Genomic DNA, 288,358 nt, shown 5'->3' on the forward strand with positions numbered 1-288,358 from the left:
GAGTGCTCTAGGTACAGTGTCTTTTCTTTATATACATGTATGTGTTGTGTTTTGTTACGGTTTTTATTTTTCACATTATAATTCATGTGATTGAGGCCGACTTCACACCATGGCAGTTTTTGGGAAACGGCCACTGCAGTTTTTGAGCCAAAGCAAGGAGTGGATCCGGCAGGGAGGAGACATATAAGTGCCGCCTTTCTTTTACCCATTACTTTTAATCCACTTCTGGTTTTGACTTAAAAATTGCAGCGGCAGTATTCCACAAACCTGTGGGGAAACACTGTGTGAATCCAGCCTCAAAGAGAGACCAATGATCACATGATCTACTATGGGAAAAACACCACAAAAATCTGACAAAAGAAAAACATGTACTTTAATCAAAATGCTACAAAGTTTACTAAAAGAAAATGAAAGTAATGTAAAATTTTAAATAACTCCAAACACTGTAATTTTCGTAGGCTTGTTGTTTAAAGGGGCACTCCAGAGAAAAATGTTTTATTTCAAATCAACTCATGTCAGAAAGTTATTCAGATTTGTAATTTACTTCCTTTCAAAAATCCTAAGCTTTCTAGTACTTATCAGCTGCTGTATGTCCTGCATGAAGTGGTGTATTCTTTCCAGTCTGGCACAGTGCTCTCTGCTGCCACCTCTGTGCCTGACAGGAACTGTCCTGAGAAGTAGCAAAATCCCCAAAGAAAACCTCTCCTGCTCTGGACAGTTCCTGACACAGACGGAGGTGGCAGCAGAGAGCATCATGTCAGACTGGAAGGAATACACCACTTCCTGCAGGACATACAGCAGCTGATAAGTACTTGAGGACTGGAGATTTTTAAATAGAAGTAATTTACAAATGTATTTAACTTTTTGACACCGGTTTGTTTAAAAGAAAAAAAAAACTTTTTTGCTTGTGTACCCTTTTGGATGAGATACTTACTCCTCAAAGTCCTCATCATCCTCTGTGTCCTCCTCGTCCTCCTCACTGATGTTGTCGTCGCACCTGTTAGTGATAGAATAGAGAAGATAGTGAAAACCTAACACACATTAGAGACTCATTCACACCATGACATCAATTTTCTGAAAATGTCTTAAGCAGTAGAAAATCCCCAGAGAAAACCTCCCCTGCTCTGAACAGTTCCTGACACAGACAGAGGTGGCAGCAGAGAGCACTTTGTCAGACTGGAAAGAAAACACCCCTTCCTGTGGTAAATTTTGGTTGATACATTTGATGTTTTTTTGTAAAAAAAAAAATAATTTTTAAACAGCTAGCATTCACACATGGCCACAAAACCGGCCACTGCAATTTTTGAGCCAAAGCCAGGAGTGGATCCGGCTATTTCTTTTACCCATTACTTTTAATCCACTTCTGGTTTTGACTCAAAAATTGCAGCGGCCGTATTCCACAAATGGGGAAACACAGAGTGAGTCCAGCCTCAAAGAGAGACTAATGATCACATGATCTACTATGGAAAAAACACCACAAAAATCTGAAAAAAAAAAACCCAAACATGTAATTTAAACAAAATGATACAAAGTTTATTAGAAGAAAATGCAAGTAATGTAAAATTTAAAATAACTCCAGATACTGTAATTTTCGTAGGCTTCTTGTTTAAAAGGGGCGCTCCAGCGAAAAATGTTTTCTAATCAACAGGTGTCAGAATGTTATACAGATTTGTAATTTACTTCTTTTCAAAAATCTCAAGCATTCTAGTACTTATCAGCTGCTGTATGTCCTGTAGGAAGTGGTGTATTATTTCCAGTCTAACACAGTGCTCTCTGCTGCCACCTCTGTCCCTGACAGGAACTGTCCTAAGCAGTAGAAATTCCCAATAGAAAATCTCTCCTGCTCTGGACAGTTCCTGACGCAGACAGAGGTGGCAGCAGAGAGCACTGTGTCAGACTCGAAAAAACACAACATTTCCTGCAGGACATAAAGCAGCCAATAAGTACTGGAAGACCTGAGATGTATAAAAAAAAAAGTAATATAGAAAACTATATAACCTTCTGACACCAGTTTGTTTGAAAGAAAAAACTTTTGCTGCAGTGTTCCTTTAAGACGAGACCCCCTCCCCCCCCCCCCTACAAACATGTCTATAGGACTGAAATTTTACTATGAGATACTTACTCCCAATCCTCCATGTCCTCCGCGTCCTTGCTGGTGTCGTCATCGCTCCTGTTAGTGATAGAATAGAGAAGACAGAAAATATGATTTTATCTCTACCTAGAGCGCCCCCTGTCCTGTCCTCCCACATCTCCTCTCTCTATACTGGAAGGAAAGAAACAAAACTTGCAGTCACAGTACTTGTGATTCCTTACCTGTGGATCTCCTCAGTCCAGTCCTCTTCCTCCTCTTCCTCCTCTTCACTGTATGTAGAACAATGTAAATAAGGGGACATTTATTAAGGACATTATAAATCCGGGGGGCCCTGTACCTGCCACACGGTGGGTGCAGAAATCTATATCTGCTCCGGAGCCGGTGTAGATTTCTGACATGACTTACCTCCGTTTTTAGGCGTAAGCCATTATATTAGTTATAAAAGGAGGCCGCACCTTCTCTCCGTCTCTTCAGGCCCCTTACCTCTGTCATATGCCACAGAAAAGGCGACAATCTGCTGCTTCTACTTACATGATGGTCTCCAGGCTCGGGATCTGCAGGCCCAGCGGGTACTTCTCATCGCTGTAACAGAGAACAGATATTTGGTTAGGATCATTATTACTTTGTCCCATTTAAAACTTGTAGAAAATGTTATTTAATGCTTTTTTCATGTAGTGTGAATACCTGTAAATCCACGGTGCGTTCATCACCTTCTTCTTCCACCTATCACATGACAAGAGAAAAAAATATAAAGGAGATATTAGTCAGTCCTATGTGCCGCCTATTGGGGGAGGTTTTATCCAAACTAGAAAATTAGAAATACACTGGCCTAGATTTATTAAAACAGATGATCCGGCTTTGACCCCTTCAAGAATGAGCCCATTGATGCCCGGATGTCTGGGTCAGATTAATGCAATGTTCCTCCCCGCCTTCTAGGAGCCATAGCGTCTTTATTTTTCTACCTACAGGGCTGATCTCTAGATTTTATTTACATCATATTGGTGTAACAGAAAAATTTTGACCGCTCTTTATAAATTTTTTTCTGATGTATAATTTTTAAAAAATCAGCAATCCTGGTGTTTTTCCCCCTTATAAGGGTTTTTTAATACTTTTCAAATCTTTTTTATTTTTTTTACACTTTTTTTACTTTAAAAGGAACCTGTCACCCTCCGTGCCGGGGTGAAGGCCGCGCGACCCCCCACTAGAGCCCTGGATACTTACCTCATCTCGCCAAGTCCCATTCCTGGGGCCGGTCCCGAGACAGAGATATCCTTGTCTGAAGCCCAGCGGGCGCGCTGCTGAGATGAGTCCGATGCCCATAGAGAATGAATGGAGCCGTCATTCTCTATGGGCGGTTGACTCATCTCCCCGCCCCTCGCAGACATGTCTATGTGACTGATGTAACAATTATATTACTATATTATATTTCACTATGAAATAATTACTCCTCAAAGTCTTCATCATCATCCGTGTCCTCCTCGTCCTCCTCGTCCTCCATGTCCTCCACGTCCTCCTCGTCCTCCTTGCTGATGTCCTCCTCGCTCCTGTTAATGATAGAATAGAGAAGATAGTCAAAACCTAACACACATTAGAGACTCATTCACACCATGACATCTATTTTCTGGCAGAACTTTATCAAGAGAAATGAAATGTCCTAAGCAGTAGAAAATCCCAACAGAAAACCTCCCCTGCTCTGGACAGTTCCTGACACAGACAGAAGTGGCAGCAGAGAGCACTGTGTCAGACTGGAAAGAATACACCACTTCCTGCAGGACATACAGCAGTTGATAAGTAATGGAAAACTTGAGAGTTTTAAATAGAAATAATTTACAAATAACTTTCTAACAGCAGCTTGTTTAAAAAATTTTTTTTACTGGAGTTCCCCTTTAAAACGAGACCCCTCCCCTGAAAACATGTTTATGTGATATGAGATACTTACGTCCAATCCTCCTCTTCCTCCACGTCCTCCTCATCCTCCTCGCTCCTGTTAGTGATTTAATAGAGAAGATAGTAAAAACCTAACACGCATTAGAGACTCATTTACACCATCAGTTTATTCAGAGACGTCCTCTCAGCAATCCTGCAGTGATGATCGGTGTCTATAGGGGAGGAATTACGGGGTCACACAAGTTTTACATTTTCAGTAAAGATTTACTTACCCAAAATCCGATTCTTCCTCTAAAGTAAAGAAAAAAAAAGAAAAATCGTTAGTTTTAAATGTTATATAAAATAATAATAATTTTCCCTATTTGCCTTAGATTTAGGGACGTGCTTTATATATTGTAGAGACACAAACTGTAGTTGGGAAATTTTAAACCCTTTTTTTTTCATTCTAAATGACAGAACTCCATAATATTTTTGTCACCATAACAATAAGGCGGCTTGTTTCTTGCAGAACAAGTTGCCCCCTGTTCTTTTCTATATACTATTATATTGTAAGGTGATATAAAATATTTTTTTGTGAACAATATCCCTTAATTTTGCCCTTTTGAGGATTGTTACGGATCTTCCGGCATACAATGTGTCTTTTAAAGGAGAAGTCCGGCGTTTTTTAAAATTCATCAGCACTTACCTCTCCCTGTGCCCGCTGTTAGCGGTGGGACCGGCCTCGGGACCCCCCCGGAAGGCGTTTTCCCCTGAGTTGTGATGATGTCAGAGGAAAAGGCCTGTCCCAGCTGATGGACTGGCGGCTCAGCGAATCAATGACTGGGGTGGTGTCCCGCCCCCCTTCAATGACTGGCTGAGTGACCAGTCCATCAGCCGCCTCGTGTTGTATCAGCGCTGGAGATACTGAAGCCCGGTGAGAGTCCTGAGGCAGGTCTGCCGCTCACCATGGGCACCGGAGAGGTAAGTTCCTACTTGTAATCAATTTCCCCCTGCCAGCTGCTGAATTTTATAAAATGACGGTCTTCTCCATTAACCTTATGATGTAACATGTGATGAGATGTCAGACATGAAATCTACAAAGATGATATTATAGACGGGAGACACTCACCCTCGATGTTGTCCTGTCCTCCCTGAAATAGGAAATAGAGAGAGTAAGCAGAGTGCGATGCTATATTGTATAGAACAGTCAGGTTACCTTGATGACACTGGATGGGACTGATTCCTCATCCTATTACCCAGGATTATTATCCCCCAATCAGGCAGATATTGCCCTGTGTTATAGTTCCATCAGTGTGCGGCTTGTGGGCTGATTCCTTATATACCTCCTCCATGTAGTTGTGTCCATGGTGGGATGTGACCCTGTAATCCCATTGATACAAGTCACTATAACCACTGAGCTGCTGTGCTGAGCAGGAAATGTCCTTCTGTACATCTCAGCTATTTGCTTGGATGTTATAGGGTGCGGGGGTGGGGGATTATTAAAGGGGTTATCCAGGAATAGAAAAATGGTAAATTCTTCCAAAAACAGCACCAAACTTGTCCTCCGGTTGTGTGGTATTGCACCTCAGTCCCTGTGATGTGAATGGAGCCGACCTGAGAGCAGGTAAGGTGCTGATTTTGGGAGAAGTTAGATCTGTTTTTTCTATTCCTGGAAATCCTCATTAATATTTATCTGGACTCTTATAGCTGTGTTTATACTGTTCCTTTTGGAACATCTCGGATCCGAGATGGAAGATAACATGGTAACATATATGTGTAGTGAGCTATGTGACGCTTGTATGTGTGTATGTGGGCTTAGGAGGTGTCAGCGTCCCTATAAGACTGACAACACTGGGACACAATAACATACATGGATCTGGTTGTAGATCCTTTTTTTTACCTCGTTTTATTGATAAATAGTTGGAAAGTAATCAAAGCAGAAACAATGTAGGAAGATATAGAAACAATGGCAACATGGCCTAAATTGTAAGACAATTACCGAGATGCGTATTGTCACAGCATAGCTAACTAACATATCCACTAACTCCAGGTAGCTGTATCCTGGAACCGAGTGTTATCCAGTGCTACCCAAACACTAACAGGTAATAGAGGTATCAGTCAGTCATATGACGCAGAGTCAGCCTATTATTGTGAGGAGGGAATAGAAGAGGCAGGCGGGGGGGGGGGGGGGGGGGGGTCAGAGGAGACACATCCCAAATCTTATGGTGTTTATTGGGGCATTATCTGTGCTTATAAACTACCTCCTCATACGGTGTGATGTTATTATTTAGGTTCCTCCACATACCCACAGTGGGTGTTCTAGGATCCATCACAACGCTATAGCTTTCCTAGCCGTGTAGGAGGATGAGAAGGTGATGAGGCCAGTCCTCCTCCTCCAGCACACCACTGGTATTCATATAATAGCTGCACCACCTCTGCCCAAAAACGGGTAATGGTCGGGCAGTAGGTAAGAAGTGGAAATCCACTGCTCCAAGTAAAATATAAAGTCTTATATAAAGACCCGTATCATGTGCCAAGAGTCAAAATATAAAGACTCGTATCATGTGCCAAGAGTCTCCGGGTGAGTGATGGCATTTTGGGCAGGAAGGCGTCAGTATACGCCCCATGTGACATAGTCGGACAGGTTTCAGATATGCCTGATGAACTATATACAACTGAATCAGCCTCACCACCGTCATCATCCAGGATAGGAATCAGCGACTTCCACCTATCCATAGCTGGCAGAGGTGTCCCAGCCACAGTAGCATCAGTCAGATGTGAGTATAGGGAGGATATTAGGCCTCCTGGGCCTTGGGATCTAATAATACCAGTTATAGGATATGAGGAAAGTGCGGTGTTTGGAGAAGGAAGGAGTGTAGAGCGGCGTAACTGCAGAAACCTATACAAATATGGGTGTGTGTGGAATACCAAATGGATCCCTAATGGATGCAAAATCTTTCACAACCCCATCACTATATAGATCCGAGATGTATTGTACCCCATGGCGGTCCAAGTAGTTCCCATCCTCAAGTGTTCGCAGCCAAGTGTGGGAGGGCTGAGTTGCCCAACAGGGGCGATTCAAGTGGGACATCACCAAAGTCCAAAATGGACCTGGCAGCCGTCCATATCTTCCTAGCTCCTCTGTGGGCAGGTAAGAGGCGGCACGAGGAGTCGTAGGGGAGTGTAGAAAGGACTACAGCGACACAGACGCAAGAAAATCGTGTAAATATATTCCAGAGAATCCAGGTGTTTGCAGGGGCCCGGGGGCCCGGAAATGTAAGCTGTCCAGCTATGTAGTAGAGATAAATGGTTGGCTCGGCCATACCAGCATTGTGTTTGGGTCGCTGCTATTTGGCCGTCTGCAGCTTGGACCTAAAGGAGCCCCAAATGAATTTTATGATAATAGAGTCTAATTCTGAGAAGAAAGTTTTAGATAAGGGAACATATATATGCTGAAGGACATACAGACATTTGGGCAGGACCATTATTTTTACAACTTTAACCCGTTCCACAACCAATAAAGGAAGGGAGGAGCACTGTTTAAATTTCTCTCTAAAATGACATAGAAGTGGGTCCACATTTACAGGCAGGACCTGTGAGAATTGGCTCGTGATGTGTATTCCCAAATACTTATAACTGCCAACCCCCCTCAGTCCCTCCACCGCCTGTCCCATAAGATGGCTGCTTGTAGGTTCTTATGCACATTTACCATTTCCATCCCGCTTGCATTTCACTGAGTGACATTTCCAGCAATGGTCTGCAGACAATCTGCGCTGAGCCTTGTACACCTCCTGCACTCACTATTTTATTGCATCATTTTTGACCGCGTCATTTTATGCAGTTTTTTTCCAAGGGTTTTTAGTGTTTCAGAGCGGCGCACTTGTTCCTCCGCATGACGTCATTTCATCGCTCACCACCTGCAGGAGAATACGGGCAGCGGCTAGAGGGGAGAGAAGAGGACCTGGGCAGCATGGGAGCAGAGAAAAGGTGAGTGGGATGTTTATTTTTTATATTTGAGACAGACACTGGGGGTTAACTAGAGCCACCAGGGGCATGAATGGGGTTGGAGTTAACTAGATGCACCAGGGGCATGACTGGGGGCAGGTTTAACTAGAGGCACCAGGGGCATGACTGGGGGGGAGGTAACTAGAGCCACCAGGGGCATGACTGGGGGGGAGGTAACTAGAGCCCCCAAGGGCATGACTGGGGGGGGGGGGGGTTAACTACAGCTACCAGGAGCATCAATAAGGGGTTAACTAGAGCTAACATCAAAAAGGGGTTAACTAGAGCGACCGGGGACATCACTGGGGGTTAACATTAGCGATCAGGGGCATCACTGGGTTTTATTAGGAGTACCAGGGGCATCACTGGGGGTTTATTAGGACTACCAGGGGCATCACTGGGGGTTTATTAGGACTACCAGGGGCATCACTGGGGGTTAACTCTTGCTACCGGCCATCACTAAGGATTCACGTCATATACTAGAGGCATCACAGAGGGTTAACTACAATAGCAGGGGCATGAGGCGAACAATACTTTGTCTTGCCCCATGTGTTGCTAACCCACGCTATAAACTGCTGCGCACAGTATGCAGCCCTCGAATGATTTTATTAATGCCCGAGTGGCCCTCAGGGCCGGCCTTTGGGGTGTACGATCTGTGCGCTTGCACAGGGCGCCTCACTCCCGGCCAGCTAGGGGGCGCCTCGTCAGACAGAGCTGCACTGCACATCTAACTTACATATAGCAGTTAGATGTGCTGTGTGTCTGCAGGACCGCCCCCCCCCCCCAGCTGGCGGCCTCCCCTTATCCCATAGTGGTTCGGTCTGGGCGCTCCTGCAGACACACAGCACATCTAACTGCTGTTACTAAGTGAGGTGTGCAGTGCAGCTGTCTGCCGGAGCGCCCGTGCCTGGCCGGGTGGTGGATACTGTGGGGCGTCTCCTGATAATAGGGTCTGGTCTCAGCCAGAGAAGAGAGGGAGAGGGGGGCGGTCGGGGAGACCCTGGGGCTTCCACCAGATTGAAACCAGAAGCAGGTTCAGTCCATTAGGAGAGAGTGGGGAGAAGCTGTGTGTGCACCATAACCCTCCTTATACAGGTGCATATAAGAATGGAGAACATGCAGCATTCCAGTATAGGCTGCACATTCTCCATCTCCTGCATTCCTCCGGAGATTCCTCCTTCCTCCACTGTCGGGTCAGAGAGGAGGGGGAGGGACTAACAGTACAGCAGCCTGATGGGGCCAAACAGCAGCTCTGCACCCTGAAGCCTCATGCTGCCTGCTCTGTGCTGTGCATTCCCTGTCTCCTCCTCTCAGTGTCCCCCTCATCTCCTCTCAGTGTCCCCCTCATCTCCTCTCAGTGGCCCCCCTCATCTCCTCTCTGTGGCCCCCCTCATCTCCTCTCTGTGGCCCCCCTCATCTCCTCTCAGTGTCCCTCCTCATCTCCTCTCAGTGTCCCCCCTCATCTCCTCTCTGTGGCCCCCCTCATCTCCTCTCAGTGTCCCCCCTCATCTCCTCTCTGTGGCCCCCCTCATCTCCTCTCTGTGGCCCCCCTCATCTCCTCTCAGTGTCCCCCCTCATCTCCTCTCTGTGGCCCCCCTCATCTCCTCTCAGTGTCCCCCCTCATCTCCTCTCTGTGGCCCCCCTCATCTCCTCTCAGTGTCCCCCTCATCTCCTCTCTGTGGCCCCCCTCATCTCCTCTCTGTGGCCCCCCTCATCTCCTCTCAGTGTCCCCCTCATCTCCTCTCTGTGGCCCCCCTCATCTCCTCTCTGTGGCCCCCCTCATCTCCTCTCAGTGTCCCCCCTCATCTCCTCTCTGTGGCCCCCCTCATCTCCTCTCTGTGGCCCCCCTCATCTCCTCTCAGTGGCCCCCCTCATCTCCTCTCAGTGTCCCCCCTCATCTCCTCTCAGTGTCCCCCTCATCTCCTCTCAGTGTCCCCCTCATCTCCTCTCAGTGTCCCCCCTCATCTTTTTCAGTGTCCCCCTCATCTCCTCTCAGTGTCCCCCTCATCTCCTCTCAGTGTCCCCCTCATCTCCTCTCAGTGTCCCCCTCATCTCCTCTCAGTGTCCCCCTCATCTCCTCTCAGTGTCCCCCTCATCACCTCTCAGTGTCCCCCTCATCTCCTCTCAGTGTCCCCCTCATATCCTCTCAGTGTCCCCCTCATCACCTCTCAGTGTCCCCCTCATCTCCTCTCAGTGTCCCCCTCATCTTCTCTCAGTGGCCCCCTCCTCCCCATAGTGCTGCCCCCCCCCTCCCCTCCTCCAGCTGCATTCTTGTTCCTGCTTCTTACCCCTCCACAGCAGCCCCATGTTGGATGGAGAAGGTCTGACAGGTGAAAGAATTGCATGACAGATCCAGCCCAGAGGTCAGTGTATTGTATGATTGTGGGTAAATGTGTGTGATTCTGTATGTATGTGGTGTGTGTGTATGTATGTATGCTATTGTATGTGTAAGGAGTAGGAAGATATGTTTGGGGTAGGGTCACTTGTGGTTTATCTGCTGCAAATTTTGCAAATGAAATGTCTGTGTGGTAAATGTGCCCCATATACAGGAGCAGCAGATGGGATAAGAAATCCCATCTATACAAGGCTATGTTCACACAACGTATATTTTCATAAAACCACGGCCGTTATATAACAGCTGTGATTTATACGAAAATATACGTTACCTTGCTGTGTATGGGATCCCAGCCGGAGCGTATACACATAGTACATTTATACATACACATCGTATACACTCCGTCTGGGATCCCTAGCGGCACCATAAACAACTGACATGTCATTGAATAGCGGCCAAAGAAAAGCCTGTCAGTGCACACAGTGGAGCTAGCAGCTACGGCCGCTCGCTCCATAGAGTGCTGGGGGGAGTTCTGATGTGGGCGCGTACGGATTTGCCCGCATTAGAACTCTGCGGCCCTAAAGATCATCTGGCTGGTCCTGCAGTAGCGGCCGGGATGATCGTTTCAGAGACCGGCCGTTCCGTGGCCTGGCCTGGTCATGGAATGGCCGGTCTCTTACAAAGTGTGCACATAGCCAAACACAGCATGACAGTTTTCATCTGGGAAATACAGTGGATTTATTGCGGATTTTCCCATTTAATTCCTAAGATTGTCAAAATATGCAATAAATCCTCTGTGCTGCACATTTTCCTGTAGAAACACTGCAGATCCCCACTGCTAACAGCACGGGAACGGCGCAGAGAAAGGTAACAGACATAGCTTCTTACTCTGTGCCCCGTGCCCAGTAGGGGGCTAGATGAATCTAACATGCGGATTTCCTGGTATCGAAACTTTATGTTAAACTGCGCTATTATGCAGTTTAACATAAAGTATAGCGCAGAGAACACGGCTGGCAGCTATATGAGCGCCGGCCGTGTTCTCTGTGTGCCGCCCCCTGCTCCCACCTGTCACCTCCTCAGCGCGCACCCTCTTCCCTCGTCGGCGCCAAATTCAAATAGCCGGCACATAGCTATTGCTAGTGCAGGCTATGTAACTATATAGATGCCGCTGTCACACTGACAGCGGCATTACCCCCCTCCTGAGCCCGCTCCATATACAGCGGGGGTCGGCTACTGTGTGTAGCAGACCCCCGCTGCTAATGACTGCGGGCAGAGCAGGGTCACGGGATGGAGAGGGAGAGCGGTGTCCGGGAGAGGAGAAGGCTGGAGCAGGGGTCGGCAGGAGATGCAGCCACTACATCTGCACCGGACTATGAGGTGGTGGGGGCGGCAGGAGTGTGAGGAGGCGGGAGGCCGGGCCGGCAGGAGACTCCGGAGCAGACACAATGTGGGGGGTTTACAGTCGGCCTGACTCTGACTGGGAGGGGGAGGGGGGCTGTAACCTGCAGATCACAGACAAATCCAGGTCACCGGTAAGCATGACCTGACACCAGGAATAGTAAAACTACAGCCCCCATCATCCCCCCTGCTGGCTGGTGTGTGTTATATGGCTACAACCCCCATCATCCCCCCTGCTGGCTGGTGTGTGTTATATGGCTACAACCCCCATCATCCCCCCTACTGGCTGGTGTGTTATATGGCTACAACCCCCATCATCCCCCCTGCTGGCTGGTGTGTTATATGGCTACAACCCCCATCATCCCCCCTGCTGGCTGGTGTGTTATATGGCTACAACCCCCATCATCCCCCCTGCTGGCTGGTGTGTGTTATATGGCTACAACCCCCATCATCCCCCCTACTGGCTGGTGTGTTATATGGCTACAACCCCCATCATCCCCCCTGCTGGCTGGTGTGTTATATGGCTACAGCCCCCATCATCCCCCCTGCTGGCTGGTGTGTTATATGGCTACAACCCCCATCATCCCCCCTGCTGGCTGGTGTGTTATATGGCTACAGCCCCCATCATCCCCCCTACTGGCTGGTGTGTTATATGGCTACAACCCCCATCATCCCCCCTGCTGGCTGGTGTGTTATATGGCTACAACCCCCATCATCCCCCCTGCTGGCTGGTGTGTTATATGGCTACAACCCCCATCATCCCCCCTGCTGGCTGGTGTGTGTTATATGGCTACAACCCCCATCATCCCCCCTGCTGGCTGGTGTGTTATATGGCTACAACCCCCATCATCCCCCCTGCTGGCTGGTGTGTTATATGGCTACAGCCCCCATCATCCCCCCTGCTGGCTGGTGTGTTATATGGCTACAACCCCCATCATCCCCCCTGCTGGCTGGTGTGTTATATGGCTACAGCCCCCATCATCCCCCCTACTGGCTGGTGTGTTATATGGCTACAACCCCCATCATCCCCCCTGCTGGCTGGTGTGTGTTATATGGCTACAACCCCCATCATCCCCCCTGCTGGCTGGTGTGTGTTATATGGCTACAACCCCCATCATCCCCCCTACTGGCTGGTGTGTTATATGGCTACAACCCCCATCATCCCCCTGCTGGCTGGTGTGTTATATGGCTACAACCCCCATCATCCCCCCTGCTGGCAGGTGTGTTATATGGCTACAACCCCCAGCATCCCCCCTGCTGGCTGGTGTGTTATATGGCTACAACCCCCATCATCCCCCCTGCTGGCTGGTGTGTTATATGGCTACAACCCCCATCATCCCCCCTGCTGGCTGGTGTGTTATATGGCTACAACCCCCATCATCCCCCCTGCTGGCTGGTGTGTTATATGGCTACAACCCCCATCATCCCCCCTGCTGGCTGGTGTGTTATATGGCTACAACCCCCATCATCCCCCCTGCTGGCTGGTGTGTGTTATATGGCTACAACCCCCATCATTTCCCCTGCTGGCTGGTGTGTTATATGGCTACAACCCCCATCATCCCCCCTGCTGGCTGGTGTGTGTTGTATGGCTACAACCCCCATCAGCCCCCCTGCTGGCTGGTGTCTGTTATATGGCTACAACCCCCATCATCCCCCCTGCTGGCTGGTGTCTGTTATATGGCTACAACCCCCATCACCCTCTGATTGTTAAAGTATTACATGACTACAACCCCCATCCTCCCCGATAGCAGTTGTGTGTTACATGACTACAACCCCCATCACCCTCTGATTGTTAAAGTATTACATGACTACAACCCCCATCCTCCCCGATAGCAGTTGTGTGTTACATGACTACAACCCCCATCCTCCCACCTGATAGCAGTTGTGTGTTACATGACTACAACCCCCATCCTCCCACCTGATAGCAGTTGTGTGTTACATGACTACAATCCCCATCCCTGGCAGCTGAAGTGTTATTGTCCATACTACCTGTCACTTTCGGTAAACCGAGCAAGTGCAGAAACCACCCAATTCAGTACCCCATAAAAAGATGGTACTAAATAAAACTACAGATCACAGCGCAAAAAATTACCCTCACCCCCCAGCCAGACAGGCGGAGAGATAAAAAAAGTGAGTCAGAGTTGGGCAAGTTTTTATTTATTTTAAATAATGGGGACTTTATTTTTAAAGTAATAAAATTAGGGAACATAAATTGGTTCGTACTGACCTGAACCTGGGGGAGGGGGGACATTTCTATTCTTATGTTTTATTTTGTTTGTTTTTTTTCTTAAATATAATTTTTTAAGTATCGAATTGGTATCGAGCATTGGAAAAAAAAAGTTGGTATCGCTATCGAACTCAAAATTCTGGTATCGTGACATCACTACGCCAGAATATGTTTTTGATCGCTGAGTCTCCCCACACAGCTCCTCACTCCATCAACATTGCACTGGTCCCCAGTGTGGTCTCCAACGCTTGTAATTCTATGGCTCTGGGTCTCATGCTGGAGTCGGGTGATATGGAGACAGTGGAAGGCTCCTCCCCTAATGCATACGTGTGCTGGGGTGAATGAACTGCTGCTCAGAAACATATTCTGGTGACAAATTCTAAAATAAAGTTTATTAGTAAAGTGGCATATAGCCTGTATGCGGCGTATGATGTGTGTATATATATATATATATATATATATAACTGTGTGTGGCATATGACATGTACCCTGTGCGTGGCATATGACATGTACCCTGTGTGCTGGCCGGTTATCAGTGCATTACTCTATAGAGATAACACTGCTGTGTCAGGTCAGTATTGTAGTCAACACATAATATTTGTCCAGCATATGGGCTGTTGTATATCATAGGATGCCCACTGCTGTGTGTTTTAAGCCTTACGGTACAGGCACACATACCATATCTGCTACAGATTTTACACAGCCTTTAGGTGCTTTCTGTGATCTTTACTGCTTTAGAAATATTACAAGACTTCAACCCCCAGCATACCCTGATAGCTGTAATATTACAGGACTACAACCCCCATCATAGCCTGATAGATGATATATTACAGAACTACAACCCTCAGCATAGCCTGATAGATGATATATTACAGAACTACAACCCTCGGCATAGCCTGATAGCTCAAATATTACAGGACTACAACCCCCAGCATAGCCTGATAGATGATATATTACAGAACTACAACCCCCATCATAGCCTGATAGCTGAAATATTAGAGGACTTCAACCCCTAGCATAGCCTGAGAGCTGATATATTACAGGACTACAACCCCCAGCATACCCTGATAGCTAAAATATTACAGCACTACAACCCCCAACATAGCCTGATATCTGATATATTACAGGACTATAACCCCCAGCATACCCTGATAGCTTAAAAACTACAACTCCCATCATGCCTGGACAGCTAAAGCTTTGGATTTGGCTGTCCAGGCATCATGGGAAACATAGTTTTGCAACAGCTGGAGGGCCGCAGTTTGGAGACCCATGTACTAGCTACTATCTATTAGCTACAAAGCTGCGGACAGTGACGACAGCTGCTACTATCTACATCCCCCTACAGTCTGTGACTCTCCCTTGTGGTTATAACAATAAATAGTGGCATTTTTCCTGCCATAGATTTCTATAGATGGAAAACAACATGTGTGTGTGTGATACCATTTATTCCACCAGGTGGTCAGTAGAAATCCTTGCGTCCCATGAGAGAAGAATCACATGAATTGTAATGAAAAAGATGCAGAGGGAAAGCACCAAATAATAATACATCTGTACTGTTACAATCCCAGGACGTTGCATGATCTATATTGGCCGTGTGTACGGCGTTCCATATTTCCCCATTGATTCCCAGGTGATATCCGGACACAGCATTTATTTATTTATTTTAACTTTCTTTATTAATTTTCCAATATACAAGAAACAGGGTTGTAGAACAGTAAAAAGTATTCATAGACAGAATATAATGGCATCAATAAAATAACCTTCATAACATGTGAAATCACGTAATATAAGAGTGTGGTGGTGCGACTAGTGTAAGGCAAGATCATATCATGTAACATAGAAACACATGCCTTATGTGCACACAGGTAAGTATTACAGCACTGTTCCATAGGGGGAGGACAAACAAGGTGGGTGGAAGTGGGGAGGGGGGTTGGGGATGTGGGGGGAGGGGAGGGAAAACAAGAGCAGGGAGGGAGAAGTAGGAGGGAGGGCTAATAAAAAGAACCAAAACATGTCAACCAGACAGTACTAATGTATAGAAGAAAGTGCCGATACTTTAAGGTGGTGATAATGAGGGAAGAATTGCAGGTAAGTGTAATAGCAAGGCCCTTAGGTCCAATAATAGATAAGGTAACACCCGTGGTGCGGCCAGGCATTCCCTCTTGTAGCTATCTGTTCTGAATGCTGGAAATGTTTCCATTGTGTTGTTATATTGCACTGAGACTATTATCTGGTTGATGTCTGGAACTGTATCAGATTTCCAATTTTTCGCCATTGTTAATCTCGAAGAGGTAAGAACATGGCAAACAATGGTAAGGGGAGGCAGGGGCAGCGTATCAAGCCGTAGGGACAGTAGTGCTACCTCCGGGCCCCATATAGGAGGGAAGTGACGCAGTTCTTGGATGTCAGTGTAGAGTTGGGCCCAAATCGGTTGAATAAGGGGACAAGTCCACCAGATGTGGAGTAATGTTCCTACCTGTCGCTTACATCTCCAACATGTGGAGGAGACTTGTGGATGTATTAGGGAGAGGCCATATGGAGTATAATACCGTGGATGTATTAGGGAGAGGCCATATGGAGTATAATACCAACGGTATAAGAGGGTAAGGGAACATCTGTCAATCGGAGCGGCCGGACACAGAATTTTTTAGACACTGATTATGGTTTATTCCCATTTTATGTGATTCCTGCTGCATTAAAGGGATACTTTGAGGAAAAACTTTTTCTTTCAAATCAGCTGGTTTCAGAAAGTTATATAGATTTGTATTTTACTTTAAGTTACAAATCTCAAGTCTTCCCATACTTATCAGCTGCTGTATGTCCTGTAGAAAATGTTGTTTTCTTTTCAGCCTGACACAGTGATCTTTCCTGCTTTGGACAATTCCAGTCACGGACAGAGGTGGCAGCAGAGAGCACTGTGTCAGACTGGAAAGAAACAACATTTCCTGCAGGACATACAGCAGCTGATAAGTATGGGAAGAGTTGAGGTTTAGAAATGGAAGTAAATTAAAAATCTATATCACTTTCTGAAACCAGTTGATTTGAAAGGAAAATATTTTCGCTGGATAACCCCTTTAAGGCTTTTGCCTCTTGCTGAATGTGATGCATTTTACTCCAATACAATCCACTGTAAGAATAAAACATGAAACACCAATCTCTATAAATCTTCCCCCAATGTGTAACCCCCATGTGTAAGCCTATGTGTGTGTCAGCCTAGCCTTACACTATGGGCTCTACAGTATAGCAGCTATTGGCCAGTAAGTGTATGTGAGACCTGACAACAAATCACTGTGCATTGTACTATATACTGTATATATATATATTTATGTAACATGACAGATCATACAGCAGATCCTGATCCAGTGATCACTGCAGGGACATCTGGATAAAGTCTTAGGCCCGGCCCATGGCTTATGTTTGCTCTGTGATTTCCCTCTATATCTCCACCTTATAGGAATATATTCCTTTCTATGTCAGCAGAGGTGGTGGAGATCACATAGCACACACAGTGCATGAGCCCGGCCATAGACCCCACCCACCACCCAGCAGTTATCATGGCCCAACTAAGCCCCGCCCCCTGCAGGGAGATGCCAGAGTGACAGTTGGAAATGGCTGAACATGGGGAATATGTCCCATCATGTGATCAGGGAGGAGTTTCTACAGGTACAGGACCCCCCACAATGTGCACAGCCCCATCTCTATACAAACACCCCACAGTGTATCCTATCTGCTCTAATCCCCTGTGTATTGTGTCCTGTACATATAACCCACCCTGGTGACCACCTAGTCAGTCCCCTTCCTTTCCTAACCCTGTATTGGATGGTACATTGTGACTTACATATCGCCGATAGACTACTGGAAAGTCCATGTCCTCTAGGGGCTGGTCCATATCCAAGTAGACGATGTTCGGCTCCTCCTCCATCTCAAAATCCTCAGTCTGTCGCAAATGTCGCAAAATCCGCCTATGTTTGTGAGAAAATGAAACATTATATGGAGAAAATTGATTAAAAATGCAAAAAAAACAACAAAATACCAGGAGCCCATGGATACGCATACTTACACTCCAACTCCTAACAATGGTCTGAAGTCTCCTGTGTATGTCATCAAGATGCCATTGTTTGTTTTTTCAATAATCTTTATTTAAACATTTTCCCTATACAAAAGGTTGTAGTGAGCGTATAATGTGATATCATACTATACTATTTTATTATTAGTTTTATTTAAGGACAATAAGTGATTGTTATTAGTAATTATTATTACACATCTCCCAATACTTTCCTGCCTGCTCGGCCTGTGTACGGCTCAGGTCACTGTGGGGTTTAGTGGTTACATCCATCTTGACCATTGTGCACAGTTTCCCATAGGCGGCCATTATATATGTATATTGAGAAGTCCAGTCCCCTACACCAGGGTTTCTCAGCCCGCAGTACACGTACCACAGGAGGTACACCACACAGGATGAGGGGGTATGCAGGAGGTGTCAGGGGTAAAAAAAAAACCACAATAATTTACTTTGGTTATAGAGGCGTTGTATCCGGCTACAGGGGGCACACTGTATACGGCTACAGCAGATTCTGCATCTCATCCAGGTGGCATATCTAGCTGCAAAGGGGCATTGTGTCTGGCTACAGGGGCCATTGCTGAGTATAGAGAACATTATCAATAGCTACAGGAACGTTGGGGGAGATTTATGAACAGGGGATTTTTCTAGCTGTGGTCTATTTCTGCTGTGGCAAGAATAAACTGGTCTATTTAAAGTGCAATTTACTATCAGGGATAAGCCTGGTCTATTTTCTGTGGTGCTGATTTGTTTGGCTCAGAATTGTCTCAAAATAGTCTCATTGGCCCTGGTTTGCCTCCTAGGTAATGAGCATTTTCTTCTCCCTTTCTTTTTCAGATACCGGCATGCAGAGGATTAAGTCGGATTCGTTTGGACTACTTCGATGACCAGCGGACTTTACTGTTCAATAAAATGGTCATGGTGTTGTGTTTTCTTTCACTACTATACAGACTTAGTAGTTGAAGCTGTCTGATAGACGGAATCCATTACTAAGTCGGGGCTTAGTGGTAGCCGGTGTAAAATGGCTAACACTAACCCCCCCCCCATTATTACCCCAGTACCCAATCAGGGGTACTGGGAAGAGCCGGGTGCCAGTGGTCCCGGAGCATCAGAATTGGCGCTCCTGGACTGGGCGGCAGCAGGCTGGTAATATTAGACTGGGGAGGGGCAAAATAAATGTCCCTTCCCACCCTGGTATTACTAGGCTGCCGCTGCTTGGTTTTTAACCCGGCTGGTTATGGAAAGGGGGAAGGGGATCCTATGCGTTTCCTTTTTAAATAAATAAATAATTTAAAAAAACCATAGGATCCCCCCCTTTCCATAACCTGCCGGGTTAAAAACCAAACAACAGCAGCCTAGTAATACCAGGGTGGGAAGGGACATTAATTTTGGCACCCCCAGCGGGAAATACGGGGGTCGGGGGCTTATCATTGCCGGGGGCGGGGCTTACCAAGACATACCGGGACTGCTGGCAACTGCCGAGGAAGAGGCAGCAGGTAACCCCCAGCCCCTACCATCAACCTCCCCCAATGGAGAGCGCACTGCATCTGCCCCAGGAAGGAAGGGGGCACTTAACCACCTTCTTTGCTGGTGCAGATGCAGAGCCAGAATGGGCATATATGTTTGCAGGGGGGCATACCTGGCTATGACGGGCATATCTGTTTGCAGGGGCGGAGGCATACCTGGCTATGACAGGCATATATTGCTGCAGGGCGGGAAGCATACCTGGCTATGAGGGGCATATACTGTTGCAAAGAGAGACAGACTGTAACTTCTGTGCCGGGATTTCAAATTTCCCGCTCAGAAGCAGACTGCTTTCTGCTTTTGGGTAGGAAACCCGTAGGGCAGGGAATCCCGGCTTAATTAGGGGATTCCCTGCTCTTGTTCTGTAAGGAGGGGTGTGCTATGCACCCCTCCTTACTGTACAGCCTCAAAGGGTTAGTAGTGATGCTGTTGCATCACTACTTAACCCCTTACACTCCGTAGATCAGGTGCACTGCACCCGACCCACGGAGCATGCTGGCTCCACATTATAGGTGGTGAAATACACCACCTCTAGCGTGGCGTCGGTCTGCGACCCTAGTGCGACTATTTTAGTTAGTCGCACATGATAAATCATGCCTACTTTCAGTGTAAGCTGAAGTAGGCATGATTGGTGTATGTCGGGGAAAAGTCACCAAATTTTGCGCAGTTATGCAGTTGCGCAAAATTTTGCGACGTTTCCACTCCAAAAAAGAATGCCGTAACTTTTTGATAAATCTCCCCCATTGTTTCTGGCTATCGGGGGCATATCAAGTTATCACAAACATTGTATCTTGCTACAAGGAGCAATGTATCTGGCTACGAGGCATAACTGACCCTGGAGGAATTGTTAGTAACCACATTGTGCATTGTATCTGGCTACAGGGGACATTACGTCTAGCTGCAGGGGCATATCTAGTTGTAAGGGGTATTGTATCTGGGTATAGGGGCATTGTTTCTGGCTACAGGGTTCATATCTAGCTAATAAGGAAATTGTATCGGGCTACAGGGGGCATCTCTAGCTACTTAAGCATTGTATCTGTATACAAGATGCATAATCTCATTATAAAGGTCTATTTGGCTATAGGGGATATTGAACCTCATTACAGGGGGAATATGTAGGTGCAGAGGGTGTTGTGTCTGGTGGGGAGGCTCCATTTTGGATTGGTGGAGAGCTACTGAGGCATTATCACTGGCTATAGGGGGCATGTTATTGGGGAAGGGGACATTACTAATGGCTACAGGGGGCATTATTATTTGGGAAGGGGGCATAATAACTGGAACATACTGGTCAGTCACATTGTTATTAGGCAATCTGATTTGGAAAAGAACTGCTGACATTGTGTACACCCGGGGGGGGGGGGGGGGGGGGGGGGGAGGGTTGTGTGAACAGAGGCGTCATTGTCTGCATATTTTGGCAGAGGCCTCAATATCCAACATAGGGATAATTCACTTTATGAAACGTTATAATATTGGTCACTAGGTGTCGCTGTTTCTGCTCCTCTGCTTGTTTGTTGTCAATACATGCAAGGCTTGGGATGAAATGAAGGAAGTTGGGGAGGGACATTTAAAGCTCTGTGCTCTCCTGTGCTGTCAATCAGTGCAGTGAGCCCAGCAGCAGACGTCTTATAGAAGATTAGTTGGGCAGATTTTAAAGTGTCCCTGTTGCTTGAAAAAACTTTTAACATGTCAAAGAGACCTGTAACAGGAAATACAGAAATTAGCCAGCACCCCAACACCTCAGCGCACACTATGGAGTTTGCACGCTGTGGTGGCTAAAATACAGACAAAAACATAAAAGTGCAACAGCAACCTGCAAGTGCCAGGACTTACAGTATATACTCCCTCCAGCGTACACAAGGAAAAAACCCGTTCTAAAAATGTTTTCTTCAAAATGAGGTTCTTAGCAAACTATTTGATCAAACAAAATCTCCCCATGCCATGCTGGAGGGAGCATGTGCGGTAAGTCCTGGGACTTGTAGGTTGTTGTTTCCTGTTTTTGTCTGTATTTAAGCCACGTCAGCATGCAACCAGCACAGTGTGAGCAGTGGTATCGGAGTGATGGCCACTTTTTTGCTTTTGTGTTACACTTGGGGGGTTACTACCTCCTATTGGCCAGTACTCCACCCACCTCCTATGAGGATTTTAAACAGGCAACAATAGCGTATTTAGGTACACCAACCTTATATGCTATTAAGTCAATCCTTGCGTGTTAAAGGGGAACTCCGGGTAGAGGTTAAAAAAAATGAGACTTCTGCAGAAGCATATAGCATTACTTACCTGTCTATCCCAGTTTTGAAACTACCAAAAATCCATTTGTTTTGGGGGGTTTGTTCTGTTTGGTGTTTCTGCACTTCCTGGTTTATCAGTTGTACACAGTACTACAGGTTCCAGAATGCAATGCTTTCCCTCAGCTGTTCCATCACAGTCCCCCACCCTGCCTATTCCCCCCCCAAAGCTGTTGCAGAACATCTAGGCTGTGTTCACACATTGCAGTTTCATTGTGTTACTGAATATCTTACATCGGATATACTGTTTATGCCTTGTTTTTTGTGCAGGTGGGATTGGCAGTGCCGGCTCTTATCCTCTCTGCTGTTTAGCATTATCTATTTGTGTTACTGCATCATTTTTGTGCAGATACTGCAGTACTGCAATGACACTCCAACATGTGTGAACACAGCCCTAATTTCTCTGTAGACTTTTGCACAATCAGCGAAGTTGAAACACCTGCTTCTGGCCGGTCAGAGATGGTGAATCACGCCCTGCCCCCTCTCTGCATCATCAGCCTGTGCCTAGCAAACACACACAATGTGAGACAGAAGCATGGGATATTTGTCTCCTAAGGGGGGAGAGCAGAAGGAGCAGGAGACAATGTGAATTGGCACAGAGGCCATTTTTCTTCACTTCCTGCATTTCTATCAGCTACCAGTGTGGCAGAACTGTACAGATACGATAATACATTATATAGACACACCTATATAACTTTTAATGTACTTTTAATAGAAAACAAGTTTTTCTTATCCGGAGTTCCCCTTTAAAGTCTAATAATGAGCAAAAAGGATTTGCATAAAAACTACCTTTTATTAGTATGCATTAAAAAATGATGTAGCATACAGACATATATTTACAATGGTTTCCAAAAACGTATTGTCATAGGGAGGGGGTCCAACCAAAATGTCCTCTCTGGTATGGGCACCGTCTGTATTAGTCCACAGATTCCACTCCCACTGTCCATGTGCAACAATACTAGGTAAGTTAGGACCTCCGCCTCCCGGCCAAAATCAGTATACCAATCACAAGATTACCCCTGTTGGGCCAACAACCATGCCAGTCTTGACCAATCCAAAAAGAATAACAGACCACCTTGTCCGACGCGTTTCAGTACCAGTGTCGGTAACATCATCAGGGGCGACAAGGTCATTAAGTCAGAGTATGCTATATACTCAATTTGCATCACAAAAAACACAGGGTATGGCAGTCGTTTTTATGCCAGTGGTTTATGTGTACATGATGGGGTATGACAAGAGAAGAGTGCTGCTGCGTACTGTACTCACTGTATCAATGTTTGGGCGACCAGTCAGGGAGTATGTCCCACCATATCATTGTTGGTATCTGGACACTGCATAATGTGAGAAAGCATAATCACTACATCTAAATATATGAGATAATGCTCTGATGCATGCATGATAGATTACTCACTGTGTCCCAAATTGCGATCTGTCATGGTACAGACTTGCCAATGGAAACAGTGATCCTGTGGGTAAACATACACCAAGCGGCGTTACAGCAGAATGTACACAGTATGGCAGGAATATTCTCATAGTAGAGATGTCCCGAGTGTTACTTACAACAAGCGCTCTTTATGGAGAGATCCTCCCGTTCGTCTGCGTCGGCCGAGTGTCGGGAGCGCCGGTGGCAGCTAGATCTTATAGCTACCGCACGGCCGTTGGCGCGTCTGACGTCACAGACCAACGGAGAGCGCACCAAGAGCTAGTACCTCCACCCCCTGCACGCCCAGGAGGAGTGTTTGGTCACCGTTTGTAAACAGGAATGCCGCGGCTCTGAGACTAGTGGCGCTCTCCGTGGTGCTGTAATCAGTCATAGACTTATTATACACACATTACACTGATAGACCAATATGAACACAGTCACACACTTAGGGTGGGTTCACATTGAGGAATTCTCGCGGATAAACTCCGCGGAATTCTGCCGCCTGTACACGCTCACGGCCGCGCGCCTTTCCGACGGCTCCATAGACACCATTCTATGGGCCGGCTGATTCCGCATGCCGCCAAAAGAATTTATGCGTCAGTTCTTTTGGCGGAATGCGGAAGCGCCTACAGGAATTCCGCAGAGTTTATCCGCTATAATTCCTCAATGTGAACCCACCCTTAGGCCCCGTTCACACTAAGCAAGAACGTCGGAATTCCGCGGCGGAGCAGCCGTGCCCAGTGTGCTACTTCAAGTGAATGAGAGGGTGCGCGCTTCTCCGCTGCCGCCGCTCTATGCTCGCAGAGATAGCATGTCACTTCTATGAGCGGAGAGCGGGAGCAGCGCACACCCTCTCATTCACTTGAAGTAGCACACTGAGCATGGCGGGATTCCATGGCGGAGAGCTCCGCCATAGAATTCCAACCTTCTTGCTGAGTGTAAACGGGTCCATACACTTACTTTTTATACAATACGCTGGAGGGTCACTTGTGAAGTGTCTGCTCCGGGTCAGGACTGTGCAGCCTGCAGCCCCTCCCCCTCTGCACCGACTGCAGAGCTGTAAACAGGAGGGAACAGACCTAACTACTGGGAGGGAGGGGGTGTTCAGTTATTTTGGTACATTCTATCTGCCCCATCAAATCTGCTGCGGATCCTGTACATGTTAATGCACCATTAGGGTACGTTCAGACGTACTGTATTCGCAGCAGATTTTACACTGCGAGTTAGCAGCAAAATCTGCTGTGGATACTTGCCCATTCACTTCAATGGGCTGACATTGTCATCCAGCTGCGAGTATGTCAAACTCAGCGCCATTAACCCCTGCGGCCTGGGTACATACTGTACGGGGTCACTGCTCCAGCTTGCTTCGAGGGCTCCTGGCAGTCAGCCAATCAGTGCACTGCTGTGGGGCCGCAGGGGTTAATGGCGCTGAGTTTGACATACTTGCAGCTGGATGACAATGTCAGCCCATTAAAGTGAATGGGCAAGTATCCACAGCGGATTTTGCTGCTAATTCACAGCGGATTTTGCTGCTAATTCGCAGTGTAAAATCCACTTCGGATACGGTACGTGTGAACCTACCATTAGTGTTTTTCTCCCCATAGGCAGCAATATAATGGTATTTAGAAACTGCTTATTAGTTTAGTGTATTATCTATATGTATCAAAGGGCTTTAGGATAGAAATAGATAGACTAAAATGTGTTATTCATTATATTGTTACTTATTCTAGGATTTACGGATGTCCTCATTGTGTGGGTTCTGTGTTCCCGATGGGGGTGGGGTGGAGCCGGTGGGTGCGAGGTGGCATGTCACTCTGGAGCGCAGGGGTCTTCAAGACTGAAACTGTTCTTGGGACTAACAGGTGCACTGACGTGTGTTCCAGTCTGGGGCGCAGTGAATTTCCGGATACAGTTTGCGTTCTGGCGGTCCAGCGCAGCCTCGTCACTCCGCCGTTAAGCAGTGTTCCCAGAGCTGATGATCATGTTCCTTCATGTGTCAGTCATTTTGTTTGTTTAATGTATGTATATAGGTACTTTGAATACAGAAATGGTTATGGCTTGTCTAGTCCTGCCTACCTGGAGGGGGGCTGCATCATTTCTACATGGTTGTTCTGTCCGGTGACGTAAGTTCCATATAACATTGTTTGAGCTGTTTTGGTTCCCTTGAAAGCTGGTGCTGTTTATTGTTGCTTTTCATCCTTAACGATTAATACAGGATTTTTTTTATCTGTTCTATAAGGATAATAACTAGTGTCAGACTGGAGTAGCTGAGGCCACCAGAGGAATTATTTCTTGGGCCCACCCTTTATGTCCGTCTGTAGCTCTGCGACAGAATTGCTAGTTTGTGAAGGAATGTAATAAGGTTATTGCTGCTCATCTATTTCCCAGGTCATAAAGAGAAACATTAAAACGGGTTTTCCAGTATTGTATAATAACCAGTCTACAGACAGGGACAGGGATAAAGAATAAACTTAATACTGTTCCCAACGCTCAGTTTGCAGCTGATCCAGCGTCACTACATTGTACTGGAAGTGATATGATGACCTCCCATACATTGTACTGGAAGTGATATGATGACCTCCCATACATTGTACAGGAAGTGATATGATGACCTCCCATACATTATACTGAAAGTGATATGATGACCTCCCATACATTGTACTGGAAGTGATATGATGACCTCCCATACATTGTACTGGAAGTGATATGATGACCTCCCATACATTGTACTGGAAGTGATATGATGACCTCCCATACATTGTACTGGAAGTGATATGATGACCTCCCATACATTGTACTGGAAGTGATATGATGACCTCCCATACATTGTACTGGAAGTGATATGATGACCTCCCATACATTGTACTGGAAGTGATATGATGACCTCCCATACATTGTACTGGAAGTGATATGATGACCTCCCATACATTGTACTGGAAGTGATATGATGACCTCCCATACATTGTACTGGAAGTGATATGATGACCTCCCATACATTGTGCACAGTGTCGGACTGGAGTGCTTGGGCCCACCAGGGGAAATCATTCATGGGGCCCACCCTTCAGCCACTATACTTATCTATGGTAACATTAATAAGGGTCCATTAACACGGTGTGATATGGGGCAGTGTAGGGCTGCAAACGATTGCTAATCAGCAGGGCAGGAATACACCGAGATGTGCGGCCAACAACAATGATTTATACAGCTGCACAAAAGATCAAATCAGCCGACTAGCGGGCATTTGCGCGTCAGCTGATCTCTGACACTTTTACATGGGGCTTCCTAAGAGCTTTTGTTACCTATAATTGCCCTGTGCAATTGGCTATAAGACAGGTTTCTTTGCATGATAACACTTTATACAGATACAAAAGTCATACAGCTACCAATAACACCAGTATATAAAGAGCAAATATCCCCACACATATTACCGCCATACTGTTACTGACCAGATCCTGTATACCAAGACTGATATTACCAATAATACCAGTATATAGGAGGGAAATAGTATCACCATACATATTACCGCTATACTGGTGCTGACCAAATCCTGTATACTATGACCAATATTACCAGTATACAAGGGGGAAATATTACCGCCGCTACTACTGACTAGTACCACCACATACTGACTTACACCGTCACTGCTGCTACTGAATAAAATCCTCTGTACACAGACCACTATCACCTCATCCAGTCATATAGAGGCAGACCCAGCTCTACACAGGCTCTATACACCATATACATTACACTGCAGTTACATCAGGTGACTCACAGGTGACGTCTTCTCTGATCGGAGTTCTTCGCTTTTCATTTTCTTCTCCATCTGCCCTGGGCCATCAGAACTTCTCCGAGCCACGAATCCACAGAATCTGCCAGACAGACATATTAGGCTTCACACTCTGGCACCATCCTCATCTCTCTACACACTGCACATCTGTATTGGCCCCTTTACTGGTCCCTTGTTCAGTCTTCCATACAGATGGCCCCATGTGCATCTACTATAGTAGAAATCCCCCTATGCGCAGTCCCCCTATAGTAGATGACAACCTCTGTGCATCCCCTATACAAGGGGTAGGGAACCTTGGCTCTCCAGCTGTTGCAAAACTACAACTCCCATCATGCCTGGACAGCCACAGCTAAAGCTGTAGTTTTGCATTAGCTGGAGAGCCAAGGTTCCCTATCACTGCCCAATAGTATATGACCCCCTCTGTGCATGCCCTATTATATACATCCCCCCTGTGTTGTCTCACCTATAAATGGCTCCCCTATGTTGTCCCCCTTATAAATGGCTCCCCTGTGTTATCCATCCCGCATATACTGTAGATAGCCCCCTTTTGTTGTCCATCCCCCTATACAGCCCCCTTATGTTGTCCATCCCCCTATATAGCCCCCTTCTGTTGTCAATCCCCCTATACAGCCCCTTATGTTGTCCATCCTCCTATATGGCCCCCTTATGTTGTCCATCGCCCCAAAACAGCCCCCTTTTGTTGTCCATCCCTCTATACAGCCCCTTTTTGTTGTTCACCCCCCCTATATAGCCCCCTTCTGTTGTTCACCTCCCTATATAGCCCCCTTCTGTTATTCACACCCCTATTTAGCCCCCTTCTGTTGTCAATCCCCCTATATAGCCCCTTCTGTTATTCACCCCCATATATAGCCCCTTCTGTTGTTTACCCCCCTATATAGCCCCCTTCTGTTGTCCATCCCCCTATATAGCCCCCTTCTGTTGTCCATCCCCCTATATAGCCCCCTTCTGTTGTCCATCCCCCTATATAGCCCCCTTCTGTTGTCCATCCCCCTATATAGCCCCCTTCTGTTGTTCACCCCCCTATTTAGCCCCCTTCTGTTGCCCCCCCATTTAGCCCCCTTCTGTTGTTCACCCCCTATATAGCCCCCTTCTGTTGTTCACCCCCCTAAATAGCCCCCTTCTGTTTTTAATCCCTCTATATAGCCCCCCTTCTGTTGTTAATCCCCCCTATAGCCCCCTTCTGTTGTTCACCCCCCTATTTAGCCCCCTTCTGTTTTTAATCCCTCTATATAGCCCCCCTTCTGTTGTTAATCCCCCCTATAGCCCCTTCTGTTGTTAATCCCTCTATATAGCCCCCTTCTGTTGTTAATCCCTCTATATAGCCCCCCTTCTGTTGTTAATCCCCCATATAGCCCCCTTCTGTTGTTAATCCCTCTATATAGCCCCCCTCCTGTTGTTAATCCCCCATATAGCCCCCTTCTGTTGTTCACCTCCTATATAGCCCCCTTGTTTTTCACCCCCCTATATAGCCCCCGTCTGTTGTCCATCCCCCTATACAGCCCCCTTTCGTTGTCTATCCCTCATATAGCCCCCTTCTGTTGTCCATCCCCATATAGCCCCCTCCTGTTGTCCATCCCCCATATAGCCCCCCTTCTGTTGTTAATCCCCCATATAGCCCCCTCCTGTTGTTCACCCCCTATATAGCCCCCTTCTGTTTTTCACCCCCCTATATAGCCCCCGTCTGTTGTCCATCCCCCTATATAGCCCCCGTCTGTTTTTCACCCCCCTATATAGCCCCCGTCTGTTGTCCATCCCCCTATACAGCCCCCTTTCGTTGTCTATCCCCCATATAGCCCCCTCCTGTTGTCCAACCCCCATATAGCCCCCTCCTGTTGTCCAACCCCCATATAGCCCCCTCCTGTTGTCCATCCCCCATATAGCCCCCCTTCTGTTGTCCATCCCCCATATAGCCCCCTCCTGTTGTCCATCCCCCATATAGCCCCCCTTCTGTTGTCCATCCCCCATATAGCCCCCCTCCTGTTGTCCATCCCCCATATAGCCCCCTCCTGTTGTCCATCCCCCATATAGCCCCCTCCTGTTGTCCAACCCCCATATAGCCCCCTCCTGTTGTCCATCCCCCATATAGCCCCCTCCTGTTGTCCATCCCCCATATAGCCCCCCTTCTGTTGTCCATCCCCCATATAGCCCCCCTCCTGTTGTCCAACCCCCATATAGCCCCCTCCTGTTGTCCATCCCCCATATAGCCCCCTCCTGTTGTCCATCCCCCATATAGCCCCCCTTCTGTTGTTAATCCCCCATATAGCCCCCTCCTGTTGTTCACCCCCTATATAGCCCCCTTCTGTTTTTCACCCCCCTATATAGCCCCCGTCTGTTGTCCATCCCCCTATATAGCCCCCGTCTGTTTTTCACCCCCCTATATAGCCCCGTCTGTTGTCCATCCCCCTATACAGCCCCCTTTCGTTGTCTATCCCCCATATAGCCCCCTCCTGTTGTCCAACCCCCATATAGCCCCCTCCTGTTGTCCAACCCCCATATAGCCCCCTCCTGTTGTCCATCCCCCATATAGCCCCCCTTCTGTTGTCCATCCCCCATATAGCCCCCTCCTGTTGTCCATCCCCCATATAGCCCCCCTTCTGTTGTCCATCCCCCATATAGCCCCCCTCCTGTTGTCCATCCCCCATATAGCCCCCTCCTGTTGTCCATCCCCCATATAGCCCCCTCCTGTTGTCCAACCCCCATATAGCCCCCTCCTGTTGTCCATCCCCCATATAGCCCCCTCCTGTTGTCCATCCCCCATATAGCCCCCCTTCTGTTGTCCATCCCCCATATAGCCCCCCTCCTGTTGTCCAACCCCCATATAGCCCCCTCCTGTTGTCCATCCCCCATATAGCCCCCTCCTGTTGTCCATCCCCCATATAGCCCCCCTTCTGTTGTTCACCCCAATATAGCCCCCCCTTCTGTTGTCCATCCCCCATATAGCCCCCTCCTGTTGTCCATCCCCCATATAGCCCCCTCCTGTTGTCCATCCCCCATATAACCCCCCTCCTGTTGTCTATCCCCCATATAGCCCCCCTTCTGTTGTCCATCCCCCATATAGCCCCCCTTCTGTTGTCCATCCCCCATATAGCCCCCTCCTGATGTCCCCCTAAAAATAAACAAAAACAACTCACCTTACAACACGCTCCCCCGTCGGTCGCGGGTGTCTTCTTCTCTCTTCACGACAGATCAGCCGCATCCTGTTGAAGTCCCGGGCAGCACGTCGCCTCTGAGCTCTGTGTGCGCCGCGGCGGCTGAGACTTCCGGTACACGCTCCCAGCCGGAAGTCCCAGCCGCCGCAGCGCACACTGAAGTCAGAAGCGACGTGCTGTCCGGGACTTCCCCAGGATGCTGTGGATCTGTCGGGGGCGGGAGCGGAGGTGACACTGACATTCTTGTGATCGCAAGCAAACGCTGCTTGCGGTCACAAGAGTGATTGACAGGGCGGGAAGCCTATGGCTTCTCGCGCTGTCAATCAGCACACTACATTTAACTGGAAGCGATTGTTGCGATAGCTTCCAGTTAAAAAGATAGGTGCCGCACCCGAGTGGGCCCCCCGGGAGCACGGGGCCCCGGCTGGGCTTGCTGGCTGGAGACCACATGGCTGCAGTCTCCAGCCCTGTGTCCCCTGACAGGGGGGCGGGGCCCACTCCAGCTCGGGGCCCACCGGGGGTTTCCCCGGCCCCCCGGTGGCCCAGTCCGAGCCTGATTGTGCACATGGTGCTGCAGCCAAGCATTGTCCTCGGGGGTCAGCAGGAAGAGACCATTGAGGTCAGGGATTGGCTGCAGGGTCACATGTAGGACTATTTAGTTTCCCTCAACCCCAGAAACCCCAATAACAGAAACAATTGTAACCACTTGTGGACCACTGAATGACAGCGTATTACTATCCCTGCCTCCCCGATGGCCCCCTGGCAGAGTGTGGTATTTCTCCATGGTACAACAGCTAACACCAGCACTGCAGCGCATCAGCTTCCCCTCCCCACCCGGACAGCCACTGACCCGCCCCATACACATACCCAGACAAGAGAGCACTGAGCACGCACGCTTTTCTACTGGCCACTCACACACGGAGGTCTCAAGTCCCTGGAAGAAAAGTAGGGACTGCAGGATGGGGTGATGGTGTCACTGTGGGTACGGGGGCCGTACAGTGGGATCAGGGGGTCTGCACTGCACCTCCGATCCCGCTGTGCAGCTCCGGCACCCACAACAATGCCATCACCTGATCCCGCAGCCCCTGTGGCTTCCTCCTTCAGAGACCAGGGACCTCTGTGTGTAAGCGGCCGGGGGGGGGGATGTTTGTACCCGGGGTGAGAGGGAAAGGAGGCTAACCCCTCACCTAGTGACCCCCACTTGCCCTTTGACCCCACTGCCCCCTGCCCCAGTCACCCCAACCTGCCCCAGTCACTTCCAGCTGTCCTTCCCCAGTCCCTTCCACTTGCCCCAGTCACCCCCAGCTGCCCCTCTGCCCAATTCACCACCAACTGTCTCCCTACCCCAGGATTCATGGGGCCCTATGCAGTTTTTTGCTATGGGGCCCCATGAATCCTAGCTACGCCCCTTCATGTCACATGGCTACAAATATTCTCATCAATGAATAGAAAGTTCTAATAAATCACATAAGAGGCTGCAGCTATGAACCTGGAGATTTATTATTAATAATATAAGGAGAATAATAAGCGTCTCCTTCATGGCCGGCTGAGGTGATATCTTATCTGTTGTGGCTTGGTGTAGAAAGCCATGACTTTATCCATGGGGATTTTGTCTCCATGTCTCTCCCCCATATGTTTCACAAAGCGGAGGAAGACGCAGCAGCCGATGGCTATAATTCTAAGTAGGATAAGAAGCCATTTCTTCAGAGATGATAGGAAGTTGTCAGTACAATCCCCGCTCATAGCGCAAGCTCGGTCTTATTTGGCTTCAATAAAAAATCTACCAGGATACCAGGGGCGGCTTTGAGTGTTGGATGGTTCAGCTCTGGCATAGTAGTAGGAGAAGAAGAGGTCCCTTCAACCAGTCAGCGTAGTGCGTCATATGGTCGGGGAGTATCCCCTCTGTATGTCCTCATGGGGTTTACATACACACTGATGCGTCTGTTAGGTGCAGGTTCTTCCATCATCTTGGTTAGTAAGACAGGAACGGCCATGATGTCTTCCTGGTAAGCGGCCTCCCCTCCACAGGACCGCTGAGGAACAGGAACAGAAGGACAATGAGTCTCAACATGCTGAAAACTGGAACTGGATGAAATCCAAGGTTGTGGTCTGCAGGCTGTGATCAGTATAATAGTGAAGATGCTGGACACTGTTTCTCTCAAAGAGGCAGCGAACAACTGAGAAGATTCCAGTGTAACTTCACTATACTAATTCTTGCTGCCTGTGACATCATCTACTATCACATCACCTACTATGACATCACTTACTATGACATCATCTACTATCACATCACCTGCCATTCTCTTACAATGGTTACAAATCAATCACCATAAGGTTATGACGGATTTATATTCCAACACCCCTATGGATATTACCAGGTAGAAGTGACAGATTAGCTACATCAGCTGCTTATCCTCCATATGGGAAGGACACGTCATTGCCTCCTGCAGTAGGAAACACATTGGCCCAGAGTTATCACACTATATAAAATAGACACTGGTGTAAACTACCCACAGCAACCAATCACAGCACAGGATTATTTTACCAGAGTGTAAAGCTGAGCTGTGATTGGTTGCTCTCAGTATTGTCCTCATACACCTCCTGTGATCGCTGGCTGCTGGGGAGGGTATGGGGCTGTACAGTGAGTATCAGGGAGCTGTATTCCCCTGTTACTGGGTGTAATAGAACATAATAGAATGGGAAAATAACCAATAATATCACAATATAATGCAAACAGAAAACTGTGTACAGTGTAACCAAAATGACCAAAAGTACATAAATAGGTAAGAAAACAGTTACCAGCTACTTACACATCGGTAAATTGGCGCTGCCATTAACAACAACTTTGCATGTTTGGACAAAGGCCTCAACATCCAACATGTTTGTAATCCACTTAATCTAAAAGAAATGTTTTCTGAAAGTTATAACATTGGCCACTAGGGGTGGCTGTAACGACAAATTTTCAAAAGATTGGTTCAGAAATAAAATTATCCATTTCTTAATGATTTTTATGTGCTGAATTCAAATATCACAAGGAAAAATGTGAATTGTCTCTAGTTTCTATGATATGGAAGAGTTCTCATGTTACTGTTTTGTGGATTGTATAGAATACAGTATAATAGCCGACAGATTTATTACTTCTGCAATCATAAGGAAGCAAGTTCACTGTTCATAAACTTTTGAAATATATTCATAGGAAACTTAGTTCTATCTGAAATCAACTACAATTTACAGGCAGATCCAAGAATTTTCACAAATAAATTATGTTTATTGCACTCTGGAATGTAGGTCCTTATTCAATGGCTTCTCGGTGCATTTACACATATCTTTTGTATTCATACATGGGATTGTCTCTGATAACTGTCCAACAGTAATCTGCAAGCATTGATGGGTTGGGTTCCATTTAGGCTAGGTTCACGCTGCGTTTTTGCAATACGTTTTTTTTTTTCATCTGTTTTTTTGCAAAAAAACGGATGAAAAATGGATGCATTTGTGTTCATCCGTTTTGATCCGTTTTTCTATTGACTTCAATAAAAAAAAACGGATCAAAACTGATCCGTTTTTTTTGACAGACACAAAAGTAGTGTCAGCTACTTTTTGTGTCCGTTAAAAAAAACCTGATCTGTTTTGATCCGTTTTTTTTTTACAATGGAAGTCAATGGGAAAACAGATCAGAACAGATGCATACAAATGCATCCGTTTTTTGCAAAAAACAGATTGAAAAAACGCAGTGTGAACCTAGCCTTACCCTGATACCTTTTTTCCATATTGTCATTCTAAGATGATGCAATATACCAGTTGATGATGCAATACTGATGATGCAAACTTTTACCAGTATTTTATCACAGGCTGTGAGAAATATAGAAAGTACATCTATATCTTGAAAATTAGAGTCAATTTCAAAATTTGAACATCATTTTCGATCTCCGGCCGGGATCCTGTACGGGGCCGCAAATAAGTGACATGTCAGTTTTCTGCGGCCGCAATTCAATGAATTGCGGCCGTAGGAAACCTTGTCAGTTCACACTATGAAGCGAGCGGCTCCGGCCACTTGCTTCATTGTGTGCCATGGAAAGCTCTGATGCGGGCGCGCACTGATGCACCCGCATCGATGCACCCGCATCAGAGCTCTGCGGCCGGACAGATCATCCGTGCAGAGACCGGGTGTTCTGTGACCCGGCTGGGGTCCCGGAATGGCTGGTTGTTCACGTAGTGTGAACTTAGCCTAATGATGATATTTTTGTCTTGATTTTGCAGTAAATTTTGGAAAACTGAGACAAAAATAGAATTCATTTAACATTATTTTAAGTTGTGTTATTTTACCACAAATGTCACAATCACCATAAAATAATTCATCAAGAGAGACAGGACTGGTGGAAAGCATAAAAGTCATAATAGAAGAAAAAGTTCATTTGACATTTCCAGTGGTCTTAAAAATCTGCCCAACAAATCTTCTATAAGAAGTCTGCTGCTGGGCTCCCTGCACTGTGATTGAGAGAGCAATGAGTAAGGGTAAGCAGACTCAGACTGCTCCATCAGGGAACCAGGGAATCCCCGCTGGGCCCCGGGCCAGAGTGGGCCCCCCTTTCTGCTGTGTGCCCAATGCCGATAGCACCAGGAAGGGAGGGAAGGAAGGAAGATAAGTGGGATGGTACCTGGAATTGGCCACAAAGCAATCACATATCCCTCAGAGGTAACATAGCCGGGCTCAACCAAAGTTCTGAGCTGTCTACACACAACGCAGCTTCAGGGTACAAACAGAGATACCATATCTGCAGCGGATTTTATGATGCGTGTTCGCAGCGAAATCCGCTGCGTATACCATCACTGTCAGTTTCAATGTATTCCATACTTGCAGCGGGATTGTCCTCCTGTATGTAAATGCCGTCTCCCGCCACCGGGAACATACTTTACCTAGTAGGTCCTGCTCAGCTAACTAGTGCACGGTCCCGTCGCAGTTACTCATTGGCTGGGTAGGACCTCCGGGAGCCTCAGATACAGCTGGAGCGCAGATCAAGTACAGTATGCTCCGAGCAGCTGGGGGGTTAATAGAGCTGGCATTTACATACTTGCAGCTACAGTCACATTATTAGAGATGGAGGGTCTGTCTCACAGGCTGCAGTCACATTATTAGAGGTGGAGGGTCTGTCTCACAGGCTGCAGTTACATTTTTAGAGATGGAGGGTCTGTCTCACAGGCTGCAGTCACATTATAAGAGATGGAGGGTCTGTCTCACAGGATGCAGTCACATTATTAGAGGTGGAGGGTCTGTCTCACAGGCTGCAGTCACATTATTAGAGGTGGAGGGTCTGTCTCATAGGCTGCAGTCACAATATTGAAGGTGTAAAGTCTGTCACACAGGTTGCACTCTCATTTTTAAAGGATTATCTGACCACGTTTCAGAAACATCTTCCACAGCATCAGGAGCACCACCGCAGATCCACAAGGGCCCGCTCCAGCAGCTGCACACTTCCCCATGACCCAGAGTCAGGACCACCTCCCAGGTGACGTCATGGATACTCGACAGCGGCCCTGGTAATCAGGGACACCGCGGGTCTGCGTCACTTCGCAGGAGATTTAAATGTCTCTCTGTACAGTGTGTGACTGGCTGGTCTCCCTGCCAGTCAGTCTGTGTCTACACAGATGCCTTTGGTTGAAGATTGGGGGCTGGTCCAATCCCACTCTGAACCAGACCCCTGACCTCCTATGTAACATCTCCAGTCTGTTAACCTTTCTCTGGTTATTAGACTAGTGTACCGAGCATGCCTGGTGTTTCCTGTGTTTTCTATACCTAGTTATCTGGCTTTCCTGACCTCGGCCAGGGATGATTTTAGCTTTTCTGCTGCCTGAGGCGAAAATTAAAACGGCGCCCTCCCCCATCTGGACTCTTGAGTGACGCTAGAATCAATTGTGTAGCAACTATTATTACAGTACCCCAGCTATCAATAGACTTACTACTTTATTATTGTGTATTATTGTCTTCTGCAGCAGCTGAGGTTTAGTATGAGGTTCTGCAGCAGCTGAGTTGTGTATTATGATGTTCGGCAGCACAGTGAGCAACCTCATCCTCCTCCCTGATTTCATCCGAACCCCCCACACACACACACACACACTCACTCCAGCCCCCGGAGTTGCCCTACCACGCTCCTCTTTCCGTTACTGGGGCACAGCAAGGAGGGGTACTTAGTACTATGTGGGGAACAGCATGATAGGGGGATATTATTGCCATGAGGGGCACAACTGGGGGCAATATTACTATATGGATGGAATTATTACTATACAGGGGCACATCAGGGGGCATTATTACTATATGGGGGGCACAGCAGAAGGCAATATTTCTACACATGGGGCACATCAGAAGGAATTATTACTATATGGGGGGGGGGGTTAAATCAGGGCATCTTACATACAAGGTGCAACCCACACACCAAACAGCAGAATTACTACTGTATGGGAGCCTATAGGTGGGAAAAAGGGAAGGAAGATGCTGGAAAGGTGCGGAGCCTAATATGTTTGTCTGGCAGGTTCTCTGGGTGGTCTGGGCCGGATGCAGAGGAAAAGGAAAGCGAACAACTCAGATCAAATAAGACGTCACCGGTGAGTCACTGAATGGCGTCTCTTGAATTTTGAAAAACATTATTTGGTAGGGGTGCCCCGAGCTAAAAATTTTTTCCCAGGGGAGCGCCCAAGTGGAAAAGGTTGGGATAATACTGCTGTATACTGTGTAATACAGTATACAGGGACTCTGTATATTGTATTATACAGTATACAGGGAAACAATAGGGCTCATATATACAGAGGGGCAAGAACATGGATCATATATACAGTCAGTATATATATAAGCCATGTTGATGCCCCTCTGCAGAGAGACTAAGTAGCCTCCTACCTACAGACAGAGCTCGATCTGAGCCTTGGACTTTATTTCTTCCTCGTTTACAGCGACATTTTGTACAAAGTGGTGATATGTTTACAAAATGTAAGATTTTGAATTTTTCATAAAGAAAATCGCAATTGAATTTTGAGTGTGTGTGTGACAGGCTAAACCTTCCTTCTGAACCTCAGCTGTGCCCTAGGAAAGTGTGACACCTAGTGTTTGGAGTAGGGCACAGCAGCTAACTATACTAACTGTGACACCTGATAGAAACACTTTTACCTGAGTGTGTAAAGAACAAAGAAATATGTAGTGGGACACCACATATGGTATATATGTGGGGTATATTGGAGGAACAGAAGAAAAACCACTAAAAATGTATAACTTTATTGTAGCATTCTTAAAAATAATCGACGTGTTTTGAACCAAACTGGTTCTTATTCATAGTATATCTGAGTCTGGGTTAATAAGGGATGGACATTCATCTTAGGATCGTCATAGAGTAAATCATTTATAAGGTAAATCTCTGTAATAGAAGTGTGTGGAAGACGGCGCTCACGAGGTCAGCGTCTGTTGGAGGTAGGTGAGTATATAGGCTAAATGATTGCCATATATGTTACCCACATATATTATATCACTATTATATTATAGGCAATATACCCACCACCTGTACCTGTATTCCTACCATATGTACTGTATATGGATGAAGCAGATAGGTAGGTTAATGTATAGCCTATAACAAAATAGTGATATAATATATGTGAGCAACATATATTATATAACTATTATAGGCTATATAATCATTTACCTCCTATCTACCACCCATGTACCCATCTACCCCACCTATATACCTACCACATAACTACCCACTTATATTATTATGGCTATTATAGGCTATTTACCCGCAAAACTTCCACCTATATACCCATTTATACTACCTATATAGCCACCCACCAAAATCTACCTACCACTTATGTATCCATCTACCTACCCTACCCACCTACCTACCTCCTTCATAGGGACCCGTTTATAGTGGAACTTATACCCAAACCAGGGCCGTTTTAATACATTGGTGGGCCCAGTGTACAGCCCTCAAGAGTGGGCCCCCCTTCCCTTTCGGCACATTGTATAATGTACTGAATTTGCCCCCACACTGTATCAAGAGCCCCAATACATACAGTAATTACCTTATAACACTATTTCCACCATACAGTGATTACATATTACATCAAAACTGCACTAAACAAAACAGAAAGATATCACCAATGATACCATTACATAATACCGCCACATCATGACCCCTAACACTACAACCCTATCACAGAGTGCAGTTACATCCAGTGACTCACCGAGGGCGTCTTCTCTGATCAGAGTCTGTCACCTTTTCTTTTTCTCTCCATCCAGCCTGGGCCACCTTGAATTCTTCCCCTCCAGAATCTGCCAGACAAATATTTTAGGCTCCAACACATACAGTAGTTAGGTCCCTTGTACCCCTATACAGTAGTTACACCCCTCTGTACCCCTGCATAGTTACACCCCTCTGTGCCTCCATAGTTTTAAAGTGTCCCTGTAGTATATAGCCCCTCATGTGCTCCTCCAGTTATATACAGCCCTCCTGTGTGCTCCCCCATTAGTATATAGCCCCCCTGTGCACTCTCCCCAGTAGTATATAGCCCCCCCTGTGCTCTCCCACAATAGTATATAGCCCCCCTGTGCTCTCCCACAATAGTATATAGCCCCCCTGTGCTCCCCCCCAATAGTATATAGCCCCCTGTGCTCTCCCCAATAGTATATAGCCCCCCTGTGCTCTCCATAATATATAGCCCCCCTGTGCTCTCCCCCATAGTATATAGACCCCTGTGCTCACCAATAGTATATAGACCCCTGTGCTCCCCAATAGTATATAGCTCCCTGTGCTCCCCAATAGTATATAGCTCCACTGTGCTCCCCAATAGTATATAGCCCCCTGTGCTCCCCAATAGTATATAGCTCCCCTGTGCTCCCCCGTAGTATATAGCCCCTGTGCTCCCCCATAGTATATAGCCCCCTGTGCTCCCCCATAGTATATAGCCCCCTGTTCTCCCCAGTAGTATATAGCCCCCTGTGCTCCCCAGTAGTATATAGCTCCCCTGTGCTCCCCAGTAGTATATAGCTCCCCTGTGCTCCCCCATAGTATATAGCTTCCCTGTGCTCCCCATAGTATATAGACCCCTGTGCTCCCCAGTAGTATATAGTCCCCTGTGCTCCCCCATAGTATATAGCTCCCCTGTGCTCCCCCATAGTATATAGCTCCCCTGTGCTCCCCATAGTATATAGACCCCTGTGCTCCCCAGTAGTATATAGTCCCCTGTGTTCCCCCATAGTATATAGCTCCCCTGTGCTCCCCCATAGTATATAGCCCCCTGTGCTCCCCCATAGTATATAACTCCCCTGTGCTCACCCATAGTATATAGCTCCCTGTGCTCCCCCATAGTATATAGCTCCTCTGTACTCCCCCATAGTATATAGCCCCCTGTGCTCCCCAATAGTATATAGCCCCCTGTGCTCCCCCATAGTATATAGCCCCCCTGTGCTCCCCCATAGTATATAGCTCCCCTGTGCTCTCCTATAGTATATAGCTCCCCCATAGTATATAGCTCCCCTGTGCTCCCCGATAGTATATAGCTCCCCTGTGCTCCCCCATAGTATATAGCTCCCCTGTGCTCCCCTATAGTATATAGCTCCCCTGTGCCCCCCATAGTATATAGCTCCCCTGTGCTCCCCCATAGTACATAGCTCCCCTGTGCTCCCCCATAGTATATAGCTCCCCTTTGCTCCCCCATAGTATATAGCTCCCCTGTGCTCCCGCATAGTATATAGCCCCCTGTGCTCCCCCATAGTATATAGCTCTCCTGTGCTCCCCCATAGTATATAGCCCCCTGTGCTCCCCCATTGTATATAGCTCCCTGTGCTCCCCAGTAGTACATAGCCCCCTGTGCTCCCCCATAGTATATAGCCCCCTGTGCTCCCCCATAGTATATAGCTCCCCTGTGCTCCCCAATAGTATATAGCCCCCTGTGCTCCCCCATAGTATATAGCCCCCTGTGCTCCCTTATAGTATATAGCTCACCTGTGCTCCCCAGTAGTATATAGCCCCCTGTGCTCCCCCATAGTATATAGCCCCCTGTGCTCCCCCATAGTATATAGCCCCCTGTTCTCCCCCATAGTATATAGCTCCCCTGTGCTCCCCAATAGTATATAGCCCCCTGTGCTCCCCCATAGTATATAGCCCCCTGTGCTCCCCCATAGTATATATCTCCCCTGTGCTCCCCCATAGTATATAGCTCCCCTGTGCTCCCCCATAGTATATAGCCCCCTGTGCTCCCCCATAGTACATAGCCCCCTGTGCTCCCCCATAGTATATAGCTCCCCTGTGTTCCCCAGTAGTATATAGCCCCCTGTGCTCCCCCATAGTATATAGCCCCCTGTGCTCCCCCATAGTATATAGCCCCCTGTGCTCCCCAATAGTATATAGCCCCCTGTGCTCCCCCATAGTATATAGCCCCCTGTGCTCCCCCATAGTATATAGCCCCCTGTCCTCCCCCATAGTATATAGCTCCCCTGTGCTCCCCAATAGTATATAGCCCCCTGTGCTCCCCCATAGTATATAGCCCCCTGTGCTTCCCCATAGTATATAGCCCCCTGTCCTCCCCCATAGTATATAGCCCCCTGTGCCCCCCATAGTATATAGCCCCCTGTGCTCCCCAATAGTATATAGCTCCCCCTCCCATATAACATTGAAAAAAAAAAACACTTTTACCCACCTAGGTCCACGCGTTCCTCTTCTCTTCCCTCTTGTGGCCGCACTTCCTGCGGTCACAAGAGGCTGCACTCCCCTTACCCTCGCGCCGACGCTCCAGTGACGTCGGGCGCTAGAGGGAGAGTGCGGCCTCTTGTGACCGCAGGAAGTGCGGCCACAAGAGTGACTGACAGGGAGGGAGCCAATGGCTCTCTCTCTGTCAGTGTCGCTGCTGCTGCAGCGCTGAAGCGCCGCAGCAGCAGCGGGCGGGGGCAGCGGCGAACGCCAGGGCCCTGCAGGGGGCGCCATGGAGGGGTAAGTAGATTACCCATCCATGGCGCTCCCACCTGACAGGCTGGCCGCATTGGTCGCACATAGCAACGGCAGGCCTGCTGGGGGGGGGGGGGCCTTTAACCAGTGGGCCCGGTGCACGTGCACCATGTGCCTTCTGGTTAAAGCGGCCCTGACCCAACCCATGTAACTATTGCAGGGCACTCTTTATTTAAGGGGATGTGTCTTAGAATAAAGATATCAGTATTTTGTAGTATAAGGGTTACATTAATAGATATGTTGGCTTTATATCAGTAGCAAAGATTAGAAAAGAGCTAACAGTAAAACGGGACATTGTCACTAACAACAACTTTGCATATTCTGACAGAGGCCTCAATACCAACATAGGTGTCATTCACTTTATTTAAAAAAAAAAAGTTTTCTGTAAGTTACAACACTGACCACTAGGTGTCGCTGTTTCTGCTCCTCTGCTTGTTGTCGGTACATGTATATGAGAGCACAGGAAAGCACAGGGCTCTGAATGTCCCACCATATATTTGTGTATTTTATCCCAGCTCAGCAGCTGTCATAGACAACAGTCAGAGGGGCAGAAACAGCGACACCTAGTGGCCAATGTTATAACTTTCAATTACACACAGAAAACATTAATTTTAAGTGGATTACAAATATGTTAGATATTGAGGCTTCTATCCACCCCTGAGGAAGTCTCCAAGGACGGAAGAAAAACCTGGAGATCTCCGGAACCCGACATGGACCTCTGTGATATGCAGCACACTGGGTGATACTTTTCTGTTACCTCTGCCCCTGCTTGTTGTTGCATCTATGGAGGTTTATTATATATGTTTCTCTTATGTTGTTGTCTCTATGTAATAGCACTGGCACTGTGATAGGGCCTTAGTTATAGGCCATCATTGCTCCATCTTACCCGCCATGTCGCTGTGTCTTGGGTACCTTCTATATATATATAATGGCCCCTTGGATCTATGGTGTGTAAGTGTTATCAGTCCGGATTTGTCAGGCGTTGTACACATGATTCTTTTTGATTTTCCTATAATCCTGTGGTGTGCCAGCTGTTTGTATATGATGGTCTGTCACTGCCGAGACGAGGTGGTGACAGCCGCGGTCAGTGGGAGACACAGAGACCCTGCAGGAGGACCCCGGGAGACCGCAGCAAGCATTGTACACGGCTATTTCCCATGATAGGTGGGGGTGATATGTGGGCTGGTGGGGTGTGAGGGCCAGGGCTGGTTTTCTGTCCTAGTCTGGTCCTGCGGGCACAGGGCACCCCGGACATGACTCTGCCACACTGCTGCAGTAACATACACACTCCTACAGAAATAACCACACACACATATAACAGAAAAGCTTTTATTAAGGAGTATGATGCAGCGCTGCTACCTGAATAACTATAGGGGGCGCCCTTCAGGTCAGAGCCCCCTCAGCAGACACATCCCAGGGCAGGACTGCTGTATAGCCCCCTCCCCGCTGTGGCCACTCTCCTCTGCCACCAGATCTTCCTCTGCATAGGGGGTTCCTCTACTTGCTCCCCAAAGTATTCCATAAATGTATTCAATGAATAAAACATACTGCACATTACATTACAATACTTTTTACATAGACTTACATAGAAACAATACAGTGCCATCAACTTCGATATACATAGTGCACCCCCTGCTGGACACTCCATAGGAATTACAACTGATTTTTGAGAGAATTTGAAGACTCCCTGATCTACTAAATTAAAGTGACACTGTCACCCCCTTTTTTCATTCTGACTTCTCTACACAGGTGTAAAAGGTAAATTTAACAGTTTTCATACCTTATTTTGTATCATATGTCATGGTGCTTGTTCAAGTAAAAAGTGATCTTTTATCAACTGCAGATTGTAACAAGTGGGCGGGGCTTCATGGCAACAGCGCTACTTAGCCCCGCACACAGCCCCACCGGTGACCCCGCCCCTTCATGACGTCATAGGTACATAGGCCCCGCCCCCTCACCGATCATTGGAACATGTTGGCCTAAAGGTATAGGCCCCACCCCCTCTAGGTTGGCCAATACCAATGGCCGTCAAGGGAGCGGGGCCTATGTGCCTATGATATAACGAGGAACGGGCCTACGGTGGCACTGTGGGCGGGGCTAGGGTCCCACTTAGCACAGTCTGCAGTTGATTAACCCCTTGCCGCAAAATGACGTTTGGGAAACGTCATGTAAAGCAGGTAGTTCCTGCAACATGACGTTTCCCAAACGTCATGCTTTCCCTGCCCCCCCCCCCCCCCCGCTGACCCTAAGTGAGATCGGGCAGCAGAAGGAGGCTGTGTCACACAGCATCCTCCTGCTGCCCCTGCTCGGAGGGGAGCCGCGCTCCCCCCGGGCAGTTAACCCCATAGACGCCACGGTCAATGTGACCGCAACATCTATGGGGAGATTTGTGGCTTGGGTGGCGATCGGGCGGCGGGAGGGGGCTGTGGCATGTTGCCTCCTCCCGCCGCCACTGCTGATCCTCACCCTGGCCGTTCTGTGTCCCCGCCGGTATCGGCCATTACCGCCACTGCCGCTTTATTTCATCTCCCCCCACCATGAGTCCACGGTGGGGGGAGATGAAATAAGTGTAAATCAGACCTCAGATCAGCCCCCCTAGTGGCCGATCTCTAACCCACCTCCCCGGGAGGCCATCATATCCAAGATGGCAGCACCCATCGCTGTGAACAGACTATCTCTGTTCACAGCGATGGAAATAAAAAAATGAATCAAAGCCCCATGCTCTCCGCCACCGGAGGTAGCGGAGAGCATGGGGCAGTGATCGGGGACCCCCCTGTGGGGTCCCGGAACAGGCGATCGGCGGTATATACTTAATACCGCTGATCGCCTGTTCCCAGTACAGGAAAGCACTTTTCATCCCGTCACCATAAATCATTGGTGACAGGGGATAAAAAGTGTCAGTAAGTCGCCCCCCAGTCACCCCCGTCCCCCAGTCACCCCCCCTCCCCATATATGTTACCTGATTCAGGGAGGTCCGTCCTCCTCGACGTCCTGACTGCTTCTGAAATGCGCATGCGCGTCAGAAGCAGTCAGCTCTGAAAATTTGGTCTCTGTCACTAAACTATGATTACTGTGATAGAAAATATTACAGTAATCATAGTAAAATAGTGAAAATGAATGTGTAAAAGTACAAGTGAAAAAGTGTCAATGTGAAAAACATACAAATAAAATAAAACACACTTTTTATGATAGTAATAATTGCGGTTTACTCCCAGATTACCCCTAACCCCCCCAGATTACCCGTAACCACCGCAGGTTGCCGTATCTGCCCCAGGTTGCCCGTAACCGCCCCAGATTGCACGTAACCACTGCACGTTGACCGTAACCAACGCATGTTGACCGTAACCACCCCAAATTTCCAGTGACCCCCTGCAGATTGTCCATAATCACCCCAGTTTGCCTGTAACCGCCGCAGGTTGCCCGTAATCACGCCAGATTACATGTAACCACCGCACGTTGCCCATAACCAGCACACCTTGACCGTAACCACCCCAAATTGCCAGTGACCCCCTCCAGATTGTCCGTAACCCCCCAGATTGCCCGTAACTACCGCACATTGCCTCTGACCACCGCACGTTGCCCGTAACCACCCCAAATTGCCAGTGACCCTCTCCAGATTGGCCGTAACCACGCCAGATTGCTGTAACCACCCCAAATTACATGTATCCATCCCAGATTACCTATAAGCACTTCAGTTTATCCGTAACCACCCCACGTTGCCCGTTACCACCCCACGTTGCCCGTAACCACCCCAGATTGTCTGTAACCACCCCAGATTGTCTGTAACCACCGCAGGTTGCCCGCAACCACCGCAGGTTGCCCATAACCACCGCAGGTTGCCCATAACCACTGCAGGTTGCCCGTAACCACCCCAGACTGTCCGTAACCACCCCACATTACCTGTAATCTAATTTTTTTATTGTATTTTAGTAACTGCACTATTCTAATAACTATTACTAGCTGCGGTTTAGCTCCAGCAAATTGGTGTTCCCTTCCTTCTGAGCCCGGCTGGGTGCCCATACAGTGGTTTATGCCCACATATGGGGTACTGTTCTACTCAGGAGAACCTGCGTTACAGATTTTGGCATGCAGCTTCTCCTCTGTTCCTAGTGAAATTGAAAAATTACAAACTAAACGAACATATTATTGGAAAATTTCTAGTTTTTCAATTTTACTGTCTTATTTTGAATACTTTCCTCTAATACCTGTGGGGTCAAAATGGTCACCACACACCAAGATGAATTCTATGAGGGGTGTACTTTCCTAAATGGGGTGACTTTTGGGAGGGTTCTCTTCTGCGGACACTACAGGGGCACTGCAAACGCACCTGGCGCTCAGAAACTTCTTTAGTAAAATCTGCACTGAAAATGCTAATTGGCGCTCCTTCCATTCTGAGCCCTGCTGTGTGCCCATACAGTGGTTTATGCCCACATATGGGGTACCGTTGTACTCAGGAGAACCTGCGTTAAAAATGTTGGGGTGCGGATTCTCTTATGTTCCTTGTGAAATTGAGAAATTTCAAACTAAACGAACATATTATTGGAAAAATTTGAATTTTTCATTTTTACTGTCTAATTTTAACCCCTTCAGGACCAGGCTAATTTTCGTTTTTGCGTTTTCGTTTTTTCCTCCTTGTGCTTAAAAGGCCATAGCATTGTACTTTGCAATGACACACTGAATTTTTGCATAAAGTACACTGCGAAACCAGAAAAAAATTCAAAGTGTGGTGAAATTGAAAAAAAAAAAAACGCATTTCTTTTATTTGGGGGGAATGTGTTTTTACGCCATTCGCCCTGGGGTAAAACTGACTTGTTATGCATGTTCCTCAAGTCGTTACGATTAAAACGATATATAACATGTATAACTTATATTGTATCTGATGGTCTGTAAAAAATTCAAACCATTGTTAACAAATATACGTTCCTTAAAATCGCTCTATTCCCATACTTATAGAGCTTTTATCCTTTGGTCTATGGGGCTGTGTGAGGTGTCATTTTCTGCGCCATGATGTGTTCTTTCTATCGATACCTTGATTGCGCATATACGACTTTTTGATCGCTTTTTATTACATTTTTTCTGGATTTGATGCGACCAAAAATACGCAATTTTGCACTTTGGGATTTTTTTGCGCTGACGCCGTTTACCGTACAAGATCAGGAATGTGATTAATTAATAGTTCGGGCGATTACGCAGGCGGCGATAGCAAACATGTTTATTTATTTACTTTTATTTAAAACCTGGGAAAAGGGGGGTGATTTAGACTTTTATTAGGGGAGGGGGCTTTTTACTAATGACAACACTTTTTTTTTTTTTTATACACATATACTAGAAGCCCCCCTGGGGGACTTCTAGTATATACACTTTGATCTCTCATTGAGATCTTTGCTGTATAGATATACAGCAAAGATCAATGAGATCGGCACTCGTTTGCTTTCTGCTGCTGCAGCCGAAAACAAACGAGTGCCGAGCCAGGGACGGCGCCATCTTGGAGCGGTCCCCGGCCAGCTTCAGTAACGGAGATCGCTCCTCCGGGACAACGTCCCGGAGGAGCGATCTTCGCCACTAGACACCAGGGAAATGCTGTTTTATGTTTCTCAGGGAAGAAACAGAGTGCTGCACATCACACCTATGGCTGATACTAGTGCCGCTTGGGTCTGGTCCTGTGGCATGGGGGTCGCAGGGCCGTCCCATGGCCCCCGTTCCCTGGCTGTGCACGCCTGCGGGGTTGGTGGCCAATGACTGGCACGGTGTGGACTTAGTGTAGGGACCCATGTGTATCAGATACCGGCACGAGGTACATGGGGCAGTATGGCTTGATCAATTCATACACAAAATTCTGATGTGTTTTTTATTTAGCCAAGCGGCACTAGTATCAGCCATAGGTGTGAGGTGCAGCACTCTGTTTCTTCCCTGAACCGCATTTTGTTTCTCTCTTTTCTCCGTGTATTGCACTCCTCCTGGTGAGACCCACATGACCGCAATTAGCAGGAGACACCTGAGTGCACATGGTTTTAATCCCTCCTGTTTTTTTCCCATTCTGTTTGCTGCAGCTATGGTGAGCGCAATACCTTATCCAGACTTGTGCTGCTTGGGGGCGACCTTCTCCGCCGGCGGTGCTGGCCGGGTTCTGGTGTGGTGTTTTTGGGTCTGGTCCTGTGGCATGGGGGTCGCAGGGCCGTCCCATGGCCCCCGTTCCCTGGCTGTGCACGCCTGCGGGGTTGGTGGCCAATGACTGGCACGGTGTGGACTTAGTGTAGGGACCCATGTGTATCAGATACCGGCACGAGGTACATGGGGCAGTATGGCTTGATCAATTCATACACAAAATTCTGATGTGTTTTTTATTTAGCCAAGCGGCACTAGTATCAGCCATAGGTGTGAGGTGCAGCACTCTGTTTCTTCCCTGAACCGCATTTTGTTTCTCTCTTTTCTCCGTGTATTGCACTCCTCCTGGTGAGACCCACATGACCGCAATTAGCAGGAGACACCTGAGTGCACATGGTTTTAATCCCTCCTGTTTTTTCCCATTCTGTTTGCTGCAGCTATGGTGAGCGCAATACCTTATCCAGACTTGTGCTGCTTGGGGGCGACCTTCTCCGCCGGCGGTGCTGGCCGGGTTCTGGTGTGGTGTTTTTGGGTCTGGTCCTGTGGCATGGGGGTCGCAGGGCCGTCCCATGGCCCCCGTTCCCTGGCTGTGCACGCCTGCGGGGTTGGTGGCCAATGACTGGCACGGTGTGGACTTAGTGTAGGGACCCATGTGTATCAGATACCGGCACGAGGTACATGGGGCAGTATGGCTTGATCAATTCATACACAAAATTCTGATGTGTTTTTTATTTAGCCAAGCGGCACTAGTATCAGCCATAGGTGTGAGGTGCAGCACTCTGTTTCTTCCCTGAACCGCTGTTTTATGTTTGACAGCTGCATCTGATTACTGTACTGGGGTACAAGTGGCACCCGGGACCGCCGCGGGACCCCGCTCTAAGCGCCCGTACCCGCGCGAGGACGTACAGTTACGTCCTCGTGCGGGAAAGGGTTAAATACTTTCCTCTAATACCTGTGGGGTCAAAATGATCACCACACCCCAAGATGAATTCTTTGAGGGGTGTACATTCCAAAATGAAGTGACTTTTGGGGGGGTTCTCTTCTGCGGACACTACAGGGGCGCTGCAAACGCACCTGGCGCTCAGAAACTTCTTCAGCAAAATCTGCACTGAAAATGCTAATTGGCGCTCCTTCCATTCTGAGCCCTCCTGTGTGCCCATACAGTGGTTTATGCCCACATATGGGGTACCGTTGTATTCAGGAGAACCTGCGTTACAAATTTTGGGGTCCTTTTTTTTCCTCTTGTTTCTCGTGAAATTGAGAAATTTTAAACTAAACGAACATATTATTGGAAAAATTCTCTTTTTTCATTTTTACTGTCTAATTTTGAATACTTTCCTCTAATGCATGTGGGGTCAAAATGCTCATCCTACCCAAAGATGAATTCTTTGAGGGGTGTACTTTCGAAAATGGGTTGACTTTTGGGGGGATTCTATTCTGCGGACAGTACAGGGGCACTGCAAACGCACCTGGTGCTCAGAAACTTCTTAAGCAAAATCTGCATTAAAAAAGCTAATTGGTCAGAATTCAAAAAGGGGGTGACAGTGTCACTTTAAGAGAAATAGCAGTATATGTGCATTTCCCATAATTAATGTACATTAGGAATGTGTCTAACTTTCCATAAGTAATAACATATTAAAAAAAAATACTTTTGGCCGAACTTCTCCTTTAAGTTATTTTTATGGATCCTCTCTTTTATGTTCACTCTAGCTCACCTTTCCCTGTAGATTTGGCAATGTCTGTATGTGACTATGTAACTGGCCCTTATGGGTCACCAATGCTGGTATAATGGGATTCTGTGCCCACATAATAACAGCAATGCTGGGCCACAAAAAGCGGCTACATAGTATAGAAAAAAATAAAGAAAAGAGGGATCTCCAGCTCCAATAAAAATTCCTGAACAGATCTTATATGTGGGTGATGCTGATATCTGGTATTTGTGCTGTTTGGCAGATATCACCGGTGGTAGATAATGGCCGTCCTCCGATCCCAGCAACTCAGTCTGAGTATCCGAGGTGTCCAGCTCCGTGGTGCTAAGCGTAACATTCCCTCTGATACTCTCACCAGCTGGATGTGTTAGTAAAGGGCATCACTGCTTGAGAAAGGCTGCTATTGTTGAGCCGAAACATCGCACTCTGGTGATAATAAAACACTCCTTGATTTGAAGTGCTGTCTGTTGCTGCATTCCCTGGATTGACACGAACCTGGGTCCGGTTTGGTGAGGCAAGCACTACATCTATTTTTGCATTTTTTCCTGTGCTGCTGTTGCTGCTATATTTTATAAAGGGCATGGCGTACTTTTTGTTCTACATTTCTCCTGTTCGGTGTATTCTGTGTCCGATAACTAATCCTTTAGCTCCTAGTTAAACTTTGTGGGTTTATTTTTTTGTCTATAATAAATTCCTCCAATTCATTCAGAGTTTTCGTAATTTTAGATGGTAACAAACCATAATCGGATGGGGTAAGAAACTGTTCTGTAGTAGAAATAAGTGCAGTGATATTCTGCTCAATTTCCGCCTGTTTCTTCTCTTCCCCAGATATAAGGATGGACGGACGGACCTCCTCCCCATACAGTCTCACGCCCCGTGTATGGACATGTTCCTATATAGGGTGGAGTGGGATCTGAGAGTATACAATGTGAGCGGGTACTATGGTAATCTCGCCTTTTGCAGCCCTTGTTACTCACATTCCAAGCTACGTAAGGGACAGGGAATCTCTAGTAGCCAGGATAGGAGATGTGTCCTGGAATTCATTGTATATGTGGCATCATGTGATGGTACTGCCCTCTATACCAGTATCCCTCACCATATGGGGATTGTGGCCTTAAGGTTTCACCCTGAAAAGTGCAATAATTCCAGTAAAGGTTCTGAAGGATTTTATGCTGCAGGTTACTGAGCTTTTACTACAGCACAATTTTTTTTTCAGTTTTTGCCAGTTCTTCTTGCAGATAGTCGGCTTTCCCATGGAGGCCAAATTCTCACTGTCCCTCGCCGGGATTTCATCCTTTGGTGCAGCTTTGTCTGTCCAGAGATGATGGGAGTTGCAGTTTTGCAGCAGCTGGAGACCAAAGGTTCCCTACCCCTGATCTAAGGAAAGCGTACTGGATACTGCAGTTGGAGACCTGTGCCCCATATGGATTAAAGGAGAAGTCCGGACTCAGGGAGAGTTTTGGGAATGACGGCGAAAACACTAACTTACCTTTCCCCATGGCGGCCATCTGCCATCTGACCAGCCCCGGGACCCCTGCTGGGCTCCAGGATCTTCCCTGCTGCTGACGTCACAACCCAGCTGATTGACAGCCCGCTCAGCCAGTCAGTGACTGGGGTGGGATGTCACTCCAGTCACTGATTGGCTGAGAGGGCTGTCCATCTGCTGGATAGGGCATTTTCCCTACTCATGAAATTATCACAACTCAAAGGAAAATGGCTTCCAGTGGGGCCCCCGACCTTCTAGCACAGCGATTCGCAGGCACGGGGAGAGATAAGCAGCTGTTCCCTTTCTTTTTTACCTCTGCCGGATTGTAAGGAAAAAAACAAAAAAACTCCAGACTTCTCAAGAATGATCTAGCATACACTTATTAATGTCATACTGATATATTGAGTGTACATGCACTTTTTTACTGTTCTTTATGTATATATGATGCATTTTTTGTATAAGTTGGCTACATAGAGGATTTCCGGTGGAGAGGTGTAGTCCAGCGGTGTGAAATCCAGGTGTTTGTAATATTTGGGATATATAAGTATCTATGTGTGTCACAAGATTGTGCTATATCAGGGATGGGGAACCTTTGACCCTCCAGCTGTTGCTTTAGCTTTGGCTGCCCAGGCATGATGGGAACTGTAGTTTTGCAACAGCTGGAGGGCCGAAGGTTCCCCATTCATGTACTATATCATGACTAAGGAACTTGTCTCCAAAACGCATAGGCGTTATTTTATGGGTATTGATGTCAGTTTGTGAAGTTTCTATGTGGACTCAATAAACTTGGATTTTTTTTTTTTTTTTTGGAGCTAGAGATTCCCATTTTTCTTTCTTTTTTTCTATGTTACTAACAGGACTCGGCCCGCTACCATCTCCGCGCTCCGGATGAGGACGTGTGCCTGCTGCTTTCCACAAACATATAATGTGCTGCCTGACTGCATTGTATGTAAAGTACTTTGTCTAGCAATATAGACATTAAGATCAAACCCTAACCCCTTAAAGGGAACCTGTCACCCCCCGTGCCGGGGTGACAGGCTCCCGACCCCCCGTTAGAGCCCCCTATATTTACCTAATCCCGCCGGGTCCCGCTTCTGGAGGTGGTCGGGTGACAGAGATCTCAACCGCTGCAGCCCGGCGCGCGTGCTGAGAGATGAGTCCAACACCCATAGAGAATGACAGGAGAGTCCAGCGCTCCGTCATTCTCTATGAGCGTTGAACTCATCTCTCAGCGCGCGCGCCGGGCTGCAGCGGCTGAGATCTCCGTCACCCGACCACCTCCAGAAGCGGGACCCGGCGGGATTAGGTGAGTATAAGGGGCTCTATCGGGGGGTCGGGAGCCTGTCACCCCGGCACGGGGGGTGACAGGTTCCCTTTAAGGACAGAGCTTAAGGACAGAGGCAAATTTTATGAATATGACCTGTGTCACTTTAGTCATTAATAACTTCGGGATGCTTTTACCTATCCGGCTGATTCTGAGATTGTTTTCTCGTGACATATGGTACTTTACATTTCTGGTAAATTGGAGTCGATACTTATAACGAATCTTTATGAAAAACACCAAAATAACGTGAAAAATTGTGAAAAAATGCATTTTTCCAACTTTGAAACCTTTCTGCTTATACAGAAAATGGTTATACCACATAAATTATATATTAAATAGAATAAGCAACATGTCTACTTTATGTTGGCGGCATTTATTAAACTATATTTCATTTTTTTTTAGACAATAGGAAGTTTAAAACATTAGCAGCAATTTTCCAAATTTTCTGTAAAATTTCAAAATCAGATATTTTTAGGGACCTGTTCAGGTTTATTAAAGTGTATTTGAGGGGACTGTGTGTTAGAAAGCCCCACAAAGCACCCCATTTCAGAAACTACACCCCCCAAACCCTGCAAAAACACATCCAGAAAGTTTTTTTTAACCCTTTAGGGGAGTCACAGAAATAAAAGCTAAGTGTGTAAGAAATTTGAAAATTTTTATTTTCTGTGCAGAGATTTTATTGTAATCCAATATTTTTCATAATAATAAACCTATTACCAGATAAATGCACCCCAATATTGAACGCCCCGTTTCTGCAGTTTATAGAAATACCCCATACGTGGCCCGATTGCGCTATTTGACGCAACCACAAGCCTCAGATATAAAGGAGCGCCTAGTGAATTTCAACGCCTCTGTTATATTTGGTCATTTTTGACCGTACCACTTCAGGTTGGCAGAGGCTCTGGGGTGCCAAAACATAAGAAACACCCCTAAAAGGACACCATTTAGAAAACTGCACCCCTCAAGGAATGTAACAAGGGGTGCGGTGAGCATCTGGACCCCACAGGTGCTCCACAGATTTTCAGAACAATGTGGTGTAAAAAAGGAAAAATTCTATTTTTTACACTAAAATGTTGTTCTAGCCTTCAATTTTTCATTTTTACAAGGGGATAAAAGAAAAAAAAAACACCAAACGTGTAGCGCAGTTTCTCCCGAGTACGGAAATACCTCACATGTGGACATAAAGTGCCAAGCGGGCGCAGGACGAGCCTCCAAAGGGAAGGAGCGCCAATTGGCCTTTGCAAGCTGGATATTACTGGAATGGATTTCAAGGGTCTTGTCGCATTTACAGACCCCTCGTGCTGCCAAGACACTGGAAACCCCCCACAAGTGACCCCATTCTGGAAACTACACCCCTCAAGGAATCTAACAAGGGGTTAAGGGAGCATATGGACCCCACTGGTGACGGGCACAAATGTGGAACAATGTGACGTGAAAGGGAAAATTTTCATTTTTTCACATTCATGGCACAAATGTGGCCGTCATCAAGGGGTCCATATCCAAATGGCGCTCCTTCCCTTCGGAGGCTTGCCCTGCACACACATGGCGCATTATGTCCACATGTCGGGTATTTACGGACTCGGGGGAAATTGCTCTACACATTTTGTGTGTTTTTTTCTCTTTTAACCCCTTGTGAAAATGAAAAATTTAAGGCTAAACCAACAATATAGTGTAAAAAATGTAATATTTCATTTTCACGCCATATTGTTCCACATTTGTGCCCGTCACGAGTGGGGTCCATATGCTCACTACACCCCTTGTTACATTCCCTGAGGGGTGTAGTTTCCATAATGGGGTCACTTGTGGGGGGGTTCAACTATCTTGGCAACACAGGGGCCTTTTAAATGCAACAAGGCCCTCGAAATCCATTCCAGCCAAATCCAGCCTCCAAAAGCCTCCTTCCCTTTGGAGGCTTACCCTGCACCCACATGGCGCTTTATGCCCACATGTGGGGTATTTCCGTACTCAGGGGAAATTGCTCCACACATTTAGTGTTTTTTTTATCTTTTAACCCCTTGTGAAAATGAAAAAATCAAGACAAGATCAATGATTTAGTGTAAAAATTAAACATTTTTTTACACTAAATGTTGGTCTAGCCTTGATTTTTTCCTTTTCCACAAGGGGTTGAAAAAGAAAGTGAACACAAAACGTGTAGGGTAATTTACCCTGAGTACGAAAATACCCTACATGTGGGCATAATGTGCCATATGGGCACAGGGCAAGCCACCAAAGGGACAGAGCGCCATTTAGAGGCTGGAATGGAGGATGGAGGCCATGTCGCAATTACAAAGCTCCTGTGCTGCCAGGACAGTAGAAACCCCCCACAAGTGACCCCATTCTGGAAACTACACCCCATAAGGAATCTAACAAGGGGTACAGTGAGCATATGGACCCCAATGGTGACGGGCACATATGTGGAACATGTGCTGTGAAAATAAAAAATACCATTTTTTCATTTTCCCGCCACAAATGTGCCCGTCACCAAGGGCCCATATCCCCGCTGCCCCCCTTGTTAGATTCCTTATGGGGTTTACTTTCCATAATGGAGTCACTTGTGGGGGGTTTCTATTGTCCTGGCAGCACAGAGGCTTTGTAATTGCATCATGGCAAGTCTCTAATGGGAATGGCGGCCATACCTACTTAGCTGGGGAAAAGGGACAATTCTAATTTATTTGGGGGTATAAGGCCAATTATTAGTTTATAAGGTTGAAAATGACAGGTGTCCATCAAACTCAACCTGTGTTGATCCAGAGGAAGGCAAAAAACCCTCGTAAGGCAGACAACAGTAGCCTCATCACAGGGAAAAAATTCCTTTCTGACTCCATAATGGCGATCAGAATAATCCCCGGATCAACGTGACCCCTGAAATAGGAATAAGGGACAGAATTTAGATAATGTAGAACCCCAGTGACGTGTGGTACACCTTGAAGCGATCCAATATGCAGAGGCCGGGCTGATCAGGACAGGTGTCACACTGGAAAATGGTGTCCTTCCTGATCCCCCTATTACCCCACACTCTGCACTTCTTCTGGGGTCCCCTGTTTTCCAGTGTGGGGGACGTCACCTGGAAAATGTTGCCCAGGTGCGATATGGGGTCCTTCATATCCAGAAGCGCTGGGTCCGCTCCATGGCTGCTAAATATTGGGGCTTTATTACTGCTTCTGATATTTTCAGATCGTGCCACAAGCTACAGTAGCTCGGGCAGCGAGGGACCGGAAGAGGGGGTGCTGGTATAAAAGTTATCCCCGTAACCTTTATCCAGCAGTGGAAAGATCAGTTCCCGGACAATCTCCCCACTAACTCTGAGGACGGGAGGGGGGGAGTGGGTTCATCTGGGGGCATCTGGGGCTGGATTCGGGTGTCCCTTCCTTCATACACTGTAATGGTACATGTACAATGCGGAATGGCGAAGGATAACCCTTTGTGCATTCCGCAGCTGGCACCCACCGGCGGACTGATGCAGGCGTGCGTCTCCGCCCGTGTCACACTCCATTCTATGCACGGGTGGATTCCGCCCTCTGTCCAAAGAATGAACGTGTCCATTCTTTGGGCGGACAACGGAATCCGCCCGTGCATAGAATGGAGTCTATGACACGGGCTGAGACGCACGCCTGCATCAGTCCGCCGGCGGGTGCCAGCTGTGGAATGCACAAAGGGTTATCCTTCGCCATTCCGCAGTGTACATGTACCCTAAATCTGTAAGAGTACCCTGAGGTACTGTCACAGAGTTTGTAGAATTTCACGCCATACCGTCATCTCTTATTGGGATGGTACTGGCGGAAAAGACGTGTCTGGGGGGCAGCGTACGCTACGCTACCCCCAGACACGTCACTGGATGATGATGATGATGAGAATGAATGGAGGAAAGAAGGATCCCCCCCATTCATCCTCACTGGCTGTTTCAGTGTCGGAGGCAATAATAACGTATGCCTCTGACACCGAAAACACCCTGGGGGCCATCTTTATACGGGATTGGTATATGGGGTATGTAAATGTGTAGTGGGTGTAGTGTAAAACTTTATTCCATGTAGTGTGGTGTAGTGTAGTGTTTTTTACGTGTTTTTTTGACAGTAAGAAAAAATATACCTACGCCAAGAAAGGAGCTGCTGATAAATGCCACACTTATGTGCGGCACTTATCAGCAGACAGTGGCGGTAGGATATAGGGGGGAAAAAACGCCCCTACGCCAAAAGGAGGAGTTGCTGATCAGCGGCGCACTTACGTGCGATGCTGATCAGTACTCAGCGATGTTAGGGCGCAAAAAAAGAAAAAAAAAATTGAAAAAAAAAATAAAAATCTTTTTAACCCAAAGCAACTGATCAGTAAATTATATTCACTGATCAGCCGCTAGGGGGCAGTAGAGAGAAGATTGCCGGAGATTGCCGAAGATTGCCGAGGCCCGCCAAACCCGAGTGTTTCCGAAGATTCCCGACGCTGGACGAACGAACCCGGAAGCGACGCGAAGAAGACACGAGGACGGCGCGGACCGCAGATCTTCGCTCCGGACGGCCAGATCAGGTGAGTATGGTACACCTGCACCACACACACCTGTTCTGCACCGCTCATCTACCTAGCTGAGGGGTGCAGAACCCAACAAAACAGTTTTTTTACAGTACGATCGCCGTGATGGGCCAGCCGGTACTGGCCGGCCTATCACTGCGATCGTGGGGGTGGCATCGGCGCCATCTTTCCCCAGGACACTAATGGCGATTGGTGCTATCTCGGACAGCACCAATCGCCATTGCTTTCCGGGCCACCGGGTCACCGATGACCCGGAAAGCTGTTTTCAGCTGCTATATGCTGATCTGTATTGATCAGCATATAGCAGCGATCGTCGGCACGGGAGGGGTTAATCATCCCCCGTGCCGACGAGCAGAGATGGCCTGCGCAGGCCATCTTCCCCGACCGCTGTGTGTGAACACACAGCGATCGGGGAAACATCGGGCATACGTATACGCCCGTTTGCGTTAAAGCCCACCCTGCGGGGGCGTATACGTACGCCCAATGTCGTTAAGGGGCTAATGATACAAGCTTCACATAGGTGTAATGTTCATACAAGTTCCCCCACTTTTGAACTCCAAGTTTGCCTAGTTACATAGTAATAAATCCCGCCATATACAGACACACTTTCAGTCCAGGCTGCTGGGGAAGCTGAGTCACGACATTGTGACCACAGACTCAATACTGGATGATAGATTCACATCTTTCTAGATATATCTAGATGTCTACAAGGGTATTAAAGGAGACCTGTCACCATTCATTCTCTATGGGCATCGAACTCATCTCTGCAGTGCGAGTGCCGGGCTTCCGACAAGGATATCTCTGTCCCGAGACTGGCTCCAGGAGTAGGACTTGGCGAGATGGGGTATGTATCCAGGGCTGTAGTGGGGGGTCAGGCGGCCTTCACCCTGGCACGGGGGGTGACAGGTTCCCTTTAAAGTGAATGGGTTCTAAGTCCCGATCCTTTCCCTTGAATTTCACGTCTTTAAAGTCAGGCGGACTCCAGACAGAGATGAAATGAAGGAGGTGTTTCTTTGTCAGATGTCAGATGTCAAGTTTTATGAGCAAGGACTACAGATGAAAGCATGCCAAATGCATCGGTGGCACTTCCAGTAAAAAATAAGAAATAAGTCAATCTAAGTGATAAGGATATACTTTATTGGTACAAAAAGCAAGTGGGACAGACACTGTCTGTGTATTTTACGTGTTTTTATCTTGTCTGTCCCACTTGCTTTTTGTACCAATAAAGTATATCCTTATCACTTAGATTGACTTATTTCTTATATCATTATTTGTTACTGGAAGTGCCACCGATTCATTTGGCATGCTTTCATCTGTAGTCCTTGCTCTGTGTTTTCTCATGCTAATTCAGTTTGAGGAATCATTATTTTCTTGTGTTTATTCATTAGTTATATTATTTCTTTGGGTAGTGCCTTGTCTGCATTTGTAGCTTTGAGGATTTATAACTCTGCAACATGTGATAGACCTTAAACTTCAAAGCAAAATAAGTGAAACCAGAGAAGCAAAATAAACACACAACACATTGTAATTAGGTGTCAATTTTTATTTAAAATTACATGACACTGCAAAAAGACCTCCGACTCACAAAGAGTCACTCAGCAGCACTCAGGCGAGGAAAAACCCCCTGTGGAGGAAACCTCGAGGAAGCCATGGCTGAAGAGTTGCCCCTCCCTTGGGCTTAGAGGTTAATATTAATATAACATATTTTCAGAATGAAGGGTGGGGCACGGTAAACTGGAGAATAGGGCCCCACCATTGCCATTGACAACATGGATGGGTAAGAAGCTCTGCCACTTTTGTCCCATCTGACATAAATAAATTATCTAGATGATAAATTCAACTCATTTGCTTTGAGATTGGCCCTTTCTGAAGACTCTTCTAGATGTTAAGGGAGTCTAGTTCTCCAGTCTCTGATGTTAAAGGGGCACCTGTTTCCCTCATATAAGGCAAATAAATCCTCCTGATCTTATCGGCCCCTAATTTGCCTCTAGATGTTACAAGGGGTTATCTGGGGAGCTAGAAAGGTGTTTCCTTTCCCCCCGTACCAGGGTCCCACTTCCAGTTCCGACTCATCTCATCCCAACATCTTCTGACTTGGCTAAGGTCTGAGACAGTAGATCAGGTACTATGCTGTGATCACCACATGTGGGTGAAACCGGCCTCCAGCAGTGGCCAATGTACTCACAGTGTCATGATGACGTCGGTTAACATTGCTTGTACATTGGCCGCCACCAGTTTCGCCCACATGTGACATTCGCAACAAAATACCTGCATCTCTGTCTCAGCTCACCGCCCTTATGCCACGTCAGGAGATGTTGGTCGGAGACGAGACCAAACCAGAAGTGAGATGCCGGAGAGGTTATGAAATGTAACACCTTTTTAGTTACCTAGATAACCCCTTTAAGGGCTCCTCCTCCAGACCCCTCTAGGTGTTGTGAGAGTCTAATCCTCCTGTTTCTGATGGTTATAGGGGGCTCCTCCTTCCCCCATTTGAGGCAAATAAATCCTCCTGATCTTATGGGCCCCTAATTTGCCTCTAGATGTTACAAGGGGTTATCTGGGGATCTAGAAAGGTGTTTCCTTTCCCCCCTTACCAGGGTCCCACTTCCAGTTCCGACTCAACTCATCCCAACATCTTCTGACTTGGCTAAGGTCTGAGACAGTAGATCAGGTACTATGGTGTGATCATCACATGTGGGTGAAACCCGCCTCCAGCAGTGGCCAATGTACTCACAGTGTCATGATGACATCGGACAACATTGCTTGTACATTGGCCGCCACTAGTTTCGCCCACATGTGACATTCGCAACAAAGTACCTGCCCCGCTGTCTCAGCACACCGTCCTTATGCCAGGTCAGACGATGTTGGTAGGAGACGAGACCAAACCAGAAGTGAGATGCTGGAGAGGTAGGAAATGTAACACCTTTTTAGTTACCTAGATAACCCCTTTAAGGGCGCCTCCTCCAGACTCCTCTAGGTGTTGTGAGTGTCCTGTCCTCCAGTTACTGATGGTTATAGGGGGCTCCTCCTTCCCCCATTTGAGGCAAATAAATCCTCCTGATCTTATGGGCCCCTAATTTGCCTCTAGATGTTACAAGGGGTTATCTGGGGAGCTAGAAAGGTGTTTCCTTTCCCCCCTTACCAGGGTCCCACTTCCAGTTCAGACTCATCTCATCCCAACATCTTCAGACTTGGCTAAGGTCTGAGACAGTAGATCAGGTACTATGGTGTGATCATCACATGTGGGTGAAACTCGCCTCCAGCAGTGGCCAATGTACTCACAGTGTCATGATGACATTGGACAACATTGCTTGTACATTGGCCGCCACCAGTTTCGCCCACATGTGACATTCACAACAAAGTACCTGCCCCACTGTCTCAGCTCACCGCCCTTATGCCAGGTCAGGAGATGTTGGTAGGAGACGAGACCAAACCAGAAGTGAGATGCCGGAGAGGTAGGAAATGTAACACCATTTAGTTACTTAGATAACCCCTTTAAGGGCGCCTCCTCCAGACTCCTCTAGGTGTTGTGAGTGTCCTGTCCTCCAGTTTCTGATGGTAATAGGGGGCTCCTCCTTCCCCCATTTGAGGCAAATAAATCCTCATGATCTTATGGGCCCCTAATTTGCCTCTAGATGTTACAAGGGGTTATCTGGGGAGCTAGAAAGGTGTCTCCTTTCCCCCCTTACCAGGGTCCCACTTCCAGTTCAGACTCATCTCATCCCAACATCTTCAGACTTGGCTAAGGTCTGAGACAGTAGATCAGGTACTATGGTGTGATCATCACATGTGGGTGAAACTCGCCTCCAGCAGTGGCCAATGTACTCACAGTGTCCTGATGACATCGGACAACATTGCTTGTACATTGGCCGCCACCAGTTTCGCCCACATGTGACATTCGCAACAAAGTACCTGCCCCACTGTCTCAGCTCACCGCCCTTATGCCACGTCAGGAGATGTTGGTAGGAGACGAGACCAAACCAGAAGTGAGATGCCGGAGAGGTAGGAAATGTAACACCTTTTTAGTTACTTAGATAACCCCTTTAAGGACGCCTCCTCCAGACTCCTCTAGGTGTTGTGAGTGTCCTGTCCTCCAGTTTCTGATGTTAATAGGGGGCTCCTCCTTCCCCCATTTGAGGCAAATAAATCCTCCTGATCTTATGGGCCCCAAATTTGCCTCTAGATGTTACAAGGGGTTATCTGGGGAGCTAGAAAGGTGTTTCCTTTCCCCCCTTACCAGGGTCCCACTTCCAGTTCCGACTCATCTCATCCCAACATCTTCTGACTTGGCTAAGGTCTGAGACAGTAGATCAGGTACTATGGTGTGATCATCACATGTGGGTGAAACTCGCCTCCAGCAGTGGCCAATGTACTCGCAGTGTCATGATGACATTGGATAACATTGCTTGTACATTGGCCGCCACCAGTTTCGCCCACATGTGACATTCGCAACAAAGTACCTGCCCCACTGTCTCAGCTCACCGCCCTTATGCCACGTCAGGAGATGTTGGGATGAGACGAGACCAAACCAGAAGTGAGATGCCAGAGAGGTAGGAAATGTAACACCTTTTTAGTTACTTAGATAACCCCTTTAAGGGGGCCTCCTCCAGACTCCTCTAGGTGTTGTGAGTGTCCTGTCCTCCAGTTACTGATGGTAATAGGGGGCTCCTCCTTCCCCCATTTGAGGCAAATAAATCCTCCTGATCTTATGGGCCCCAAATTTGCCTCTAGATGTTACAAGGGGTTATCTGGGGAGCTAGAAAGGTGTTTCCTTTCCCCCCTTACCAGGGTCCCACTTCCAGTTCCGACTCATCTCATCCCAACATCTTCTGACTTGGCTAAGGTCTGAGACAGTAGATCAGGTACTATGCTGTGATCACCACATGTGGGTGAAACTCGCCTCCAGCAGTGGCCAATGTACTCACAGTGTCATGATGACATTGGACAACATTGCTTGTACATTGGCCGCCACCAGTTTCGCCCACATGTGACATTCGCAACAAAGTACCTGCCCCACTGTCTCAGCTCACCGCCCTTATGCCACGTCAGGAGATGTTGGTAGGAGACGAGACCAAACCAGAAGTGAGATGCCGGAGAGGTAGGAAATGTAACACCTTTTTAGTTACCTAGAAAACCCCTTTAAGGGGGCCTCCTCCAGACTCCTCTAGGTGTTGTGAGTGTCCTGTCCTCCTATTTCCGATGGTAAAGGGGGGCTCCTCCTCCCCCATATGAGGTAAATGTTTCCTCCTGATCTTATGGGCGTCTCATTTACCCCTTGATGTTACAGACGCCTCCTCCTCCAGACGACTCCAGATGGTCGGGGTGTCTTCTCCTCACACTGGGGGCGCGATGTTACCTAGATGGGAGATATACCAAGCAAAGTGTTAACAGAATAGGAACATGATGTAACATTATTAATAATCACAGTTACATATATAATCTCCATATGAAAATACAATCAGGATAACAGTGATCTGCAGCCTGAGGTGTGATGAGATTTTGGTTACTCACTTTTACTCCTCCTGGATGGTGCAGCAGCAGCAGAACAGCGCCCGCAGTCTATAAGGGAAAGAAAAGAAGCGGCATGACTTTCCTGAGATCAGACACGTCTTCTGGGGACACAGCAGTGATGGGAGAATAGACTGGAGAGAGGGGCATCAGAGCGATCCTAGTGGGTGGGATACAGGGGGAATATGGCGGCACCATGTATTGGCTGTATTATATACATGAGGCCTTTGTTGGGTTATTATATGTGACTGGTAATATATAGTGATGACATGAGGAGGTGCAGTGCAGCAATAGCCATGTGGTGTCATGTAAATGTATCATCACTTATATTTACCTGGATAAGATGGATCTCCTCCTGCTGCTGCTTCTACTGAGGAGAAATGACCAGGAAATGGTCAGAAATAAATGGTTAGTGTAAGAAACCCGAATTACTGAGCACATTATATAGAAACAATATAAAGGAAATGTATTCTTCTATTCATCAGCTCCTGCAGCTACATATATTACAGTCAGGACTCAGCAATATAATATTCTCCATTACCCACAATAGAGATATGAGCCCACCTCCAAACAGAGCACCCCCTATCCTCTCGCTCTATACAGGATGGGAAATAACATTAATCCCTTGCATTTACAATGTTATAAGCTTTGTTTACTTACCTGGGGATCACCATGGCCTTCTCCTCTTCTTCCTCTTCTTCTCTGTATATAGAACATGAACCAGCACAGATATAAATATATTGTTATATTACACATTGTATAGCTTATCCTATAGTATAGTATAGTACTATGTATGGCAGCTACTGCCAACACAGCTATAGCGTGTATGGGGACCTTAATAACTCTCTCACAGTGTCAGCAGTTTGGAATGTGAATATATGCCAGTCAAATAAATGGAAAAATATGATTTTATATCTAACTAAAGCGCCCCTGTCCTGTCCTCCCACCTCTACTCTCTCTATACTGGATGGTAAAAAACAAATACATGCATTCATAGTACATGTGATTTCTTACCCGTTGATGTCGTCAATCTGGTCCTCTTCCTTCTCTTCCTCCACTTCACTGTATGTAGAACATAAACCAGCTTTTTTATATATATGTATATATGGACATTTATTAAAGGGGTTGTCCGGCGCCAAAAAATTATTCACAGAATAACACACATTACAAAGTTATACAACTTTGTAATGTATGTTATGTCTGTGAATGGCCCCCTTCCCCGTGTCCCACCACCCCCACCCGTGTACCCGGAAGTGTGGTGCGCTATACTCACCTGTCACGTGCCGACCACGGTCTCCGATCCTCAGCAGTGACGTCTTCTTCGGGTGGCCAGCGGATCTTTCCGAGTGCCGGCCACCCTCTGCAGCGTCATCCGAAGCTCAGCCGCGATTGGCTGAGCATAACTGTGCTCAGCCAATCGCAGCTGAGCAGCTTATGACGTGGTCCTCCACCTCGCTTTAGACTTGCCAGTAAATCTATCTGGTGTCTTTTCAAAGGGGGAAGGCCGGTATGGTGGTATTGTTCAGGTCTGGTATGGCGGTGTTATCTAGTCAAAGTATGGCCATATTGGTCAGGTTTGGTATGGCGGTGTTATCCAGTCACAGTATGGCGGTATTGGTCAGGTTTGGTATGGCGGTGTTATCCAGTCACAGTATGGCGGTATTGGTCAGGTTTGGTATGGCGGTGTTATCCAGTCACAGTATGGTGCTGTTGGTCAGGTTTGGTATGGCGGTGTTATCCAGTCACAATATTGTGGTGTTGGTCAGGTCTGGTAGGGTATGGCCGTGTTATCCACTCACAGTATGGCGGTGTTATCCAGTCACAGTATGGCGCTGTTAGTCAGGTTTGGTATGGCGGTGTTATCGAGTCACAATATTGTGGTGTTGGTCGGGTCTCGTATGGCGGTGTTATCCAGTCACAGTATGTCGGTGTTGGTCAGGTTTGGTGTGGCGGTGGTAAATGTGAGGCCTGGAGCTATTACCTACCAATCCACTAATCCTGTGGTGAGAATTCCCTCAGACAATATGTAGACGGCTCTAATCATTGATGCAATGTGGAAATTTGCTTATGTTTTAAGCAGTTAAAAACTGTAAAATAAACTATTTATACAATGTTTCTACAAGTAGAGAAATGCATTTGGCTGAAACCACTCTCCCTTACACCCCCCAAGATGGGGCGTCTTCAGGTTTAGTGCCTAGCGCAGCAGCAGCTGGTAATACGACCCTGGGCACATGTAGATATACAGAGTTTTGGGTGAGGAGTTTATGAGCACTGATGCCATTGGACTCCTATATCCACCCAGAGAATACAGATGGGTGGTTGTATCTCTGCTGCTTCTACTTACATGATGGTCTCCAGGCTCGGGATCTGCAGGCCCAGTGGGTTCTTGTCATCCCTGTAACAGAGAACAGATGTTTGGTTAGGGTTATTCTTACTTTGTACCATTTAAAACTTTCAGAAAATATTATTTATTGTTCTCTCAAGAATAACATGAATTTCATCCCCGATATTTATTAACCCCTTGTTGTCACTGCCAGTTTCCCCCTTATCATCGTTGCCCTGTTTTTCAATTCTGACATGATGAACTTATTACATGGCAGAAACTTATTACATGGCAGTAACTTATTACATGGCAGTAACTTATTACATGGCAGTAACCTTTTTTATGTATCTAAGTGATTCTGAGGTTTCCATGACACATCGGACTTTATCTAAGTATTAAATTTTCGTTGATACATTTAATGTTTTTTGTAAAACAAAAATTCTTGAACAGCTAGCATTTAAGATGACATTCTCTACTTGTATACAAAAGATAACTTTTGCTGTTATTTTGCAAAAAATGTATCTACTATGGGAAAAACACCACAAAAATCTAACAAAAGAAAAAAATGTAATTTTAATGCAAGTAATGTAAAATTTTAAATAACTCCAAACACTAATTTTCGTAGGCGTCTTGTTTAAAAGTGGCACTCTAGCGAAAAATGTGTTCTAGTTAACTAATGTCACAAAGTTATACAGATTTGTAATTTACTTCTTTTCAAAAATCTCAAGCCTTCTAGTACTTATCAGCTGCTGTATGTCCTGTAGGAAGTGGTGTATTATTTCCAGTCTGACACAGTGCTCTCTGCTGCCACCTCTGTACCTGAGAGGAACTGTCCTGAGCAGTAGAAATTCCCAATAGAAAATCTCTCCTGCTCTGAACAGTTCCTGACGCAGACAGAGGTGGCAGCAGAGAGCACTGTGTCAGACTGGAAAGAACACACCATTTCCTGCAGGACATAAAGCAGCTGATAAGTACTGGAAGACTTGAGATGTTTAAATAGAAGTAATATAGAAAACTATATAACTTTCTGACACCAGTTTGTTTGAAAGAAAAAACTTTTGCTGCAGTGTGCAGTGTTCCTTTAAGACGAGACCCCCTCCCCTTACGAACATGTTTATGTGCCTGATATTTTGCTATGAGATACTTACTCCCAATCCTCCATGTCTTCCGCGTCCTTGCTGGTGTCGTCATCGCTCCTGTTAGTGATAGAATAGAGAAGACAGAAAATATAATTCTATCTCTACCTAGAGCGCCCCCTGTCCTGTCCTCCCACATCTCCTCTCTCTATACTGGAAGGAAAGAAACAAAACTTGCAGTCACAGTACTTGTGATTCCTTACCCGTGGATCTCCTCAGTCCAGTCCTCTTCCTCCTCTTCCTCCTCTTCACTGTATGTAGAACAATGTAAATAAGGGGACATTTATTAAGGACATTGAAATACAGTGTGACCTGTACCTGCCACACGGTGGGTGCAGAAATCTATATCTGCTCCGGAGCCGGTGTAGATTTCTGCCATGACTTACCTCTGTTTTTAGGCGTAAGCCATTATATTAGTTATAAAAGGAGGCCGCACCTTCTCTCCGCCTCTTCAGGCCCCTTACGTCTGTCATATGCCACAGAAAAGGCGACAATCTGCTGCTTCTACTTACATGATGGTCTCCAGGCTCGGGATCTGCAGGCCCAGCGGGTACTTCTCATCGCTGTAACAGAGAACAGATATTTGGTTAGGATCATTGTTACTTTGTCCCATTTAAAACTTTCAGAATTTTCAATTCCCACATGATAAACTTGGCAGAAACTTTTTTTATCTAAGTGATTCTGAGCTCATTTTCTAATCTGCCCCCATAAAGGAGAACCCCAGTGGGAAAAAAAAAGTTTTTAAATCAACTTCTGTTAAAATGAACTTAGAATTTAAAAATGTGATTTCTTTTTTTCCCCATTTTCTCTTTTAGTCGTGTTCTGTAACATAGCAGCCGATGTTGGCAGAGAAATGCAACTCAGTATATTCCCTGATTCTGCAGTTTTTAGATGTGTCACATACGTGGCCCTAGAGCGCTACCTGTCTCACACATAGGTCTTACACACCAAGCAGCACCTAGTGGCCCCTGTCATTTAGGATATTATATAGGCCTCATATCAGTTTGCAGAGGACTTAGGGGGCTAAAATACTTCTGTGTGACAATTGAGGTTTTTATTGGTGCATTCTGGGCCCCATGTGACTCTCTGATCCCTCTTTATTCCATGCTGTTATGGGGTGAAGCAGGTACATGCTTTTTTCATGTAGTGTGAATACCTGTAAATCCACGGTGCGTTCATCACCTTCTTCTTCCACCTATCACATGACAAGAGAAAAAAATTATATAGGGGATATTAGTCAGTCCTATGTGCCGCCTATTGGGGGAGGTTTCATCCAAACTAGAAAATTAGAAATACACTGGCCTAGATTTATTAAAACAGATGATCCGGCTTTGACCCCTTCAAGACTGAGCCCATTGATGCCCGGATGTCCGGGTCAGATTAATGCAATGTTCCTCCTCGCCTTCTAGGAGCCATAGCGCTTTTATTTTTCCACCTACAGGGCTGGTTTGGGTGTAATTTTTTTGCGCCATGATCTCTAGTTTTTATTAATATCATATTGGTGTAACAGAAAAATTTTGATCGCTTTTTATAAATTTTTTTCTGATATATAATTTAAAAAAATCAGCAATCCTGGTGTTTTTCCCCCATTTACGCCATTCTCCGTGTGGGAACATTAATGTTCTATTTTAATAGATCGGACAATTCCACACGCTATATTATAATATGTGTATTTATTTTTTTTTTTTATATTTTTATTTTTATAATGGGCAAGGAGGTATAATAAACTTTTATTGGAGAGGTTAAAAGGTTTTTTTTAATACTTTTAAAAACTTTTTTATTATCATTTTTTTTTTTACACTTTTTTTAAATTTAAAACATGCAATCATTAGATTGCATATACTGATCTATGCTATGCCATAGCATAGCATAGATCAGTGTTTTCAGAGATCTATGCATAGAGCCTGCCTGAGAGCAGACTCTATGCATAAATCGCCTATCCGACAAGACGGAGGTAAGTCACTTAACCCCGCCTGTCGGTACAAGCGTTCGCCATGCTGCGCGGGTCCCGTTCACTCAGTGACAGGTGCTTGTCCTCTCACTGAGTAAGATGCGATTGCTTTTGATCACAGCATTTAAGGGTTTAATGATCGCAGATGCCTATCATTATGCTGGGCTCCCGGGACACTGATGTGTGTGGGATCGCTCTCACTGCAGCTGTCCCACACACATCAACCCCCTTAGTGTACATTCTTACTACACGGGGTATGTGCAGTAGGTACGCATATATACAAATTACTAACGTGAAGGGGTTAAATGTGTTGTTAGCAGCGGGCATTGGGATTGCAGTGATTTCCCTGGATTTCTGGCCCTGTGCCCTGGATCTTTGCACACAGATGCAGTCAGGGAGAATAGTAGACAGGGAGCGGTCAGTTCCCTGCTCAGCCAGTTACTCACAGCATGCAGATACCTCAGGCCTGCAGCCTATGATCCGCCAGCATGTGATCCCTGCATGAATCTATGTGATGAGATGACGTCTTTCAGGTGTTTATGTATTATTTTTTTGACAATTGTGAACAAAATCCTGGTTAAAGTATGTTTGAAGTACAATATCTGAGTACACCTTTGATGAAAAATATGTAACAAGATTTTTTTTTAACTAATGGACATTTTTTACCATACCCAAGGTGATGTTGTAAGGCGTCAGATCCCTCCTTTGTGCCTGTAAGTGTCTTAAAGACGTGGCCTAACCTCTGAAGTGCCACCCCTTCCCTAGCCCTGCTTCCCTCCCTAGACCCTCCCCTACCATCTTGACTGTTGTTTTGGCTTGGCCCTCAGTCATGATGATAGAGGAAACTTAGTTAAGACTAGGGGTCCTACCCCACAGGCCGAGCAGGGCCCGATCAACGATGTAAACGGGCACCGATCTGCTAGATCAGCGCTCGTTTACTGGGCCTATTCCACGGCCCGACAATCGTTTAGTAAGGGCTGCAATGACATTGTTACCGGTGTCCTTGCAGCCCTTGTTTCATACATTACTTGTCCAGGTGCAGGTCTTCTCCTTCTCCCGCTCCTGCGCCGCAGCAGCTTCGGAGCGCCTGTTTGAACTGACAGACCGCTCAGCCAATCACTGGCCACGGCGGTCCTGGCCAGTTCAGTTCAGACAGGCCACTCCGAAGCTGCTGCGGCACGGGACCTGGAGAAAGAAGGAAAAGACCTGCGCCTGGACAGGTAATGTATGGTGCTGCTGAAATCGTCAGCCGCCCACCGCGCACCGCTATTCCACATAGCCATGCGCGGGTGGCGACCGATGATTTTAGGTTTGAACCTAAATGAACGATCAGCCGATGACACGATCATCGGCTGATCGTTCTATCTATTCCATGGAGCGATAATCGGGTATCACCTGACCAGCTGGGCCCCGCCTCCTGGACACTCACAGTCACAACTAAGAGTTTGAATTTGAAGAAATTTAGTGCCTTGAAATATCGCCTTGTGTATGTCTAATAGGTTTTTACTCCTGTATCCAGCTCTGTCTGTGGTTTATATTTATTGGCATTCTTTTTATTTGCAGGAAAATGTCGGAGCCGGATGTTATGTGAAAGTCTCTACAATCAATGCTTTGTACTTCTTGGTGTTTTCTTCGCTTTGGGACGTTGGTGAGTGCTCTAGGTACAGTGCCTTATCTTTATATACATGTATGTGTTGTGTTTTGTTACGGTTTTTGTTTTTCCCATTATAATTCATGTGATTGAGGCCGACTTCACACATGGCAGTTTTTTGGAAACGGCCACTGCAGTTTTTGAGCCAAAGCCAGGAGTGGATCCGGCAGGGAGGAGACATATAAGTGCCGCCTTTCTTTTACCCATTACTTTTAATCCACTTCTGGTTTTGACTCGTTTTGCAGCAGCAGTATTCCACAAACCTGTGGGGAAACACTGTGTGAATCCAGCCTCAAAGAGAGACCAATGATCACATGATCTACTATGGGAAAAACACCACAAAAATCTGACAAAAGAAAAACATGTACTTTAATTAAAATGCTACAAAGTTTACTAAAAAAAAAAATGAAAGTAATGTAAAACTGATGTCTGTTGGCTTCCGGTTCCGGCGCCATGCTGTGAGGTCGCAGGGAAGAGCAGCTCCGTGCCTCCGCTCCCGTCCCAGGCAAATAACACCCGCAATCTCTTACCTACGAATACCCACACGAGACACCGGGCAGAGCAGACCCACATGGACCGTTTTATCAACAAAATGGGTCAGAAAACACGTACCAAGGCGACCGGGAAAGCAGGCAAGACGGCGCCTCGAGGCTCCAAGATGGCGGGCGCAACCACACATGCAGGGAGCACGCTCTCTGAGGAGGAATACTCGGAACAAGAAGACGACCAGGTACCTCCCCAGCTAGATTACAGGCAGATCGCCCTGGAGGTGGCCAAACAACTAGCCCCTGACCTGCAGGAAGCCCTCTCATCCACAGTCGCCACCTCCCTTAAGCAACTACAGTCTGACGTGAATCTACATGCTGAGAGACTGGATGAGGTGGAAACCAGAATGCAGAACATGGAGGACTTTATAGGCCAGCAATCCTCCCAGCTTGCCGCCCTGGAAGAAGACAATAAGAACCTGTGGGACAAGGTCCAAGATCTTGAGGACCGGTCCCGCAGGAACAACCTGAGAATTCTGGGGGTACCAGAGTCAGTCCCGGCCAAAGATCTGAGACATTTCTGTGAGGTAACCCTCCCCCAGCTACTGCGGCTACCACGGGAATGCGAGGTGGAGAGAGCCCATAGACTCGGCCCGGACCTACGCCAGGGCCCGATACAAGGGGTACCCAAGCCGCTATTACCCAGAGAGCGACCTCGGCAGATAATAGTGAGATTTCTGCGCTTTACTGACAAGGTGGACATTTTGCAGGCGTTTCGGCGCCATAAAGGTGAGCTGTCGTACCAGAATCGCAAGCTGCTGATTTTCAGTGACTTTTCTGTGGAGACAACTAGACGACGCAGGTTGTTCTCACCCCTATGCTCTGACCTGTTTAAGCACAAAGTCAAGTTCGCCCTGATATACCCAGCCACCCTGCGGGTGTTTCATGAGGACGGCTCCACTTCCTCCTACACCTCTCCTGATGCTGCAGCGGACGGTCTTTCCTACATCCTGCGTCCGCCGGATGGATTACCTACTCATCCCGATCCGGGTGAGGAGCGACCCCCTGGAGATCCACTGCCCAGCTCATCAAGGTCCCCCTTGCGGCCCCCCAGCTCTTCGTGGCCCACAGAGTCGAGGAGGTCCGAGATGTCTCGTGACTCGCTACCCAAAGAACAGCGCAAGAGGAGATCATCCCTTACTCCGGTTTGAAGGCTCCGGCTCCGCTCCTATGCCCCGCCGGGGCTAAGCTATGTTCTATGTTTCTCTGGACCCCACAGTTGATTTCGGGTCTTACCACCCTCAGAGGTGGACTTGTTATGGTTACCTTTAGAGAAAGCATCCTGCTACCCCGTCTATACCCTGGTTGGGGAAGTTGCCAACAGCTTTATCTCCCCTGGGACACGGTGAATCACACCACAGGATATACCTTTTTTCACTAACGGAGGCAGGGATATGCTCTCCAAGGATGAAGGCATTAGAAGATGTGGAGGAAGGTACTCTCCTGTGCCTTGTCGCATGGAAAAAAGGTGGCCATGAGGCACCATGGATCCCTACCAGACACGTTCTGGTATCAGCACTTAGGGATTGCCTTGTTGTTTGTGATGGTTATTCACTACATGTTAACAGTTGTTGTCGGGATGGTTGGGGGTTGGGAAGGGAGGGAGGGGGGGGGGTCCTGTTGTGGGAGGGTTGGTTGGGAGTTGGTATGGGAGGGTGGGGGGGGGGAAATGCTCGCAGTACGTTCTCTCCATGTTGCCAGAAGATGATCTATTCGGTTCTGTCAGGTTATGCGGATAATCTCCTGGAACGTTAAAGGGCTTAAATCTCCACATAAACGCATGATGGTCCTACGTCATCTGAAAAAATTACGTCCTGATGTGGTCCTGTTACAGGAGACCCACTTACCATCCGCTGACTTTGACAGAATGAGAAAATTGTGGGTGGGGCCAGTGTTTGGGTCATCTTCTGATAACCGTAAGGCCGGGGTGCTAACACTCATCAGCAAACACTTCTCTTGTTCAGCTTCCCTAGTGGGTTGCGATACAGAGGGTAGGCACTGTGTAGTCAAAATAAACACTGGTACAGAAGAATTCCTAATTCATAATGTATACGGTCCTAATGACTCTTCTCGCCCCTTTTTTTCAGAGCTTGCGGTATCAATGATGGCAGATCCGTCACGACATGTCCTGGTGTCCGGGGATTTTAATGCAGTCCCTTCCCCTTTGGAGGATAGAAAAAGGAAACAGGTGGGTCCGGGGAGGGTGTCTGCCAATGATGCCGTCTTTGGGGACTTTATTAGCACAGTCGGTCTTACCGACACGTGGCGCCACTTACACCCAGATGGGAGAGAATTCTCTCACTTCTCCTCTGTTCATTCCACCTGGTCCCGTATTGACGGCGTCTTGGCATCCGCCCCCTTGCTTCCCAGATTAAGGCGATCTGAGATTCATGAGATGGTAATCTCCGACCATGCCCCGGTTAGTCTAGATGTAACTGACCTGCACCCCCGTGGATCTGACTTCCAGTGGAAGTTCCCCCTAGGTTTGGCGAAGGATGAGTCTTTTCAAGACATGTTAAGGGGATGGTGGATGACATATGCCTCCGATAATGAGGCTCACACCCAAGATGCCCAACTCTTTTGGGATGCAGCGAAAGCGGTGCTAAGGGGTAGAATAATGGCCTACGTGTCCTCCCAAAAGAAAAAAGCAAACTCTCGCCTCGCTCACTATAGTCAACAACTAAGGGTGGCCTACACCGCCTTTCTCGCAAATCCTAACCCGACACTTCAGAAAGCATGGTCACAAGCCAAATCTGACTACGACCTGTGGCTCAAGAAGAAGGAGGCCTTAAGCCGCTCCCACCTGGAGGCACAGCTATTTAGATATGGAAACAAGGCGGGCCGTTTACTGGCCCGCTTTGCCAAAGGCCCCAACCCTCCCTCACATGTCACTAAATTAAGAGATGCACAAGGCACATATCATACCTCCCCCGCTGACATTAATAAGGTCTTTGGGGATTACTATGCAAAGCTTTACTCCGCTGACCCCCCCCTAGGAAATTCGCTTGAGCCATGGTTGGATCTTTTACCTTCCCTATCGGAAGAAGAGAGCCTGGCCCTGAATGCCCCTATTACGGCAACAGAGGTGCAGGAAACTATCTCTCATTTGCCCAAAAATAAAGCACCTGGCCCAGACGGATTTTCCGGGGACTTCTATTCCATCTTAACTGACAATGTGTCAGTATCACTATCCAAACTATACAACACCTATTTGACAGGAGATGGAGTGATCCCGCCACAAAGCAATACAGCCCATGTAGTTGTAATACCAAAACCCGGGAAAGACGTTCTTCTTCCAGACTCCTATAGGCCCATTTCACTAATCAATGTGGACCTCAAAATAGTGGCCAAAATTATGGCGGACAGACTGTCACTCATCCTCCCGAGATTAATATCCCCGGTACAGGTTGGCTTTATCAAGGGGAGGGCAGCAGTATCCAACATTAGAAGGGTGATCGCGGTCCTTGATGAAGTCCATCTGCGCCCGGACCTGCACCCATCCCCAGCCATATTGTCGGTAGATACTGAGAAAGCCTTTGACAACGTGAGCTGGGGATGGTTGCGGACGGTCCTAGAGAGAATGCAGTTCCCTGCCGCCTTCCACAATCTTATAGCGGCCATGTATCATTCCCCTCTGGCGAGGGTATCCACCCCCGGTTTCCTATCCCCTCCCTTTCCTTTATTGAAGGGGACCAGGCAGGGCTGCCCCCTATCCCCTTTACTTTTTAATCTTGCGATAGAACCATTGTCACGCCAGCTACAGGCCACAAAGCAGGTGAGAGGGATTAGAGTAGGCAATCAGGAGGCTAAGGTGGCCTTGTTCGCGGACGACCTCCTCCTGTTCTTGGAGCGTCCGGACCGAGACCTACCTGAAGTCCTCAAGATGCTGCAGAGATTCGGGGAATGCTCAGGTTATAAGATCAACGTAGCGAAGAGCGAAATGCTAGACCTTGCTCCCTCCCCGACCAACAGAGCCATCCTCCCTGACATTCCGGTCAAGGTCACCCGCACGCACATACGCTACCTGGGAATACACGTAGGCCGTTCTCCGCACTCGCTTTACTCGCTAAATTTTCCCCCTATCATTCAAAAAATAGTACGAGAACTCAAGAAATGGGCCGCCCTGCCTCTTCCCCTCCTAGCTAGATGTCACTTGCTGAAGATGATGTCTTTCGCCAAAATGTTGTACCCCCTCCAGATGATACCCCTACTCCTCCGACACCAGGACGTGCTGACGCTGCAGCGTGCTTTCACCGCATTCATATGGGCAAATAAACGCCCCCGCATTGCGTATAAAAAATTAGTACTCCCAAAAGATAAAGGCGGCCTTAACATGCCAGACGTACGATACTATAACCTAGCTTGCCTATTGAGACATAGCATAGATTGGTTAAGAGGCGGGGGACCGTTCTCGAATATCCCCCTGGAGTCTGCACTGGCCTCCCCATGGTCCCTAGAGTCCATATTACACACCAAATTCGCCTGCCTCCCGCCCAACATAAAAGGCAGTGTGTCATTTCGAGATACCATTGCAGCTTGGAAACAGGTCAGGATCCTGCTAAAGCAATCGTATCTAGCTAGTCGGCATATGGACCTCTGGAACCATGCGGAGTTCACAATGGGAAGGGAGAACAAAATGTTTACAATGTGGAAGGTTAGGGGTATACGAAAGGCCGGAGACCTCCTCCACGCCTCGGAGCCGAGACTTTTGACGTTTGCAGAACTACGGGCAGCCACAGGCCTGGGAGCAGGCCACTTCTTACCATATAGACAAGTCACATCCTTCCTGACTTCCCGCCTTGGGAACTGGTCACGAGAAATACAACCAGGCATCCTGGAGAATTATGTGGACTGCTCGGAGGCCTGTCACTCCTTATCACTTATCTATCAGGACATCAAACGATCAGGTCTGGAGCACTTGGAATCACAAATGTTCCCATCTCATGCATATATGTTCCCATCTCATGCATATATTTATTTTAGTGGCCAAGAGGTGTCTGTTAACCAAATGGCTTGTACCCACCATCCCATCTGTTTCTGAGGTAGTCGCCCAGGTAAAATACTATATGACAATTGACCAACTGGAGGCTGAGCAGCATAAGTCTACGAAAACTACACACTTCATCTCTAAATGGAAATCGTTTATAACTTCCTTCTGTAGTGACCAGGAAATTGTTCATGCTATTTCCCCATTTAAACTGACAGAATGGTACCTGAAAGCGGACCTGGCGGGTTCCCTGGGGAGACTCAAACTGTACTAATCGGGCCCACACCCCAGACCAATACTGGAGGGCAGAGGAGTTGTCATTATCTCCGCTACAGTTGTCAGATTTCTGATCTATGGTTTCGCTACCACCGTTCTAGGTTGTTTTTGGTTGATCTAAGGGCGGCATGGAGAGAGGTACTGCGAGAGAGGGGGGAAGGGGGGGGTTGAGGGGGGGAGGGGTTGGGGGATACCGTTGATTGTGTATATCCGAAATACCTTGTGAAACTGTGAAAAAACTACTATGTGAAAAATTTTAATAAAAATATATTAAAAAAAAAAAACTGATGTCTGAAAGTTATACAGATTTGTAATTTACTTCCTTTCAAAAATCCTAAGCTTTCTAGTACTTATCAGCTGCTGTATGTCCTGCATGAAGTGGTGTATTCTTTCCAGTCTGGCACAGTGCTCTCTGCTGCCACCTCTGTGCCTGACAGGAACTGTCCTGAGCAGTAGCAAAATCCCCAAAGAAAACCTCTCCTGCTCTGGACAGTTCCTGACACAGACGGAGGTGGCAGCAGAGAGCATCATGTCAGACTGGAAGGAATACACCACTTCCTGCATGACATACAGCAGCTGATAAGTACTGGAGGACTGGAGATTTTTAAATAGAAGTAATTTACAAAATGTATTTAACTTTTTGACACCAGTTTGTTTGAAAGAAAAAAAAACTTTTTTGCTTGTGTACCCCTTTTGGATGAGATACTTACTCCTCAAAGTCCTCATCATCCTCTGTGTCCTCCTCGTCCTCCTCACTGATGTTGTCGTCGCACCTGTTAGTGATAGAATAGAGAAGATAGTGAAAACCTAACACACATTAGAGACTCATTCACACCATGACATCAATTTTCTGAAAATGTCCTAAGCAGGAGAAAATCCCCAGAGAAAACCTCCCCTGCTCTGGACAGTTCCTGACACAGACAGAGGTGGCAGCAGAGAGCACTTTGTCAGACTGGAAAGAATACACCCCTTCCTGTGGTAAATTTTGGTTGATACTTTTGATGTTTTTTTGTAAAAAAAAAAAATTTTTGAACAGCTAGCATTCACACATGGCAGTTTCTTGGAAAGGGCCACAGCAGTTTTTGAGCCAAAGCCAGGAGTGGATCCGACAGGGAGGAGACATATAAGTGCCGCCTTTCTTTTACCCATTACTTTTAATCCACTTCTGGTTTTGACTCAAAAATTGCAGCGGCCGTATTCCAGAAATGGGAAAACACAGTGTGAATCCAGCCTCAAAGAGAGACCAATGATCACATGATCTACTATGGAAAAAACACCACAAAAATCTGAAAAAAAAAAAACCCAAACATGTAATTTAAACAAAATGATACAAAGTTTATTAGAAGAAAATGCAAGTAATGTAAAATTTAAAATAACTCCAGATACTGTAATTTTCGTAGGCTTCTTGTTTAAAAGGGGCGCTCCAGCGACAAATGTTTTCTAATCAACAGGTGTCAGAATGTTATACAGATTTGTAATTTACTTCTTTTCAAAAATCTCAAGCCTTCTAGTACTTATCAGCTGCTGTATGTCCTGTAGGAAGTGGTGTATTATTTCCAGTCTAACACAGTGCTCTCTGCTGCCACCTCTGTCCCTGACAGGAACTGTCCTAAGCAGTAGAAATTCCCAATAGAAAATCTCTCCTGCTCTGGACAGTTCCTGACGCAGACAGAGGTGGCAGCAGAGAGCACTGTGTCAGACTGGAAAAAACACAACATTTCCTGCAGGACATAAAGCAGCCAATAAGTACTGGAAGACCTGAGATGTATAAAAAAAAAGTAATATAGAAAACTATATAACCTTCTGACACCAGTTTGTTTGAAAGAAAAAACTTTTGCTGCAGTGTTCCTTTAAGACGAGACCCCCTCCCCCCCCCTACAAACATGTCTATAGGACGGTGGGTGCAGAAATCTATATCTGCTTCGGAGCCGGTGTAGATTTCTGCCATGACTTACCTCTGTTTTTAGGCGTAAGCCATTATATTAGTTATAAAAGGAGGCCGCACCTTCTCTCCGCCTCTTCAGGCCCCTTACGTCTGTCATATGCCACAGAAAAGGCGACAATCTGCTGCTTCTACTTACATGATGGTCTCCAGGCTCGGGATCTGCAGGCCCAGCGGGTACTTCTCATCGCTGTAACAGAGAACAGATATTTGGTTAGGATCATTGTTACTTTGTCCCATTTAAAACTTGTAGAAAATGTTATTTAATGCTTTTTTCATGTCGTGTGAATACCTGTAAATCCACGGTGCGTTCATCACCTTCTTCTTCCACCTATCACATGACAAGAGAAAAAAATATAAAGGAGATATTAGTCAGTCCTATGTGCCGCCTATTGGGGGAGGTTTTATGAAAACTAGAAAATTAGAAATACACTGGCCTAGATTTATTAAAACAGATGATCCGGCTTTGACCCCTTCAAGACTGAGCCCATTGATGCCCGGATGTCCGGGTCAGATTAATGCAATGTTCCTCCTCGCCTTCTAGGAGCCATAGCGTCTTTATTTTTCTACCTACAGGGCTGGTTGGGGTGTCATTTTTTTTTGCGCCATGATCTCTAGATTTTATTTATATCATATTGGTGTAACAGAAAAATTTTGACCGCTCTTTATAAATTTTTTTCTGATGTATAATTTTTAAAAAATCAGCAATCCTGGTGTTTTTCCCCCTTATAAGGGTTTTTTAATACTTTTCAAATCTTTTTTATTTTTTTTACACTTTTTTTACTTTAAAAGGAACCTGTCACCCTCCGTGCCGGGGTGAAGGCCGCGCGACCCCCCACTAGAGCCCTGGATACTTACCTCATCTCGCCAAGTCCCATTCCTGGGGCCGGTCCCGAGACAGAGATATCCTTGTCTGAAGCCCAGCGGGCGCGCTGCTGAGATGAGTCCGATGCCCATAGAGAATGAATGGAGCCGTCATTCTCTATGGGCGGTTGACTCATCTCCCCGCCCCTCGCAGACATGTCTATGTGACTGATGTAACAATTATATTACTATATTATATTTCACTATGAAATAATTACTCCTCAAAGTCTTCATCATCATCCGTGTCCTCCTCGTCCTCCTCGTCCTCCATGTCCTCCACGTCCTCCTCGTCCTCCTTGCTGATGTCCTCCTCGCTCCTGTTAATGATAGAATAGAGAAGATAGTCAAAACCTAACACACATTAGAGACTCATTCACACCATGACATCTATTTTCTGGCAGAACTTTATCAAGAGAAATGAAATGTCCTAAGCAGTAGAAAATCCCAACAGAAAACCTCCCCTGCTCTGGACAGTTCCTGACACAGACAGAAGTGGCAGCAGAGAGCACTGTGTCAGACTGGAAAGAATACACCACTTCCTGCAGGACATACAGCAGTTGATAAGTAATGGAAAACTTGAGAGTTTTAAATAGAAATAATTTACAAATAACTTTCTAACAGCAGCTTGTTTAAAAATTTTTTTTTACTGGAGTTCCCCTTTAAAACGAGACCCCTCCCCTGAAAACATGTTTATGTGATATGAGATACTTACGTCCAATCCTCCTCTTCCTCCACGTCCTCCTCATCCTCCTCGCTCCTGTTAGTGATTTAATAGAGAAGATAGTAAAAACCTAACACGCATTAGAGACTCATTTACACCATCAGTTTATTCAGAGACGTCCTCTCAGCAATCCTGCAGTGATGATCGGTGTCTATAGGGGAGGAATTACGGGGTCACACAAGTTTTACATTTTCAGTAAAGATTTACTTACCCAAAATCCGATTCTTCCTCTAAAGTAAAGAAAAAAAAAGAAAAATCGTTAGTTTTAAATGTTATATAAAATAATAATAATTTTCCCTATTTGCCTTAGATTTAGGGACGTGCTTTATATATTGTAGAGACACAAACTGTAGTTGGGAAATTTTAAACCCTTTTTTTTTCATTCTAAATGACAGAACTCCATAATATTTTTGTCACCATAACAATAAGGCGGCTTGTTTCTTGCAGAACAAGTTGCCCCCTGTTCTTTTCTATATACTATTATATTGTAAGGTGATATAAAATATTTTTTTGTGAACAATATCCCTTAATTTTGCCCTTTTGAGGATTGTTACGGATCTTCCGGCATACAATGTGTCTTTTAAAGGAGAAGTCCGGCGTTTTTTAAAATTCATCAGCACTTACCTCTCCCTGTGCCCGCTGTTAGCGGTGGGACCGGCCTCGGGACCCCCCCGGAAGGCGTTTTCCCCTGAGTTGTGATGATGTCAGAGGAAAAGGCCTGTCCCAGCTGATGGACTGGCGGCTCAGCGAATCAATGACTGGGGTGGTGTCCCGCCCCCCTTCAATGACTGGCTGAGTGACCAGTCCATCAGCCGCCTCGTGTTGTATCAGCGCTGGAGATACTGAAGCCCGGTGAGAGTCCTGAGGCAGGTCTGCCGCTCACCATGGGCACCGGAGAGGTAAGTTCCTACTTGTAATCAATTTCCCCCTGCCAGCTGCTGAATTTTATAAAATGACGGTCTTCTCCATTAACCTTATGATGTAACATGTGATGAGATGTCAGACATGAAATCTACAAAGATGATATTATAGACAGGAGACACTCACCCTCGATGTTGTCCTGTCCTCCCTGAAATAGGAAATAGAGAGAGTAAGCAGAGTGCGATGCTATATTGTATAGAGCAGTCAGGTTACCTTGATGACACTGGATGGGACTGAATCCTCATCCTATTACCCAGGATTATTATCCCCCAATCAGGCAGATATTGCCCTGTGTTATAGTTCCATCAGTGTGCGGCTTGTGGGCTGATTCCTTATATACCTCCTCCATGTAGTTGTGTCCATGGTGGGATGTGACCCTGTAATCCCATTGATACAAGTCACTATAACCTCTGAGCTGCTGTGCTGAGCAGGAAATGTCCTTCTGTACATCTCAGCTATTTGCTTGGATGTTATAGGGTGCGGGGGTGGGGGATTATTAAAGGGGTTATCCAGGAATAGAAAAATGGTAAATTCTTCCAAAAACAGCACCAAACTTGTCCTCCGGTTGTGTGGTATTGCACCTCAGTCCCTATGATGTGAATGGAGCCGACCTGAGAGCAGGTGAGGTGCTGATTTTGGGAGAAGTTAGATCTGTTTTTTCTATTCCTGGAAATCCTCATTAATATTTATCTGGACTCTTATAGCTGTGTTTATACTGTTCCTTTTGGAACATCTCGGATCCGAGATGGAAGATAACATGGTAACATATATGTGTAGTGAGCTATGTGACGCTTGTATGTGTGTATGTGGGCTTAGGAGGTGTCAGCGTCCCTATAAGACTGACAACACTGGGACACAATAACATACATGGATCTGGTTGTAGATCCTTTTTTTTACCTCGTTTTATTGATAAATAGTTGGAAAGTAATCAAAGCAGAAACAATGTAGGAAGATATAGAAACAATGGCAACATGGCCTAAATTGTAAGACAATTACCGAGATGCGTATTGTCACAGCATAGCTAACTAACATATCCACTAACTCCAGGTAGCTGTATCCCGGAACCGAGCGTTATGCAGTGCTACCCAAACACTAACAGGTAATAGAGGTATCAGTCAGTCACATGACGCAGAGTCAGCCTATTATTGTGAGGAGGGAATAGAAGAGGCAGGCGGGGGGGGGTCAGAGGAGACACATCCCAAATCTTATGGTGTTTATTGGGGCATTATCTGTGCTTATAAACTACCTCCTCATACGGTGTGATGTTATTATTTAGGTTCCTCCACATACCCACAGTGGGTGTTCTAGGATCCATCACAACGCTATAGCTTTCCTAGCCGTGTAGGAGGATGAGAAGGTGATGAGGCCAGTCCTCCTCCTCCAGCACACCACTGGTATTCATATAATAGCTGCACCACCTCTGCCCAAAAACGGGTAATGGTCGGGCAGTAGGTAAGAAGTGGAAATCCACTGCTCCAAGTAAAATATAAAGTCTTATATAAAGACCCGTATCATGTGCCAAGAGTCAAAATATAAAGACTCGTATCATGTGCCAAGAGTCTCCGGGTGAGTGATGGCATTTTGGGCAGGAAGGCGTCAGTATACGCCCCATGTGACATAGTCGGACAGGTTTCAGATATGCCTGATGAACTATATACAACTGAATCAGCCTATTATTAATGGCCGGGGAGACAAAGCTGAGAGATTCCAGAAGGGCCTCACCACCGTCATCATCCAGGATAGGAATCAGCGACTTCCACCTATCCATAGCTGGCAGAGGTGTCCCAGCCACAGTAGCATCAGTCAGATGTGAGTATAGGGAGGATATTAGGCCTCCTGGGCCTTGGGATCTAATAATACCAGTTATAGGATATGAGGAAAGTGCGGTGTTTGGAGAAGGAAGGAGTGTAGAGCGGCGTAACTGCAGAAACCTATACAAATATGGGTGTGTGTGGAATACCTAATGGATCCCTAATGGATGCAAAATCTTTCACAACCCCATCACTATATAGATCCGAGATGTATTGTACCCCATGGCGGTCCAAGTAGTTCCCATCCTCAAGTGTTCGCAGCCAAGTGTGGGAGGGCTGAGTTGCCCAACAGGGGGGATTCAAGTGGGACATCACCAAAGTCCAAAATGGACCTGGCAGCCGTCCATATCTTCCTAGCTCCTCTGTGGGCAGGTAAGAGGCGGCACGAGGAGTCGTAGGGGAGTGTAGAAAGGACTACAGCGACACAGACGCAAGAAAATCGTGTAAATATATTCCAGAGAATCCAGGTGTTTGCAGGGGCCCGGGGGCCCGGAAATGTAAGCTGTCCAGCTATGTAGTAGAGATAAATGGTTGGCTCGGCCATACCAGCATTGTGTTTGGGTCCCTGCAATTTGGCCGTCTGCAGCTTGGACCTAGAGGAGCCCCAAATGAATTTTACAATATTAGAGTCTAATTCTGAGAAGAAAGTTTTAGATAAGGGAACATATATATGCTGAAGGACATACAGACATTTGGGCAGGACCATTATTTTTACAACTTTAACCCGTTCCACAACCAATAAAGGAAGGGAGGAGCACTGTTTAAATTTCTCTCTAAAATTACATAGAAGTGGGTCCACATTTACAGGCAGGACCTGTGAGAATTGGCTCGTGATGTGTATTCCCAAATACTTATAACTGCCAACCCCCCTCAGTCCCTCCACCGCCTGTCCCATAAGATGGCTGCTTGTAGGTTCTTATGCACATTTACCATTTCCATCCCGCTTGCATTTCACTGAGTGACATTTCCAGCAATGGTCTGCAGACAATCTGCGCTGAGCCTTGTACACCTCCTGCACTCACTATTTTATTGCATCATTTTTGACCGCGTCATTTTATGCAGTTTTTTTCCAAGGGTTTTTAGTGTTTCAGAGCGGCGCACTTGTTCCTCCGCATGACGTCATTTCATCGCTCACCACCTGCAGGAGAATACGGGCAGCGGCTAGAGGGGAGAGAAGAGGACCTGGGCAGCATGGGAGCAGAGAAAAGGTGAGTGGGATGTTTATTTTTTATATTTGAGACAGACACTGGGGGTTAACTAGAGCCACCAGGGGCATGAATGGGGTTGGAGTTAACTAGATGCACCAGGGGCATGACTGGGGGCAGGTTTAACTAGAGGCACCAGGGGCATGACTGGGGGGGAGGTAACTAGAGCCACCAGGGGCATGACTGGGGGGGAGGTAACTAGAGCCCCCAAGGGCATGACTGGGGGGGGGGGGGGTTAACTACAGCTACCAGGAGCATCAATAAGGGGTTAACTAGAGCTAACATCAAAAAGGGGTTAACTAGAGCGACCGGGGACATCACTGGGGGTTAACATTAGCGATCAGGGGCATCACTGGGTTTTATTAGGAGTACCAGGGGCATCACTGGGGGTTTATTAGGACTACCAGGGGCATCACTGGGGGTTTATTAGGACTACCAGGGGCATCACTGGGGGTTAACTCTTGCTACCGGCCATCACTAAGGATTCACGTCATATACTAGAGGCATCACAGAGGGTTAACTACAATAGCAGGGGCATGAGGCGAACAATAGTTTGTCTTGCCCTGGGTGTTGCTAGCCCACGCTATAAACTGCTGCGCACAGTATGCAGCCCTCGAATGATTTTATTAATGCCCGAGTGGCCCTCAGGGCCGGCCTTTGGGGTGTACGATCTGTGCGCTTGCACAGGGCGCCTCACTCCCGGCCAGCTAGGGGGCGCCTCGTCAGACAGAGCTGCACTGCACATCTAACTTACATATAGCAGTTAGATGTGCTGTGTGTCTGCAGGACCGCCCCCCCCCCCCCCAGCTGGCGGCCTCCCCTTATCCCATAGTGGTTCGGTCTGGGCGCTCCTGCAGACACACAGCACATCTAACTGCTGTTACTAAGTGAGGTGTGCAGTGCAGCTGTCTGCCGGAGCGCCCGTGCCTGGCCGGGTGGTGGATACTGTGGGGTGTCTCCTGATAATAGGGTCTGGTCTCAGCCAGAGAAGAGAGGGAGAGGGGGGCGGTCGGGGAGACCCTGGGGCTTCCACCAGATTGAAACCAGAAGCAGGTTCAGTCCATTAGGAGAGAGTGGGGAGAAGCTGTGTGTGCACCATAACCCTCCTTATACAGGTGCATATAAGAATGGAGAACATGCAGCATTCCAGTATGTGCTGCACATTCTCCATCTCCTGCATTCCTCCGGAGATTCCTCCTTCCTCCACTGTCGGGTCAGAGAGGAGGGGGAGGGACTAACAGTACGGCAGCCTGATGGGGCCAAACAGCAGCTCTGCACCCTGAAGCCTCATGCTGCCTGCTCTGTGCTGTGCATTCCCTGTCTCCTCCTCTCAGTGTCCCCCTCATCTCCTCTCAGTGTCCCCCTCATCTCCTCTCAGTGGCCCCCCTCATCTCCTCTCTGTGGCCCCCCTCATCTCCTCTCAGTGTCCCCCCTCATCTCCTCTCTGTGGCCCCCCTCATCTCCTCTCTGTGGCCCCCCTCATCTCCTCTCAGTGTCCCCCCTCATCTCCTCTCTGTGGCCCCCCTCATCTCCTCTCAGTGTCCCCCCTCATCTCCTCTCTGTGGCCCCCCTCATCTCCTCTCAGTGTCCCCCCTCATCTCCTCTCAGTGTCCCCCCTCATCTCCTCTCTGTGGCCCCCCTCATCTCCTCTCAGTGTCCCCCTCATCTCCTCTCTGTGGCCCCCCTCATCTCCTCTCTGTGGCCCCCCTCATCTCCTCTCAGTGTCCCCCTCATCTCCTCTCTGTGGCCCCCCTCATCTCCTCTCTGTGGCCCCCCTCATCTCCTCTCTGTGGCCCCCCTCATCTCCTCTCAGTGTCCCCCTCATCACCTCTCAGTGTCCCCCTCATCTCCTCTCAGTGTCCCCCTCATATCCTCTCAGTGGCCCCCTCATCTCCTCTCAGTGGCCCCCCTCATCTCCTCTCAGTGTCCCCCTCATCTCCTCTCAGTGGCCCCCTCCTCCCCATAGTGCTGCCCCCCCTCCCCTCCTCCAGCTGCATTCTTGTTCCTGCTTCTTACCCCTCCACAGCAGCCCCATGTTGGATGGAGAAGGTCTGACAGGTGAAAGAATTGCATGACAGATCCAGCCCAGAGGTCAGTGTATTGTATGATTGTGTGTAAATGTGTGTGATTCTGTATGTATGTGGTGTGTGTGTATGTATGTATGCTATTGTATGTGTAAGGAGTAGGAAGATATGTTTGGGGTAGGGTCACTTGTGGTTTATCTGCTGCAAATTTTGCAAATGAAATGTCTGTGTGGTAAATGTGCCCCATATACAGGAGCAGCAGATGGGATAAGAAATCCCATCTATACAAGGCTATGTTCACACAACGTATATTTTCATAAAACCACGGCCGTTATATAACAGCTGTGATTTATACGAAAATATACGTTACCTTGCTGTGTATGGGATCCCAGCCGGAGCGTATACACATAGTACATTTATACATACACATCGTATACACTCCGTCCGGGATCCCTAGCGGCACCGTAAACAACTGACATGTCATTGAATAGCGGCCAAAGAAAAGCCTGTCAGTGCACACAGTGGAGCTAGCAGCTACGGCCGCTCGCTCCATAGAGTGCTGGGGGGAGTTCTGATGTGGGCGCGTACGGATTTGCCCGCATTAGAACTCTGCGGCCCTAAAGATCATCTGGCTGGTCCTGCAGTAGCGGCCGGGATGATCGTTTCAGAGACCGGCCGTTCCGTGGCCTGGCCTGGTCATGGAATGGCCGGTCTCTTACAAAGTGTGCACATAGTCAAACACAGCATGACAGTTTTCATCTGGGAAATACAGTGGATTTATTGCGGATTTTCCCATTTAATTCCTAAGATTGTCAAAATATGCAATAAATCCTGTGTGCTGCACATTTTCCTGTAGAAACACTGCAGATCCCCACTGCTAACAGCACGGGAACGGCGCAGAGAAAGGTAACAGACATAGCTTCTTACTCTGTGCCCCGTGCCCAGTAGGGGGCTAGATGAATCTAACATGCGGATTTCCTGGTATCGAAACTTTATGTTAAACTGCGCTATTATGCAGTTTAACATAAAGTATAGCGCAGAGAACACGGCTGGCAGCTATATGAGCGCCGGCCGTGTTCTCTGTGTGCCGCCCCCTGCTCCCACCTGTCACCTCCTCAGCGCGCACCCTCTTCCCTCGTCGGCGCCAAATTCAAATAGCCGGCACATAGCTATTGCTAGTGCAGGCTATGTAACTATATAGATGCCGCTGTCACACTGACAGCGGCATTACCCCCCTCCTGAGCCCGCTCCATATACAGCGGGGGTCGGCTACTGTGTGTAGCAGACCCCCGCTGCTAATGACTGCGGGCAGAGCAGGGTCACGGGATGGAGAGGGAGAGCGGTGTCCGGGAGAGGAGAAGGCTGGAGCAGGGGTCGGCAGGAGATGCAGCCACTACATCTGCACCGGACTATGAGGTGGTGGGGGCGGCAGGAGTGTGAGGAGGCGGGAGGCCGGGCCGGCAGGAGACTCCGGAGCAGACACAATGTGGGGGGTTTACAGTCGGCCTGACTCTGACTGGGAGGGGGAGGGGGGCTGTAACCTGCAGATCACAGACAAATCCAGGTCACCGGTAAGCATGACCTGACACCAGGAATAGTAAAACTACAGCCCCCATCATCCCCCCTGCTGGCTGGTGTGTGTTATATGGCTACAACCCCCATCATCCCCCCTGCTGGCTGGTATGTGTTATATGGCTACAACCCCCATCATCCCCCCTACTGGCTGGTGTGTTATATGGCTACAACCCCCATCATCCCCCCTGCTGGCTGGTGTGTTATATGGCTACAACCCCCATCATCCCCCCTGCTGGCTGGTGTGTTATATGGCTACAACCCCCATCATCCCCCCTGCTGGCTGGTGTGTGTTATATGGCTACAACCCCCATCATCCCCCCTACTGGCTGGTGTGTTATATGGCTACAACCCCCATCATCCCCCCTGCTGGCTGGTGTGTTATATGGCTACAACCCCCATCATCCCCCCTGCTGGCTGGTGTGTTATATGGCTACAGCCCCCATCATCCCCCCTGCTGGCTGGTGTGTTATATGGCTACAACCCCCATCATCCCCCCTGCTGGCTGGTGTGTTATATGGCTACAGCCCCCATCATCCCCCCTACTGGCTGGTGTGTTATATGGCTACAACCCCCATCATCCCCCCTGCTGGCTGGTGTGTGTTATATGGCTACAACCCCCATCATCCCCCCTGCTGGCTGGTGTGTGTTATATGGCTACAACCCCCATCATCCCCCCTACTGGCTGGTGTGTTATATGGCTACAACCCCCATCATCCCCCTGCTGGCTGGTGTGTTATATGGCTACAACCCCCATCATCCCCCCTGCTGGCAGGTGTGTTATATGGCTACAACCCCCATCATCCCCCCTGCTGGCTGGTGTGTTATATGGCTACAACCCCCATCATCCCCCCTGCTGGCTGGTGTGTTATATGGCTACAACCCCCATCATCCCCCCTGCTGGCTGGTGTGTTATATGGCTACAACCCCCATCATCCCCCCTGCTGGCTGGTGTGTTATATGGCTACAACCCCCATCATCCCCCCTGCTGGCTGGTGTGTTATATGGCTACAACCCCCATCATCCCCCCTGCTGGCTGGTGTGTGTTATATGGCTACAACCCCCATCATTTCCCCTGCTGGCTGGTGTGTTATATGGCTACAACCCCCATCAGCCCCCCGGCTGGCTGGTGTGTGTTGTATGGCTACAACCCCCATCATCCCCCCTGCTGGCTGGTGTCTGTTATATGGCTACAACCCCCATCATCCCCCCTGCTGGCTGGTGTCTGTTATATGGCTACAACCCCCATCACCCTCTGATTGTTAAAGTATTACATGACTACAACCCCCATCCTCCCCGATAGCAGTTGTGTGTTACATGACTACAACCCCCATCACCCTCTGATTGTTAAAGTATTACATGACTACAACCCCCATCCTCCCCGATAGCAGTTGTGTGTTACATGACTACAACCCCCATCCTCCCACCTGATAGCAGTTGTGTGTTACATGACTACAACCCCCATCCTCCCACCTGATAGCAGTTGTGTGTTACATGACTACAATCCCCATCCCTGTTAGCTGAAGTGTTATTGTCCATACTACCTGTCACTTTCGGTAAACCGAGCAAGTGCAGAAACCACCCAATTCAGTACCCCATAAAAAGATGGTACTAAATAAAACTACAGATCACAGCGCAAAAAATTACCCTCACCCCCCAGCCAGACAGGCGGAGAGATAAAAAAAGTGAGTCAGAGTTGGGCAAGTTTTTATTTATTTTAAATAATGGGGACTTTATTTTTAAAGTAATAAAATTAGGGAACATAAATTGGTTCGTACTGACCTGAACCTGGGGGAGGGGGGACATTTCTATTCTTATGTTTTATTTTGTTTGTTTTTTTTCTTAAATATAATTTTTTAAGTATCGAATTGGTATCGAGCATTGGAAAAAAAAAGTTGGTATCGCTATCGAACTCAAAATTCTGGTATCGTGACATCACTACGCCAGAATATGTTTTTGATCGCTGAGTCTCCCCACACAGCTCCTCACTCCATCAACATTGCACTGGTCCCCAGTGTGGTCTCCAACGCTTGTAATTCTATGGCTCTGGGTCTCATGCTGGAGTCGGGTGATATGGAGGCAGTGGAAGGCTCCTCCCCTAATGCATACGTGTGCTGGGGTGAATGAACGGCTGCTCAGAAACATATTCTGGTGACAAATTCTAAAATAAAGTTTATTAGTAAAGTGGCATATAGCCTGTATGCAGCGTATGATGTGTATATATATATATATATATAACTGTGTGTGGCATATGACATGTTCCCTGTGTAAGGCATATGACATGTACCCTGTGTGCTGGCCGGTTATCAGTGCATTACTCTATAGAGATAACACTGCTGTGTCAGGTCAGTATTGTAGTCAACACATAATATTTGTCCAGCATATGGGCTGTTGTATATCATAGGATGCCCACTGCTGTGTGTTTTAAGCCTTACGGTACAGGCACACATACCATATCTGCTACAGATTTTACACAGCCTTTAGGTGCTTTCTGTGATCTTTACTGCTTTAGAAATATTACAAGACTTCAACCCCCAGCATACCCTGATAGCTGTAATATTACAGGACTACAACCCCCATCATAGCCTGATAGATGATATATTACAGAACTACAACCCTCAGCATAGCCTGATAGATGATATATTACAGAACTACAACCCTCGGCATAGCCTGATAGCTCAAATATTACAGGACTACAACCCTCAGCATAGCCTGATAGATGATATATTACAGAACTACAACCCCCATCATAGCCTGATAGCTGAAATATTAGAGGACTTCAACCCCTAGCATAGCCTGAGAGCTGATATATTACAGGACTACAACCCCCAGCATACCCTGATAGCTAAAATATTACAGCACTACAACCCCCAACATAGCCTGATATCTGATATATTACAGGACTATAACCCCCAGCATACCCTGATAGCTTAAAAACTACAACTCCCATCATGCCTGGACAGCTAAAGCTTTGGATTTGGCTGTCCAGGCATCATGGGAAACATAGTTTTGCAACAGCTGGAGGGCCGCAGTTTGGAGACCCATGTACTAGCTACTATCTATTAGCTACAAAGCTGCGGACAGTGACGACAGCTGCTACTATCTACATCCCCCTACAGTCTGTGACTCTCCCTTGTGGTTATAACAATAAATAGTGGCATTTTTCCTGCCATAGATTTCTATAGATGGAAAACAACATGTGTGTGTGTGATACCATTTATTCCACCAGGTGGTCAGTAGAAATCCTTGCGTCCCATGAGAGAAGAATCACATGAATTGTAATGAAAAAGATGCAGAGGGAAAGCACCAAATAATAATACATCTGTACTGTTACAATCCCAGGACGTTGCATGATCTATATTGGCCGTGTGTACGGCGTTCCATATTTCCCCATTGATTCCCAGGTGATATCCGGACACAGCATTTATTTATTTATTTTAACTTTCTTTATTAATTTTCCAATATACAAGAAACAGGGTTGTAGAACAGTAAAAAGTATTCATAGACAGAATATAATGGCATCAATAAAATAACCTTCATAACATGTGAAATCACGTAATATAAGAGTGTGGTGGTGCGACTAGTGTAAGGCAAGATCATATCATGTAACATAGAAACACGTGCCTTATGTGCACACAGGTAAGTATTACAGCACTGTTCCATAGGGGGAGGACAAACAAGGTGGGTGGAAGTGGGGAGGGGGGTTGGGGATGTGGGGGGAGGGGAGGGAAAACAAGAGCAGGGAGGGAGAAGTAGGAGGGAGGGCTAATAAAAAGAACCAAAACATGTCAACCAGACAGTACTAATGTATAGAAGAAAGTGCCGATACTTTAAGCTGGTGATAATGAGGGAAGAATTGCAGGTAAGTGTAATAGCAAGGCCCTTAGGTCCAATAATAGATAAGGTAACACCCGTGGTGCGGCCAGGCATTCCCCCTTGTAGCTATCTGTTCTGAATGCTGGAAATGTTTCCATTGTGTTGTTATATTGCACTGAGACTATTATCTGGTTGATGTCTGGAGCTTTATCAGATTTCCAATTTTTCGCCATTGTTAATCTCGAAGAGGTAAGAACATGGCAAACAATAGTAAGGGGAGGCAGGGGCAGCGTATCAAGCCGTAGGGACAGTAGTGCTACCTCCGGGCCCCATATAGGAGGGAAGTGACGCAGTTCCTGGATGTTAGTGTAGAGTTGGGCCCAAATCGGTTGGATGAGGTGACAAGTCCACCAGATGTGGAGTAACGTTCCTACCTGTCGCTTACATCTCCAACATGTGGAGGAGACTTGTGGATGTATTAGGGAGAGGCCATATGGAGTATAATACCGTGGATGTATTAGGGAGAGGCCATATGGAGTATAATACCAACGGTATAAGAGGGTAAGGGAACATCTGTCAATCGGAGCGGCCGGACACAGAATTTTTTAGACACTGATTATGGTTTATTCCCATTTTATGTGATTCCTGCTGCATTAAAGGGATACTTTGAGGAAAAACTTTTTCTTTCAAATCAGCTGGTTTCAGAAAGTTATATAGATTTGTATTTTACTTTAAGTTACAAATCTCAAGTCTTCCCATACTTATCAGCTGCTGTATGTCCTGTAGAAAATGTTGTTTTCTTTTCAGCCTGACACAGTGATCTTTCCTGCTTTGGACAATTCCAGTCACGGACAGAGGTGGCAGCAGAGAGCACTGTGTCAGACTGGAAAGAAACAACATTTCCTGCAGGACATACAGCAGCTGATAAGTATGGGAAGAGTTGAGGTTTAGAAATGGAAGTAAATTAAAAATCTATATCACTTTCTGAAACCAGTTGATTTGAAAGGAAAATATTTTCGCTGGATAACCCCTTTAAGGCTTTTGCCTCTTGCTGAATGTGATGCATTTTACTCCAATACAATCCACTGTAAGAATAAAACATGAAACACCAATCCCTATAAATCTTCCCCCAATGTGTAACCCCCATGTGTAAGCCTATGTGTGTGTCAGCCTAGCCTTACACTATGGGCTCTACAGTATAGCAGCTATTGGCCAGTAAGTGTATGTGAGACCTGACAACAAATCACTGTGCATTGTACTATATACTGTATATATATATATTTATGTAACATGACAGATCATACAGCAGATCCTGATCCAGTGATCACTGCAGGGACATCTGGATAAAGTCTTAGGCCCGGCCCATGGCTTATGTTTGCTCTGTGATTTCCCTCTATATCTCCACCTTATAGGAATATATTCCTTCCTATGTCAGCAGAGGTGGTGGAGATCACATAGCACACACAGTGCATGAGCCCGGCCATAGACCCCACCCACCACCCAGCAGTTATCATGGCCCAACTAAGCCCCGCCCCCTGCAGGGAGATGCCAGAGTGACAGTTGGAAATGGCTGAACATGGGGAATATGTCCCATCATGTGATCAGGGAGGAGTTTCTACAGGTACAGGACCCCCCACAATGTACACAGCCCCATCTCTATACAAACACCCCACAGTGTATCCTATCTGCTCTAATCCCCTGTGTATTGTGTCCTGTACATATAAATCCCACCCTGGTGACCACCTAGTCAGTCCCCTTCCTTTCCTAACCCTGTATTGGATGGTACATTGTGACTTACATATCGCCGATACACTACTGGAAAGTCCATGTCCTCTAGGGGCTGGTCCATATCCAAGTAGACGATGTTCGGCTCCTCCTCCATCTCAAAATCCTCAGTCTGTCGCAAATGTCGCAAAATCCGCCTATGTTTGTGAGAAAATGAAACATTATATGGAGAAAATTGATTAAAAATGCAAAAAAAACAACAAAATACCAGGAGCCCATGAATACGCATACTTACACTCCAACTCCTAACAATGGTCTGAAGTCTCCTGTGTATGTCATCAAGATGCCATTGTTTGTTTTTTCAATAATCTTTATTTAAACATTTTCCCTATACAAAAGGTTGTAGTGAGCGTATAATGTGATATCATACTATACTATTTTATTATTAGTTTTATTTAAGGACAATAAGTGATTGTTATTAGTAATTATTATTACATATCTCCCAATACTTTCCTGCCTGCTCGGCCTGTGTACGGCTCAGGTCACTGTGGGGTTTAGTGGTTACATCCATCTTGACCATTGTGCACAGTTTCCCATAGGCGGCCATTATATATGTATATTGAGAAGTCCAGTCCCCTACACCAGGGTTTCTCAGCCCGCAGTACACGTACCACAGGAGGTACACCACACAGGATGAGGGGGTATGCGGGAGGCATCAGGGGTAAAAAAAACAAACAATAATTTACTTTGGTTATAGAGGCGTTGTATCCGGCTACAGGGAGCACACTGTATATGGCTACAGCAGATTCTGCATCTCATCCAGGTGGCATATCTAGCTGCAAAGGGGCATTGTGTCTGGCTACAGGGGCCATTGCTGAGTATAGAGAACATTATCAATAGCTACAGGAACGTTGGGGGAGATTTATGAACAGGGGATTTTTCTAGCTGTGGTCTATTTCTGCTTTGGCAAGAATAAACTGGTCTATTTAACCCTTTGAGGACCAGGCCCAAAATGACCCAGTGGACCGCGCAAATTTTGATCTTAGTGTTTCCGTTTTTCCCTCCTCCCCTTCTAAGAGCTCTAGCACTCTCAGTTTTCTATCTACAGGCCATGTAAGTGCTTGTTTTTTACAGGAATAGCTGTACTGTGTAATGGCGTCTTTCATTTTACCATAACATGTATGATGGAATTCCAAATATATTATTTATGAAGATATAAATAGGTGAAATCGTAAATAAGAATGCAATATGGTAACATTTGGGGGGTTCCTGTGTCTACGTAATGCACTATATGGTAACAGCGACATGATACAATTATTCTATAGGTCAGCCAGAACACAACCATATGCAGGTTACACAGATTCTCTAATGTTATATATTTTTTTATGAAATCCTTTTTTTTGGCAATTAAATATTAATAAAATGGGCCTATTGTGACACTTATAACGGTTTTATTTTTTCACCTACGGGGCTGTATGGGGTGTCATTTTTTCCGCCATGATCTCTAGTTTTTATTAATACCATATTTGTGAAGATCGGATGTTTTGATCACTTTTTATTGATTTTTTAAAATATATAATGTAACATAAAATCGGTAATCTGCGCACTTTTTCCCCTCTTGTCGTGTACGCCGTTTACCAATCACAATGACGCTTGTTATATTTTAATAGATCGGACAATTACGCACGCTACGGTATATTATATGTTTATCTATTTATTTATTTTTATATGTTTTATTTATATAATGGGAAAGGGGGGTGATTTAGACTTTTATTGGGGCTTTGGGGTTGTGTGTTAGTGTTTTGAACTTTTTTTTTTTTTACACTTTTGAAGTCCCTGTGGGGGACTTTTACATACACTTGTGTGATTTCTACACTGATCATTGCTATGCCATAGGCATAGCATTGATCAGTGTTATCGGCGATCTGCTCATTGAGCCTGCCTGTGCAGGCTTAGTGCAGCAGATCGCCGATCGGACCGCACGGAGGCAGGTAAGAGACCTCCGGCAGTCCGTTTCAACGATCGGGACCCCCGCAGTCACACTGCGGGGGTCCCGATCGGTAAGTGACAGGGGACTCCCCCTGTCACTTACACTAAAACGCCGTTTAAGGGGTTAATGACACGCGGCAGCACGATCGCTGCAGCGTGTCATTACCGGTGAGGTCCCGGCTGCTGTTTGCAGCCGGCCCCCACCTGCTATGAAGCGCGCTCCGGAGCACGCTTCATAGCGGGAGAAACACCCAGGACGTAAGGTTACGTCATGGGTCGTCTGGGGGTTAAAGTGCAATTTACTATCAGGGATAAGCCTGGTCTATTTTCTGTGGTGCTGATTTGTTTGGCTCAGAATTGTCTCTAAATAGTCTCATTGGCCCTGGTTTGCCTCCTAGGTAATGAGCATTTTCTTCTCCCTTTCTTTTTCAGATACCGGCATGCAGAGGATTACGTCGGATTCGTTTGGACTACTTCGATGACCAGCGGACTTTACTGTTCAATAAAATGGTCATGGTGTTGTGTTTTCTTTCACTACTATACAGACTTAGTAGTTGAAGCTGTCTGATAGACGGAATCCATTACTAAGTCGGGGCTTAGTGGTAGCCGGTGTAAAATGGCTAACACTAACCCCCCCCCATTATTACCCCAGTACCCAATCAGGGGTACTGGGAAGAGCCGGGTGCCAGTGGTCCCGGAGCGTCAGAATTGGCGCTCCTGGACTGGGCGGCAGCAGGCTGGTAATATTAGGCTGGGGAGGGGCAAAATAAATGTCCCTTCCCACCCTGGTATTACTAGGCTGCCGCTTCTTGGTTTTTAACCCGGCTGGTTATGGAAAGGGGGGAGGGGATCCTATGCGTTTCCTTTTTAAATAAATAATTTAAAAACAAACAAACCATAGGATCCCCCCCTTTCCATAACCAGCCGGGTTAAAAACCAAACAACAGCAGCCTAGTAATACCAGGGTGGGAAGGGACATTAATTTTGGCACCCCCAGCGGGAAATACGGGGTCGGGGGCTTATCATTGCCGGGGGCGGGGCTTACCAAGACATACCGGGACTGCTGGCAACTGCCGAGGAAGAGGCAGCAGGTAACCCCCAGCCCCTACCATCAACCTCCCCCAATGGAGAGCGCACTGCATCTGCCCCAGCAAGGAATGGGGCACTTAACCCCCTTCTTTGCTGGTGCAGATGCAGAGCCAGAATGGGCATATATGTTTGCAGGGGGGCATACCTGGCTATGACGGGCATATCTGTTTGCAGGGGCGGAGGCATACCTGGCTATGACGGGCATATCTGTTTGCAGGGGCGGAGGCATACCTGGCTATGAGAGGCATATATTGCTGCAGGGCGGGAAGCATACCTGGCTATGAGGTGCACATATTACTGGGGGGGTATACCTGGCTATGAGGGGCATATACTGTTGCAAAGGGGGAGATACCTGGCTATGAGTGGCATATATTGCTTAAAAATTTAAAACAATCCGGTCCCCAGGAGGTTAAGTCCCTGAGAGCCAGACTGTAACTTCTGTGCCGGGATTTCAAATTTCCCGCTCAGAAGCAGATTGCGTTCTGCTTTTGGGTAGAAAACCCGTAGGGCAGGGAATCCCGGCTTAATTAGGGGATTCCCTGCTCCTGTTCTGTAAGGAGGGGTGTGCTATGCACCCCTCCTTACTGTACAGCCTCAAAGGGTTAGTAGTGATGCTGCTGCATCACTACTTAACCCCTTACACTCCGTAGATCAGGTGCACTGCACCCGACCCACGGAGCATGCCGACTCCACATTATAGGTGGTGAAATACAGCACCTCTAGCGTGGCGTCGGTCTGTGACCCTAGTGCGACTATTTTAGTTAGTCGCACATGATAAATCATGCCTACTTTCAGTGTAAGCTGAAGTAGGCATGATTGGTGTATGTCGGGGAAAAGTCACAAAATTTTGCGCAGTTATGCAGTTGCGCAAAATTTTGCGACGTTTCCACTCCAAAAAAGAATGCCGTAACTTTTTGATAAATCTCCCCCATTGTTTCTGGCTATCGGGGGCATATCAAGTTATCACAAGCATTGTATCTTGCTACAAGGGGCAATGTATCTGGCTACGAGGCATAACTGGCCCTGGAGGAATTGTTAGTAACCACATTGTGCATTGTATCTGGCTACAGGGGACATTACATCTAGCTGCAGGGGCATATCTAGTTGTAAGGGGTATTGTATCTGGGTATAGGGGCATTGTTTCTGGCTACAGGGTTCATATCTAGCTAATAAGGAAATTGTATCGGGCTACAGGGGGCATCTCTAGCTACTTGAGCATTGTATCTGTATACAAGATGCATAATCTCATTATAAAGGTCTATTTGGCTATAGGGGATATTGAACCTCATTACAGGGGGAATATGTAGGTGCAGAGGGTGTTGTGTCTGGTGGGGAGGCTCCATTTTGGATTGGTGGAGAGCTACTGAGGCATTATCACTGGCTATAGGGGGCATGTTATTGGGGAAGGGGACATTACTAATGGCTACAGGGGGCATTATTATTTGGGCAGGGGGCATAATAACTGGGACATACTGGTCAGTCACACTGTTATTAGGCAATCTGATCTGGAAAAGAACTGCTGACATTGTGTACACCCCGGGGGGGGGGGGGGGGGGGTGAACAGAGGCGTCATTGTCTACATATTTTGGCAGAGGCCTCAATATCCAACATAGGGATAATTCACTTTATGAAACGTTATAATATTGGTCACTAGGTGTCGCTGTTTCTGCTCCTCTGCTTGTTTGTTGTCAATACATGCAAGGCTTGGGATGAAATGAAGGAAGTTGGGGAGGGACATTTAAAGCTCTGTGCTCTCCTGTGCTGTCAATCAGTGCAGTGAGCCCAGCAGCAGACGTCTTATAGAAGATTAGTTGGGCAGATTTTAAAGTGTCCCTGTTGCTTGAAAAAACTTTTAACATGTCAAAGAGACCTGTAACAGGAAATACAGAAATTAGCCAGCACCCCAACACCTCAGCGCACACTATGGAGTTTGCACGCTGTGGTGGCTAAAATACAGACGAAAACATAAAAGTGCAACAGCAACCTGCAAGTGCCAGAACTTACCGTATATACTCCCTCCAGCGTACACAAGGAAAAAACCCGTTCTAAAAATGTTTTCTTCAAAATGAGGTTCTTAGCAAACTATTTGATCAAACAAAATCTCCCCATGCCATGCTGGAGGGAGTATGTGCGGTAAGTCCTGGGACTTGTAGGTTGTTGTTTCCTGTTTTTGTCTGTATTTAAGCCACGTCAGCATGCAACCAGCACAGTGTGAGCAGTGGTATCGGAGTGATGGCCACTTTTTTGCTTTTGTGTTACACTTGGGGGGTTACTACCTCCTATTGGCCAGTACTCCACCCACCTCCTATGAGGATTTTAAACAGGCAACAATAGCGTATTTCAGGTACACCAACCTTATATGCTATTAAGTCAATCCTTGCGTGTTAAAGGGGAACTCCGGGTAGAGGTTAAAAAAAATGAGACTTCTGCAGAAGCATATAGCATTACTTACCTGTCTATCCCAGTTTTGAAACTACCAAAAATCCATTTGTTTGGGGGGGTTTGTTCTGTTTTGTGTTTCTGCACTTCCTGGTTTATCAGTTGTACACAGTACTACAGGTTCCAGAATGCAATGCTTTCCCTCAGCTGTTCCATCACAGTCCCCCACCCTGCCTATTCCCCCCACAAAGCTGTTGCAGAACATCTAGGCTGTGTTCACACATTGCAGTTTCATTGTGTTACTGAATTATTTGCAGTCCTTTATCATTTCATTGTGGCTACCGCACGGCCGTTGGCGCGTCTGACGTCACAGACCAACGGAGAGCGCGCCAAGAGCTAGTACCTCCACCCCCTGCACGCCCAGGAGGAGTGTTTGGTCACCGTTTGTAAACAGGAGTGCCGCGGCTCTGAGACTAGTGGCGCTCTCCGTGGTGCTGTAATCAGTCATAGACTTATTATACACACATTACACTGATAGACCAATATGAACACAGTCACACACTTAGGGTGGGTTCACATTGAGGAATTCTCGCGGATAAACTCCGCGGAATTCTGCCTCCTGTACACGCTCACGGCCGCGCCTTTCCGACGGCTCCATAGACACCATTCTATGGGCCGGCTGATTCCGCATGCCGCCAAAAGAATTTACGCGTCAGTTCTTTTGGCGGAATGCGGAATCAGCCAGCCCATAGAATGGTGTCTATGGAGCCGGCGGAAAGGCGCGTGTCCGTGAGCGCGTGCAGGCGGAGGAATTCCGCAGAGTTTATCCGCTATAATTCCTCAATGTGAACCCACCCTTAGGCCCCGTTCACACTAAGCAAGAACGTCGGAATTCCGCGGCGGAGCAGCCGTGCTTAGTGTGCTGCTTTGAGTGAATGAGAGGGCGCGCGCTTCTCCGCTGCCGCCGCTCTATGCTCGCAGAGATAGCATGTCACTTCTATGAGCGGCAGCAGCGGAGCAGCGCACACCCTCTCATTCACTCGAAGTAGCACACTGAGCATGGCGGGATTCCATGGCGGAGAGCTCCGCCGTAGAATTTCAACCTTCTTGCTGAGTGTAAACGGGTCCATACACTTACTTTTCATACAATACGCTGGAGGGTCACTTGTGAAGTGTCTGCTCCGGGTCAGGACTGTGCAGCCTGCAGCCCCTCCCCCTCTGCACCGACTGCAGAGCTGTACACAGGAGGGAACAGACCTAACTACTGGGATGGAGGGGGTATTCAATTATTTTGGTACATTCTATCTGCCCCATCAAATCTGCTGCGGATCCTGTACATGTAAATGCACCATTAGGGTACGTTCAGACGTACTGTATTCGCAGCGGATTTTACACTGCGAGTTAGCAGCAAAATCTGCTGTGGATACTTGCCCATTCACTTCAATGGGCTGACATTGTCATCCAGCTGCGAGTATGTCAAACTCAGCGCCATTAACCCCTGCGGCCCGGGTACATACTGTACGGGGTCACTGCTCCAGCTTGCTTCAAGAGCTCCTGGCAGTCAGCCAATCAGTGCACTGCTGTGGGGCCGCAGGGGTTAATGGCGCTGAGTTTGACATACTTGCAGCTGGATGACAATGTCAGCCCATTAAAGTGAATGGGCAAGTATCCACAGCGGATTTTGCTGCTAATTCACAGCGGATTTTGCTGCTAATTCGCAGTGTAAAATCCACTTCGGATACGGTACGTGTGAACCTACCATTAGTGTTTTTCTCCCCATAGGCAGCAATATAATGGTATTTAGAAACTGCTTATTAGTTTAGTGTATTATCTATATGTATCAAAGGGCTTTAGGATAGAAATAGATAGACTAAAATGTGTTATTCATTATATTGTTACTTATTCTAGGATGTACGGATGTCCTCATTGTGTGGGTTCTGTGTTCCCGATGGGGGTGGGGTGGAGCCGGTGGGTGCGAGGTGGCATGTCACTCTGGAGCGCAGGGGTCTTCAAGACTGAAACTGTTCTTGGGACTAACAGGTGAACTGACGTGTGTTCCAGTCTGGGGCGCAGTGAATTTCCGGATACAGTTTGCGTTCTGGCGGTCCAGCGGAGCCCCGTCACTCCGCCGTTAAGCAGTGTTCCCAGAGCTGATGATCATGTTCCTTCATGTGTCAGTCATTTTGTTTGTTTAATGTATGTATATATGTACTTTGAATACAGAAATGGTTATGGCTTGTCTAGTCCTGCCTACCTGGAGGGGGGCTGCATCATTTCTACATGGTTGTTCTGTCCGGTGACGTAAGTTCCATATAACATTGTTTGAGCTGTTTTGGTTCCCTTGAAAGCTGGTGCTGTTTATTGTTGCTTCTCATCCTTAACGATTAATACAGGATTTTTTTTATCTGTTCTATAAGGATAATAACTAGTGTCAGACTGGAGTAGCTGAGGCCACCAGAGGAATTATTTCTTGGGCCCACCCTTTATGTCCGGCTGTAGCTCTGCGACAGAATTGCTAGTTTGTGAAGGAATGTAATAAGGTTATTGCTGCCCATCTATTTCCCAGGTCATAAAGAGAAACATTAAAACGGGTTTTCCAGTATTGTATAATAACCAGTCTACAGACAGGGACAGGGATAAAGAATAAACTTAATACTGTTCCCAACGCTCAGTTTGCAGCTGATCCAGCGTCACTACATTGTACTGGAAGTGATATGATGACCTCCCATACATTGTACAGGAAGTGATACGATGACCTCCCATACATTGTACTGGAAGTGATATGATGACCTCCCATACATTATACTGGAAGTGATACGATGACCTCCCATACATTGTACAGGAAGTGATATGATGACCTCCCATACATTGTACAGGAAGTGATACGATGACCTCCCATACATTGTACTGGAAGTGATATGATGACCTCCCATACATTGTACAGGAAGTGATACGATGACCTCCCATACATTGTACTGGAAGTGATATGATGACCTCCCATACATTGTACAGGAAGTGATACGATGACCTCCCATACATTGTACTGGAAGTGATATGATGACCTCCCATACATTGTACTGGAAGTGATATGATGACCTCCCATACATTATACTGGAAGTGATATGATGACCTCCCATACATTGTACTGGAAGTGATATGATGACCTCCCATACATTGTACTGAAAGTGATATGATGACCTCCCATACATTGTACTGGAAGTGATATGATGACCTCCCATACATTGTACTGGAAGTGATATGATGACCTCCCATACATTGTGCACATGGTGCTGCAGCCAAGCATTGTCCTCGGGGGTCAGGAGGAAGAGACCATTGAGGTCAGGGATTGGCTGCAGGGTCACATGTAGGACTATTTAGTTTCCCTCAACCCCAGAAACCCCAATAACAGAAACAATTGTAACCACTTGTGGACCACTGAATGACAGCGTATTACTATCCCTGCCTCCCCGATGGCCCCCTGGCAGAGTGTGGTATTTCTCCATGGTACAACAGCTAACACCAGCACTGCAGCGCATCAGCTTCCCCTCCCCACCCGGACAGCCACTGACCCGCCCCATACACATACCCAGACAAGAGAGCACTGAGCACGCACGCTTTTCTACTGGCCACTCACACACGGAGGTCTCAAGTCCCTGGAAGAAAAGTAGGGACAGTGGGATCAGGGGGTCTGCACTGCACCTCCGATCCCGCTGTGCAGCTCCGGCACCCACAACAATGCCATCACCTGATCCCGCAGCCCCTGTGGCTTCCTCCTTCAGAGACCAGGGACCTCCGTGTGTAAGCGGCCGGGGGGGGGGGGGGGATGTTTGTACCCGGGGTGAGAGGGAAAGGAGGCTAACCCCTCACCTAGTGACCCCCAACTGCCACTTTGCCCAAGTCACCCCCACTTGCCCTTTGACCCCACTGCCCCCTGCCCCAGTCACCCCAACCTGCCCCAGTCACTTCCAGCTGTCCTTCCCCAGTCCCTTCCACTTGCCCCAGTCACCCCCAGCTGCCCCTCTGCCCAATTCACCACCAACTGTCTCCCTACCCCAGGATTCATGGGGCCCTATGCAGTTTTTTGCTATGGGGCCCCATGAATCCTAGCTACGCCCCTTCATGTCACATGGCTACAAATATTCTCATCAATGAATAGAAAGTTCTAATAAATCACATAAGAGGCTGCAGCTATGAACCTGGAGATTTATTAATAATATAAGGAGAATAATAAGCGTCTCCTTCATGGCCGGCTGAGGTGATATCTTATCTGTTGTGGCTTGGTGTAGGAAGCCATGACTTTATCCATGGGGATTTTGTCTCCATGTCTCTCCCCCATATGTTTCACAAAGCGGAGGAAGACGCAGCAGCCGATGGCTATAATTCTAAGTAGGATAAGAAGCCATTTCTTCAGAGATGATAGGAAGTTGTCAGTACAATCCCCGCTCATAGCGCAAGCTCGGTCTTATTTGGCTTCAATAAAAAATCTACCAGGATACCAGGGGCGGCTTTGAGTGTTGGATGGTTCAGCTCTGGCATAGTAGTAGGAGAAGAAGAGGTCCCTTCAACCAGTCAGCGTAGCGCGTCATATGGTCGGGGAGTATCCCCTCTGTATGTCCTCATGGGGTTTACATACACACTGATGCGTCTGTTAGGTGCAGGTTCTTCCATCATCTTGGTTAGTAAGACAGGAACGGCCATGATGTCTTCCTGGTAAGCGGCCTCCCCTCCACAGGACCGCTGAGGAACAGGAACAGAAGGACAATGAGTCTCAACATGCTGAAAACTGGAACTGGATGAAATCCAAGGTTGTGGTCTGCAGGCTGTGATCAGTATAATAGTGAAGATGCTGGACACTGTTTCTCTCAAAGAGGCAGCGAACAACTGAGAAGATTCCAGTGTAACTTCACTATACTAATTCTTGCTGCCTGTGACATCATCTACTATCACATCACCTACTATGACATCACTTACTATGACATCATCTACTATGACATCACCTGCCATTCTCTTACAATGGTTACAAATCAATCACCATAAGGTTATGACGGATTTATATTCCAACACCCCTATGGATATTACCAGGTAGAAGTGACAGATTAGCTACATCAGCTGCTTATCCTCCATATGGGAAGGACACGTCATTGCCTCCTGCAGTAGGAAACACATTGGCCCAGAGTTATCACACTATATAAAATAGACACTGGTGTAAACTACCCACAGCAACCAATCACAGCACAGGATTATTTTACCAGAGTGTAAAGCTGAGCTGTGATTGGTTGCTCTCAGTATTGTCCTCATACACCTCCTGTGATCGCTGGCTGCTGGGGAGGGTATGGGGCTGTACAGTGAGTATCAGGGAGCTGTATTCCCCTGTTACTGGGTGTAATAGAACATAATAGAATGGGAAAATAACCAATAATATCACAATATAATGCAAACAGAAAACTGTGTACAGTGTAACCAAAATGACCAAAAGTACATAAATAGGTAAGAAAACAGTTACCAGCTACTTACACATCGGTAAATTGGCGCTGCCATTAACAACAACTTTGCATGTTTGGACAAAGGCCTCAACATCCAACATGTTTGTAATCCACTTAATCTAAAAGAAATGTTTTCTGAAAGTTATAACATTGGCCACTAGGGGTGGCTGTAACGACAAATTTTCAAAAGATTGGTTCAGAAATAAAATTATCCATTTCTTAATGATTTTTATGTGCTGAATTCAAATATCACAAGGAAAAATGTGAATTGTCTCTAGTTTCTATGATATGGAAGAGTTCTCATGTTACTGTTTTGTGGATTGTATAGAATACAGTATAATAGCCGACAGATTTATTACTTCTGCAATCATAAGGAAGCAAGTTCACTGTTCATAAACTTTTGAAATATATTCATAGGAAACTTAGTTCTATCTGAAATCAACTACAATTTACAGGCAGATCCAAGAATTTTCACAAATAAATTATGTTTATTGCACTCTGGAATGTAGGTCCTTATTCAATGGCTTCTCGGTGCATTTACACATATCTTTTGTATTCATACATGGGATTGTCTCTGATAACTGTCCAACAGTAATCTGCAAGCATTGATGGGTTGGGTTCCATTTAGGCTAGGTTCACACTGCGTTTTTGCAATACGTTTTTTTTTTTTCATCCGTTTTTTTGCAAAAAAAACGGATGAAAAATGGATGCATTTGTGTTCATCCGTTTTGATCCGTTTTTCTATTGACTTCAATAAAAAAAAACGGATCAAAACTGATCCGTTTTTTTTGACAGACACAAAAGTAGTGTCAGCTACTTTTTGTGTCCGTTAAAAAAACCTGATCTGTTTTGATCCGTTTTTTTTTACAATGGAAGTCAATGGGAAAACGGATCAGAACAGATGCATACAAATGCATCCGTTTTTTGCAAAAAACAGATTGAAAAAACGCAGTGTGAACCTAGCCTTACCCTGATACCTTTTTTCCATATTGTCATTCTAAGATGATGCAATATACCAGTTGATGATGCAATACTGATGATGCAAACTTTTACCAGTATTTTATCACAGGCTGTGAGAAATATAGAAAGTACATCTATATCTTGAAAATTAGAGGCAATTTCAAAATTTGAACATCATTTTCGATCTCCGGCCGGGATCCTGTACGGGGCCGCAAATAAGTGACATGTCAGTTTTCTGCGGCCGCAATTCAATGAATTGCGGCCGTAGGAAACCTTGTCAGTTCACACTATGAAGCGAGCGGCTCCGGCCACTTGCTTCATTGTGTGCCATGGAAAGCTCTGATGCGGGCGCGCACTGATGCACCCGCATCGATGCACCCGCATCAGAGCTCTGCGGCCGGACAGATCATCCGTGCAGAGACCGGGTGTTCTGTGACCCGGCTGGGGTCCCGGAATGGCTGGTTGTTCACGTAGTGTGAACTTAGCCTAATGATGATATTTTTGTCTTGATTTTGCAGTAAATTTTGGAAAACTGAGACAAAAATAGAATTCATTTAACATTATTTTAAGTTGTGTTATTTTACCACAAATGTCACAATCACCATAAAATAATTCATCAAGAGAGACAGGACTGGTGGAAAGCATAAAAGTCATAATAGAAGAAAAAGTTCATTTGACATTTCCAGTGGTCTTAAAAATCTGCCCAACAAATCTTCTATAAGAAGTCTGCTGCTGGGCTCCCTGCACTGTGATTGAGAGAGCAATGAGTAAGGGTAAGCAGACTCAGACTGCTCCATCAGGGAACCAGGGAATCCCCGCTGGGCCCCGGGCCAGAGTGGGCCCCCCTTTCTGCTGTGTGCCCAATGCCGATAGCACCAGGAAGGGAGGGAAGGAAGGAAGATAAGTGGGATGGTACCTGGAATTGGCCACAAAGCAATCACATATCCCTCAGAGGTAACATAGCCGGGCTCAACCAAAGTTCTGAGCTGTCTACACACAACGCAGCTTCAGGGTACAAACAGAGATACCATATCTGCAGCGGATTTTACGATGCGTGTTCGCAGCGAAATCCGCTGCGTATACCATCATTGTCAGTTTCAATGTATTCCATACTTGCAGCGGGATTGTCCTCCTGTATGTAAATGCCGTCTCCCGCCACCGGGAACATACTTTACCTAGTAGGTCCTGCTCAGCTAACTAGTGCACGGTCCCGTCGCAGTTACTCATTGGCTGGGTAGGACCTCCGGGAGCCTCAGATACAGCTGGAGCGCAGATCAAGTACAGTATGCTCCGAGCAGCTGGGGGGTTAATAGAGCTGGCATTTACATACTTGCAGCTACAGTCACATTATTAGAGATGGAGGGTCTGTCTCACAGGCTGCAGTCACATTATTAGAGGTGGAGGGTCTGTCTCACAGGCTGCAGTTACATTTTTAGAGATGGAGGGTCTGTCTCACAGGCTGCAGTCACATTATAAGAGATGGAGGGTCTGTCTCACAGGATGCAGTCACATTATTAGAGGTGGAGGGTCTGTCTCACAGGCTGCAGTCACATTATTAGAGGTGGAGGGTCTGTCTCATAGGCTGCAGTCACAATATTGAAGGTGTAAAGTCTGTCACACAGGTTGCACTCCCATTTTTAAAGGATTATCTGACCACGTTTCAGAAACATCTTCCACAGCATCAGGAGCACCACCGCAGATCCACAAGGGCCCGCTCCAGCAGCTGCACACTTCCCCATGACCCAGAGCCAGGACCACCTCCCAGGTGACGTCATGGATACTCGACAGCGGCCCTGGTAATCAGGGACACCGCGGGTCTGCGTCACTTCGCAGGAGATTTAAATGTCTCTCTGTACAGTGTGTGACTGGCTGGTCTCCCTGCCAGTCAGTCTGTGTCTACACAGATGCCTTTGGTTGAAGATTGGGGGCTGGTCCAATCCCACTCTGAACCAGACCCCTGACCTCCTATGTAACATCTCCAGTCTGTTAACCTTTCTCTGGTTATTAGACTAGTGTACCGAGCATGCCTGGTGTTTCCTGTGTTTTCTATACCTAGTTATCTGGCTTTCCTGACCTCGGCCAGGGATGATTTTAGCTTTTCTGCTGCCTGAGGCGAAAATTAAAACGGCGCCCTCCCCCATCTGGACTCTTGAGTGACGCTAGAATCAATTGTGTAGCAACTATTATTACAGTACCCCAGCTATCAATAAACTTACTACTTTATTATTGTGTATTATTGTCTTCTGCAGCAGCTGAGGTTAAGTATGAGGTTCTGCAGCAGCTGAGTTGTGTATTATGATGTTCGGCAGCACAGTGAGCAACCTCATCCTCCTCCCTGATTTCATCCAAACCCCCCCCCCCCCACACACACACACACACTCACTCCAGCCCCTGGAGTTGCCCTACCACGCTCCTCTTTCCGTTACTGGGGCACAGCAAGGAGGGGTACTTAGTACTATGTGGGGAACAGCATGATAGGGGGATATTATTGCCATGAGGGGCACAACTGGGGGCAATATTACTATATGGATGGAATTATTACTATACAGGGGCACATCAGGGGGCATTATTACTATATGGGGGGCACAGCAGAAGGCAATATTTCTACACATGGGGCACATCAGAAGGAATTATTACTATATGGGGGGGGGTTAAATCAGGGCATCTTACATACAAGGTGCAACCCACACACCAAACAGCAGAATTACTACTGTATGGGAGCCTATAGGTGGGAAAAAGGGAAGGAAGATGCTGGAAAGGTGCGGAGCCTAATATGTTTGTCTGGCAGGTTCTCTGGGTGGTCTGGGCCGGATGCAGAGGAAAAGGAAAGCGAACAACTCAGATCAAATAAGACGTCACCGGTGAGTCACTGAATGGCGTCTCTTGAATTTTGAAAAACATTATTTGGTAGGGGTGCCCCGAGCTAAAAATTTTTTCCCAGGGGAGCGCCCAAGTGGAAAAGGTTGGGATAATACTGCTGTATACTGTGTAATACAGTATACAGGGACTCTGTATATTGTATTATACAGTATACAGGGAAACAATAGGGCTCATATATACAGAGGGGCAAGAACATGGATCATATATACAGTCAGTATATATATAAGCCATGTTGATGCCCCTCTGCAGAGAGACTAAGTAGCCTCCTACCTACAGACAGAGCTCGATCTGAGCCTTGGACTTTATTTCTTCCTCGTTTACAGCGACATTTTGTACAAAGTGGTGATATGTTTACAAAATGTAAGATTTTGAATTTTTCATAAAGAAAATCGCAATTGAATTTTGAGTGTGTGTGTGACAGGCTAAACCTTCCTTCTGAACCTCAGCTGTGCCCTAGGAAAGTGTGACACCTAGTGTTTGGAGTAGGGCACAGCAGCTAACTATACTAACTGTGACACCTGATAGAAACACTTTTACCTGAGTGTGTAAAGAACAAAGAAATATGTAGTGGGACACCACATATGGTATATATGTGGGGTATATTGGAGGAACAGAAGAAAAACCACTAAAAATGTATAACTTTATTGTAGCATTCTTAAAAATAATCGACGTGTTTTGAACCAAACTGGTTCTTATTCATAGTATATCTGAGTCTGGGTTAATAAGGGATGGACATTCATCTTAGGATCGTCATAGAGTAAATCATTTATTAAGGTAAATCTCTGTAATAGAAGTGTGTGGAAGACGGCGCTCACGAGGTCAGCGTCTGTTGGAGGTAGGTGAGTATATAGGCTAAATGATTGCCATATATGTTACCCACATATATTATATCACTATTATATTATAGGCAATATACCCACCACCTGTACCTGTATTCCTACCATATGTACTGTATATGGATGAAGCAGATAGGTAGGTTAATGTATAGCCTATAACAAAATAGTGATATAATATATGTGAGCAACATATATTATATAACTATTATAGGCTATATAATCATTTACCTCCTATCTACCACCCATGTACCCATCTACCCCACCTATATACCTACCACATAACTACCCACTTATATTATTATGGCTATTATAGGCTATTTACCCGCAAAACTTCCACCTATATACCCATTTATACTACCTATATAGCCACCCACCAAAATCTACCTACCACTTATGTATCCATCTACCTACCCTACCCACCTACCTACCTCCTTCATAGGGACCCGTTTATAGTGGAACTTATACCCAACCCAGGGCCGTTTTAATACATTGGTGGGCCCAGTGCACAGCCCTCAAGAGTGGGCCCCCCTTCCCTTTCGGCACATTGTATAATGTACTGAATTTGCCCCCACACTGTACCAAGAGCCCCAATACATACAGTAATTACCTTATAACACTATTTCCACCATACAGTGATTACATATTACATAAAAACTGCACTAAACAAAACAGAAAGATATCACCAATGATACCATTACATAATACCGCCACATCATGACCCCTAACACTACAACCCTATAACAGAGTGCAGTTACATCCAGTGACTCACCGAGGGCGTCTTCTCTGATCAGAGTCTGTCACCTTTTCTTTTTCTCTCCATCCAGCCTGGGCCACCTTGAATTCTTCCCCTGGCTGTGAATCTTCTCTCCAGAATCTGCCAGACAAATATTTTAGGCTCCAACACATACAGTAGTTAGGTCCCTTGTACCCCTATACAGTAGTTACACCCCTCTGTACCCCTGCATAGTTACACCCCTCTGTGCCTCCATAGTTTTAAAGTGTCCCTGTAGTATATAGCCCCTCATGTGCTCCTCCAGTTATATACAGCCCTCCTGTGTGCTCCCCCATTAGTATATAGCCCCCCTGTGCACTCTCCCCAGTAGTATATAGCCCCCCCTGTGCTCTCCCACAATAGTATATAGCCCACCTGTGCTCTCCCACAATAGTATATAGCCCCCCTGTGCTCTCCCACAATAGTATATAGCCCCCCTGTGCTCCCCCCCAATAGTATATAGCCCCCTGTGCTCTCCCCAATAGTATATAGCCCCCCTGTGCTCTCCATAATATATAGCCCCCCTGTGCTCTCCCCCATAGTATATAGACCCCTGTGCTTACCAATAGTATATAGACCCCTGTGCTCCCCAATAGTATATAGCTCCCTGTGCTCCCCAATAGTATATAGCTCCACTGTGCTCCCCAATAGTATATAGCCCCCTGTGCTCCCCAATAGTATATAGCTCCCCTGTGCTCCCCCGTAGTATATAGCCCCTGTGCTCCCCCATAGTATATAGCCCCCTGTGCTCCCCCATAGTATATAGCCCCCTGTGCTCCCCAGTAGTATATAGCCCCCTGTGCTCCCCAGTAGTATATAGCTCCCCTGTGCTCCCCAGTAGTATATAGCTCCCCTGTGCTCCCCCATAGTATATAGCTTCCCTGTGCTCCCCATAGTATATAGACCCCTGTGCTCCCCAGTAGTATATAGTCCCCTATGCTCCCCCATAGTATATAGCTCCCCTGTGCTCCCCCATAGTATATAGCTCCCCTGTGCTCCCCATAGTATATAGACCCCTGTGCTCCCCAGTAGTATATAGTCCCCTGTGTTCCCCCATAGTATATAGCTCCCCTGTGCTCCCCCATAGTATATAGCCCCCTGTGCTCCCCCATAGTATATAACTCCCCTGTGCTCACCCATAGTATATAGCTCCCTGTGCTCCCCCATAGTATATAGCTCCTCTGTACTCCCCCATAGTATATAGCCCCCTGTGCTCCCCAATAGTATATAGCCCCCTGTGCTCCCCCATAGTATATAGCCCCCCTGTGCTCCCCCATAGTATATAGCTCCCCTGTGCTCTCCTATAGTATATAGCTCCCCCATAGTATATAGCTCCCCTGTGCTCCCCGATAGTATATAGCTCCCCTGTGCTCCCCCATAGTATATAGCTCCCCTGTGCTCCCCCATAGTATATAGCTCCCCTGTGCCCCCCATAGTATATAGCTCCCCTGTGCTCCCCCATAGTATATAGCTCCCCTGTGCTCCCCCATAGTATATAGCTCCCCTGTGCTCCCCCAGTGCTCCCCCACTCACCGGCCCGATCATGTGACCGCGTCACGTGCTAGCACACGTCACGCTCACCGGCCCGATCATGTGACCGCATCACGTGTTCACTCATTCCTACGTCACATTTGTCACGCGACCGAATCACGTGATCGTCGCGATACATCCATAGAGTCACATGATCGCTTATTAACAATAATACTGTATTTGGGTCAAATCGTGGTTCCAACCCTTGATGGTCACCTAGTTCATTCCTTATCTCTACATATCAGTCCCACTTCATGGATCCAATAAAGAAACAAAAACAAAACAAACCATATGTCTATTTACAAAAAGCCCCTATAATACGATCTATCACTGTGACCTTTTAACTGTAACCTCGGATTATATTACCAATATAATATAATCCGAGGTTACAGTTAAAAGGTCACAGTGATAGATCGTATTATAGGGGCTTTTTGTAAATAGACATATGGTTTGTCACGGTGAGCGTGACGTGTGCTAGCACGTGATGCGGTCACATGATCGGGCCGGTGAGTGTGACGTGAGGTCACGTGACCGGGCCGACTGACGCAGTATGATGCCTTTGGCAGTACCCGGAAGTGTACTCGCGGTCCGGAAGGAGTAGTTCTGGAGGGGTAAGTGGATTGGCCATGGGGCCTTATTACATCATTAAGCGCCAGAGGGGCTGGATGATTGTATTTTTGGCGCCAATATGGCGTCTGATGTGGCGACAAATGATTGGTCTTTGGCAAATATTCTTTTGTATTGGTTGAAAATGGTCGCCTAGTGATGAGATCAAAGGGGAGTACTATAAATAAGACCCTAGATGGGCGCCGCCTCCATATAAGCCCTCCTCCTGATGAAGCCCATTTTTGGGTGAAACTAGTTGAGGGTCTTGTGGCTATATTTTAACCTTCACTGCACTATTAGTTTAGTTAGACAGCGATACATTTGAGGTAGTGAGTAGACTGCAGCTACTATCACTATATGTATGAATGATTTGATACTATGATGACTACTAGTAGCAGTGGGCTTTTAGACTTCACAACAACTACTTTGTTTATATTTTATTTAAAGAGCCAATAAAAGCTACGTTTTACTCTAGTGGAAGGTACTACTGGATGTGATTTGGGCTTCTGGCCCTCAAGAGTTTGTTTTGTATATATACCATCCAGATTACCTTCTTTTTGGGCACTTTAGTTTTGTTCACCCCCATAGTATATAGCCCCCTGTGCTCCCCCATAGTATATATCTCCCCTGTGCTCCCCCATAGTATATAGCTCCCCTGTGCTCCCCCATAGTATATAGCCCCCTGTGCTCCCCCATAGTACATAGCCCCCTGTGCTCCCCCATAGTATATAGCTCCCCTGTGTTCCCCAGTAGTATATAGCCCCCTGTGCTCCCCCATAGTATATAGCCCCCTGTGCTCCCCCATAGTATATAGCCCCCTGTCCTCCCCCATAGTATATAGCTCCCCTGTGCTCCCCAATAGTATATAGCCCCCTGTGCTCCCCCATAGTATATAGCCCCCTGTGCTTCCCCATAGTATATAGCCCCCTGTCCTCCCCCATAGTATATAGCCCCCTGTGCTCCCCATAGTATATAGCCCCCTGTGCTCCCCAATAGTATATAGCTCCCCCTCCCATATAACATTGAAAAAAAAAAACACTTTTACTCACCTAGGTCCACGCGTTCCTCTTCTCTTCCCTCTTGTGGCCGCACTTCCTGCGGTCACAAGAGGCTGCACTCCCCTTACCCTCGCGCCGACGCTCCAGTGACGTCGGGCGCTAGAGGGAGAGTGCGGCCTCTTGTGACCGCAGGAAGTGCGGCCACAAGAGTGACTGACAGGGAGGGAGCCAATGGCTCTCTCTCTGTCAGTGTCGCTGCTGCTGCAGCGCTGAAGCGCCGCAGCAGCAGCGGGCGGGGGCAGCAGCGAACGCCAGGGCCCTGCAGGGGGCGCCATGGAGGGGTAAGTAGATTACCCATCCATGGCGCTCCCACCTGACAGGCTGGTGGCCGGAGCCCTGTGCGACCGCATTGGTCGCACATAGCAACGGCAGGCCTGCTGGGGGGGGGGGGGGGGGCCCTTTAACCAGTGGGCCCGGTGCACGTGCACCATGTGCCTTCTGGTTAAAGCGGCCCTGACCCAACCCATGTAACTATTGCAGGGCACTCTTTATTTAAGGGGATGTGTCTTAGAATAAAGATATCAGTATTTTGTAGTATAAGGGTTACATTAATAGATATGTTGGCTTTATATCAGTAGCAAAGATTAGAAAAGAGCTAACAGTAAAACGGGACATTGTCACTAACAACAACTTTGCATATTCTGACAGAGGCCTCAATACCAACATAGGTGTCATTCACTTTATTTAAAAAAAAAAGTTTTCTGTAAGTTACAACACTGACCACTAGGTGTCGCTGTTTCTGCTCCTCTGCTTGTTGTCGGTACATGTATATGAGAGCACAGGAAAGCACAGGGCTCTGAATGTCCCACCATATATTTGTGTATTTTATCCCAGCTCAGCAGCTGTCATAGACAACAGTCAGAGGGGCAGAAACAGCGACACCTAGTGGCCAATGTTATAACTTTCAATTACACACAGAAAACATTAATTTTAAGTGGATTACAAATATGTTAGATATTGAGGCTTCTATCCACCCCTGAGGAAGTCTCCAAGGACGGAAGAAAAACCTGGAGATCTCCGGAACCCGACATGGACCTCTGTGATATGCAGCACACTGGGTGATACTTTTCTGTTACCTCTGCCCCTGCTTGTTGTTGCATCTATGGAGGTTTATTATATATGTTTCTCTTATGTTGTTGTCTCTATGTAATAGCACTGGCACTGTGATAGGGCCTTAGTTATAGGCCATCATTGCTCCATCTTACCCGCCATGTCGCTGTGTCTTGGGTACCTTCTATATATATAATGGCCCCTTGGATCTATGGTGTGTAAGTGTTATCAGTCCGGATTTGTCAGGCGTTTTACACATGATTCTTTTTGATTTTCCTATAATCCTGTGGTGTGCCAGCTGTTTGTATATGATGGTCTGTCACTGCCGAGACGAGGTGGTGACAGCCGCGGTCAGTGGGAGACACAGAGACCCTGCAGGAGGACCCCGGGAGACCGCAGCAAGCATTGTACACGGCTATTTCCCATGATAGGTGGGGGTGATATGTGGGCTGGTGGGGTGTGAGTGCCAGGGCTGGTTTTCTGTCCTAGTCTGGTCCTGCGGGCACAGGGCACCCCGGACATGACTCTGCCACACTGCTGCAGTAACATACACACTCCTACAGAAATAACCACACACACATATAACAGAAAAGCTTTTATTAAGGAGTATGATGCAGCGCTGCTACCTGAATAACTATAGGGGGCGCCCTTCAGGTCAGAGCCCCCTCAGCAGACACATGCCAGGGCAGGACTGCTGTATAGCCCCCTCCCCGCTGTGGCCACTCTCCTCTGCCACCAGATCTTCCTCTGCATAGGGGGTTCCTCTACTTGCTCCCCAAAGTATTCCATAAATGTATTCAATGAATAAAACATACTGCACATTACATTACAATACTTTTTACATAGACTTACATAGAAACAATACAGTGCCATCAACTTCGATATACATAGTGCACCCCCTGCTGGACACTCCATAGGAATTACAACTGATTTTTGAGAGAATTTGAAGACTCCCTGATCTACTAAATTAAAGTGACACTGTCACCCCCTTTTTTCATTCTGACTTCTCTACACAGGTGTAAAAGGTAAATTTAACAGTTTTCATACCTTATTTTGTATCATATGTCATGGTGCTTGTTCAAGTAAAAAGTGATCTTTTATCAACTGCAGATTGTAACAAGTGGGGCTTCATGGCAACAGCGCTACTAAAACCCGCACACAGCCCCACCGGTGACCCCGCCCCTTCATGACGTCATAGGTACATAGGCCCCGCCCCCTCGCCGATCATTGGAACATGTTGGCCTAAAGGTATAGGCCCCACCCCCTCTAGGTTGGCCAATACCAATGGCCGTCAAGGGAGCGGGGCCTATGTGCCTATGATATAACGAGGAACGGGCCTACGGTGGCACTGTGGGCGGGGCTAGGTGCCCACTTAGCACAGTCTGCAGTTGATTAACCCCTTGCCGCAAAATGACGTTTGGGAAACGTCATGTAAAGCAGGTAGTTCCTGCAACATGACGTTTCCCAAACGTCATGCTTTCCCTGCCCCCCCCCCCCCCCCCCCCCCCCCCGCTGACCCTAAGTGAGATCAGGCAGCAGAAGGAGGCTGTGTCACACAGCATCCTCCTGCTGCCCCTGCTCGGAGGGGAGCCGCGCTCCCCCCGGGCAGTTAACCCCATAGACGCCACGGTCAATGTGACCGCAACATCTATGGGGAGATTTGTGGCTTGGGTGGCGATCGGGCGGCGGGAGGGGGCTGTGGCATGTTGCCTCCTCCCGCCGCCACTGCTGATCCTCACCCTGGCCGTTCTGTGTCCCCGCCGGTACCGGCGGATCGCCGCTATTACTGTAATAGCGGCGATCCGCCGGTATCGGCCATTACCGCCACTGCCGCTTTATTTCATCTCCCCCCACCATGAGTCCACGGTGGGGGGAGATGAAATAAGTGTAAATCAGACCTCAGATCAGCCCCCCTAGTGGCCGATCTCTAACCCACCTCCCCGGGCGGCCATCATATCCAAGATGGCAGCACCCATCGCTGTGAACAGACTATCTCTGTTCACAGCGATGGAAATAAAAAAATGAATCAAAGCCCCATGCTCTCCGCCACCGGAGGTAGCGGAGAGCATGGGGCAGTGATCGGGGACCCCCCTGTGGGGTCCCGGAACAGGCGATCGGCGGTATATACTTAATACCGCTGATCGCCTGTTCCCAGTACAGGAAAGCACTTTTCATCCCGTCACCATAAATCATTGGTGACAGGGGATAAAAAGTGTCAGTAAGTCGCCCCCCAGTCACCCCCGTCCCCCAGTCACCCCCCCTCCCCATATATGTTACCTGATTCAGGGAGGTCCGTCCTCCTCGACGTCCTGACTGCTTCTGAAATGCGCATGCGCGTCAGAAGCAGTCAGCTCTGAAAATTTGGTCTCTGTCACTAAACTATGATTACTGTGATAGAAAATATTACAGTAATCATAGTAAAATAGTGAAAATGAATGTGTAAAAGTACAAGTGAAAAAGTGTAAATGTGAAAAACATACAAATAAAATAAAACACACTTTTTATGATAGTAATAATTGCGGTTTACTCCCAGATTACCCCTAACCCCCCCAGATTACCCGTAACCACCGCAGGTTGCCGTATCTGCCCCAGGTTGCCCGTAACCGCCCCAGATTGCACGTAACCACCGCACGTTGACCGTAACCAACGCATGTTGACCGTAACCACCCCAAATTTCCAGTGACCCCCTGCAGATTGTCCATAATCACCCCAGTTTGCCTGTAACCGCCGCAGGTTGCCCGTAATCACGCCAGATTACATGTAACCACCGTACGTTGCCCATAACCACCACACCTTGACCGTAACCACCCCAAATTGCCAGTGACCCCCTCCAGATTGTCCGTAACCCCCCAGATTGCCCGTAACTACCGCACATTGCCTCTGACCACCGCACGTTGCCCGTAACCACCCCAAATTGCCAGTGACCCTCTCCAGATTGGCCGTAACCACGCCAGATTGCTGTAACCACCCCAAATTACATGTACCCATCCCAGATTACCTATAAGCACTTCAGTTTATCCGTAACCACCCCACGTTGCCCGTTACCACCCCACGTTGCCCGCAACCACCGCAGGTTGCCCATAACCATCGCAGGTTGCCCATAACCACTGCAGGTTGCCCATAACCACTGCAGGTTGCCCGTAACCACCCCAGACTGTCCGTAACCACCCCACATTACCTGTAATCTAATTTTTTATTGTATTTTAGTAACTGCACTATTCTAATAACTATTACTAGCTGCGGTTTAGCTCCAGCAAATTGGTGTTCTCTTCCTTCTGAGCCCGGCTGGGTGCCCATACAGTGGTTTATGCCCACATATGGGGTACTGTTCTACTCAGGAGAACCTGCGTTACAGATTTTGGCATGCAGCTTCTCCTCTGTTCCTAGTGAAATTGAAAAATTACAAACTAAACGAACATATTATTGGAAAATTTCTAGTTTTTCAATTTTACTGTCTTATTTTGAATACTTTCCTCTAATACCTGTGGGGTCAAAATGGTCACCACACACCAAGGGGTGTACTTTCCTAAATGGGGTGACTTTTGGGAGGGTTCTCTTCTGCGGACACTACAGGGGCACTGCAAACGCACCTGGCGCTCAGAAACTTCTTCAGTAAAATCTGCACTGAAAATGCTAATTGGCGCTCCTTCCATTCTGAGCCCCGTTGTGTGCCCATGCAGTGGTTTATGCCCACATATGGGGTACTGTTCTACTCAGGAGAACCTGCGTTAAAAATGTTGGGGTGCGGATTCTCTTATGTTCCTTGTGAAATTGAGAAATTTCAAACTAAACGAACATATTATTGGAAAAATTTGAATTTTTCATTTTTACTGTCTAATTTTAACCCCTTCAGGACCAGGCTAATTTTCGTTTTTGCATTTTCGTTTTTTCCTCCTTGTGCTTAAAAGGCCATAGCATTGTACTTTGCAATGACACACTGAATTTTTGCATAAAGTACACTGCGAAACCAGAAAAAAATTCAAAGTGTGGTGAAATTGAAAAAAAAAAAACGCATTTCTTTTATTTGGGGGGAATGTGTTTTTACGCCATTCGCCCTGGGGTAAAACTGACTTGTTATGCATGTTCCTCAAGTCGTTACGATTAAAACGATATATAACATGTATAACTTATATTGTATCTGATGGTCTGTAAAAAATTCAAACCATTGTTAACAAATATACGTTCCTTAAAATCGCTCTATTCCCAGGCTTATAGAGCTTTTATCCTTTGGTCTATGGGGCTGTGTGAGGTGTCATTTTTTGCGCCATGATTTGATCTTTCTATCGATACCTTGATTGCGCATATACGACTTTTTGATCGCTTTTTATTACATTTTTTCTGGATTTGATGCGACCAAAAATACGCAATTTTGCACTTTGGGATTTTTTTGCGCTGACGCCGTTTACCGTACAAGATCAGGAATGTGATTAATTAATAGTTCGGGCGATTACGCAGGCGGCGATAGCAAACATGTTTATTTATTTACTTTTATTTAAAACCTGGGAAAAGGGGGGTGATTTAGACTTTTATTAGGGGAGGGGGCTTTTTACTAATGACAATCCTTTTTTTTTTTTTTTTTTTTTTTTATACACATATACTAGAAGCCCCCCTAGGGGACTTCTAGTATATACACTTTGATCTCTCATTGAGATCTTTGCTGTATAGATATACAGCAAAGATCAATGAGATCGGCACTCGTTTGCTTTCTGCTGCTGCAGCCGAAAACAAACGAGTGCAGAGCCAGGGACGGCGCCATCTTGGAGCGGTCCCCGGCCAGCTTCAGTAACGGAGATCGCTCCTCCGGGACAACGTCGCCACTAGACACCAGGGAAATGCTGTTTTATGTTTGACAGCTGCATCTGATTACTGTACTGGGGTACAAGTGGCACCCGGGACCGCAGCGGGACCCCGCTCTAAGCGCCCGTACCCGCGCGAGGACGTACAGTTACGTCCTTGTGCGGGAAAGGGTTAAATACTTTCCTCTAATACCTGTGGGGTCAAAATGATCACCACACCCCAAGATGAATTCTTTGAGGGGTGTACATTCCAAAATGGAGTGACTTTTGGGGGGGTTCTGCGGACACTACAGGGGCGCTGCAAACGCACCTGGCGCTCAGAAACTTCTTCAGCAAAATCTGCACTGAAAATGCTAATTGGCGCTCCTTCCATTCTGAGCCCTCCTGTGTGCCCATACAGTGGTTTATGCCCACATATGGGGTACTGTTGTATTCAGGAGAACCTGCGTTACAAATTTTGGGGTCCTTTTTTTTCCTCTTGTTCCTCGTGAAATTGAGAAATTTTAAACTAAACGAACATATTATTGGAAAAATTCTGTTTTTTCATTTTTACTGTCTAATTTTGAATACTTTCCTCTAATGCATGTGGGGTCAAAATGCTCATCCTACCCAAAGATTAATTCTTTGAGGGGTGTACTTTCGAAAATGGGTTGACTTTTGGGGGGATTCTATTCTGCGGACAGTACAGGGGCACTGCAAACGCACCTGGTGCTCAGAAACTTCTTAAGCAAAATCTGCATTAAAAAAGCTAATTGGTCAGAATTCAAAAAGGGGGTGACAGTGTCACTTTAAGAGAAATAGCAGTATATGTGCATTTCCCATAATTAATGTACATTAGGAATGTGTCTAACTTTCCATAAGTAATAACATATAAAAAAAAATACTTTTGGCCGAACTTCTCCTTTAAGTTATTTTTATGGATCCTCTCTTTTATGTTCACTCCAGCTCACCTTTCCCTGTAGATTTGGCAATGTCTGTATGTGACTATGTAACTGGCCCTTATGGGTCAGCAATGCTGGTATAATGGGATTCTGTGCCCACATAATAACAGCAATGCTGGGCCACAAAAAGCGGCTACATAGTATAGAAAAAATAAAGAAAAGAGGGATCTCCAGCTCCAATAAAAATTCCTGAACAGATCTTATATGTGGGTGATGCTGATATCTGGTATTTGTGCTGTTTGGCAGATATCACCGCTGGTACATATTGGCCGTCCTCCGATCCCAGCAACTCAGTCTGAGTATCCGAGGCGTCCAGCTCCGTGGTGCTAAGCGTAACATTCCCTCTGATACTCTCACCAGCTGGATGTGTTAGTAAAGGGCATCACTGCTTGAGAAAGGCTGCTATTGTTGAGCCGAAACATCGCACTCTGGTGATAATAAAACACTCCTTGATTTGAAGTGCTGTCTGTTGCTGCATTCTCTGGATTGACACGAACCTGGGTCCGGTTTGGTGAGGCAAGCACTACATCTATTTTTGCATTTTTTCCTGTGCTGCTGTTGCTGCTATATTTTATAAAGGGCATGGCGTACTTTTTGTTCTACATTTCTCCTGTTCGGTGTATTCTGTGTCCGATAACTAATCCTTTAGCTCCTAGTTAAACTTTGTGGGTTTATTTTTTTGTCTATAATAAATTCCTCCAATTCATTCAGAGTTTTCGTAATTTTAGATGGTAACAAACCATAATCGGATGGGGTAAGAAACTGTTCTGTAGTAGAAATAAGTGCAGTGATATTCTGCTCAATTTCCGCCTGTTTCTTCTCTTACCCAGATATAAGGATGGACGGACGGACCTCCTCCCCATACAGTCTCACGCCCCGTGTATGGACATGTTCCTATATAGGGTGGAGTGGGATCTGAGAGTGTACAATGTGAGCGGGTACTATGGTAATCTCGCCTTTTGCAGCCCTTGTTACTTACATTCCAAGCTACGTAAGGGGCAGGGAATCTGTCGTAGCCAGGATAGGAGATGTGTCCTGGAATTCATTGTATATGTGGCATCATGTGATGGTACTGCCCTCTATACCAGTATCCCTCACCATATGGGGATTGTGGCCTTGAGGTTTCACCCTGAAAAGTGCAATAATTCCAGTAAAGGTTCTGAAGGATTTTATGCTGCAGGTTACTGAGCTTTTACTACAGCACAATTTTTTTTTCTGTTTTTGCCAGTTCTTCTTGCAGATAGTCGGCTTTCCCATGGAGGCCAAATTCTCACTGTCCCTCGCCGGGATTTCATCCTTTGGTGCAGCTTTGTCTGTCCAGAGATGATGGGAGTTGCAGTTTTGCAGCAGCTGGAGACCAAAGGTTCCCTACCCCTGATCTAAGGAAAGCGTACTGGATACTGCAGTTGGAGACCTGTGCCCCATATGGATTAAAGGAGAAGTCCGGACTCAGGGAGAGTTTTGGGAATGACGGCGAAAACACTAACTTACCTTTCCCCATGGCGGCCATCTGCCATCTGACCAGCCCCGGGACCCCTGCTGGGCTCCAGGATCTTCCCTGCTGCTGACGTCACAACCCAGCTGATTGACAGCCCGCTCAGCCAGTCAGTGACTGGGGTGGGATGTCACTCCAGTCACTGATTGGCTGAGAGGGCTGTCCATCTGCTGGATAGGGCATTTTCCCTACTCATGAAATTATCACAACTCAAAGGAAAATGGCTTCCAGTGGGGCCCCCGACCTTCTAGCACAGCGATTCGCAGGCACGGGGAGAGATAAGCAGCTGTTCCCTTTCTTTTTTACCTCTGCCGGATTGTAAGGAAAAAAACAAAAAAAACTCCAGACTTCTCAAGAATGATCTAGCATACACTTATTAATGTCATACTGATATATTGAGTGTACATGCACTTTTTTACTGTTCTTTATGTATATATGATGCATTTTTTGTATAAGTTGGCTACATAGAGGATTTCCGGTGGAGAGGTGTAGTCCAGCGGTGTGAAATCCAGGTGTTTGTAATATTTGGGATATATAAGTATCTATGTGTGTCACAAGATTGTGCTATATCAGGGATGGGGAACCTTTGGCCCTCCAGCTGTTACTTTAGCTTTGGCTGCCCAGGCATGATGGGAACTGTAGTTTTGCAACAGCTGGAGGGCCGAAGGTTCCCCATCCATGTACTATATCATGACTAAGGAACTTGTCTCCAAAACGCATAGGCGTTATTTTATGGGTATTGATGTCAGTTTGTGAAGTTTCTATGTGGACTCAATAAACTTGGATTTTTTTTTTTTTTTTGGAGCTAGAGATTCCCATTTTTCTTTCTTTTTTTCTATGTTACTAACAGGACTCGGCCCGCTACCATCTCCGCGCTCCGGATGAGGACGTATGCCTGCTGCTTTCCACAAACATATAATGTGCTGCCTGACTGCATTGTATGTAAAGTACTTTGTCTAGCAATATAGACATTAAGATTAAACCCTAACCCCTTAAAGGGAACCTGTCACCCCCCGTGCCGGGGTGACAGGCTCCCGACCCCCCGTTAGAGCCCCCTATATTTACCTAATCCCGCCGGGTCCCGCTTCTGGAGGTGGTCGGGTGACAGAGATCTCAACCGCTGCAGCCCGGCGCGCGTGCTGAGAGATGAGTCCAACACCCATAGAGAATGACAGGAGAGTCCAGCGCTCCGTCATTCTCTATGAGCGTTGAACTCATCTCTCAGCGCGCGCGCCGGGCTGCAGCGGCTGAGATCTCCGTCACCCGACCACCTCCAGAAGCGGGACCCGGCGGGATTAGGTGAGTATAAGGGGCTCTATCGGGGGGTCGGGAGCCTGTCACCCCGGCACGGGGGGTGACAGGTTCCCTTTAAGGACAGAGCTTAAGGACAGAGGCAAATTTTATGAATATGACCTGTGTCACTTTAGTCATTAATAACTTCGGGATGCTTTTACCTATCCGGCTGATTCTGAGATTGTTTTCTCGTGACATATGGTACTTTACATTTCTGGTAAATTGGAGTCGATACTTATAACGAATCTTTATGAAAAACACCAAAATAACGTGAAAAATTGTGAAAAAATGCATTTTTCCAACTTTTAAACCTTTCTGCTTATACAGAAAATGGTTATACCACATAAATTATATATTAAATAGAATAAGCAACATGTCTACTTTATGTTGGCGGCATTTATTAAACTATATTTCATTTTTTTTTTAGACAATAGGAAGCTTAAAACATTAGCAGCAATTTTCCAAATTTTCTGTAAAATTTCAAAATCAGATATTTTTAGGGACCTGTTCAGGTTTAAAGTGTATTTGAGGGGACTGTGTGTTAGAAAGCCCCACAAAGCACCCCATTTCAGAAACTACACCCCCCAAACCCTGCAAAAACACATCCAGAAAGTTTTTTTTAACCCTTTAGGGGAGTCACAGAAATAAAAGCTAAGTGTGTAAGAAATTTGAAAATTTTTATTTTCTGTGCAGAGATTTTATTGTAATCCAATATTTTTCATAATAATAAACCTATTACCAGATAAATGCACCCCAATATTGATCGCCCCGTTTCTGCAGTTTATAGAAATACCCCATACGTGGCCCGATTGCGCTATTTGACGCAACCACAAGCCTCAGATATAAAGGAGCGCCTAGTGAATTTCAACGCCTCTGTTATATTTGGTCATTTTTGACCGTACCACTTCAGGTTGGCAGAGGCTCTGGGGTGCCAAAACATAAGAAACACCCCTAAAAGGACACCATTTAGAAAACTGCACCCCTCAAGGAATGTAACAAGGGGTGCGGTGAGCATCTGGACCCCACAGGTGCTCCACAGATTTTCAGAACAATGTGGTGTAAAAAAGGAAAAATTCTATTTTTTACACTAAAATGTTGTTCTAGCCTTCAATTTTTCATTTTTACAAGGGGATAAAAGAAAAAAAAAACACCAAACGTGTAGCGCAGTTTCTCCCGAGTACGGAAATACCTCACATGTGGACATAAAGTGCCAAGCGGGCGCAGGACGAGCCTCCAAAGGGAAGGAGCGCCAATTGGCCTTTGCAAGCTGGATATTACTGGAATGGATTTCAAGGGTCTTGTCGCATTTACAGACCCCTCGTGCTGCCAAGACACTGGAAACCCCCCACAAGTGACCCCATTCTGGAAACTACACCCCTCAAGGAATCTAACAAGGGGTTAAGGGAGCATATGGACCCCACTGGTGACGGGCACAAATGTGGAACAATGTGACGTGAAAGGGAAAATTTTCATTTTTTCACATTCATGGCACAAATGTGGCCGTCATCAAGGGGTCCATATCCAAATGGCGCTCCTTCCCTTCGGAGGCTTGCCCTGCACACACATGGCGCATTATGTCCACATGTGGGGTATTTACGGACTCGGGGGAAATTGCTCTACACATTTTGTGTGTTTTTTTCTCTTTTAACCCCTTGTGAAAATGAAAAATTTAAGGCTAAACCAACATTATAGTGTAAAAAATGTAATATTTCATTTTCACGCCATATTGTTCCACATTTGTGCCCGTCACGAGTGGGGTCCATATGCTCACTACACCCCTTGTTACATTCCCTGAGGGGTGTAGTTTCCATAATGGGGTCACTTGTGGGGGGGTTCAACTATCTTGGCAACACAGGGGCCTTTTAAATGCAACAAGGCCCTCGAAATCCATTCCAGCCAAATCCAGCCTCCAAAAGCCTCCTTCCCTTTGGAGGCTTACCCTGCACCTACATGGCGCTTTATGTCCACATGTGGGGTATTTCCGTACTCAGGGGAAATTGCTCTACACATTTAGTGTTTTTTTTATCTTTTAACCCCTTGTGAAAATGAAAAAATCAAGACAAGATCAATGATTTAGTGTAAAAATTAAAAAAAATTTTACACTAAATGTTGGTCTAGCCTTGATTTTTTCCTTTTCCACAAGGGGTTGAAAAAGAAAGTGAACACAAAACGTGTAGGGTAATTTACCCTGAGTACGAAAATACCCTACATGTGGGCATAATGTGCCATATGGGCACAGGGCAAGCCACCAAAGGGACAGAGCGCCATTTAGAGGCTGGAATGGAGGATGGAGGCCATGTCGCAATTACAAAGCTCCTGTGCTGCCAGGACAGTAGAAACCCCCCACAAGTGACCCCATTCTGGAAACTACACCCCATAAGGAATCTAACAAGGGGTACAGTGAGCATATGGACCCCAATGGTGACGGGCACATATGTGGAACATGTGCTGTGAAAATAAAAAATACCATTTTTTCATTTTCCCGCCACAAATGTGCCCGTCACCAAGGGCCCATATCCCCGCTGCCCCCCTTGTTAGATTCCTTATGGGGTTTACTTTCCATAATGGAGTCACTTGTGGGGGGTTTCTATTGTCCTGGCAGCACAGAGGCTTTGTAATTGCATCATGGCAAGTCTCTAATGGGAATGGCGGCCATACCTACTTAGCTGGGGAAAAGGGACAATTCTAATTTATTTGGGGGTATAAGGCCAATTATTAGTTTATAAGGTTGAAAATGACAGGTGTCCATCAAACTCAACCTGTGTTGATCCAGAGGAAGGCAAAAACCCTCGTAAGGCAGACAACAGTAGCCTCATCACAGGGAAAAAATTCCTTTCTGACTCCATAATGGCGATCAGAATAATCCCTGGATCAACGTGACCCCTGAAATAGGAATAAGGGACAGAATTTAGATAATGTAGAACCCCAGTGACGTGTGGTACACCTTGAAGCGATCCAATATGCAGAGGCCGGGCTGATCAGGACAGGTGTCACACTGGAAAATGGTGTCCTTCCTGATCCCCCTATTACCCCACACTCTGCACTTCTTCTGGGGTCCCCTGTTTTCCAGTGTGGGGGACGTCACCTGGAAAATGTTGCCCAGGTGCGATATGGGGTCCTTCATATCCAGAAGCGCTGGGTCCGCTCCATGGCTGCTAAATATTGGGGCTTTATTACTGCTTCTGATATTTTCAGATCGTGCCACAAGCTACAGTAGCTCGGGCAGCGAGGGACCGGAAGAGGGGGGTGCTGGTATAAATGTTATCCCCGTACAGGTGGTGACCTTTATCCAGCAGTGGGAAGATCAGTTCCCGGACAATCTCCCCACTAACTCTGAGGATGGGAGGGGGGGAGTGGGTTCATCTGGGGGCATCTGGGGCTGGATTCGGGTGTTCCTTCCTTCATACACTGTAATGGTACATGTACAATGCGGAATGGCGAAGGATAACCCTTTGTGCATTCCGCAGCTGGCACCCACCGGCGGACTGATGCAGGCGTGCGTCTCCGCCCGTGTCACACTCCATTCTATGCACGGGTGGATTCCGCCCTCTGTCCAAAGAATGAACGTGTCCATTCTTTGGGCGGACAACGGAATCCGCCCGTGCATAGAATGGAGTCTATGACACGGGCTGAGACGCACGCCTGCATCAGTCCGCCGGCGGGTGCCAGCTGTGGAATGCACAAAGGGTTATCCTTCGCCATTCCGCAGTGTACATGTACCCTAAATCTGTAAGAGTACCCTGAGGTACTGTCACAGAGTTTGTAGAATTTCACGCCATACCGTCATCTCTTATTGGGATGGTACTGGCGGAAAAGACGTGTCTGGGGGGCAGCGTACGCTACGCTACCCCCAGACACGTCACTGGATGATGATGATGATGAGAATGAATGGAGGAAAGAAGGATCCCCCCCATTCATCCTCACTGGCTGTTTCAGTGTCGGAGGCAATAATAACGTATGCCTCTGACACCGAAAACACCCTGGGGGCCATCTTTATACGGGATTGGTATATGGGGTATGTAAATGTGTAGTGGGTGTAGTGTAAAACTTTATTCCATGTAGTGTGGTGTAGTGTAGTGTTTTTTACGTGTTTTTTTGACAGTAAGAAAAAATATACCTACGCCAAGAAAGGAGCTGCTGATAAATGCCACACTTATGTGCGGCACTTATCAGCAGACAGTGGCGGTAGGATATAGGGGGGAAAAAACGCCCCTACGCCAAAAGGAGGAGTTGCTGATCAGCGGCGCACTTACGTGCGATGCTGATCAGTACTCAGCGATGTTAGGGCGCAAAAAAAGAAAAAAAAAATTGAAAAAAAAAATAAAAATCTTTTTAACCCAAAGCAACTGATCAGTAAATTATATTCACTGATCAGCCGCTAGGGGGCAGTAGAGAGAAGATTGCCGGAGATTGCCGAAGATTGCCGAGGCCCGCCAAACCCGAGTGTTTCCGAAGATTCCCGACGCTGGACGAACGAACCCGGAAGCGACGCGAAGAAGACACGAGGACGGCGCGGACCGCAGATCTTCGCTCCGGACGGCCAGATCAGGTGAGTATGGTACACCTGCACCACACACACCTGTTCTGCACCGCTCATCTACCTAGCTGAGGGGTGCAGAACCCAACAAAACTGTTTTTTTACAGTACGATCGCCGTGATGGGCCAGCCGGTACTGGCCGGCCTATCACTGCGATCGTGGGGGTGGCATCGGCGCCATCTTTCCCCAGGACACTAATGGCGATTGGTGCTATCTCGGACAGCACCAATCGCCATTGCTTTCCGGGCCACCGGGTCACCGATGACCCGGAAAGCTGTTTTCAGCTGCTATATGCTGATCTGTATTGATCAGCATATTGTCAGGACTGGCAGGCGTAGACAAGACAAGAGACAGTGGGCCCTAGATCTGAACCCACCCACTGTCACCTGCCTACTTGCCTCAGTCGGCCCTAGGCGGCCGTGGACAACCACGTTGACGTTCCCTGCGCTAAATACGTGCACACGGAACAAGACGGACAAACAACACAAAAGAATGGTCAAACAAGCCGGGTCCAAAATCCAAACAGGCAATGCAGTACAAAATCAGCAGGCAAACGGGTAGTCAAAAAGTCAGGCAGGAGGTCAGGTATTCAGTCGAGCAAAACAGAGGGATTAGGAGTGGGGATCGCAGGAGTAGACAAGGGAAGCTGGGATCAGGGTATTAAGCTAATAACCAGCACTGGAACTCTGTCTTAGCTTCCTATTTATACTGAACCAGAGCCCAGTCCGAATCCCCCATTGGACCGGCGCTCAGATATCCAGGTTCCAGATAGGCAGAGATTCCTGTCAGTCTAAAAACCTACTCAGCTGGAAAGATCAAGTCTCCTAGGAAATCAGATTAACTGCCGCATTGCCATGTAGCAGAGAAGCAAGCGGGTGTGGCACACAGAAGCAAAAGCAGGTTCAGTTCACACCAGGTTTCAGCACAATCCTGACAGTACCCCCCCTCTTACGAGGGGCCTCAGGACCCTTATCCAATGGACTAGGCTTGGAAGGATTTAGTACGTGGTATCGCCGAACCAAGCGAGGAGCATGCATGTCTTTGACAGAAACCCACGTTCGTTCCTCTGGGCCAAAGCCCTTCCAGTGGACTAGATATTGCAGTGAACCTTGTACCCAACGAGAATTCAGAATCTTCTCCACCTCATACTCCAACTCACCCTGGATGATGAGTGGAGCAGGGGGAGATGACGGAGACACCGGAGGAACATACTTTTTCAGGAGAGCCTTATGAAACACATTGTGAATACGAAGTGATGCAGGCAGTTTTAATCTAAAAGTCACAGGATTAATAACTTCCACAATGGTATACGGACCGATATATTTGGGTGCTAGTTTAGCAGACTGTACTCTTAACCTTAAATTCCTGGTAGAGAGCCAGACCTTTTCCCCCAGTACGTATTGATGGCCAGGTATGCGTCTTTTATTAGCATGTTTTTGATATAACTCTTGGGCTTTAACCAAGCTCTGATGAGCTTGGGCCCAAACTGTGCACAGTTTCGTGAACAAGGCTTCAGCCGAAGGGTTAACTGAATCTGCGGAGTGAGTAGAAGAGTACCTAGGGTTAAAACCGTAATTGCAAAAGAATGGCGACATTTTAATTGAACGTTGTTCTTGATTGTTTAAGGCAAACTCTGCCAAAGAGATAAAGTCCCTCCATTTGTCTTGGGCATCAGCCACGAAACATCTTAGAAATTGCTCTAGAGACTGGTTGATTCTCTCGGTCTGCCCATTCGTCTGCGGGTGGAAGGCTGACGAGAAGGACAAGGAGATTCCCAACCGTCCACAGAACTCTCTCCAAAATTTCGCTACAAACTGAACGCCCCGGTCAGACACAATATTTTCAGGGATACCATGAAGGCGCAAAATGTGATTAACAAACAATGTAGCTAAGGTGCGAGCATTAGGCAGTTTACACAGAGGGATGAGATGGCACATCTTAGAAAATCTATCCACAACAACCCAAATTACAGTTTTTCCCTTAGACAGCGGCAGGTCAGTGATAAAGTCCATTGAAATGTGTGTCCAAGGTCTCGTAGGCACCGGCAGAGGACGTAAGAGACCCTCAGGTGGCCTACGGGGAACCTTAGACCGAGCACAGGTCTCACAAGCGTCAACAAAAGACTTTACGTCTCGGGCCCAGGAAGGCCACCAGTAATGACGCGCGAGCAAATACTTAGTTCCTGCCACCCCCGGGTGACCAGCCAACACCGAACCATGAATCTCCTCCAAGACCCGGAGACGAAGGTTGGGGGGTACAAACAATAGAGTTTCTGGAGTATTCTGGGGTGCAAGGGACTGAGACTCTGCAATCAAAGTCACTAGGTCAGGTTGTAAGACGGCCACTACTACACCAGGGTTCAGAATAGTATCGGGCTGGTCCCTATGAGTGCTCTCGAGGTCAAAGCTGCGAGACAAAGCATCAGCTTTGACATTTTTGGAGCCAGGCCGATAGGTGATCTCGAAGTTGAAGCGAGTAAAAAACAGGGCCCATCTGGCCTGCCTTGGTGTGAGACGTTTAGCTTTATCTAAGTATACTAGATTTTTGTGATCAGTAAGCACAACCACTTTATGTTTTGCCCCCTCTAGGAAGTGTCTCCATTCGTCGAACGCCATTTTTATAGCTAGTAACTCTCTGTTCCCAATATCATAGTTACACTCTGCCTTAGAGAACTTCCTAGAGAAGAAAGCAATGGGCCGGAGGTTGGTAAGAGTAGCTGACCCTTGAGACAGGACTGCTCCTACCCCCACCTCAGATGCGTCCACCTCCACAATAAAAGGACGCTCAAAGTCCGGTTGTGCCAGTACTGGAGCCTCTGAGAAACATTGTCTTAGTTTGTTGAATGCCCTGATAGCGTCTGGGGTCCAGTTTACCAGATCTGATCCCTTCCTGGTTAAATCCGTGAGGGGTTTGGCTATAAGCGAAAACCCCTTAATGAATTTTCTATAATAATTGGCGAACCCCAAAAACCTCTGCAGAGCCTTCAGGTTATTGGGACGCTCCCAGTTTTCGATGGCTATGACCTTAAGGGGGTCCATACCAAACGAGTTTGAAGTTATTTTGTACCCCAGAAATGAGACTTCCTGTATACCAAACTGGCATTTTGACAGCTTTGCACAAAGGTTATTGGCTCTCAGAAGCTCCATGACTGTACGGACATGCAGGATGTGTGAGGACCAATTGGGAGAAAAAATTAAAATATCATCCAGATACACAACTAAAAAACGACCCAGATACTCTCGGAATACATCATTTACGAAATGCTGGAAGACTGCTGGGGCATTGCATAAGCCGAAAGGCATAACAAGGTATTCGAAATGCCCTTCAGGGGTATTGAAAGCAGTCTTCCATTCATCACCCTCCTTGATCCTTATCAAGTTGTATGCTCCCCGCAAGTCAATCTTGGAGAACCATTTAGCACCCACTATCTGGTTGAACAAGTCAGGAATTAGGGGTAGCGGGTGTTGGTTCTTAACAGTGATCTTGTTCAACTCCCGGTAGTCTATACAGGGCCGAAGCCCACCATCCTTTTTACCCACAAAAAAGAACCCCGCCCCCAGAGGAGAGGAGGATGGGCGAATGTGGCCCTTACGGAGACTATCCTTAATATACTCCCGCATGGCCTCCCTCTCAGGACAAGACAGATTGAAGATACGACCCTTGGGATATTTGGCATTGGGAATTAAATCAATCGAACAGTCATATGGTCTGTGAGGAGGCAATCCGTCCACTGCACTTTCATCAAACACATCCACATAATCAGACAAGAACTCAGGAATTTCCCCCTCCCCAGGGGAACATTCTGCAAGAGACACAGCAATGCAATGGGAGGCACACTTAGGTCCCCATCGAACAAGTTCCCTGCTGGACCAATCGAATACAGGATTATGTGCTTCCAGCCAGGGTAAACCTAAAATCACATCAGAAGAAAGATTTTGCATGAGAAGAAAATCCAGGGTTTCAACATGAACAGACCCCACCTTAACTTCAAGGCAGGGGGTAACATACTGTACATTCCCTTGAGCAAACGGGGCAGAGTCTGCTCCAGTGACATTTACTGGACACTTGAGCAGCAGGGGACATACCTCTAAACCTGACCAGAAAATGGGGTTAATAAAATTTGCAGAAGACCCAGAATCGACCTGGGCATACCCAGAAATACATCTTCCCCCCAACATCAGAGAAATAGGCAATAAGAGCTTGTTCTTTTTGGTGAAGGTTACCTGTGCACCTGAGTGACCCCCTCGATAGTCACTCAGGCGCCTGGAGTTTTCTGGTGGTGGCACCGGCCTGGAAGGACATCCTCTTACACGATGTCCAGCCTTGCCACAGTATAGGCAGAGGTTGCTCAGAAGACGGTGAGCTCGTCTGGTCTTGGCGTCTGCTTCCATGGTTTCTCCCAGAGTGGATATCACAGGTGGGAAAGGTTTAGGGAAGGAGGGTCTGGTATGGTCTAAAGTACCCCTTTCCTGCTGTCGGTCCCTCAATCGCCGGTCTACCCTAATGGCCAGGGTCATGCTTTCCTCAAGGGTGCCAGGCGTCGGGTAGGCCACTAACATGTCTTTAAGTCGGTCGCTCAACCCGGCCCGGAATTGGAACCGGAGGGCAGAGTCGTTCCACATGGAAGGACCGCTCCACTGCCTGAACTCCGAGCAGTAGTCCTCAACCGGTCGGTCACCTTGCCGTAGCATAGTCAAGCGTCGCTCAGCATTGGCTGCACTGTCCGGGTCATCATAAAGCAGTCCCAATGCAGAGAAGAACCGGTCAACTGTCTGCAAGTCAGGGCAGTCAGGTGGCAAAGAAAAAGCCCACTCCTGAGGGGGCCCCAGGAGAAGGGACATAACAATACCCACTCTCTGAGCCTCATTACCTGAGGAGCGAGGACGCAGTCTAAAAAATAGTTTACAACCTTCCCGGAAGGCTTGGAAGCTTCTCCTGTCCCCCTGAAATTTCTCTGGGAGCTGGACGGGAGGCTCAGGAGGTACCGGGGAGGTCATGGTAATTTGTCGGGGAGCCGTCTCTTGTACCTGGACCCGTTCAGCAAGCTCCTGGACTGAGGTATTGAGCTGCTGCATACGGTCCACTATCGTTGTCAGGGCGTCCATGACCCCAAGGCAATTTTTGGCTGGTTATTCTGCCAGGACTGGCAGGCGTAGACAAGACAAGAGACAGTGGGCCCTAGATCTGAACCCACCCACTGTCACCTGCCTACTTGCCTCAGTCGGCCCTAGGCGGCCGTGGACAACCACGTTGACGTTCCCTGCGCTAAATACGTGCACACGGAACAAGACGGACAAACAACACAAAAGAATGGTCAAACAAGCCGGGTCCAAAATCCAAACAGGCAATGCAGTACAAAATCAGCAGGCAAACGGGTAGTCAAAAAGTCAGGCAGGAGGTCAGGTATTCAGTCGAGCAAAACAGAGGGATTAGGAGTGGGGATCGCAGGAGTAGACAAGGGAAGCTGGGATCAGGGTATTAAGCTAATAACCAGCACTGGAATTCTGTCTTAGCTTCCTATTTATACTGAACCAGAGCCCAGTCCGAATCCCCCATTGGACCGGCGCTCAGATATCCAGGTTCCAGATAGGCAGAGATTCCTGTCAGTCTAAAAACCTACTCAGCTGGAAAGATCAAGTCTCCTAGGAAATCAGATTAACTGCCGCATTGCCATGTAGCAGAGAAGCAAGCGGGTGTGGCACACAGAAGCAAAAGCAGGTTCAGTTCACACCAGGTTTCAGCACAATCCTGACACATATAGCAGCGATCGTCGGCACGGGAGGGGTTAATCATCCCCCGTGCCGACGAGCAGAGATGGCCTGCTATACATTATAGCAGGCCATCTTCCCCGACCGCTGTGTGTGAACACACAGCGATCGGGGAAACATCGGGCATACGTATACGCCCGTTTGCGTTAAAGCCCACCCTGCGGGGGCGTATAAGTACGCCCAATGTCGTTAAGGGGCTAATGATACAAGCTTCACATAGGTGTAATGTTCATACAAGTTCCCCCACTTTTGAACTCCAAGTTTGCCTAGTTACATAGTAATAAATCGCCCCATATACAGACACACTTTCAGTCCAGGCTGCTGGGGAAGCTGAGTCACGACATTGTGACCACAGACTCAATACTGGATGATAGATTCACATCTTTCTAGATATATCTAGATGTCTACAAGGGTATTAAAGGAGACCTGTCACCATTCATTCTCTATGGGCATCGGACTCATCTCTGCAGTGCGAGTGCCGGGCTTCCGACAAGGATATCTCTGTCCCGAGACTGGCTCCAGGAGTAGGACTTGGCGAGATGGGGTATGTATCCAGGGCTGTAGTGGGGGGTCAGGCGGCCTTCACCCTGGCACGGGGGGTGACAGGTTCCCTTTAAAGTGAATGGGTTCTAAGTCCCGATCCTTTCCCTTGAATTTCACGTCTTTAAAGTCAGGCGGACTCCAGACAGAGATGAAATGAAGGAGGTGTTTCTTTGTCAGATGTCAGATGTCAAGTTTTATGAGCAAGGACTACAGATGAAAGCATGCCAAATGCATCGGTGGCACTTCCAGTAAAAAATAAGAAATAAGTCAATCTAAGTGATAAGGATATACTTTATTGGTACAAAAAGCAAGTGGGACAGACACTGTCTGTGTATTTTACGTGTTTTTATCTTGTCTGTCCCACTTGCTTTTTGTACCAATAAAGTATATCCTTATCACTTAGATTGACTTCTTTCTTATATCATTATTTGTTACTGGAAGTGCCACCGATTCATTTGGCATGCTTTCATCTGTAGTCCTTGCTCTGTGTTTTCTCATGCTAATTCAGTTTGAGGAATCATTATTTTCTTGTGTTTATTCATTAGTTATATTATTTCTTTGGGTAGTGCCTTGTCTGCATTTGTAGCTTTGAGGATTTATAACTCTGCAACATGTGATAGACCTTAAACTTCAAAGCAAAATAAGTGAAACCAGAGAAGCAAAATAAACACACAACACATTGTAATTAGGTGTCAATTTTTAATTAAAATTACATGACACTGCAAAAAGACCTCCGACTCACAAAGAGTCACTCAGCAGCACTCAGGCGAGGAAAAACCCCCTGTGGAGGAAACCTCGAGGAAGCCATGGCTGAAGAGTTGCCCCTCCCTTGGGCTTAGAGGTTAATATTAATATAACATATTTTCAGAATGAAGTGTGGGGCACGGTAAACTGGAGAATAGGGCCCCACCATTGCCATTGACAACATGGATGGGTAAGAAGCTCTGCCACTTTTGTCCCATCTGACATAAATAAATTATCTAGATGATAAATTCAACTCATTTGCTTTGAGATTGGCCCTTTCTGAAGACTCTTCTAGATGTTAAGGGAGTCTAGTTCTCCAGTCTCTAATGTTAAAGGGGCACCTGTTTCCCTCATATGAGGCAAATAAATCCTCCTGATCTTATCGGCCCCTAATTTGCCTCTAGATGTTACAAGGGGTTATCTGGGGAGCTAGAAAGGTGTTTCCTTTCCCCCCGTACCAGGGTGCCACTTCCAGTTCCGACTCATCTCATCCCAACATCTTCTGACTTGGCTAAGGTCTGAGACAGTAGATCAGGTACTATGCTGTGATCACCACATGTGGGTGAAACCGGCCTCCAGCAGTGGCCAATGTACTCACAGTGTCATGATGACGTCGGTTAACATTGCTTGTACATTGGCCGCCACCAGTTTCGCCCACATGTGACATTCGCAACAAAATACCTGCATCTCTGTCTCAGCTCACCGCCCTTATGCCAGGTCAGGAGATGTTGGTAGGAGACGAGACCAAACCAGAAGTGAGATGCTGGAGAGGTAGGAAATGTAACACCTTTTTAGTTACCTAGATAACCCCTTTAAGGGCGCCTCCTCCAGACTCCTCTAGGTGTTGTGAGTGTCCTGTCCTCCAGTTTCTGATGTTAATAGGGGGCTCCTCCTTCCCCCATTTGAGGCAAATAAATCCTCCTGATCTTATGTGCCCCTAATTTGCCTCTAGATGTTACAAGGGGTTATCTGGGGAGCTAAAAAGGTGTTTCCTTTCCCCCCTTACCAGGGTCCCACTTCCAGTTCAGACTCATCTCATCCCAACATCTTCTGACTTGGCTAAGTTCTGAGACAGTAGATCTGGTACTATGGTGTGATCATCACATGTGGGTGAAACTCGCCTCTAGCAGTGGCCAATGTACTCACAGTGTCATGATGACATTGGACAACATTGCTTGTACATTGGCCGCCACCAGTTTCGCCCACATGTGACATTCACAACAAAGTACCTGCCCCACTGTCTCAGCTCACCGCCCTTATGCCAGGTCAGGAGATGTTGGTAGGAGACGAGACCAAACCAGAAGTGAGATGCCGGAGAGGTAGGAAATGTAACACCATTTAGTTACTTAGATAACCCCTTTAAGGGCGCCTCCTCCAGACCCCTCTAGATGTTGTGAGTGTCCTGTCCTCCAGTTAATGATGGTAATAGGGGGCTCCTCCTTCCCCCATTTGAGGCAAATAAATCCTCCTGATCTTATGGGCCCCTAATTTGCCTCTAGATGTTACAAGGGGTTATCTGGGGAGCTAGAAAGGTGTTTCCTTTCCCCCCTTACCAGGGTCCCACTTCCAGTTCCGACTCATCTCATCCCAACATCTTCTGACTTGGCTAAGGTCTGAGACAGTAGATCAGGTACTATAGTGTGATCATCACATGTGGGTGAAACTCGCCTCCAGCAGTGGCCAATGTACTCACAGTGTCATGATGACATTGGACAACATTCCTTGTACATTGGCCGCCACCAGTTTCGCCCACATGTGACATTCGCAACAAAGTACCTGCCCCACTGTCTCAGCTCACCGCCCTTATGCCACGTCAGGAGATGTTGGTAGGAGACGAGACCAAACCAGAAGTGAGATGCCGGAGAGGTAGGAAATGTAACACCTTTTTAGTTACTTAGATAACCCCTTTAAGGGCGCCTCCTCCAGACTCCTCTAGATGTTGTGAGTGTCCTGTCCTCCAGTTACTGATGGTTATAGGGGGCTCCTCCTTCCCCCATTTGAGGCAAATAAATCCTCCTGATCTTATGGGCCCCTAATTTGCCTCTAGATGTTACAAGGGGTTATCTGGGGAGCTAAAAAGGTGTTTTCTTTCCCCCCTTACCAGGGTCCCACTTCCAGTTCAGACTCATCTCATCCCAACATCTTCTGACTTGGCTAAGGTCTGAGACAGTAGATCAGGTACTATGGTGTGATCATCACATGTGGGTGAAACTCGCCTCCAGCAGTGGCCAATGTACTCACAGTGTCATGATGACATCGGCTAACATTGCTTGTACATTGGCCGCCACCAGTTTCGCCCACATGTGACATTCACAACAAAGTACCTGCCCCACTGTCTCAGCTCACCGCCCTTATGCCAGGTCAGGAGATGTTGGTAGGAGACGAGACCAAACCAGAAGTGAGATGCCGGAGAGGTAGGAAATGTAACACCATTTAGTTACTTTGATAACCCCTTTAAGGGCGCCTCCTCCAGACCCCTCTAGATGTTGTGAGTGTCCTGTCCTCCAGTTAATGATGGTAATAGGGGGCTCCTCCTTCCCCCATTTGAGGCAAATAAATCCTCCTGATCTTATGGGCCCCTAATTTGCCTCTAGATGTTACAAGGGGTTATCTGGGGAGCTAGAAAGGTGTTTCCTTTCCCCCCTTACCAGGGTCCCACTTCCAGTTCCGACTCATCTCATCCCAACATCTTCTGACTTGGCTAAAGTCTGAGACAGTAGATCAGGTACTATGGTGTGATCATCACATGTGGGTGAAACTCGCCTCCAGCAGTGGCCAATGTACTCACAGTGTCATGATGACATTGGACAACATTGCTTGTACATTGGCCGCCACCAGTTTCGCCCACATGTGACATTCGCAACAAAGTACCTGCCCCACTGTCTCAGCTCACCGCCCTTATGCCACGTCAGGAGATGTTGGTAGGAGACGAGACCAAACCAGAAGTGAGATGCCGGAGAGGTAGGAAATGTAACACCTTTTTAGTTACTTAGATAACCCCTTTAAGGGCGCCTCCTCCAGACTCCTCTAGGTGTTGTGAGTGTCCTGTCCTCCAGTTTCTGATGTTAATAGGGGGCTCCTCCTTCCCCCATTTGAGGCAAATAAATCCTCCTGATCTTATGGGCCCCAAATTTGCCTCTAGATGTTACAAGGGGTTATCTGGGGAGCTAAAAAGGTGTTTCCTTTCCCCCCTTACCAGGGTCCCACTTCCAGTTCAGACTCATCTCATCCCAACATCTTCTGACTTGGCTAAGGTCTGAGACAGTAGATCAGGTACTATGGTGTGATCATCACATGTGGGTGAAACTCGCCTCCAGCAGTGGCCAATGTACTCACAGTGTCATGATGACATTGGACAACATTGCTTGTACATTGGCCCCCACCAGTTTCGCCCACATGTGACATTCACAACAAAGTACCTGCCCCACTGTCTCAGCTCACCGCCCTTATGCCAGGTCAGGAGATGTTGGTAGGAGACGAGACCAAACCAGAAGTGAGATGCCGGAGAGGTAGGAAATGTAACACCTTTTTAGTTACCTAGATAACTCCTTTAAGGGCGCCTCCTCCAGACCCCTCTAGTTGTTGTAAGTGTCCTGTCCTCCAGTTACTGATGTTAAAGGGGGGCTCCTCCTCCCCCATGTGAGGTAAATGTTTCCTCCTGATCTTATGGGCGTCTCATTTACCCCTTGATGTTATAGACGCCTCCTCCTCCAGACGACTCCAGATGGTCGGGGTGTCTTCTCCTCACACTGGGGGCGCGATGTTACCTAGATGGGAGATATACCAAGCAAAGTGTTAACAGAATAGAAACATGATGGAACTTTATTAATAATCACAGTTACATATATAATCTCCATATGAAAATACAATCAGGAAACAGTGATTTGCAGCCTGAGGTGTGATGAGATTTTGGTTACTCACTTTTACTCCTCCTGGATGGTGCAGCAGCAGCAGAACAGCGCCCGCAGTCTATAAGGGAAAGAAAAGAAGCGGCATGACTTTCCTGAGATCAGACACGTCTTCTGGGGACACAGCAGTGATGGGAGAATAGACTGGAGAGAGGGGCATCAGAGCGATCCTAGTGGGTGGGATACAGGGGGAATATGGCGGCACCATGTATTGGCTGTATTATATACATGAGGCCTTTGTTGGGTTATTATATGTGACTGGTAATATATAGTGATGACATGAGGAGGTGCAGTGCAGCAATAGCCGTGTGGTGTCATGTAAATGTATCATCACTTATATTTACCTGGATAAGATGGATCTCCTCCTGCTGCTGCTTCTGCTGAGGAGAAATGACCAAGAAATGGTCAGAAATAAATGGTTAGTGTAAGAAACCCGAATTACTGAGCACATTATATAGAAACAATATAAAGGAAATGTATTCTTCTATTCATCAGCTCCTGCAGCTACATATATTACAGTCAGGACTCAGCAATATAATATTCTCCATTACCCACAATAGAGATATGAGCCCACCACCAAACAGAGCACCCCCTATCCTCTCGCTCTATACAGGATGGGAAATAACAATAATCCCTTGCATTTACAATGTTATAAGCTTTGTTTACTTACCTGGGGATCTCCATGGCCTTCTCCTCTTCTTCCTCTTCTTCTCTGTATATAGAACATGAACCAGCACAGATATAAATATATTGTTATATTACACATTGTATAGCTTATCCTATAGTATAGTATAGTACTATGTATGGCAGCTACTGCCAACAAAGCTATAGCGTGTATGGGGACCTTAATAACTCTCTCACAGTGTCAGCAGTTTGGAATGTGAATATATGCCAGTCAAATAAATGGAAAAATATGATTTTATATCTAACTAAAGCGCCCCCTTTCCTGTCCTCCCACCTCTCCTCTCTCTATACTGGATGGTAAAAAACAAATACATGCATTCATAGTACATGTGATTTCTTACCCGTTGATGTCGTCAATCTGGTCCTCTTCCTTCTCGTCCTCCACTTCACTGTATGTAGAACATAAACCAGCTTTTTTATATATATGTATATATGGACATTTATTAAAGGGGTTGTCCGGCGCAAAAAAATTATTCACAGAATAACACACATTACAAAGTTATACAACTTTGTAATGTATGTTATGTCTGTGAATGGCCCCCTTCCTTGTGTCCCACCACGGATCGGAGACCGTGGTCGGCACGTGACAGGTATGTATAGCGCACCACACTTCCGGGTACACGGGTGGGGGTGGTGGGACACGGGGAAGGGGGCCATTCACAGACATAACATACATTACAAAGTTGTATAACTTTGTAATGTGTGTTATTCTGTGAATAATTTTTTTGCGCCGGACAACCCCTTTAAGACCGGTGTAAATCCAGCAGGACTAAGGGCCCTATTCCACCGGACGATTATCGTTTGCATAATCGTTAACGATTAAAGATCTCAAACGACCGCTATTGCGAAAGACCTGAAAACGTTCACTCATTTCCATGGAACGATAATCGTTACTTATGATTGTAATTGCGATAGTTTTTCTTCGCTATTTATTCGCTATTGCGTTCGTATCTATTGCGAACGACCGAACGATGTCTTATTCAATGTGAACGATTTGCGAACGTTTTGCGAACGAGCAACGATAAAAATAGGTCCAGGTCTTATAAAGCGATCAGCGATTTCTCGTTCGGTCGTTAATCGTTAACTGCATTTCAACCGAACGATTATCGTTTAGATTCGTACGATTTAACGATAATCTGAACGATAATCGTCTGGTGGAATAGGGCCCTAAATTAGTCCCCAAAGGAGACCACACCTTCTCAAGCCCCTTATGTCTGCAATGCCACAGAAAAGGCAAAAAACTGGGATTTTTCCATTGTGTTCGCATGGGCCGCACATTCATATATCTGACCCATAGTTTTTGGGCATATGCAGGGCCGTATTTTCCACTATGCACACGTGGTCTGGTACCTAGGGCAGCACCTTGCAGGGGGGCAGCACCAGGGAGCAGCGGGGAGGAAACAACTTTTTTGTTTTTATTTTTTTAGTCCTCCACCTCGCTTTAGACTTGCCAGTAAATCTATCTGGTGTCTTTTCAAAGGGGGAAGGCCGGTATGGTGGTATTGTTCAGGTCTGGTATGGCGGTGTTATCTAGTCAAAGTATGGCCATATTGGTCAGGTTTTGTATGGCGGTGTTATCCAGTCACAGTATGGCGGTATTGGTCAGGTTTGGTATGGCGGTGTTATCCAGTCACAGTATGGCGCTGTTGGTCAGGTTTGGTATGGCGGTGTTATCCAGTCACAGTATATCGCTGTTAGTCAGGTTTGGTATGGCGGTGTTATCCAGTCACAGTATGGTGCTGTTGGTCAGGTTTGGTATGGCGGTGTTATCCAGTCACAATATTGTGGTGTTGGTCAGGTCTGGTAGGGTATGGCCGTGTTATCCAGTCACAGTATGGCGGTGTTATCCAGTCACAGTATGGCGCTGTTAGTCAGGTTTGGTATGGCGGTGTTATCCAGTCACAATATTGTGGTGTTGGTCGGGTCTCGTATGGCGGTGTTATCCAGTCACAGTATGTCGGTGTTGGTCAGGTTTGGTGTGGCGGTGGTAAATGTGAGGCCTGGAGCTATTACCTACCAATCCACCAATCCTGTGGTGAGAATTCCCTCAGACAATATGTAGACGGCTCTAATCATTGATGCAATGTGGAAATTTGCTTATGTTTTAAGCAGTTAAAAACTGTAAAATAAACTATTTATACAATGTTTCTACAAGTAGAGAAATGCATTGAAACCACTCTCCCTTACACCCCCCAAGATGGGGCGTCTTCAGGTTTAGTGCCTAGCGCAGCAGCAGCTGGTAATACGACCCTGGGCACATGTAGATATACAGAGTTTCAGGTGAGGAGTTTATGAGCAGTGATGCCATTGGACTCCTATATCCACCCAGAGAATACAGAAGGGTGGTTGTATCTCTGCTGCTTCTACTTACATGATGGTCTCCAGGCTCGGGATCTGCAGGCCCAGTGGGTTCTTGTCATCCCTGTAACAGAGAACAGATGTTTGGTTTCAGAAAATATTATTTATTGTTCTCTTTCAAGAAGAACATGAATTTCATTGCCAATATTTATTAACCCCTTGTTGTCACTGCCAGTTTCCCCCTTATCATCGTTGCCCTGTTTTTCAATTCTGACATGATGAACTTATTACATGGCAGAAACTTATTACATGGCAGTAACTTATTACAGGGCAGTAACTTATTACATGGCAGTAACCTTTTTTATGTATCTAAGTGATTCTGAGGTTTCCATGACACATCGGGCTTTATCTAAGTATTAAATTTTCGTTGATACATTTAATGTTTTTTGTAAAACAAAAATTCTTGAACAGCTAGCATTTAAGATGACATTCTCTACTTGTATACAAAAGATAACTTTTGCTGTTATTTTGCAAAAAATGTATCTACTATGGGAAAAACACCACAAAAATCTAACAAAAGAAAAAAATGTAATTTTAATGCAAGTAATGTAAAATTTTAAATAACTCCAAACACTAATTTTCGTAGGCGTCTTGTTTAAAAGTGGCACTCTAGCGAAAAATGTGTTCTAGTTAACTAATGTCACAAAGTTATACAGATTTGTAATTTACTTCTTTTCAAAAATCTCAAGCCTTCTAGTACTTATCAGCTGCTGTATGTCCTGTAGGAAGTGGTGTATTATTTCCAGTCTGACACAGTGCTCTCTGCTGCCACCTCTGTACCTGAGAGGAACTGTCCTGAGCAGTAGAAATTCCCAATAGAAAATCTCTCCTGCTCTGAACAGTTCCTGACGCAGACAGAGGTGGCAGCAGAGAGCACTGTGTCAGACTGGAAAGAACACACCATTTCCTGCAGGACATAAAGCAGCTGATAAGTACTGGAAGACTTGAGATGTTTAAATAGAAGTAATATAGAAAACTATATAACTTTCTGACACCAGTTTGTTTGAAAGAAAAAACTTTTGCTGCAGTGTGCAGTGTTCCTTTAAGGCGAGACCCCCCTCCCCTTACGAACATGTTTATGTGCCTGATATTTTGCTATGAGATACTTACTCCCAATCCTCCATGTCTTCCGCGTCCTTGCTGGTGTCGTCATCGCTCCTGTTAGTGATAGAATAGAGAAGACAGAAAATATAATTCTATCTCTACCTAGAGCGCCCCCTGTCCTGTCCTCCCACATCTCCTCTCTCTATACTGGAAGGAAAGAAACAAAACTTGCAGTCACAGTACTTGTGATTCCTTACCCGTGGATCTCCTCAGTCCAGTCCTCTTCCTCCTCTTCACTGTATGTAGAACAATGTAAATAAGGGGACATTTATTAAGGACATTATAAATCCGGGGGGCCCTGTACCTGCCACACGGTGGGTGCAGAAATCTATATCTGCTCCGGAGCCGGTGTAGATTTCTGCCATGACTTACCTCTGTTTTTAGGCGTAAGCCATTATATTAGTTATAAAAGGAGGCCGCACCTTCTCTCCGCCTCTTCAGGCCCCTTACGTCTGTCATATGCCACAGAAAAGGCGACAATCTGCTGCTTCTACTTACATGATGGTCTCCAGGCTCGGGATCTGCAGGCCCAGCGGGTACTTCTCATCGCTGTAACAGAGAACAGATATTTGGTTAGGATCATTGTTACTTTGTCCCATTTAAAACTTTCAGAATTTTCAATTCCCACATGATAAACTTGGCAGAAACTTTTTTTATCTAAGTGATTTTTATTCTGAGCTCATTTTCTAATCTGCCCCCATAAAGGAGAACCCCAGTGGGAAAAAAATAGTTTTTAAATCAACTTCTGTTAAAATGAACTTAGAATTTAAAAATGTGATTTCTTTTTTTCCCCATTTTCTCTTTTAGTCGTGTTCTGTAACATAGCAGCCGGTGTTGGCAGAGAAATGCAACTCAGTATATTCCCTGATTCTGCAGTTTTTAGATGTGTCACATACGTGGCCCTAGAGCGCTACCTGTCTCACACATAGGTCTTACACACCAAGCAGCACCTAGTGGCCCCTGTCATTTAGGATATTATATAGGCCTCATATCAGTTTGCAGAGGACTTAGGGGGCTAAAATACTTCTGTGTGACAATTGAGGTTTTTATTGGTGCATTCTGGGCCCCATGTGACTCTCTGATCCCTCTTTATTCCATGCTGTTATGGGGTGAAGCAGGTACATGCTTTTTTCATGTAGTGTGAATACCTGTAAATCCACGGTGCGTTCATCACCTTCTTCTTCCACCTATCACATGACAAGAGAAAAAAATTATAAAGGAGATATTAGTCAGTCCTATGTGCCGCCTATTGGGGGAGGTTTCATCCAAACTAGAAAATTAGAAATACACTGGCCTAGATTTATTAAAACAGATGATCCGGCTTTGACCCCTTCAAGACTGAGCCCATTGATGCCCGGATGTCCGGGTCAGATTAATGCAATGTTCCTCCCCGCCTTCTAGGAGCCATAGCGCTTTTATTTTTCCACCTACAGGGCTGGTTTGGGTGTAATTTTTTTGCGCCATGATCTCTAGTTTTTATTAATATCATATTGGTGTAACAGAAAAATTTTGATCGCTTTTTATAAATTTTTTTCTGATATATAATTTAAAAAAATCAGCAATCCTGGTGTTTTTCCCCCATTTACGCCATTCTCCGTGTGGGAACATTAATGTTCTATTTTAATAGATCGGACAATTCCACACGCTATATTATAATATGTGTATTTATTTTTTTTTTTTATATTTTTATTTTTATAATGGGCAAGGAGGTATAATAAACTTTTATTGGAGAGGTTAAAAGGTTTTTTTTAATACTTTTAAAAACTTTTTTATTATCATTTTTTTTTTACACTTTTTTTAAATTTAAAACATGCAATCATTAGATTGCATATACTGATCTATGCTATGCCATAGCATAGCATAGATCAGTGTTTTCAGAGATCTATGCATAGAGCCTGCCTGAGAGCAGACTCTATGCATAAATCGCCTATCCGACAAGACGGAGGTAAGTCACTTAACCCCGCCTGTCGGTACAAGCGTTCGCCATGCTGCGCGGGTCCCGTTCACTCAGTGACAGGTGCTTGTCCTCTCACTGAGTAAGATGCGATTGCTTTTGATCACAGCATTTAAGGGTTTAATGACAGACAGCTGCGCGATCGCAGATGCCTATCATTATGCTGGGCTCCCGGGACACTGATGTGTGTGGGATCGCTCTCACTGCAGCTGTCCCACACACATCAACCCCCTTAGTGTACATTCTTACTACACGGGGTATGTGCAGTAGGTACGCATATATACAAATTACTAACGTGAAGGGGTTAAATGTGTTGTTAGCAGCGGGCATTGGGATTGCAGTGATTTCCCTGGATTTCTGGCCCTGTGCCCTGGATCTTTGCACACAGATGCAGTCAGGGAGAATAGTAGACAGGGAGCGGTCAGTTCCCTGCTCAGCCAGTTACTCACAGCATACAGATACCTCAGGCCTGCAGCCTATGATCCGCCAGCATGTGATCCCTGCATGAATCTATGTGATGAGATGACGTCTTTCAGGTGTTTATGTATTATTTTTTTGACAATTGTGAACAAAATCCTGGTTAAAGTATGTTTGAAGTACAATATCTGAGTACACCTTTGATGAAAAATATGTAACAAGATTTTTTTTTAACTAATGGACATTTTTTACCATACCCAAGGTGATGTTGTAAGGCGTCAGATCCCTCCTTTGTGCCTGTAAGTGTCTTAAAGACGTGGCCTAACCTCTGAAGTGCCACCCCTTCCCTAGCCCTGCTTCCCTCCTTAGACCCTCCCCTACCATCTTGACTGTTGTTTTGGCTTGGCCCTCAGTCATGATGATAGAGGAAACTTAGTTAAGACTAGGGGTCCTACCCCACAGGCCGAGCAGGGCCCGATCAACGATGTAAACGGGCACCGATCTGCTAGATCGGCGCTCGTTTACTGGGCCTATTCCACGGCCCGACAATCGTTTAGTAAGGGCTGCAATGACATTGTTACCGGTGTCCTTGCAGCCCTTGTTTCATACATTACTTGTCCAGGTGCAGGTCTTCTCCTTCTCCCGCTCCTGCGCCGCAGCAGCTTCGGAGCGCCTGTTTGAACTGACAGACCGCTCAGCCAATCACTGGCCACGGCGGTCCTGGCCAGTTCAGTTCAGACAGGCCACTCCGAAGCTGCTGCGGCACGGGACCTGGAGAAAGAAGGAAAAGACCTGCGCCTGGACAGGTAATGTATGGTGCTGCTGAAATCGTCAGCCGCCCACCGCGCACCGCTATTCCACATAGCCATGCGCGGGTGGCGACCGATGATTTTAGGTTTGAACCTAAATGAACGATCAGCCGATGACACGATCATCGGCTGATCGTTCTATCTATTCCATGGAGCGATAATCGGGTATCACCTGACCAGCTGGGCCCCGCCTCCTGGACACTCACAGTCACAACTAAGAGTTTGAATTTGAAGAAATTTAGTGCCTTGAAATATCGCCTTGTGTATGTCTAATAGGTTTTTACTCCTGTATCCAGCTCTGTCTGTGGTTTATATTTATTGGCATTCTTTTTATTTGCAGGAAAATGTCGGAGCCGGATGTTATGTGAAAGTCTCTACAATCAATGCTTTGTACTTCTTGGTGTTTTCTTCGCTTTGGGACGTTGGTGAGTGCTCTAGGTACAGTGCCTTATCTTTATATACATGTATGTGTTGTGTTTTGTTACGGTTTTTGTTTTTCCCATTATAATTCATGTGATTGAGGCCGACTTCACACATGGCAGTTTTTTGGAAACGGCCACTGCAGTTTTTGAGCCAAAGCCAGGAGTGGATCCGGCAGGGAGGAGACATATAAGTGCCGCCTTTCTTTTACCCATTACTTTTAATCCACTTCTGGTTTTGACTCGTTTTGCAGCAGCAGTATTCCACAAACCTGTGGGGAAACACTGTGTGAATCCAGCCTCAAAGAGAGACCAATGATCACATGATCTACTATGGGAAAAACACCACAAAAATCTGACAAAAGAAAAACATGTACTTTAATTAAAATGCTACAAAGTTTACTAAAAAAAAAAATGAAAGTAATGTAAAACTGATGTCTGAAAGTTATACAGATTTGTAATTTACTTCCTTTCAAAAATCCTAAGCTTTCTAGTACTTATCAGCTGCTGTATGTCCTGCATGAAGTGGTGTATTCTTTCCAGTCTGGCACAGTGCTCTCTGCTGCCACCTCTGTGCCTGACAGGAACTGTCCTGAGCAGTAGCAAAATCCCCAAAGAAAACCTCTCCTGCTCTGGACAGTTCCTGACACAGACGGAGGTGGCAGCAGAGAGCATCATGTCAGACTGGAAGGAATACACCACTTCCTGCATGACATACAGCAGCTGATAAGTACTGGAGGACTGGAGATTTTTAAATAGAAGTAATTTACAAAATGTATTTAACTTTTTGACACCAGTTTGTTTGAAAGAAAAAAAAACTTTTTTGCTTGTGTACCCCTTTTGGATGAGATACTTACTCCTCAAAGTCCTCATCATCCTCTGTGTCCTCCTCGTCCTCCTCGCTGATGTTGTCGTCGCACCTGTTAGTGATAGAATAGAGAAGATAGTGAAAACCTAACACACATTAGAGACTCATTCACACCATGACATCAATTTTCTGAAAATGTCCTAAGCAGGAGAAAATCCCCAGAGAAAACCTCCCCTGCTCTGGACAGTTCCTGACACAGACAGAGGTGGCAGCAGAGAGCACTTTGTCAGACTGGAAAGAATACACCCCTTCCTGTGGTAAATTTTGGTTGATACTTTTGATGTTTTTTTGTAAAAAAAAAAAATTTTTGAACAGCTAGCATTCACACATGGCAGTTTCTTGGAAAGGGCCACAGCAGTTTTTGAGCCAAAGCCAGGAGTGGATCCGACAGGGAGGAGACATATAAGTGCCGCCTTTCTTTTACCCATTACTTTTAATCCACTTCTGGTTTTGACTCAAAAATTGCAGCGGCCGTATTCCACAAATGGGAAAACACAGTGTGAATCCAGCCTCAAAGAGAGACCAATGATCACATGATCTACTATGGAAAAAACACCACAAAAATCTGAAAAAAAAAAACCCCAAACATGTAATTTAAACAAAATGATACAAAGTTTATTAGAAGAAAATGCAAGTAATGTAAAATTTAAAATAACTCCAGATACTGTAATTTTCGTAGGCTTCTTGTTTAAAAGGGGCGCTCCAGCGAAAAATGTTTTCTAATCAACAGGTGTCAGAATGTTATACAGATTTGTAATTTACTTCTTTTCAAAAATCTCAAGCCTTCTAGTACTTATCAGCTGCTGTATGTCCTGTAGGAAGTGGTGTATTATTTCCAGTCTAACACAGTGCTCTCTGCTGCCACCTCTGTCCCTGACAGAAACTGTCCTAAGCAGTAGAAATTCCCAATAGAAAATCTCTCCTGCTCTGGACAGTTCCTGACGCAGACAGAGGTGGCAGCAGAGAGCACTGTGTCAGACTGGAAAAAACACAACATTTCCTGCAGGACATAAAGCAGCCAATAAGTACTGGAAGACCTGAGATGTATAAAAAAAAAGTAATATAGAAAACTATATAACCTTCTGACACCAGTTTGTTTGAAAGAAAAAACTTTTGCTGCAGTGTTCCTTTAAGACGAGACCCCCTCCCCCCCCTACAAACATGTCTATAGGACTGAAATTTTACTATGAGATACTTACTCCCAATCCTCCATGTCGTCCGCGTCCTTGCTGGTGTCGTCATCGCTCCTATTAGTGATAGAATAGAGAAGACAGAAAATATGATTTTATCTCTGCCTAGAGCGCCCCCTGTCCTGTCCTCCCACATCTCCTCTCTCTATACTGGAAGGAAAGAAACAAAACTTGCAGTCACAGTACATGTGATTCCTTACCTGTGGATCTCCTCAGTCCAGTCCTCTTCCTCCTCTTCCTCCTCTTCACTGTATGTAGAACAATGTAAATAGTAAATAAGGGGACATTTATTAAGGACATTATAAATCCGGGGGGCCTGTACCTGCCACACGGTGGGTGCAGAAATCTATATCTGCTTCGGAGCCGGTGTAGATTTCTGCCATGACTTACCTCTGTTTTTAGGCGTAAGCCATTATATTAGTTATAAAAGGAGGCCGCACCTTCTCTCCGCCTCTTCAGGCCCCTTACGTCTGTCATATGCCACAGAAAAGGCGACAATCTGCTGCTTCTACTTACATGATGGTCTCCAGGCTCGGGATCTGCAGGCCCAGCGGGTACTTCTCATCGCTGTAACAGAGAACAGATATTTGGTTAGGATCATTGTTACTTTGTCCCATTTAAAACTTGTAGAAAATGTTATTTAATGCTTTTTTCATGTCGTGTGAATACCTGTAAATCCACGGTGCGTTCATCACCTTCTTCTTCCACCTATCACATGACAAGAGAAAAAAATATAAAGGAGATATTAGTCAGTCCTATGTGCCGCCTATTGGGGGAGGTTTTATGAAAACTAGAAAATTAGAAATACACTGGCCTAGATTTATTAAAACAGATGATCCGGCTTTGACCCCTTCAAGACTGAGCCCATTGATGCCCGGATGTCCGGGTCAGATTAATGCAATGTTCCTCCTCGCCTTCTAGGAGCCATAGCGTCTTTATTTTTCTACCTACAGGGCTGGTTGGGGTGTCATTTTTTTTTGCGCCATGATCTCTAGATTTTATTTATATCATATTGGTGTAACAGAAAAATTTTGACCGCTCTTTATAAATTTTTTTCTGATGTATATTTTTTAAAAAATCAGCAATCCTGGTGTTTTTCCCCCTTATAAGGGTTTTTTAATACTTTTCAAATCTTTTTTATTTTTTTTACACTTTTTTTACTTTAAAAGGAACCTGTCACCCTCCGTGCCGGGGTGAAGGCCGCGCGACCCCCCACTAGAGCCCTGGATACTTACCTCATCTCGCCAAGTCCCATTCCTGGGGCCGGTCCCGAGACAGAGATATCCTTGTCTGAAGCCCAGCGGGCGCGCTGCTGAGATGAGTCCGATGCCCATAGAGAATGAATGGAGCCGTCATTCTCTATGGGCGGTTGACTCATCTCCCCGCCCCTCGCAGACATGTCTATGTGACTGATGTAACAATTATATTACTATATTATATTTCACTATGAAATAATTACTCCTCAAAGTCTTCATCATCATCCGTGTCCTCCTCGTCCTCCTCGTCCTCCATGTCCTCCACGTCCTCCTCGTCCTCCTTGCTGATGTCCTCCTCGCTCCTGTTAATGATAGAATAGAGAAGATAGTCAAAACCTAACACACATTAGAGACTCATTCACACCATGACATCTATTTTCTGGCAGAACTTTATCAAGAGAAATGAAATGTCCTAAGCAGTAGAAAATCCCAACAGAAAACCTCCCCTGCTCTGGACAGTTCCTGACACAGACAGAAGTGGCAGCAGAGAGCACTGTGTCAGACTGGAAAGAATACACCACTTCCTGCAGGACATACAGCAGTTGATAAGTAATGGAAAACTTGAGAGTTTTAAATAGAAATAATTTACAAATAACTTTCTAACAGCAGCTTGTTTAAAAATTTTTTTTTACTGGAGTTCCCCTTTAAAACGAGACCCCTCCCCTGAAAACATGTTTATGTGATATGAGATACTTACGTCCAATCCTCCTCTTCCTCCACGTCCTCCTCATCCTCCTCGCTCCTGTTAGTGATTTAATAGAGAAGATAGTAAAAACCTAACACGCATTAGAGACTCATTTACACCATCAGTTTATTCAGAGACGTTCTCTCAGCAATCCTGCAGTGATGATCGGTGTCTATAGGGGAGGAATTACGGGGTCACACAAGTTTTACATTTTCAGTAAAGATTTACTTACCCAAAATCCGATTCTTCCTCTAAAGTAAAGAAAAAAAAAGAAAAATCGTTAGTTTTAAATGTTATATAAAATAATAATAATTTTCCCTATTTGCCTTAGATTTAGGGACGTGCTTTATATATTGTAGAGACACAAACTGTAGTTGGGAAATTTTAAACCCTTTTTTTTTCATTCTAAATGACAGAACTCCATAATATTTTTGTCACCATAACAATAAGGCGGCTTGTTTCTTGCAGAACAAGTTGCCCCCTGTTCTTTTCTATATACTATTATATTGTAAGGTGATATAAAATATTTTTTTGTGAACAATATCCCTTAATTTTGCCCTTTTGAGGATTGTTACGGATCTTCCGGCATACAATGTGTCTTTTAAAGGAGAAGTCCGGCGTTTTTTAAAATTCATCAGCACTTACCTCTCCCTGTGCCCGCTGTTAGCGGTGGGACTGGCCTCGGGACCCCCCCGGAAGGTGTTTTCCCCTGAGTTGTGATGATGTCAGAGGAAAAGGCCTGTCCCAGCTGATGGACTGGCGGCTCAGCGAATCAATGACTGGGGTGGTGTCCCGCCCCCCTTCAATGACTGGCTGAGTGACCAGTCCATCAGCCGCCTCGTGTTGTATCAGCGCTGGAGATACTGAAGCCCGGTGAGAGTCCTGAGGCAGGTCTGCCGCTCACCATGGGCACCGGAGAGGTAAGTTCCTACTTGTAATCAATTTCCCCCTGCCAGCTGCTGAATTTTATAAAATGACGGTCTTCTCCATTAACCTTATGATGTAACATGTGATGAGATGTCAGACATGAAATCTACAAAGATGATATTATAGACAGGAGACACTCACCCTCGATGTTGTCCTGTCCTCCCTGAAATAGGAAATAGAGAGAGTAAGCAGAGTGCTGATAAGGCCAGCGATACGATTTTACCTACCTGCACCGTACCTATATGAATACACATATATATAGGCCTCTTGCTCAGAAGCTCCAGCACATTAGAGAGTCCCTGATAGGGTTAACTTATAGTTGGACCATTTCTTACCTTGGAAAACTTCTGATATGACACTAGAAAGAATGTTTTGTCTCAAGAACTATTTCCCTCAGAGACATGTTTATCAGCGTCCAAGGCCGTTCTCAGAGGAAAGTTGCCTGTCTGTTACAGTGGGAATAATGTGAAAGTATCATTGCAGAGAATGTATTGTTCTAACCTTTTTGAATAATAATAATGAATACTAATATAGATGCCATTGCGCATGACTGAATATCTAAATCACTAGCACCGCCTCATCTATGTCTTATTAGCATTTGTTACCACCCTATATTTTATCTGTCTATAAAATGTGATTACCATAATAAAACTTGGGCCATTTTCTCCAGGCTTATAATCATGATACATTGTCTTATCTGTGTCCATGACGTATAAGTAACGAGCTGGTAATACTGCAGGATTCCAACTCTAGATATAATTTAAAAACCATCCTTTACCTGGGTTTTCGGCTTCTCTCCATAGAGAGATGTCAACATATAAATTTAACCTTAACATTTGGCGTCCGAACTGGGACTCAGCCTCTTGCAAACTAGAACGCAGACAGACGGGATGTGGTGATTTATCCGTCATCGGACGCGCAGATATAACTGGCCAGGTAAGAAAGACTTTCCTTTCTTACGTACTATCTGCGCCTCAGGGGAACGGATCTAATCAGATTCCCGTCACACCTGTGTTCTCTATATATGTTTGTAAAGCTGAGTCTATTTGTTAGACAAAGAACTCTGTAACCCAGGATAGGACAAGGTTAAAGTGCTGCATTGCCGTCGCAAACTGTTGTGTGATTGAGATAAGCTGTTGCTGTATTTATGCTGAATTAAGGAAAGGGATTGCCGAACATGATCACTTCTGCGTCCTTACGGGGAGGCTGTGATTAATTCTTAACCCTTGTAATACAGCATGGCATCGAGAACAGCTGCGAGGTCACAGACAGCAGGCACATAACTTTTGGAGTGAACGGGTTCCTGATAAGTGATATCTGTCTCGAGCAGCGGGAACAATACTTGTATTGATCCCATTATTTGTGCTTGTACTGTGGTAGAGAGCAGGTCAGAAGATCTGTGACTTACCCCCTTGCCCCCTAGGAGGAATTAGCAACGAGGGACAGTAGGTTGCTGTAGTGCGTCGCCATAGTGTGTCACTGTGACGGCTGGGCCTATAGCAAGGTTGCTGTAGTGCGTCGCCATAGTGTGTCACTGTGACGGCTGGGCCTATAGCGGCTGTGCTTGTTAAAACCTAAGGTTTAGGTTTCGTTCCCCAATACGCTACCTAGGGATTAGCTGAGCAAGGATGAGACAGTTATTCACTAAAAGAAGGGATCCCCAGTCTCCACAAGAAGTTTATGTGAAGCTGATGTGAAGCTAAGAAAGATATAGTTAGCGATGGGCATGAGAAGATGCAGTGCAAGATCTAGAACAGATCTTTAGGAGGTTTGATATGAAGGCAGATACATGCCTTAGCCCCACCAACCTCTGGCTCTCTGACCAACACCTGGGAAACCCCTTACACTCCTGTGCACACTTATTTTTGCCTTGTGGGTAGGTAACCAGACCTACATGTAACATGCAGGGCAAATGGGTCCTTGGAATTTCCAGGAATCTTAGGGGTTAATCGAAGTACTATCCCTAAGGGGGAATCAAGGATTAGAGTTCTAAGAGGGGAGGGTGTGGAGTAGATAGATGAGAGCCAGAGGGTCAGACAGAAGGAAAACATTTAGGATAATGGGTGGGAAGCACAGGTCCAGCTGGGTGGACATGTCATGTGCCGGTGACCAACAATATCTAGATAAGACAGAATATTGTAGTGTGTGTGGCAGACCCAAGCCACATCATTATGTTACATCATTGTACCCAGTTTATATCTGTATACAAACCCCAGATCCTGCGAAAAGCCAACCTACGTCCAATGGTGGCGTATAGACCCTTTGTTCTGCAGGAATCTTCCCCTTGGTCGGCTGTTGAAGTAGTTACTTTGATTTAAAGTGCCCCTGACCTGATAGTAAGACCAATGCCTTTGTGGAGGTGGGCAGCCTAACCTCAAATAGTGTATATTGCCATGTAAGTGTCTAAGTACAAAGCCACGTACTCAGACAAGGAGAACAGTCCAGCTCATTGCTAGATACAGTACTGAGAGAGCTGAAGAGGTTAATTAATGCTGCGTAGTGAAGCAGCATACAAAGTTTTTTTTGTGTGTTATTTGTTATGTTTTGTACAAGGCCATCAACCAGCTCTGAGAGCTGCAGATCACATGCAAGCAGCATTAGAAAAAAGAAAAAAAAAGAATCAGAGCTGTTAGTGTAATGTAATGTACTCTCCTACATTATACTGTATTTCAGCCAGTCTTACTAAGCTGGTGTTCCCCTTTAGAAGTATGTTACGTGTTACAAAATGTTGATCATTTTCTGTTGTCCCGACCGTGGAACATTTGCTTATTTGTGTACGCCACTTTTCTGTAATCAGCCCTCAAAGATGGCGACGGAAAGCCAACCACTCCCACATATCATCCACGTCTGTATTATAATTGTGACGTCTCAAAACCATGCCCTAAGCCAACACCCCTATATCCGGTTATCTAGTCCGGTGGCCATTTTAACTCCTGGCATTTCTGTCCTCCGCCCATACTGCTTAGTGTCACTGAGGGGGCGGGCACAGGACTCTCCGATAGAGTCTAACAACTGTTTTGCACATTTATTAATGAATATTATTACCTGATGGTGAAGAAAGTTAGACAAAGGTTTGTTGGAGGGAAAAGCAATGAGACTGTTTGAAGGAGCTGGGTCTATTAGACCTATTAGTGTATACGGAAGTGTCAGTAGGAGGAGTCAGAGAGAAAAAGTACGTTTTATTAGGAATGTCAAGAGAAAAGTGATAATTGGTAAAGATCAAACGCAGAATTTTGTGCACTTATTAAGAACCCAATGGTATAAGGAGCCTGTAGTAACTTATTACTGTAACTTACACATTTGTATTTAAAAAGTATGTTGTAGGTATATATATGTATCCCAATATATATTGTAAGCAGATTTTCTTTAAGTGTGTGTCCCCAACGTATGATATTTCAAAGAAGAAGTAGTTTACTATAGTAAAATATATATACTTCTAAGGAGTAGTAACTTACTACTGTAATATATATTTCTATGTAACTTTATTTAACAAGTCTTTATATATATATGTGTATATATGTGTACACATCTATCCTAATAAGTTCTACGCAAATTGGTTTTTTTCCTACTAAGTTATAAGTATGTGTGCCACTGTCCAAGGTTACAGTCTGGTGCATAAGAGCACAGCGCTGATATCTTCTGTAACTTCAAGGATGTTAGAAAAAAAAAGAAAAAAAAAAAAAAAAAACTTCCAAGAAATTTTAACTCTTGTATCTATGATTTTACTGCTCACTGCTCAAGGTTAGAAGTGAGGTACAGAGCGTTCTGTTTACTATTTTGTGTTAAGTGCATTGAATCCAGCATCTCTGTTGCCTCTTGATGTAGATTCAAATGGGGGAGGGGATGGAGGTGAATGGAAATGGGAGCAGCCAATTTTGCCATTTTGATGGAGTAGCCAATTTTGATGTTTTAAATTTTTTTTTTAAACACCGTACAAATTTTTTATTTTTGAATAAGGATGTTTTTATTACTTATTGTGTTTGATATTTTAAATTGTGAAAGATGAAAATGTAATTGAAAGCCCAAATATTAATGAAAGTTTAAAAGTTTTCATTGTAGATTATCCCAGACTTTTCAAAGATGGATGACACAAGACGCAAGGATATATGGTGACCGCCATGCAGCGTGACGTTCCACTGCAGAAACCGCTCCTGCTATAAGCTGGAGGTGAGGACAATCACTGAGACATGTAGGATGGTTGAAGGTAACTGTGCAGATGTCTATATGAAGCCCACCATTATGGGTTAATTGGCAAATTAGAGATTTGTTTGGTCCCTGGGCTTACCAAAAACACTTCAAAGAAGCGTTCAAAAAAACTGTTCAAAGAAGAAGAAAAGCTGCCATAGAGCGGCTGAAGCAACGTTCACGCAGACAAACCCTGAAGCCTAAATGGTGATGGATGAAGCTGGTGATGCGGTGGTTTCTGTGCTCTTCCCAAGGTAACAGTGTACAAAGCGTACAAGGGAATGGGGAGATGTTTCCAGTCTCTTCCTGAGGTAACCGCACATAGTGTACAGGTGGAGGAGGAGATGTGGATCTGTTTGTTTTTAAGTCTTTTCCAGAGACAATCAGCAACAAGCTGTGAGACCAGCGGATGGAGAAGAGGTACTGGGTAAAGATGGCAGTCAGACAGTAAGTAACTGTGTTTGCCGCCTGCCTTGTATCCCACTGTAAGTTATCTGACAAAACCAGCAGAAGGAAGCCATGTGTAATGTGGTGTAGAATCCTCACATTGGGCGGCCCAGGGGACAACAAATATAGCAGAGAGGGTTGTGTACGGCTGTATTATCTACACCTGTCATAACCTACTGTAAGTAACACCGTAAAGTGCCTGTCTGCATAGTCTGTCATCTTCCTGCCTGTTTCAGGGAATGTAAGTGGACGTCATCCACCTGCCACAGGTGGTCCATATAGGTATGTCCTTGTCTGTATTGGTGTCTTCTTTACAGGTCAAGCCAAAACTATGGGAGACGACAAAGCCAATGTCTGAGGTGATACGAGTGGCCTTAAAAGAAGCGATATAACTGAGGCCAAGAGTCCAAGTGTCTGTAAAGAGGCCTGTCAGTCAAAAGATGGGTTTAAGGATAAAGGATCCATACCAATGCTACTATTACAAAAAGGATCATATGATATATATTATTCTCATAAAAAGGCTTTGAAACTTTAGGTGATGTATCGTTTACACTTTGCTTTTATTTCTATGGTGGTTATTTTATGTGTAATATATGATGATCTCAGTGAGACAAGAGACAATTCAGTAGGATCCAAACATTATATCGGTATTAAGCGCCCAGTTACTTCATATTATTGGTGTATGTATAATACTATATGATTATGTACAGGAAGAGATGTGACCATGCGACCAGTCATTAGTCCTGTGTGATCTAATCATAAAGACGTTTTCTAGGTACAAAATGAAGTAAAAAGACTAAAAAGAAGTGGAAATTTTGAAAATCCCTTACTGAAGATTGTGAATTCACTAATTGGTTATTATAAGTGAATCTAGTGGTTACATAGTAGGTCACATTGTGGAGATTTTATTGCATTTACCTGTTATGCTGTTTTTGGTTTATGTATCAATCAACTTTTTATTTTTGCTTTTGCCATGAGATAAGATTTGTTCACATCTAAACTTTTTATTTTCAGAAACTTTTTAAAGTTAGTTGTTGTGACTTTCCAATACCCACATGATGCCTAAGTGGTAGAGTCCTTGTGATAGAGTCACGTCTGTTATATACAGTGAAGAACTTATTGTCTGATCACTCAGTGTCACAGGGAGACGTAGGAGTGACAGGAGACTAGTTAGGTTCGGGACGGAGGATTGTCTTACCTTTAAAGCAGTCCTACGGTAAAGGGACCTAGAGAAGGGGGCTACATCTGTAGTCAAGATTAGGGACAAATCTTAGGGACAGGAGTGATGAGACAGTAAGGTTTGGTTATTTTGATAAAATCCGGAGAGGTATTTGTCATATACATATATTAGTTTGGGTATTGATAATAAGCTTTTATTTGTTTTGTTGTAACTAAGCTGTATATTGATGTATACTATACAGACTCACCCATTGTTTAGTATTTTCTTTCGGTTATTGCAGATCTTACTACCACATCTGCTGTAAGTTTGTTCCGCCATCTATAACTTTCAATAAAATGTATGGTACTACTTTTGTCTATCCTATGGTGATGCCCATAAACTAATGGGAGTCCTTCAGGGTCTCTTCCAAGTGGTCTTATGCATAATACTGATCTGTTTTTCAGTAAAAGTGTTCATGTGTATTTTCTCTCGTATAAAACCTCGACAAACAGGAAGAAGCTTCACCCTCATATAAGAGACTAACGTTACTATGCTTTCTTTCTCTTATCGGTTCTCTTGAATCTGTGCCGCCTGGACATTTCTGGAGGTTGGATGCTGTACTAGTACTTGGAGGATGTTTTCACCTGTGGTCCCTTGATCAACCTGCGACTGAGGGTAGAGTCCTTAAAACCTCCAGCTACGACCCAACCACCAGTGATGAACCATATCCATGCTCCACGGATGTCAAATGGGGGAATGATAAGGCCAGCGATACGATTTTACCTACCTGCACCGTACCTATATGAATACACATATATATAGGCCTCTTGCTCAGAAGCTCCAGCACATTAGAGAGTCCCTGATAGGGTTAACTTATAGTTGGACCATTTCTTACCTTGGAAAACTTCTGATATGACACTAGAAAGAATGTTTTGTCTCAAGAACTATTTCCCTCAGAGACATGTTTATCAGCGTCCAAGGCCGTTCTCAGAGGAAAGTTGCCTGTCTGTTACAGTGGGAATAATGTGAAAGTATCATTGCAGAGAATGTATTGTTCTAACCTTTTTGAATAATAATAATGAATACTAATATAGATGCCATTGCGCATGACTGAATATCTAAATCACTAGCACCGCCTCATCTATGTCTTATTAGCATTTGTTACCACCCTATATTTTATCTGTCTATAAAATGTGATTACCATAATAAAACTTGGGCCATTTTCTCCAGGCTTATAATCATGATACATTGTCTTATCTGTGTCCATGACGTATAAGTAACGAGCTGGTAATACTGCAGGATTCCAACTCTAGATATAATTTAAAAACCATCCTTTACCTGGGTTTTCGGCTTCTCTCCATAGAGAGATGTCAACATATAAATTTAACCTTAACAGTGCGATGCTATATTGTATAGAGCAGTCAGGTTACCTTGATGACACTGGATGGGACTGATTCCTCATCCTATTACCCAGGATTATTATCCCCCAATCAGGCAGATATTGCCCTGTGTTATAGTTCCATCAGTGTGCGGCTTGTGGGATGATTCCTTATATACCTCCTCCATGTAGTTGTGTCCATGGTGGGATGTGACCCTGTAATCCCATTGATACAAGTCACTATAACCTTTGAGCTGCTGTGCTGAGCAGGAAATGTCCTTCTGTACATCTCAGCTATTTGCTTGGATGTTATAGGGTGCGGGGGTGGGGGATTATTAAAGGGGTTATCCAGGAATAGAAAAATGGTAAATTCTTCCAAAAACAGCACCAAACTTGTCCTCCGGTTGTGTGGTATTGCACCTCAGTCCCTATGATGTGAATGGAGCCGACCTGAGAGCAGGTGAGGTGCTGATTTTGGGAGAAGTTAGATCTGTTTTTTCTATTCCTGGAAATCCTCATTAATATTTATCTGGACTCTTATAGCTGTGTTTATACTGTTCCTTTTGGAACATCTCGGATCCGAGATGGAAGATAACATGGTAACATATATGTGTAGTGAGCTATGTGACGCTTGTATGTGTGTATGTGGGCTTAGGAGGTGTCAGCTGCCCTATAAGACTGACAACACTGGGACACAATAACATACATGGATCTGGTTGTAGATCCTTTTTTTTACCTCGTTTTATTGATAAATAGTTGGAAAGTAATCAAAGCAGAAACAATGTAGGAACATATAGAAACAATGACAACATGGCCTAAATTGTAAGGCAATTACCGAGATGCGTATTGTCACAGCATAGCTAACTAACATAACCACTAACTCCAGGTAGCTGTATCCCGGAACCGAGCGTTATGCAGTGCTACCCAAACACTAACAGGTAATAGAGGTATCAGTCAGTCACATGACGCAGAGTCAGCCTATTATTGTGAGGAGGGAATAGAAGAGGCAGGCGGGGGGGGTCAGAGGAGACACATCCCAAATCTTATGGTGTTTATTGGGGCATTATCTGTGCTTATAAACTACCTCCTCATACGGTGTGATGTTATTATTTAGGTTCCTCCACATACCCACAGTGGGTGTTCTAGGATCCATCACAACGCTATAGCTTTCCTAGCCGTGTAGGAGGATGAGAAGGTGATGAGGCCAGTCCTCCTCCTCCAGCACACCACTGGTATTCATATAATAGCTGCACCACCTCTGCCCAAAAACGGGTAATGGTCGGGCAGTAGGTAAGAAGTGGAAATCCACTGCTCCAAGTAAAATATAAAGTCTTATATAAAGACCCGTATCATGTGCCAAGAGTCAAAATATAAAGACTCGTATCATGTGCCAAGAGTCTGCGGGTGAGTGATGACATTTTGGGCAGGAAGGCGTCAGTATACGCCCCATGTGACATAGTCGGACAGGTTTCAGATATGCCTGATGAACTATATACAACTGAATCAGCCTATTATTAATGGCCGGGGAGACAAAGCTGAGAGATTCCAGAAGGGCCTCACCACCGTCATCATCCAGGATAGGAATCAGCGACTTCCACCTATCCATAGCTGGCAGAGGTGTCCCAGCCACAGTAGCATCAGTCAGATGTGAGTATAGGGAGGATATTAGGCCTCCTGGGCCTTGGGATCTAATAATACCAGTTATAGGATATGAGGAAAGTGCGGTGTTTGGAGAAGGAAGGAGTGTAGAGCGGCGTAACTGCAGAAACCTATACAAATATGGGTGTGTGTGGAATACCAAATGGATCCCTAATGGATGCAAAATCTTTCACAACCCCATCACTATATAGATCCGAGATGTATTGTACCCCATGGCGGTCCAAGTAGTTCCCATCCTCAAGTGTTCGCAGCCAAGTGTGGGAGGGCTGAGTTGCCCAACAGGGGCGATTCAAGTGGGACATCACCAAAGTCCAAAATGGACCTGGCAGCCGTCCATATCTTCCTAGCTCCTCTGTGGGCAGGTAAGAGGCGGCACGAGGAGTCGTAGGGGAGTGTAGAAAGGACTACAGCGACACAGACGCAAGAAAATCGTGTAAATATATTCCAGAGAATCCAGGTGTTTGCAGGGGCCCGGGGGCCCGGAAATGTAAGCTGTCCAGCTATGTAGTAGAGATAAATGGTTGGCTCGGCCATACCAGCATTGTGTTTGGGTCGCTGCTATTTGGCCGTCTGCAGCTTGGACCTAAAGGAGCCCCAAATGAATTTTACAATATTAGAGTCTAATTCTGAGAAGAAAGTTTTAGATAAGGGAACATATATATGCTGAAGGACATACAGACATTTGGGCAGGACCATTATTTTTACAACTTTAACCCGTTCCACAACCAATAAAGGAAGGGAGGAGCACTGTTTAAATTTCTCTCTAAAATGACATAGAAGTGGGTCCACATTTACAGGCAGGACCTGTGAGAATTGGCTCGTGATGTGTATTCCCAAATACTTATAACTGCCAACCCCCCTCAGTCCCTCCACCGCCTGTCCCATAAGATGGCTGCTTGTAGGTTCTTATGCACATTTACCATTTCCATCCCGCTTGCATTTCACTGAGTGACATTTCCAGCAATGGTCTGCAGACAATCTGCGCTGAGCCTTGTACACCTCCTGCACTCACTATTTTATTGCATCATTTTTGACCGCGTCATTTTATGCAGTTTTTTTCCAAGGGTTTTTAGTGTTTCAGAGCGGCGCACTTGTTCCTCCGCATGACGTCATTTCATCGCTCACCACCTGCAGGAGAATACGGGCAGCGGCTAGAGGGGAGAGAAGAGGACCTGGGCAGCATGGGAGCAGAGAAAAGGTGAGTGGGATGTTTATTTTTTATATTTGAGACAGACACTGGGGGTTAACTAGAGCCACCAGGGGCATGAATGGGGTTGGAGTTAACTAGATGCACCAGGGGCATGACTGGGGGCAGGGTTAACTAGAGGCACCAGGGGCATGACTGGGGGCAGGTTTAACTAGAGGCACCAGGGGCATGACTGGGGGGGAGGTAACTAGAGCCACCAGGGGCATGACTGGGGGGGAGGTAACTAGAGCCCCCAAGGGCATGACTGGGGGGGGGGGGGTTAACTACAGCTACCAGGAGCATCAATAAGGGGTTAACTAGAGATAACATCAAAAAGGGGTTAACTAGAGCGACCGGGGACATCACTGGGGGTTAACATTAGCGATCAGGGGCATCACTGGGTTTTATTAGGAGTACCAGGGGCATCACTGGGGGTTTATTAGGACTACCAGGGGCATCACTGGGGGTTTATTAGGACTACCAGGGGCATCACTGGGGGTTAACTCTTGCTACCGGCCATCACTAAGGATTCACGTCATATACTAGAGGCATCACAGAGGGTTAACTACAATAGCAGGGGCATGAGGCGAACAATACTTTGTCTTGCCCCATGTGTTGCTAACCCACGCTATAAACTGCTGCGCACAGTATGCAGCCCTCGAATGATTTTATTAATGCCCGAGTGGCCCTCAGGGCCGGCCTTTGGGGTGTACGATCTGTGCGCTTGCACAGGGCGCCTCACTCCCGGCCAGCTAGGGGGCGCCTCGTCAGACAGAGCTGCACTGCACATCTAACTTACATATAGCAGTTAGATGTGCTGTGTGTCTGCAGGACCGCCCCCCCCCCCAGCTGGCGGCCTCCCCTTATCCCATAGTGGTTCGGTCTGGGCGCTCCTGCAGACACACAGCACATCTAACTGCTGTTACTAAGTGAGGTGTGCAGTGCAGCTGTCTGCCGGAGCGCCCGTGCCTGGTCGGGTGGTGGATACTGTGGGGTGTCTCCTGATAATAGGGTCTGGTCTCAGCCAGAGAAGAGAGGGAGAGGGGGGCGGTCGGGGAGACCCTGGGGCTTCCACCAGATTGAAACCAGAAGCAGGTTCAGTCCATTAGGAGAGAGTGGGGAGAAGCTGTGTGTGCACCATAACCCTCCTTATACAGGTGCATATAAGAATGGAGAACATGCAGCACTCCATTATATGCTGCACATTCTCCATCTCCTGCTTTCCTCCGGAGATTCCTCCTTCCTCCACTGTCGGGTCAGAGAGGAGGGGGAGGGACTAACAGTACAGCAGCCTGATGGGGCCAAACAGCAGCTCTGCACCCTGAAGCCTCATGCTGCCTGCTCTGTGCTGTGCATTCCCTGTCTCCTCCTCTCAGTGTCCCCCTCATCTCCTCTCAGTGTCCCCCTCATCTCCTCTCAGTGTCCCCCTCATCTCCTCTCAGTGGCCCCCCTCATCTCCTCTCTGTGGCCCCCCTCATCTCCTCTCTGTGGCCCCCCTCATCTCCTCTCAGTGTCCCCCCTCATCTCCTCTCTGTGGCCCCCCTCATCTCCTCTCAGTGTCCCCCCTCATCTCCTCTCTGTGGCCCCCCTCATCTCCTCTCTGTGGCCCCCCTCATCTCCTCTCAGTGTCCCCCCTCATCTCCTCTCTGTGGCCCCCCTCATCTCCTCTCAGTGTCCCCCCTCATCTCCTCTCAGTGTCCCCCCTCATCTCCTCTCAGTGTCCCCCCTCATCTCCTCTCTGTGGCCCCCCTCATCTCCTCTCAGTGTCCCCCTCATCTCCTCTCTGTGGCCCCCCTCATCTCCTCTCAGTGTCCCCCTCATCTCCTCTCTGTGGCCCCCCTCATCTCCTCTCTGTGGCCCCCCTCATCTCCTCTCTGTGGCCCCCCTCATCTCCTCTCTGTGGCCCCCTGTGGCCCCCCTCATCTCCTCTCTGTGGCCCCCCTCATCTCCTCTCAGTGTCCCCCCTCATCTCCTCTCAGTGTCCCCCTCATCTCCTCTCAGTGTCCCCCCTCATCTTTTTCAGTGTCCCCCTCATCTCCTCTCAGTGTCCCCCTCATCTCCTCTCAGTGTCCCCCTCATCACCTCTCAGTGTCCCCCTCATCTCCTCTCAGTGTCCCCCTCATATCCTCTCAGTGTCCCCCTCATCTCCTCTCAGTGTCCCCCTCATCTCCTCTCAGTGTCCCCCTCATCTCCTCTCAGTGTCCCCCTCATCTCCTCTCAGTGTCCCCCTCATATCCTCTCAGTGGCCCCCTCCTCCCCATAGTGCTGCCCCCCTCATCTTCTCTCAGTGGCCCCCTCCTCCCCATAGTGCTGCCCCCCTCCCCTCCTCCAGCTGCATTCTTGTTCCTGCTTCTTACCCCTCCACAGCAGCCCCATGTTGGATGGAGAAGGTCTGACAGGTGAAAGAATTGCATGACAGATCCAGCCCAGAGGTCAGTGTATTGTATGATTGTGTGTAAATGTGTGTGATTCTGTATGTATGTGGTGTGTGTGTATGTATGTATGCTATTGTATGTGTAAGGAGTAGGAAGATATGTTTGGGGTAGGGTCACTTGTGGTTTATCTGCTGCAAATTTTGCAAATGAAATGTCTGTGTGGTAAATGTGCCCCATATACAGGAGCAGCAGATGGGATAAGAAATCCCATCTATACAAGGCTATGTTCACACAACGTATATTTTCATAAAACCACGGTCGTTATATAACAGCTGTGATTTATACGAAAATATACGTTACCTTGCTGTGTATGGGATCCCAGCCGGAGCGTATACACATAGTACATTTATACATACACATCGTATACACTCCGTCCGGGATCCCTAGCGGCACCGTAAACAACTGACATGTCATTGAATAGCGGCCAAAGAAAAGCCTGTCAGTGCACACAGTGGAGCTAGCAGCTACGGCCGCTCGCTCCATAGAGTGCTGGGGGGAGTTCTGATGTGGGCGCGTACGGATTTGCCCGCATTAGAACTCTGCGGCCCTAAAGATCATCTGGCTGGTCCTGCAGTAGCGGCCGGGATGATCGTTTCAGAGACCGGCCGTTCCGTGGCCTGGCCTGGTCATGGAATGGCCGGTCTCTTACAAAGTGTGCACATAGTCAAACACAGCATGACAGTTTTCATCTGGGAAATACAGTGGATTTATTGCGGATTTTCCCATTTAATTCCTAAGATTGTCAAAATATGCAATAAATCCTGTGTGCTGCACATTTTCCTGTAGAAACACTGCAGATCCCCACTGCTAACAGCACGGGAACGGCGCAGAGAAAGGTAACAGACATAGCTTCTTCCTCTGTGCCCCGTGCCCAGTAGGGGGCTAGATGAATCTAACATGCGGATTTCCTGGTATCGAAACTTTATGTTAAACTGCGCTATTATGCAGTTTAACATAAAGTATAGCGCAGAGAACACGGCTGGCAGCTATATGAGCGCCGGCCGTGTTCTCTGTGTGCCGCCCCCTGCTCCCACCTGTCACCTCCTCAGCGCGCACCCTCTTCCCTCGTCGGCGCCAAATTCAAATAGCCGGCACATAGCTATTGCTAGTGCAGGCTATGTAACTATATAGATGCCGCTGTCACACTGACAGCGGCACTACCCCCCTCCTGAGCCCGCTCCATATACAGCGGGGGTCGGCTACTGTGTGTAGCAGACCCCCGCTGCTAATGACTGCGGGCAGAGCAGGGTCACGGGATGGAGAGGGAGAGCGGTGTCCGGGAGAGGAGAAGGCTGGAGCAGGGGTCGGCAGGAGATGCAGCCACTACATCTGCACCGGACTATGAGGTGGTGGGGGCGGCAGGAGTGTGAGGAGGCGGGAGGCCGGGCCGGCAGGAGACTCCGGAGCAGACACAATGTGGGGGGTTTACAGTCGGCCTGACTCTGACTGGGAGGGGGAGGGGGGCTGTAACCTGCAGATCACAGACAAATCCAGGTCACCGGTAAGCATGACCTGACACCAGGAATAGTAAAACTACAGCCCCCATCATCCCCCCTGCTGGCTGGTGTGTTATATGGCTACAACCCCCATCATCCCCCCTGCTGGCTGGTGTGTGTTATATGGCTACAACCCCCATCATTTCCCCTGCTGGCTGGTGTGTTATATGGCTACAACCCCCATCATCCCCCCTGCTGGCTGGTGTGTGTTGTATGGCTACAACCCCCATCATCCCCCCTGCTGGCTGGTGTCTGTTATATGGCTACAACCCCCATCATCCCCCCTGCTGGCTGGTGTCTGTTATATGGCTACAACCCCCATCACCCTCTGATTGTTAAAGTATTACATGACTACAACCCCCATCCTCCCCGATAGCAGTTGTGTGTTACATGACTACAACCCCCATCACCCTCTGATTGTTAAAGTATTACATGACTACAACCCCCATCCTCCCCGATAGCAGTTGTGTGTTACATGACTACAACCCCCATCCTCCCACCTGATAGCAGTTGTGTGTTACATGACTACAACCCCCATCCTCCCACCTGATAGCAGTTGTGTGTTACATGACTACAACCCCCATCCTCCCCGATAGCAGTTGTGTGTTACATGACTACAACCCCCATCCTCCCACCTGATAGCAGTTGTGTGTTACATGACTACAATCCCCATCCCTGGCAGCTGAAGTGTTATTGTCCATACTACCTGTCACTTTCGGTAAACCGAGCAAGTGCAGAAACCACCCAATTCAGTACCCCATAAAAAGATGGTACTAAATAAAACTACAGATCACAGCGCAAAAAATGACCCTCACCCCCCAGCCAGACAGGCGGAGAGATAAAAAAAGTGAGTCAGAGTTGGGCAAGTTTTTATTTATTTTAAATAATGGGGACTTTATTTTTAAAGTAATAAAATTAGGGAACATAAATTGGTTCGTACTGACCTGAACCTGGGGGAGGGGGGACATTTCTATTCTTATGTTTTATTTTGTTTGTTTTTTTTCTTAAATATAATTTTTTAAGTATCGAATTGGTATCGAGCATTGGAAAAAAAAAGTTGGTATCGCTATCGAACTCAAAATTCTGGTATCGTGACATCACTACGCCAGAATATGTTTTTGATCGCTGAGTCTCCCCACACAGCTCCTCACTCCATCAACATTGCACTGGTCTCCAGTGTGGTCTCCAACGCTTGTAATTCTATGGCTCTGGGTCTCATGCTGGAGTCGGGTGATATGGAGGCAGTGGAAGGCTCCTCCCCTAATGCATACGTGTGCTGGGGTGAATGAACGGCTGCTCAGAAACATATTCTGGTGACAAATTCTAAAATAAAGTTTATTAGTAAAGTGGCATATAGCCTGTATGCGGCGTATGATGTGTGTGTATATATATATATATATGACTGTGTGTGGCATATGACATGTTCCCTGTGTAAGGCATATGACATGTACCCTGTGTGCTGGCCGGTTATCAGTGCATTACTCTATAGAGATAACACTGCTGTGTCAGGTCAGTATTGTAGTCAACACATAATATTTGTCCAGCATATGGGCTGTTGTATATCATAGGATGCCCACTGCTGTGTGTTTTAAGCCTTACGGTACAGGCACACATACCATATCTGCTACAGATTTTACACAGCCTTTAGGTGCTTTCTGTGATCTTTACTGCTTTAGAAATATTACAAGACTTCAACCCCCAGCATACCCTGATAGCTGTAATATTACAGGACTACAACCCCCATCATAGCCTGATAGATGATATATTACAGAACTACAACCCTCAGCATAGCCTGATAGATGATATATTACAGAACTACAACCCTCGGCATAGCCTGATAGCTCAAATATTACAGGACTACAACCCCCAGCATAGCCTGATAGATGATATATTACAGAACTACAACCCCCATCATAGCCTGATAGCTGAAATATTAGAGGACTTCAACCCCTAGCATAGCCTGAGAGCTGATATATTACAGGACTACAACCCCCAGCATACCCTGATAGCTAAAATATTACAGCACTACAACCCCCAACATAGCCTGATATCTGATATATTACAGGACTATAACCCCCAGCATACCCTGATAGCTTAAAAACTACAACTCCCATCATGCCTGGACAGCTAAAGCTTTGGATTTGGCTGTCCAGGCATCATGGGAAACATAGTTTTGCAACAGCTGGAGGGCCGCAGTTTGGAGACCCATGTACTAGCTACTATCTATTAGCTACAAAGCTGCGGACAGTGACGACAGCTGCTACTATCTACATCCCCCTACAGTCTGTGACTCTCCCTTGTGGTTATAACAATAAATAGTGGCATTTTTCCTGCCATAGATTTCTATAGATGGAAAACAACATGTGTGTGTGTGATACCATTTATTCCACCAGGTGGTCAGTAGAAATCCTTGCGTCCCATGAGAGAAGAATCACATGAATTGTAATGAAAAAGATGCAGAGGGAAAGCACCAAATAATAATACATCTGTACTGTTACAATCCCAGGACGTTGCATGATCTATATTGGCCGTGTGTACGGCGTTCCATATTTCCCCATTGATTCCCAGGTGATATCCGGACACAGCATTTATTTATTTATTTTAACTTTCTTTATTAATTTTCCAATATACAAGAAACAGGGTTGTAGAACAGTAAAAGTATTCATAGACAGAATATAATGGCATCAATAAAATAACCTTCATAACATGTGAAATCACGTAATATAAGAGTGTGGTGGTGCGACTAGTGTAAGGCAAGATCATATCATGTAACATAGAAACATATGCCTTATGTGCACACAGGTAAGTATTACAGCACTGTTCCATAGGGGGAGGACAAACAAGGTGGGTGGAAGTGGGGAGGGGGGTTGGGGATGTGGGGGGAGGGGAGGGAAAACAAGAGCAGGGAGGGAGAAGTAGGAGGGAGGGCTAATAAAAAGAACCAAAACATGTCAACCAGACAGCACCAATGTATAGAAGTGCCGATACTTTAAGCTGGTGATAATGAGGGAAGAATTGCAGGTAAGTGTAATAGCAAGGCCCTTAGGTCCAATAATAGATAAGGTAACACCCGTGGTGCGGCCAGGCATTCCCTCTTGTAGCTATCTGTTCTGAATGCTGGAAATGTTTCCATTGTGTTGTTATATTGCACTGAGACTATTATCTGGTTGATGTCTGGAACTGTATCAGATTTCCAATTTCTCGCCACCATTAATCTCGAAGAGGTAAGAACATGGCAAACAATGGTAAGGGGAGGCAGGGGCAGCGTATCAAGCCGTAGGGACAGTAGTGCTACCTCCGGGCCCCATATAGGAGGGAAGTGACGCAGTTCCTGGATGTCAGTGTAGAGTTGGGCCCAAATCGGTTGGATAAGGGGACAAGTCCACCAGATGTGGAGTAACGTTCCTACCTGTCGCTTACATCTCCAACATGTGGAGGAGACTTGTGGATGTATTAGGGAGAGGCCATATGGAGTATAATACCGTGGATGTATTAGGGAGAGGCCATATGGAGTATAATACCAACGGTATAAGAGGGTAAGGGAACATCTGTCAATCGGAGCGGCCGGACACAGAATTTTTTAGACACTGATTATGGTTTATTCCCATTTTATGTGATTCCTGCTGCATTAAAGGGATACTTTGAGGAAAAACTTTTTCTTTCAAATCAGCTGGTTTCAGAAAGTTATATAGATTTGTATTTTACTTTAAGTTACAAATCTCAAGTCTTCCCATACTTATCAGCTGCTGTATGTCCTGTAGAAAATGTTGTTTCTTTTCAGCCTGACACAGTGATCTTTCCTGCTTTGGACAATTCCAGTCACGGACAGAGGTGGCAGCAGAGAGCACTGTGTCAGACTGGAAAGAAACAACATTTCCTGCAGGACATACAGCAGCTGATAAGTATGGGAAGAGTTGAGGTTTAGAAATGGAAGTAAATTAAAAATCTATATCACTTTCTGAAACCAGTTGATTTGAAAGGAAAATATTTTCGCTGGATAACCCCTTTAAGGCTTTTGCCTCTTGCTGAATGTGATGCATTTTACTCCAATACAATCCACTGTAAGAATAAAACATGAAACACCAATATCTATAAATCTTCCCCCAATGTGTAACCCCCATGTGTAAGCCTATGTGTGTGTCAGCCTAGCCTTACACTATGGGCTCTACAGTATAGCAGCTATTGGCCAGTAAGTGTATGTGAGACCTGACAACAAATCACTGTGCATTGTACTATATACTGTATATATATATTTATGTAACATGACAGATCATACAGCAGATCCTGATCCAGTGATCACTGCAGGGACATCTGGATAAAGTCTTAGGCCCGGCCCATGGCTTATGTTTGCTCTGTGATTTCCCTCTATATCTCCACCTTATAGGAATATATTCCTTCCTATGTCAGCAGAGGTGGTGGAGATCACATAGCACACACAGTGCATGAGCCCGGCCATAGACCCCACCCACCACCCAGCAGTTATCATGGCCCAACTAAGCCCCGCCCCCTGCAGGGAGATGCCAGAGTGACAGTTGGAAATGGCTGAACATGGGGAATATGTCCCATCATGTGATCAGGGAGGAGTTTCTACAGGTACAGGACCCCCCACAATGTTCACAGCCCCATCTCTATACAAACACCCCACAGTGTATCCTATCTGCTCTAATCCCCTGTGTATTGTGTCCTGTACATATAAATCCCACCCTGGTGACCACCTAGTCAGTCCTTTCCTTTCCTAACCCTGTATTGGATGGTACATTGTGACTTACATATCGCCGATACACTACTGGAAAGTCCATGTCCTCTAGGGGCTGGTCCATATCCAAGTAGACGATGTTCGGCTCCTCCTCCATCTCAAAATCCTCAGTATGTCGCAAATGTCGCAAAATCCGCCTATGTTTGTGAGAAAATGAAACATTATATGGAGAAAATTGATTAAAAATGCAAAAAAAACAACAAAATACCAGGAGCCCATGAATACGCATACTTACACTCCAACTCCTAACAATGGTCTGAAGTCTCCTGTGTATGTCATCAAGATGCCATTGTTTGTTTTTTCAATAATCTTTATTTAAACATTTTCCCTATACAAAAGGTTGTAGTGAGCGTATAATGTGATATCATACTATACTATTTTATTATTAGTTTTATTTAAGGACAATAAGTGATTGTTATTAGTAATTATTATTACATATCTCCCAATACTTTCCTGCCTGCTCGGCCTGTGTACGGCTCAGGTCACTGTGGGGTTTAGTGGTTACATCCATCTTGACCATTGTGCACAGTTTCCCATAGGCGGCCATTATATATGTATATTGAGAAGTCCAGTCCCCTACACCAGGGTTTCTCAGCCCGCAGTACACGTACCACAGGAGGTACACCACACAGGATGAGGGGGTATGCGGGAGGCATCAGGGGTAAAAAAAAACAAACAATAATTTACTTTGGTTATAGAGGCGTTGTATCCGGCTACAGGGAGCACACTGTATATGGCTACAGCAGATTCTGCATCTCATCCAGGTGGCATATCTAGCTGCAAAGGGGCATTGTGTCTGGCTACAGGGGCCATTGCTGAGTATAGAGAACATTATCAATAGCTACAGGAACGTTGGGGGAGATTTATGAACAGGGGATTTTTCTAGCTGTGGTCTATTTCTGCTGTGGCAAGAATAAACTGGTCTATTTAAAGTGCAATTTACTATCAGGGATAAGCCTGGTCTATTTTCTGTGGTGCTGATTTGTTTGGCTCAGAATTGTCTCTAAATAGTCTCATTGGCCCTGGTTTGCCTCCTAGGTAATGAGCATTTTCTTCTCCCTTTCTTTTTCAGATACCGGCATGCAGAGGATTAAGTCGGATTCGTTTGGACTACTTCGATGACCAGCGGACTTTACTGTTCAATAAAATGGTCATGGTGTTGTGTTTTCTTTCACTACTATACAGACTTAGTAGTTGAAGCTGTCTGATAGACGGAATCCATTACTAAGTCGGGGCTTAGTGGTAGCCGGTATAAAATGGCTAACACTAACCCCCCCATTATTACCCCAGTACCCAATGCCACCAGGGGTACTGGGAAGAGCCGGGTGCCAGTGGTCCCGGAGCATCAGAATTGGCGCTCCTGGACTGGGCGGCAGCAGGCTGGTAATATTAGACTGGGGAGGGGCAAAATAAATGTCCCTTCCCACCCTGGTATTACTAGGCTGCCGCTGCTTGGTTTTTAACCCGGCTGGTTATGGAAAGGGGGGAGGGGATCCTATGCGTTTCCTTTTTAAATAAATAAATAATTTAAAAAAACCATAGGATCCCCCCCTTTCCATAACCTGCCGGGTTAAAAACCAAACAACAGCAGCCTAGTAATACCAGGGTGGGAAGGGACATTAATTTTGGCACCCCCAGCGGGAAATACGGGGGTCGGGGGCTTATCATTGCCGGGGGCGGGGCTTACCAAGACATACCGGGACTGCTGGCAACTGCCGAGGAAGGGGCAGCAGGTAACCCCCAGCCCCTACCATCAACCTCCCCCAATGGAGAGCGCACTGCATCTGCCCCAGGAAGGAAGGGGGCACTTAACCACCTTCTTTGCTGGTGCAGATGCAGAGCCAGAATGGGCATATATGTTTGCAGGGGGGCATACCTGGCTATGACGGGCATATCTGTTTGCAGGGGCGGAGGCATACCTGGCTATGACAGGCATATATTGCTGCAGGGCGGGAAGCATACCTGGCTATGAGGGGCATATACTGTTGCAAAGAGAGACAGACTGTAACTTCTGTGCCGGGATTTCAAATTTCCCGCTCAGAAGCAGACTGCTTTCTGCTTTTGGGTAGGAAACCCGTAGGGCAGGGAATCCCGGCTTAATTAGGGGATTCCCTGCTCTTGTTCTGTAAGGAGGGGTGTGCTATGCACCCCTCCTTACTGTACAGCCTCAAAGGGTTAGTAGTAATGCTGTTGCATCACTACTTAACCCCTTACACTCCGTAGATCAGGTGCACTGCACCCGACCCACGGAGCATGCTGGCTCCACATTATAGGTGGTGAAATACACCACCTCTAGCGTGGCGTCGGTCTGCGACCCTAGTGCGACTATTTTAGTTAGTCGCACATGATAAATCATGCCTACTTTCAGTGTAAGCTGAAGTAGGCATGATTGGTGTATGTCGGGGAAAAGTCACAAAATTTTGCGCAGTTATGCAGCTGCGCAAAATTTTGCGACTTCCACTCCAAAAAAGAATGCCGTAACTTTTTGATAAATCTCCCCCATTGTTTCTGGCTATCGGGGGCATATCTAGTTATCACAAGCATTGTATCTTGCTACAAGGGGCAATGTATCTGGCTACGAGGCATAACTGGCCCTGGAGGAATTGTTAGTAACCACATTGTGCATTGTATCTGGCTACAGGGGACATTACGTCTAGCTGCAGGGGCATATCTAGTTGTAAGGGGTATTGTATCTGGGTATAGGGGCATTGTTTCTGGCTACAGGGTTCATATCTAGCTAATAAGGAAATTGTATCCGGCTACAGGGGGCATCTCTGGCTACTTGAGCATTGTATCTCTATACAAGATGCATAATCTCATTATAAAGGTCTATTTGGCTATAGGGGATATTGAACCTCATTACAGGGGGAATATGTAGGTGCAGAGGGTGTTGTGTCTGGTGGGGAGGCTCCATTTTGGATTGGTGGAGAGCTACTGAGGCATTATCACTGGCTATAGGGGGCATGTTATTGGGGAAGGGGACATTACTAATGGCTACAGGGGGCATTATTATTTGGGAAGCTGGCATAATAACTGGAACATACTGGTCAGTCACATTGTTATTAGGCAATCTGATCTGGAAAAGAACTGCTGACATTGTGTACACCCGGGGGGGGGGGGGGGGGAGGGTTGTGTGAACAGAGGCGTCATTGTCTGCATATTTTGGCAGAGGCCTCAATATCCAACATAGGGATAATTCACTTTATGAAACGTTATAATATTGGTCACTAGGTGTCGCTGTTTCTGCTCCTCTGCTTGTTTGTTGTCAATACATGCAAGGCTTGGGATGAAATGAAGGAAGTTGGGGAGGGACATTTAAAGCTCTGTGCTCTCCTGTGCTGTCAATCAGTGCAGTGAGCCCAGCAGCAGACGTCTTATAGAAGATTAGTTGGGCAGATTTTAAAGTGTCCCTGTTGCTTGAAAAAACTTTTAACATGTCAAAGAGACCTGTAACAGGAAATACAGAAATTAGCCAGCACCCCAACACCTCAGCGCACACTATGGAGTTTGCACGCTGTGGTGGCTAAAATACAGACAAAAACATAAAAGTGCAACAGCAACCTGCAAGTGCCAGGACTTACAGTATATACTCCCTCCAGCGTACACAAGGAAAAAACCCGTTCTAAAAATGTTTTCTTCAAAATGAGGTTCTTAGCAAACTATTTGATCAAACAAAATCTCCCCATGCCATGCTGGAGGGAGTATGTGCGGTAAGTCCTGGGACTTGTAGGTTGTTGTTTCCTGTTTTTGTCTGTATTTAAGCCACGTCAGCGTGCACCAGCACAGTGTGAGCAGTGGTATCGGAGTGATGGCCACTTTTTTGCTTTTGTGTTACACTTGGGGGGTTACTACCTCCTATTGGCCAGTACTCCACCCACCTCCTATGAGGATTTTAAACAGGCAACAATAGCGTATTTAGGTACACCAACCTTATATGCTATTAAGTCAATCCTTGCGTGTTAAAGGGGAACTCCGGGTAGAGGTTAAAAAAAATGAGACTTCTGCAGAAGCATATAGCATTACTTACCTGTCTATCCCAGTTTTGAAACTACCAAAAATCCATTTGTTTTGGGGGGTTTGTTCTGTTTGGTGTTTCTGCACTTCCTGGTTTATCAGTTGTACACAGTACTACAGGTTCCAGAATGCAATGCTTTCCCTCAGCTGTTCCATCACAGTCCCCCACCCTGCCTATTCCCCCCCCAAAGCTGTTGCAGAACATCTAGGCTGTGTTCACACATTGCAGTTTCATTGTGTTACTGAATATCTTACATGGGATATACTGTTTATGCCTTGTTTTTTGTGCAGGTGGGATTGGCAGTGCCGGCTCTTATCCTCTCTGCTGTTTAGCATTATCTATTTGTGTTACTGCATCATTTTTGTGCAGATACTGCAGTACTGCAATGACACTCCAACATGTGTGAACACAGCCCTAATTTCTCTGTAGACTTTTGCACAATCAGCGAAGTTGAAACACCTGCTTCTGGCCGGTCAGAGATGGTGAATCACGCCCTGCCCCCTCTCTGCATCATCAGCCTGTGCCTAGCAAACACACACAATGTGAGACAGAAGCATGGGATATTTGTCTCCTAAGGGGGGAGAGCAGAAGGAGCAGGAGACAATGTGAATTGGCACAGAGGCCATTTTTCTTCACTTCCTGCATTTCTATCAGCTACCAGTGTGGCAGAACTGTACAGATACGATAATACATTATATAGACACACCTATATAACTTTTAATGTACTTTTAATAGAAAACAAGTTTTTCTTATCCGGAGTTCCCCTTTAAAGTCTAATAATGAGCAAAAAAGGATTTGCATAAAAACTACCTTTTATTAGTATGCATTAAAAAATGATGTAGCATACAGACATATATTTACAATGGTTTCCAAAAACGTATTGTCATAGGGAGGGGGTCCAACCAAAATGTCCTCTCTGGTATGGGCACCGTCTGTATTAGTCCACAGATTCCACTCCCACTGTCCATGTGCAACAATACTAGGTAAGTTAGGACCTCCGCCTCCCGGCCAAAATCAGTATACCAATCACAAGATTACCCCTGTTGGGCCAACAACCATGCCAGTCTTGACCAATCCAAAAAGAATAACAGACCACCTTGTCCGACGCGTTTCAGTACCAGTGTCGGTAACATCATCAGGGGCGACAAGGTCATTAAGTCAGAGTATGCTATATACTCAATTTGCATCACAAAAAACACAGGGTATGGCAGTCGTTTTTATGCCAGTGGTTTATGTGTACATGATGGGGTATGACAAGAGAAGAGTGCTGCTGCGTACTGTACTCACTGTATCAATGTTTGGGCGACCAGTCAGGGAGTATGTCCCACCATATCATTGTTGGTATCTGGACACTGCATAATGTGAGAAAGCATAATCACTATATCTAAATATATGAGATAATGCTCTGATGCATGCATGATAGATTACTCACTGTGTCCCAAATTGCGATCTGTCATGGTACAGACTTGCCAATGGAAACAGTGATCCTGTGGGTAAACATACACCAAGCGGCGTTACAGCAGAATGTACACAGTATGGCAGGAATATTCTCATAGTAGAGATGTCCCGAGTGTTACTTACAACAAGCGCTCTTTATGGAGAGATCCTCCCGTTCGTCTGCGTCGGCCGAGTGTCGGGAGCGCCGGTGGCAGCTAGATCTTATAGCTACCGCACGGCCGTTGGCGCGTCTGACGTCACAGACCAACGGAGAGCGCGCCAAGAGCTAGTACCTCCACCCCCTGCACGCCCAGGAGGAGTGTTTGGTCACCGTTTGTAAACAGGAATGCCGCGGCTCTGAGACTAGTGGCGCTCTCCGTGGTGCTGTAATCAGTCATAGACTTATTATACACACATTACACTGATAGACCAATATGAACACAGTCACACACTTAGGGTGGGTTCACATTGAGGAATTCTCGCGGATAAACTCCGCGGAATTCTGCCGCCTGTACACGCTCACGGCCGCGCGCCTTTCCGACGGCTCCATAGACACCATTCTATGGGCCGGCTGATTCCGCATGCCGCCAAAAGAATTTATGCGTCAGTTCTTTTGGCGGAATGCGGAAGCGCCTACAGGAATTCCGCAGAGTTTATCCGCTATAATTCCTCAATGTGAACCCACCCTTAGGCCCCGTTCACACTAAGCAAGAACGTCGGAATTCCGCGGCGGAGCAGCCGTGCCCAGTGTGCTACTTCAAGTGAATGAGAGGGCGCGCGCTTCTCCGCTGCCGCCGCTCTATGCTCGCAGAGATAGCATGTCACTTCTATGAGCGGAGAGCGGGAGCAGCGCACACCCTCTCATTCACTTGAAGTAGCACACTGAGCATGGCGGGATTCCATGGCGGAGAGCTCCGCCATAGAATTCCAACCTTCTTGCTGAGTGTAAACGGGTCCATACACTTACTTTTTATACAATACGCTGGAGGGTCACTTGTGAAGTGTCTGCTCCGGGTCAGGACTGTGCAGCCTGCAGCCCCTCCCCCTCTGCACCGACTGCAGAGCTGTAAACAGGAGGGAACAGACCTAACTACTGGGAGGGAGGGGGTGTTCAGTTATTTTGGTACATTCTATCTGCCCCATCAAATCTGCTGCGGATCCTGTACATGTAAATGCACCATTAGGGTACGTTCAGACGTACTGTATTCGCAGCAGATTTTACACTGCGAGTTAGCAGCAAAATCTGCTGTGGATACTTGCCCATTCACTTCAATGGGCTGACATTGTCATCCAGCTGCGAGTATGTCAAACTCAGCGCCATTAACCCCTGCGGCCTGGGTACATACTGTACGGGGTCACTGCTCCAGCTTGCTTCGAGGGCTCCTGGCAGTCAGCCAATCAGTGCACTGCTGTGGGGCCGCAGGGGTTAATGGCGCTGAGTTTGACATACTTGCAGCTGGATGACAATGTCAGCCCATTAAAGTGAATGGGCAAGTATCCACAGCGGATTTTGCTGCTAATTCACAGCGGATTTTGCTGCTAATTCGCAGTGTAAAATCCACTTCGTGTGAAGTTACCATTAGTGTTTTTCTCCCCATAGGCAGCAATATAATGGTATTTAGAAACTGCTTATTAGTTTAGTGTATTATCTATATGTATCAAAGGGCTTTAGGATAGAAATAGATAGACTAAAATGTGTTATTCATTATATTGTTACTTATTCTAGGATTTACGGATGTCCTCATTGTGTGGGTTCTGTGTTCCCGATGGGGGTGGGGTGGAGCCGGTGGGTGCGAGGTGGCATGTCACTCTGGAGCGCAGGGGTCTTCAAGACTGAAACTGTTCTTGGGACTAACAGGTGCACTGACGTGTGTTCCAGTCTGGGGCGCAGTGAATTTCCGGATACAGTTTGCGTTCTGGCGGTCCAGCGCAGCCTCGTCACTCCGCCGTTAAGCAGTGTTCCCAGAGCTGATGATCATGTTCCTTCATGTGTCAGTCATTTTGTTTGTTTAATGTATGTATATATGTACTTTGAATACAGAAATGGTTATGGCTTGTCTAGTCCTGCCTACCTGGAGGGGGGCTGCATCATTTCTACATGGTTGTTCTCTCCGGTGACGTAAGTTCCATATAACATTGTTTGAGCTGTTTTGGTTCCCTTGAAAGCTGGTGCTGTTTATTGTTGCTTCTCATCCTTAACGATTAATACAGGATTTTTTTTATCTGTTCTATAAGGATAATAACTAGTGTCAGACTGGAGTAGCTGAGGCCACCAGAGGAATTATTTCTTGGGCCCACCCTTTATGTCCGGCTGTAGCTCTGCGACAGAATTGCTAGTTTGTGAAGGAATGTAATAAGGTTATTGCTGCACATCTATTTCCCAGGTCATAAAGAGAAACATTAAAACGGGTTTTCCAGTATTGTATAATAACCAGTCTACAGACAGGGACTGGGATAAAGAATAAACTTAATACTGTTCCCAACGCTCAGTTTGCAGCTGATCCAGCGTCACTACATTGTACTGGAAGTGATATGATGACCTCCCATACATTGTACAGGAAGTGATATGATGACCTCCCATACATTGTACTGGAAGTGATATGATGACCTCCCATACATTGTACTGGAAGTGATATGATGACCTCCCATACATTGTACAGGAAGTGATACGATGACCTCCCATACATTGTACTGGAAGTGATATGATGACCTCCCATACATTATACTGGAAGTGATATGATGACCTCCCATACATTGTACTGGAAGTGATATGATGACCTCCCATACATTGTACTGGAAGTGATATGATGACCTCCCATACATTGTACTGGAAGTGATATGATGACCTCCCATACATTGTACTGGAAGTGATATGATGACCTCCCATACATTGTGCACATGGTGCTGCAGCCAAGCATTGTCCTCGGGGGTCAGCAGGAAGAGACCATTGAGGTCAGGGATTGGCTGCAGGGTCACATGTAGGACTATTTAGTTTCCCTCAACCCCAGAAACCCCAATAACAGAAACAATTGTAACCACTTGTGGACCACTGAATGACAGCGTATTACTATCCCTGCCTCCCCGATGGCCCCCTGGCAGAGTGTGGTATTTCTCCATGGTACAACAGCTAACACCAGCACTGCAGCGCATCAGCTTCCCCTCCCCACCCGGACAGCCACTGACCCGCCCCATACACATACCCAGACAAGAGAGCACTGAGCACGCACGCTTTTCTACTGGCCACTCACACACGGAGGTCTCAAGTCCCTGGAAGAAAAGTAGGGACTGCAGGATGGGGTGATGGTGTCACTGTGGGTACGGGGGCCGTACAGTGGGATCAGGGGGTCTGCACTGCACCTCCGATCCCGCTGTGCAGCTGCGGCACCCACAACAATGCCATCACCTGATCCCGCAGCCCCTGTGGCTTCCTCCTTCAGAGACCAGGGACCTCCGTGTGTAAGCGGCCGGGGGGGGGGATGTTTGTACCCGGGGTGAGAGGGAAAGGAGGCTAACCCCTCACCTAGTGACCCCCAACTGCCACTTTGCCCAAGTCACCCCCACTTGCCCTTTGACCCCACTGCCCCCTGCCCCAGTCACCCCAACCTGCCCCAGTCACTTCCAGCTGTCCTTCCCCAGTCCCTTCCACTTGCCCCAGTCACCCCCAGCTGCCCCTCTGCCCAATTCACCACCAACTGTCTCCCTACCCCAGGATTCATGGGGCCCTATGCAGTTTTTTGCTATGGGGCCCCATGAATCCTAGCTACGCCCCTTCATGTCACATGGCTACAAATATTCTCATCAATGAATAGAAAGTTCTAATAAATCACATAAGAGGCTGCAGCTATGAACCTGGAGATTTATTAATAATATAAGGAGAATAATAAGCGTCTCCTTCATGGCCGGCTGAGGTGATATCTTATCTGTTGTGGCTTGGTGTAGAAAGCCATGACTTTATCCATGGAGATTTTGTCTCCATGTCTCTCCCCCATATGTTTCACAAAGCGGAGGAAGACGCAGCAGCCGATGGCTATAATTCTAAGTAGGATAAGAAGCCATTTCTTCAGAGATGATAGGAAGTTGTCAGTACAATCCCCGCTCATAGCGCAAGCTCGGTCTTATTTGGCTTCAATAAAAAATCTACCAGGATACCAGGGGCGGCTTTGAGTGTTGGATGGTTCAGCTCTGGCATAGTAGTAGGAGAAGAAGAGGTCCCTTCAACCAGTCAGCGTAGCGCGTCATATGGTCGGGGAGTATCCCCTCTGTATGTCCTCATGGGGTTTACATACACACTGATGCGTCTGTTAGGTGCAGGTTCTTCCATCATCTTGGTTAGTAAGACAGGAACGGCCATGATGTCTTCCTGGTAAGCGGCCTCCCCTCCACAGGACCGCTGAGGAACAGGAACAGAAGGACAATGAGTCTCAACATGCTGAAAACTGGAACTGGATGAAATCCAAGGTTGTGGTCTGCAGGCTGTGATCAGTATAATAGTGAAGATGCTGGACACTGTTTCTCTCAAAGAGGCAGCGAACAACTGAGAAGATTCCAGTGTAACTTCACTATACTAATTCTTGCTGCCTGTGACATCATCTACTATCACATCACCTACTATGACATCACTTACTATGACATCATCTACTATGACATCACCTGCCATTCTCTTACAATGGTTACAAATCAATCACCATAAGGTTATGACGGATTTATATTCCAACACCCCTATGGATATTACCAGGTAGAAGTGACAGATTAGCTACATCAGCTGCTTATCCTCCATATGGGAAGGACACGTCATTGCCTCCTGCAGTAGGAAACACATTGGCCCAGAGTTATCACACTATATAAAATAGACACTGGTGTAAACTACCCACAGCAACCAATCACAGCACAGGATTATTTTACCAGAGTGTAAAGCTGAGCTGTGATTGGTTGCTCTCAGTATTGTCCTCATACACCTCCTGTGATCGCTGGCTGCTGGGGAGGGGATGGGGCTGTACAGTGAGTATCAGGGAGCTGTATTCCCCTGTTACTGGGTGTAATAGAACATAATAGAATGGGAAAATAACCAATAATATCACAATATAATGCAAACAGAAAACTGTGTACAGTGTAACCAAAATGACCAAAAGTACATAAATAGGTAAGAAAACAGTTACCAGCTACTTACACATCGGTAAATTGGCGCTGCCATTAACAACGACTTTGCATGTTTGGACAAAGGCCTCAACATCCAACATGTTTGTAATCCACTTAATCTAAAAGAAATGTTTTCTGAAAGTTATAACATTGGCCACTAGGGGTGGCTGTAACGACAAATTTTCAAAAGATTGGTTCAGAAATAAAATTATCCATTTCTTAATGATTTTTATGTGCTGAATTCAAATATCACAAGGAAAAATGTGAATTGTCTCTAGTTTCTATGATATGGAAGAGTTCTCATGTTACTGTTTTGTGGATTGTATAGAATACAGTATAATAGCCGACAGATTTATTACTTCTGCAATCATAAGGAAGCAAGTTCACTGTTCATAAACTTTTGAAATATATTCATAGGAAACTTAGTTCTATCTGAAATCAACTACAATTTACAGGCAGATCCAAGAATTTTCACAAATAAATTATGTTTATTGCACTCTGGAATGTAGGTCCTTATTCAATGGCTTCTCGGTGCATTTACACATATCTTTTGTATTCATACATGGGATTGTCTCTGATAACTGTCCAACAGTAATCTGCAAGCATTGATGGGTTGGGTTCCATTTAGGCTAGGTTCACACTGCGTTTTTGCAATACGTTTTTTTTTTTCATCCGTTTTTTTGCAAAAAAACGGATGAAAAATGGATGCATTTGTGTTCATCCGTTTTGATCCGTTTTTCTATTGACTTCAATAAAAAAAAAACGGATCAAAACTGATCCGTTTTTTTTGACAGACACAAAAGTAGTGTCAGCTACTTTTTGTGTCCGTTAAAAAAAACCTGATCTGTTTTGATCCGTTTTTTTTTTACAATGGAAGTCAATGGGAAAACGGATCAGAACAGATGCATACAAATGCATCCGTTTTTTGCAAAAAACAGATTGAAAAAACGCAGTGTGAACCTAGCCTTACCCTGATACCTTTTTTCCATATTGTCATTCTAAGATGATGCAATATACCAGTTGATGATGCAATACTGATGATGCAAACTTTTACCAGTATTTTATCACAGGCTGTGAGAAATATAGAAAGTACATCTATATCTTGAAAATTAGAGGCAATTTCAAAATTTGAACATCATTTTCGATCTCCGGCCGGGATCCTGTACGGGGCCGCAAATAAGTGACATGTCAGTTTTCTGCGGCCGCAATTCAATGAATTGCGGCCGTAGGAAACCTTGTCAGTTCACACTATGAAGCGAGCGGCTCCGGCCACTTGCTTCATTGTGTGCCATGGAAAGCTCTGATGCGGGCGCGCACTGATGCACCCGCATCGATGCACCCGCATCAGAGCTCTGCGGCCGGACAGATCATCCGTGCAGAGACCGGGTGTTCTGTGACCCGGCTGGGGTCCCGGAATGGCTGGTTGTTCACGTAGTGTGAACTTAGCCTAATGATGATATTTTTGTCTTGATTTTGCAGTAAATTTTGGAAAACTGAGACAAAAATAGAATTCATTTAACATTATTTTAAGTTGTGTTATTTTACCACAAATGTCACAATCACCATAAAATAATTCATCAAGAGAGACAGGACTGGTGGAAAGCATAAAAGTCATAATAGAAGAAAAAGTTAATTTGACATTTCCAGTGGTCTTAAAAATCTGCCCAACAAATCTTCTATAAGAAGTCTGCTGCTGGGCTCCCTGCACTGTGATTGAGAGAGCAATGAGTAAGGGTAAGCAGACTCAGACTGCTCCATCAGGGAACCAGGGAATCCCCGCTGGGCCCCGGGCCAGAGTGGGCCCCCCTTTCTGCTGTGTGCCCAATGCCGATAGCACCAGGAAGGGAGGGAAGGAAGGAAGATAAGTGGGATGGTACCTGGAATTGGCCACAAAGCAATCACATATCCCTCAGAGGTAACATAGCCGGGCTCAACCAAAGTTCTGAGCTGTCTACACACAACGCAGCTTCAGGGTACAAACAGAGATACCATATCTGCAGCGGATTTTATGATGCGTGTTCGCAGCGAAATCCGCTGCGTATACCATCACTGTCAGTTTCAATGTATTCCATACTTGCAGCGGGATTGTCCTCCTGTATGTAAATGCCGTCTCCCGCCACCGGGAACATACTTTACCTAGTAGGTCCTGCTCAGCTAACTAGTGCACGGTCCCGTCGCAGTTACTCATTGGCTGGGTAGGACCTCCGGGAGCCTCAGATACAGCTGGAGCGCAGATCAAGTACAGTATGCTCCGAGCAGCTGGGGGGTTAATAGAGCTGGCATTTACATACTTGCAGCTACAGTCACATTATTAGAGATGGAGGGTCTGTCTCACAGGCTGCAGTCACATTATTAGAGGTGGAGGGTCTGTCTCACAGGCTGCAGTTACATTTTTAGAGATGGAGGGTCTGTCTCACAGGCTGCAGTCACATTATAAGAGATGGAGGGTCTGTCTCACAGGATGCAGTCACATTATTAGAGGTGGAGGGTCTGTCTCACAGGCTGCAGTCACATTATTAGAGGTGGAGGGTCTGTCTCATAGGCTGCAGTCACAATATTGAAGGTGTAAAGTCTGTCACACAGGTTGCACTCTCATTTTTAAAGGATTATCTGACCACGTTTCAGAAACATCTTCCACAGCATCAGGAGCACCACCGCAGATCCACAAGGGCCCGCTCCAGCAGCTGCACACTTCCCCATGACCCAGAGTCAGGACCACCTCCCAGGTGACGTCATGGATACTCGACAGCGGCCCTGGTAATCAGGGACACCGCGGGTCTGCGTCACTTCGCAGGAGATTTAAATGTCTCTCTGTACAGTGTGTGACTGGCTGGTCTCCCTGCCAGTCAGTCTGTGTCTACACAGATGCCTTTGGTTGAAGATTGGGGGCTGGTCCAATCCCACTCTGAACCAGACCCCTGACCTCCTATGTAACATCTCCAGTCTGTTAACCTTTCTCTGGTTATTAGACTAGTGTACCGAGCATGCCTGGTGTTTCCTGTGTTTTCTATACCTAGTTATCTGGCTTTCCTGACCTCGGCCAGGGATGATTTTAGCTTTTCTGCTGCCTGAGGCGAAAATTAAAACGGCGCCCTCCCCCATCTGGACTCTTGAGTGACGCTAGAATCAATTGTGTAGCAACTATTATTACAGTACCCCAGCTATCAATAGACTTACTACTTTATTATTGTGTATTATTGTCTTCTGCAGCAGCTGAGGTTTAGTATGAGGTTCTGCAGCAGCTGAGTTGTGTATTATGATGTTCGGCAGCACAGTGAGCAACCTCATCCTCCTCCCTGATTTCATCCGAACCCCCCCCCCACACACACACACACACTCACTCCAGCCCCCGGAGTTGCCCTACCACGCTCCTCTTTCCGTTACTGGGGCACAGCAAGGAGGGGTACTTAGTACTATGTGGGGAACAGCATGATAGGGGGATATTATTGCCATGAGGGGCACAACTGGGGGCAATATTACTATATGGATGGAATTATTACTATACAGGGGCACATCAGGGGGCATTATTACTATATGGGGGGCACAGCAGAAGGCAATATTTCTACACATGGGGCACATCAGAAGGAATTATTACTATATGGGGGGGGGGGGGGGTTAAATCAGGGCATCTTACATACAAGGTGCAACCCACACACCAAACAGCAGAATTACTACTGTATGGGAGCCTATAGGTGGGAAAAAGGGAAGGAAGATGCTGGAAAGGTGCGGAGCCTAATATGTTTGTCTGGCAGGTTCTCTGGGTGGTCTGGGCCGGATGCAGAGGAAAAGGAAAGCGAACAACTCAGATCAAATAAGACGTCACCGGTGAGTCACTGAATGGCGTCTCTTGAATTTTGAAAAACATTATTTGGTAGGGGTGCCCCGAGCTAAAAATTTTTTCCCAGGGGAGCGCCCAAGTGGAAAAGGTTGGGATAATACTGCTGTATACTGTGTAATACAGTATACAGGGACTCTGTATATTGTATTATACAGTATACAGGGAAACAATAGGGCTCATATATACAGAGGGGCAAGAACATGGATCATATATACAGTCAGTATATATATAAGCCATGTTGATGCCCCTCTGCAGAGAGACTAAGTAGCCTCCTACCTACAGACAGAGCTCGATCTGAGCCTTGGACTTTATTTCTTCCTCGTTTACAGCGACATTTTGTACAAAGTGGTGATATGTTTACAAAATGTAAGATTTTGAATTTTTCATAAAGAAAATCGCAATTGAATTTTGAGTGTGTGTGTGACAGGCTAAACCTTCCTTCTGAACCTCAGCTGTGCCCTAGGAAAGTGTGACACCTAGTGTTTGGAGTAGGGCACAGCAGCTAACTATACTAACTGTGACACCTGATAGAAACACTTTTACCTGAGTGTGTAAAGAACAAAGAAATATGGAGTGGGACACCACATATGGTATATATGTGGGGTATATTGGAGGAACAGAAGAAAAACCACTAAAAATGTATAACTTTATTGTAGCATTCTTAAAAATAATCGACGTGTTTTGAACCAAATTGGTTCTTATTCATAGTATATCTGAGTCTGGGTTAATAAGGGATGGACATTCATCTTAGGATCGTCATAGAGTAAATCATTTATAAGGTAAATCTCTGTAATAGAAGTGTGTGGAAGACGGCGCTCACGAGGTCAGCGTCTGTTGGAGGTAGGTGAGTATATAGGCTAAATGATTGCCATATATGTTACCCACATATATTATATCACTATTATATTATAGGCAATATACCCACCACCTGTACCTGTATTCCTACCATATGTACTGTATATGGATGAAGCAGATAGGTAGGTTAATGTATAGCCTATAACAAAATAGTGATATAATATATGTGAGCAACATATATTACCGTATTTTTCGGACTATAAGGCGCACTTAAAATACTATGATTTTCTAAGAAATTGTAAGTGCGCCTTATAGTCCAGTGCGCCTTATATATGGACCGGGATAGCTCCGGCCTCCATGGCGCAGATAGGCTGCCGAGCTCACATCTCCCCACCACACAGAACAGCGCAGCGCTCCCTCACCTGGACTCCCGGCCCATGGCTCCGCAGGCCTTTCCTGCTGTCCCGCTCTCCCGCTCTCAAGGTGTCCCGCTCTCTCCCACTTTCTCCAGCAGTAGTAAGCTGAGTGTCAGGGATGCACAGATTGTCAAAGGGATCCTCTACAGGCAAGGACTTAACAGGAGCGGAGGCAGGCAGAAATGGATGCAGAAGAGGGCCTGAGCGCTGCTGTGCTGAGGAGCTGTCTGCATTCCGAAGGGGAGGGGGAGCCCGAGTGGAGGCAGAGGGGAACTGATGCTGCGGCTCTGCGGCTAAGCCCGGCAAGGGTCCGGGGGAGCTGGTATTTGCAGGGAGGCTGTTCCGATTGTTACCTCTGTCAGATGAGGGAAGAGTACGGGCTGCCATGGGCTCCCTGTGTGTCCCCGCTGATGCTGTGTGTGACGGAGCAGTCTGCCACACCGCTCCGCCGCCGGCATATAAGCAGGATGGAGGGGGAGCCGCAGGGACTCCGGCGCCATGTTGCTTTGACCGGGCAAAGGGGAGAGAGGCTTCCAGCTTCCTCCGCCAAACTTATACACTATAATGTGGTGCGCCTTATAGTCCGGTGCGCCTTATAGTCCGGTGCGCATTATATATGAACCTAGATGGCTTAGCAGGCTAAAATTGGAGGTGCGCCTTATAGTCCGGTGCGCCTTATAGTCCGAAAAATACGGTATATAACTATTATAGGCTATATAATCATTTACCTCCTATCTACCACCCATGTACCCATCTACCCCACCTATATACCTACCACATAACTACCCACTTATATTATTATGGCTATTATAGGCTATTTACCCGCAAAACTTCCACCTATATACCCATTTATACTACCTATATAGCCACCCACCAAAATCTACCTACCACTTATGTATCCATCTACCTACCCTACCCACCTACCTACCTCCTTCATAGGGACCCGTTTATAGTGGAACTTATACCCAACCCAGGGCCGTTTTAATACATTGGTGGGCCCAGTGCACAGCCCTCAAGAGTGGGCCCCCCTTCCCTTTCGGCACATTGTATAATGTACTGAATTTGCCCCCACACTGTATCAAGAGCCCCAATACATACAGTAATTACCTTATAACACTATTTCCACCATACAGTGATTACATATTACATAAAAACTGCACTAAACAAAACAGAAAGATATCACCAATGATACCATTACATAATACCGCCACATCATGACCCCTAACACTACAACCCTATCACAGAGTGCAGTTACATCCAGTGACTCACCGAGGGCGTCTTCTCTGATCAGAGTCTGTCACCTTTTCTTTTTCTCTCCATCCAGCCTGGGCCACCTTGAATTCTTCCCCTGGCTGTGAATCTTCTCTCCAGAATCTGCCAGACAAATATTTTAGGCTCCAACACATACAGTAGTTAGGTCCCTTGTACCCCTATACAGTAGTTACACCCCTCTGTACCCCTGCATAGTTACACCCCTCTGTGCCTCCATAGTTTTAAAGTGTCCCTGTAGTATATAGCCCCTCATGTGCTCCTCCAGTTATATACAGCCCTCCTGTGTGCTCCCCCATTAGTATATAGCCCCCCTGTGCACTCTCCCCAGTAGTATATAGCCCCCCCTGTGCTTTCCCACAATAGTATATAGCCCACCTGTGCTCTCCCACAATAGTATATAGCCCCCCTGTGCTCTCCCACAATAGTATATAGCCCCCCTGTGCTCCCCCCCAATAGTATATAGCCCCCTGTGCTCTCCCCAATAGTATATAGCCCCCCTGTGCTCTCCATAATATATAGCCCCCCTGTGCTCTCCCCCATAGTATATAGACCCCTGTGCTCACCAATAGTATATAGACCCCTGTGCTCCCCAATAGTATATAGCTCCCTGTGCTCCCCAATAGTATATAGCTCCACTGTGCTCCCCAATAGTATATAGCCCCCTGTGCTCCCCAATAGTATATAGCTCCCCTGTGCTCCCCCGTAGTATATAGCCCCTGTGCTCCCCCATAGTATATAGCCCCCTGTGCTCCCCCATAGTATATAGCCCCCTGTGCTCCCCAGTAGTATATAGCCCCCTGTGCTCCCCAGTAGTATATAGCTCCCCTGTGCTCCCCAGTAGTATATAGCTCCCCTGTGCTCCCCCATAGTATATAGCTTCCCTGTGCTCCCCATAGTATATAGACCCCTGTGCTCCCCAGTAGTATATAGTCCCCTGTGCTCCCCCATAGTATATAGCTCCCCTGTGCTCCCCCATAGTATATAGCTCCCCTGTGCTCCCCATAGTATATAGACCCCTGTGCTCCCCAGTAGTATATAGTCCCCTGTGTTCCCCCATAGTATATATCTCCCCTGTGCTCCCCCATAGTATATAGCCCCCTGTGCTCCCCCATAGTATATAACTCCCCTGTGCTCACCCATAGTATATAGCTCCCTGTGCTCCCCCATAGTATATAGCTCCTCTGTACTCCCCCATAGTATATAGCCCCCTGTGCTCCCCAATAGTATATAGCCCCCTGTGCTCCCCCATAGTATATAGCCCCCCTGTGCTCCCCCATAGTATATAGCTCCCCTGTGCTCTCCTATAGTATATAGCTCCCCCATAGTATATAGCTCCCCTGTGCTCCCCGATAGTATATAGCTCCCCTGTGCTCCCCCATAGTATATAGCTCCCCTGTGCTCCCCCATAGTATATAGCTCCCCTGTGCCCCCCATAGTATATAGCTCCCCTGTGCTCCCCCATAGTACATAGCTCCCCTGTGCTCCCCCATAGTATATAGCTCCCCTGTGCTCCCCCATAGTATATAGCTCCCCTGTGCTCCCCCATAGTATATAGCCCCCTGTGCTCCCCCATAGTATATAGCTCTCCTGTGCTCCCCCATAGTATATAGCCCCCTGTGCTCCCCCATTGTATATAGCTCCCTGTGCTCCCCAGTAGTACATAGCCCCCTGTGCTCCCCCATAGTATATAGCCCCCTGTGCTCCCCCATAGTATATAGCTCCCCTGTGCTCCCCCATAGTATATAGCCCCCTGTGCTCCCCCATAGTATATAGCCCCCTGTGCTCCCTTATAGTATATAGCTCACCTGTGCTCCCCAGTAGTATATAGCCCCCTGTGCTCCCCCATAGTATATAGCCCCCTGTGCTCCCCCATAGTATATAGCCCCCTGTTCTCCCCCATAGTATATAGCCCCCTGTGCTCTCCCATAGTATATAGCCCCCTGTTCTCCCCCATAGTATATAGCCCCCTGTTCTCCCCAATAGTATATAGCCCCCTGTGCTCCCCCATAGTATATAGCCCCCTGTGCTCCCCCATAGTATATATCTCTCCTGTGCTCCCCCATAGTATATAGCTCCCCTGTGCTCCCCCATAGTATATAGCCCCCTGTGCTCCCCCATAGTACATAGCCCCCTGTGCTCCCCCATAGTATATAGCTCCCCTGTGTTCCCCAGTAGTATATAGCCCCCTGTGCTCCCCCATAGTATATAGCCCCCTGTGCTCCCCAATAGTATATAGCCCCCTGTGCTTCCCCATAGTATATAGCCCCCTGTCCTCCCCCATAGTATATAGCCCCCTGTGCCCCCCATAGTATATAGCCCCCTGTGCTCCCCAATAGTATATAGCTCCCCCTCCCATATAACATTGAAAAAAAAAAAACACTGTTACTCACCTAGGTCCACGCGTTCCTCTTCTCTTCCCTCTTGTGGCCACACTTCCTGCGGTCACAAGAGGCTGCACTCCCCTTACCCTCGCGCCGACGCTCCAGTGACGTCGGGCGCTAGAGGGAGAGTGCGGCCTCTTGTGACCGCAGGAAGTGCGGCCACAAGAGTGACTGACAGGGAGGGAGCCAATGGCTCTCTCTGTCAGTGTCGCTGCTGCTGCAGCGCTGAAGCGCCGCAGCAGCAGCGGGCGGGGGCAGCGGCGAACGCCAGGGCCCTGCAGGGGGCGCCATGGAGGGGTAAGTAGATTACCCATCCATGGCGCTCCCACCTGACAGGCTGGTGGCCGGAGCCCTGTGCGACCGCATTGGTCGCACATAGCAACGGCAGGCCTGCTGGGGGGGGGGGGGGGGGGGGCCTTTAACCAGTGGGCCCGATGCACGTGCACCATGTGCCTTCTGGTTAAAGCGGCCCTGACCCAACCCATGTAACTATTGCAGGGCACTCTTTATTTAAGGGGATGTGTCTTAGAATAAAGATATCAGTATTTTGTAGTATAAGGGTTACATTAATAGATATGTTGGCTTTATATCAGTAGCAAAGATTAGAAAAGAGCTAACAGTAAAACGGGACATTGTCACTAACAACAACTTTGCATATTCTGACAGAGGCCTCAATACCAACATAGGTGTCATTCACTTTATTTTTTAAAAAAAGTTTTCTGTAAGTTACAACACTGACCACTAGGTGTCGCTGTTTCTGCTCCTCTGCTTGTTGTCGGTACATGTATATGAGAGCACAGGAAAGCACAGGGCTCTGAATGTCCCACCATATATTTGTGTATTTTATCCCAGCTCAGCAGCTGTCATAGACAACAGTCAGAGGGGCAGAAACAGCGACACCTAGTGGCCAATGTTATAACTTTCAATTACACACAGAAAACATTAATTTTAAGTGGATTACAAATATGTTAGATATTGAGGCTTCTATCCACCCCTGAGGAAGTCTCCAAGGACGGAAGAAAAACCTGGAGATCTCCGGAACCCGACATGGACCTCTGTGATATGCAGCACACTGGGTGATACTTTTCTGTTACCTCTGCCCCTGCTTGTTGTTGCATCTATGGAGGTTTATTATATATGTTTCTCTTATGTTGTTGTCTCTATGTAATAGCACTGGCACTGTGATAGGGCCTTAGTTATAGGCCATCATTGCTCCATCTTACCCGCCATGTCGCTGTGTCTTGGGTACCTTCTATATATATAATGGCCCCTTGGATCTATGGTGTGTAAGTGTTATCAGTCCGGATTTGTCAGGCGTTGTACACATGATTCTTTTTGATTTTCCTATAATCCTGTGGTGTGCCAGCTGTTTGTATATGATGGTCTGTCACTGCCGAGACGAGGTGGTGACAGCCGCGGTCAGTGGGAGACACAGAGACCCTGCAGGAGGACCCCGGGAGACCGCAGCAAGCATTGTACACGGCTATTTCCCATGATAGGTGGGGGTGATATGTGGGCTGGTGGGGTGTGAGTGCCAGGGCTGGTTTTCTGTCCTAGTCTGGTCCTGCGGGCACAGGGCACCCCGGACATGACTCTGCCACACTGCTGCAGTAACATACACACTCCTACAGAAATAACCACACACACATATAACAGAAAAGCTTTTATTAAGGAGTATGATGCAGCGCTGCTACCTGAATAACTATAGGGGGCGCCCTTCAGGTCAGAGCCCCCTCAGCAGACACATGCCAGGGCTGGACTGCTGTATAGCCCCCTCCCCGCTGTGGCCACTCTCCTCTGCCACCAGATCTTCCTCTGCATAGGGGGTTCCTCTACTTGCTCCCCAAAGTATTCCATAAATGTATTCAATGAATAAAACATACTGCACATTACATTACAATACTTTTTACATAGACTTACATAGAAACAATACAGTGCCATCAACTTCGATATACATAGTGCACCCCCTGCTGGACACTCCATAGGAATTACAACTGATTTTTGAGAGAATTTGAAGACTCCCTGATCTACTACATAGTTACATAGTTACATAGTTACATAGTTAATACGGTTGAAAAAAGACACATGTCCATCAAGTTCAACCAAGGAGGGGATAGATACAGGGAAGGGGGAGGGGTGATAGGTTCTATACATATGCATCTATATTATTTTGGTCTAAGAACTTGTCTAGCCCTGTTTTGAAGCCCTCTACTGTTGTTGCTGTGACCAGATCCTGTGGTAGACTGTTCCACAGATTCACAGTTCTCATGGTAAAGAAGGCTTGTCGCCTCCAGAGATTGAACCTTTTTTTCTCCAGGCGGAGGCAGTGCCCTCTTGTCCTTTGAGGGGGTTTTACCTGGAACATCTTTTCCCCATATCTCTTGTAGGGGCCATTTATATATTTAAATAAGTTAATCATATCTCCCCTTAAACGTCTCTTCTCCAGACTAAACAAATGTAATTCTTTTAATCTCTCCTCATAACTAAGATGCTCCATTCCCCTTATTAGTTTAGTTGCCCGTCTTTGTACCCTCTCCAGCTCTAGAACATCCTTTTTATGAATCGGGTTCCAAAACTGGACGGCATACTCCAGATGGGGCCGCACCAAAGCTTTATAAAGCGGTAATATTATATCCCTGTCCCGAGAGTCCATGCCTGTTTTAATGCATGACAATATCCTGCTGGCTTTAGAAGCAGCTGACTGACATTGTGTGCTGTTCTGTAGTCTATTATCTACAAGTACACCCAGATCCTTCTCCATCAGTGACTCTCCCAGAGTAACTCCCCCCAGGACATATGATGTATGCGGGTTATTAGTACCCAGGTGCATAACTTTACATTTATCCACATTGAACCTCATTTGCCAAGTGGACGCCCAAACACTCAGAGTGTCTAAGTCATCCTGTAACATCTGCACATCCTCCATAGACTGTACTGTACTACAAAGCTTGGTGTCATCTGCAAAGATAGAAACATTGCTGTTAATTCCATTCTCAATATCATTAATAAACAAGTTAAACAGAAGAGGGCCCAGTACTGACCCTTGGGGTACACCACTTATTACCGGGGACCATTCGGAGTAGGAATCATTGACCACCACTCTCTGGGTACGATTATTAAGCCAGTTTTCAATCCAGTTACACATTAAATTTTCCAAACCAATAGACTTTAACTTACCCATCAGACGTCCATGAGGAACTGTGTCAAACGCTTTTGCAAAGTCCAGGTACACTATATCCACAGCCGCGCCGCCATCCAGGCTTCTACTTACCTCTTCATAGAAACATATTAGGTTGGTTTGACAGCTTCTGTCCTTAGTAAAACCATGCTGGTTATCACTTATAATACTATTAGCCACTACATATTCCTGGATGTAGTCCCTTATAAGCCCCTCAAATAGTTTCCCCACAATGGACGTTAAGCTTACGGGTCTATAGTTACCTGGGGAAGTTCGAGAGCCCTTTTTGAAGATCGGCATTACATTTGCCTTACGCCAGTCCCTCGGCACAATACCAGTAAGCAAAGAATCACGGAATATTTCATACAAGGGTAGAGAAATTACAGAACTGAGTTCCCTAAGAACTCTGGGGTGTAATCCATCAGGCCCTGGAGCTTTGGTTACATTGAGTTTGTTTAATTTATCTTGGACCATATCTATAGTAAACCAGTTCAGTACATTACATGTGTTAGCAGCACTGGCCCCACCCACCTCAGTACTGGCCCCACCCACCACAGCTCCATCCTCTTTTGTATATACAGAACTGAAGAACCCATTAAGTAACTCAGCTTTCTCCTGATCCCCAGTTATTAATTCCCCGTCGCCATTATTTAGGGGTCCTACATGCTCTGACCTTGGTTTTTTTGCATTAATATATTTGAAGAATTTTTTGGGGTTTCTTTTGCTTTCTATAGCTACCTGCCTTTCATTGTGGATTTTTGCTGCTTTTATTACATTTTTACAGGTTTTGTTGACTTCTTTGTAATGTTTAAATGCTACAGCTGACCCCTCTGATTTATATTTTTTGAATGCTCCTTTTTTCTCATTTATAGCCCTTCTAACCTCGGTTGTAAGCCATGTGGGATTGGATTTTAACCGTTTATATTTGTTACCCATAGGAATATATTTGGCAGTACAGTTATTTAATGTGGATTTGAAGATTTCCCATTTATTAGCTGTATCCGTATGTGACAGCAGCAGCTCCCAGTCTATGCCCTGAAGTTCTGCCCTTAACCCAGGAAAATTGGCCCTTTTAAAATTAAGAGTTTTTGCCCTCCCAACATGTTTTTCTTTTCTACACTTTAAGCTAAAAGTCACTATATTGTGGTCACTATTACCCAGGTGTTCATGGACAGTGGCATCCCCAACCAGCTCAGCGTTGTTAGAAATAACCAGATCCAACAAGGCATCACTTCTAGTTGGCTCCTCCACAAACTGGCCCAGAAAATTATCCTGCAGGAGGTTAAGAAATTCCCTCCCCTTTGTGGTTTTAGCTGAACCGTGACCCCAATCTATATCTGGGTAGTTGAGGTCCCCCATTATCACTACTGTTCCCTCCCGGGCAGCCCGCTCTATTTGTCTATTCAGCTGACTATCTACCTCCTCAGTAATGTTGGGGGGTCTATAGATTACACCAAGAATAATTTTTTCACTCTTTACCTCCTTCTGTAGTTCTACCCATAATGCTTCCACATCATCACAGTCATCGCCCACTATTGCATCTTTTACACTCACTTTAATATCATTTCTGACATACAGACATACTCCTCCTCCCCTTCTGCCCACCCGGTCCCTTCTGAACAACGTAAATCCCTGAATATTGACAGCCCAGTCATGTGAGGAGTCCAGCCATGTCTCAGTCACACCAACCACATCAATGGACTCCTCCAGAACCAAGGCCTCCAGCTCCCCCATCTTGCTGGCTAGACTTCTGGCATTAGTTACCATACACTTTATATTACCATTGAGTTTAACCGCTTCATTATAAGAAATGGGATTTATTACTGTGCTGTGGCCACAATCATCCTCACTGTTCATCCGCAACATATGGATCTCCCTATGCACTGTTTTTATCCTCCCCCCACAGGACCCTTCTCCTCCCTCCTCATTGTTCTGTCCCCTCTCTAACCGATCCACCACTATATTACACACTACATTGTCCTCCCTCCACATCCCTAGTTTAAAAACCCCTCCACCCCTTCTAGGATTCTCTCCCCCAGCACAGCAGACCCCCTTCCATTAAGGTGCAAATTATCTGCGGAAAACAGTTTGTACCCCAATGAAAAGTCAGCCCAGTGCTCTAAAAACCCAAACCCTTCTTCTCTACACCACGACTTGAGCCATGCATTTAACTCCCTAAGCTCCCGCTGTCTTTCCTGCGATGCGCATGGCACAGGCAGTATTCCAGAGAATACCACCTTGGAGGTCCTCCCCTTCAACTTAGCACCTAGTTCTCTAAAATTATTTTTAATAGACCTCCACCTACCTTGTATCCTGTCATTGGTTCCCACATGGACCACGACAGCTGGGTCATCCCCAGCCCCCCCAAGTAATTTATCCACCCTTTCCACCACATGCCGAACCCTGGCACCAGGGAGACAGCAAACCATTCGGTTGAGGCGGTCTTGGCGACAAATTATTCTATCCGTCTTCCTGATTATAGAATCCCCTACAACCACTAGCTGTCTAGGCCTACCTACATTACCATCCCGCCCACTACTAGTTGGACTGTTCCCCCGGCTGTTAGAGAGAACAGGTTCCACTAGAGCTGCCATTTCTGACACGGATGCCCTTGCATCATCACCTAACTTGGCAATTTTGCTTGGGCATATAGTAGGAGAAGTGGCCTTCCTTTTCTTGGATCCCTTACTGGTCCCTCTAACTACATTAACCCAGCTACTTACTTGGGCCTCTTGATCTATATCACCACCCTCCATCTCTAACCCACTAACTTCCTGCTCAGTGAGCCGAAGTTCCCTCTAAATGTGGCCAAGTTCCCTCAGTGTTGCAATATGCTTCTCCAGATCTCTAACTCGAGCTTCTAGATGGGCAACATGCTCACATCTGTCACAGCGGTACTCACCCTGGAACACCTGCTCCAGTTGTGCGTACATGCGGCAGACTGCGCACTGAATGAATCCTTCCATCTCGCTAGCCATCATCCTCAGTGCAACAAAAACAGCGAAAAAGAAAGAGATTTAGCACTTACCAGAACTTGTAACTCCTTCTTTCAACTCCTTTTTTAAACTCCACTTATTTTCAACCACTTGTCAGCAAGCACACACAGTGAGTGCTGAGCCTTGATTTAAGCACCTGAGATCAATTAACCCCACCCCCAGGTGCAGAGCAGACCAGAGAAAAAAAAACTGTTTGGACCTGTTTAACTAAGCAACTATGGCACTAGCTATCTATGCACTGCAGCAATGCACACCACACAATTGCACAAAAACAACAATATATCAGTCACTCCAAACCCACAGAATCACCAACAACTCCTTTTTTAAACTCCACTTATTTTCAACCACTTGTCAGCAAGCACAGTGAGCAAGCACACACAGTGAGTGCTGAGCCTTGATTTAACCCCTTAAGGACAGAGCCTGAAATGGCCTTAATGACAGAGACAAATTTTATGAATATGACCAGTGTCACTTTAGTCATTAATAACTTCGGGATGCTTTTACCTATCCGGCTGATTCTGAGATTGTTTTCTCGTGACATATTGTACTTTACATTTCTGGTAAATTGGAGTCGATACTCATAACAAATCTTTATGAAAAAAACCCAAATAATGTGAAAAAATGTGAAAAAATTCATTTTTCCAACTTTGAAACTTCTTTGCGTATACAGAAAATGGTTATACCACATAAATTATATATTAAATAGCATTAGCAACATGTCTACTTTATGTTGGCGGCATTTATTAAACTATCTTTCATTTTTTTTAGACGATAGGAAGCTTAAAACATTAGCAGCAAATTTCCAAATTTTCAGTAAAATTTCAAAATCAGATATTTTTAGGGACCTGTTCAGGTTTAAAGTGTATTTGAGGAGCCTGTATGTTAGAAAGCCCCACAAAGCACCCCATTTCAGAAACTGCACCCCCCAAACTCTGCAAAAGCATATCCAGAAAGTGTTTTAACCCTTTAGGGGAGTCACAGAAATAAAAGCTAAGTGTGTAAGGAATTTGAAAATTTTAATTTTCTGTGCAGAGATTTTATTGTAATCCAATATTTTTCATAATTATAAACCTATTACCAGAGAAATGCACCCCAATAATTATTGCCCCGTTTCTGCAGTTTATAGAAATACCCCATATGTGGCCGTATTGCGCTATTTGACGCAACCACAAGCCTCAGATATAAGGGAGCGCCTAGTGAATTTCAACGCCTCCGTTATATTTGGTCATTTTTGACTGTACCACTTCAGGTTGGCAGAGGCTCTGGGGTGCCAAAACCTAAAAAACACCCCTAAAGGGACACCATTTAGAAAACTACACCCCTCAAGGAATGTAACAAGGGGTGCGGTGAGCATCTGGACCCCACAGGTGCTTCACAGATTTTCTGAACAATATGGCGTGAAAAAAGAAAAATTTATTTTTTACACTAAAACGTTGTTCTAGCCTTCAATTTTTCATTTTCTTAAAGGGATAAGAGGCAAAAAAAGACAAAAAATGTGTAGCGCAGTTTCTCCCGAGTACAGAAATACCCCACATGTGGCGATAGAGTGCCAAGGGGGCGCAGGACGAGCCTCCAAAGGGAAGGAGCGCCAATTGGCTTTTGGAAGCCGAATTTTACTGAAAAGGATTTCAAGGGCCATGTCGCATTTACAGAGCTCTCGTGCTGCCAAGACACTGGAAACCCCCCACAAGTGATTCCATTCTGGAAACTACACCCCTCAAGGAATCTAACAAGGGGTGCAGTGAGCATATGGACCCCACTGGTGACGGGCACAAATGTGGAACAATGTGACGTGAAAGGGAAAATTTTCATTTTTTCACTTTCATGGCACAAATGTGCCCATCATCAAGGGGTCCATATCCTCACTGCACCCCTTGTTAGATTCCTTGAGGGGTGCAGTTTCCAGAATGGGGTCACTTGTGGGGGGTTTCCAGTGTTTTGGCAGCACGAGGGCTCTGTAAATGCGACATGGCGTTCATCATCCATTCTAGCCAAATCCAACCTCCAAAATCCAAATGGTGCTCCTTCCCTTCGAAGGCTTGCCCTGCGCCCACATGGTGCTTTATGTCCACATGTGGGGTATTTACGGACTCGGGGGAAATTGCTCTACACATATTGTGTGTTTTTTTCTCTTTTAACCCCTTGTGAAAATGATAAATTCAAGGCTAAACCAACATTATAGTGTAAAAAATGTAATATTTCATTTTCACGCCACATTGTTCCACATTTGTGCCCGTCACCAGTGGGGTCCATATGCTCACTACACCCCTTGTTACATTCCCTGAGGGGTGTAGTTTCCATAATGGGGTCACTTGTGGGGGGTTTCAACTGTCTTGGCAACACAGAGGCCTTTTGAATGCAACATGGCCCCTCAAAATCCATTCCATCCAAATCCAGCCTTCAAAAACGAAATGGTGCTCCTTCCCTTCGGAGGCTTGCCCTGCGCCCACATGGCGCTTTATGTCCACATGTGGGGTATTTACGGACTCGGGGGAAATTGCGCTACACATTTTGTTTTTTTTTCTCCTCTTTTAACCCCTTGTGAAAATGATATATTCAAGGCTAAACCAACATTATAGTGTAAAAAATGTAATATTTCATTTTCACGCCACATTGTTCCACATTTGTGTCCGTCACCAGTGGGGTCCATATGCTCACTACACCCCTTGTTACATTCCTTGAGGGGTGCAGTTTCCATAATGGGGTCACTTGTGGGGGGTTTCAACTGTCTTGGCAACACAGGGGCCTTTTGAATGCAACATGGCCCCTCGAAAACCATTCCATCCAAATCCAGCCTTCAAAAACCAAATGGCGCTTCTTCCCTTCGGAGGCTTACCCTGCACCCGCATGGCGCTTTATGTCCACATGTGGGGTATTTCCGTACTCAGGGGAAATTGCTCTACACATTAAATGTTTTTTTTATCTTTTAACCCCTTGTGAAAATGAAAAAACATGACAAGATTAATGATTTAGAGTAAAAATTTTACAAAAATTACACTAAATGTTGGTCTAGCCTTGATTTTTTTCCATTTCCACAAGGGGTTAAAAAAGAAAATGAACACAAAACGTGTAGGGTAGTGTCCCCTGAGTACGAAAATACCCCACATGTGGGCATAATGTGCCATATGGGCACAGGGCAAGTCACCAAAGGGACAGAGCGCCATTTAGAGGCTGGAATGGAGGATGGAGGCCATGTCGCAATTACAAAGCTCCTGTGCTGCCAGGACAGTAGAAACCCCCGACAAGTGACCCCATTCTGGAAACTACACCCCATAAGGAATCTAACAAGGGGTGCAGTGAGCATATGGACCCCACTGGTGACGGGCACTTACGTAGAACATGTGCCGAGAAAATAAAAAATACAATTTTTTTCATTTTCACGTCCCAAATGTGGCCGTCACCAGGGGGCCATATCCCCGCTGCCCCCCTTCTTAGATTCCTTATGGGGTGTAGTTTCCAGAATGGGGTCACTTGTGGGGGGTTTCTACTGTCCTGGCCGCACAGAGGCTTTGTAATTGCATCATGGCATCCTCTAATGGGAATGGCAGCCATACCTACTTAGCTGGGGAAAAGGGACAATTCTAATTTATTTGGGGGGATTAGGCCAATTATTAGTTTATAAGGTTGGAAATGACAGGTGTCCATCAAACTCAACCTGTGTTGATCCAGAGGAAGGCAAAAAAAAAACCCTCGTAAGGCAGACGACAGTAGCCTCATCACAGGGGAAAATTCCTTCCCGACTCCATATTGGCGATCAGAATAATCCCCGGACCAACGTGACCCCTGAAATAGGAATAAGGGACAGAATTTAGATAATGTAGAACCCCAGTGACGTGTGGTACGCCTTGGAGCGATCCAGTATGCAGAGGCCGGGGGGATCAGGACAGGTGTCACACGGGAAAATGGTGTCCTTCCTGATCCCCCTGTTACGCCACACTCTGCACTTCTTCTGGGGTCTCCTGTTCTCCAGTGTGGGGGACGTCACCTGGAAAATGTTGTCCTGGTGTGATACGGGGTCCTTCATATCCAGAAGCGCTGGGTCCGCTCCATGGCTGCTAAATATTAGGGCCCTATTACTACTTCTGATATGTTCGGATCGTGCCGCAAGCTACAGTAGCTCAGGCAGCGAGGGACCGGAAGAGGGGGTGCTGGTATAAAAGTTATCCCCGTACAGGTGGTGGTGACCTTTATCCAGCAGTGGGAAGATCAGTTCCCGAACGATCTTCCCACTAACTCCGAGGATGGGGGGGGAGGGGGCATCTGGGGGCTGGATTCGGGTGTCCCTTCCTACATACACTCTAAGGGTACGTGCACACTGCGGAATCGCGACAGATAACCCTTCGTGCATTCCACAGCTGGCACCCACCGGCGGACTGATGCAGGCGCACGTCTCCGTCCGTGTCGTAGACTCCATTCTATGCACGGGCGGATTCCGCTCTCCGTCCAACGTATTCATTCTTTGGATGGACGATGGAATCCGCCCGTGCATAGAATGGAGTCTATGACACGGGTAGAGACATGCGCCCGCATCAGTCCGCCGGCGGGTGCCAGCTGCGGAATGCACAAAGGGTTATCCTTTGCCATTCCGCAGTGTGCACGTACCCTAAATCTGTAAGTGTACCCTGAGGTACTCTCACAGAGATTGTAGAATTTCACTCCATACCGTCATCTCTTATTGGGACGGTACTGGCGGAAAAGACGTGTCTGGGGGGCAGCGTACGCTACGCTACCCCCCAGACATGTCATTGGAGGATGAGGATGAATGGAGGAAAGAACGATCCCCCCCATTCATCCTCACTGGCTGTTTCGGTGTCGGAGGTAATAATAACGTATCCCTCTGACGCCGAAAACACCCTGGGGGCCATCTTTATACGGGGATTGGTATATGGGGTATGTAGTGGTGTAGTGTCAAACTTTATTCAATGTAGTGTGGTGTAATGTAGTGTTTTTTACGTGTTTTTTTACAGTAAGTATAAAAAAAAAACCTACGCCAACAAAGGAGTTGGTGATATATTCTACTGCCACGGTCTGCACTTATAAGCAGACCGTGGCAGTAGAATATAGAAAAAAAACACCCTACGCCAAAAAGGAGGAGTTGCTGATTAGCAGCGCACTTTCGTGCGATGCTGATCAACACTCAGCGGCGATAGGGTGCGGAAAATAGAAAAAAAAAAATTTGAAAAAAATAAAAATAAAAATTTCTACATTCTGAACATCCCTATAGTGGCTGATACGTGTATTACACATTATCAGCCGCTAGAGGGCAGCAGAGCGCAAAATACGGAAACAGCCGACGCTGGAGCCGAAAATAGCCGAGAGAAGCCGAACGTGACGTCACGGAAGAAGCCGAAGACCCGAACGAAGACGAGGATGCCGCGAACCCGGAAGACGCCGATCAGGAGCCCGGGACAGGTGAGTAATGTACAAATACCTGCTCTGGACCCCTCGGCTGCCTAGCTGAGGGGTCCAGGGCAGGTATTTACTATTTTGTGGGACTCTGATCGCCGTGCCACCGGCCCGATCGCCGTGAACGGCCGGCCGGCCGTTCACGGCGATCGGGCCGGTGGCACGGCGATCACCATTACTTTTTACAGTAATGGCGGTCGGTGCCGTCCTCGGACAGCACCGACCGCCATTTTTTTCCGGGTCATCGGGTCGCCGATGACCCGGAAAGGTTCCGATCGCCGCTATTGGCTGATCTGAATTGATCAGCCTATAGCGGCGATCGTAAGCACGGGGGGTGTTAACCACCCCCCGTGCCGTGAAGCTAAGATGGCCTGCTATGATTTATAGCAGGCCATCTTCCCCGACCGCTGTGTGTGAACACGCAGCGATCGGGGAAACATCGGGCGTAAATTTACGCCCTGATGCGCCAAGTACCAGGGCGCGAGGGCGTAAGTTTACGCCCGATGTCGTTAAGGGGTTAAGCACCTGAGATCAATTAACCCCACCCCCAGGTGCAGAGCAGACCAGAGAAAAAAAAACTGTTTGGACCTGTTTAACTAAGCAACTATGGCACTAGCTATCTATGCACTGCAGCAATGCACACCACACAATTGCACAAAAACAACAATATATCAGTCACTCCAAACCCACAGAATCACCAACAACTCCTTTTTTAAACTCCACTTATTTTCAACCACTTGTCAGCAAGCACAGTGAGCAAGCACACACAGTGAGTGCTGAGCCTTGATTTAAGCACCTGAGATCAATTAACCCCACCCCCAGGTGCAGAGCAGACCAGAGAAAAAAAAACTGTTTGGACCTGTTTAACTAAGCAACTATGGCACTAGCTATCTATGCACTGCAGCAATGCACACCACACAATTGCACAAAAACAACAATATATCAGTCACTCCAAACCCACAGAATCACCAACAACTCCTTTTTTAAACTCCACTTATTTTCAACCACTTGTCAGCAAGCACAGTGAGCAAGCACTAAATTAAAGTGACACTGTCACCCCCTTTTTTCATTCTGACTTCTCTACACAGGTGTAAAAGGTAAATTTAACAGTTTTCATACCTTATTTTGTATCATATGTCATGGTGCTTGTTCAAGTAAAAAGTGATCTTTTATCAACTGCAGATTGTAACAAGTGGGGCTTCATGGCAACAGCGCTACTTAGCCCCGCACACAGCCCCACCGGTGACCCCGCCCCTTCATGACGTCATAGGTACATAGGCCCCGCCCCCTCGCCGATCATTGGAACATGTTGGCCTAAAGGTATAGGCCCCACCCCCTCTAGGTTGGCCAATACCAATGGCCGTCAAGGGAGCGGGGCCTATGTGCCTATGATATAATGAGGAACGGGCCTACGGTGGCACTGTGGGCGGGGCTAGGTGCCCACTTAGCACAGTCTGCAGTTGATTAACCCCTTGCCGCAAAATGACGTTTGGGAAACGTCATGTAAAGCAGGTAGTTCCTGCAACATGACGTTTCCCAAACGTCATGCTTTCCCTGCCCCCCCCCCCGCTGACCCTAAGTGAGATCGGGCAGCAGAAGGAGGCTGTGTCACACAGCATCCTCCTGCTGCCCCTGCTCGGAGGGGAGCCGCGCTCCCCCCGGGCAGTTAACCCCATAGACGCCACGGTCAATGTGACCGCAACATCTATGGGGAGATTTGTGGCTTGGGTGGCGATCGGGCGGCGGGAGGGGGCTGTGGCATATTGCCTCCTCCCGCCGCCACTGCTGATCCTCACCCTGGCCGTTCTGTGTCCCCGCCGGTACCGGCGGATCGCCGCTATTACCGTAATAGCGGCGATCCGCCGGTATCGGCCATTACCGCCACTGCCGCTTTATTTAGTGTAAATCAGACCTCAGATCAGCCCCCCTAGTGGCCGATCTCTAACCCACCTCCCCGGGCGGCCATCATATCCAAGATGGCAGCACCCATCGCTGTGAACAGACTATCTCTGTTCACAGCGATGGAAATAAAAAAATGAATCAAAGCCCCATGCTCTCCGCCACCGGAGGTAGCGGAGAGCATGGGGCAGTGATCGGGGACCCCCCTGTGGGGTCCCGGAACAGGCGATCGGCGGTATATACTTAATACCGCTGATCGCCTGTTCCCAGTACAGGAAAGCACTTTTCATCCCGTCACCATAAATCATTGGTGACAGGGGATAAAAAGTGTCAGTAAGTCGCCCCCCAGTCACCCCCGTCCCCCAGTCACCCCCCCTCCCCATATATGGTACCTGATTCAGGGAGGTCCGTCCTCCTCGACGTCCTGACTGCTTCTGAAATGCGCATGCGCGTCAGAAGCAGTCAGCTCTGAAAATTTGGTCTCTGTCACTAAACTATGATTACTGTGATAGAAAATATTACAGTAATCATAGTAAAATAGTGAAAATGAATGTGTAAAAGTACAAGTGAAAAAGTGTAAATGTGAAAAACATACAAATAAAATAAAACACACTTTTTATGATAGTAATAATTGCGGTTTACTCCCAGATTACCCCTAACCCCCCCAGATTACCCGTAACCACCGCAGGTTGCCGTATCTGCCCCAGGTTGCCCGTAACCGCCCCAGATTGCACGTAACCACCGCACGTTGACCGTAACCAACGCATGTTGACCGTAACCACCCCACATTTCCAGTGACCCCCTGCAGATTGTCCATAATCACCCCAGTTTGCCTGTAACCGCCGCAGGTTGCCCGTAATCATGCCAGATTACATGTAACCACCGCACGTTGCCCATAACCAGCACACCTTGACCGTAACCACCCCAAATTGCCAGTGACCCCCTCCAGATTGTCCGTAACCCCCCAGATTGCCCGTAACTACCGCACATTGCCTCTGACCACCGCACGTTGCCCGTAACCACCCCAAATTGCCAGTGACCCTCTCCAGATTGGCCGTAACCACGCCAGATTGCTGTAACCACCCCAAATTACATGTACCCATCCCAGATTACCTATAAGCACTTCAGTTTATCCGTAACCACCCCACGTTGCCCGTTACCACCCCACGTTGCCCGTAACCACCCCAGATTGTCTGTAACCACCGCAGGTTGCCCATAACCACCGCAGGTTGCCCATAACCACCGCAGGTTGCCCATAACCACCGCAGGTTGCCCATAACCACTGCAGGTTGCCCGTAACCACCCCAGACTGTCCGTAACCACCCCACATTACCTGTAATCTAATTTTTTTATTGTATTTTAGTAACTGCACTATTCTAATAACTATTACTAGCTGCGGTTTAGCTCCAGCAAATTGGTGTTCCCTTCCTTCTGAGCCCGGCTGGGTGCCCATACAGTAGTTTATGCCCACATATGGGGTACCATTCTACTCAGGAGAACCTGCGTTACAGATTTTGGCATGCAGCTTCTCCTCTGTTCCTAGTGAAATTGAAAAATTACAAACTAAACGAACATATTATTGGAAAATTTCTAGTTTTTCAATTTTACTGTCTTATTTTGAATACTTTCCTCTAATACCTGTGGGGTCAAAATGGTCACCACACACCAAGATGAATTCTATGAGGGGTGTACTTTCCTAAATGGGGTGACTTTTGGGAGGGTTCTCTTCTGCGGACACTACAGGGGCACTGCAAACGCACCTGGCGCTCAGAAACTTCTTTAGTAAAATCTGCACTGAAAATGCTAATTGGCGCTCCTTCCATTCTGAGCCCTCCTGTGTGCCCATACAGTGGTTTATGCCCACATATGGGGTACCGTTGTACTCAGGAGAACCTGCGTTAAAAATGTTGGGGTGCGGATTCTCTTATGTTCCTTGTGAAATTGAGAAATTTCAAACTAAACGAACATATTATTGGAAAAATTTGAATTTTTCATTTTTACTGTCTAATTTTAACCCCTTCAGGACCAGGCTAATTTTCGTTTTTGCGTTTTCGTTTTTTCCTCCTTGTGCTTAAAAGGCCATAGCATTGTACTTTGCAATGACACACTGAATTTTTGCATAAAGTACACTGCGAAACCAGAAAAAAATTCAAAGTGTGGTGAAATTGAAAAAAAAAAACGCATTTCTTTTATTTGGGGGGGAATGTGTTTTTACGCCATTCGCCCTGGGGTAAAACTGACTTGTTATGCATGTTCCTCAAGTCGTTACGATTAAAACGATATATAACATGTATAACTTATATTGTATCTGATGGTCTGTAAAAAATTCAAACCATTGTTAACAAATATACGTTCCTTAAAATCGCTCTATTCCCATACTTATAGAGCTTTTATCCTTTGGTCTATGGGGCTGTGTGAGGTGTCATTTTCTGCGCCATGATGTGATCTTTCTATCGGTACCTTGATTGCGCATATACGACTTTTTGATCGCTTTTTATTACATTTTTTCTGGATTTGATGCGACCAAAAATACGCAATTTTGCACTTTGGGATTTTTTTGCGCTGACGCCGTTTACCGTACAAGATCAGGAATGTGATTAATTAATAGTTCGGGCGATTACGCAGGCGGCGATAGCAAACATGTTTATTTATTTACTTTTATTTAAAACCTGGGAAAAGGGGGGTGATTTAGACTTTTATTAGGGGAGGGGGCTTTTTACTAATGACAATCCTTTTTTTTTTTTTTTTTTTTTTTTTATACACATATACTAGAAGCCCCCCTGGGGGACTTCTAGTATATACACTTTGATCTCTCATTGAGATCTTTGCTGTATAGATATACAGCAAAGATCAATGAGATCGGCACTCGTTTGCTTTCTGCTGCTGCAGCCGAAAACAAACGAGTGCCGAGCCAGGGACGGCGCCATCTTGGAGCGGTCCCCGGCCAGCTTCAGTAACGGAGATCGCTCCTCCGGGACAACGTCCCGGAGGAGCGATCTTCGCCACTAGACACCAGGGAAATGCTGTTTTATGTTTGACAGCTGCATCTGATTACTGTACTGGGGTACAAGTGGCACCCGGGACCGCCGCGGGACCCCGCTCTAAGCGCCCGTACCCGCGCGAGGACGTACAGTTACGTCCTCGTGCGGGAAAGGGTTAAATACTTTCCTCTAATACCTGTGGGGTCAAAATGATCACCACACCCCAAGATGAATTCTTTGAGGGGTGTACATTCCAAAATGAAGTGACTTTTGGGGGGGTTCTCTTCTGCGGACACTACAGGGGCGCTGCAAACGCACCTGGCGCTCAGAAACTTCTTCAGCAAAATCTGCACTGAAAATGCTAATTGGCGCTCCTTCCATTCTGAGCCCTCCTGTGTGCCCATACAGTGGTTTATGCCCACATATGGGGTACCGTTGTATTCAGGAGAACCTGCGTTACAAATTTTGGGGTCCTTTTTTTTCCTCTTGTTCCTCGTGAAATTGAGAAATTTTAAACTAAACGAACATATTATTGGAAAAATTCTCTTTTTTCATTTTTACTGTCTAATTTTGAATACTTTCCTCTAATGCATGTGGGGTCAAAATGCTCATCCTACCCAAAGATGAATTCTTTGAGGGGTGTACTTTCGAAAATGGGTTGACTTTTGGGGGGATTCTATTCTGCGGACAGTACAGGGGCACTGCAAACGCACCTGGTGCTCAGAAACTTCTTAAGCAAAATCTGCATTAAAAAAGCTAATTGGTCAGAATTCAAAAAGGGGGTGACAGTGTCACTTTAAGAGAAATAGCAGTATATGTGCATTTCCCATAATTAATGTACATTAGGAATGTGTCTAACTTTCCATAAGTAATAACATATAAAAAAAAAATACTTTTGGCCGAACTTCTCCTTTAAGTTATTTTTATGGATCCTCTCTTTTATGTTCACTCTAGCTCACCTTTCCCTGTAGATTTGGCAATGTCTGTATGTGACTATGTAACTGGCCCTTATGGGTCACCAATGCTGGTATAATGGGATTCTGTGCCCACATAATAACAGCAATGCTGGGCCACAAAAAGCGGCTACATAGTATAGAAAAAATAAAGAAAAGAGGGATCTCCAGCTCCAATAAAAATTCCTGAACAGATCTTATATGTGGGTGATGCTGATATCTGGTATTTGTGCTGTTTGGCAGATATCACCGGTGGTAGATAATGGCCGTCCTCCGATCCCAGCAACTCAGTCTGAGTATCCGAGGCGTCCAGCTCCGTGGTGCTAAGCGTAACATTCCCTCTGATACTCTCACCAGCTGGATGTGTTAGTAAAGGGCATCACTGCTTGAGAAAGGCTGCTATTGTTGAGCCGAAACATCGCACTCTGGTGATAATAAAACACTCCTTGATTTGAAGTGCTGTCTGTTGCTGCATTCTCTGGATTGACACGAACCTGGGTCCGGTTTGGTGAGGCAAGCACTACATCTATTTTTGCATTTTTTCCTGTGCTGCTGTTGCTGCTATATTTTATAAAGGGCACGGCGTACTTTTTGTTCTACATTTCTCCTGTTCGGTGTATTCTGTGTCCGATAACTAATCCTTTAGCTCCTAGTTAAACTTTGTGGGTTTATTTTTTTGTCTATAATAAATTCCTCCAATTCATTCAGAGTTTTCGTAATTTTAGATGGTAACAAACCATAATCGGATGGGGTAAGAAACTGTTCTGTAGTAGAAATAAGTGCAGTGATATTCTGCTCAATTTCCGCCTGTTTCTTCTCTTACCCAGATATAAGGATGGACGGACGGACCTCCTCCCCATACAGTCTCACGCCCCGTGTATGGACATGTTCCTATATAGGGTGGAGTGGGATCTGAGAGTGTACAATGTGAGCGGGTACTATGGTAATCTCGCCTTTTGCAGCCCTTGTTACTTACATTCCAAGCTACGTAAGGGACAGGGAATCTCTAGTAGCCAGGATAGGAGATGTGTCCTGGAATTCATTGTATATGTGGCATCATGTGATGGTACTGCCCTCTATACCAGTATCCCTCACCATATGGGGATTGTGGCCTTAAGGTTTCACCCTGAAAAGTGCAATAATTCCAGTAAAGGTTCTGAAGGATTTTATGCTGCAGGTTACTGAGCTTTTACTACAGCACAATTTTTTTTTCAGTTTTTGCCAGTTCTTCTTGCAGATAGTCGGCTTTCCCATGGAGGCCAAATTCTCACTGTCCCTCGCCGGGATTTCATCCTTTGGTGCAGCTTTGTCTGTCCAGAGATGATGGGAGTTGTAGTTTTGCAGCAGCTGGAGACCAAAGGTTCCCTACCCCTGATCTAAGGAAAGCGTACTGGATACTGCAGTTGGAGACCTGTGCCCCATATGGATTAAAGGAGAAGTCCGGACTCAGGGAGAGTTTTGGGAATGACGGCGAAAACACTAACTTACCTTTCCCCATGGCGGCCATCTGCCATCTGACCAGCCCCGGGACCCCTGCTGGGCTCCAGGATCTTCCCTGCTGCTGACGTCACAACCCAGCTGATTGACAGCCCGCTCAGCCAGTCAGTGACTGGGGTGGGATGTCACTCCAGTCACTGATTGGCTGAGAGGGCTGTCCATCAGCTGGATAGGGCATTTTCCCTACTCATGAAATTATCACAACTCAAAGGAAAATGGCTTCCAGTGGGGCCCCCGACCTTCTAGCACAGCGATTCGCAGGCACGGGGAGAGATAAGCAGCTGTTCCCTTTCTTTTTTACCTCTGCCGGATTGTAAGGAAAAAAACAAAAAAACTCCAGACTTCTCAAGAATGATCTAGCATACACTCATTAATGTCATACTGATATATTGAGTGTACATGCACTTTTTTACTGTTCTTTATGTATATATGATGCATTTTTTGTATAAGTTGGCTACATAGAGGATTTCCGGTGGAGAGGTGTAGTCCAGCGGTGTGAAATCCAGGTGTTTGTAATATTTGGGATATATAAGTATCTATGTGTGTCACAAGATTGTGCTATATCAGGGATGGGGAACCTTTGACCCTCCAGCTGTTGCTTTAGCTTTGGCTGCCCAGGCATGATGGGAACTGTAGTTTTGCAACAGCTGGAGGGCCGAAGGTTCCCCATTCATGTACTATATCATGACTAAGGAACTTGTCTCCAAAACGCATAGGCGTTATTTTATGGGTATTGATGTCAGTTTGTGAAGTTTCTATGTGGACTCAATAAACTTGGATTTTTTTTTTTTTTGGAGCTAGAGATTCCCATTTTTCTTTCTTTTTTTCTATGTTACTAACAGGACTCGGCCCGCTACCATCTCCGCGCTCCGGATGAGGACGTATGCCTGCTGCTTTCCACAAACATATAATGTGCTGCCTGACTGCATTGTATGTAAAGTACTTTGTCTAGCAATATAGACATTAAGATCAAACCCTAACCCCTTAAAGGGAACCTGTCACCCCCCGTGCCGGGGTGACAGGCTCCCGACCCCCCGTTAGAGCCCCCTATACTTACCTAATCCCGCCGGGTCCCGCTTCTGGAGGTGGTCGGGTGACGGAGATCTCAGCCGCTGCAGCCCGGCGCGCGCGCTGAGAGATGAGTCCAACACCCATAGAGAATGACAGGAGAGTCCAGCGCTCCGTCATTCTCTATGAGCGTTGAACTCATCTCTCAGCGCGCGCGCCGGGCTGCAGCGGCTGAGATCTCCGTCACCCGACCACCTCCAGAAGCGGGACCCGGCGGGATTAGGTGAGTATAAGGGGCTCTATCGGGGGTCGGGAGCCTGTCACCCCGGCACGGGGGGTGACAGGTTCCCTTTAAGGACAGAGCTTAAGGACAGAGGCAAATTTTATGAATATGACCTGTGTCACTTTAGTCATTAATAACTTCGGGATGCTTTTACCTATCCGGCTGATTCTGAGATTGTTTTCTCGTGACATATGGTACTTTACATTTCTGGTAAATTGGAGTCGATACTTATAACGAATCTTTATGAAAAACACCAAAATAACGTGAAAAATTGTGAAAAAATGCATTTTTCCAACTTTGAAACCTTTCTGCTTATACAGAAAATGGTTATACCACATAAATTATATATTAAATAGAATAAGCAACATGTCTACTTTATGTTGGCGGCATTTATTAAACTATATTTCATTTTTTTTTAGACAATAGGAAGCTTAAAACATTAGCAGCAATTTTCCAAATTTTCTGTAAAATTTCAAAATCAGATATTTTTAGGGACCTGTTCAGGATTAAAGTGTATTTGAGGGGACTGTGTGTTAGAAAGCCCCACAAAGCACCCCATTTCAGAAACTACACCCCCCAAACCCTGCAAAAACACATCCAGAAAGTTTTTTTTAACCCTTTAGGGGAGTCACAGAAATAAAAGCTAAGTGTGTAAGAAATTTGAAAATTTTTATTTTCTGTGCAGAGATTTTATTGTAATCCAATATTTTTCATAATAATAAACCTATTACCAGATAAATGCACCCCAATATTGATCGCCCCGTTTCTGCAGTTTATAGAAATACCCCATACGTGGCCCGATTGCGCTATTTGACGCAACCACAAGCCTCAGATATAAAGGAGCGCCTAGTGAATTTCAACGCCTCTGTTATATTTGGTCATTTTTGACCGTACCACTTCAGGTTGGCAGAGGCTCTGGGGTGCCAAAACAAAAGAAACACCCCTAAAGGGACACCATTTAGAAAACTGCACCCCTCAAGGAATGTAACAAGGGGTGCGGTGAGCATCTGGACCCCACAGGTGCTCCACAGATTTTCAGAACAATGTGGTGTAAAAAAGGAAAAATTCTATTTTTTACACTAAAATGTTGTTCTAGCCTTCAATTTTTCATTTTTACAAGGGGATAAAAGAAAAAAAAAACACCAAACGTGTAGCGCAGTTTCTCCCGAGTACGGAAATACCTCACATGTGGACATAAAGTGCCAAGCGGGCGCAGGACAAGCCTCCAAAGGGAAGGAGCGCCAATTGGCCTTTGCAAGCTGGATATTACTGGAATGGATTTCAAGGGTCTTGTCGCATTTACAGACCCCTCGTGCTGCCAAGACACTGGAAACCCCCCACAAGTGACCCCATTCTGGAAACTACACCCCTCAAGGAATCTAACAAGGGGTTAAGGGAGCATATGGAGCCCACAAATGTGGAACAATGTGACGTGAAAGGGAAAATTTTCATTTTTTCACATTCATGGCACAAATGTGGCCGTCATCAAGGGGTCCATATCCTCACTGCACCCCTTGTTAGATTCCTTGAGGGGTGTAGTTTCCAGAATGGGGTCACTTGTGGGGGGTTTCCAGTGTTTTGGCAGCACGAGGGCTCTGTAAATGCGACATGGCGTTCATCATCCATTCTGGCCAAATTCAGCCTCCAAAATCCAAATGGCGCTCCTTCCCTTCGGAGGCTTGCCCTGCACACACATGGCGCATTATGTCCACATGTGGGGTATTTACGGACTCGGGGGAAATTGCTCTACACATTTTGTGTGTTTTTTTCTCTTTTAACCCCTTGTGAAAATGAAAAATTTAAGGCTAAACCAACATTATAGTGTAAAAAATGTAATATTTCATTTTCACGCCATATTGTTTCACATTTGTGCCCGTCACGAGTGGGGTCCATATGCTCACTACACCCCTTGTTACATTCCCTGAGGGGTGTAGTTTCCATAATGGGGTCACTTGTGGGGGGTTTCAACTATCTTGGCAACACAGGGGCCTTTTAAATGCAACAAGGCCCTCGAAATCCATTCCAGCCAAATCCAGCCTCCAAAATCCAAATGGCGCTCCGTCCCTTCGGAGGCTTACCCTGCACCCGAATGGCGCTTTATGTCCACATGTGGGGTATTTCCGTACTCAGGGGAAATTGCTCTACACATTTAGTGTTTTTTTTATCTTTTAACCCCTTGTGAAAATGAAAAAATCAAGACAAGATCAATGATTTAGTGTAAAAATTAAACATTTTTTTACACTAAATGTTGGTCTAGCCTTGATTTTTTCCTTTTCCACAAGGGGTTGAAAAAGAAAGTGAACACAAAACGTGTAGGGTAATTTACCCTGAGTACGAAAATACCCTACATGTGGGCATAATGTGCCATATGGGCACAGGGCAAGCCACCAAAGGGACAGAGCGCCATTTAGAGGCTGGAATGGAGGATGGAGGCCATGTCGCAATTACAAAGCTCCTGTGCTGCCAGGACAGTAGAAACCCCCCACAAGTGACCCCATTCTGGAAACTACACCCCATAAGGAATCTAACAAGGGGTACAGTGAGCATATGGACCCCAATGGTGACGGGCACATATGTGGAACATGTGCTGTGAAAATAAAAAATACCATTTTTTCATTTTCCCGCCACAAATGTGCCCGTCACCAAGGGCCCATATCCCCGCTGCCCCCCTTGTTAGATTCCTTATGGGGTTTACTTTCCATAATGGAGTCACTTGTGGGGGGTTTCTATTGTCCTGGCAGCACAGAGGCTTTGTAATTGCATCATGGCAAGTCTCTAATGGGAATGGCGGCCATACCTACTTAGCTGGGGAAAAGGGACAATTCTAATTTATTTGGGGGTATAAGGCCAATTATTAGTTTATAAGGTTGAAAATGACAGGTGTCCATCAAACTCAACCTGTGTTGATCCAGAGGAAGGCAAAAAACCCTCGTAAGGCAGACAACAGTAGCCTCATCACAGGGAAAAAATTCCTTTCTGACTCCATAATGGCGATCAGAATAATCCCCGGATCAACGTGACCCCTGAAATAGGAATAAGGGACAGAATTTAGATAATGTAGAACCCCAGTGACGTGTGGTACACCTTGAAGCGATCCAATATGCAGAGGCCGGGCTGATCAGGACAGGTGTCACACTGGAAAATGGTGTCCTTCCTGATCCCCCTATTACCCCACACTCTGCACTTCTTCTGGGGTCCCCTGTTTTCCAGTGTGGGGGACGTCACCTGGAAAATGTTGCCCAGGTGCGATATGGGGTCCTTCATATCCAGAAGCGCTGGGTCCGCTCCATGGCTGCTAAATATTGGGGCTTTATTACTGCTTCTGATATTTTCAGATCGTGCCACAAGCTACAGTAGCTCGGGCAGCGAGGGACCGGAAGAGGGGGTGCTGGTATAAAAGTTATCCCCGTAACCTTTATCCAGCAGTGGAAAGATCAGTTCCCGGACAATCTCCCCACTAACTCTGAGGACGGGAGGGGGGGAGTGGGTTCATCTGGGGGCATCTGGGGCTGGATTCGGGTGTCCCTTCCTTCATACACTGTAATGGTACATGTACAATGCGGAATGGCGAAGGATAACCCTTTGTGCATTCCGCAGCTGGCACCCACCGGCGGACTGATGCAGGCGTGCGTCTCCGCCCGTGTCACACTCCATTCTATGCACGGGTGGATTCCGCCCTCTGTCCAAAGAATGAACGTGTCCATTCTTTGGGCGGACAATGGAATCCGCCCGTGCATAGAATGGAGTCTATGACACGGGCTGAGACGCACGCCTGCATCAGTCCGCCGGCGGGTGCCAGCTGTGGAATGCACAAAGGGTTATCCTTCGCCATTCCGCAGTGTACATGTACCCTAAATCTGTAAGAGTACCCTGAGGTACTGTCACAGAGTTTGTAGAATTTCACGCCATACCGTCATCTCTTATTGGGATGGTACTGGCGGAAAAGACGTGTCTGGGGGGCAGCGTACGCTACGCTACCCCCAGACACGTCACGGGATGATGATGATGATGAGAATGAATGGAGGAAAGAAGGATCCCCCCCATTCATCCTCACTGGCTGTTTCAGTGTCGGAGGCAATAATAACGTATGCCTCTGACACCGAAAACACCCTGGGGGCCATCTTTATACGGGATTGGTATATGGGGTATGTAAATGTGTAGTGGGTGTAGTGTAAAACTTTATTCCATGTAGTGTGGTGTAGTGTAGTGTTTTTTACGTGTTTTTTTGACAGTAAGAAAAAATATACCTACGCCAAGAAAGGAGCTGCTGATAAATGCCGCACTTATGTGCGGCACTTATCAGCAGACAGTGGCGGTAGGATATAGGGGGGAAAAAACTCCCTACGCCAAAAGGAGGAGTTGCTGATCAGCGGCGCACTTACGTGCGATGCTGATCAGTACTCAGCGATGTTAGGGCGCAAAAAAAAAAAAAAAAAAAATTGAAAAAAAAAATAAAAATCTTTTTAACCCAAAGCAACTGATCAGTAAATTATATTCACTGATCAGCCGCTAGGGGGCAGTAGAGAGAAGATTGCCGGAGATTGCCGAAGATTGCCGAGGCCCGCCAAACCCGAGTGTTTCCGAAGATTCCCGACGCTGGACGAACGAACCCGGAAGCGACGCGAAGAAGACACGAGGACGGCGCGGACCGCAGATCTTCGCTCCGGACGGCCAGATCAGGTGAGTATGGTACACCTGCACCACACACACCTGTTCTGCACCGCTCAGCTACCTAGCTGAGGGGTGCAGAACCCAGCAAAACTGTTTTTTTACAGTACGATCGCCGTGATGGGCCGGCCGGTACTGGCCGGCCTATCACTGCGATCGTGGGGGTGGCATCGGCGCCATCTTTCCCCAGGACACTAATGGCGATTGGTGCTATCTCGGACAGCACCAATCGCCATTGCTTTCCGGGCCACCGGGTCACCGATGACCCGGAAAGCTGTTTTCAGCTGCTATATGCTGATCTGTATTGATCAGCATATAGCAGCGATCGTCGGCACGGGAGGGGTTAATCATCCCCCGTGCCGACGAGCAGAGATGGCCTGCTATACATTATAGCAGGCCATCTTCCCCGACCGCTGTGTGTGAACACACAGCGATCGGGGAAACATCGGGCATACGTATACGCCCGTTTGCGTTAAAACCCACCCTGCGGGGGCGTATACGTACGCCCAATGTCGTTAAGGGGCTAATGATACAAGCTTCACATAGGTGTAATGTTCATACAAGTTCCCCCACTTTTGAACTCCAAGTTTGCCTAGTTACATAGTAATAAATCCCCCCATATACAGACACACTTTCAGTCCAGGCTGCTGGGGAAGCTGAGTCACGACATTGTGACCACAGACTCAATACTGGATGATAGATTCACATCTTTCTAGATATATCTAGATGTCTACAAGGGTATTAAAGGAGACCTGTCACCATTCATTCTCTATGGGCATCGGACTCATCTCTGCAGTGCGAGTGCTGGGCTTCTGACAAGGATATCTCTGTCCCGGGACTGGCTCCAGGAGTAGGACTTGGCGAGATGAGGTATGTATCCAGGGCTGTAGTGGGGGGTCAGGCGGCCTTCACCCTGGCACGGGGGGTGACAGGTTCCCTTTAAAGTGAATGGGTTCTAAGTCCCGATCCTTTCCCTTGAATTTCACGTCTTTAAAGTCAGGCGGACTCCAGACAGAGATGAAATGAAGGAGGTGTTTCTTTGTCAGATGTCAGATGTCAAGTTTTATGAGCAAGGACTACAGATGAAAGCATGCCAAATGCATCGGTGGCACTTCCAGTAAAAAATAAGAAATAAGTCAATCTAAGTGATAAGGATATACTTTATTGGTACAAAAAGCAAGTGGGACAGACACTGTCTGTGTATTTACGTGTTTTTATCTTGTCTGTCCCACTTGCTTTTTGTACCAATAAAGTATATCCTTATCACTTAGATTGACTTATTTCTTATATCATTATTTGTTACTGGAAGTGCCACCGATTCATTTGGCATGCTTTCATCTGTAGTCCTTGCTCTGTGTTTTCTCATGCTAATTCAGTTTGAGGAATCATTATTTTCTTGTGTTTATTCATTAGTTATATTATTTCTTTGGGTAGTGCCTTGTCTGCATTTGTAGCTTTGAGGATTTATAACTCTGCAACATGTGATAGACCTTAAACTTCAAAGCAAAATAAGTGAAACCAGAGAAGCAAAATAAACACACAACACATTGTAATTAGGTGTCAATTTTTATTTAAAATTACATGACACTGCAAAAAGACCTCCGACTCACAAAGAGTCACTCAGCAGCACTCAGGCGAGGAAAAACCCCCTGTGGAGGAAACCTCGAGGAAGCCATGGCTGAAGAGTTGCCCCTCCCTTGGGCTTAGAGGTTAATATTAATATAACATATTTTCAGAATGAAGGGTGGGGCAGGGTAAACTGGAGAATAGGGCCCCACCATTGCCATTGACAACATGGATGGGTAAGAAGCTCTGCCACTTTTGTCCCATCTGACATAAATAAATTATCTAGATGATAAATTCAACTCATTTGCTTTGAGATTGGCCCTTTCTGAAGACTCTTCTAGATGTTAAGGGAGTCTAGTTCTCCAGTCTCTGATGTTAAAGGGGCACCTGTTTCCCTCATATGAGGCAAATAAATCCTCCTGATCTTATCGGCCCCTAATTTGCCTCTAGATGTTACAAGGGGTTATCTGGGGAGCTAGAAAGGTGTTTCCTTTCCCCCCGTACCAGGGTCCCACTTCCAGTTCAGACTCATCTCATCCCAACATCTTCTGACTTGGCTAAGGTCTGAGACAGTAGATCAGGTACTATGCTGTGATCACCACATGTGGGTGAAACCGGCCTCCAGCAGTGGCCAATGTACTCACAGTGTCATGATGACGTCGGTTAACATTGCTTGTACATTGGCCGCCACCAGTTTCGCCCACATGTGACATTCGCAACAAAATACCTGCATCTCTGTCTCAGCTCACCGCCCTTATGCCACGTCAGGAGATGTTGGTCGGAGACGAGACCAAACCAGAAGTGAGATGCCGGAGAGGTTATGAAATGTAACACCTTTTTAGTTACCTAGATAACCCCTTTAAGGGCTCCTCCTCCAGACCCCTCTAGGTGTTGTGAGAGTCTAATCCTCCTGTTTCTGATGGTTATAGGGGGCTCCTCCTTCCCCCATTTGAGGCAAATAAATCCTCCTGATCTTATGGGCCCCTAATTTGCCTCTAGATGTTACAAGGGGTTATCTGGGGATCTAGAAAGGTGTTTCCTTTCCCCCCTTACCAGGGTCCCACTTCCAGTTCCGACTCAACTCATCCCAACATCTTCTGACTTGACTAAGGTCTGAGACAGTAGATCAGGTACTATGGTGTGATCATCACATGTGGGTGAAACCCGCCTCCAGCAGTGGCCAATGTACTCACAGTGTCATGATGACATCGGACAACATTGCTTGTACATTGGCCGCCACTAGTTTCGCCCACATGTGACATTCGCAACAAAGTACCTGCCCCGCTGTCTCAGCACACCGTCCTTATGCCAGGTCAGACGATGTTGGTAGGAGACGAGACCAAACCAGAAGTGAGATGCTGGAGAGGTAGGAAATGTAACACCTTTTTAGTTACCTAGATAACCCCTTTAAGGGCGCCTCCTCCAGACTCCTCTAGGTGTTGTGAGTGTCATGTCCTCCAGTTACTGATGGTTATAGGGGGCTCCTCCTTCCCCCATTTGAGGCAAATAAATCCTCCTGATCTTATGGGCCCCTAATTTGCCTCTAGATGTTACAAGGGGTTATCTGGGGAGCTAAAAAGGTGTTTCCTTTCCCCCCTTACCAGGGTCCCACTTCCAGTTCAGACTCATCTCATCCCAACATCTTCTGACTTGGCTAAGGTCTGAGACAGTAGATCAGGTACTATGGTGTGATCATCACATGTGGGTGAAACTCGCCTCCAGCAGTGGCCAATGTACTCACAGTGTCATGATGACATTGGACAACATTGCTTGTACATTGGCCGCCACCAGTTTCGCCCACATGTGACATTCACAACAAAGTACCTGCCCCACTGTCTCAGCTCACCGCCCTTATGTCAGGTCAGGAGATGTTGGTCGGAGACGAGACCAAACCAGAAGTGAGATGCCGGAGAGGTAGGAAATGTAACACCATTTAGTTACTTAGATAACCCCTTTAAGGGCGCCTCCTCCAGACCCCTCTAGATGTTGTGAGTGTCCTGTCCTCCAGTTTCTGATGGTAATAGGGGGCTCCTCCTTCCCCCATTTGAGGCAAATAAATCCTCATGATCTTATGGGCCCCTAATTTGCCTCTAGATGTTACAAGGGGTTATCTGGGGAGCTAGAAAGGTGTCTCCTTTCCCCCCTTACCAGGGTCCCACTTCCAGTTCAGACTCATCTCATCCCAACATCTTCAGACTTGGCTAAGGTCTGAGACAGTAGATCAGGTACTATGCTGTGATCATCACATGTGGGTGAAACTCGCCTCCAGCAGTGGCCAATGTACTCACAGTGTCATGATGACATTGGACAACATTGCTTGTACATTGGCCGCCACCAGTTTCGCCCACATGTGACATTCGCAACAAAGTACCTGCCCCACTGTCTCAGCTCACCGCCCTTATGCCATGTCAGGAGATGTTGGTAGGAGACGAGACCAAACCAGAAGTGAGATGCTGGAGAGGTAGGAAATGTAACACCTTTTTAGTTACTTAGATAACCCCTTTAAGGACGCCTCCTCCAGACTCCTCTAGGTGTTGTGAGTGTCCTGTCCTCCAGTTTCTGATGTTAATAGGGGGCTCCTCCTTCCCCCATTTGAGGCAAATAAATCCTCCTGATCTTATGGGCCCCAAATTTGCCTCTAGATGTTACAAGGGGTTATCTGGGGAGCTAGAAAGGTGTTTCCTTTCCCCCCTTACCAGGGTCCCACTTCCAGTTCCGACTCATCTCATCCCAACATCTTCTGACTTGGCTAAGGTCTGAGACAGTAGATCAGGTACTATGGTGTGATCATCACATGTGGGTGAAACTCGCCTCCAGCAGTGGCCAATGTACTCGCAGTGTCATGATGACATTGGATAACATTGCTTGTACATTGGCCGCCACCAGTTTCGCCCACATGTGACATTCGCAACAAAGTACCTGCCCCACTGTCTCAGCTCACCGCCCTTATGCCACGTCAGGAGATGTTGGTAGGGGACGAGACCAAACCAGAAGTGAGATGCCGGAGAGGTAGGAAATGTAACACCTTTTTAGTTACTTAGATAACCCCTTTAAGGGCGCCTCCTCCAGACCCCTCTAGTTGTTGTGAGTGTCCTGTCCTCCTATTTCCGATGGTAAAGGGGGGCTCCTCCTCCCCCATGTGAGGTAAATGTTTCCTCCTGATCTTATGGGCGTCTCATTTACCCCTTGATGTTACGGACGCCTCCTCCTCCTCCAGACGACTCCAGATGGTCGGGGTGTCTTCTCCTCACACTGGGGGCGCGATGTTACCTAGATGGGAGATATACCAAGCAAAGTGTTAACAGAATAGAAACATGATGGAACTTTATTAATAATCACAGTTACATATAAAATCTCCATATGAAAATACAATCAGGATAACAGTGATCTGCAGCCTGAGGTGTGATAAGATTTTGGTTACTCACTTTTACTCCTCCTGGATGGTGCAGCAGCAGCAGAACAGCGCCCGCAGTCTATAAGGGAAAGAAAACAAGCGGCATGACTTTCCTGAGATCAGACACGTCTTCTGGGGACACAGCAGTGATGGGAGAATAGACTGGAGAGAGGGGCATCAGAGCGATCCTAGTGGGTGGGATACAGGGGGAATATGGCGGCACCATGTATTGGCTGTATTATATACATGAGGCCTTTGTTGGGTTATTATATGTGACTGGTAATATATAGTGATGACATGAGGAGGTGCAGTGCAGCAATAGCCGTGTGGTGTCATGTAAATGTATCATCACTTATATTTACCTGGATAAGATGGATCTCCTCCTGCTGCTGCTTCTACTGAGGAGAAATGACCAAGAAATGGTCAGAAATAAATGGTTAGTGTAAGAAACCCGAATTACTGAGCACATTATATAGAAACAATGTAAAGGAAATGTATTCTTGTATCCATCAGCTCCTGCAGCTACATATATTACAGTCAGGACTCAGCAATATAATATTCTCCATTACCCACAATAGAGATATGAGCCCACCACCAAACAGAGCACCCCCTATCCTCTCTCTCTATACAGGATGGGAAATAACATTAATCCCTTACATTTACAATGTTATAAGCTTTGTTTACTTACCTGGGGATCTCCATGGCCTTCTCCTCTTCTTCCTCTTCTTCTCTGTATATAGAACATGAACCAGCACAGATATAAATATATTGTTATATTACACATTGTATAGCTTATCCTATAGTATAGTATAGTACTATGTATGGCAGCTACTGCCAACAAAGCTATAGCGTGTATGGGGACCTTAATAACTCTCTCACAGTGTCAGCAGTTTGGAATGTGAATATATGCCAGTCAAATAAAAGGAAAAATATGATTTTATATCTAACTAAAGCGCCCCTGTCCTGTCCTCCCACCTCTCCTCTCTCTATACTGGATGGTAAAAAACAAATACATGCATTCATAGTACATGTGATTTCTTACCCGTTGATGTCGTCAATCTGGTCCTCTTCCTTCTCTTCCTCCACTTCACTGTATGTAGAACATAAACCAGCTTTTTTATATATATATGTATATATGGACATTTATTAAAGGGGTTGTCCGGCGCAAAAAAATTATTCACAGAATAACACACATTACAAAGTTATACAACTTTGTAATGTATGTTATGTCTGTGAATGGCCCCCTTCCTTGTGTCCCACCACGGATCGGAGACCGTGGTCGGCACGTGACAGGTATGTATAGCGCACCACACTTCGGGGTACACGGGTGGGGGTGGTGGGACACGGGGAAGGGGCCATTCACAGACATAACATACATTACAAAGTTGTATAACTTTGTAATGTGTGTTATTCTGTGAATAATTTTTTTGCGCCGGACAACCCCTTTAAGACCGGTGTAAATCCAGCAGGACTAAGGGCCCTATTCCACCGGACGATTATCGTTTGCATAATCGTTAACGATTAAAGATCTCAAACGACCGCTATTGCGAAAGACCTGAAAACGTTCACTCATTTCCATGGAACGATAATCGTTACTTATGATTGTAATTGCGATAGGTTTTCTTCGCTATTTATTCGCTATTGCGTTCGTATCTATTGCGAACGACCGAACGATGTCTTATTCAATGTGAACGATTTGCGAACGTTTTGCGAACGAGCAACGATAAAAATAGGTCCAGGTCTTATAAAGCGATCAACGATTTCTCGTTTGGTTGTTAATCGTTAACTGCATTTCAACCGAACGATTATCGTTTAGATTCGTACGATTTAACGATAATCTGAACGATAATCGTCTGGTGGAATAGGGCCCTAAATTAGTCCCCAAAGGAGACCACACCTTCTCAAGCCCCTTATGTCTGCAATGCCACAGAAAAGGCAAAAAACTGGGATTTTTCCATTGTGTTCGCATGGGCCGCACATTCATATATCTGACCCATAGTTTTTGGGCATATGCAGGGCCGTATTTTCCACTATGCACACGTGGTCTGGTACCTAGGGCAGCACCTTGCAGGGGGGCAGCACCAGGGAGCAGCGGGGAGGAAACAACTTTTTTGTTTTTATTTTTTTAGTCCTCCACCTCGCTTTAGACTTGCCAGTAAATCTATCTGGTGTCTTTTCAAAGGGGGAAGGCCGGTATGGTGGTATTGTTCAGGTCTGGTATGGCGGTGTTATCTAGTCAAAGTATGGCCATATTGGTCAGGTTTGGTATGGCGGTGTTATCCAGTCACAGTATGGCGGTATTGGTCAGGTTTGGTATGGCGGTGTTATCCAGTCACAGTATGGCGCTGTTGGTCAGGTTTGGTATGGCGGTGTTATCCAGTCACAGTATATCGCTGTTAGTCAGGTTTGGTATGGCGGTGTTATCCAGTCACAGTATGGTGCTGTTGGTCAGGTTTGGTATGGCGGTGTTATCCAGTCACAATATTGTGGTGTTGTTCAGGTCTGGTAGGGTATGGCCGTGTTATCCACTCACAGTATGGCGGTGTTATCCAGTCACAGTATGGCGCTGTTAGTCAGGTTTGGTATGGCGGTGTTATCCAGTCACAATATTGTGGTGTTGGTCGGGTCTCGTATGGCGGTGTTATCCAGTCACAGTATGTCGGTGTTGGTCAGGTTTGGTGTGGCGGTGGTAAATGTGAGGCCTGGAGCTATTACCTACCAATCCACCAATCCTGTGGTGAGAATTCCCTCAGACAATATGTAGACGGCTCTAATCATTGATGCAATGTGGAAATTTGCTTATGTTTTAAGCAGTTAAAAACTGTAAAATAAACTATTTATACAATGTTTCTACAAGTAGAGAAATGCATTGAAACCACTCTCCCTTACACCCCCCAAGATGGGGCGTCTTCAGGTTTAGTGCCTAGCGCAGCAGCAGCTGGTAATACGACCCTGGGCACATGTAGATATACAGAGTTTCAGGTGAGGAGTTTATGAGCACTGATGCCATTGGACTCCTATATCCACCCAGAGAATACAGATGGGTGGTTGTATCTCTGCTGCTTCCACTTACATGATGGTCTCCAGGCTCGGGATCTGCAGGCCCAGTGGGTTCTTGTCATCCCTGTAACAGAGAACAGATGTTTGGTTTCAGAAAATATTATTTATTGTTCTCTTTCAAGAAGAACATGAATTTCATTGCCAATATTTATTAACCCCTTGTTGTCACTGCCAGTTTCCCCCTTATCATCGTTGCCCTGTTTTTCAATTCTGACATGATGAACTTATTACATGGCAGAAACTTGTTACATGGCAGTAACTTATTACATGGCAGTAACTTATTACATGGCAGTAACCTTTTTTATGTATCTAAGTGATTCTGAGGTTTCCATGACACATCGGGCTTTATCTAAGTATTAAATTTTCGTTGATACATTTAATGTTTTTTGTAAAACAAAAATTCTTGAACAGCTAGCATTTAAGATGACATTCTCTACTTGTATACAAAAGATAACTTTTGCTGTTATTTTGCAAAAAATGTATCTACTATGGGAAAAACACCACAAAAATCTAACAAAAGAAAAAAATAAAATTTTGTAAAATTTTAAATAACTCCAAACACTAATTTTCGTAGGCGTCTTGTTTAAAAGTGGCACTCTAGCGAAAAATGTGTTCTAGTTAACTAATGTCACACAGTTATACAGATTTGTAATTTACTTCTTTTCAAAAATCTCAAGCCTTCTAGTACTTATCAGCTGCTGTATGTCCTGTAGGAAGTGGTGTATTATTTCCAGTCTGACACAGTGCTCTCTGCTGCCACCTCTGTACCTGAGAGGAACTGTCCTGAGCAGTAGAAATTCCCAATAGAAAATCTCTCCTGCTCTGAACAGTTCCTGACGCAGACAGAGGTGGCAGCAGAGAGCACTGTGTCAGACTGGAAAGAACACACCATTTCCTGCAGGACATACAGCAGCTGATAAGTACTGGAAGACTTGAGATGTTTAAATAGAAGTAATATAGAAAACTATATAACTTTCTGACACCAGTTTGTTTGAAAGAAAAAACTTTTGCTGCAGTGTGCAGTGTTCCTTTAAGGCGAGACCCCCCTCCCCTTACGAACATGTTTATGTGCCTGATATTTTGCTATGAGATACTTACTCCCAATCCTCCATGTCTTCCGCGTCCTTGCTGGTGTCGTCATCGCTCCTGTTAGTGATAGAATAGAGAAGACAGAAAATATAATTTTATCTCTACCTAGAGCGCCCCCTGTCCTGTCCTCCCACATCTCCTCTCTCTATACTGGAAGGAAAGAAACAAAACTTGCAGTCACAGTACATGTGATTCCTTACCTGTGGATCTCCTCAGTCCAGTCCTCTTCCTCCTCTTCACTGTATGTAGAACAATGTAAATAAGGGGACATTTATTAAGGACATTGTAAATACAGTGTGACCTGTACCTGCCACACGGTGGGTGCAGAAATCTATACCTGCTCCGGAGCCGGTGTAGATTTCTGCCATGACTTACCTCTGTTTTTAGGCGTAAGCCATTATATTAGTTATAAAAGGAGGCCGCACCTTTTCTCCGTCTCTTCAGGCCCCTTACGTCTGTCATATGCCACAGAAAAGGCGACAATCTGCTGCTTCTACTTACATGATGGTCTCCAGGCTCGGGATCTGCAGGCCCAGCGGGTACTTCTCATCGCTGTAACAGAGAACAGATATTTGGTTAGGATCATTGTTACTTTGTCCCATTTAAAACTTTCAGAATTTTCAATTCTCACATGATTAACTTGGCAGAAACTTTTTTTATCTAAGTGATTCTGAGCTCATTTTCTAATCTGCCCCCATAAAGGAGAACCCCAGTGGGAAAAAAAAGTTTTTAAATCAACTTCTGTTAAAATGAACTTAGAATTTAAAAATGTGATTTCTTTTTTTCCCCATTTTCTCTTTTAGTCATGTTCTGTACATAGCAGCCGGTGTTGGCAGAGAAATGCAACTCAGTATATTCCCTGATTCTGCAGTTTTTAGATGTGTCACATACGTGGCCCTAGAGCGCTACCTGTCTCACACATAGGTCTTACACACCAAGCAGCACCTAGTGGCCCCTCTCATTTAGGATATTATATAGGCCTCATATCAGTTTGCAGAGGACTTAGGGGGCTAAAATACTTCTGTGTGACAATTGAGGTTTTTATTGGTGCATTCTGGGCCCCATGTGACTCTCTGATCCCTCTTTATTCCATGCTGTTATGGGGTGAAGCAGGTACATGCTTTTTTCATGTAGTGTGAATACCTGTAAATCCACGGTGCGTTCATCACCTTCTTCTTCCACCTATCACATGACAAGAGAAAAAAATTATATAGGGGATATTAGTCAGTCCTATGTGCCGCCTATTGGGGGAGGTTTCATCCAAACTAGAAAATTAGAAATACACTGGCCTAGATTTATTAAAACAGATGATCCGGCTTTGACCCCTTCAAGACTGAGCCCATTGATGCCCGGATGTCCGGGTCAGATTAATGCAATGTTCCTCCTCGCCTTCTAGGAGCCATAGCGCTTTTATTTTTCCACCTACAGGGCTGGTTGGGGTGTAATTTTTTTGCGCCATGATCTTTAGTTTTTATTAATATCATATTGGTGTAACAGAAAAATTTTGATCGCTTTTTATAAAATTTTTTCTGATATATAATTTAAAAAAATCAGCAATCCTGGTGTTTTTCCCCCATTTACGCCATTCTCCGTGTGGGAACATTAATGTTCTATTTTAATAGATCGGACAATTCCACACGCTATATTATAATATGTGTATTTATTTATTTTTTTAATATTTTTATTTTTAAAATGGGCAAGGAGGTATAATAAACTTTTATTGGAGGGGTTAAAAGGTTTTTTTTAATACTTTTAAAAACTTTTTTTTTATTATTATTATTTTTTTTACACTTTTTTTTTATTTAAAACATGCAATCATTAGATTGCATATACTGATCAATGCTATGCCATAACATAGCATAGATCAGTGTTATTGGTAATCTATGCACAGAGCCTGCCTGAGAGCAGACTCTATGCATAAATCACCTATCCGACAAGACGGAGGTAAGTGACTTAACCCCGCCTGTCGGTAAAAGAGATCGCCATGCTGCGCGGGTCCCGTTCACTCAGTGACAGGTGCTTGTCCTGTCACTGAGAACCTTAAAATGCGATTGCTTTAGATCACGGCATTTAAGGGGTTAATGACAGACAGCTGTGCCATCGCAGATGCCTGTCATTATGCTGGGCTCCCGGGACACTGATGTGTGTGGGATCGCTCTCACTGCAGCGGTCCCACACACATCAACCCCCTTAGTGTACATTCTTACTACACGGGGTATGTGCAGTAGGTACGCATATATACAAATTACTAACGTGAAGGGGTTAAATGTGTTGTTAGCAGCGGGCATTGGGATTGCAGTGATTTCCCTGGATTTCTGGCCCTGTGCCCTGGATCTTTGCACACAGATGCAGTCAGGGAGAATAGTAGACAGGGAGAGGTCAGTTCCCTGCTCAGCCAGTTACTCACAGCATGCAGATACCTCAGGCCTGCAGCCTATGATCCGCCAGCATGTGATCCCTGCATGAATCTACATGATGAGATGACGTCTTTCAGGTGTTTTTGTATTATTTTTGTGACAATTGTGAACAAAATCCTGGTTAAAGTATGTTTGAAGTACAATATCTGAGTACACCTTTGATGAAAAATATGTAACAAGATTTTTTTTTAACTAATGGACATTTTTTACCATACCCAAGGTGATGTTGTAAGGCGTCAGATCCCTCCTTTGTGCCTGAAAGTGTCTTAAAGGCGTGGCCTAACCTCTGAAGTGCCACCCCTTCCCTAGCCCTGCTTCCCTCCTTAGACCCTCCCCTACCATCTTGACTGTTGTTTTGGCTTGGCCGTCAGTCATGATGATAGAGGAGACTTAGTTAAGACTAGGGGTCCTATTCCACGGGCCGAGCAGGGCCCGATCAACGATGTACACGAGCACCGATCTGCTAGATCGGCGCTCGTTTACTGGGCCTATTCCACGGCCCGAAAATCGTTTAGTGAGGGCTGCAAGGACATCGTTACTGGTGACCTTGCAGCGCTTGTTTCATACATTACCTGTCCAAGCGCAGGTCTCCTCCTTCTCCCGATCCCGCGCCGCAGCAGCTTCGGAGCGGCTTGTTTGAACTGACAGACCGCTCAGCCAATCACTGGCCACAGCAGTCCTGGCCAGTTCAGTTCAGACAGGCTGCTCCGAAGCTGCTGCGGCACGGACCTGGAGGAAGAAGGAGAAGACCTGCGTCTGGACAGGTAATGTATGGTGCAGCTGAAATCGCCCATCGCGCACCACTATTCCATGTAGCCATGCGCGGGTAGCGACCGATGATTTTAGGTTTGAACCTAAATAAACGATCAGACGATGACACGATCATCGGCTGATCGTTCTCTCTATTCCATGGAGCGATAATCGGGTATCACCTGACCAGCTGGGCCCCGCCTCCTGGACACAACTAAGAGTTTGAATTTGAAGAAATTCAGTGCCTGGAAATATCGCCTTGTGTATGTCTAATTGGTTTGTACTCCTGTATCCAGCTCTGTCTGTGGTTTATATTTATTGGCATTCTTTTTATTTGCAGTAAAATGTCGGAGCCGGATGTTATGTGAAAGTCTCTACTAGGGATGGTCCGAACCGAGTTCGGTTCGGGTCTGTACGAACTCGAACCCTCGGTAATGATTCCCGCTGTCTGCCCGCTCCGTGCAGCGGGCGGGTCCAGCGGGAGGACCGCCTGGAAAAATGGGATGCAGCCATAGCCATAGGCTGTATCCCATTTTTCCAGGCGGTCCTCACGCTGTATCCGCCCGCTGCACGGAGCGGGCAGACAGCGGGAATCCGATGCCGAGCGTTCGGGTTCATCTGAACCCGAACCTCGGCAGGTTCGGACCATCCCTAGTCTCTACAATCAATGCTTTGTACTTCTTGGTGTTTTCTTCACTTTGTGACTTTGGTGAGTGCTCTAGGTACAGTGTCTTTTCTTTATATACATGTATGTGTTGTGTTTTGTTACGGTTTTTGTTTTTCATATTATAATTCATGTGATTGAGGCCGACTTCACACCATGGCAGTTTTTGGGAAACGGCCACTGCAGTTTTTGAGCCAAAGCAAGGAGTGGATCCGGCAGGGAGGAGACATATAAGTGCCGCCTTTCTTTTACCCATTACTTTTAATCCACTTCTGGTTTTGACTTAAAAATTGCAGCGGCAGTATTCCACAAACCTGTGGGGAAACACTGTGTGAATCCAGCCTCAAAGAGAGACCAATGATCACATGATCTACTATGGGAAAAACACCACAAAAATCTGACAAAAGAAAAACATGTACTTTAATCAAAATGCTACAAAGTTTACTAAAAGAAAATGAAAGTAATGTAAAATTTAAAATAACTCCAAACACTGTAATTTTCGTAGGCTTGTTGTTTAAAGGGGCACTCTAGAGAAAAATGTTTTCTTTCAAATCAACTCATGTCAGAAAGTTATTCAGATTTGTAATTTACTTCCTTTCAAAAATCCTAAGCTTTCTAGTACTTATCAGCTGCTGTATGTCCTGCATGAAGTGGTGTATTCTTTCCAGTCTGGCACAGTGCTCTCTGCTGCCACCTCTGTGCCTGACAGGAACTGTCCTGAGCAGTAGCAAAATCCCCAAAGAAAACCTCTCCTGCTCTGGACAGTTCCTGACACAGACGGAGGTGGCAGCAGAGAGCATCATGTCAGACTGGAAGGAATACACCACTTCCTGCAGGACATACAGCAGCTGATAAGTACTTGAGGACTGGAGATTTTTAAATAGAAGTAATTTACAAATGTATTTAACTTTTTGACACCGGTTTGTTTAAAAGAAAAAAAAAACTTTTTTGCTTGTGTACCCCTTTTGGATGAGATACTTACTCCTCAAAGTCCTCATCATCCTCTGTGTCCTCCTCGTCCTCCTCACTGATGTTGTCGTCGCACCTGTTAGTGATAAAATAGAGAAGATAGTGAAAACCTAACACACATTAGAGACTCATTCACACCATGACATCAATTTTCTGAAAATGTCTTAAGCAGTAGAAAATCCCCAGAGAAAACCTCCCCTGCTCTGGACAGTACTTGACACAGACAGAGGTGGCAGCAGAGAGCACTTTGTCAGACTGGAAAGAAAACACCCCTTCCTGTGGTAAATTTTGGTTGATACATTTGATGTTTTTTTGTAAAAAAAAAAATAATTTTTAAACAGCTAGCATTCACACATAGCCACAAAACCGGCCACTGCAGGTTTTGAGCCAAAGCCAGGAGTGGATCCGGCTATTTCTTTTACCCATTACTTTTAATCCACTTCTGGTTTTGACTCAAAAATTGCAGCGGCCGTATTCCACAAATGGGGAAACACAGAGTGAGTCCAGCCTCAAAGAGAGACTAATGATCACATGATCTACTATGGAAAAAACACCACAAAAATCTGAAAAAAAACAAACAAACATGTAATTTAAACAAAATGATACAAAGTTTATTAGAAGAAAATGCAAGTAATGTAAAATTTAAAATAACTCCAGATACTGTAATTTTCGTAGGCTTCTTGTTTAAAAGGGGCGCTCCAGCGAAAAATGTTTTCTAATCAACAGGTGTCAGAATGTTATACAGATTTGTAATTTACTTCTTTTCAAAAATCTCAAGCCTTCTAGTACTTATCAGCTGCTGTATGTCCTGTAGGAAGTGGTGTATTATTTCCAGTCTAACACAGTGCTCTCTGCTGCCACCTCTGTCCCTGACGGGAACTGTCCTAAGCAGTAGAAATTCCCAATAGAAAATCTCTCCTGCTCTGGACAGTTCCTGACGCAGACAGAGGTGGCAGCAGAGAGCACTATGTCAGACTGGAAAAAACACAACATTTCCTGCAGGACATAAAGCAGCCAATAAGTACTGGAAGACCTGAGATGTATAAAAAAAAAAGTAATATAGAAAACTATATAACCTTCTGACACCAGTTTGTTTGAAAGAAAAAACTTTTGCTGCAGTGTTCCTTTAAGACGAGACCCCCTCCCCCCCCCCTACAAACATGTCTATAGGACTGAAATTTTACTATGAGATACTTACTCCCAATCCTCCATGTCCTCCGCGTCCTTGCTGGTGTCGTCATCGCTCCTGTTAGTGATAGAATAGAGAAGACAGAAAATATGATTTTATCTCTACCTAGAGCGCCCCCTGTCCTGTCCTCCCACATCTCCTCTCTCTATACTGGAAGGAAAGAAACAAAACTTGCAGTCACAGTACTTGTGATTCCTTACCTGTGGATCTCCTCAGTCCAGTCCTCTTCCTCCTCTTCCTCCTCTTCACTGTATGTAGAACAATGTAAATAAGGGGACATTTATTAAGGACATTATAAATCCGGGGGGCCCTGTACCTGCCACACGGTGGGTGCAGAAATCTATATCTGCTCCGGAGCCGGTGTAGATTTCTGACATGACTTACCTCCGTTTTTAGGCGTAAGCCATTATATTAGTTATAAAAGGAGGCCGCACCTTCTCTCCGCCTCTTCAGGCTCCTTACGTCTGTCATATGCCACAGAAAAGGCGACAATCTGCTGCTTCTACTTACATGATGGTCTCCAGGCTCGGGATCTGCAGGCCCAGCGGGTACTTCTCATCGCTGTAACAGAGAACAGATATTTGGTTAGGATCATTGTTACTTTGTCCCATTTAAAACTTGTAGAAAATGTTATTTAATGCTTTTTTCATGTAGTGTGAATACCTGTAAATCCACGGTGCGGTCATCACCTTCTTCTTCCACCTATTACATGACAAGAGAAAAAAATATAAAGGAGATATTAGTCAGTCCTATGTGCCGCCTATTGGGGGAGGTTTTATCCAAACTAGAAAATTAGAAATACACTGGCCTAGATTTATTAAAACAGATGATCCGGCTTTGACCCCTTCAAGAATGAGCCCATTGATGCCCGGATGTCTGGGTCAGATTAATGCAATGTTCCTCCCCGCCTTCTAGGAGCCATAGCGTCTTTATTTTTCTACCTACAGGGCTGATTTCTAGATTTTATTTATATCATATTGGTGTAACAGAAAAATTTTGACCGCTCTTTATAAATTTTTTTCTGATGTATAATTTTAAAAAATCAGCAATCCTGGTGTTTTTTTCCCCCTTATAAGGGTTTTTTAATAATTTTCAATTTTTTTTTTTTACACTTTTTTTACTTTAAAAGGAACCTGTCACCCCCCGTGCCGGGGTGAAGGCCGCGCGACCCCCCACTAGAGCCCTGGATACTTACCTCATCTCGCCAAGTCCCATTCCTGGGGCCGGTCCCGAGACAGAGATATCCTTGTCTGAAGCCCAGCGGGCGCGCTGCTGAGATGAGTCCGATGCCCATAGAGAATGAATGGAGCCGTCGTTCTCTATGGGCGGTTGACTCATCTCCCCGCCCCTCGCAGACATGTCTATGTGACTGATGTAACAATTATATTACTATATTATATTTCACTATGAAATAATTACTCCTCAAAGTCTTCATCATCATCCGTGTCCTCCTCATCCTCCACGTCCTCCTCATCCTCCACGTCCTCCTCATCCTCCACTTCCTCCTCATCCTCCATGTCCTCCACGTCCTCCTCGTCCTCCTTGCTGATGTCCTCCTCGCTCCTGTTAATGATAGAATAGAGAAGATAGTCAAAACCTAACACACATTAGAGACATTAGAAAATCCCAACAGAAAACCTCCCCTGCTCTGGACAGTTCCTGACACAGACAGAAGTGGCAGCAGAGAGCACTGTGTCAGACTGGAAAGAATACACCACTTCCTGCAGGACATACAGCAGCTGATAAGTACTGGAAAACTTGAGAGTTTTAAATAGAAATAATTTACAAATAACTTTCTAACAGCAGCTTGTTTAAAAATTTTTTTTACTAGAGTTCCCCTTTAAAACGAGACCCCTCCCCTGAAAACATGTTTATGTGATATGAGATACTTACGTCCAATCCTCCTCTTCCTGCACGTCCTCCTCATCCTCCTCGCTCCTGTTAGTGATTTAATAGAGAAGATAGTAAAAACCTAACACGCATTAGAGACTCATACACACCATCAGTTTATTCAGAGACGTCCTCTCAGCAATCCTGCAGTGATGATCGGTGTCTATAGGGGAGGAATTACGGGGTCACACAAGTGTTACATTTTCAGTAAAGATTTACTTACCCGAAATCCGATTCTTCCTCTAAAGTAAAGAAAAAAAAAGAAAAATCGTTAGTTTTAAATGTTATATAAAATAATAATAATTTTCCCTATTTGCCTTAGATTTAGGGACGTGCTTTATATATTGTAGAGACACAAACTGTAGTTGGGAAATTTTAAACCCTTTTTTTTTTCATTCTAAATGACAGAACTCCATAATATTTTTGTCACCATAACAATAAGGCGGCTTGTTTCTTGCAGAACAAGTTGCCCCCTGTTCTTTTCTGTATACTATTATATTGTAAGGTGATATAAAATATTTTTTTGTGAACAATATCCCTTAATTTTGCCCTTTTGAGGATTGTTACGGATCTTCCGGCATACAATGTGTCTTTTAAAGGAGAAGTCCGGCGTTTTTTAAAATTCATCAGCACTTACCTCTCCCTGTGCCCGCTGTTAGCGGTGGGACCGGCCTCGGGACCCCCCGGAAGGCGTTTTCCCCTGAGTTGTGATGATGTCAGAGGAAAAGGCCTGTCCCAGCTGATGGACTGGCGGCTCAGCCAATCAGTGACTGGAGTGGCGTCCCGCCCCTGTCAATGACTGGCTGAGTGACCAGTCCATCAGTCGCCTCGTGTTGTATCAGCACTGGGAGTCCTGATGCCGGTCCGCTGCTCACCATGGGCACCGGAGAGGTAAGTTCCTACTTGTAATCAATTTCCCCCTGCCAGCTGCTGAATTTTATAAAATGACGGTCTTCTCCATTAACCTTATGATGTAACATGTGATGAGATGTCAGACATGAAATCTACAAAGATGATATTATAGACGGGAGACACTCACCCTCGATGTTGTCCTGTCCTCCCTGAAATAGGAAATAGAGAGAGTAAGCAGAGTGCGTTGCTATATTGTATAGAACAGTCAGGTTACCTTGATGACACTGGATGGGACTGATTCCTCATCCTATTACCCAGGATTATTATCCCCCAATCAGGCAGATATTGCCCTGTGTTATAGTTCCATCAGTGTGCGGCTTATGGGCTGATTCCTTATATACCTCCTCCATGTAGTTGTGTCCATGGTGGGATGTGACCCTGTAATCCCATTGATACAAGTCACTATAACCACTGAGCTGCTGTGCTGAGCAGGAAATGTCCTTCTGTATATCTCAGCTATTTGCTTGGATGTTATAGGCTGCGGGTGGAGGATTATTAAAGGGGTTATCCAGGAATAGAAAAATGGTAAATTCTTCCAAAAAGAGCACCAAACTTGTCCTCAGGCTGTGTGGTATTGCACCTCAGTCCCTATGATGTGAATGGAGCCGACCTGAGAGCAGGTGATGTGCTGATTTTGGGAGAAGTTAGATCTGGTTTTCTCTTCCTGGAAATCCTCATTAATATTTATCTGGACTCTTATAGCTGTGTTTATACTGTTCCTTTTGGAACATCTCGGATCCGAGATGGAAGATAACATGGCAACATATATGTGTAGTGAGCTATGTGACGCTTGTATGTGTGTATGTGGGCTTAGGAGGTGTCAGCTGCCCTATAAGACTGACAACACTGGGACACAATAACATACATGGATCTGGTTGTAGATCCTTTTTTTTACCTCGTTTTATTGATAAATAGTTGGAAAGTAATCAAAGCAGAAACAATGTAGGAAGATATAGAAACAATGGCAACATGGCCTAAATTGTAAGGCAATTACCGAGATGCGTATTGTCACAGCATAGCTAACTAACATATCCACTAACTCCAGGTAGCTGTATCCCAGAACCGAGTGTTATGCAGTGCTACCCAAACACTAACAGGTAATAGAGGTATCAGTCAGTCATATGACGCAGAGTCAGCCTATTATTGTGAGGAGAGAATAGAAGAGGCAGGCGGGGGGGTCAGAGGTGACACATCCCAAATCTTATGGTGTTTATTGGGGCATTATCTGTGCATATAAACTACCTCCTCATACGGTGTGATGTTATTATTTAGGTTCCTCCACATACCCACAGTGGGTGGTCTAGGATCCATCCATCACAACGCTATAGCTTTCCTAGCCGTGTAGGAGCATGAGAAGGTGATGAGGCCAGTCCTCCTCCTCCAGCACACCACTGGTATTCATATAATAGCTGCACCACCTCTGCCAAAAAACGGGTAATGGTCGGGCAGTAGGTAAGAAGTGGAAATCCACTGCTCCAAGTAAAATATAAAGTCTTATATAAAGACCCGTATCATGTGCCAAGAGTCAAAATATAAAGACCCGTATCATGTGCCAAGAGTCTGCGGGTGAGTGATGACATTTTGGGCAGGAAGGCGTCAGTATACGTCCCATGTGACATAGTTGTATATGCCTGATGAACTATATACAACTGAATCAGCCTATTATTAATGGCCGGGGAGACAAAGCTGAGAGATTCCAGAAGGGCCTCACCACCGTCATCATCCATGATAGGAATCAGCGACTTCCACCTATCCATAGCCGACAGAGGTGTCCCAGCCACAGTAGCATCAGTCAGATGTGAGTATAGGGAGGATATTAGGCCTCCTGGGCCTTGGGATCTAATAATACCAGTTATAGGATATGAGGAAAGTGCAGTGTTTGGAGAAGGAAGGAGTGTGTAGAGCGGCGTAACTGCAGAAACCTATACAAATATGGGTGTGGAATACCAAATGGATCCCTAATGGATGCAAAATATTTCACAACCCCATCACTATATAGATCCGAGATGTATTGTACCCCATGGCGGTCCCAGTAGTTCCCATCCTCAAGTGTTCGCAGCCAAGTGTGGGAGGGCTGAGTTGCCCAACAGGGGGGATTCAAGTGGGACATCACCAAAGTCCAAAATGGACCTGGCAGCCATCCATATCTTCCTAGCTCCTCTGTGGGCAGGTAAGAGGCGGCACGATGAGTCGTAGGGGAGTGTAGAAAGGACTACAGCGACACAGACGCAAGAAAATCGTGTAAATATATTCCAGAGAATCCAGGTGTTTGCAGGGGCCCGGGGGCCTGGAAATGTAAGCTGTCCAGCTATGTAGTACAGATAAATGGTTGGCTCGGCCATACCAGCATTGTGTTTGGGTCCCTGCAATTTGGCCGTCTGCTGCTTGGACCTAGAGGAGCCCCAAATGAATTTTATGATAATAGAGTCTAATTCTGAGAAGAAAGTTTTAGCTAAGGGAACATATATATGCTGAAGGACATACAGACATTTGGGCAGGACCATTATTTTTACAACTTTAACCCGTTCCGCAACCAATAAATGACATAGAAGTGGGTCTACATTTACAGGCAGGACCTGTGAGAATTGGCTCGTGATGTGTATTCCCAAATACTTAAGACTGCCAACCCCCCTCAGTCCCTCCACCGCCTGTCCCATAAGATGGCTGCTTGTAGGTTCTTTTGCACATTTACCATTTCCAGTGACATTTCCAGCAATGGCCTGCAGAGAATCTGCGCTGAGCCTTATACACCTCCTGCACTCACTATTTTATTGCATCATTTTTGACCGCGTCATTTTAGGCAGTTTTTTTCCAAGGGTTTTTAGTGTCTTTCCCCCCATACAGATATATATTTTTTCCAAGCATTTTTTCCCTATAGTGACACCTAAGGCGAACCGGCTGGAAAACAATGGCATACTATGAGCCCGCCCACTCGCTGACTCTTCATGAACATTACTCGGGCGCTGTCATAATGTTGGGGTTCGACAGCGTAAACTGAACCCGAACGCTCTGTGATTGATTCCCTGCAGTTGCAGAAGTTTGATGCCGCCCTAGGGAGTAATCTAACTTGAAAACTTGGATACGGCCACAGACTGTATCCATGTTTTCCTGGCAGCCCTAGAACGGCATCCAACTTATGCAGCTGCGGGAAATAAAACAGATCGTTCGGGTTCTACTTACTTTTTTCAACCCCAACCTTTTGACAGGTTCACTGAACACCAGCAGAGACGTATCTCCAGGCCGCTGTGAGGGGTAAAGTACCGCCACCACTGCACCCAGCCACCTCATTAGCATAACAATAAAAAGTACAAACCCAGCGCCACACATACATATAATGCAGGTGGATTAGTAATCAGTGTCCTCCGCCCTATAGGAACATAGCAGCAGGTTAGATTCCTCACAGGTAATAACCTTATATGTGATGTCACTTATGCGGCCTGTGGATATATTTATTAATATCCCCATCCAATACACATTGGGGAGGAGGATGGAGATCAGGGGTGGGGAACCTCCGGCCCGCGGGCAGCATCCGGCCCCTGAGATCTCCTGATGCGGCCCGCGGCTCTTCTCTGACGTGCACCGCTCCGGTGGGGCAGGAGTCGGCATACACAGCATCCTCCTGTCTCTGTGACAGCTGCCAGACACAGGTGGATGCTGTGAGTGCTGTCCCCTTCTCCACCAGAGCGGCGCACGTGTTCCTCCGTATGACGTCATTTCATCGCTCACCACCTGCAGGAGAATACGGGCAGCGGCTAGAAGGGAGAGAAGAGGACCTGGGCAGCGTGGGAGCAGAGGAAAGGTGAGTGGGATGTTTATTTTTTATATTTGAGACAGACACTGGGGGTTAACTAGAGCCACCAGGGGCATGAATGGGGGCGGAGTTAACTAGATGCACCAGGGGCATGACTGGGGGCGGAGTTAACTAGAGGCACCAGGGGCATGACTGGGGGGGAGGTAACTAGAGCCCCCAAGGGCATGACTGGGGGGGGGGGGTTAACTACAGCTACCAGGAGCATCAATAAGGGGTTAACTAGAGCTACTAGGGACATCAAAAAGGGGTTAACTAAAGCGACCAGGGACATCACTGGGGGTTAACATTAGCGATCAGGGGCATCACTGGGTTTTATTAGGACTACCAGGGGCATCCCTGGGGTCTTATTAGGAGTACCAGGGGCATCACTGGGGGTTTATTAGGACTACCAGGGGCATCACTGGGGGTTAACTCTTGCTACCGGGCATCACTAAGGATTCACGTCATATACTAGAGGCATCACAGAGGGTTAACTACAATAGCAGGGGCATGAGGGGAACAATAGTTTGTCTTGCCCTGGGTGTTGCTAGCCCACGCTACAAACTGCTGCGCACAGTATGTGGCCCTTGAATGATTTTATTAATGCCCGAGTGGCCCTCAGGGCCGGCCTTTGGGGTGTACGATCTGTGCGCTTGCACAGGGCGCCTCACTCCCGGCCAGCTAGGGGGCGCCTCGTCAGACAGAGAGCTGCACTGCACATCTAACTTAGATATAGAAGTTAAATGTGCTGTGTGTCTGCAGGAGCGCCCCCAGCTGGTCGCCTCCCCGTATACCATAGTGTTCGGTCTGGGCGCTCCTGCAGACACACAGCACATCTAACTGCTGTTACTAAGTGAGGTGTGCAGTGCAGCTGTCTGCCGGAGCGCCCGTGCCTGGCCGGGTGGTGGATACTGTGGGGTGTCTCCTGATAATAGGGTCTGGTCTCAGCCAGAGAAGAGAGGGAGAGGGGGGCGGTCGGGGAGACCCTGGGGCTTCCACCAGATTGAAACCAGAAGCAGGTTCAGTCCATTAGGAGAGAGTGGGGAGAAGCTGTGTGTGCACCATAACCCTCCTTATACAGGTGCATATAAGAATGGAGAACATGCAGCATTCCAGTATGTGCTGCACATTCTCCATCTCCTGCATTCCTCCGGAGATTCCTCCTTCCTCCACTGTCGGGTCAGAGAGGAGGGGGAGGGACTAACAGTACAGCAGCCTGATGGGGCCAAACAGCAGCTCTGCACCCTGAAGCCTCATGCTGCCTGCTCTGTGCTGTGCATTCCCTGTCTCCTCCTCTCAGTGTCCCCCTCATCTCCTCTCAGTGTCCCCCTCATCTCCTCTCAGTGACCCCCCTCATCTCCTCTCAGTGGCCCCCCTCATCTCCTCTCAGTGTCCCCCTCATCTCCTCTCAGTGTCCCCCTCATCTCTCAGTGTCCCCCTCATCTCCTCTCAGTGTTCCCCTCATATCCTCTCAGTGTCCCCCTCATACCCTCTCAGTGGCCCCCCTCATCTCCTCTCAGTGCCCCCCCTCATCTCCTCTCAGTGTCCCCCTCATCTCCTCTCAGTGGCCCCCCTCATCTCCTCTCAGTGACCCCCCTCATCTCCTCTCAGTGCCCCCCTCATCTCCTCTCAGTGCCCCCCCTCATCTCCTCTCAGTGACCCCCCTCATCTCCTCTCAGTGTCCCCCTCATCTCCTCTCAGTGTCCCCCTCATATCCTCTCAGTGTCCCCCTCATATTCTCTCAGTGGCCCCCTCCTCCCCATAGTGCTGCCCCCCCCTCCCCTCCTCCAGCTGCATTCCTGTTCCTGCTTCTTACCCCTCCACAGCAGCCCCATGTTGGATGGAGAAGGTCTGACAGGTGAAAGAATTGCATGACAGATGCAGCCCAGAGGTCAGTGTATTGTATGATTGTGTGTAAATGTGTGTGATTCTGTATGTATGTGGTGTGTGTGTATGTATGTATGCTATTGTATGTGTAAGGAGTAGGAAGATATGTTTGGGGTAGGGTCACTTGTGGTTTATCTGCTGCAAATTTTGCACATGAAATGTCTGTGTGGTAAATGTGCCCCATATACAGGAGCAGCAGATGGGATAAGAAATCCCATCTATACAAGGCTATGTTCACACAACGTATATTTTCATAAAACCACGGCCGTTATATAACAGCTGTGATTTATACGAAGATATACGCTACCTTGCTGTGTATGGGATCCCAGCCGGAGCGTATACACATAGTACATTTATACATACACATCGTATACACTCCGTCCGGGATCCCTAGCGGCACCGTAAACAACTGACATGTCATTGAATAGCGGCCAAAGAAAAGCCTGTCAGTGCACACAGTGGAGCTAGCAGCTACGGCCGCTCGCTTCATAGTGTGCTGGGGGGAGTTCTGATGCGGGCGCGTACGGATTTGCCCGCATTAGAACTCTGCAGCCCTAAAGATCATCTGGCTGGTCCTGCAGTAGCGGCCGGGATGATCGTTTCAGAGACCGGCCGTTCCGTGGCCTGGCCTGGTCATGGAATGGCCGGTCTCTTACAAAGTGTGCACATAGTCAAACACAGCATGACAGTTTTCATCTGGGAAATACAGTGGATTTATTGCAGATTTTCCCATTTAATTCCTAAGATTGTCAAAATATGCAATAAATCCTCTGTGCTGCACATTTTCCTGTAGAAACACTGCAGATCCCCACTGCTAACAGCACGGGAACGGCGCAGAGAAAGATAACAGACATAGCTTATTACTCTGTGCCCCGTGCCCAGTAAGGGGCTAGATGAATCTAACATGCTGACAGTTCCCTTTTAAAGTTATTGTACCAACTCACTTGCTGATTTTTTTTTTTACACTACCTGGTTGTCGCCAGCGCAGAGATCCTGTTGGCTCGGTCCATTTTTCAAAACACCTCTTAGTTCGCCGGTTTCTTCTTGTCCATCGGCCTGCTCTATGCACTAGAAGCGGACCCGGCGCCCCCAGTGTAACACTATCCCCTCCCCTCAATGATGCGCCTCCATCAAGATGAAGTCTCACCGCGTCACCGAGGGGAGGGGATATTGTTACACTGGGGGCACCGGATCCACTTCTAGTGCATAGAGCGGCCTGCTCTATGCACTAGCAACCAGGCAGTGTTTTTAAAAAAAATGGACGACGTCACTGGGACCTTTGCAAAAAAAACTGACCAGGTTCCTTAAGGGGTTAGAACACATTTGGACACACATGGAGATTAGATTACTACCCACACCATGCATTAAAATGTAGTAGATGGTGGGGGTTGTAATTGAATTGTCATGTGGGCCCAAATGTGTGAACAGACCAACTGCCCTGCTCTGGTGGTCCAGTATATAGACCACCAGTACATAACCTGTGACTAGTATACTGGTGGTCCCAGGACCTGACTACCAGACTTGGAGGTTGCTTTGTGCATAATGCACCTATAGTAAAGTTGACTTCCAGTTGTGCATTTTTCTAATGTAATTTACTTTTGAGTTCAGCGCCAGAATATGTTTTTGATCGCTGAGTCTCCCTGTCGTGCATAACTAAGCAAAGGAGACACAGCTCCTCACTACATCAACATTGCACTGGTCTCCAGTGTGGTCTCCAACGCTTTGTAATTCTATGGCTCTGGGTCTCATGCTGGAGTCGGGTGATATGGAGGCAGTGGAAGGCTCCTCCCCTAATGCATACGTGTGCTGGGGTGAATGAACGGCTGCTCAGAAACATATTCTGGTGACAAATTCTAAAATTTAGTTTATTAGTAAAGTGGCATATAGCCTGTATGCAGCGTATGATGTCTGTGTGTTTATATTTATGACTGTGTGTGGCATGTGACATGTACCCTGTGTGTGGCATGTGACATGTACCCTGTGTGTGGCATATGACATGTACCCTGTGTGTGGCATGTGACATGTACCCTGTGCGTGGCATATGACATGTACCCTGTGTGTGGCATATGACATGTACCCTGTGTGTGGCATGTGACATGTACCCTGTGCGTGGCATATGACATGTACCCTGTGTGTGGCATATGACATGTACCCTGTGCGTGGCATATGACATGTACCCTGTGCGTGGCATATGACATGTACCCTGTGTGTGGCATATGACATGTACCCTGTGTGTGGCATATGACATGTACCCTGTGCGTGGCATATGACATGTACCCTGTGTGCTGGCCGATTATCAGTGCATTACTCTATAGAGATAACACTGCTGTGTCAGGTCAGTATTGTAATGCTCTGACCGTTTGGGAACTCACTGCAGTATAGGTGTTCAATACATAATATTTGTCCAGCATATGGGCTGTTGTATATCATGGGATGCCCACTGCTGTGCGTTTAAGCCTTACGGTACAGTCACACATACCATATCTGCTACAGATTTTACACAGCCTTTAGGTGCTTTCTGTGATCTTTACTGCTTTAGAAATATTACAAGACTTCAACCACCAGCATACCCTGATAGCTGTAATTTTACAGGACTACAACCCCCAGCATAGCCTGATAGATGATATATTACAGAACTACAACCCCCAGCATAGTCTGATAGCTGTAATATTACAGGACTACAACCCCCAGCATAGCCTGATAGATGATATATTACAGAACTACAACCCCCAGTATAGCCTGATATCTGATATATTATAGGACTTTAACCCCCAGCATAGCCTGATAGCTGATATATTATAGGACTACAACCCCCAGCATAGCCTGATAGCTGATATATTACAGGACTACAACCCCCAGCATACCCTGATAGCTGATATATTATAGGAATACAACCCCCAGAATACCCTGATAGCTGAAAAAGAATAGGGCAATTTTAACCACAATTATTTAAAAAATGTAAACTTTTATTTTATTACATTAAAACTAAAGGTCATTGTAGTTGTGTGTATGGCTGGGGCGGTAGTTGTTTGTATGGCTGGGGGCTGAGGGGGTAGTTGTTTGTATTGCTGGGGGGCAGCTGTGCGTCTGGAGGGGTGGGAGGCTGAAGCAGCTTTATGTTACCTTGGGGGGGGGGAGCCGAAAAAAGGTTTTGCACAGGGCGCCATTTACCCTAAGGCCGGCCCTGGTGGCCCTCGACATGGAAAAGGTTCCCCACCCCTGATGTAGATAGTAGTGAGCACCTTTGTATCTATTAGGCCCTATGTCAGGTGCGCTATACTACCCCTACTCGCCATACGCTACACCCAGGGTGGCGACTGTGCCACCTTTTTTTGTTTTGACACCCGGCTACAGCTGCCATGACAGCCTCACCTGACTATTCCTGGTGAATGGAACCAGTTGGGAATAAATGGTTGGGTGATCATAGGGCATTGGAGAGGAGAAGAATGGGGGAGGGGTCGCCTTTATTAGGGTGTTTATACCCCGACAGGTCCCTGAGTGAACAGGGGTAGTTTGGTGCACCTGACATATGACCTATTAGGTAGACAGGTGCGGACAGCGACGACAGCTGCTACTATCTACATCCCCCTACAGTCTGTGACTCTCCCTTGTGGTTATAACAAGAAATAGTGGCATTTTTCCTGCCATAGATTTCTATAGATGAAAAACAACATGTGTGTGTGTGATACCATTTATTCCACCAGGTGGTCAGTAGAAATCCTTGCGTGCCATGAGAGAAGAATCACATGAATTGTAATGAAAAAGATGCAGAGGGAAAACCCCAAATAATAATACATCTGTACTGTTACAATCCCAGGACGTTGCATGATCTATATTGGCCATGTGTACGGCGTTCCATATTTCCCCATTGATTCCCAGGTGATATCCGGACACAGCATTTATTTATTTTTTGTAAAACTTTCTTTATTAATTTTCCAATATACAAGAAACAGGGTTGTAGAACAGTAAAAGTATTCATAGACAGAATATAATGCCACCAATAAAATAACCTTCATAACATGTGAAATCACGTAATATAAGAGTGTGGTGGTGCGACAAGTGTAAGGCAAGATCATATCATGTAACATAGAAACACATGTCTTATGTGCACACAGGTAAGTATTACAGCACAGTTCCATAGGGGGAGGACAAACAAGGTGGGTGGAAGTGGGGAGGGGGGTTGGGGATGAGGGGGGAGGGGAGGGAAAACAAGAGCAGGGAGGGAGAAGTAGGAGGGAGGGCTAATAAAAAGAACCAAAACATGTCAACCAGACAGCACCAATGTATAGAAGAAAGTGCCGATACTTTAAGCTGGTGATAATGAGGGAAGAATTGCAGGTAAGTGTAATAGCAAGGCCCTTAGGTCCAATAATAGATAAGGTAACACCCGTGGTGCGGCCAGGCATTCCCCCTTGTAGCTATCTGTTCTGAATGCTGGAAATGTTTCCATTGTGTTGTTATGTTGCACTGAGACTATTATCTGGTTGATGTCTGGAACTGTATCAGATTTCCAATTTCTCGCCACCATTAATCTCGCAGAGGTAAGAACATGGCAAACAATGGTAAGGGGAGGCAGGGGCAGCGTATCAAGCCGTAGGGACAGTAGTGCTACCTCCGGGCCCCATATAGGAGGGAAGTGACGCAGTTCCTGGATGTTAGTGTAGAGTTGGGCCCAAATCGGTTGGATGAGGTGACAAGTCCACCAGATGTGGAGTAACGTTCCTACCTGTCGCTTACATCTCCAACATGTGGAGGAGACTTGTGGATGTATTAGGGAGAGGCCATATGGAGTATAATACCAATGGTATAAGAGGGAAGTGCGTATATTAGGGAGGGGAGACTGTACAGCCTGTAAGGGAACATCTGTCAATCGGAGCGACCGGACACAGAATTTTTTAGACACTGATTATGGTTTATTCCCATTTTATGTGATTCCTGCTGCATAAAAAGGATACTTTGAGGAAAATTTTTTCTTTCAAATCAGCTGGTTTCAGATAGTTATATAGATTTGAAATTTACTTTAATTTACAAATCTCAAGTCTTTCCATACTTATCAGCTGCTGTATGTCCTGCAGGAAATGTTGTTTCTTTTCAGCCTGACACAGTGATCTCTGCTGCCACCTCTGTCCGTGACTGGAATTGTCCGGAGCAGCAGTAAATCCCCATAGAAAACCTTTCCTGCTTTGGACAATTCCAGTCACGGACAGAGGTGGTAGCAGAGAGCACTGTGTCAGACTGAAAAGAAACAACATTTCCTGCAGGACATACAGCAGCTGATAAGTGTGGGAAGATGTGAGGTTTTGAAATTGAAGTAAATTACAAATCTATATAACTTTCTGAAACCAGTTGATTTGAAAGGAAAATATTTTCGCTGGATAACCCATTTAAGGCTTTTGCCTCTTGCTGAATGTGATGCATTTTACTCCAATACAATCCACTGTAAGAATAAAACATGAAACACCAATCCCTATAAATCTTCCCCCAATGTGTAACCCCCATGTGTAAGCCTATGTGTGTGTCAGCCTAGCCTTACACTATGGGCTCTACAGTATAGCAGCTATTGGCCAGTAAGTGTGTGTGAGACCTGACAACAAATCACTGTGCATTGTACTATATACTGTATATATATATATTTATGTAACATGACAGATCACACAGCTGATCCTGATCCAGTGATCACTGCAGGGACATATGGATAAGTCTTAGGCCTGGCCCATGGCTTATGTTTGCTCTGTGATTTCCCTCTATATCTCCACCTTATAGGAATATATTCCTTCCTATGTCAGCAGAGGTGGTGGAGATCACATAACATACACAGTGCATGAGCCCGGCCATAGACCCCACCCACCACCCAGCAGTTATCATGGCCCAACTAAGCCCCGCCCCCTGCAGGGAGATGCCAGAGTGACAGTTGGAAATGGCTGAACATGGGGAATATGTCCCATCATGTGATCAGGGAGGAGTTTCTACAGGTACAGGACCCCCCACAATGTACACAGCCCCATCTCTATACAAACACCCCACAGTGTATCCTATCTGCGACTTACATATCGCCGATACACTACTGGAAAGTCCATGTCCTCTAGGGGCTGGTCCATATCCAAGTAGACGATGTTCGGCTCCTCCTCCATCTCAAAATCCTCAGTCTGTCGCAAATGTCGCACAATCCGCCTATGTTTGTGAGAAAATGAAACATTATATGGAGAAAATTGATTAAAAATGCAAAAAAAACAACAAAATGCCAGGAGCCCATGGATACGCATACTTACACTCCAACTCCTAACAATGGTCTGAAGTCTCCTGTATATGTCATCAAGATGCCATTGTTTGTTTTTTCAATAATCTTTATTTAAACATTTTCCCTGTACAAAAGGTTGTAGTGACCATATAATGTGATATCAGGGAAATAAACCTGACACCCATTAGAAATAGTTATTAGAGGAGATTGGGGGAACAGTAGGACCATCTTTCTTTTCCCTTTATTATCACATAATGAACAGTCGGCCATTGGCAGGAAGATGGATCTCTGTTAGGGAGAATAAATCTTGGCCTATGCGCTCGGCTGCGGTTTATACGGTTTATACTGATATGTGATAATGTTGCTGAAACCAAATAAATTACATTTAGGATAAAGTTACAGCCCCCTCCTATAGGAATAGTTTCCCCATATAATTACTATTTTATTATTAGTTTTATTTAAGGACAATAAGTGATTGTTATTAGTAATTATTATTACATATCTCCCAATACTTTCCTGCCTGCTCGGCCTGTGTACGGCTCAGGTCACTGTGGGGTTTAGTGGTTACATCCATCTTGACCATTGTGCACAGTTTCCCATAGGCGGCCATTCTATATGTATATTGAGAAGTCCAGTCTCCTACACCAGGGTTTCTCAGCCCGCAGTACACTTACCACAGGAGGTACACCACACAGGATGAGGGGGTATGCGGGAGGCATCAGGGGTAAAAAAAACAAACAAACAATCATTTGCTTTGAGCGCCAGGCAGGCCCAGACTAACAGTCTGGCGGGGGGCAGCACTGCTGCCCATTGTCGCTCTTCTTAATCAGCAGCTGTGGGCCGCCACCGGACTGAGAGGCTGCAGGCAGGCACTGGTGCTCCCTATGCCGGGGCAGAGGTGATTTGTTTCTGAGCAACTGCAGCTTTTGCCCGGCACAGAAATCTCCTGTCAGCTGAGTACGGCAAGTATCTGATAACTGATCAGCAGTCAAGTCTGGAGGGGGTATATCTGTTTGCAGGGAGGTATACCTGGCTTTGAGGGGCATATCTGTTTGCAGGGGGGGGGGGGGGGGGCATACCTGGCTATAAGGGGCATATATTGCTGCAGAATGGGGGAATACTTGGCTATGAGGGGCATATATTGCTGTGGTGAGGTGTACCTGGCTATGAGGGGAATATGTTACAGCAGGGGAGGCTTCATACCTAGCTATAAATGACATATATTGCTGCAGGGACGGTATACCTGGCTATGAGCGGCATATATTGCTGCAAGGGGGGGCATATCTGGCTTTGAGGGGCATATATTACTGCAGGGGGCACACCTGGCTATAAGGGGCATATCTTGCTGCAGGGTTTGGGGGCATACCTGGCTATGAGGGGCATATGTTACTGCAGGGGGAACATACCGTGCTATGCTATGAGGGGCATATCTTGCTGCAGGGGGGGGAAGCATGCCTGGCTATGAGGAACACATATCACTGGGGGGGTATACCTTGCTATGAGGGGCATATATTGCCGCTTGGGGAAGGGGGGGGGCATACCTGGCTGTGAGGGGCATATACTGTTGCATGGGGGGGATACCTGGCTATGAGAGGCATATCTGGCTATGAGGGGCATATATTGCTGCAGGGGGAAAGGCATAGCTGGCTATGAGGGACATATATTATAGCGGGGGGTGGGGAGGCATACCTGGCTATAAGGGGCACATATTGCTGCAGAGGGGGCATACCTGACTATGAGGGGCATATAATTCTTCAAGGGCGGTAGGCATACTTGGTTATAAGGGGCATATCTTGCTGCAGGGAGGCATACCCATAGCTCCCAACTGTCCCAGATTCCGCGGGACAGTCCCGTTTTCGGGGTGCTGTCCCGCGGTCCCGGAACGGCACCCAGTGTCCCACATTATATGTGGCCCCACCGATAAAAACAATAAACCAGTAACTCACCTGCACGCCGGTCCCAGCAGCTCCTCTCCCGGCAGAGTGCGCACTCCCGTCATCCTCCGGGGTGGGCAGCGGGGTACAGAGACACTGACTGTGCCGGAAGTAATTCATGATAGAGGCTGCAGGTCACTTCCGGCACAGTCAGTGTCTGTATACCCCACTGCCCGCCCCGGAGGATGATGGGAGTGTGCGCTCTGCCGGGAGAGGAGCTGCTGGGACCGGCGGACAGGTGAGTTACTGGTTTATTGTTTTTCTGGTCGGGCCACACTAATGGGCGGATTGGCTACTATGTGGGGCGCTATATGGGGGATTGGCTACTATGTGCGGCACTATATGGGGATTGGCTACTATGTGGGGCGCTATATGGGGGATTGGCTACTATGTGGGGGCATTGGCTACTATGTGGGGGCATTGGCTACTATGTGCGGCACTATATGGGGATTGGCTACTATGTGGGGCACTATATGGGGGGATTGGCTACTATGTGGGGCACTATATGGGGGCATTGGCTACTATGTGGGGCACTATGTGGGGATTGGCTGCTATGTGGGGCACTATGTGGGGCCATTGGATACTATGTGGGGCACTAGATACTATGTGGGGCACTATATGGGGATTGGATACTATGTGTGGCACTATATGGGGGCATTGGATACTATTTGGGGCACTATATGGGGGCATTGGATACTATGTGGGCACTATATGCGGGCATTGGATACTATGTGGGGCACTATAGGGGGGATTGGCTACTATGTGGGGCACTATATGGGGGATTGGATACTATGTGTGGCACTATATGGGGGATTGGCTACTATGTGTGGCACTATATGGGGGCATTGGATACTATGTGGGGCACTATACGGGGGGATTGGCTACTATGTGGGGCACTATATGGGGGATTGGATACTATGTGGGGCACTATATGGGGAATTGGCTACTATGTGTGGCACTAAATGGGGGATTGGATACTATGTGGGGCACTAAATGGGGGCATTGGATACTATGTGGGGCACTATATGGGGCATTGGATACTATGTGGGGCACTATATGGGGGCATTGGATACTATGTGGGGCACTATACGGGGGGATTGGCTACTATGTGCGGCACTATATGGGGGATTGGATAATATGTGGGGCACTATATGGGGGGATTGGATACTATGTGGGGCACTATTGGGGGGATTGGCTACTATGTGGGCCACTGTATGGGGGATTGGATAATATGTGGGGCACTATATGGGGGGATTGGATACTATGTGGGGCACTATTGGGGGGATTGGATACTATGTGGGGCACTATATGGGGGGATTGGCTACTATGTGGGGCACTGTATGGGGGATTGGATAATATGTGGGGCACTATATGGGGGCATTGGATACTATGTGGGGCACTATATGGGGGATTGGATACTATGTGGGGCACTATACGGGGGGATTGGCTACTATGTGGGGCACTATATGGGGGATTGGATACTATGTGTGGCACTAAATGGGGGATTGGATACTATGTGGGGCACTATATGGGGAATTGGCTACTATGTGTGGCACTAAATGGGGGATTGGATACTATGTGGGGCACTAAATGGGGGCATTGGATACTATGTGGGGCACTATATGGGGGGATTGGATACTATGTGGGGTACTATATGGGGCATTGGATACTATGTGGGGCACTATATGGGGGGATTGGATACTATGTGGAGCACTATACGGGGGGATTGGCTACTATGTGGGGCACTATATGGGGGATTGGATAATATGTGGGGCACTATATGGGGGGATTGGATAATATGTGGGGCACTATATGGGGGATTGGATAATATGTGGGGCACTATATGGGGGGATTGGATACTATGTGGGGCACTATTGGGGGGATTGGCTACTATGTGGGCCACTGTATGGGGGATTGGATAATATGTGGGGCACTATATGGGGGGATTGGATACTATGTGGGGCACTATTGGGGGGATTGGATACTATGTGGGGCACTATATGGGGGGATTGGCTACTATGTGGGGCACTGTATGGGGGATTGGATAATATGTGGGGCACTACATGGGGGCATTGGATACTATGTGGGGCACTATACGGGGGGATTGGATACTATGTGGGGCACTGTATGGGGGATTGGATACTATGTGGGGCACTATTGGGGGGATTGGCTACTATGTGGGGCACTGTATGGGGGATTGGCTACTATGTGGGGCACTATATGGGGGATTGGCTACTATGTGGGGCACTGTATGGGGGATTGGCTACTATGTGGGGCACTATATGGGGGATTGGATACTATGTGGGGCACTATTGGGGGGATTGGATACTATGTGGGGCACTGTATGGGGGATTGGATAATATGTGGGGCAGTATATGGGGGGATTGGATACTATGTGGGGCACTATAATGGGGGATTGGATACTATATAGGGCATTTTGGGGGGGATTGGATACTGTATAGGGCACTATAATTAGGATTGGATACTATATGGGGCACTATTCAGTCAGCAGCATGTGGTGACTGTAGGGGAGCGGCTATGGAGGGTTTCTATGGGGGCGTGGCTATGGAGGTCGCTATGGGGGCATGGCTATGGGGAAGGCGGCGCACATGTCCCTCTTTACTCTTTGCAAAAGTTGGGAGGTATGCATACCTGGCTATGAGGGGCATATATTATAACAGGGGGGTATACCTGGCTATGAGGGGCATATATTGCCGCAGGGGGGCATACCTGGCTATGAGGGGCATATATTACAGCGGGGGGGGGGGGGGGGGGGGCAAGACTGGAGGCCTGAAAAGTGTTTGAGGACCGAGCAAGAGTTTGAGAACCAAAGCAAACTTTCCTTGAGAATACAGTTTGAGTTATGTGCTATGCTGGAACCTGTAAAGGATGTTTCATTTATTTTAGTAGGAAGATTTCCATATATGTGCTGTTATTTAAAAAAAAAAAAAATAGAAAATACTTTTGTCCCTTTAGAGGATAAAGGTGAAATAAAGACTATAGACGTGTGTTCACCAGGGGGTACGGGCCTCAGGATGAGGGGTATGTAGCCTGACTACTGATTGAAATCAATTGATTTTGTTTTGTCAGGATGGATATTGGGCTGAAGTCTGTGGCCCCCGTCACTGTGTGCTGTAGACGGCTTCATACCCACAGCCTATAAGTGATCTCCATAGTTGCCCCCGGCAGATGCATCTAGTTGGTCTTGAGGGCATTTCACCAATAGGAACCAACAATCAGCGGGGGAGGGGGGAGGGGGTAAGATGGATTTTCTTTCTGTTAGCAGGGACGGCATTGTGTCTGGCTACAGGGGCCATATCTGACTATAGAGAACATTATCACTTGCTACAGGAGGGTTGTATCTGGCTATCGGGGGCATATCTAGTTATCACAAGCATTGTATCTTGCTACAAGGAGCAATGTATCTGGCTACGAGGCATAACTGGCCCTGGAGGAATTGTTAGTAACCACATTGTGCATTGTATCTGGCTACAGGGGACATTACCTCTAGCTGCAGGGGCATATCTAGTTGTAAGGGGTATTGTATCTGGGTATAGGGGCATTGTTTCTGGCTACAGGGTTCTATCTAGCTAATAAGGAAATTGTATCCGGCTACAGGGGGCATCTGGCTACTTGAGCATTGTATCTGTATACAAGATGCATAATCTCATTATAAAGGTCTATTTGGCTATAGGGGATATTGAACCTCATTAGAGGGGGATATGTAGGTGCAGAGCGTGTTGTATCTGGCGAGGAAGCTCCATGTTGAATTGGTGGAGGGGGCATATCTGGCTACAGGGGACATTGTATCTGGATGTTAAGGGCATTCTGTATCTGGCTACAGGGGTCATTGCATTTGTAGGGAGCATTGTATCTAGCTACTGAGGCATTATCACTGGCTATAGGGGGCCTATCTGTCTACAGGAGCCATTGTATCTAGCTACAGGGGCATTATTATTGGGAATAGGAAATGTTATTATGGGGAACATGGGGGCATTGTATCTGGCTATAGACGTCCATGTTATTGGGTAAAGGGGCATTACTAATGGCTACAGGGGGCACTATTACTTGAGAAGAGAGCATAATAACTGGGACATACAGGTCAGTCACATTGGTATTAGGGGATCTGATCTGGGAAGGAACTGCTGACAGAGCCTATGGCTGCAATGTGATCTTCATAGCTATTCACTTTCTTGGAGGTCTCCGTTAGTAGATCTTATTACCTGGGGGGTCCATGGCCTGAATAGATTGAGAGACTCTGCTCTAGACTATAGTGAGGACATAGAGGTCACCCATGCGAAGAATGACACATAAACTTGAATGGGTGGAACCATCGCTGACTATTTTCTTCATCTTCTGTAGGAGCCATCCCCAAGCAGGACTACTTCAACGTCTTCGTCTTTTCATCATGTTTAAGGGATCTTTCTAATATATGTTATTAACTAGGTAATGTCACTATGGACGTCGGGCCCGTCTCTGCTCCTCAGCATAATGAATGCGAAGACGATCAGCGGCAATTTTTCAGAGATGGGACCCGCATTAGAAGTTCCACCGGGAGGAGAGAAAGAGTATGTATCCAGCGCTGTATCCCGAGGGTAGGGTGGGTTCGGCCCCGGTCTCCTGGCCGACAGGTTGCCTTTAATATTACCCTAGCACATGCACTTTATTTAGACTTTAAATAAAATTTTTAATATATTCCAATGACAATACTCAATTACAATATAATTTCTCATATTTTTTGTCTTCCCATACTTATCAGCTGCTGTATGTCCCACAGGAAGTAATGTTTTCTTTTCAGTCTGACACAGCGCTCTCTGCTGCCAGAGCAGGAGAGGTTTGTTGGAAACACCATTACATGTGCTGCTGGGTGTTGTGGCTCTGTTTCCACAACCCCAAAAGGTGAGCAGTGATTTTTAACATGTATTAGATTATTATTTCGATCCAGAGGTACTACTCTATGAGGCGCTCTGCCTTTCTTTTTGTTCTTTGTTTCTTCTTTTCAGTCTGACACAGTGCTCTCTGCTGCCAGAGCAAGAGAGGTTTTTCTTTGGGGATTTGCTGCTGCTCTGGACAGTTCCTGTCTCGAACAGAGATGTCAGCAGAGAGCACTGTGTCAGACTGGAAAGAATACACCACCTTCTGCAGGACAAACAGCAGCTGATAAGTACTGAGATTTTTGAATAGAAGTAAATTAAAAATCTATATAACTTTCAGAAACCATTTGATTTGAAAGAAAAAGATTTTCGCCAGAGTACCCCTTTAAGCTCATAACAAAACCAGAGCATATGTGCAAACCGGCTCCACTCCACTCTTCAACTCTTCAACTCTCTTTTTTATATGATGGTTTCAAAGTCAACCATCTTTCACTCCTTTTATGATGTGTTTGTCACACAGCATTATTAGGACTGTATATGTATATTTATATATTTTTTTATATTTGGTCAGGGGGACAGTTTTTTCTTGTATCCATTTGGGTATCCATCATACAATATTGATGGTATGTGGGGCCTTATAAGATTTTCTTTATTGGCACATCTATAATTTAATTTATGCTTGTAATCCTCTATGCGGCCACTAGGGGGAAACTATTTTCTAATGTGTGAATTTTGTCTCTCTTCACAGGATATATATAATCATATTGGATTATACATATTTTACTTTTTCAGTTCAGTAGTTTTTTTTTTATTATAGTTTATACTTATTTTTACAAACACATGAGTTACAAGGACCACAACAAATGGAAAAGTATTACATCACAAGTATGGTGTACAAGCAACATAAGAGTCCTACAATGACTCAGCAACACAAACAGACAGGTAAAGCTAAGAGGTGCATTACATAATACAGGAAACGTTTTTCCACGTAGAAATAAGAAGGGGGTTTTCCTTAACCCACGGAGGCAAGGAGCCATAGGGAGTATGCAATAAGTTGGGCAATAAGTTGCCTAAGGGCAGACTCTATGCACAGATTGCCCAACTGACAGGACATAGGTAAGTGTTTTACCCCCGCCTTTCAGTGTAAGTGATCGGGACTTCGGGGGCCCGATCAGTCAGTGACAGGTGCTTATCCTGTCATTGACTTCCTTAAACGCCATGATCGCTATGCATTACGGCATTTAAGGGGGCAGCTGTGTAACAGTGGCTGCCTGTCATTATTTGTGGCTCCGGGGACACTGATGTATGCGGTGCTGATCTCATTAAAGCGGCGCCACACACATTAAAGCCCCTTCATGGCCACAAACATTTATATACATTCCTGCAGCATGAGACATCGGCAGCAGGAACGTATATAACCATATTGTGGACGTTAAGGGGTTAATAACACAGCTATTTTACCCCAAGATATGTAAAAATGAGATTAAAAAAGGACAAAATTAATTCTATTCAGAATTAAATCAACAAAAGCCTTACTCTATTTTATTTCTATGGTTCACCAGATGCTAATAGTTCGGTTTGGCGCATGTCATGTATGGTGTAGGGGCTAAAATGAAACCAATGCCAGGCTTGAGATTCAGGTCTTCCCTGGAAACTCCTGGTGGCAGATGGAAAGTAAATGCTTGGAGAAGTCCAATGAAAAACAGGAAGAGTTCCATCTTAGCCAGGCTTTCCCCAGCACAAGCTCTTTTTCCTGTAGAAATAAAAGTCATGAGTAAATCATACAGAGATGGAGAAATAAGTATTTGACCATAATACTTGCAGTAATAATATATTGTATATTGGACATCATATCTTGGTAAGAAGAATAAAATGTATTATTATAAATGTATTAAAATGTGGCATCAATGTTCAATTCAAGTACTCTATTCTAAAGAGGTTGAGCAGGTTTGTCCTGCTTTCTTTTCCTTTGCTTGGTATAACAGACATAAGAGACATTTAGGCAAAGCTAAACATTCCCCCCAGTGTAGATAGTTATCCTTAGGGCCCTATTACACAAAGCGATAATCTGCCGAATTGAGCCGATTCGACTGATTATCGCTCCGTGTAATAGAGATAACGATCGCCTGCTCATTGGCTTAGGTTTGGACCTAAAATTGTGAGGCACCAACTGCGCATTGCTATGTGTAATAGTGATGCGCAGCAGACGATTCCCCCAAACACCTGACACTTTACCTCTCCCCGCTCCTAGTCTTCTCTCCTGTGCTCCGCAGCTTCGAAGAGGAGAGAATAACGGGCAGAGGTAAGGTGTCAGGTGTTTGGGCAAGGGCTGCATGGACATCGCTAACTTATATATATACATTTGTAAAGTATTTCATAGGACTAAATAAGAATTTAAAAAAAACATACATTATAATTTCTTATAGTAGTTTTTTTGTTGTTTTTTTGCCTGACGGTATTTTTCTCATTTAATTGTAATGAAAACTGTGTTTAAGCATTTAAGAGGTACTCATTACCAACCTGCTGAGAAAGGCATAAATGCATCATGTCTCACAAATTTTCCATTGTCATCTAAAAAGTGATTTGGATTAAAATCATATGGCGTTTTCCACTGAGTCTTATCAAAGAGAACTGATGTCAGGAAAGGAATAATCTCTGTACCCTGTGAATAATAAATCAATAATTTTTTTATGATGAAAATTTAATTTTTAAAATTAAATGGGGTGGCAGCGGGCCCATTGCGGTCCCTTCCATTTACATTTAAAAGCATATTTGTCAACATGATCTCTGATCATGATTATATTTACTTTTAATGAACTCACTTTTGGGATGCAGTAACCGTGGAAATACACATCAGTTGGAGGCATGTGTGGCAAGTTCATTGGAACAATATTGGCAAACCTCTGTATTTCATGTACCACTGCATCAGTATAAGGCATTTTCTTTCGAACCTCCACTGATGGTAACTGTCCTGGCTTAAGGTGTTTTTTAATTTCATCCTGTATCTTCGCTGTAAAGATACATTAATTACTTATGTGACATAATAACATATACTAACATATCAGTGGTAAGAACTAATACTTAGACAAAATTATAATTTTAAGATAGAAGAGAACCCAAGACAAGGTTATTTAAAAGTCCCAGTTATGGTGACAGAGACAAGAAGCTTTACAAGTCTCTGAATAGACCTTACAGTTCACTGATGTCAGTCATCTATCCAGAGTAAGGGTGGGGTCATACTGAGGAATTCTCGTAGATAATGTCTGCGGTATTCCGCTGTCTGGCCGCGCGCCTCTCCGCGCGGGCTGGCGTATGGGCTGGCGTATTCCCCTATCCGCCGAAAGAAGTGACGTCAATTCTTTTGGCGGATAGTGGAAAACGCCGGCCCATAGAATGGTGTCTATGGAGCCGGCGGAAAGGCGCGCGGCAGTGCGCGTGGACAGACAGCGGAATTCCGCGGACATTATCCGCGAGAATTCCTCAGTATGAACCCACCCTAAGAAATCCTCAAAAGTAAAGAACCATGAAAAGTGGACACCGTAAGGAATGGCAATAAAATAATTTTGCCGTATAACAGGGGTGTTACATTCTGGCCCGCGGTGTAATTATTTTTGACAAGAAAATCAATTGATTTGCTAGAGCTGTCCTGCCTGTACAGCAGACCCCATCCATCTTATGCAACCTCTATGTACACCTGATGTGCACCACTAACCACTCTAAGGCACCAGTTAGAGTACTTAGGGGTGCACATCAGGTGTTTTTAGAGGTGTATGTCAAAACATAAATGACTAAAATACTTGTGGCTGCTGTGGAATGCAGAAACCACCTACACTTTCCTTTACGCTGCCCTCTACCTTCCTATCCTATACTTGTCATGCCACAGTAATTGGGAAAGCTATTAGTTTGCGGCTCCTTGTACCTACCTACCTATTACCATTTGTCCGCTAGGTGTAACAATATGGTTGTTTATGCCCACCCTCTTCCAGTTTTAAATTTTATCCCGCTGAGATAACTTTCCATTGCTGATGATGCATCACATGTTTCTCAGGTCGTTGAAACTGAGAACAAACATCTTAACTCTAACTTTGAGACTCCAAGAGAACAAAGCTTGAGGAGATTGAAACTGGGGAAAAAATTTTTAGCTATAAAATGTTTTATTGGCAAAAAGTGTGGACCCGCTGTGTCACGCTGTTGACTTTGGACCACTCTTTAGAGTATTGTCTAAGTAGCCCTTTAGTTTTTGCCTTTAGCCTTCATATGAGAATCTAGTATTCCATGTAAAGGTCTACTCGGTTGCGCTGACAGTGGTTCAGATGTGGGTGGCAGCCACTCCAGTGGGCCAAGTGACACCATTGTGTGACAGCGAGAGGACAGGCAGAGATGAGTTCAGATAACAGTCAAGGTCTTGTGCGTCATTACAAACAGGCAACCGGTTCAAGGCTGGAGTACAGGTTTATACATAAACATGGCATTGAAGGGCAGTGGGTAGATAGGCATGGACTACCAATACTTTTTTTTACATTCTTTTCCAGAGCAATGGTCCTCCCAAAGAAGATGATCAGCAAACATGGAGTCTTATGCAAATGTGATATTAGGTAAGGAACAGTGCTGCCCTGAGCTTGCCCCAGCCACTGTCTCTACCATTGAGTGCTTTAGTGGGAGGTTTAAATAGGGCACTGGGATGCTGGCTACTAAACTAATTGCCCCAGTGCCCCTGTGCTCTCATCGGATTATCTGCCCCATCTCAAAGTAGGTTTTAAGGAGATGGTTTGAAACAAAAAACGAAATATTACAATGAAAATCAGTGATCAGAAATTGTAATGTTGCAAAATTACTTTGAATCTCCGGGTACTTCATCATCAACAAAATCCCCCAGCGGATCGTGGTAGATGTAGTTTCAGTTCCAGCACCAAAGAGATCCAGGACTGAATAAATCAGATTTTCTTCATCAAAATATGTCTCAGTTTTTGTTGATTCCTGAAAACATATAACATGCACATTCCACAGGTTACTCAATATACTCAATAGTTCTAGCACAACTGAAGTTCCTCTCTCTATAGGATCTTTTTTGTTAAAATTTGCATTTTTTTTAAACAACCTAAATTATTTTTAGGGGATTATTAAATAGATATTCCAGTAAAAAAAAACTTTTATATTATGCTGGGGTGAAAAAAAATTGGGTGTACTTGCAGCGGCCTACGTATTATAGAAGTAGGCTACACAATTGCTATGAGGCCTGGTAGTTTGGGAACCCAATCAGGGAACAAATGGCCCTACCCCCAGATCCACCAAGAATATCTACATACATAATACCAAAGGATCAAAAATTTAAGAACAAAATTTTTCCTTTTTTTTTTTTACATTACCTTTAGTTTTAGTCCAGCAAATAATTAAAAGTTTTAACGCGACTCTGTACCCACAATCTGCCCCCCCCCCAAACTACTTGTACCTTCTTATAGCTGCTTTTACTCCAAGATCTGTCCTGGGGTCCGTTCGGCGGGGATACAGTTATTGTCATAAAAACAACTTTTAATCCTACAGCGCTGTGTCTAACGGCCGGGGCTTACATTTGTATATGCATTAGGCTGGCACACCCTCTCCGTCCCTCCTCCCCACCCTCCTCATCATTAGGAATGCTCCAGGCAGATTGCTTCCTATTCCCCAACTATGTGCATAATGAACATGGGCTGGAGCGTTAATACACCTATGCAAAGCTCAAACAGCAGTAAATGTTCCTGGATCATTCCTAATGATGAGGAGGGTGGGGAGGAAGGACTGAGAGGTGGTGCCAGCCTAATGCATATACAAATGTAGGCTCCGGCTGTTAGACACAGCGCTGTAGGATTAAAAGTTGTTTTTGTGACAATAACTGCATCACCTGCCAAACAAACCCCAGGACAGATCTTGGATTAAAAACAGCTATCCGAAGGTACAAGTGGTTTGGGGGGGGACAGATTGTGGGTACAGAAGCGCTTTAAAAGTAGGTTAAAATAAAAGTATTCCTATGATTGTCTCAACTTTTGGAGATTACTTTAAAACCCTCTCATTTTATATAACCAGTGTTGAACAGACTGCTTTACAACAACCTCTTTGGCAGGACTTGGATAGCTTTGCTCTTCAGAACAGAGTGCATTACTATCATAATGACAGCAAAAAGGAAAATGGCAAAAGAAGACAGACATACAATTATAACCAAGAGCATGTAGGTCTTTGTCACAGAGTGAGGCCATGTTCACATGGGTAAAACACCAGCCGTTCCGTGATCTGGCCGGTGTCAGAGAAGATCATGCCGGCCAGTACCGTAGTACCGTCCGGATAATCTTCACTGCTGCTGAATTCGGATGCGGGCGCATCCGTGCGTGCCCGCATCCGAATTCGACGCTGCACACAATTGTGTGAACTGACAGGTTCTCTGTGACTGCTATTCATTGAGTTTGTATACACTCCGGCCAGGATTCCCTTAGCCTGCAGCACAATGTAGGTAAAAGATTAATCGCGGCCATGTTGCAAATTGGCAAAACCGGCTGGGAATTAATGATTTACTTACGTTGTGTGAACATGGCCTAAGCAAACATGGCAGTCAATTCAGTTTCTTATACTATCAAAAGGCACTTACTACAGGGATGAAACTGTACCAGGAAGAGTTCTGACAAACAAAAGCAACTAGAAAATCAAATGGCGTCTTACCGTTTAAAATCTTTAAAGGGGAACTCCAGGTAGAGGTTAAAAAAATGAAACTTCTGCAGAAGCATATAACATTACTTACCTATCTATCCCAGTTTTGAAACTATCAAAAATCCATTTGTTTGGGGCTTTTTTTGTTCTGTATTGTGTTTCTGTCTTTCCTGGTTGAGCAGTACCCAGAATGCAATGCTTTCCTCAGCTGATCATCACAGTCCCCCACCCATCACAATCAGTAAAATTAGTGCTGCACCTGCTTTTGGCCATTCAGAGATGGTGAATCACTTAGGGGACTGGGGGATCCAGCCAAGCCTCCTGTGACATCACGCCCTACCCCCTGTCTGCATCATCAGCCTGTGCTCAGCAAACACACACAATGTGAGACAGAGGCATGGAATCTTTGTCTCCTAAGGTGGGAGAGCAGAGGGAGCAGGAGACAATGTGGATTGGAACAGAGGCCATTTTTTTTTCACTTCCTGGATTTCTATCAGCTACCGGTGTGGCAGAACCACACAGATATAGTAATAATACATTATATAGACACATCTATATAACTTTTAATGTACTTTTAATGTAAAACAAGTTTTTCTTATCCGGAGTTCCTCTTTAAGCAAAGACTAATTTTAATTTCAACTGTGCAGAGAAAATTTTGATCTGCAGGTTTGACAGATTGAATATAAAAAACAAAGTAATTCCTAAGGGTATGTTTACACTGAGCAAATGTGACTAAATTCCACCTGTCAGTGTCAAACGGCGTCTCTATGGGAGGGTCCTCCTATAGAGACGCCACTTTACACTGAGGCAGGCCGGAATTTTCTCAGTGATAAATAAAATAAAAAAATACTTGCCTAGGCCTACCAACACCTCCAGTGGACTTCTGAAGAATGTGGAAGGGGAGTAGGCAGGGTGAGAAGGCTATGATGAAGAGCTGAGGGAAATAAATGCATTCTGGGAATTGTAGTACTAAACAATTGCTCAAACAGGTATCACAGTGGTATATGTGATATGGGAAGAATAGATTACAGATGCACAAAACAAATGGATTTTTGGTGCATAAAGAACTGGAGAAGAAGACAAATAAGCCCTGCCTCCCTTAATGTATCTGCCGATTCCGGCTCAGAAATAGTGGCTGGAAAGTGCAGCAGGGGACCCAAAGATTTTACATGAAGACCCTGGGGGAGTGTGGTCGTTAAGGATAGTTTATTATTTTTCAGGCAGGTCCAGAAATATATAAAAAATATATATAAATTCCCAGAGTACCCCTTTAACTAACTACTGGGGGCTTCTACTCAATAGGGGATTATCTACCAACTGGAAGCATTTAACTAATGGGAGAAATATCCTACCTATTGAGGGCACCTACTTAATAAGGGGAGATTACCTACCCATTGGGAACCTACCAAACTTTTCTATCCTATCCCTTCCCCCAATCCATTTACCTTCTCACTTATACAATTCTGAGCACCAAGGAGTCAATAATCATTTCAGGGGAGGGGGATTCTGTACCTAATATAGCTGTATCTCTCTAGATAAGGTTGATAGATTACTTGAAGGGGTCAGTGAAGATTCACCATTCATGGTGCACATTGGCACCAATAATATAGTTGGAGGTTGGTGGAGAGGGCACATATATATTAGTACTGGAAACAAATATTAATTTAACTCACCTGTTTCTGTTTCATAAAATAAGCATCAATATATCCAGCAATGTCATTTGCATCATATTCCAGTCTTCGTTTCTTAACACATTTTAAAACAAAGCTTTTTGCATCTTGAATATTTTGCTTCACTTTCTTATGTAAGCCGAAAAGTGCTCCGATTACAGGATACAGACTAAACAGCTGTTGGAATATAATGTTCCTCTTTAGCTTTTTAATAAAAAAAAAAAGGTATGTTCATGTTAAAACTGCAGTTCAATGTTTCCAAATGAAGAATAATGAACTATGGGAGAAGGAATCCTCTCTCTGAGTATCCTATCAACAGTTTTGTGTTAGTGAAGACTTCAGAAGAGAAGGATTTAGGGGTAGTTATTTCTGATAGCCTCAAAAGTGCAGCAGGAGGAAAAGCAAGCCAGATGCTTTTCAGCCGCAATGTGGGGCAAAATAGTTGTTGGGACAACCCTTTTAAGGCCCTTACTTTTTAGTTATGGATTGAATGCATAGGGAAAGGAAAACAAAAAAGTAAAAATGAGCCACCATTTGGAAACCAGGTTTGTACACCAATGCCTACTAAATAGGGCCTCCATTTTCAATGTGAAATGTAGTTGTATCAGTGTAGTGAGTGGAAGGTAGTGCATGGGGGCTGATAGGTGAGTATGTTGTTATGGTCCCTGAAAACAGTACCATATTCCCTAATGTTAACCCTGAATGTGTACTATCAGGCTAACTAAAAAGAATGTATTTATCTTGGTGTTCTTACCATCACTTTGGGTGTTCCAGCCAATTTGGCATTTTCATCTACAATTCTGACTAAATTTTGAAATGTTGGGTCGTCATACTCAAACCTTTTCCCAAAGATAATAGAAGAGATTACATTGGATACTGCATAGTTTATTATTTTGTGTGTATCAAATGGTTTACCTGGAAGAAGAAAAAAAACAGAAATAGTAAAACAATAAAATTGTACAAAATTTGTTTTTTAAATGACACAGTACACAATGTAACAGGTCATTTGTGACCACTTGTGAGGCAAATCAGACAACACTACACAACTTTAATTAGATGACAGTAGATGAACTTTAAGCAATTTTATAGCTGAGTTGATTTGTGATTTGTAAAAATGTGTGGCCTTTTGCAAAAAGCCGCAACGGCTGGTGTTATACGCCATGTGAACATGGCCTTAGTTGGTAAGTGTAAAAGATGTATTTTACCATTGTGAAATTTAAACTGTTCTATAAGGGCGACTAATTCATCTTGAATTTTGGCTTCCATTGTTTTCTTTCCCATTCCAAAGTCTCGAAGTGTCGAAAGTGCGAACCTCCTCATAGATTTCCATTTTTCTCCATTTGAAAAAACTATACCTGAAATACAGTTAAATATGAGCAAATGGATGCTATACTTTCATAAGATAATAAAAATAATGGACAGAAACTCCCCTTGTAATTTAAACGAATAAAGCTAGGAATATAAGAGATAAATTTTAACATTCCTATAGTTGTTTTTGTAAAATTTTAATACATATTGAAGAAAATAAATTTGAACATAATTATTATTCAAAGTAAGTTTAAGAAGAAGGATTAAGGAAGGAAGAATATGGAAGAGACCTGATAATATGCTGAGAAAGGCGAAAGAGAAGGAGGGGAAGAAGGTGGAAGAGAAGAAATAAGATGACAAAGATTAGATTAAAGGTCCCTATACACCTTCAATAACTGACAGCCCAACAATCGTCTGGCTATCAGTTATATATCCCCTGTCCACACAGGTAGGTTCAACACAGCCAAACGTTCTTGTCCCTTCTCCCTGCCTCTGTGAGGTGCTGTAATCCATGCGATCCTAATGAATCAAGCACTGTACCGAGGCGGGGAGAGAGCATTCAACACCCAAGAGGCCCCACCTTAGTGACTCTCATCATTCTAGCACTGCTGATTAAAAGCATTTTTACACCAGAAATAAGATACAGCGTTTACAAAGCTACTTTTACAACATGCAGCAGCCACTGTTCATTGTCACCTCCATCACTTTAATACAATCAGAAATTGTCACTATAATAAATTTAACATTCATAGAATGCACAATAAGAGTGCCAAACATACCATGTTTATTTGAGGTTAAATCGAACAGTGGAGAACTCGCCCTTTCTCCGAAATCTTCGGCTCGGGTGATGAGTGCTTCTTTGACAGCCTTGTACCCAGCAAGTACCACCACTTTCTTGGGTCCAAAATGTACAGTAAAGACTTCACCGTACTTTTCTGACAGCTACAAAATATCATAATTTATAGTCAGATATGTTTTTTTTTTTAATCTGTAGAGACTTTCGTTATAGTATATTGACCCTGCCACTAGCTATAGCTACTGTGGCCAATAAAAATGTTTTAGCTTTAATAGGGCTTTTAGCAGAGGTGCCCGCGGAGCTGTACTTCTGCTATGCGTCCCGTGGCTCTGCAATGGCACGGGACACAGCAGAAGTACAGCTCCGCGGGCACCTTCCGGACCTCTGGGCACTCACCCTTGCTTAGGAGCTTTGAGGGAGATTGGTCCATATCAGCCACTGCTACATGTGACCTACCCTCTAGCCGCCCTACAGACAGTGAGTAGCCATACCCGCAGCTGTCCCTATATGTGACATAACACAATTAACTATTTGTGTAAACCTATTTATTGTATGCCTCGGCGACCCCTGATGAGGTCACCATAACTGGTGGCTGAAACGCGTTGGGTCAAGGTGTTGATGTTTAAGGACTGGAGTGTAACTACGACTATTGTTGCCGACATAGTGACCACGTTGACTGATATACGGATGGGTCTGTTGGTATAGCCATTACTCCATATGATATACTGCATGACGCTGGTGCACATTAATACTGTGATATTTGTACAGTGTACTGCAAATAGTGGCTTGGCCTCTGGTGATTGGTCCCTCTGACGGATCAGGGAATGGACTGGACCGGACAGGACCAGCTGATTTATGTAGGGAAAGTCGAGCACGACATGGTGCATTATTTCCTACTGAATAATATTTTGGAGAATTTTGAGATTTGTACATAACTGTATATATTGGTGAAGGTTGTATACTTAATAAACACCTCTTGTTATAAGCATATTCTATTTTGTATTGTTAATTGCTGGGATACGGTTCATCTATTGCTTGGTGTAGCATATATACACTGTTGTATACAGGTTATAACAACTAGTAAGCATTATGATCGAGCTGGCTTCATGACACAGCCAAGTCTACAACTATAAACATATACTCAACCTCCAAGCTGCCTGTATACAGTATGCCAGGAAGGTAAGCTATATGCTCTTAGGACCTTAGGCATTTAATAACATTGACTAGAAAGCACTAGAGAAATATAGTCTAGGATCTATCCTAGAATAGTTTTCTTATGGTCTGATGAATCATAACCTGTACACAAACTGTTTATTTTAAGTGTCTTCCTACCACTATTGATGTTTTATTGCACTTTTTTACTATACATCATTCTTGGTGGTAAATAGGGCCCTATAACTAGAGATGAGCGAACACCGGAATTCCAGGCGGTACTCTGGCTGTCTCCTCCCTCCCCACGGAACAGGAAGGCATCGGGAATCAAATGCGGAAGGTTAGACAAGGTTCGAGTTCGATAGAACCTAACTTTTTCAGGTGTTCGATCACCTCTAACTATAACACACAACACGGCCTTTCCCCATTGTTCCTCGCTCACCGATGATGCTTCTGGCCCAGTCTCTTCAGTGTCAGGCCCCTTAGCATATCACTGGCTGTGGCGCTGTCCCATCTTGGCCAGTGATTGGCTGAGCAGCCTGTCACTGTAGAGACTGGGCCAGAAGCATCATCGGTGAGCAGGGAGCACTGGCGAAAAGCTGCAGGACAACAGGGGAGAAGAGGTAACTATACACTTTATTTTTCTTGTAAAAAGCAAGGTCTGCAGGGCCATCACTAACAATATATATACAGTCCTTGCTACACAATAATTGAGCAGTGTATGGGCTCAGTAAGCTTTTGCTTACAATGCGCGGTCGGCCCGTGTAATACGGGTGTAAATGTGTAAATCACATCACACATATTTTATCAAACATGGTGTAAAGTGAAACTGTCTCAGTTGCCCCTAGCAACCAATCAGATTCCACCTTTCATTCCTCACAAACTCTTGAAAATGAAAGGTGGAATCTGATGGGTTGCTAGGGGCAACTGAGACAGTTTCACTATGCTCAGCCAATCGTGGCTGAGCAGCTGATGATGCAGCAGAGGAGGGCCGGCCTCCCGAAGATGACGTCATCAACCCAAGATGGCATCCGGGGTCGACAGCGAGTACGTAAGTATAATGCACCACACTTTCGGGGTTGGGGGAACACGGGGAAGGGGACCATTCACTTAAATAACACATTTATTGAATAAATTTTAACCGACGCACTACCATTTTAAGGAATTTTATATAACAATCTGAACAATAAAACGGCAACACAAGCAATGGGGCATGGACGAGGAGTAAATATGTTTGGGGTAAGTCTACATTGTCTTTACATATTACACATTGTTTCAAAAATATAAACAGGACACTACCATGTTTCCCTTCCCCAAAATATAAGACAGTGTGTTATATGCACCCAAAGATGAACAGCGGGGACAGAGCGTATGGTATGGCGGCTTCCAGCCACCAGGGGGAGCTCATCACAGCACATTCGTACAGCACAGCAGGGACAGAGCGCATGGTATGGCGTCTTCCGGCCACAGCTGCGTGCCATGGTGTTCTGTTTGGCGGGCATGCTTCCAAATAAAAACTTTGCTAGGTCTTACTTTTGGGGGAGGCCAAATATTTAGCAATTCTGCAAAACCTCTACTAGATCTTATTTTTAGGGGATGTCTTATTTTCGGGGAAACAGGGTAGTTAAAAAATTAACAAAATACTGTTAAAAAAAGAACAAACACCAGCACAATAACAAGACTATGGGTGTTACTATTGATAAGGATGTGATATTTTGTATAGTTAGTGAAGCCATTACAATATTGCGTTGACCTTCTAAACAAGTCATCCATTTATACCCGTTTTATTAAACAGTCCACCCGATGATCCCAACTAGACTGTGGCACTCTCTTAGACTATATAGTATATACAGCAATGTACCTTCATCAGTGACTGGTGGGGCTTCTTCAGGTCCACCATATTGAGGTTGCCAATGAGAGGGAGAGGGGTCGGTCCTGGAGGCATCTTTGCCTTGCTCTTCTTAGATCCATTCATCCAATAGATGAAGATTGCAAAGCAAGCTGACAAAAATAACAATACATCGACTCTGGTTAAAAAGTAGGTAATAAAAGCCATGGTGAGGTCCTGGTAAAAGTCCGCTCTGGATGTGCTGTGGCATGATATTTATACACATGATCTTAATCGTTAACGTGTTAATCTTTACTAGGACTCAAATAACCTATGATAAACTGGACTATTGCCATTCAACTCAGTTACAAGTTCTGTTTTTAATCACATAATCTTGGTTGGGCAATGTTAAGAAATACAAATGAATCGATATCTAATAAATTTGGGTTTTGACGTTTTAAGCAAATACTGAGACTTCTAAACTAAATTTTTTAGGTAAGAAAGTGATTGTTTTTTTCTTTGATGTCTTATGTCTTGTCTTTTAGACATGTCTATTATATCTTTGGTAACTTAGGAGCTGGCATCCCCACCAGTGGTTTACACATAGTAAAAATGAAAAGTTTCCTTAATTATGGTGCCAGACAAGGGCGTAATGATCATGGTTGCAGGGGGTTCAACCACAACTGGGCCTGTAGGGAAGGGCCCAACTGGGGATAACGGACACAGTTTCCTAATCCCTGGAAGACCACAGCTTTTAATTGTTATAAACACAGTTACCCTACACCACGAGCAGAGGCTGCTGGGACTTCCAGTGCAGACATTGTCCCATTCTGTCTGCACCAGAAGCTTAGAGAAGAGGATCAGCAGGGGTACTGAGGCTTTAGGAGGACACAGACAAGCTATGGTGGAACACCGATGATTCATACCATATGGGGGCTTTGTGAGGGGCCTAACTACTATATGGGGACAGTGTAGGGGACCTGACTACTATATGAGGGCAGTGTAATACAGAGTTTGCATAGAGGTGAGGAGTCTAAAATGTTTGCCCAGGAGATTTCACAGAGATGATTCATGGCCAGGAGAAATTGTCATAATGGCTCAAGCCCCATTGAGACAAAAAGAAAAGTTAATGACTTCACCTGTGAGTTAATACATGTAAATGTAATCACTTATGTGGTCTTTTTCAAGAATAAGTAGTGCTGGTATCGACTACTACTTGTTACTGCATAGGGAAAAGTCTATATGTAGTAAATTATATTTAATAATAGTATAGCAGTATTATCTAGTCACTATATAGTATAACAATAGTGGTCATGATGTGGCAGTATTACGTGCCCCTTGTATAGGGGTATTAGTGGTAATATTGATCGTCGCATACTGGATTTGGTAAGTTACTTTATGCCAAGGTAATAAGTCAGTGGTCTCCAGATATTGACTGAGTGCTAGACTTCCCCCCCCCCCAAGTCTGAAGCTACTTGAGTGCACACAATGTGAATATATTCCTATGGGAAACAAGGTAGCAGACATGTCACTAAACTTTATTAGGAAGGCCTGTATTCTATTACTGGCAGAGGACAGCTTGAATCGTAGCCAGGGCAGAGGTGCAAATTGCCCAACAACCCCCCCCCCCACGGCCATCAAACCCCCCCATCTTTGCATATAGTGCCCCACATAGTAGCCAATGCCCCTATATAGTGCCCCACATAGTAGCCAATGCCCCCATATAGTGCCCCCCATAGTAGCCAATCCCCCCATAGTAGCCAGTGCCCCCCATAGTAGCCAGTGCCCCCCATAGTAGCCAGTTCCCCCCATAGTAGCCAGTGCCCCCATAGTAGCCAGTGCCCTCCATAGTAGCCAGTGCCCCCCATAGTAGCCAGTGCCCCCATAGTAGCCAGTGCCCCCCATAGTAGCCAGTGCCCCCCATAGTAGCCAATTCCTCCCTGCCGAACAGGAGAATAACAAACCAGTTACTCACCCGTCCGCCGGCCCCAGCAGCTGATGTCTCCCGGCAGCGCGCACTCCCGGCACAGTCAGCGGGGTACAGAGAGATTGCCAGTGCCGGAAGTGTCCTGCAGCCTCTATCATGAATGATAGAGGCTGCACGACACATCCGGGACACAGGCAGCGTCTCTGTACCCCGCTGCCACTCTGGCCCCCGGGCAGCCGCCTACCATGCCCAATGGGTAAGACGGCCCTGATCGTAGTCATAGACACCAGTGGTCCAGGCTTCGGCTGCCCTATATAATTTTACTGTTTTTGGATCCAGCTCTGTCTTTGGGTGACACACGTGTTAATCCAGCTTCCCACTTTTTTTTGTGTTGTGCATCTTTAGATTACAATTCCATATTAAGACCTACTTATTTTTAGCAACAAATTGTACAAATACACTATGCATGACAAACGTACTGGGACCCCTATATGTTACACCTACAGTAGAGGAGCTTTTAGGATTTGTTCTAAATCCATTGGCATTAATATGGAGTTGCTCCATCTTTGCAGGTATAACATCGTCCACTCTCTTGGGAGCCCTTTCTGTACGACTTTGGTTTGTGTCTGTGTAAAGAGGTCGTTCGGAAAAAAAAAAAAATTCACCTATCCAGGTCACTGGGGTTTGACCTCTGTACATCCTGCTGATCTCCGTATCGCCCCTGGCTTCTTTGTTATGAATGCAGACGCGGGTACAGCATGTGCCCTGTGGCTTTGTTCATTCCTATGGAGGTGGCGGAAACAGCTGAGTAAGCCGTAAGAGTGATGCATTTGGCTCTCGCCGCCTCCTCTATTGGAATGAATAGAATCTGCGGCTCTCTTCATAACAAAGAAGCTGGGGGAGATACAGAAATCGTAAGGGGTATGGGAGTCTGACCCCCCAGATCTCCTACTTTTCCCTTATCCTGTGTATAGGGGAAAAGTTTATTTTTCCTGGACGACCTCAGTATGAGAAAGAGAAATATGCCTTACCAGGGCCGGCTCTAGGTGTTTGTGAGCCCTTGGGCAACAGAGCCTCAGCAGGCCCCTTTGTGGAGCAAATCATGTGGCGACAGTACTGACATCTTCTAGCATCGTCTCTCTCCCGCTCTGGTGAGAGAGTGGCCTGTCAATCATAGCACCATATTTAACTGCATATGTTCCTCAGGAGGGCATACAGTTAAAGGCTGACACCGACAGAGGAGGAGCCGAAGGCCAGAGCAGGAAGAGGAGCACATTGATCTTCAGTCGCACGCCGGACCAGCTTCAGCCCGCCCGCCCTTATGTAGCAAAGCGTGGTTTGCGATGGTGGGCCGGGTGTGGGTCTTTTCGTTCCTGATTGTCATGACAGCCTGCATAGGGAGGTCTTGCAGGGCACTTAAAATTGGACCTGAAAATGGGGGACCCATCATAGGGATGGCTTCCCTTATTACAATTGTTACCTGGTGATGAAAAAGTGTGGAGTGTTGAGTAGTGTTGTTCCCTTCAGGATAGGTCCCTGGGAACGGTAGGGTGTATTGGCAGTACCATTTGACTTATTGTCAGCTCCTGAGTTGGCGCGGTGCGGCTAGGGGAAAATGTTAGTTTTGTTGGTACTGCCCTGAGGGCGCCCTGCCAGACCTCCCTGGCTTTATTAGTTAGATAACATTTCAGTTAATTTCATAATATTTGATAATGTTTGATACTTGTTGATGTGTTATTTATTTCTGTTTTCAAGCACTTTAATAAAAGGCTGTTGTGGCCGTTCTATTCCAACGCTAATCTGGTGTCGGTGAGAGTCTGTTTACTAAAGGTAATAGGGAAGGGGTTGGTTGGGCGTTGGGAGGATGGCTAGAGGAGGGAGGTATTGGTTGGGGGGTAGCCAGAAGGGACTCAGCAATACCCATAGTCAAGACAAAATTTGCTGGGCTCCCATACTGCTGGTGCCCGGCCTCCCCTCTCTGTGGTGTCACTCACCCCAGAGGCTAAAGGTGGAGACTGGGGGTGGCCTGACTTGGCCAGTGAGTACACTGCTCGTCTGTTCCCTGTGCAGTGCCGCTTCAGCACATGCCCTAGTAAGCTCGGTGCTGACGCCGGCCACGTGCCTTACTTAGTCCTTTCCAAAAAACTGATGTCAGAAAGTTATACAAATTTTTAAACTGCTTCTATTTAAAAATCTTCAGTCTTCCAGTACTTACAGTATCAGCTGCTGTATGTCCTGATGTATCCTCTTACGTCTGACACGGTGCTCTTTTGCTGCCACCTCTGTTCCTGTAAAGGAACTGTACAGGGCAGGAGTAAACCTCCAACGAAAACCTCTCCTGCTCTGGACAGTTCCTGACCCGGAAAGAAGTGGCAGCAGAGAGCAATGTGTCAGACTTGTAAGAATACACCACTTCCTGCAGGACATACAGCAGCTGATAAGTACTGGAAGACGTTTTTTGAATGCAAGTAATTTACAAATCTTCATAACTTTTTGCCACCAGTTTAAAAACAGTTTGTTTCTGGAGTACCCCTTTAGGACTTCCCTTCACTGTAACTAAGGGGTGGAACCCTAAAAGCAACTCCCACAGTATTATCTCTCCTTCATGTTTCCACTGCTCCATAAACTCCTTCATTCAGCGAGTAACAGGTGGGGCGCAACACTTATGTAGTAGTGTACAGTGACGTATCTCAAATAGAAAAACCAAAGTGCATTTCTGATTTATATGTTTTTTTCACCACAATCTAAACATAAACTCTTACAACATTTTATGGCATTGCTCTTTTAGAATTAAACTTTGCTTCAAGGCTTCACTGAGGTCAAAGCAGTTGCTTCCATAACCTCTACTCCAGTTAATTTCCTCATTTTATCTAGGTAGCAAAACACCTGGCAAGCAATATGGGACACAGGGCAATAACCAGTCTCCACTGAAGCGATTTTAAGTTTGTTTTTGGTTTTTTTTATACAGAATTTACTTTAGATTTAATTATATTACTATTCAATTTATGTTGTTTTTGTTATGTTTTACTTCTTTTAAGAAATACTTTTCCTCTTCCCGTGCTGATAATCTAGTGTGCTTAGTCTGAACCCAGTGAACCTGAGTAGGGATGAGTGGATCCGCCGACAATTGGGAATTGAAATCAATGGGAAAACACATTTTTGGGCCCAAAAAGTTACAGTTTGGTCTTTTGGGAGTTAAATGGAGATGCATAGCATCCCCACCTAATCCCCTGGGAGGCAAGACTGTGCTCTGTTGGTTGAATGAGGTTAAAAGGGGTTATCCAGTGCTACAAAAACATGGCCACTTTTGCCCCTCTCTTGTCTTTAGTTCAGGTGTTGTTTGCAATTAATCTCCATTTATTTCAATGGAACGGAGTTTGAAACCCCACCTAATCTGGAGACAAAAGAGTGGGAAAAGTGGCCATGTTTTTGTAGCACTGAATAACCCCTTTAAACTTCCCCTTCCTAAGCTCCCAGCATGCAGCATCTATCTTCGGCTCCTTCATCTCCAATCAGCAGCTGAGCAGGGACACCGCAGTCACTTCTAACTCCTGCAGCACCCCCAGGTGGTCTGACCCCCCATTTAACCCCATGGGGGCCATATTGTGCCCAATCTGCTATGCTGAGCACACTGTGCCCACCCCATTAAGAAAGGGGTTATGTGACTTAACCCCTTCTTTGCTAGGGTGGACGAAATGCAGCACCTTCTTTTTATGCACTTTACAGGCTTAGTAGGTTTTATTGATAATAGGTGTTACACTTTTACAGAGAATATCCTATTAGACGTACTTCTTTGATGGGAAGAGTGGCACTAGCACTTTAAATAGTCTTTTGCCTTCGCTACCTACATCCATTGTCAGTGACTATATTTTGTGATTTATCCAACAGAAAGAAATTGTGGCACTCACCCTCAGATATTTGCAATAAAATGTCTTTAATCCAATTCAAATATCCAAAGGTGAGTGCCACAATTTCTTTCTGTTCAAAAGTTGGATGAAGATTTCTTAATCTTAACCTTTCATGTTGAGCACCACTAAAGTGGATTCTAGCTCCCCGCTTCATTAACGTGTTCCAAGCGGTGTGGTAATTACATTGCAGTCTGAAGCAGTGCTGTGGTGCTTTTTACTCAGTATGAACTATTTAATGATTTATGTTTTCTCTGGGTTTTAAATCTGAGATTTTAATTTTTTTATTTATTTAATGAATTACTGTAATAAATATGTGGTGTCTAATAAACCGAAATACTTTGCTACATACGTCTCCAAATTTTTAGTAGGCTGCATTGTATCTGAGTTGAGGTAGCAGTAAGGTTTAAGTTCATGTAGGGGATTAATATAAAATTATGTGATTGACATGTAACATAGCTCCATGTGACTCTGGATATATTCTTTGTGGGTTAGATAATTGTTACCTAAAGCCGTCTGATAGACGGTTAGCCATAAAATGCCTAACACTACCCCCTCCCCTTACTTTTTAATTTACCACAGCACCCACCGCCACAGGAGTACTGGGAAGAGCTGAGTACTGGCAATCCCAGTCCTGGAGCATCAAAAAATTATGCTCCTGTTCTGGGTGGTAACAGGCTAGTATTAGTATGCTGGGGAGGGGCAAAATCAATGGCACTTTCCACCCTGGTACTACTAGGCTGCTACTGTTTGGTCTTTATCTGGCTGGTTATGGAAAAAAGGGAACCCCATACCCTACATTTTTTATTGCAGGTCCGTAATAGGACCTGTCCATTATTTTTAAGGCACGATCACGGCTCTGTAACACATACGGAACTTCTAAACTTGTAAACAGGGCCACCATAGGCATACCTATACCTAGTACTTTACTCAAGTTTATTAGTGAACAATAACAACACACAAAACTGGATTAAACTGTTAAGTGCTATTTTCACACACAGGTAGATCTGTCTGGACTATTTTAGATGGCTATCACACCAAACGATTATCGGACGTACGTGGCCAATTATCAGCTGTTCTGGTCGTTGCAAGATTTCGGCTAATCATAGTCTTTCAGCATGTTAAAAAATCACACTCATGTCAGCGATGGTCTGCTGCTTGTTGCTCCGTGTAATAGGAGTGGTGGCATAAGACTGCCACTGATTTAAACAGGCAGCCCTGACGATCTAAGGATCATTAGGTAGCCCCTTTTATTGCACCCCGCGACCCCTCCTGCTGTTTCTGTTTGTGTAATAGTACAGGCAACAAGCAGAAAACTAGGGGAAAGGGAGCGCTGACCTGACAGGTCGGCTTTTGCGCCCCCCTCATTATCATGACGCCATCATTCTATTGATTCTGGAACATTGCATTGGATATACAGTATGCAGAAGCCCATGTGTGAAACTACTTAAGAGCCCCCCCTGAATTGTTTGTAAGATGTATACTGTAAGAAGTGTATTTTGTTGTTTCTAATATTTCCATTTACTTCTCTGTTTTAATGTGTATCCTGTTTAACTACATCTATGCACTTTTGCTATTGTGTGTAAACCTACTTATTCACACACCATAGAATCCACCATAAAACCAACAGGTTTCTAACATCCATAACTCCATATAAAAGGTCATCCCTTTACTATTCTGGTTGAAGTAGATCTTGAGTTTGAGATCCAGAAAATTATTGATTCCAGAAAGGTCAGTGGTTCGTTCCATTATCTTATCCATTGAAAAGGCGATGGTCCTGAAGAATGAACTTAAGTGTCAACCAGAGATGTAAGCACTAATAAGTATCGATTTTCCTTCTAAGCCAGGTCTAAAGGTTAAGGGTGATATATATATATATAGATTCATGAGGCCCCAAAGAAACTGTACAGGGCTCCGTAACTGTACAGGGCTCCGTAAATCCTGTATAGAGCCCCCCCCCCCCCATGAACATACTCACATAACTGTGCACTGGTCCCCACATCACAGCTCCCTACTGTCAGCTGTCTTCCGGGGTTGGGTTAGGGGGTGCGGGTACCTGTCAGTGCACTGGGCGGCATGATTGACAGACAGAGAGGCCAGTAACGGGCCTGTCTGGCTCTCAATCATCTCAGCTGAGCACACTGACAGGTAAAGAGTGGTGATTAGTGACCGTCGGAGAGCTGCCCAGATGACTACCTCCCCACCTCTGCCTGCTGCGCGCTCAGGGAGTAAATAAAAAAATGTCTCCGGTATAAAGCTTCTGCAGCAGCCGCGGCCGGTACGTGCAGCAGCTGCTGCAGAAGCTTTATACAGCGCTCCAGAGAACCATATCAGCGCAATTGGGCTGATTGGTTCCCTTTAAGTGCTTTCTGTTGAATAATAGACTGAAGTAATCATTATATATGTCTATACAAATACATTATTCCATACATTTTTCTCATTATGATATATACCAGCCAGATGGAGACCAAAAGGACCAAAATCTTTTTGGCTTTCATTGAGTTAGGGAAACCTTATCTCAATGGATTTCCCAGTGTACAGTCTAAACTTCCACCAGAGGCAAGATGTGAACAAGCTCTAAATATATGCACAGTAAGGAAATGATAATTGGCAGAATCAGGCCGTTCTTGACGATTATCTCTGCGTGTAATAAAGAGAACAATCAGCCGATGAATCGATCATCGGCTGATCGTTTCTTTAGGTTCAGACCTAAAATCATCAGGCGTTGGGCGTGCATCGATACGTGTAATAGCTGCCTGTCTCGGCCAGTGATTGTCTGAATCACCCCCCTTTTCCCAGGTTTTAAATAAAAGTAAACAAATAAATAAATAAACATGTTTGGTATCGCCGCGTGCGTAATCGCCCCCAATTATTAATTAATCACATTCCTGATCTCGCACGGTAAACGGCGTCAGCGCAAAAAAATCCCAAAGTGCAAAATTGCGCATTTTTGGTCGCATCAAATCCAGAAAAAATTTAATAAAAAGCGATCAAAAAGTCGTATATGCGCAATCAAGGTACCGATAGAAAGAACACATCATGGCGCAAAAAATGACACCTGACACAGCCCCATAGACCAAAGTATAAAAGCGTTATAAGCATGGGAATGGAGCGATTTTAAGGAACGTATATTTGTTAACAATGGTTTGAATTTTTTATAGGCCATCAGATATACAATATAAGTTATACATGTTATATATCGTTTTAATCGTAACGACTTGAGGAACATGCATAACAAGTCAATTTTACCCCAGGGCGAATGGCGTAAAAACACATTCCCCCCAAATAAAAGAAATGCGATTTTTTTTTCAATTTCACCACACTTTGAATTTTTTTCTGGTTTTGTAGTGTACTTAATGCAAAAATTCAGTCTGCCATTGCAAAGTACAATTAGTGACGCAAAAAATAAGGGCTCATGTGGGTTTCTAGGTGGAAAAATGCAAGTGCTATGGCCTTTTAAACACAAGGAGGAAAAACCGAAAACGCAAAAAACGAAAATGGGCCCCGTCCATAAGGGGTTAATCAACAAGGCTACTGGAAATAATAAAACTCTCTTTGGATTAGGGTTGTTTATTTTATAAAGCCAATTTTTATAATCCCTACTAGCAATCACAGTTAACAAAGTGGGGTCTGTACACTAGTAGTTCAGTTTGGCACATGTCATGTATGATTCAGGGACTAAAAGGAATCCAATGATGGGCTTTAAATTCAAATCCTCCCTGGAAACTCCTGGTGGCAGATGGAAAGTAAATGCTTGGAGAAGTCCGGTGAAAAACAGGAAAAGTTCCATCTTAGCCAGGCTTTCCCCAGCACAAGCTCTTTTTCCTGTAAAAATAAAAGTAATATGTAAACCATTAAGGGATACTGATATGAGCATTTGTCCCAATTACTTGCCGCAATACTGTATATTGGATATAATAAATAACCACGGGCAGCATAAAACAGACAGGCAGCAGGGTCACAACAAACTACAATATACCTCAAAGAGTCACTGTTGTATTTTATTTTTATTTTTTGCAGAAATCAATAGACCAGGCGAATATTAGCCAAATCTGCCATTATCTGCATTTAAAAAGCCTTTTCCCAGGTCCCCCCCCCTCCTCTTTTCCATCCACTGCAAAAAATCAGGAAATTGTGACTTGTTGCATCAGACGTACCCTGTCTGTTCTAGGGAGAGGGGAGGGGGGAGGGAGGGGGCAGGGGCTTAGCTCGTAGTGGGGCATGTATGGGCTCAAACAAGCCATTATGCCCCAGTCAGGGTATTTATATACAAGGCTAAGACAAAACACATAACCCTTGCCCCAGTTAAGGAAAAGGAATGTATTTAAAGTATTTAATATATTTCTTATTTGAACAAAATCAGAATTAGGCCATGTTCCCACAGCATGAGACACCAGCCAGATGATCACTGCTGCTAAATTCAGATGCGGACACACAATGCTACACACAATGGAGCAAGCGGCCGGAGCCGCACGCTCCATTGTGTGCACTGACAGGTTCTCTGTGGACGCTATTCAATGAATAGCGGCCACCGAAAATTGACATGTCAGTTTCTTGCGCTGCTGCTAGGGATCCCGGCCAGAGTGTATACTATGTATATACACTCCGTCCGGGATTCCATAGATGGTAGCACTATGTAAGTTCCATAGTAATCACGGCCGTTGTTGCAAATTGGCAACAATGGCCGTGATTACTACGGAACTTACATAGTGTGCATAGCCTTACAAAGTTAACACGTTATTATTTGACTGACATTTAAAATATGTTTAGCATTTTAGAGGTTCTCATAACCAACCTGCTGAGAAAGGCATAAATGCATCATTTTTCACAAATCTCCCGTTTTCATCCAAAAAATGGTGTGGATTAAACTCATATGGTGTTTTCCATTGAGTTTTATCATAGAGAACCGATGTAAGTAATGGGATAATCTCTGTACCCTGTGAACAATAAAACAATTATCTTTATTTACTTTAAACATTTAACTTTCAAAATATAAAATAATCGGGATGGCTGTGGAGCCCATTACTGTCCCTTTTATTTAATGCATGCTTGTGGAGAAGAACATTCCCTAATCAAGACTTTGGAGGACATTTATGAAGACATAAATTAGGCCCGCCACCAATTGCCCCACTGGATACACTAAGAGGCACACGCCTCCTAGTGAATCCAGCCTGAACTGCGCCTGCAGGTATAGATTTCTGCCATGATTTACGCCTGTGAGCAGGCGCAAATCAAGCCCAGGATGAGGCCACACCTCCTTACCCTCTTGCTGCCCCCCCATCTCCCACTCTTTGGGCAAACAGGGGATACAGCAGGCATACGCCAGGGAGACGACACAGATTCACACATTCTCCCTGGCGTTCGCCAGGGGCAGAATAGTAAATGTCCCCTTATATGTCTTTTTCCTGAACTCACTTTTGGGATGCAGTAACCGTGGAAATACACATCAGTGGGAGATGTATGTGACACGTTCAGTGGGACAATATTGGCAAACCTCTGTATTTCATGTATCACTGCATCAGTATAAGGCATTTTCTTTCGATCTTCAGCGGATGGCAGCTGTCCTGGTTTAATATGTGTTTTAATTTCATCCTGTATTCTCTCTGTAAAGCAGGAGAAAAATTTCTTTGACTCATTATAATGAAGTCCCAGCCATTCCAATTCTGTTATGTCCTTCATCTGCCAAGAGTAAGAACTTTGTTCTACAATACTAAAATATATTTTAACAACATCTCGGCTCTAGTTTGCCAAAAACATCAAGTTGTATAAAAAATAAAAAAAAATTCTAGAACAGCAATCCTCAGGTACAAAGCTAGTGAAGAACCATCAATTCAATGTCATTACCTCTGAATGTTGTATAGGGTTGTTAGATACAGTATGAAATGTATTATTCTGTGTTTATGGCTCCCTAATTTTTACATCACTGTAAATGAATTCAATACCACAATAAAGCAACTAAATTAGAGGGACTATACTGTGACTGTGTGTTCATATATGCATTGAGAATACATTCTGAATGCAGTGGAAACCACGCCACCATTTCTCCCCCAATAGACATGTAATGTTGGCAATAATATTTGGGGGAGAAATAAGAGTAAGGTTTCCACCACATTCTGAACTTATTCCAAACACAATTGTAAAAACCCAGCCATACTGGAATCCACACGTTATAATAATTATCACGGGTTAACATTTACTATCTAGCAAAAAATTACTTTGAATCTCCGGGTACTTCATCATAAGCAAAATCCCCCAACGGATGGTCGTAGATGAAGTCACAGTTCCAGCATCAAAGAGATCTAAGGCTGTAGCAATCAGATTTTCTTCATCAAAATATGTCTGAGGTTTTTTTAACTCCTGAAATGACATAATATAAACATATTCTACAGATCACTCACTATACATAGATGGTTTCCATTTCCATAACTGTATATTATGTTGTATACAGTATATTTTTTGCTTTCTACATTTTTTCTCTTATTTTGCATGTTTTATACCTAAATGGTGTCTGACTGTGACGCACTAAGGCAAAATATGTCATATACAGAGTCCCCAAGGCAGAACAACAAACATGGTCCCAAAATGGTTGGAGAGCTCCACAGCGGAATCCCGCCTGCCGTCTGTTTCAATCGGATGGCTCACGTCCCTCTGCTTCTGCCTCTCTCCGCTCAAAGAATTGACATTCAGCTGATAATTGGCCCGTGTAATGCTAAGTTTACACGAGGCGATTATTGGCCCGATCGTACGATTAACGATTTCGAAGTAACGATTTTATATTTATAACGATCAGCGTTAAGACGGTACGATATATCATACAGAAAATTCGTTTTACGATCGTTTTGCGATAGGCCTATCTCACACATAGGTAAAATCAGTGAACGACTGTTTACACGGAACGATCGGCGAATTTTTTGCGATCGACGAACGACGATTTATGAACATGTTAAAAGATCAAAATGAACGATTTTTCGATCGATCGCCGCGTTTACACGTACGATTATCGTTCGAATTTGCTCGTTATCGCGCAAATTCGCCCGATAAACGTTCCGTGTAAACGTAGCATTAGGGTGCGTTTACACAGACAGATTTATCTGACAGATTTTGGAAGGCAAAGCCAGGAATGGATTTGAAAATAGGAGAAATCTCAGTCTTTCCTTTATGATGTGTTCCCTGTTTATAGTCTGTTCCTGGCTTTGGCTTTAAAAATCTGTCAGATAAATCTCTCTGTGTAAACGCACCATAAAAGTGTCAGCAATCAGCTGATGAGCGGGAAAAATCATTGGCTGATCGCATTTTTTATGTGGCAGCAATGTTTATCACTATCGGCCGGACATCTCTCTGTATAAACAGGAGACGTGCAGCCGATAGCAGTGTATTTCAATGACAAAGGAACAATGCAGTGAAAGTTTGTGCGGCCCAGCCTCAGGATTAATCATGCCCTGTAGGCACTGCAAATAAACCACAATCTCTAGAATCATGCTTTTATGTGACTACAGACGGCTGAAGGTCTTTCAATTTAAACAGACCCTTAGTTCAGTTTTGTTGGAAGACTTTTGGCACTCCACTCATCTTGACATGTTCTGTAGTCGTATGGGGCCCTACACTTGTTAGATTTTTTATGGATAGGTTGCTCTTATGGCACCATGAGCCACGCTGGGTATATAGGGAACACTAAGGCCTGGTAAATGCATGACAGCTGCCTGATCTTCACCCCACTTGCTGGCAGTTTATCTTTAGTTTAATTTATAACCCTTTTGTCTTTAAGGGAACCTGTCATCAAAACAATGCTATCTAATCTATCACCATCATGTTATAGAGCAGGAAGAACTGAGAAGATTGATATATATGTTTATGGGAAAGATCCAGTATAATTTATAAATTGTTGATGGAAATCCCTGCTCTGTGATAAGGAGTCCAGTGGGCGGTTTCACTTAATGGACTGGACTCTTTAGCATGGAAACATCAGAGATTCCAATCAATAATTACAAGTTATGCTGAATTTTTTCCCACAAAGATATATATCAGTCTGCTCAGCTTCTTCTGCTCTATAACATGATGTCGATAGCTTAGGTAGAATTTTTATGGCGATGGGTTCCCTTTACTAGAGATTGTTTCCTAAAGGGGTTTAAAAACATGGCCACTTTATTCCACAAACACCATGACTCTTATCTCCGTTTAGAAGGTAGGTTTGCATTTGGGCTTATTCATATTAATAGAACTGAGTTGCAAAACCACTTCTAAACTGGAGACAAGAGTGGTGCTGTTTCTTGAAGAAAACGGCCATGTTTTTCTAAGCCTGGATAACCCCTTTAATTCCATGACTTCTTGGAGAGATCCTGCTTGTACACAGAAGCCAACCTTATCAGGCAGAGCTGCAGATAAAGAACAGGAGAAAAAACAGCACAGTGTCACAAGCCACTGGATTTTAGACTCTCGTGGCTCTAGTTACTGATCATGGCTGTGCTGCAGCTGATCATAGATAAAAAGAGCTAACACTTTATAAGCAGCAGGTAATCATTAACAAATATTACTGATTTACACATCAAGCATAAACTAGAAAGCCATTTTCATGTTTTGTTGTATTGTACTGATATTTGGTGTGAACAACCTCAATGAAATGCTTTCCAACAATGTATTTTTTCCAACAATGTATTTTTTTCATGCCATTGCTCCACAACTCTTACCAATATTTTTTCCATTATTGAGCTAAAGGAGAAGTCTGGCGGGGGAAATATTTATTAGGGGGTGGGGGGATAAAAAAAAAAGCGCCAATATGCTTACCGCTCCCTGAGCCCACGCTTCGCCACATCACGGAGCTCCTGGACCCCACCGTCTGTCATCTCCCGGGTTCCGGGTACATCACAACCCATGCTCAACGTCACAGATGAGTGGGATTTAGCCCGCTCAGCCAATCAGTGACTAGTGGTGTCCTGCCCCAGTGACTGAATAGCTGAGCAGGGAATCCACCAGCCGGGTCGTAATGTACAGTAGCTGGAGAGGAGCTAAGAAGACAGCCGACGGGGTCCAGGAGTGGGACGTGGCACTGCATGGGCACTGGGAAAGGTGACTATAATTTCTTTTTTATTTCTCCCCCCCCCCCCCTGCCCGTAATGATTACCCCCCCCCCCCCCCTTACACACACACACACCTGAATTCCCTTTTAAATTTCATCAAAACTGTTGCTTGAGAGTGTTTAAAATTGGACCATCCTAGAATGCATACATTGGTAAGTTCGAAAAATATAACAATACTTAGCACAGAAGTAAATCATACTGCTAAAGAGATGGTTGGAGACCTGATTAGTTCCATTCCCACTGCAGCAGTGATACACATAGCCTTTCTGCTGTCCAACAGGAAGATTAAAAAACCCCAATGGCCTCATAAAAAAACAAAGAACATTAAGAAAACAAACCTAAGTAAAAGTTAGAAGCCTTGTTGAATCGAAACTAGAGGTAGGTAGGGGTAAGTGAGGGTACATATGCACTAAAATAAGGGTACATATGCAGCAATATAAGATGTATAAGGGTGCCTTCACACATACCGGGTGAAATCCGCTGCGGGTTTGCAGCAAAATGCGGATCCTGGTCTATGGGGATATGTAACCCGGCCCTTTTAACCCCCGCCGCCCCGGTCCGAAGCACCTGGTCCAGGCTCCTGCTTGCTTCGGGGCCTCCCAGCATCTTCCGGCGGTCAGCCAATCAGTGCGCTGCCCCGCCGCAGCGCACTGATTGGCTGACCGCCGGGAGAGGTCGGGAGGCTCCGAAGCAAGCAGGAGCCTGGAGTAGGTGATGTATGCTCCAGGGCTGCCCCTGGCCCGAAGCATACATTACCTGCTTGGCCCCGCGGCTGTGTGAGGCTCCCGTCGGTCCCCATCAGCCAATCAGTGCTGGCGTGCACTGATTGGCTGATGAGGAGCGACGGGAGCTAAAGGGGGGTTAAAGGGGCCGGGTTCCATATCTGCAGCGGAATGAAAATTCTGCTGCGGGTATGGGACCCCATAGAACTTCACTATACCAGGATCCACAGCGGATTTTGCTGCAAACTCGCAGCTAGAAGCTAGAAGTGTGGACCCGGTACGTGTGAAGCTACCCTAAGGCTACATATGCACCAATATAAGATGCCAGCATGATATAACTCACCTGTTCCTGTTTCATAATATAGGCATCAATAAATCCGGTGATGTCATTTGCATCGTATTCCTGTCTACGTTTCTTAATACGTTTTAGAATAAAATTTTGTAGATCTTGTATGTTCTGCATTAGTTGCTTATGTAAGCCAAGGAGAGATCCGATTAGGGGATAAAAGTTATATATCTGTTGAAACATAATGCTCCTGTTTAGCTCATGCATAGGTACTGTATAGGTCTGTTAATATTGAATCTCTGTATAGCATTGCACAATATGTTAGCGCTACACTCCAGCACGGGAAAAGGAATCCACATGTCAGTGGCTGCTGACGTACCACTTATACGGAGCATGGAGGTGTCATTAGGTACTGTATACGGCATACCTCCCAACTGTCCCGACTCCGGCGGGACAGTCCCGTTTTTGGAGTCATGTCCCGCCTTCCCAGGACAGCCCTCATGTGTCCCGCCGCCCCCCGCAATCCTGTGACAGTGGAAGAGCAGGAGACATCTACAGACATCATTCTGCCTCCAGCCACATAAGGCCGCTCTCTCCCTCATAGCTCCGGCACATGAGTGACGTCACTCATGTACACAGAGCAGGGAGAAGAGACGCTGGAGGACACAGCAGTTCAGCTACAGAGGGGAGTATATTGCTTTTTTTGTTTTTTACTGTACAGGGGGCATTGTCCACATGGGAGAGAGGAGGACTGCCTACCAGAAGGCAAGGGCTACCTGAGGGGGGGCTTACTACCAGGGGGTAATGGCTACCTGAGGGGGGGGTTTACTATCAGGGGGCAATGGCTACCTGAGGGAGGGGGGGCTGACTACCAGGGGGCAATGGCAGCTGCATACTGCTCCACAACTACAGCCCCCAGCATGTCCTGACAGCTGCATACTGCTCCACAGCTACAACCCCCAGCAAGTCCTGACAGCTGCATACAGCTCCACCACTACAACCCCCAGCATGTCCTGACAGCTGTGTACTGCTCCACCACTACAATTCCCAGCATGTCCTGACAGCTGCATACTGCTCCACAGCTACAACCCCCAGCATGTCCTGACAGCTGCATACTGCTCCACAGCTACAGCCCCTCTGCATGTTCTGACAGCTGCATACTGCTCCACAGCTACAACCCCCAGAATGTCCTGACTGCTGCATACTGCTCCACAGCTACAACCCCCAGCATGTCCTGACAGCTGCATACTGCTTCACCACTTCAACTCCCACCATGTCCTGACAGCTGCATCCTGCTCCACAACTACAACCCCCAGTATGTCCTGACAGCTGCATACTGCTCCACATCTACAACCCCCAGCATGTCCTGACAGCTGCATACTGCTTCACCACTACAACTCCCACCATGTCCTGACAGCTGCATCCTGCTCCACAACTACAACCCCCAGCATGTCCTGACAGCTGCATACTGCTCCACAACTACAACCCCAGCATGTCCTGACAGCTGCATACTGCTCCACAGCTACAGCCCCCTGCATGTCCTGACAGCTGCATACTGCTCCACAACCACAACCCCCAGCATGTCCTGACAGCTGCATACTGCTTCACAACTATACCCCCCCAACATGTCCTGACAGCTGCATACTGCTCCACAACTACAACCCCCAGCATGTCCTGACAGCTGCATACTGCTCCACAACCCCAACCTACAACCCCAACTGCAGCCCTCCAGATGTTGTAAAACTACAACTCCCATTAGGCCTGGATATTTTAAGCTTTGTCTGTCCAGGCATGATGGGAATAATAGTTTTTCAACAGCTGGAGGACTGTGAGTTTGACACAGACAATGCTCTGTGAGCTGCAGCTGGCTGCCTGTTACATGTTATATATACTGACACACTGTATACAGCTCAGACTGTACAGCACATGACTGGATATAGGTTTTCTATACTGATACATTGTATACACGACTGGATATAGGTTCTCTATACTGATACATTGTATACAGGACTGGATATAGGTTCTCCAGGGAGCCTTACTACCAGGGTACAGTGGCTACATGGGGGGGGGCTTCATACCAGGGGACAATGGCTACATGGGAGGGGGGACATACTACCAGGACAGGAGGCAATAGCTACATGGGAAGGGGGGTGCTACTACCAGGGGACAGAGAGCTTTAGCTACTATATGGGGGGGGACAGAGGGGTCTTACTACTATATGAGGGCACAGAGGTGGCTTATCTACTATATAAGGGCACAGAGGGGCCTAAGTACTAGTTGAGGGTCCACAGCAGGCTTGAACACTACAGGGTGGCACAGAGTGAGCACTGTTAAAGTGCAGAGCAATATAGATGGGGACTTTGTATAGATGGTGAGGATGGTGCAAAAGCAAAAAAGCCGGGTTCTTTACTGTACGAGCAGTAAGACTAAGGAACTCTCTGCCACATGATGTTGTCATGGCCGATTTATTAAATAAGTTCAAGGGAGGAGAACAATATAATATTACAAGTTATGGGCATTAGATTTCCGGTGATACGTTGGTCCGGGGATTGTTCTGGTTGCCATTGGAGTCGAGGGGGAGTTTTCTCCCTGTTGTGGGGCGATTGTCGTCTGCCTCATAGGGGTTTTTGCCTTCCCTGGATCAACACAGTAGGATTTCCCTAGGTTGAACCTCATGGACTCTTGTCTTCTTTCAACCTTGTTTACTATGTTACTATGTTACTAAAATATTTGTCTGGCAGATTCTTCAGGGACGAGGTATTGCCAGAAGTGGTTTTCATGATGGACTGTACCAGATGGAGAAGAAAAGAAAAAGTGAGCAATTCCAATCAGAGAAGACGTCCCCTGTGAGTCACTGAATGTAGCTGTACTGTAATCATGTATATGGTGTAAAGAGCCTGTGCACCATTTGTATCTACCTCCATATGGGTCAGTCTAGTGGAGATACTGGTCTTTGTATAGTGGATGTTATGTAGTAATGGTACTAGGTGACGTGAATATGAGGGTGTGGCTATGGGGGCGTGGTTATGTGGAGGGCATGGTTATAGGGGGCGTGGTGCATTGCCGTGACTGTCCCTCTTTCCTCTTAGCAAAAGTTGGGAGGTATGGTATACGGTTATAAGGGAGGGGGGGTAATATGAGTGGGCATTGTTGTGGATTTGTGAAAAACAGTGCAAGAAACAAGGTAACACAGAAACACAGTAATTGTAACTCCTTTGTGGTCACAGATTTTTATGGTCCCCTTTTTTGTACACTTAGGCTATGTTCACACTACGTATCTTTCCGTCCGTAGTGCGAACCGTTTTGAGGTTGATGCGTTTGTTTGAAAGTATAGGATATACGGCCGCACAATGCACACTAGGTATGAGCTTACGACCGGATCGTATACGGCGCCGTGAAAAATGAACAAGACCATTGTTTGAGGATGGAAATGTTCCAACTCACGGCCGTGGATTTCCTTGGGGTCCCGTACAAAGTACTTATTTCAGCCAAATTGAACTAGATTTTTCGATCCAAAAGGTTCTGTGAGTTTTATTGGGCTGGGCGAATATTTCCAAGTAAATGACCTGCCTCAGATCGCTTCGAAACAAGCTAGGGAAGCATAACTGTACTACGGGCGTATGTTCGCGGTTCGTACGCATCCGGCCGCATGTCGATTTTTCCCACACCCGTAGTTTCAGCCGCACATGTACGGTGGCGTACGAACTACGGACGGACTCATACGCAGTGTGAACATAGTCTTAGGCAGTATTACACTCAGACAGTGACTGAAGGGTATTGGATAGGAGCCAATATGAGATTTTGGCTGTATTATTTGTCTCTGATCGCAGTAACATCTGGACCTGAATTTATACCAATAGGGCTCTATAAAAATAATCTTAGGGGGAGATTTTTCAAGCTAGTGTAAAGTAAAACTGGCTCAGTTGCCCCTAGTAACCAATCAGATTCCACTTTTCATTTCCCAAAGAGTCTGTGAGGAATGAAAGGTGGAATCTGATTGGTTGCTAGGGGCAACAGAGCCAGTTTCACTTTACACCATGTTCGATAAATCTCCCTCTTAGTGTTCTTACCAGCACTTTGGGTGTCCCAAACAATCTGTTATTTTCATCTATCATTCTGACCAAATTTTCAAAGGTTTGGTCATCATACTCAAACCTTTTCCCAAAGATAATAGAGCTGATTACATTGGATACTGCATAGTTTATTGTCGTGTGTGTATCAAATGGTTTGCCTAGAAGAAGAAAAAATAGAAATTACAACAATAAAAAAGTTTTTTTTTAAAAAAGCGTGCCATGAAAGTTCATTGTAAATCACAGGTAAGCCGGACAATACTACTCAACAAAGAGTACGGGAGGTGACAGGTCTCCTTTAAAGGAGAAGCCTCACCGAATTTAACAAAGAGAGGAAGGCAGAGGGGTGCGTGAAAATAATAAACAACCTAAACTCACCTGTCCCCGTGCCTCCATTGGGCCACTCCTGGGTCCAGCTGACGGCTGCTGGATGTAATTTTTCCGCTGGAAACCAGGTACGTCAAGTACTCGGCCAAGCTGCAACGTCATGGCCCGGGTGAGTGGTTACCCACTTAGCCAGTCAGTGACTGGGGTGGTGTCACTGATTGGCTGAGCGACCAATTACTCAGCCAGGTATGTTACATTGCAACTAGAAGAGCTGCAGGTCACCAGTGGCTGTCAACGGGACCCAGGAGCGGGCACCAGGATAGGTAAGTTTGCTTTGTTTATTTTTTTTTCCGCAAACCAAACTACCCCACCCCCGGTTTCCTGACTTTTTTTTATTTAACCCCTTCAAGACCGAGGACATTGATGCACTGATGTCTGGGTCAAATTAATGCAATGTTCCTCCCTGACTTCTAAGAGCCATAGCGCATTTATTTTTCCACCTACAGGGCTGGTTGGGCTGTCATTTTTTGCGCCATGATCTCTAGTTTTTATTAATATCATATTGGTGTAACAGAAAAATTTTGATCGCTTTTTATGAATTTTTTTCTGATATAAAATTTAAAAAAAACAGCAATCCTGGTGTTTTTTATTTCGTTTACGTCGTTCACTGTGCGGGAACAATAATGTAATATTTTAATAGATGGGAAAATTCTGCACGCTATGATATATAGAATCGCAGCGGGATCACAGCTAACTCTCATTATCCTCAGCTCCCGAGACACTGATGTGTGCAGAGCCGCTCTCACTGGAGCGGTCCCGCACACATCAATCCCCTTCACATTCAGGAACATATATATACATTCCTACTGCATCGGGTATGTGCTGTAGGAACGTATATATACAGGTTAATCATAGTATGACAGCAAAGAAGATACAGGTAAATTAAAAACTAATTAATGACCAATCATGGACATCATGCATGGTGTGATGTGGTCATTTACGTAATGGAATCACATGATCTGGGCACAAAATTACACAACACAAATAAAACGTAACATGTCTCTATAATATACAATATGTTATATATAAGGCTCCGTTCACACGGAGTAAAACTGGTCGGAATTCCGCAGTGGAATTCTCCGCTGCAGAATCTGGCAAGCCTCTGTGTCATACTGGACGTCTATGGACTTGCTCTCCTCCTCTCTCTGAGCAGAAGAATTCGACAGAGGAGAGAGGAGGCTTGCGAGCGTACCATAGACTGCCAGTATGATATGGAGGCTGGCGGAAATCCGACAGTTTTACTCCGTGTGAACGTAGCCTAATACAAAAGGTTTTATGAAGGGAAATGTGATGGAAGATGAATTATTGTAAATAGTGATATAACAGATCATTCTTAGGCTATGTTCACACTACGTATCTTTCCGCTCGTAGTGTGAACCGCGAATATACGCACGTAGTTTTGAGGTTGATGCGTTCGTTTGAAAGTATACGATATACGGCCGCACAGTTCACACTACGTATGAACTTACAACCGGATTGTATACGGCGCCGTGAAAAATGAACAAGACCATTGTTTGAGGTCGGAAATGTTCCAACTCACGGCCGTGGATTTTCATGCGGTCCCGTACGAAGTACTTATTTCAGTCAAATTGAACTTGATTTTTCGATCCAAAAGGTTCTGTGAGTTTTATTGGGCTGGGCGAAGATTTCCAAGTAAATGACCTACTTCAGATCGCTTCGAAACAAGCTAGGGAAGCATAACTGTACTACGGGCGTATGTTCGCGGTGTGTACGCATCCGGCCGCATGTCGTACGAACTGCGGACGGAATCGTACGCAGTGTGAACATAGCCTTAAAATGTAAACCTTTTGGAAAGTGGGTAGCAATTTATTCCTCCAGTTACCACCTTGTACGCACCCTGATTTGTGAATTTGTGTGTAAACTACATATTGTCTATTGCAATTGATTAAATAATATATTTTTTTAAATAATTCTTCTGGAGTGCCGGACACCTTCACTGCTATATGTACGTTGGGATAACGCGGCTGGCCACCACCTTGGATTCCGTGCAGCCTCCTGGCTATGCCCTCAGGTCACAAGGAAACAAGAGGTGAGCTGACTACATATTTCAGCACAAAACTTAAGTCATACATTTGTTATTGGGAAATTATTAGAGATGAGCGAACCGGGTTCGGGTTCGAGTCCATCCGAACCCGATCGTTCGGCATTTGATTAGCTGGGGCTGCTGAAGTTGGATAAAGCTCTAAGGTTGTCTGGAAAACATGGATACAGCCAATGACTATATCCATGTTGTCCACATAGCCTTAGGGCTTTATCCAACTTCAGCAGCCACCGCCAATCAAATGCCGAAAGTTGGGGTTCGGATGGACTCGAGCATGCTCGAGGTTCGCTCATCTCTAGAAATTATAGACTGGATTGGAGATAAAGAGATAAAAAGTAGACTAAAGCTTGCCTACATAAACAGAACTAGGATTTTTGGTAAGTGTAAATGAAATATTATACCATTGTGGGATTTAAAACTTTCTATAAGGGCGATTAATTCATCTTGAATTTTGGCTTGTACAGTTTTCTTCCCCATTCCAAAATCCCGAAGTGTCGATAGTGTGAACCTTCTCATCGCTTTCCATTCTTCTCCATTGGAAAAGACTATACCTGAGAGACAAATATAAGCAAAGGAACATTACACTTGCATATGATAATAAACAAACTGGATAGAGACTATTGGGGAAATTTATCAATAGGGGATTTTTCTAGCTGTGGTCTATTTCTGCTGCGGCAAGAATAGACTGGTCTATTGAAAGTGAAATTTACTATCAGGGATAAGCCTGGTCTATTTTCTGTGGTGGTGACTTGTTTGTCTCAGAATTGTCTCAAAATAGTCTGATTGGCCCTGGTTTGCCTCCTAGGTAATGAGCATTTTCTTCTCCCTTTCTTTTTCAGATACCGGTACCAGCGGACTTTATGTTAACTCTCATTTTATTAAAAGTTTTTCTGTTTTATGAGCAAACATATACAGTATCTGAATCCACAATACACAGAATAGATTACACAATACACAAACATAGTAATGTGTTGTATGTAAACATAAGTGCCGCGTAATACATTAAGTCCAACAGATCTGAAAAGGAAGCCATCGGTGGAGGTGGTTGAACCTTGGTAATAGCCTAGGGATGAACACAAGCCCGCACGAGTGCAACACCTCCGTGAAATATACCATAGCGACACATGAAAAGCAAAATGTCAATACAGGAAAACCAACACAATAAATGCAATCGAAAGACAAAAAATATATATACCAACCAAGCAACAATAGAACCATCAGACGAGACAAGAAGGGGAAAAACAAGGGAAAGACATAGGTGGTTAGTTCCGCACAGAATCATGAAGGGGAACAAGTCCCTCATAGCTGTAATCCTTTTTTTTAAATAAATAAATATTTTATTTTTAAAAAAGGATCCCATAACCAGCCGGGTTTAAAACCAAACAGCAGCAGCCTAGAAGTGCCCGGGTGTAAGGGGCCAATTATTTTGGCCCTCCCCTGCCTAATAATACCAGCCTGCTGCCGACCAGTCCAGGAGCACCATTTCTTGACGTTCTGGGACTACTGGCACTCGGCTCTTCCTAGTACCCCTGGTGCGGTGGGTACTGGGGTAATAATAGGGGGGTTAGTGTTAGCTCTTTTATACCGGCTAACACTAGGCTCCAACTTAGTTATGGATCCCATCTATCAGATGGCTTCCACTACTAAGCCTGTAAACTAATGAAGGAAAACACAACACATCTAGAAAAAAATTGTATTCAAATAAAACCCCCCACACCCCTTGTTGACCATTTTATTGAACATTAACCCCTAGACAACTAAGGACTGGTATGCCCTGGAAGTCGGTCCCCAGACGACCCTGGGCGGAGCGCACTTCATAGCAGGTGGGGGCTGGCTGCAGTGAGGCCCTCACCGTTAATAACAGACTGCAGCAATCGCGCTGCAGCCTGTCATTAACCCCTTAAATGCCGTGATCGCGGCATTTAAATGTAAGTGACAGGGGCAGTCCCCTGTCACTTACTGATCGGGACCCCTGCAGTGTGACTGCGAGGGTCCCGATTGTTTTAACGGATCGCCGGAGGTCTCTCACCTTCCTCCTTGCGGTCCAATCGTCAATCTGCTGGTTTAGTCTCACTGCATCTGCCTCAGCAATAAAGGGCGGCACTTAACGCCCTTCCTTGCTGGTGCAGGTGCAGTGCCAGAACAGTCTAGTCCCCAGGGGTTAAGCCCTACTAACCAGACTGTAAATCCCATGCCTGGTATTTGATATATTCTGCTCAGAAGCTTTCTGTTTCTGGATGGGAGACCCTATAGAACAGGAAATCCTGGCTTTATGAGGGGATTCCCTGCTCCTGTACTGTAAGGAGGGGAGCACCTCTCCTTACTGTACAGCCCCAGAGGGTAAGTAGTGATGCTATTGCATCACTACTTAACCTTTCTACACCCTGCGCCTCACCCACAGAGCAAACTTTACTCCACATTAGGTGGTGAAATACGCCACCTCTAGTGTGGAGTCAGTCTGCGACCCATGTTCGACTATTGTAGATAGTCGCACGTGATAGACGAGTTTTGCGCAGCTATGGAGTTTTTTACTCCAAAAAAGGTGCCTAAACCTTTGATAAATCATAGTGTATAGAATAATGGACCTTTTTTGTGCGGACGTCAAATTAACGTTCATGACAATTATTCACTGACGTTATTTTTAGTTGTTCACACAACCTGTTTTTTCCCACCATCCTTTTTTTGTCTTTACTACTAAATGCAATGGGCCTTCAAAACCTTCAAGAACCACATTCAAAAGGACATGAACTAGAACAAGGTACCATCAGTGGTCATTTTGAGAAAACAAAAAACGGACATGTGAAAAAATGTCATGTGAACATAGTCCAGGGTGATTATATTGCAATTTATATTTGCTCATAAACTGTATACATTGAGCTTTTTGTGACTCCAGTTAAAAGAATAATAGAACCATTCATTTCCACTGTAAGGCTATGTGCACACTGAGCAATTCTCGAGGAATTGTAGCTGAAAGTTTTCAGGCAGAATTCAAGCAGAATTTAAGCCCCCCATTGACTTCTATAGGATTCCTCTAGCAGATCTACCGCAGAAAATTCTGCTTGGAAATTCTGCAGTGTGAACAACAGAGCAGAAAACCCATTGAACACAATGGGACTTTGCTCTGTACATATTTTACAGGAGGAATTTCAAGCTGAATTTCAAGCTGAATTTCAAGCTGAATTCCTCGCCTTTTCCTCAGTGTGCACATAGCCTAACAGGTTGAACTTGATAAACTCTTGTCTTTTTTTCAACCTTGTTAACTATGTTATGTATCAATTCTACTGAAATCTGAAGGTTCCACACGTTATAATAGTCATGCTCAGTAATAGAGTACCATAGTTACCATGATTTTTTGAGGTATAATCGAAGATTGGAGTACTAGCCCTTTCTCCAAAGTCTTCAGCTCGGGTGATGAGTGCTTCTTTTACAGCCTTGTACCCAGCAATTACCACCACTTTTCTGGGTCCAAATTGCACAGTAAAGACTTCACCGTACTTCTCTGACAGCTGCAATTATAAATTTTACTTACAGTCATGAGAACAAAGGAACACCCTTATAATGGAGTCCGTCTTGTGTTATCAAAAAGACCAAGCAGTGGAGTATAGCACACAACCATGAACTTCATCCAGCTATATCTAGTATATCACATTTTTGAAATGACAATAATGCTTTAGGGTAGCTTCACACGTACCGTACCGCAGCAGATTTTCTACTGCGGATCCGCTGCAGATTTGTCTGAATGAATGACCACAGCATTAAATCCGCACTGTCAAATCTGCTGCAGATCTGCAGCGGATCCGCAGCAGATTTGATGGTGCAGATTTGATGTTGTGTTCATTCATTTTGTCAAATCTGCTGCAGATCTACTGTGCATCAGCAGCAGAAAGTCTGCTGCGATACGGTATGTGTGAAGCTATCCTTTAAAGGAATGTCTCATCAAAATTTTCTTTTACTGATTTAGATTTAAAAATTGTTATTTTATTCTACTCTGATTCTTCTTACTTCTTTTTTTATTTCACTTTTTGTACATTGTTATAGGGGGCTCCCATCTTGCCTGAGCTGTTTTAAACCGCATTTAGTGACATGCTTTACAGTCAGGCTCATGGACATAAACAACAATAGACAGACTCTGCCCCCTTAAGATAACTGAAAAACATTACTAAGCGCACTCTGTGACCTGTGCAGAGGCAATTCCACAGGAAGCTGCTATTGTCTCCCCTATCTACTGGACTGGTGTCACATGTCACTGTACTGCTGTAAAGATCACTTTACAGCAGCCTCCTCTTATCACTACAGACACAACAGGAAGTCTCTGCTCAGTTTTAGCCCCAGCTGTGAGAATGAAATTAGAATTATTTTATAATCTAGATAAAAAATGGAAAATGATTACATTATTTAAACAAGGCTGGGTTCA

The 288,358-nt window shown here is 45.9% G+C and overlaps 4 protein-coding genes and 1 long non-coding RNA gene across 7 annotated transcripts in view; 1 reads left to right on the top strand and 4 right to left on the bottom strand.

The window, feature by feature from the left end:
* LOC138800384 (uncharacterized) overlaps window positions 1-17,984 on the bottom strand; it is a 26,294-nt gene extending 8,310 nt beyond the window's left edge. The window contains exons 1-11 of one of the 2 annotated variants that reach the window (XM_069982017.1): window positions 17,981-17,984; window positions 17,759-17,882; window positions 5,088-5,109; window positions 4,252-4,270; window positions 4,032-4,076; window positions 3,538-3,636; window positions 2,777-2,815; window positions 2,624-2,674; window positions 2,314-2,361; window positions 2,123-2,170; window positions 935-997 (exon numbers count right to left, since the gene is read on the bottom strand). In XM_069982017.1, coding sequence (XP_069838118.1) covers window positions 935-997; window positions 2,123-2,170; window positions 2,314-2,361; window positions 2,624-2,674; window positions 2,777-2,815; window positions 3,538-3,636; window positions 4,032-4,076; window positions 4,252-4,270; window positions 5,088-5,109; window positions 17,759-17,842 — 518 coding nt within the window. In that variant the 5' untranslated portion in view covers window positions 17,843-17,882; window positions 17,981-17,984. The remainder of the gene's footprint in view (window positions 1-934; window positions 998-2,122; window positions 2,171-2,313; window positions 2,362-2,623; window positions 2,675-2,776; window positions 2,816-3,537; window positions 3,637-4,031; window positions 4,077-4,251; window positions 4,271-5,087; window positions 5,110-17,758; window positions 17,883-17,980) is intronic. The other variant, XM_069982018.1, reaches the window with a different exon arrangement.
* Window positions 17,985-61,387: 43,403 nt separating this feature from the next.
* On the bottom strand, window positions 61,388-241,349 carry LOC138801249 (FK506-binding protein 5-like). The gene is made up of 31 exons (XM_069983855.1): window positions 241,306-241,349; window positions 241,084-241,207; window positions 229,487-229,508; window positions 228,671-228,689; window positions 228,451-228,495; window positions 227,977-228,120; window positions 227,221-227,259; window positions 227,068-227,118; window positions 226,758-226,805; window positions 226,567-226,614; window positions 225,382-225,444; window positions 221,712-221,750; window positions 221,070-221,120; window positions 220,769-220,807; window positions 220,578-220,625; window positions 144,531-144,593; window positions 141,223-141,261; window positions 140,573-140,623; window positions 140,272-140,310; window positions 140,081-140,128; window positions 75,381-75,443; window positions 66,417-66,455; window positions 65,773-65,823; window positions 65,464-65,511; window positions 65,273-65,320; window positions 64,146-64,196; window positions 62,816-62,863; window positions 62,462-62,503; window positions 62,136-62,168; window positions 61,805-61,852; window positions 61,388-61,649 (listed from the first exon to the last, which is right to left on the bottom strand). Exons 1-30 carry the CDS (start codon window positions 241,347-241,349, stop codon window positions 61,807-61,809), a joined length of 1,533 nt encoding a protein of 510 aa, XP_069839956.1. The 3' UTR covers window positions 61,388-61,649; window positions 61,805-61,806.
* LOC138801251 (uncharacterized) lies at window positions 148,802-155,632 on the top strand. Its single transcript, XR_011364587.1, has 2 exons — window positions 148,802-150,048; window positions 150,104-155,632. It is a non-coding gene; the product is annotated as an uncharacterized lncRNA (long non-coding RNA).
* Window positions 241,350-248,860: 7,511 nt separating the features above from the next.
* Window positions 248,861-261,769, bottom strand: LOC138801250 (cytochrome P450 2K1-like). Of its 2 annotated transcripts, none has more exons than XM_069983857.1 (9): window positions 261,545-261,769; window positions 258,515-258,677; window positions 257,633-257,782; window positions 257,182-257,342; window positions 256,431-256,604; window positions 252,918-253,059; window positions 250,905-251,092; window positions 250,603-250,744; window positions 248,861-249,835 (listed from the first exon to the last, which is right to left on the bottom strand). In XM_069983857.1, the coding sequence occupies exons 1-9, from the start codon at window positions 261,737-261,739 to the stop codon at window positions 249,648-249,650; spliced, it is 1,503 nt and encodes a 500-aa protein (XP_069839958.1). In that variant the 5' UTR covers window positions 261,740-261,769; the 3' UTR covers window positions 248,861-249,647. The 2 variants fall into 2 exon arrangements, with proteins under 2 accessions (XP_069839958.1, XP_069839957.1); XM_069983856.1 differs by having other exon boundaries at window positions 256,431-256,631.
* Window positions 261,770-270,897: 9,128 nt separating this feature from the next.
* The window catches only part of LOC138801252 (cytochrome P450 2K1-like), an 18,584-nt gene continuing 1,123 nt past the window's right edge, over window positions 270,898-288,358 (bottom strand). The window contains exons 2-9 of the mRNA XM_069983859.1: window positions 287,288-287,450; window positions 284,346-284,495; window positions 281,496-281,656; window positions 277,483-277,656; window positions 273,559-273,700; window positions 272,759-272,946; window positions 272,139-272,280; window positions 270,898-271,168 (exon numbers count right to left, since the gene is read on the bottom strand). Of these exons, the coding sequence (XP_069839960.1) occupies window positions 270,981-271,168; window positions 272,139-272,280; window positions 272,759-272,946; window positions 273,559-273,700; window positions 277,483-277,656; window positions 281,496-281,656; window positions 284,346-284,495; window positions 287,288-287,450 (1,308 nt within the window). The 3' untranslated portion in view covers window positions 270,898-270,980. The remainder of the gene's footprint in view (window positions 271,169-272,138; window positions 272,281-272,758; window positions 272,947-273,558; window positions 273,701-277,482; window positions 277,657-281,495; window positions 281,657-284,345; window positions 284,496-287,287; window positions 287,451-288,358) is intronic.

The sequence above is a fragment of the Dendropsophus ebraccatus genome, chromosome 9, assembly GCF_027789765.1.
Source record: "Dendropsophus ebraccatus isolate aDenEbr1 chromosome 9, aDenEbr1.pat, whole genome shotgun sequence".
Taxonomy (NCBI): Eukaryota; Metazoa; Chordata; class Amphibia; order Anura; family Hylidae; genus Dendropsophus; species Dendropsophus ebraccatus.

Excerpts from the sequence above, each read along its gene's own strand:
- LOC138801249 (XM_069983855.1), bottom strand. The coding sequence starts at position 241,349 with ATGACATATACAGGAGACTTCAGACCATTGTTAGGAGTTGGAGT. Across the intron at positions 227,119-227,220 it reads ACCGCACCGTGGATTTACAG|CGATGAGAAGTACCCGCTGG; the intron begins GTATTCACACTA and ends TCTCTGTTACAG. Across the intron at positions 65,512-65,772 it reads CCGAGCCTGGAGACCATCAT|TGAAGAGGAGGAAGAGGAGG; the intron begins GTAAGTAGAAGC and ends TTCTACATACAG.
- LOC138801250 (XM_069983856.1), bottom strand. The coding sequence starts at position 261,739 with ATGGCTTTTATTACCTACTTTTTAACCAGAGTCGATGTATTGTTATTT. Across the intron at positions 258,678-261,544 it reads CCCACCAGTCACTGATGAAG|CTGTCAGAAAAGTACGGTGA; the intron begins GTACATTGCTGT and ends GATATTTTGTAG. Across the intron at positions 250,745-250,904 it reads ACGGTTACTGCATCCCAAAA|GGTACAGAGATTATTCCTTT; the intron begins GTGAGTTCATTA and ends TATTATTCACAG.